Consider the following 272709-nt stretch of genomic DNA (forward strand, 5'->3'; position numbering starts at 1 on the left):
GGCCCTTCAACCCAGCAGCATTCATATCTGTATGCCCAAATTCCCTGCCTAACTAGCCCTGTATAACGCTACGAGGGGCTGCTGATAAGTCTTTGGCTTTGGGGTCTATTTTTGTTACTATGGTAATCAATGTTACATCACATGCAAACCTTATGTGTCTAATATATGTATTCAAAATTTTGTGTGTTTCTTATGGCAACAATGCTCTACACACACGGGAAAACAAAATGGTGGAGTCTAATGCGATATTCACAGCAACTGAGAGCAGAGGAGTGATAAAATTTTTGTTTCTGCAAGGAAAGTCCGCGAAGGATATTCATGGTGATTTGTCGCAGACATTGGGGGATCAATGCCCTTCATATTCCCCAGTTAAGAACTGGGTTGCCAAATTTAAAATGGGCCACTTCAACACTAATGATGAGGAACGTCCTGGACGATTGAGAGTGGTGGTTGTTGTGGAGATCGTTGATGCTGTGCACAACCTCATACTGGAGAATCTATTAATTTAAGCTAAAGCAATAGCAGACATCATGGGGGTTTCCCGTGAGTGTTTGTGTCATTATCCATGGACATTTGGACATGAGGAAGCTATCTGCAAAGTGGGTCCCCAAATATTTGACAACAGATCAGAGAAGCATGCGAGTGAAAACGTCCCGGTCCATTTGTCAGCGTTTCCAGACTGATAAGAACTTCCTAGATCGACTGATCACTATGGATGAGACCTGGATTTATTTGTATGACCCTGAAAACAAGGAGCAGTCAAAAGAGTGGAGGCACAGTGGTTCTCCTCATCCAAAGAAGTTCAGGGTGCAAAAATCAGCCACTAAGGTGATGGCGTCTGTGTTGTGGAATAAGGAGGGCGTGCTGCTAGTGGACTACCCTAGAAAGGTTTACACCATCAATGCAAGGTATTACTGTATTTTTCGTATTATAAGACGCACTTTTCGTCCCAAAAATTTGGGAGGAAAGTGAGAGGTGCGTCTTAAATTCTGAATGTAGCTAACCAGGGTGGTGGAGAGGGGTCGCAAGAGGCCGGAGGAATGCTGTGCGGGCAGGCGGCGGCGGTCGGCACACATATCAGCTGTTTTCAACAGCTGACATGTGTGCCTGCTAGCCGCGGGTGGAATCGCTTCCACCCGCGGCCATTAACCCCTTAAATCTTGCTACCAAAGTCTGGCAGCAAGATCTAAATGCGCGCGGCCATGTTTTTTACTTACCGCCGCCCCCACCGGAAGTCACGTGCGTGATCACGTGACTATCGGTGGTTGCCATCGTAGCACAGGGTCATGTGATGACGCCTGCAGCTATGATGTTTCACTTTCATTTTCCCTTGGCACGGAACAGAGGGAAAAAGAAAGTGACTGTATCTGCTGTTTACAGCTGTATAGCTGTGATCAGCAGATAGATAATAGCGATCGGATTGCTGATCGCTATAGCCCCCTAGGGGGACTAGTAAAATAAAAAAAAAAAGTTTAAAAAAAAACAAAAAACTAAAAGTTCAAATCACCCCCCTTTTCCCCCCATTGAAAATTAAAGGGTTAAAAAATAAATAAATATACACATATTTGGTATCGCCGCGTTCAGAAATGCCCGATCTATCAAAATATAAAATCAATTAATCCGATTGGTAAACGGCGTAGTGGCAAAAAAATTCCAAACGCCAAAATTATGTTTTTTGGTAACCGCAAGTTTTACGCAAAATGCAATAACAGGCGATCAAAACATAGCATCTGCGCAAAAATGGTACCATTAGAAACGTCAGCTCGAGACGCAAAAAATAAGCCATCACTGAGCCATAGATCCCAAAAAATAACGCTACGTGTTTCGGAAAATGGCGCAAAACGTATGCCACTTTTATTGGACAAGCTTGTGAATTTTTTTTAACCCCTTAGATACAAGTAAACCTATACATGTTTGGTGTCTACAAACTCGCACCAACCTCAGGCATCATACTCACACATCAGGTTTACCATATAGTGAACACCGTGAATAAAACATCCCAAAAACTATTGTGCCATCACACTTTTTTTGCAATTTTTCCACATTTGGATTTTTTTTGCTGTTTTCCAGTACACCATATGGTAAAACGTATGGTTTCATTTAAAAGTACAACTTGTCCCGCAAAAAACAAGCCCTCATATGGCAAGATTGACGGAAAAATAAAAAAGTTACGGCTCTCGGAAGAAGGGGAGCAAAAAACAAAAACGCAAAAACGGAAAGTGCCCCGGGGCTGAAGGGGTTAAAGTCACATGCGTTTTGAATACAAATACACTGCTAAATAAAGTTTAAACATACAAACACTATGAAAAAAAGGGAAAAAAATGAAACATAAAATAGCTTATTTTATTAAAATGATAACAGTGTGATAATATTTATGTAAAAAATAACTTTAAATTATTGATTTTCATAAATTTAATTGTCGGACTATGTGTGTGTGTGTAAAGGGACATATCATGCCCATAATTTGAAGTAAAAAACGCATGCGTTTATTTTGTCTAAAAAGCATGTTTTCTGCATCAAAAAAAGCATGTAAAACGCTAGGATTTTGATTTAGGATGCGTTTTGCAAATTCTCATTGACTCTAATGTTAGCAAAACGCTGCCAAAATGGCAAAAACAATTGACATGTTGCTTCTTTAAACGCTGAGTTTTTGCCAAATTTTCTGCAACTGAAACGCTGTGTTTTTAAGAGCATTGTGCGCACAAGAAATCCCAATTTCCCATAGACTTGGCTTGAAAATCAAAACGCAGGCATTTTGGCATTAAAACGCTGCAGTTCAAAACGCTGCGGAAACGCATGAAAAAACGCAAAGTGCGCACATAGCCTTAGGTTGTGTGGCCTTTGTGTATGCAAGCCATATGTGTTCAGTCACTCAATTGAACCAGGAGTCTCTCGCCAGGTATTAAAGGGAACCTGTCACCAGATTTTTGAGGTATAAATCAAAGCTAGCACATTAAGCAGCGCCTGTGCTGCATTCCATAAAGGTGCATGTTATCCCCTGACTCCCCTTGTACACACGACAAATATCTTTTTACAGTCTCCCAAGCTGTAGGTAAATCTTTGGGTCCGGTCCGATGGGCATCCTTAGTTGCAGCTCTTGTATCTCCTCTCCGTTCTGATCGCCATCCTCTTGTGATGATTAACGTAGATGATGCTCCTGCGCCATCCACGTCACTTGGAAAAAAGTCACGCATGCGCAGATACATTCCCATCTCGCGCAAGTGCATTTATGTCATGTGATGTTCTATTCCAACTTTATGTCTCCTTGTTGTTCAGCCTAATACACAATCGTATGGTCTGTGCAGCAGTAACTCCTGACAACCCTTCTCTGAGAACAAGTCCTTAAACTTAAGCCCCCGTCACATTTAACGACTTACCAGCGATCCCGAAAACGATGCGACCTGATAAGGATCGCTGGTAAGTCGCTGGTGAGATGTCACACAGTCAGACCTTACCAACGATGCGGTAACGATGAGCGACCTGTATAACGATGAGCGACCTGTATAGGAGGTCGTTGGTAGGTGTCAAACACAGCGATGCGTCCTGCCCAGCAGGACATCACCCTTGAAGAAAATGGTCCGGACCCTTCGGCAACGACTAGCGATCTCACAGCAGGGGCCAGATTGCTGTTAGGTGTCACACATAACGAGATCACTGGCAAGATCGTTACTGCGTCACAGAAACGGTGATGCAGCAACAATCTCGTTAGCGATCTCGTTGTGTGTGACGGGACCTTTAGACAAAGATTCAGGAATACTGGGGGTAACTGCAGAAACAGTCCCCAGTACAAACTCCACTGTACAATATCCTGAATCTTCCAGTCCACTACAGGGTTGTATAAGATGAGCTATGGGAACCCCAACACAAGTGGTGCTGATAGGTCCTTGAGCACCTGGCAGGTGACCTGCTGAGTATGGGGGACCACAATGTGGAGTTCCAAATAGCGGATGCACTCCTTGAAAAACTGGGAAAGAGGCGACGAGTTGATGGCCACAATCCATATACGATTGGGTAGGACATCCACCCTTAGCCCAGCGGAGCGGGCAAAGTGCTCATTAATAGTATTCGCCCCCACACCACTATCCACAAAGACCTTGATGGTGACCTCCTGACCCTCTATATTTACATTGGCAGGTAACAAAGACTGAGTGGCCAACATGGAGGAGATGCGTAGACACAGGTAGGAATCCTCCCGAGCCTAGCAGTTTTCCACCAACCAGCCTTTTTTTAGGTACCGGAGGACACGTATTGATGAAATGTCCTTTTTTTACCACAGAAGAAGCATGCCCCACCAGACTTATGAGTACAGGATACGTTGATTCCCATTTCAGTGAACGGATCTTGGCCTTGGCCAAAGACACCTTATCGGGTCATTATAAAAGAGGCTGAGCGGGGAGGGGGGGGAAACATCCACAGAATCAAAAACAGGGGAATCGGAGGGCAAAAAAAGTGGGTCACCACTAAGCAGGGAAACTACGATTCCCACCCCTGGGCTTCATTGCCAGAAGAGAGAGGACACAGTCTGAAGTACAGCTTACAGGCCTCATGAAAGGAGACGAACTGACTGCGAATGAGAAAAAAAACGCTCTAGAAGAGGCAGTTTGGGTTCTGGAGCACTAGCCACCAACCGAGCCTGCACCGTAGTTGAAGACTGGGCTTGTAGCTGAACCACCCCTCTCAGCTCGCTCCCTGGAGTGTCAAAACCTGCAGCTGCTTTGCAAGGCCAGTGACCGGATCCATGGGGTATGATAGGATGGACCGATAATACTTGCACGGCGGAAATAACATATAAGGGAGGAAGTAAACAGACAACCGGGAAACTTCCACAAAATACAATAAGATCACCACAGTTCACCAAAATGGGGTCATCACAATAAGACCGAAATCGCTGCAGAAACAGCCGACGCCCAGCTCTGGCTGAACAACTAGGAGACATCAAGTTGCTTGTCAGACTCTGCAGTGTGAACAGACCTTTATGCTGCCATGGCACCTAATGAGTTTGGAACCAAACATTGCATAACAACTTCATAGGTGTGCATGCGCGAACCGGTGAGACGCAAGATTTTGCCTGGGTATGTGGATGATGTCTGCTGCGTCATCCACATACGCGGACAAAATCTTGCACCTGTGCAGAGACTTCACCAATTCGCTCATGTGCACCTATGTATCCACCTCTTCCTGGAGCAGAGTGTAGTGCACCTGCGCAAGCCGGTAATATGTCTCTGCACAGGCACAAGATTTTTCCCAGTCACATGGATGGCGCAGGAAGCGTCATCCATGTCAGTCACCACAAGTGGATCTCGATCAGCACGGAGAGGAGGGACAGGAGCCACAACCAAGGACGCCCATTGGACCAAACCCAATGATTTACATAGAGCATGGGAGAATATAAAAAGGTATTTGTGGGGTGTACAGGGTGTCTCAAGGGATGACATGCACCTTTATGGAATGTAGCACAGGTGCTGCTTAAGGTGCTAGTTTTGGTTTACACCTCAAAAATTTGGTTACAGGTTCCCTTTAATGGACACAGATGCATTGTTCTTATTCAGCAGTCATTTACTAATAGCTATGCACAGTTTTTCTTTAACATAGTTACAGTGGGCACAATACCTGAATATTGTAGGTACGAAACATTTGACTTCAAAGAACACTTCTACTGCAGACTGCTGCATGATTCCTCGTACTATTGCTGCTGTTCCACTGTCCTCTCCCTCGCTATCTGACACCATGGATCAACTCATTAAAGTCATGGAGTCTCCGCACTGCCAGTCGTCTTCAATCCTTGGTGTCCTGCTACAGCTAACGGTTTTCAACCTCCGTTGGACTAAGCTTGTCTACTGGATTTCTCTGTGCCGACCTGTTTGCCCAAGTCAATGCCAGACCTCCACTATAGAACTAGTACCAGGGCTGTGGAGTCGGTAAGCCAAACCTGCAACTCGGACTCCGACTCCTCAATTTCTCTTGCATCGACTCAAACTCTGAATCCGACTCCAACTCACACATATATTGCTTATATTTAAGTGAAAAATGTATTGTAGTACAATGTGAATATCAGACATTTAATCATTTTTATGATACAATAATCAAGATATTTAGATAGAACATAAAATATATTTATTGGAATACTTTAGAACACAAAAAACTAATCAATTGCAAATACGTAATACACTATGTAATATAGATTATATATTGTATATATACACTGTGTACAAAATTATTAGGCAAGTTGTATTTTAGAGGATTATTTTTATTATTGATCAACAACTATGTTCTCAATCAACCCAAAAGACTCATAAATATCAAAGCTTAATATTTTTTGAAGTTGGAGTAGGTTTTTTTTTTAGATTTGGCTATCTTAGGGGAATATCTGTTTGTGCAGGTAACTATTACTGTGCAGAATTATTAGGCACCTTAATAAAAACCAAATATATTCCCATCTCACTTGTATATTTTCACCAAGTAAACCAATATAACTGCACAAAATTTAGAAATAAACATATCTGACATGCAAAAACAAAACCCAAAAAAATGAGTGACCAATATAGCCACCTTTCTTTATGATGACACTCAACAGCCTACCATCCATATATTCTGTCAGTTGCTTGATCTGTTTACGATCAACATTGCGTGCAGCAGCCACCACAGCCTCCCAGACACTGTTCCGAGAGGTGTACTGTTTTCCCTCCCTGTAGATCTCACATTATATGAGGGACCACAGGTTCTCTATGGGGTTCAGATCAGGTGAACAAGGGGGCCTTGTCATTATGTTTTCATCTTTTAGACCTCTACTGGCCAGTCACGCTGTGGAGTAGTTGGATGCATGTGATGGAGCATTTTCCTGCATGAAAATCATGTTTTTCTTGAACGATACCAACTTCTTCCTGTACCACTGCTTGAAGAAGTGGTCTTCCAGAAACTGGCAGTAGGTCTGGGAGTTGAGATTCACTCCATCCTCAACCCGAAAAGGTCCCTAAGTTCATCTTTGATGATACCAGCCCATACCAGTACCCCACGTCCACTTCCTGGCGTCTGAGTCGGAGTGGAGCTCTCTGCCCTTTACTGATCCAGCCTCTGACCCATCCATCTGGCCCATCAAGAGTCACTCTCATTTCATCAGTCCATAAAACCTTTGAAAAATCAGTCTTAAGATATTTCTTGGCCCAGTCTTGATGTTTTATCTTATGTTTCTTGTTCAAAGGTGGTCGTTTTTCAGCCTTCCTGACCTTGGCCATGTCCCTGAGTATGGCATACCTTGAACTTTTTGATACTCCAGTACGTTGCAGCTCTGTAATATGGCCAAACTGGTGGCAAATGGCATCTTGGCAGCTTCACGCTTGATTTTCCTCAATTCATTGGCAGTTATTTTGCGCCTTTTTTGCCCAACATGTTTCTTGCTACCCTGTTGGCTAGTTGCCATGAAACGCTTGATTATTTGGTGATCACGCTTCAAAAGTTTGGCAATTTCAAGACTGCAGCATCCCTCTGCAAGACATCTCACAATTTTGGACTTTTCAGAGCTCGTCAAATCTCTCTTCTGACCCATTTTGCCAAAGGAAAGGAAGTTGCCTAATAATTAAGCACCTTATATAGGGTGTTGATGTCATTTCACCACACCCCTCCTCATTACAGAGATGCACATCACCTGATTTACTTAATTGGTAGTTGGCTCTCAAGCCTATACAGCTTGGAGTAGGACAACATCTATAAAAAGTATCATGTGATCAAAATACTCATTTGCCTAATAATTCTGCACACAGTGTATAACATATGTAATAAACTATGTAAGTGGCAAAAAAAACAGTTTTCAACAAAAACATACTAAATAACATTTGTGCAGTCTATGAATTTGTTGTAAGAAATAGAATTGCTTCCATCAGATCCTCCTTCATAGATGACCTCAAAACTGACCTAATAATTTTAAGGCTAGAGAACAACCTCTCCACACTAGGGTTAGAGGCAAAGCTGTAACCACATGGGCAACATCTCTAACAATTTCCGGGTATAAAGGAATTGCCTCATGCATAGTCAGTTTTGATGAACGGTTAAAGTTTTCTATGTCTTTGAGAGCAAGTGAAAAATTTTGCTGAAATATGGTCAATCTGCTTGCTATAGGAGACGGAGTGAAATCTTGCCTGTTCCATGTCATCCAAATACTTGTCAAAGTTAAACTCCTCATCTGATGAGGATGAAGATATGGCAGCAGTAGCACTGTCAGGACCCAAGTCCTCTTGTGCCTGGCAGTCCTGTAGGCCACTCATCCTAAAAGAAGCTACCTCAGTCAGAGCTTCTTTTCCTTTTGTAAGCTGTTGATCATCAAGCAGTATACGATGACTTGGGTCTACATAAACATCTGCCAGAAGAATTTTATTTTCCAATAGCTGTGTGTCTCTCCATTTCATTGAAGCAGAAATGCCATCTGCGATTAAACCTCCTCTTTGGGACAGGCAAGATAGCAAGTTCTTCCACTCCCTCATGAAAATGCCAGGAGTTAAATCCTCAGCTTGTAATTTTTTAGTCATGGTAAATGGGTGATTAAGCAATTCCTTCAATTCAGCCACCTGTGTCCATTGATCTTCATTTAGAGTTACCTGAGGGTGTGCCATATTTATAAGTATCAGAAATGGTTTTTGTTCAAGCAATCGCTCAATCATTAAATTAAATAAGTGCTGCCCTACCGAGTGGCTTGATCACCAATTGCCCCTTTCCCAACACGTCTCTTCAAGATGGAATCAATTTTAGTGGTTCTGGCGGCAATAACCAATTTCCTTACTTTTCCAATCAGATTTCCAGCATGTCCCTCTTGCAGACTATCTCTTATTGCCAGCTGCAGCGTGTGTACAACACAGTGTATGTGATGAATATGAAAGTGTTTTGAAGCAGCTTCAACAAGATCATCTAATCCTAAAGTATAATTTTGCTGTTCTTCTGTTGTAATATAATAATAATATATTTATTCATTTATATAGCGCTGTTAATTCCACAGCACTTTACATACATTGTCAACACTGTCCCCATCGGGGCTCACAATCTAAATTCCCTATCAGTATGTTTTTGGAGTGTGGGAGGAAACCAGAGAACCCGGAGGAAACCCACGCAAACACAGGGAGAACATACAAACTCCTTGCAGATGTTGTACTTGGTGGAAATTGAACCCAGGACCCCTCCGCTGCAAGGCTGCAGTGCTAACCACTGAGCCACTGTGCCGCCCATATCTGTTTGTTCCTTAGTTACATGAACAGCACTGTGGCTCCATCTCTAACATACTAAATCCTAAATTTTCTTCTAGCTGTTGTTCATTTACTCTCATTCATCAGTTTAATTGTACTTATCATGTTTGAAGCATTGTCCGATATTTTTTTAATCTGCTTTTGCTATTGAAAACATTATATATGAGCTCAAAAAACTTTCAGGTGATGCAGTTTTTTAAAAAGCTGATCTGCTTTTGCAGCTGAAAAACGTATCCTCAAAAAAACGCTGCAAAATCACTGTGTGTGAATGTAGCCTTAGATCAGGAATAGAACAGCAATTTATAGGACATTTCATAAGTTTCGTAAATTACTATGAAAAAATATTCAGCAAATTCTGCATTGAACTACTGTACCCAATTTATTATATATTTTAGGAATTGGAGTCGGCCCATTTTATACCGACTCCACCAAAATGAACTCCGACTCCACAACTCCAACTCCAGAGGCCTGACTAGTACTACTGGAAACAGTCGCAACCCAAGTTGCCCGGGTTGGAGTCTGGTACGCATTACAGTGGGATACAGGTACTCTGTTGTTCTGTCCTGTGTTGCAGTCTCTAATACAGGTTTTAGGCCTTGCCACAACAACTATGTCTCTGGGCCTTTGGTATAAAGCTGGCTTGCGCACTCACTTTTCCAAACTTAACTCTAACTACTCTACTGTCCTCTGTCTCTGCCCGACTATATCTTATATTCTTATAACCAACTCCTCCCATTATTCTTAACTGTTTACCATCTTAATACCTGTGTCACTAGGCAACCTCCAATACCTTGCCAAGGAGCAGTACCAAAAATTGACCACTAGATGGCAACATACGTAAAATAAGCATTAAGACATTTTTCACATCAACACTATTTTCATAATTGTCTTCTTGAGACCATTTACATATTCAGTTCGGGGCCCATAAAGCCCCGCACCACTTACACTTCCATGAAGACAACTTTTGGACAGACTTCTTTAAACAATAGATGGGTGTAGCTGGATCTTATTGGTCAAATGGTTGTATTCAGCCACCTTGAGTCAGAACCACTTTTTGCTGAAGTTCCTGCTGCAAGTCTTTTGGGGGTATGTCTCTACCAGCTTTGCAAATCTAGAGGCTGAAAGTTTTTCCCAATCTTCTCTGGAAAATTGCTCTAGCTCAGTGAGATTGCATGGAGGCATCTGTGATCAGCAATTTTCAAGTCTTGTCACAGATTCTCAATGGGATTTAGGTCTAGACTTTGGCTGGGCCATTTAAACACATGAATAGGCTTTGAGCTAAACCATTACATTGTAGTTCTGGCAGACTATTTAAGGTTGTTGTCCTGCTGGAAGGTGAACCTGCTCCCCATTCTCACGTTTCACTCCAGAATTGTCCTGTATTTAGCTATTTTCCCATCAACTCTGATCAGCATTTCTATCCCTGCTGAAGAAAAGCTTCCCCACAGCATAATGCTGCCATCACCATGTTTCGTAGAGGGGATGGTATATTCAGATTGATGTGCAGTGTTAGTTTTCTGCTATACATAGCGTTTTGCATTTCGCCTAAAACGTTTTTTGGTCTCATTTGACCTGTGCACCTCCTTCCACATGGTAGATGTGTCCCCTACATGGCATTCTGCTAATTACATACAGGACTTGACTTGATTCTTCCACCTAAGCTGTGGATCTCTGCAGTTCCTTCAGAGTGACCATGGGCCTCTTGGCTGCTTCTCTCATTAGTGCTCTCCTTGCTTGGGTTGTCAATTTAGATGGACAGCCAAAGGTAGGTTTGCAGTTGGGCCATACTCCTTCCATGTTTTGTATTATGGATTGAACAGTGCTGAACAGAGGGATGTTAGGAGCTTGGGCTATTTTTTTATAACCTAACCCTGCTTTCCTCTTTTCTACAACTTTATCACGGACCTGTATGGTGTGTTCCATGGTTTTCATGATGCTGTTCGATCCCTAATATTATCATACAAACCTCTGAGGCCTTCACAGAACTGTAGTTATACTGAAAAGTAATTACACACAGGTGAACTAAAATTAATAATTTGATGACTTCTGGAGGGTACTGAGGAATTTATTTACAGGTAACAGACTACAGGGGGCTGAATATAAATGCACATCACAATTTTCAGATTGATAGTTTTTAAATATTTACAAAGCCATGTGTAATTTTCTTTATACTTCACAAATACTTGCTACTTTTTGTTGATATATCATATAAAATTCCAATAAAATGCATTTAAGTTTGTGGGTGTAATGTTAAAAAATGCGGAAAAGCTAACAGGGTGTGAATAACTTTTCATGCAATACCATCAGGGAGGCATCTGATTGACTCCAAATGTATTCTGCAGCAAAACAAGGACCCCAAACATACAGCCAATATTATTAAGAGTTATGTTTAGCATAAAAAAAGAAGGAATCCTAGAAGGGATGTTATGGCCTCCACATAGCCCTGATCTCAAATTAACAGAGTGTGTTTGTTATTATACCAAAGATAAGAAAGATTTGTGCAAGCCTACATCAACAGAAGATCTGTGGTTAGTTAGACAAAATGTTTGGTACAACCTCCCTGCTGAGTTCCTTCCAAAACTTTGTGTAAGAGTACCTAGAAGAATAGATGCTGTTTTGAAGGCAAAGGATGGTCAAACTAAATATTGATTTGATTTACATTTTATTTTGTTCATTCACTTTGCATTTTGATAATTAATAAGAATAAACTATTAACACTTCTATTTATGAAAGCATTCTTAAGGCTACTTTACACACTGCGATATCGGTCCCGATATCGCTAGTGTGCGTACCCGCCCCCATCTGTTGCGCGACACGGGCATATCGCTGCCCGTGCCGCACAACATCGCCCAGAGCCGTCACACATACTTACCTGTCCGGCGACGTCGCTGTGACCGGCGAACCGCCTCCTTTCTAAGGGGGCGGTCCGTGCGGCGTCACAGCGACGTCACTGAACCGCCGCCCAATCGCAGCAGAGGGGCGGAGATGAGCGGGACGTAACATCCCGCCCACCTCCTTCCTTCCGCATAGCGGCCGGGAGGCAGGTAGGGAGACGTTCCTCGCTCCTGCGGCGTCACACGCAGCGATGTGTGATGCCGCAGGAACGAGGAACAACCTCGTTACTGCTGAAGTAACGATAATTGGGAATGGACCCCCGTGTCGCCGATTAGCGATTTTTCACTGTTTTGCAACGATGCAAAATCGCTAATCGATGTCACACGCAACGGCATCGCTAATGCGGCCGGATGTGCGTCACGAATTCCGTGACCCCAACGACTCCGCATTAGCGATGTCGTAGCGTGTAAAGCCCGCTTTACTCTGCAGCATTTTTCCCACACCTGCTTAAAACGTTTGCACCCTACTTTTTATGTCTTTTTAAATTGCAATATTAGACTTTGGAGATGTTTAGTTGAGATGATGGGGATCTGTAGAGCCACTTACGTCATCTTTAAGGAGTTAACCTGGCAGGATCACTCGTTTAAGGAATTCTTGGTCTATGTTCACTTTCAACCCTTTGCCCTGTTTTATTTTAGACTCTGCTATAGTGTGTATATCTTATTTTTCACTGGTCTCACTGTTAAATATCAAAAATAGCAACAAGAAGAGGAGATAAAAACTCCCCCAAAAATGTATTATAAAATGTACTTACAGAAAAAAAGGGCAACCAGTCTAGTTAGCCTAGGCCAACACATCTAATGCACAAACAGGATGCAGACAAGCCTCTCAACATGATGGACACTTCACAGGTGCAAGGTAAATTGCACACTAGTGGCGTGCATAGGGCACTGTTCATCACCTATTACCACGCCCTTACTATTAGATAATAGTACTATTATTATTTAATAGTAAGGGCGTGGTAATAGGTTGCTGGCTGGACACCATGCGCATACAAGTGTGAACAGTGCCCTATGCGCGCCACTAGTGTGCAATTTACCTTGCACCTGTGAAGTGTCCATCATGTTGAGAGGCTTGTCTGCATCCTGTTTGTGCATTAGATGTGTTGCCCTGGGCTAACTGGACTGGTTGCCCTTTTTTGCTGTGAGTACATTTTATAATACATTTTTGGGGGAGTTTTTATCTCCTCTTCTTGTTGCTATTTTTGATATTTATCAGTGTAGGGACCCGCAAGCGTGAGGATCCGTGATGAGGATTGTGGGCTTACGTACATTGGCCAATTTACAAACTAATGTCTCACTGTATTGGATATCGGTTTTGATGTGAAGTACTTTTTGCTGATATGGATGCTTTGTGCCTTTCATGATAGTTAATAGTTTGGTTCTTGAAGGGGATATTTTTCACCCCTACTATTTGGAATCTCCTGGTGCAGTAATCTTCAGTCTATGCGCCAGATCTCATCTGCATACCTTAACTGACAGTGATTTGATGAGTAGGCTTTTGTGGTGTGTCAAGAACGACACCAAGAAAAGGAGACCAGTAGGGACCAGTTAAATAGTATGGTCCTATACTTGACTCTGTTTCATACAATCTGGGAACCGGAATCAGACAAAATAAAAAGATCATGTCACTGATGGGAGCAGGCTTGGCTTACCTTACAATGAGTGACACCGGTTTCTTGATTGGAAGTAGCAGAGCAGTTACCCACACAAAGATGTGCTCCCAGGAGCAGCGTAAGTAATAAAAGTATATTAGAAAACTGCTTGTTAGGAAAAGTTAGAACACTTGAAAGGGGATAAAATAGTAGTGGGAAAACCCCTTTAAGGCTTCCATACATATGAGATAAATGTTGGCTACTCTTTGGTCTCTCCCATACACAGGAACGCTCAGCTCGGTCAACTGCTCCATTGTTCTCAAAAAGAGAGCTGCTGCTAAACTCCAATGATGGCTTAGTGGAAAAAAAGGATCATCCACTGAAATTCAGAAGACCGGATATTTCTCTATCGCAACATCATCTGTTGGTAGAGAGTTTTAAGGCCACCATGCATATTAGACAGTAGACAGATCCCGCCAATATCAGTAGGTTCGGCCAACTTTTGTCTAACTAGTATAGGGAACCTTTAGCTTTAGGGGTACTTTACACGTTGCGACATCGCTAGCATCAGCTAGCGATGCCGAGCGCAATAGTACCCGCCCCCGTCGCACATGCGATATGTGGTGATTGCTGCCGTAGTGAACATTATCGCTACGGGAGCATCACACGCACATACCTGGTCGGCGACGTCGCTGTGACTGCCGAACAATCCCTCCTTCAAGGAGGAGGTGCGTTCGGCGTCACAGCGACGTCACCGCAACGTCACTAATTGGCCGGCCAATAGAAGCGGAGGAGTGGAGATGAGCGGGACATAACATCCCGCCCACCTTATCCCTTCCGCATTGCCGTTGGGACACAGGTAAGGAGATGTTTGTCGCTCCTGCGGGTTTACACACAGCGACATATAGACCTGCAGGAACGACAAACAACATCGTACCTACGGTCGTATCGACATTATGGAAATGAACGACGTTACACAGATCAGCGAGATTGTACGCTTTTGTTCTCGTTCATTGTTCCACCTAGGATTTACATGTTGCGATGTCGCTACCGGCGCCGGATGTGCGTCACTAACGACGTGACCCCGACGATATAGTGGTAGCGATGTCGCAACGTGTAAAGTACCCCTTAGTCTCAGGAGCCAGGATCCCCTAACTACACTGTGGCCTAGGTCCGCATGGCCCCTACTATTGCTCCTTAGTTGAAGATTCTTAGCTAATTATCCAAAAAAAGTCTTGAACCTCTCAAAAAAAAATCATATTCATCCTTACCAATCCCAACAGATCCAGTTTAAGCGCTTTCTCAGTTCTTGCTGTCCTCTTCTTTCTGGTCCTGTCCTTGACACATTGAAAAACACCCAATTAGGTTTTCACTGGCTATGGTGGGTCACCTTTGTGAATGGTAATTAGATGAGTGGGCTTTTCTGGTGTGTCAAGTACAACACTAATAAGCAGTGTAAAAGTGTGTAAGCCGTGGAATAAAGGTATAGTCTTATACCTACTATTGTTCCATAATTGGAGCTCCTTATCACTTTGCTTTTAGATAGAAGCAATGAGGGATTCATATGAAGTCCCAACAACTAATAAGATATATTGAAGACAAGGTACCTTGTATCATCAGGAGTTTTAAAACAAATTTTATTTTGTACCGCTATGCTCCTTTCATGAATTTACATACTGCCACGCAAGTGTACACCTTTGTCACAAGTGTCTCTCATGCTTGAGAGACTTGTGACAGCACTGGGACCGGAGCTTCACATTGCTCTGTGATTTTAAATGGGTTTTGCTTTCTGTTGGTGCAGCAAGGGTTAAAGTGTTATTCTCATCTCCATGATCCTATCCTAATATGTAGTATGTGTAATAATATTAATATTAGCAAACACTGTAACTCCAATTAGAAATGTAGTATAGTTCTTCTGATTCACTATATCGCGTACCTCATGTTCAGGGCATTGCAGGACCTTCGGTATCCATGGTTACGACCACACATATACTCACAGTTAGTTAATAAGTTGTTAGTGGTCATAACCATGGATGCCTAATGTCCTGCAATGTACTGAATATGAGGTAAGCAATATAGTGAATCAGGAGAACTATACAACATTTCTAATTAGAGGTATTTGCTGATATTATTATGTATCATTATAGCGTCATTTATTCTATAGTGCTTTACAAGTGAAAAGGGGTATACATAATAAAAACAAGTACAATAGTCATGAACAAATACAACACACACACTCTATTACAGTAGGAAAGAGGACTACACCTACTACATATTGAATTAGGATCTTGGAGATGGGAATACCCCTTTAATGACATTTTCCTTGCTAATAGCTCCGGGTAGGTTCACCTTAGGTGCAGCTGGTTTGTGACCACTCTCATCACCGTTAAATAGTCACATGATCCATCACCTGATTCCAGTAACAGAATCTCATTCTGTTTCTGACCACCGTGGAGCGAGGAAATTTTCTAGGCGCTGTTGGTGTTATACTGCTGAAGCTTAGCTGTTGCATTGCTACATTTTGGAGCCTAGTCGGAAGCAGCCTCAGTGTCTGGCTGCAGCAGTGAAGTTTATTTGTATATCCTTTTGTCCTCCTTTTCCTGTGTGTGTTATTACTGTAGTAGTGACGTCTAGCATACTCACTGGCCTTGTCACTATCCCAGGGTCTATGGAGAGACAGTAATGGACTAGGCACGTGACAGTGACGAGTACAAGGACTCATATAGAGACGTTAAGGGAGGGGACCAGACACAGGTTAGAGTCAGGAGGTGATCCATCCCCCACTTCCTATTGTCAAGGTCCTTCTCTCCTTTACCATCTCCATTGATACCTGTGTATCTTGCCCAACAGTTGTTGGTCCATGTGCATCTGTCACTCCATTTGTAGGACATTCACCAATCCGAGCGTGACAACCTTAAATATTTGGGGCTTTTTTGATGTTGCAGAGTTTCTCTGGCATTTCTGCACCAATTAGCTAAATCAAGTTACTTCCATTTTTTTAGTATTTTGAGTGCATTTTTTATACATTCTTTTCATTGTGATTTTTTTTTCTGCTGTGGCTTTTGTCTCCTTTGGCTATTTCATATTATAAATAAAACTGCTTTGTTTTAAGCCCGCTTTACACGCTGCAATGTATCTTACAATGTGTCGGCGGGGTCACGTCGTAAGTGACGAACATCCGGCATTGTAAGTACATTGCAGTGTGTGACAGGTACGTGCGATTGCGATTGAACGTTAAAACGTTCATCGCATACACATCATACCTGTCTCTAGAATTGCACGTCAGATTGTTCATCGTACCCGGGGTAGCACACATCGCAGTGTGTGACACCATGGGAACGATGAACAGATCTTACCAGCGTCCTGCAGCTCCCAGCCCACAATGCGGAAGGAAGGAGGTGGGCGGGATGTTTACGTCCCGCTCAGCTCCGCCCCTCCACTTCTATTGGCCGGCTGCCTCCAGGAAGTGGATGTTCACCTCCCACAGCGAGGTCGTATGGACGGGTAAGTATGTGTGACGGGGGTTACTCGTATGTGCGGCACGTTCAACAAATTGAACGTGCCACACATACGATGGGAGCGTTGCAAATCGCATACAAGATCGTATGCGCAATTGCAACGTGTAAAGCGGGCTTCAGAAACTACCAGTTACTTAGCTTTGATAAAATTTTCGTAATAAAATCATGCGGTTTTACTTAATTTTCCCTGTGAAAAGGCACTAAAAATGCATATGCATTTTTCATCTATGGATTTTCGTCATGCCATTCAAGTCTATGGGGAAAATCAAGAAATAAAATCCATATTTACCTCTACAGAAATTTTCATGTTGCTGACTTCAAAATCACTCCGCAAGTCAGTTTATACATTGTTAACCCCTTTATGACCGCCCACTGTAGATAAACGTCGGCACTTGCTGGGCTTTGTGCAGCACTGTTGTTTTTCACAGTTGGCGGGTATGAGGGGATTGCAACCTCCAGAGTCCCGCAGGTGTAGGAATTCCGATGCAGAACGCTAGTTCTGACCGGAAACATCATAGGGACCTGAATGGATCAGGTCCCATTGATATTATCCCTTTGCTATCTTCAATATGCCTCTATCATTAGCCGCTCAGTCATATAGAAGTTTGTGAAAGAGAGTGGGCTCCTTCTCACTCCCCTCAGGCACTCCCGTGACATGATCATGGAAGAGCTGAGGGTCATTATTGCAGCAAGATCAAATGATGACCTCCAGGTCTGTAAAGTATGGTGGCCTGACCCCTTAACTTAACACCTGCAGCTCTATCTCCCTTACAAGAAACGTTTAAATTTGCTTGGAAAGATCATAATTTAAAATATTTAGGTGTATACTTAACAAAATCATATGATACACTTTATAGACACAACTTCCCTGCTTTTTTTGAAATACTAAAAGCTCTACTATCTAAATGGTCAAAGCTACATCTTGCCTGTTTTGGATGGGCAGCCGCCATTAAAAATGACTGTTCTTCCAAAATTCTTATATTTGCTTAGACATTACCAATTGCAATATCAAGATCAACAATTAGGAGGTTTCAATCTGTACAAGTTCCTGTGAAGCTATAAACGCAATGAAATTTCCCATTTGGTCTTGTTGGATACCATGGAAAAGTGAACATTTGCCTTCCCAGATATGTGGAAATATTACCTTGCAATCCACCTTAGATGTATTCCAACCTGGACTACCCTAGACACAAATAGCAAGTGATCAGAAATAGAAAAAATTTGGTTGGCTACAATTCATCCAAACGCCTTCATGTGGCCCAACTTTAAAATATCAACCTGCTGGGACCCATGGCCTTCACAAAAAATAACTGGATATTAGCCACTAAAGTCTTCCACTTCCCCTAAACCCCCAATGACTCTATTTCTCTTTACTCCATTGCGATAAGATAGCTCAATGTGAAAGGTAACTACAGCATATATTAAAGCCTGACTCTTCTCTTTTGCAATCATAATAGACGCACTCACTAATTCTGTGCTATTCTTCCCGACCCTGATGGAAAAGTTTCAGATTCCCTCCTGAGCCTATTTTACGTATATTAGGCACCTCACTGTGACATCCATAAAATTTACTATGTTTTCAAGACCAACCCCATTCAAATGCCTTTGCAGAAAAGTAACCTCAACGATAGGTTTAATCTCAGACATATATAACATACTTCTTTCACATAATATAACCAAATACTTCTATATGACCAATTAGGAATCATATCTGGGTAGAGAAATCCCATGCCTGTGTGGCAAATTATATGGACAAAGGCAGCTAAGACCTCTCTATATACAAAAAGAAAACCAATTCAAAATATGAATGCACTCTCATCAGACCAATACTGGAGATGTCTAAGAGCAGTGGGGACTCTGCCCTACATATTTTGGGATTGCGAGATTATCTCTCGATTATGGGTTGAGGTTCGTAATCTTGTATACCAAGTACTGGGCCAGAGGGTTCCATTAGATCCGTTTACTTATCTGCTAAATATCCCACCCTGGGAATATGGGTAGGGATTCGGCCAGGTTACTCCTACATACAGTGTGACCACCCATATTCTGTCCACCGCCATTAACATGAGAACGGCGGCAGCTATAGGCATAGAAGTGGTGTCTAGGTATAATAAAGTAGCTATGCGCTACGCAATGACACCACCTATAGCGCCACCTGGTGGAAAACAATGGAGTTAGCATTTTTATCTCGAAAACGGAATGAGATAGAGAAAAAAAAGTGAATTACAAAGTTGTAGGGCATCATCAATTCAATACGAATCGATACCTTGCATATAGAAATGCTATGATTAGAACGTGTAAAACTCACAAGGCTGCGGACGTGAAGCGATACCTCATGGAGACCTTCCTACAAGTCATTGGGTATGGTGGCTAACCTGACCCCATTGGACTTCTTTCTGTGAGGTCACATCAAACAGCAGGTGTATGCGACCCCTCCACCAACATTGCAGAACCTACGACGACGTATCACAGATGCTTGTGCAAACGTATCACCTACCATATTGCACAATGTGCAGCAAGATACAGTATGCTGTCCAGAGTCCAGATGTCCATTGCAGCTGACGGTGGCCACTTTGAGCATCAAAGTTAAATGAGCGCCATATGCATGACCAGCATTCAATGTTTTGGCGGGGGTCATGGGTTTCATATAGCATTTCTGTATGCAAGGTGTCGATTCGTATTGAATTGATGATGCCCTACAATTTTTTAATTCACATTTTTTCTCTATCTCGTTCCGTTTTCAAGATAAAAATGTTAACTCCGTTGTTTTCCACCAGGTGGTGCTATAGGTGATTTCATTGCGTAGCACATGGTTACTTTACTATACCTAGACACCACTTCTATGCCTATAGCTGCTGCCGTTCTCAAATAATGGCGTTGGACAGGATATGGGTGGGCACACTGTATAGTGACCTCGGCAAAATGTCTCATTGCATTGCGCTGGAAACAGAGCTCTTCCATATCAAGACCTACGGATAAGGACAAATGAGGCGAGAATAGTGGAATACCTAACCACCTGCATTAACAACCAAATGGACTTATTCCATCGGGTATCAGCATTGTGGGATCTCTATGTGGCCGGATTAAGAGATAGAAAGCTCAAGAAACAGCTTCTCTCCTTTTCACTATATCTCAGACACCCCTTGCCTATTTCTTGGTTTTCCTTTTCTCGTGTCTTTCCCGTATTATCTATGTTATTGTCGTATTTTTATTTTTTTCTAGCATTGATATAAAAATCTTTAAAATAAACAGTTTTAAAAAAAGTATGGTGGCCTGTTAGACCCAGCCAGCAGCAAGGTCTGACATGCGATTGCTAATCTGACACTGGCAGTATAATGCATTGCCAAGCTATTGCATGGCAATGCATACCAGCAATCAAACTAATAAAAGTTAAAGTTCCATAGAGGGACTAAGTAAAAAAAAAAAGATTAAAAACAAGCAAAAAAAAAAAGAGTAAAATATTAAAAAAATAAAATCACAAAAAAACAAACGAAAACATTATACAGAATAATACACTTATCTATATAAAAATAAAATAAAACAAAAAAAGTACACATATTTGGTATTGCCACATCCAGAATAACCTTTTCTATAAACCTGTCACATTATTTAACCACTTCAGTGAACAGCTTAAAAAATAAATAAAAATTTGGTAAAAAATGTTTTTTCATCATACCACTGAAAAAAGCAATCAAAAAGTTTAACATAAATAAAAATGATATTGCTTTAAACATCATCTTGTCCTGCTATAAACAGAGCTGTATCGCCACTTATCAGTAGAAATATAAAAAAAAGTTATAGCTCTGAGAATAAAGCAATGCAAACATTTTTTTTTTCTAAAAAATGTTTTTATTGTGTACTAGCTGTACTACCCGGCTTCGACCGGGTTAATAACTGCTGTTAACAAAATAGAATGTATTAACAAAAATGTATTCTGCACACAAAAAACACAAAACAAATAGATATAAATGTAATTATAATGTCTGTCTCCCTCCCCCTCTGTATAGATCTCTCTGTCTCTCTCTCTCTTTGTCTGTCTGTCTCTTTCCCTGTCTGTCTCTGACTGTCTCTGTCTCTTTCTCCGTCTGTCTCAATCTCTTTCCCTGTCTGTCTATCTATCTCTTTCCCTGTCTGCTAATCGATCTCTGTCACTTTCCCTGTCTGTCTCTTTCCCTGTCTGTCTCTTTCCCTCTCTTTCCCTGTCTGTCTCTTTCCCTGTCTGTCTCTTTCCCTCTCTTTCCCTGTCTGTCTGTTTCCCTGTGTCTGTCTCTGTCTCTTTGTGTCTGTCTCTTTACCTGTCTGTGTCTGTCTCTTAACCTGTCTCTCTCTTTCCCTCACTTTCCCTGTCTGTCTCTTTCCCTGTCAGTCTGTCTCTTTGTCTGTGTCTGTCTCATTGTGTCTGTCTCTTTCCCTGTCTATGTCTGTTTCTTACCCTGTCTGTGTCTGCCTCTTTCCCTGTCTGTCTCTTTCCCTGGCTGCATTGTGACACGTCAACATTCCATTTAAGGGCGTGGCTGCGCATTCTTCTGAAGTTCTGGCTGCACTGTGGCTCCCAGCTCCATTCGCTTTAATGGAGGCAGGTTTTTTGGTGAATAACTGTAAAGCGCGGGGTTAAAATTTCCCCTCAAAACATAGCCTATAACGCTTTCGGGGTCCAGAAGTGTGAGTATGCAAAATTTTGTGGCTGTAGCTGCGACGGTGCAGATGCCAATCCCGGACATGCACATGCATGCGCGCGCGCACACACACACACACACACACACACACACACACACACACACACACACACACACACACACACACATTCAGCTTTATATATTAGATTAGCGGCAAAACATTAAAAATATTGTATAAACGTGGTATTGCTTTCATCGCAGTGATCTGAAGAATAAAGCTGTCTTTTTACCTCTACTAAGGAGTAAACGGTGTTACAAAAAAAAGATACTGAATTGCTTTTGCATGTTCATTCTGCTGCCAAAAAATCGGAATAAAAAATTATCCAAAAATGTTATGTGCCCAAAAGTGGTACCAATAGAAATGTCATCTCGTCATGCAATAAACGAGCTCTCACATAACTGTCGGCAGAAATCTAGAAAAATAATAGCTCTCAACATATGTTGATGCAAACCCTTTTTTTTTGTAAAAAAAAAAACGTTTTTAGTGTGTGATAGTAGCCAAACATAAAAAAACCTAAAAAAATCTGGTATCACTGCATTTACATCTCCCTGAAGAATAGAACTGTCTGATCACTTATACCGCACGTTGATTGACGTAATAAATGAAAGTGATTCTTGACCTGCTGCTGATTTATTCATTCTACTTCCCAAAGATTGCTGTAAGGCTTGGCTAACATTTTTCCTGTGCTCTACGCTGAGCGCTTACATGTGAATCAGACAGACTCATTGACAGAAGATTCCGTATTTTGGACTGTGTCTACCTATGATCCGGCAGTGTCCATCTTTTCAGTGGTGCATAAAAGTACAGTTAACAAGTTTTGTGCACTTCTGAAAAGGATACAGCTGAACATAAACTAAAAAGAGCCCAGTGTAACTGTGCTCCCTCATTATAGTGAATGGAATACTAGGGGGTGTCACCTGAATCACGACATTCTGAGATTTAGATGGAAACCCCTAAGGGGTACTTTGCACGTTGCAACATCGCTAGCCAATGCTAGCGATGCCAAGCGCGATAGTACCCGGCCCCGTCGCAGATGCAATATCTTGTGATAGCTACCGTAGCGAACATTATCGCTACGGCAGCTTCACACGCACTTACCTGCCCTGCGACGTCGCTCTGGCCGGCGACCCGCCTCCTTCCTAAGGGGGTGGGTCGTGCGGCGTCACAGCGACGTCACACGGCAGGCGGCCAATAGAAGCGGAGGGGCGGAGATGAGCAGGACGTAAACATCCCGCCCACCTCATTCCTTCTGCATAGCCGGTGGAGGCAGGTAAGGAGATGTTCCTCGCTCCTACGGCTTCACACACAGCGATGTGTGCTGCCGCAGGAATGAGGAACAACGTCGTATCTCCTATTGGTGCGACATTCTGAAAATGTCCGACGCTACACAGATCACCGATTTACGACACTTTTGCGATTGTTTATCGGCGCATCTAGGCTTTACATGCGACATCGTTACCAGCGCCGGATGTGCGTCACTTTCAATTTGACCCCGACGATATGGCAGAAGCGATGTCGCAACGTGCAAAGTACCCCTAAGTTAGTGCTTAGCATAAAGCACAGGATAAATGTGATCCGAATATTATAGAAAAAATTCCCAATGAAAGCTTCAACTCAATCCGCAAAAAAAAACAACAAAAAAAAAAACAAGTCCCCACTCAGATCTGCCATCTGTCAATGGAAATATAGGGGTTTTTTTACATTATTGGTAACACAAAGACTTTGAAGACTTTGAAAAGGCACTATGTCTCCCCCAAAAGAAATCCAGCAAAATCAGCACTCCCAAATCCAAATGCCGCCCTCCATTCTGAGTCCCACAATGCACCTAAACCATATTTAGCGTCCACTTTTGGCATTACTGTAGTGAGTAGTGCCCCCTTTACAGGGTGCGTTTCTCCAGAAGTATAGCACTAAAATGGCCGATTTGCAATTTTCACTCAGCAACTTCCACTGCTTGTTTTTGTTTCTGGAAAACACCCATGAAGTCAAAATTGTAGCTAAATTCCCAGAGGGGTATAGTTTCCAAAATAAAGTCACTTGTGGGAAATTTTGCTCTTCTAGCACCTTTAGGCTTTACAGTCATATGAAAAAGTTTGGGCACCCCTATTAATGTTAACCTTTTTTCTTTATAACAATTTGGGTTTTTGCAACAGCTATTTCAGTTTCATATATCTAATAACTGATGGACTGAGTAATATTTCTGGATTGAAATGAGGTTTATTGTACTAACAGAAAATGTGCAATCCGCATTTAAACAAAATTTGTCCGGTGCAAAAGTATGGGCACCTCAACATAAAAGTGACATTAATATTTTGTAGATCCTCCTTTTGCAAAAATAACAGCCTCTAGTCGCTTTCTGTAGCTTTTAATGAGTTCCTGGATCCTGGATGAAGGTATATTTGACCATTCCTGTTTACAAAACAATTCCAGTTCAGTTAAGTTTGATGGTCACCGAGCATGGACAGCAGGCTTCAAATCATCCCACAGATTTTCAGTGATATTCAGGTCTGGGGACTGGGATGGCCATTCCAGAACATTGTAATTGTTCCTCTGCATGAATGCCTGAGTAGATTTGGAGCGGTGTTTTGGATCATTGTCTTGCTGAAATATCCATCCCCTGTATAACTTCAACTTTGTCACTGATTCTTGCACATTATTGTCAAGAATCTGCTGATACTGAGTTGAATCCATGCGACCCTCAACTTTAACAAGATTCCCGGTGCCGGCATTGGCCACACAGCCCCAAAGCATGATGGAACCTCCACCAAATTTTACTGTGGGTAGCAAGTGCTTTTCTTGGAATGCCGTGTTTTTTTTCCTCCATGCATAACGCCTTTTTGTATGACCAAACAACTCAATCTTTGTTTCATCAGTCCACAGGACCTTCTTCCAAAATGTAACTGGCTTGTCCAAATGTGCTTTTGCATACCTCAGGCGACTCTGTTTGTGGCGTGCTTGCAGAAAGGGCTTCTTTCGCATCACTCTCCCATGCAGCTTCTCTTTGTGCAACGTGCGCTGTATTGTTGACCGATGCACATTGACACCATCTGCAGCAAGATGAAGCTGCAGGTCTTGGGAGGTGGTCTGTGGATTGTCCTTGACTGTTCTCACCATTCTTCTTCTCTGCCTTTCTGATATTTTTCTTGGCCTGCCACTTCTGGGCTTAACAAGAACTGTACCTGTGTTCTTCCATTTCCTTACTATGTTCCTCACAGTGGAAACTGACAGTTTAAATCTCTGAGACAACTTTTTGTATACTTTTTGTATCCTTCCCCTGAACAACTATCTATATATATAATTGCCTTATTCTGTCTGTCTGTCTGTCTGTCTGTCTTGCTCCAAAATTGTGTCCTTACGGTGACACAAAGCTGATTGGCCGCTGGGCTCGCCATGGCCCCGCCCCCCGCACGGATTGGCCGCTCGCCTCGCCTCGGCTCCTCCCCCCGCATGGATTGGCCGCTCGCCTCGCCTCGGATCCGCCCCCCCGCACGGATTGGCCGCCACTCACACTCAGACTCAGACGCACACTCAGACGCACACTCAGACGCACACTCAGACGCACACTCAGACTCAGACTCAGACTCAGACTCACACGCACACTCACACTCAGACTCAGACGCACACTCACACTCAGACTCAGACGCACACTCACACTCACACGCACACTCACACGCACACACGCACACTCACACGCACACTCAGACTCAGACACACACTCAGACTCACACTCAGACTCACACTCAGACTCACACTCAGACTCACACGCACACGCACACTCACACACACACTCACACTCAGACTCAGACTCACACGCACACTCAGACGCACACTCACATTCAGACGCACTCTCACACTCAGACTCACACAAACACTCACACTCAGACTCACATGCACACTCACACTCAGACTCAAACGCACACTCAGACTCACACGCACACTCACACTCAGACTCACACTCAGACTCACACGCACACTCAGACTCAGACTCACACGCACACTCAGACTCACACGCACACTCAGACTCACAAGCACACTCAGACTCACACGCACACTAACACTCAGACGCACACTCACACTCAGACTCACACAAACACTCACACTCAGACTCACATGCACACTCACACTCAGACTCAAACGCACACTCAGACTCACACGCACACTCAGACTCAGACTCACACTCAGACTCACACTCAGACTCACACGCACACGCACACTCACACACACACTCACACTCAGACTCAGACTCACACGCACACTCAGACGCACACTCACATTCAGACGCACTCTCACACTCAGACTCACACAAACACTCACACTCAGACTCACATGCACACTCACACTCAGACTCAAACGCACACTCAGACTCACACGCACACTCACACTCAGACTCACACTCAGACTCACACGCACACTCAGACTCAGACTCACACGCACACTCAGACTCACACGCACACTCAGACTCACAAGCACACTCAGACTCACACGCACACTAACACTCAGACGCACACTCACACTCAGACTCACACAAACACTCACACTCAGACTCACATGCACACTCACACTCAGACTCAAACGCACACTCAGACTCACACGCACACTCAGACTCACACGCACACTCACACTCACACTCACACTCACACTCAGACTCACACGCACACTCACACTCAGACTCACATGCACACTCACACACACACTCAGACTCAGACTCACACTCAGACTCACACGCACACTCAGACTCACACGCACACTCAGACTCACACGCACACTCAATGCCGCAGACACACAACACCCAACACACAAACACCGCGGCACACACAAATATACGCACATACCGCACAACACACACATTGCACAAAACATACCTCCCCCCAAAACACACACACACAAACCGCGCAACACACATACACAACGATACAGACACACAGCGCTCCACAAATAACGACACACAACGCAACACACAAACAACACCGCTCTCACCCCCCGCTACACCCAGACAACACCCAGAACATGTACAGCCCCTACACAAACACTTGGTAACTACACACAACAACATCTATATATATATATATATATATATATATAACAAAAATCATACATTAACTACACAATACGTAAATTCTAGAATACCCGATGCGTAGAATCGGGCCACCTTCTAGTGTTGAATAATCTTTGTTTTCAGATCATTTGAGAGTTGTTTTGAGGAGCCCATGATGCTGCTCTTCATAGGAGATTCAAATAGGAGAACAACTTGCAAGTGGCCACCTTAAAAACCTTTTCTCATGATTGGATACACCTGCCCATGAAGTTCAAAGCTCAATGAGGTTACAAAACCAATTTAGGGTATGTGCGCACGTTGCTTTTTACCTGCTTTTTACCTGCTTTTTTGCTGCTTTTTCTTCTGCGCTGTTTAATGACAAAATGGATGTGTTCTTCTATTCAAGCAAAGTCTATGGGAATTTGGGTTTCTTGTTCACACTATGTTGTTCAAAATGCTGCCTTTTTGTGGGAGACCTTTGGTCAAAAACTCAGTTTTTCAAAGAAGCAACATGTCAATTGTTTTTGCCATTTGGGTTTTGCACTGCAAAGCTGAGTTTTTGACCAAAGTTCTGCCACAAAAAGGCAGCATTTTGAACAACAATAGTGTGAACAAGAAACCCAAATTCCCATAGACTTTGCTTGAATAGAAGAACACATCCATTTTGGCATTAAACAGCGCAGAAGAAAAAGCAGCAAAAAAGCAGGTAAAAAGCAGGTAAAAAGCAACGTGCGCACATACCCTTAGTGCTTTAGTAAGTCAGTAGAAAGTAGTTAGGAGTGTTCAAATCAAGAAATTGCTAAGGGTGCCCATACTTTTGCACCGGTCAAATTGTGTTTAAATGCGGATTGCACATTTTCTGTTAGTACAATAAACCTCATTTCAATCCAGAAATATTACTGAGTCCATCAGTTATTAGATATATGAAACTGAAATAGCTGTTGCAAAAACCCAAATTGTTATAAAGAAAAAAGGTTAACATTAATAGGGGTGCCCATACTTTATCATATAACTGTATATATGGAGTCTGGAAACTATTCTAGAAAAATCTGTACTCCAAAAAGTAAAATAGTGCTTCTTCCCTTCTGAGTCTCACTTTGTGGCTAAGTACTGACAGTACTGTACTGTCACATGTGGGGTATTAGCATGTTGAGCAGAAATTGTGTGATGAATTTTGGTGTCACTTTTACCCATTTCCCCCTGTAAAAATGTAAAATATGGGGCTAAAACTAAATTTTTGTTTTAAAAATGTAATTTTGTTTTCACCACCCAAGGGTATAAAATTCTCTGACACATCTGTGATGTTAATATGATCACTGCACAACTAGAGTAATTCATTGAGAGGTGTCGTTTGTAAAATCAGGTCACTTATGGGGGTTCTGCTGTTCTGGCACCTCAAGGGCTCTGCTAATGTGACATGGCACATATGGTATCACTGTAATTGTAGTGACCAAAAGAATAAAGGTGCCTAATCACTAATACCGTATGGTGTACAGCATAAAAAGTAAATATATAAAGCCAATTCTTCAGCTGCTATAGATTTTGATAATTCTGTCTCCCAAAGATTGCACTATGGTGTGACTAATATTTATCTTGCGCTCTACACTGAGTGCTTTCACCAGGGATTACAGGTCAGTGTGCATGCCCAGGAATAACAGCGTTTTGGATGCAGCGTATAGGAAAGGGTTTCTGCACTTCTGATCATGCACAGTGCGCCTCTTTGAAGCCTGAAGGCGTATACCAAGCTTCAGAGGCTCAGGGTGGAAACACATCTATGCGAGTAAAATCGGTCCGACTGGGCTGAAAAATACTCGGCTGATTTTAGTTCACGTTAGGTGCGAGTGCAACGCAAGTGCGATGCTATTTCTGAGATTTTACTAGCGTGTGTAATGCGTGTGTAATGCGTATTTTTTACTATGTCATCTGCCATTCAGCGCTGCTACATGGCCGCTGACAGCAGACACAGACAGCCATGTAGCAGAGCTGAATGGCAGATGACAGCAGACACAGACAGAGCCGCACTGTCAGAATGAACTCGGGTGAACTTCACCCGACTTCATTGTCATGCTGCGGCTCTGTCTGTGCCGCGTCCTGATTAGCGGTCACCAGTGAAGGGCTCACCGGTGACCATTAATCCCCCGAGTGACTGAAGTTAGCAGCCCTCTCTCATACTCACCGATCCCCGGCGCGGCGCTGCACGGCTTTCTCACTGCTCCGGCGGCTTTTACTATTTTGAAAAAGCCGGCCGCTCATTAAAGAATCTCGTATTCCCTGCTTTCCCCGCCCACAGGCGTCTATGATTGGTTGCAGTGAGACACGCCCCCACGCTGAGTGACAGGTGTCTCACTGCACCCAATCACAGCAGCCGGTGGGCGGGTCTATACTGTGCAGTGAAATAAATAAATAAATAATTAAAAAAAATGGCGTGCGGTCCCCCCCAATTTTAATACCAGCCAGATAAAGCCATACGGCTGAAGGCTGGTATTCTCAGGATGGGGAGCTCCACGTTATGGGGAGCCCCCCACCCTAACAATATCAGCCAACAGCCGCCCAGAATTGCCGCATACATTATATGCGACAGTTCTGGGACTGTACCCGGCTCTTCCCGATTTACCCTGGTGCGTTGGCAAATCGGGGTAATAAGGAGTTATTGGCAGCCCATAGCTGCCAATAAGTCCTAGATTAATCATGTCAGGCGTCTATGAGACACCCTCCATGATTAATCTGTAAGTTACAGTAAATAAACACACACACCAGAAAAATCCTTTATTGGAAATAAAAAACACAAACACATTCCCTCATTACCAATTTATTAACCCCGACAAGCCCTCCATGTCCGGCGTACTCCACGGACCTCCAGCGTCGCTTCCAGCATGAAGGTGACAGGAGCTGCAGAAGACACCGCCGCTCCGGTCACCTCCAAGCAGCAACTGAGGTGAGTAGCGCGATCTGCTGAGGTGTCACTGAGGTTACCCGCTGTCACTGGATCCAGTGACAGCGGGTAACCTCAGTGACAGCTCAGCAGATCGCGCTACTCACCTCAGTTGCTGCTTGGAGGTGACCGGAGCGGCGGTGTCTTCTGCAGCTCCTGTCACCTTCATGCTGGAAGCGACGCTGGAGGTCCGTGGAGTACGCCGGACATGGAGGGTTTGTCGGGGTTAATAAATTGGTAATGAGGGAATGTGTTTGTGTTTTTTATTTCCAATAAAGGATTTTTCTGGTGTGTGTGTTTATTTACTGTAACTTACAGATTAATCATGGAGGGTGTCTCATAGACGCCTGACATGATTAATCTAGGACTTATTGGCAGCTATGGGCTGCCAATAACTCCTTATTACCCCGATTTGCCAACGCACCAGGGTAAATCGGGAAGAGCCGGGTACAGTCCCAGAACTGTCGCATATAATGTATGCGGCAATTCTGGGCGGCTGTTGGCTGATATTGTTAGGGTGGGGGGCTCCCCATAACGTGGAGCTCCCCATCCTGAGAATACCAGCCTTCAGCCGTATGGCTTTATCTGGCTGGTATTAAAATTGGGGGGGACCGCACGCCATTTTTTTTAATTATTTATTTATTTATTTCACTGCACAGTATAGACCCGCCCACCGGCTGCTGTGATTGGGTGCAGTGAGACACCTGTCACTCAGCGTGGGGGCGTGTCTCACTGCAACCAATCATAGGCGCCTGTGGGCGGGGAAAGCAGGGAATACGAGATTCTTTAATGAGCGGCCGGCTTTTTCAAAATAGTAAAAGCCGCCGGAGCAGTGAGAAAGCCGTGCAGCGCCGCACCGGGGGATCGGGGAACGGTGAGTATGAGAGAGGGGTGGAAACTGACCGACAGACTGTGAGAGAGGGACAGAGATAGTGACGGACCGACAGAGAGAGAATAGAGACCGAGAGGGAGAGACCGACTGACAGGGAATAGTGATTGACAGACATTGGGAGACATCGCTCGTTTCCAGTGTTTTAGGAAACATGCGAGAAATGTATTTAGAAAATCGGATGTCACTAAGATGGTGTGAATGCCGTCCCGTGACATCCGATTTTTTACATGCTCCCATAGACTTGCATTGGAGAAACTCGCAGTAGAAACTCGCAAAAAAGCAGCATGCTGCGATTTTTTTCTCGGTCCGATTTGGACTGAGAAAAAAATCGCAGATGAGAGCTGAATCATTCACTAACATGTGTCCGATTCCAATGCGAGTTTTTCTCGCATTGCTCTACTGCGAGAAACTCGCAAGTGAGAAGCAGCCCTCAATGTGAGTTAACAAAGCCGCTGGCATGCGCAAGATTTCCAGGAACTGGTGGCGTTGGATTGGGGAAATCATGTTATCACGCCAACAGGGACATAATAACATGGAAAGAGGGTTGACTAGGCAGGGGAACTAACGCCCCTGCGACTAGTAAAGGCCCTAATTAGCATAGGAACAGCAGCATTCATAAATCATTTTTTAAAAAATGTATTTTAGTGAATAACATCAGGGCTGGTTACGCAGACAATTTAGTCATACAGATGTGAATGCTGCTAGGTTGCAGGGCATAGGGGACCTGACAGGTTCCCTTTAATGAGTATAATACTAAAACTATCAGGACCAGTGCTTTACTAATAGACTTAGGGGCACTTTGCACACTGCGACATCGCAGGCCGATGCTGCGATGCCGAGTGCGATAGTGCCCGCCCCCGTCGCAGCAGCGATATGTGGTGATAGCTGGCGTAGCGAAAGTTATCGCTACGCCAGCTTCACACACACACTCACCTGCCGTGCGACGTCCCTGTGGCCGGCGACCCGCCTCCTTGTTAAGGGGGCGGGTCGTGCGGCGTCACTGCGACGTCACACGGTAGGCGGCCAATCAGAGCGGAGGGGCGGAGATGAGCAGGATGTAAACATCCTGCCCACCTCCTTCCTTCCGCATATCCTACGGAAGCCGCAGTGAGGCCGGTAGGAGATGTTCCTCGCTCCTGCGACTTCACACACAGCGATGTGTGCTGCCGCAGGAGCGAGGAACAACATCGGACCATTGCGTCAGCGTAATTATGGATTACGCCGACGCTATACCGATGATACGATAACGACGCTTTTGCGCTCGTTAATCGTATCATCCAGGCTTTACACACTGCGATGTCGCATGCGATGCCGGATGTGCGTCACTTTCAATTTGACCCCACCGACATCGCACCTGCGATGTCGCAGTGTGCAAAGTGCCCCTAAGAGAAGCAACACATTGTGAACAGTGGATATAACTAGAACACTGTACACTAGTACATAATAGAGATTTACAGTGGGTACCGAAAGTATTCAGACCCCTCTAAGTTTTTCACTCTTTGTTTCATTGCAGCCATTTGGTAAATTCAAAAAAGGTTTTTTTTCCTCATTAATGTACACTCTGCACCCCATCTTGACAGAAAAAAAATGAAATTTATAGAATTTTTTGCAAATTTATTAGGCTGGAAACACACCTATGCGTGTAAAATCGGTCCGAGTTGCCTGAAAAGAACTCGGCCGATTTTAGTTCACGTTAGGTCAGTGTACAATGCAAGTGCGATGCTTTTTTTTAACTGTTTCCAGGGTAGCAGAGCGTGTGTAAGGCCGGCTTCTCACTTGCGAGTTTCTCGTAGTAGTGCAATGCAAGAAATTCTCGCATTGCACTCGGACACATGTTAAACAATGAGGTAGCTCCCATCTGCGAAATGGAGATTGAAATCGGCCTGCCAAATCGGACTGAAAAAAATCGCAGCATGCTGCGATATGGAGAGTTTCTCGCACGAGTCTCTCCAATGCAACTCCATGGGAGCGTGAAAAAAAAGCATTTCACACGGACCGGCACTCACACCATCCTAGTGATATTCGTTTTTATAAATACATTAATTGCATGTTTCTCAAAACACTGGAAATGAGTGAGGTCTCACAATATCGGTCAATCATAGAGATTGACCGACATTTTGAGACCTCACTCATTTTCAGTGTTTTGAGAAACATGCGATTAATGTCAGTTGGTCTCTCCCTCTCGGTCTCTATTTTCTCTCTGTCGGTCTGTCTGTCTCTCTCTCTGTCGGTCTATCCCTTCCCCCTCTCTCATGTTCACCGATCACGGGCGCGTCGCTGCACGGCATTCACACTGCTCCGGCGGCTTCTCCTCTTTTGAAAAAGCCGGCCGCTCATTATTCAATCTCGAATTCCCTGCTTTCCCCTCCCACCGGCGCCTATGATTGGTTGCAGTCAGACACGCCCCCACGATGAGTGACAGCTGTCTCACTGCAACCAATCACAGCTGCTGGTGGGCAGGTCTATATAATGCAGTTTAAAAAATAAATAAATAATTAAAAAAAAACGACGTGCGGTCCCCCACAATTTTAATACCAGCCAGGGTAAAGCCACACGGCTGAAGGCTGGTATTGTCAGGATGGGGAGCCCCACGTTATGGGGAGCCCCCCACCCTAACAATATCAGCCAGCAGCCGCTCGGAATAGCCACATCCATGAGATGCGACTGTCCCGGGACTGTACCCGGCCATCCCGAATTGCCCTGGTGCGGTGGCAATCGAGGTAATAAGGAGTAAATGGCAGCCCATAGCTGCCACTAAGTCCTAGATTAATCATGGCAGGTGTCTCCCCGAGATACCTTCCATGATTAACCTGTAAAATTAAGAAAATGAATACATACACCCAAAAATCCTTTATTAGAATAAATAACAAAAAAACACAACCTCTTTCACCACTTTATTCAAGACCCCAAATACCCTTCCATGTCCGACGTAATCCACCAAGGTCCCTCGACGCTGTCAGCTCTGCTACATCGGAAGCTGACAGAGAGCGATCACAGACCACGACCGCTCTCTGTGAGTTCCCCGCAGCGACTGAAGTGAATCGCGCTATCAGCGATGACGTCACTCAGGTTACCCGCGGCCACAGATCTCAGTGGGAGGACTTCTGCTGTGGCCGCGGGTAACCTCAGTGACGGCACCGCTGATAGAGCCGAACACTGCGGTCACTCAGGGGATTTGCGGTCACCGGTGAGACCTTCACCGGTGACCGAAAATCAGGCCATTCTGATCGTGCGGCTCTGTCTGTGTCTGCTGTCAGTGGCCATTCAGCTCTGCTACATGGCTCTGTCTGTGGCTGCTGTCAGCGGCCATGTAGCAGAGCTGAATGGCAGATGACAGCTGCTGAGAAAAAAAATGATCACACACGAATCACACACGCATTACACACGCTATGCAAGTCATTAAATGATTAAAAAAAAGCATCACACTTGCGTTGCACTCTGACCTAACGTGAACTAAAATCAGCCGAGTTTTTTTCAGTCTAGTCAGACCGATTTTACACGCGTAGGTGTGTTTCCAGCCTACTACGTGTGTGATCCGTGTGTGATCCTTTTTTTCTCAGCAACTGCCATTGCCAGCTCTGCTACATAGTCGCTGACAGCAGCCACAGACAGCCATGTAGCAGAGCTGAATGACCGCTGACAGCAGACACAGACAGAGCCGCACGATCAGAATGAAGTCGGATGAACGTCACTCGACTTCATTGTCATCCCGCGGCTCTGTCTGTGTGGCATGGCCTTATTTTCGGTCACTGGTGAAGGTCTCACCGGTGACCGGAAATCCCCTGAGTGACCGCAGTGAGCCGCGCGATCAGCGGTGCCGTCACTGAGGTTACCTGCGGCCACAGCAGAAGTCCTCCCGCTGAGATCTGTGGCCGCTGGTAACCTGAGTGACGTCATCGCTGATAGCACGACTCACTTCAGTCGCTGCGGGGAGCTCACAGAGAGCGGTCATGGTCTGTGACCGCTCTCTGTCAGCTTCTGATGTAGCAGAGCTGACAGCGTCGGGGGACCTCTGTGGATTACGCCGGACCTGGAGGGGTATTTGGGGGTTTAATAAAGTGGAGAAAGAGGTTGTTTTTTTTGTCATTTATTTCAAATAAAGGATTTTTTGGTGTATGTCTTTATATTCTTTATCTTACAGGTTAATCATGGAAGGTATCTCGGGGAGACGCTTGCCATGATTAATCTAGGACTTAGTAGCAGCTATGGGCTGCTGCCATTAACTCCTTATTACCTCGATTGCCACTGCACCAGGGCAATTCGGGATGGCCGGGTACAGTCCCGGGACAGTCGCATCTAATGGATGCGGCTATTCCGGGCGGCTGCTGGCTGATATTGTTATTTATTTATTTTTTTAACTGCATGATATAGACCCGCCCACCAGCAGCTGTGATTGGTTGCAGTGAGACAGCTTCCACTCATCGTGAGGGCGTGTCTGACTGCAACCAATCATAGGCGCCGGTGGGCGGGGAAAGCAGGGAATATGAGATTGAATAATGAGCGGCCGGCTTTTTCAAAAGAGGAGAAGCCGGCGGAGCAGTATGAACGCCGTGCAGCGCTGCGCCGGTGATCGGGGATCGGTGAGTATGAGAGAGGGGGGGGAGGGATAGACCGACATGGACAGAGAGTGAGAGACCGACAGAGAGAGAGACACCGACAGACAGACCAACCGACAGAGAGAATAGAGACCGAGAGGGAGAGACCGACTGTCATTAATCGCATGTTTCTCAAAACACTGGAAATGAGAGAGGTCTCACAATGTCGGTCAATCTCTATAATTGACCGACATTGTGAGACCTCACTCATTTCCAGTGTTTTGAGAAACATGCGATTAATGTATTTAGAAAAACAAATGTCACTAGAATGGTGTGAGTGCCGGTCCGTGTGACATGCATTTTTTTGCACGCTCACATAGAGTTGCATTGGAGACACTTACGCGAGAAACTCTACAAATAGCAGCATGCTGCGATTTTTTTCTCAGTCCGATTTGGACTGAGAAAAAATAGCAGATGGGAGCTGCCTCATTGATTACATGGGTCCGAGTGCAATGCGAGAATGTCTCGCATTGCACTACTGTGAGAAAATCGCAAGTGAGAAGCCGGCCTTACACGATAAAAACTGAAATATCACATGGTCATCAGTATTCAGATCCTTTGCTCAGACACTCATATTTAAGTCACATGCTGTACATTTCCTTGTGATCCTCCTTGAGATGGTTCTACTCCTTCACTGGAGTCCAGCTGTGTTAAACTAATAGAACTTGATTTGGAACGGCACACACCTGTCTATATAAGACCTCAGCTCTCAGTGCATGTGAGACCAAATGAGAATCATGAGTTTAAAGGAACTGCCCAAGGAGCTTAGAAACAGAATCGTGGCAAGGCACAGATCTGGCCAAGGTTACAAAAGAATTTCTGCAGTACCCAAGGTTCCTAAGAGCACAGTGGCTTCCATAGTCCTTAAATGGAAGAAGTTTGGGACCACCAGAACTCTTCCTAGACCTGGCCGTCCAGCCAAACTGAGCAATCGTGGGAGAAGAGCCTTGATGAGAGAGATAAAGAAGAACCCCAAGATCACTGTGGCTGAGCTCCAGAGATGCAGTAGGGAGATGGGAGAAAGTTCCACAAAGTCAACTATCACTGCAGGCCTTCACCAGTCAGGCCTTTATGGCAGATTGGCCCGACAGAAGCCTCTTCTCAGTGCAAGACATATGACAGCCGCATAGAGTTTGCAAGAAAACACATGAAGGACTCCCAGACTATGAGAAATAAGATTCTCTGGTCTGATGAGACGAACATAGAACTTTTTGGTGATAATTCTAAGCGGTATGTGTGGAGAAAACCAGGCACTGCTTATCACCTGCCCAAAAGAATTCCAACAGTGAAACATTGTGGTGGTAGCATCGTGCTATGAGGGTGGTTTTCAGCTGCAGGGACAGGACAACTGGTTGCAATTGAAGGAAACATGAATGCGGTAAGTACAGAGATATCCTGAAAGAAAACCCTCTTCCAGAGTGCTCTGGACCTCAGATTTGGCCACAGGTTCACCTTCCAACAAAACAATTATCCTAAGCACACAACTAAAATAACAAAGGAGTGGCTTCAGAACAACTCTGTGACCATTCTTGACTGTCCCAGCCAGAGCCCTGACCTAAACCCAATTGAGCATCTCTGAAGAGACCTGATAATGGCTGTTCACCAACGTTCACCATCTAACCTGATGAAACTGGAGAGCAACTGCAAGAAAAAATGGCAGAGGATCCCCAAATCCAGGTGTGAAAAACTTTTTGGATCATTCCCAAGAAGACGCATGGCTGTACTAGCGCAAAAGGGTGATTCTACTCAATACTGCGCAAAGGATCTGAATGCTTATGACCATGTGATATTTCAGTTTTTCTTGTTTAATAAATTTGCAAACATTTCTACATTTCTGGGGGTTTTTTTCTGACAAAATGGGGTGCAGAATGTACATTATTGAGAAAAAAAATGATCTATTTTGAATTTACCAAATGGCTGCAATGAAACAAAGAGTGAAAAATGTAAAGGGGTCTGAATACTTTTCGTATCCACTGTATATGTAATTTATGGCCTATGGAGTGGGGGTAGTAACCTGTGTAGACATAGTAATGGTTGCCATAGGAGTTTATTACTTTTAGAAGTGTAGATCCAGTTTGCGCTTCTTTATTATTGTTTGAATTTATTAAACGTACTGACACTGTTGTGTAGTATTGCTGACTATAATCGATCATACATGCATAGAAATTACGATTGTCATTTGTGGTGTCCAAACATACATACAAATACTAGAGTGAGTGAAATATCCTTCCAGTTTTGAAATCACTGATTTGTCATCATAATATTGGGAACATTTCCAGATTTCTGTGTGTTTGTGTGGGGGATTTATCTGTGTTTGTGTGTGTGTGTGGGGGGGGTTCGAAGGGGGATGGGGTGTAGGGGGGTGGCATTTTTAGTAATTTATGGGAATCTGGAGATTTCCTTTATATTATGTGTACATTGCTGAAGATTTTGATTTGCTGATATATGACATGACTCATGTTAACCGTTTACTTACTGAGGCATTTAGATCTTTAAGTCATTAGGTCTTGAACAGCTGGACATGTTTTTTTTTGTATGTGCATTAAATGCATTTAAGTGCTTCAGTTCCTGGGGGATATAATGTGCCAATGCGTTCTTTATCAATTAAGCAGTTAAAGGCACTCCAGACCAGCAGGGAATCCCTACACTGCAGTGTATTGTTCCTTAGTTCTAGACACAGTATCAACTTCATACAACATATATTTTTGTCTTGATGACTCTAGAGCAGGAGTGCAGAATCTGCGGCCTTCAACAATCTGGGCACAGACAGGCCTGACACAGTGGTGGCTGCTCGTATGTGTTTTCTATGTTAGAGAATAGCAGAGAGTTCAGTATCACCGTAGGGATGGGTAACTCTTAGGCGGGCTTTGCACAGTACGACATCGCAGGTGCGATGTCGGTGAGGTCAAATTGAAAGTGACGCACATCCGGCTTCGCATGTGACATCGTAGTGTGTAAAGCCTAGGTGATACGATTAACGAGCGCAAAATTGTCGTAATTGTATCATCGGTGCAGCGTCGGCGTAATCCATAATTACGCTGACGCAACGGTCCGATGTTGTTCCTCGCTCCTGCAGCAGCACACATCGCTGTGTATGAAGTCGCAGGAGCGAGGAACATCTCCTACCGGCGTCACCGTGGCTTCCTTAGGATATGCGGAAGGAAGGAGGTGGGCGGGATGTTTACATCCTGCTCATCTCCGCCCCTCCGCCGCTATTGGCCGCCTGCCGTGTGACGTCACTATGACGCCGCACGACCCGCCCCCTTAGGAAGGAGGCGGGTCGCTGGCCAGAGCGACGGTCGCAGGGCAGGTGAGTGCATGTGAAGCTGGCGTAGCGATAATGTTCGCTACGCCAGCTATCACACGATATCGTACCTGCGACGGGGGCGGGGACTATCGCGTGCGACATCGCAGCATCGGCTTGCGATGTCCCAACGTGCAAAGCCACCCTTAGTGGTGCACTGAGCGGCCATGTCTGTGACCATGTCATTGTTTAGGAAAGGAGTAGATGAAGTAAAGAGGTGGCCATGTATGAGGGCTGCCATAATCATTGTGGTTTATGGGAGATGGGAAACACTTGACTGTGTTTACAATGTGCATAAACTATACTGGAGAAACCCAAATCCATGGTCTCTTCCTTTCTGATGATATACGAGAGAGAGAAGAACCTCTATCACCCTGGTAAGCCGATGTCCTTATAATGGAATCAGCACCTATTAGATATTTTTGTTGTAATGTTTATGATGTTTTATTGCAGCTCTAATGGTTGGTTCAATTTGACAATATAAAGCCTGCTTTACACCTTACGATCCAGCATACGATATCGTATGCGATCGTAACCGCCCCCATCGTATGTGCGGCACGTTCAATTTGTTGAATGTGCCGCACATACGAGTAACCCCCCGTCACACGTACTTACCCGTCCATATGACCTCGATGTGGGCGGCGAACGTCCACTTCCTGGAGTGGGAGGGACGTTCGGCGTCACAGCGACGTCACGCGGCAGCCGGCCAATAGAAGCTGAGGGGCGGAGCTGAGCGGGACGTAAACATCCCGCCCACCTCCTTCCTTCCGCATTACCAGCCGGGAGCCACAGGACGCAGGTAAGATCTGTTCATCGTTCCCAGGGTGTCACACACTGCGATGTGTGCTACCCCGGGTACGATGAACAATCTGACGTTCAATTCATGAGAATTGAACGACGTGCGTGCAATGAACGTTTTACCGTTCAATCGCAATCGCACGTACCTGTCACACACTGCAATGTACCTTACGATGCCGGATGTGCGTCACTTACGACGTGACCCCGCCGACACATTGTAAGATACAGTGCAGCGTGTAAAGCGGGCTTAAGCCTCAGACTAAAAAAGATTGTGAGCCCATGATCTAGAGTTTTCCAATTTAATATGTGTAATTATATTGCTCCGAGATGTGTAACCCATTGCTTTTAATTAAACACTTGCCTTCAAAGAATTCATAGTGCCCTTATTTACCATTTTATAATAATGGCTTGCCCATACAATACAAGCATTTTTTACCTTTTATGTCAGCTCCATTTTCTTATAGAGTATAGTCTTTTGGTCAGTGCCCTCCCTCCTCTTGTCTGAATTGATGAATTATGTGTTAGACCCCATTCAGACTTCAGTTTTTTTTCACATACGACAAATACGGACTAAAGGGTGCTTTACATGCTGCGACATCGCTAACGACATATCGTCGGGGTCACCTCGTTAGTGTCGCACATCCGGCGCCGTTAGCGACATCGCAGTGTGTGACACCAAGGAGCGACGATCAACGAGCGCAAAAACGTGAAAAATCATTGCTCATTGACACGTCGCTCTTTTTCCAAATATCGTTGCTGCTGCAGGTACAATGTTGTTCGTCGTTCCTGCAGCATCACACATCGCTGTGTGTGACAACGCAGAAACGACGAACATCTACTTACCTGCGTCCACCGGCAATGCGGTAGGAAGGAGGTGGGCGGCATGTTCCGGCCGCTCATCTCCGCCCCTCCTCTGCTATTGGACGGCTGCCGTGTGACGTTCCTGTGACGCCGCACGAACCGCCCCCCTTAGAAAGAAGGCGGATCGCCGGCCAGAGGGACGTCGGAGGGAAGGTAAGTCCGTGTGATGGGTGTTAGCGATCTTGTGCGCCACGGGCAGCGATTTGCCCGTGACACACAACCGATGGGGGCGGGTACACTCGCTAGCGATATCGGTACCAATATCGCAGCGTGTAAAGTATCCTTAAGTTTCATCAGTAACTTTCATGGCAGTTTCATCAGAATGTCATCCAAGTTTCCTCAGTTTGATCAGAGTGTCATCAGGGTTTTTTTCACTGATGAAAAAGAATTTCGGTGGAAACCGAACAGAACACAGATGGCATCCAAATGCTGTCAGATTTTTTCAAAGACCCATAGACTTGCATTGCTGATTTTGAGCCAACACTCGAATCAATATCAGACATGGTTATGTGATCTTGTATGGACCATTTGGTCAAGAAAAAAATCCGATATGTGAACAGTCCCATAGACTGTCTGTAACTCCCAGACCGGCGTCCCCGCACTGTCCTGCCCCCCCTCTGCCAGCGGTGACATCGGTTCTCTCACCTGCCTGGCCGTCCTGTGGTGTCCGCCCTGTCCTCGGTTCATGCTGCTGTCTCCCGGGGCCTGCACACATCTCACAGGTCTCAGGTCTTAGTTGAAAAATTCTAGGTATTTAAGGCACATTCCACTTAAGAAAGGTGACTGGGCAACGAGTAAATTACGTTGCTAATTCTCAGGTTCTCATTGCTACTGTCTCTGCTGCTGTTATTGTGCTACATTCTGCTGTTGATCCATGTCTGTATTTCAGTGCACTCCTAATTTGCTGCTGCTGCTTCTACTATGCATGCCGGCTGGCTACCATGATATCCACTACCACCCATTGGCCACTGCCATCCGTCTATCCATCAATCCATCCATCCCGGACAAATCCACAATTATACCTGCTGCTGCTGTCACTACAACCAGAGACTGTATTGTTTCCCCTGGGGCTGCCCTCTGCTGGCTGCTTATCAGCGTGTGTACCTGCTGCCACCTCCCGTGGCAGTAGTGAAGACTGTGGTGAGATGAGACCAAAGTAGAACTTTTTGGCCTAAATGCAAAATGCTATGTGTTGCAGAAAACTAACAATGCACATCACTCTGAAAACACCATCCTCGAAGGCACACATGATAGTGGCAGGATCATGCTGTGGGGATGCTTTTCTTCAGTAGGGAAAGGGAAGCTGGTCACAGTTGATGGAAAGGTAGATGGAGCTAAATACAGGCAATCCTTTTAGAAGCTGCAAAAGACTTGAGACTGGGGAGAAGGTTCACCTATCAGAAGGACAACGACTCCAAACATGTCAGAGCTACAATGGATTGTTTTGATCAAAGCATATTCATGTGTGTGACTGGCCCAGGCACAGGCCAGACTTAAATCGAATTGAGAATCTGTGGAAGATTTGAAAGCCATTACCTATCCCCCATTTCCTTGAGATGGCTGGATTGTCATTGTAAATAAGCACTTGTACCTTGCCCCTCCCACCCCCCCACCTCATTGTAGATTGTAAGCTCTCACGAGCAGGGTTGCCTTTTTTCCCTTTAAATATTGTATCTTCTATAACTGTTACTTGTTTGTATATGATCCTCCTGAATTGTAAAGAGCTGTAAAGAGCTGCGGAATATGTTGGCGCTATAGAAATAAATATTATTATTAATAAAACTGCTGATCACAGACGCTTCCATCCAATCTCACTGAGCTAGAGCTATTTTGCAAAGATTAGGCAAAAAGTCAGTCTCTAAAAGTGCAAACCTGGTAGAGACATACCCCAAAAGACTTGCAACAGTGATTACAGCAAAAGGTCCTACAAAGAATTGATTCAGGGGCTGAATACAAAAGCATGTCACAATTTTCAAATTTATATTTTTAAAATATTTAGAAAGCCTTGTATCATTTCCTTGACACCTCACAATTAGTTGCTACTTTGAGTTTGTGTATCACATAAAAGCACAATAAAATACATTTAAAGGGGTGGTTCACTACTAAAGCGGGCTTTACACGCTGCGACATCGCTAGCCGATACTAGCGATGGCAAGCGTGATAGCACCCGCCCATATCGTTATGCCAATATGTGAAGATCGCTGCCGTAGCGAACATTATCGCTACAGCAGCGTCACACGTACTTACCTGCTCGGCGACGTCGCTGTGACCGGCGAACCGCCTCCTTTCTAAGGGGGTGGTTCGCTCAGCGTCACAGCCACGCCACTAAGCGGCCGCTCAATCAAAGCGGAGGGGCGGAGATGAGCGGGACGAACATCCCGCCCACCTTCTTCCTTCCTCATTGCTGGCGTGTGGCAGGTAAGGAGAGGTTCCTCGTTCCTGCGGCGTCACACGTAGCGATGTGTGCTGCCGCAGGGACGAGGATCAACTTCGCCCAAGCGACAGCAGCGATAATTGGGAGAGGACCCCCATGTCAACGAGGAGCGATTTTGGACGTTTTTGCAACGATCCAAAATCGCTCATAGGAGTCACACACAACGAGATCGCTACAGCTGCCGGATGTGCGTCACAAAATCCGTGACCCAAACGAGATTGCTGTAGCGATCTCGTAGCGTGTAAAGCCACCCTAAGCTTTACTAGCCACATCGATATAACATTCAGAGACAAGGCTTTTCTGAAATACCTTGTGTTGGCAATAGTGCCTCTGAGTGGCGCTATTGTGGTCCGCTCTTTCCTATTGTGTGACCTCCGGGCTCTGTGATCTCTGAAATCTGGTGATGTCACATCAGCTTCCAGTTGACCTGACATCACCAAGGCCGGCCCTAGAGTCTGTGAGTGACAGGGCTGTGGGCGGAGTTTCACCGCTTGTCACACCCCAGCATCTCGTGCGTTCCTGTCACGCTTCCTGGGCCCCGGCGCCGCCTGTCACTCACCGCTCCGGTCTCCGGTACTCCTGCCCACGGCGGTCCCTCTCACTCCCCCTCCTGTGCGTCCTCCGTGCCTTCCGCTCGCCGGTCCCGCGTTCCCCTGTGACCCAGGACGCTCTGCCTGGCCCCCCTGCATCTCCTTCACCTTCCTCCTTGCTTCCTGCACTGGTCTCCGGCACTCGGGCCTCGTGCATGCACATTAGGGCGCGGGTGCGCTCACTCATCTCTTCTTAAAGGGCCAGTATCCCGGGAACAGGATATGGCTGGTACAGGTACAGGGTATTTAAGACTTCCCTTTCCAGGTGGCCGGCACCTGTTCAACGTGTTTCCATAGCTAGGTGTTCAGGTCCCTCTGTGCCTTGTCTCCAGAATAACATTGTCTCTTCCGCAGAGCCCGTTTGCCATCCTGACCTTGTCCAGATTGCTGATTCCCCCGGAAGTGTCCCGGTGACTGTCTGCTGTGGATCCCGCCATCTTCCATCAGCCTGTACCCATCACCGATCCCCAATTCCACCTGGTAACTTCATCCTGCACGTCTCGCTGGATCCGGACCCCATCTGCTGTTCCTACCCGGCACCTGAACCCGGTTCCAGTGATCCGTCCTGCCTACGGTTCCCTTTGGAACATTTCCTGCGCAGACCTCTGAAGGACTCAGACTCCGTACCCCTAGTGTTCTGGCTACCGTGCATCTAGGCCCTCTGGTGGGGTGATCGGACAGTCCCTGTATAGGGGTTAGCCCCGGGTTGCCTCTCTGGGGGAGTCCGGTGCACGGTCCCGTGAATCCACCTCCAGGACGTAACAGATTGAACAGGCCATGGATTCCACCGGAGCACAAGCGTCCCAGCTGGCTGGATTACAACAAGAACTGGTATGACAACGCGAGACCCAATCTCGCATGCTGGCCTTCATGTCATCAGTGGACACCCGTCTGAATAATCTTCAAGCAACAGCCACATCCCTGTCGGATCAGAACACAGCAGCGGCTTCCGTAGTGGCTTCCTCGTCAACCTCGAGACTCCGCCTAGCTTCTCCGCCCCGGTACGCCTGGGACACCAAGACCTGTAGAGGTTTTGTAAATCAATGCTCGTTGCATTTCAAGTTGCTTCCACACCTTTTTGCCTCTGATCAAGCAAAGGTGGCCTTTCTAATGTCCCATCTGGAGGGTGAAGCATTGGCCTGGATAAATCCCTTGTGGGAGAAGGAAGATCCGGTGACTACCGACATCCGGGGATTCCTTGAGGCCTTCCGTAACACCTTTGATGAACCGGGACGCACCTCCACGGCCGCCTCATCACTCCTCCGGCTACACCAAGGAACCCTAACGGTTGGCCAGTACGCCATCCGGTTCCGTACTAATTTGCATGCGACGGGGCAGAGCATGCAAATTAGCCATGTGGTGAAGTGGAGGCAGAGTCATTGGAGCAGACAGGACGTGTCATCGCTGGGCCTTGCAACAGTGTGGTGAGGTCATCACTCTGCGACCTCATTACACTTCTGCAAGTAACAGCGGCTGAGGTGGCGAGGACGCGGCAGCCAGCGGGGACAGGTAAGCGCTGTGAGCTGAAGACATTCGCCAGGGGGTGTGTGAGGTGGCCTGCCCGCTCATCTCAGCCCGGGGGGGCCCGCTTATCTGAGACCGGGGGAGGTGGTGAGGTGGCCCGCCCGCTCATCTCAGCCCAGGGGGGCCCGCTTATCTCAGACCGGGGGGGTGGGTCAGGTGGCCCGCCCGCTCATTTCAGACCGGGGGGATGAGGTGGTGAGGTGGCCTGCCCGCCCGCTGATCTCAGCCCAGGGGGCCCCGCTGTGATCTCAGCCCGGGAGGGGGCTGATCCCAGGCAGGTTCAGCTGATCTCAGACTGGGGGGGCCTGCCGATCCCAACCCCTGCCTTGCCTCAGCTAGATGCGCGGGAGGGCACTGAATTGCATCACGGGCAGGTGAGTATAATGTGAATCATGTGTTATGTGCTGCCTGTATGTGTTATGTGCTGCCTGTATGTGTTATGTGCTGCCTGTATGTGTTATGTGCTGCCTGTATGTGTTATGTATAAGATATGTGTGTCCTGTATAGTGTGCAATATGTAGCTGTCTGTCTATGTATACTATCTGTGTATACTGTCTGTCTATGTACACTATCTGTGTATACTGTCTGTCTATGTATAAAATCTGTGTATACTGTCTGTCTGTCTATACAAGGGTGTGTCCAGCTCACCTCACTGCTTCAGGAGACCATCATCTCACCATGGAGGGATCCATTTGGAGTCAGCCCGCTCCCTTGGCATCCAGAATTCAAAAAAAGTTGATCCAGCACGGTTCCAGTAATTTAAAATAAAAGTCCTTTATTGAAGAAATATTAAAAAATCCATCATGCCATGCTAGGAGGACGCGTTTCGAACTAGTTGTTCTTACTCAGTTTCGTCAGTCTTGAGAATGAGTAAGGACAACTAGTCCGAAACGCGTCCTCCTAGCATGGCATGATGGATTTTTTAACATTTCTTCAATAAAGGACTTTTATTTTAAATTACTGGAACCGTGCTGGATCAACTTTTTTTGAATTCTGGATGTCTGTCTGTCTATGTATACTATCTGTGTATACTGTCTGTCTATGTATACTATCTGTGTATACTGTCTGTCTATGTATACTATCTGTGTATATAGTCTGTCTGTCTGTGTTTTATGTGTATGTGTATGTCTGTGTAAACTATATGTATGTTTATACTTTCTGTCTGTGTATCCAGTCTGTCTGTGTATACTGTCCATTTGTCTGTGTATACAGTCTGTCTGTCTGTGTAATTTTCTGAGGGAAATAACTTCAATAGTGCTAACACTTTTGGCCATGACTGTGTATGTGTGTGTGTATATATATATATATATATATATACATATATATTATACTGTATATACATACATACATGTTTTTGCAAGAGTGGCAGTGAGACTGTAGGAAGTTTGAGTGGTGGAGGCGGAGCTGGGGGTGGAGCCTGGGCGGAGTCCCAAGGGGGCCTGAAAATTTTGCCAGTATGGGGCCCTGAAATTCCTAGTGGCAGCCCTGACTGTATAGCTTATGGTTATGTGTTTAGTTACTCTCGAGACTGTATTATATGACCCCACATTTCTCATTTTATTGTACTCTCCATGTTGTATAGATTATAATGGATGCTGTATGCACCAAGTAGAACAGTTCATTCTCCCACAATGTCTTGAGTGCTGATGATTTTGCTGAAATCTACAACACACAAGATTTTTTTTTCTTAGGCCATAATCACATAGCGTTTGCCACTACATTATGTGGCTCCAACAGAACTTATGTTCAGAACCCTGCAAAAAGGTATTCGCTGATGGAGCCATTGGATATAATAATGCAGACGGACTCACAGCGTGCACTGTTGAACATCATTTTTGGTCGTATACCATAGAAGGCGGGCATGAAAACGTAGTCAATTACATCTTGCTGCCCACCTCAACAAGGCGTATATGGCCGAAAATGATGTCCGACAGATCACACTGTGATTGTATGGACCATTGTAACCATTGTCAGCACATATGCCCAAATCTGGTTTTGTGAGGATTTGGATGTAAGCACTGACATTGCCACTGAATGTAGTGACAAACAATATGTGACACTGCTTCACTTATACAGAATCTAATGGTGGCAAGTACTATTAATATAATATGGAGCTATCCTCTCTTCCTTCGTGAGGGCAGTACTTAAAGATCTGTAATATTGAAGCTGGACTGGTGTAAAGAAGTATATATAAATGTACACTGTGTGCGAGGGGCCTCACCTTTCTGCAGTCCTCTACAGTACAATTGATTAGATCTAGTTTCTAAGTATATAGCATATAACATATAGACATATGACAATGCTCGGGACATATTAGCGTGGCTGTGTGCTTGCTTTTATGCGTCTACTAATATGACTGATATAGCCAAGCCTAGTAATTAGAAGGGAGGTTCTACTTTTTATGATCGTGTTGTGTATTTTCAAGAGAAACAATGCATATAATAGTGAAGACATTACGTTCTACAGTATTTCTGAGCGATATCATTTCCTGTATTATGGACTTCCCAGCATATTTTACGGAAGGTATTGGAACAAGATGTGAACATTTCCTGTTTCATTAACTATTTCCTTTCTAAAGGGATATGGCTATGAGTCACTACTTGTCACTGGAATAATTAATCTAGTATGGGCAGTGTAATTTTTTTTTTCAATTGTTGTCTTGGTTGATCAGTTAGAAATTTCCTAACAAGAGTAATAAATGTGACTGTAATCACAAATATATGAGTCATTCCATAAAACCAGATTCACACAACTAAAATGTACTTTACACGCTGCGACATCGCTAGCGATTGCTAGCGATGTCGAGTGCGATAGCACCCGCCCCCGTCGTATGTGCGACCTTTGGTGATCGCTGCCGAAGCGAACATTATCGCTAAGGCAGCGTCACACGCACATACCTGTGCAGTGACGTCGCTGTGACCGCCGAACAATCCATCATTCAAGGGGGAGGTGCGTTTGGCGTTACAGCGACGTCACCGCGACGTCACTAAGCGGCCGTCCAATAGAAGCGGAGGGGCAGAGATGAGTGGGACGTAACATTCCGCCCTCCTCCTTCCTTCCGCATTGCCGGTGGACGCAGGTAAGGAGATGTTTGTCGTTCCTGCGGTGTCACACATAGCGATGCGTGCTGCCGCAGGAACGACAAACAACATCGTACCTGCATCAGCAACAATATTAAGAAAAGGAGCGACGCGTCAACGATCACCAATTTTGGACAATTTTGTGATCGTTGATCGTCGCTCCTTGGTGTCACACGCTGCGATGACGCTACCGGCGCCGGATGTGCGTCACTAACGACGTGACCCCGACGATATATCGGTAGCGATGTCGCAGCGTGTAAAGCACCCTTTAGACTTTTTTTACAGGGTCCCCAAATTATAATTGTTTTCCATTCCTTCTTTCAAATAACTATCGTCTTATAAGACTTGTGGTAATAATATCCATATTAAAGAATTTATTTTGGTATTTTTGCCTATGGTGATTTATACCATGTCATGTTGTACCAGGATAATATCTTCTGCCAAGTCCAGTTCCTCATTAAAGAGGTTTTCCCACAAACAATGTTCATTTTAAAGTTGATTTTAATCAATAAATCTTAATAATAATAATAAGTTCCATAATTGGATGTGTTTAAAAAAAATGTTCATGTGGTGAGATAATCTTATATACAGTATGTGTCCCTGCTACGTGCTGTGTAATGGTCGTGTCTTCCCATACAGGGACAGGGTCTGATCACAGCTCCTGGGCCGGGGAGGAAGTAATAAAGTATACAAACATTTCAGCTTGGGATCACAAATAATTCTTTCTATGAGGTAAAATATTTTTAAAACACCTACAGGGAAATGCTTTTTCTCACAAAAAGAATCAGCTGTGATCCCATGCTCTGCTATCTGTAAACTCTTTTGCATCCTCCCTGGCCCAGGAGCTGTGGTATGATCACACCATGTCCCTGTACGGTCAGACACAGCCATTACACAATACATAGCAGGGACACATACTGAACATAAGATTATCTCAACACAGGAATATTTTTTTTAAACATATCCAATTGTATAAATTATTATTATTCTGAGATCTGTTGATGAAAATCAACTTTGAAATTAACTTTGTTTGTGGGAAAACCCCTTTAAGTTTTATGCTGTTGGAAGCTTTACGCTGTAAAGAATTGGGTAGATCGTTGTTAAAGGGGTTCTCTGAACATCATAAATGGCTAGAGTTACAAAGTTGTTTTTCACAAATAAGATAATTTACTTTGTATTAAAAATTCTCTCCAGTCTACATAACATAGGGATATTTTATTTGTTTACTGTTCGTTGTCTAGGTTACCGGCCACCTCTGGAGTCTGTCAGTAGTGGCTCGTCTCCTAGTTAAGGATCGCATTTTTATAAGCTCTTTGCACTCCTCTAATGTTACATAGAAAAAGCTGCCTCTACTTGCAGCATACAATTGGTGCCAACTGTTCAACCATGCCACTAGTCTGAACTGTCAATCAGGAAGGAGTGCATCGCCACTTGGCAGACTGGACGTTGGGTGGCTGGGATGCATTGCACTCCTAAAGATACAGCATGAGACAACCTCCTTAAAGGGGTCACTCAAGGGGTCATTCGATGTGACTGTAGACTTGGGAATCCTCACAACATGGAGTGTCTGCACTGTCAGGATTCTCTGGTACCGGGAGCAGGCGATCTTGTGACCATAAGTATGTGACTTGTATACTTCAGGCCACATTCTGACTAGATCTTGGCGCACTCTGTTCACTTGTATTGAGTGAGACCGTGCACTTCTAGTCGGTCACGTGACAGCATGAATGTAAATCACACAGTTGTGGTCACGTGCCCGTCTCCTCCCGGTATCGTAGAACCTTGTCAGTGCGTACACTGCATGCCGTTAGGATTTACAAGTCTACAGTCACATCAAGTGACTGTAGACTTGTGCCCCAAGCCTGATCCCCTTTAAAGCAAACTAATTTTCAATTAAATTTAATTAGTAGTAGTGGGGAGCAGCAACTCTTAGGCTATGTTCACACCTACTGTATCCTCACCCATCCCTCGTAGACTGTGAGCCCTCGCGGGCAGGGATCTCTCTCCTCCTATACCTGTCTGTGTCTTGTATTGCTTATGATTATTGTACCTGTCCCTATTTTGTATACCCCTTTCACATATGAAGCACCATGGAATAAATGGCGCTATAATAATTATTATTAATAATAATAATAATAATAATAATAATAATTTCCATTCAGAAAATCTGTTTGCTTTGTTTTGAAGAAAATTTTGAAAAAGGATTAATTGCTTAATTGATGCAAATAAAAACAGAAATGCTACTGATTATGGGGTCTGTCTGGGTTATTGTGAGTCAATTTTTTTTTTTACATCTCAAAAACTGACACATAACAATATCCAGACAGACCTTGTAATAATCAGTGAGGTCCTTGGCGTTGACATCAGTTATGTAATGGATCAGTTTTGAACATTTATTTATTTTACTCATTTATATAGCGCTATTAATTCTACAGCGCTTTACAGATGTGATAATTAATTCTTATTGTCTCTTTATTGAAACAGACGTACGGAATGTCCGAATGAAAGTGTGAACCTGGCCATAGCTGACTGTTGTCAGCTTTTCTGGCACCTAATTATGTGTGACAGGAAGCGCTGAAATGAATAATACCGTCATGCTGTGACTTTATGCTATCACAAGGCTTGGCATACAACTGTGCTACACCACTGCCACCCAGTGGACTTTTGATTTAATGATGCACAGCTGACATGCTACTGATCCCTTGTTACACCAGGTTGATGAGGGTCATATTATAAAATTTATTGTGTCATCTGTATGTTATTTAATATGTGACGTGAAAATATCATATGACATTTAATAATGTTCAGTGTTTTTGGTAGCTGCACATAACATGTTTATCCATTCACTTCTACAAATATTCCAAAAACAGCCAAGTAGTGAATGGATGGCGCACAGCATGGACAACCTCATCTGCATTCACAGCAGCCATTGGGTAGGACGGTTAGTGGAAGTTTTGGAGGTAAGTGCAGTTTTGGAGGCAGGGGCATAACCACCACGATTGCAGGGGTCATGACTGCAACCGGTCCCGGGAGTACAGGGGGCCCGCCACCGGCCCCAGCACCTGTTTCAGTTGGATGTGCATCTAGCTGAAATACATCGCAGCACAGGGTCCTGCCAGGTCCTGCCAGGTCCCTGCACTGCGATGTGCCAGCCGCCGATTAAGGCTATTCACTGTTTCCCATGACCATAATCCTGGGCATGAGGAGCAGAGAATATGCTGGCACAGCTTAGAACACTGTAAATTGGTGCACATGGTACTGACGTCATGCGCTGCGTCGCTTACAATGCTGGCCAGCATGCCAGCGCCTGAGGAGAATGCCGCGGGAGCGGCGGGAAGGTGAGTGTAATTATTTAATTTTTTTTAAATCTGTGGCACACTGGGGGTTCATAGTTACCAGGATGGGGACGTTATGTGGCGCTATAATGCCAGGATGTGGATATGATGTGGCGCTAAATACCAGGAAGGGTGCATGATGTGGTGCTATATATCAGGATGGGGACATGATATGGCCCTATATACCAGGATGGAGACATGATGTGGTGCTATAATACCAGGATGGGGACTTGGTGTGGTGTTATATACCAGGATGGAGACATAACGAAGCTATATACCAGGATGGGGATATTTATCAGTATGGGGCTGTATACCAGGATGTGGTCAGGATGGGGACATATGGTAGGATGGGGCTATATACCAGGTTGGGACATCATGAGGCCCTATAAACCAGGATGGGGACAGGAAGCTATATATACCAGGATGGGGTCATATATAGCTTGATGGGGATATATATATACTAGGATTGGGACATGATGGGGAAATATATACCATGATGGGGACATTCACCAGAATGGGGCCATCATGGGGACATGATGGAGACATATATACCAGGCTGGAGCCATGACGGAGACATATACCATTATATAGTCATGATAAGGCCATACACCAGGATGGGGGACATATTTACCAGGAAGTGGCCCAGGATTGGGCTAGAGAGTGTATAGGACATTTCTCATTAGGTCACTACTACACAATTAAGTGAATGGGGGGGGGACCTCATGTCTTTACAGGTTTTCCAATGCTATCATGGCCCAAATGGAGGGGGGGGGCAGATCAAACTTTGCACCTAGGCCCATCGGACTCTAGTTACGCCACTGCCCCTGAACCTCAGGGCATGATCACAGTGGTGACCCCTTCGACCGTGATCGCTCCGCCCCTACATAAAGCAATGCATACAATAGTGGTAACTGACTGTGCTAAACCCAACATGGCCCTATGTGCAATAACTTTCATATGATAACATCTGTCTTTTCCATTAACAAAGGAGTATTATCATGTAGAGTAAATAAAAAACATTTATTCTGCCCTGGAGGTATTTTCTTTGGAGGGGGAGGGGGTAAAAGATGGGAAAAAGGTAAAAATGTAATGTCCCTCCCACAGAGGAGTAAAGAACTGGTCACTGAGTGGTGCAGTAACATGTAGTAGTGGCGCTGAGGATACCAGAGATGGCGGGAAGACTCAGGGAGCAGACAAGAGCAAGGTCGTAAAACAAGCCAGGGTTTAGGTAACCAGGAGAGTGTGTACAAACACATAGGACAGGCAAAGGCGTAGTCAGGAAGGACTCCGAAGTCAGGAGCTAGACAGGAACGAAAAAGGCAGGGGGGAGAAGGCAGAGACAAGTCAAAGTACAGACAAGGCTCGAATACCAAGATCAAATCGCTGAACAACCAGGAGCCAGGTGCTTACCGCAACTAACCAGAGAATATGACTGGCGCCGCTTCGGGCGTGAACACGCCCAAATAAAATTATCTGAAAGCAGCACGTGTGATTAAGCACCTCCCACAACCGGCAATTGACCAAGTGTAGGGAACAGTCCGTCACAGGTCAAAGAATAACAATACAGCACTTAAGATGCGGCACAAATGCGGATATAGGCTTCACAGGAGGACACAACAGAAGGCACCGGCGCAGGAGCCGCACTGCAAGTCTGGGCCGTGACAAAAAAAAAAAAAGTAAACCAGAAAAGATATGAAAAATAAATTACCTCTTCCCTACTAACCAGGTCCACATCTCTAGCACATAATTTTCCTACATAGACCATATTGTATCACAAAATAGTCAAATTTAACCTGGGATTATTTTTCTTTGCTTTAAAAAAAAAAGTTATTTAAAAAAGTATATGTTAAAAAGATCCTCGCAATATTAAATTATTTTCCATAAAATAAAATACCAATAAATGAAAAAATAAATGCAGTATATACAGTACTATGAAAGAGTCTTTTTATAATTTACAAAGAACTCTTCATGTATGGTTTTTTTTTTCGTTTAAAGATCAAGAGGATCTGAGCGCAACTAATAGGTCAGGGAAAACATTTCCATAGGAAACATGAAGGAATGTTAGCCCCTCTTGTTCAAAATGACAGGAAATCTCCAAAATGTCCAAGAGCCTAAAATGGTTAAAAAATGAAGCCCTATGTGTTATGCAAAAAAAAATAACTAGCTGAAAAAATGTATACTTAATTAAGTGGCAAAGAAACTCTAGAAAGTGTCAGATCATGCAGTCTAAAATTATAAAATTATATTTAACTTTTCCTAGTTATTGCAATGAAGTAAAACACTCCAGTCACTAATGATAATTTACTGATAATTTCTAGTGAACACGGCTTCCATAAACATTGTTTCTTTGGTGAGATTTCAGAGGTCGTTGTTTCCTGAAGCAGTTTTGAAGGTTGTTTTATGCATTTTGGAACGTTTTTCGATGGAGATTTTTGTAACCTTATGCTTAGACAGTGCCTAATTTGGAGAGAGAACCGGTCATGTAAAAAAACTGTATTAACCTGCTGATTAATAGAGCTTTTGAACCTGCCCGACGCCTGCACAATAAACTCCACTGCTGGGAGGAAATTAACTTTAATCCTCCCGGCAGCGCTCAGATCTCCTTCACGGAGTCGGTGCGGGTTCAGTCACTGCTCTGTGTATTGAAAGCGACGGCTGTTACTGCGGTCCCCGCACTGACTGCCAGCTAGTTCTAATGATGAGAGGCCACAAGTCAGTGCAGGACAGGGGGAGTTCCCGCCCCTCATGTTCTGCGACTGTTAGACAGCAATTCAGCATGCAGGGATTGCCTGCCAAAAACGTTTATGCCTGAGCCATGTTGGCTACTGGCATTGCTGTGACTGGCTGGCCGCATCGAATCATTGGGTCTTTTATAGGTTTTCTGCCACGAAATGCAGGTCTGTGAACTCAGTGACCCTGAGGTGAAGTCACATGAGGTTAAGTTACCTGTGGTCACAGGTGGAGGACCGTGGGAACCTTCCAGCTGCGACCGCAAATAACCTGAGTGACGTTGGGGTCACAAAAAGCATGGGTCTGCCCAGCCTGAGAATACCAGTCTTCAGCTGTTGACTTTATTATGGCTGGGTATCAAAAATTGGTGGGACCGCACACCGTTTTTTTTAAATTATTTATTTAAATAATTGCAAAAAAGCTGAATACGGTGACGCTTAATTTGATACACAGCCAAGATAAGCACACTGATGAGGGCTGCAGCCTGTATCCGTATGCTTTATGTGTGCTGGGTATTATAATATGGGGGGATCCTAAGCTAAATTTTTTATTTATTTTTACACCACAAGAGGTGCATACAGCGTGTGTGAGTCCATGCAATCACGCACGCTGTCAGACAGAATGGGGGTGCAGTCTGAATGCAACCAGAGACGCCGAAACACCAGTAGAGACGCACGGACAGCGTCTGTGATTGTTTTCAGTGAGACACGCTCTCACACAGGGTGGGGGTGCGTCTGACTGCAACCAGAGACGCGGGGACTGCCGGTGGGGGGGGCAAAGCAGTGCATATGCATATGCATGAAAGATAATGAACGGCCCCGGAAATAGCATAAGTGGCCTGGAAGCTGCAGCCACACGAGAGATTCAATAAGTATAACACACCTGCTTTGCATTTTTCCTTTATTTTTTTAATTACCCGAGTTGCCAGACCTGGTGTTACAAATCGGCGCTGCCGTAGCCGCAAGCAGCCTGCTGTGGTTCCTGCTATGCCCAGGCGCTGGACGCCATTTTTGGCCGTGCCTTGGGTTGTTCAGCTGGCTGCTTCTTCCTTCACGTCTAAATGTGGAGAGGCAGCTAGGGCGCATGCGTGTGCCGATTTGCCCCATCCAGAGCATGCTCAGCCTGATAGTGCCATTTCTAAGGCTAAGTCCACAGTTCAGGCTGCTGAGCATGCTCCCACACTTAGTGCGAAAAGCCTCTTTGCTCAGGAACTTGGACTCCGTTCTTGGACACAGAACGGAGTCCAAGTTCCTGAGCAAAGAGGCTTTTCCTGTGTTGTGCCTCCTGAGCATGCTCAGGCTGATTGTCTCATTTCTGAGACAAAGTCTGTGGTTCAGGCTACTGAGCATGCTCAGGCACTTAGTGCATTGGAGGCTAAAGGTGGTGTCACACATAGTGGCGCAGCAGCGATCACGACCAGCGATCTGACCTTATCAGGATCGCTACTGCGTCATTACATGGTCGCTGGTGAGCTGTCAAACAGGCAGATCTCACCAGCGAACAGTGACCAGCCCCCAGCCAGCAGCGACGCGTGGAAGCGTAACTAAGGTAAATATCGGGTAACCAAGGAAAGCACTTCTCTTGGTTACCCGATATTTACCTTAGTTACTAGCGTCCACCGCTCTCACGCTGCCAGTGCCGGCTCCCTGTTCCCTGAACTCCTAGCCAGAGAACACATCGGGTTAATTACTCGATGTGTAGTCCAGCTACGTGTGCAGGGAGCAGGGAGCCGGCACTGGCAGCGTGAGAGCACACTGCTTAGCGCTGGCTCCCTGCACTCCTAGCCAGAGTACACATCGTGTTAATTACTCGATGTGTACTCCAGCTACGTATGCAGGGAGCAGGGAGCCGGCACTGGCAGCATGAGAGCGGCGAACAGTAGTAACTAAGGTAAATATCGGGTAACCAAGGAAAGGGCTTCTTGGTTACCCGATGTTTACCGTGGTTACAGCTTACCGCAGGCTGCCAGACGCCGGCTCCCTGCTCCCTGCTCGCTTCAGTTCGTCGCTCTCTCGCTGTCACACACAGCGATGTGTGTTTCACAGCGGGACAGCAACGTCCAAAAAATGAAGCAGGACATTCAGCAACGACCGGCGACCTCACAGCAGGGGCCAGGTCATTACTGGATGTCACACACAGCGACAGCGACGGGATGTCGCTGCTATGTCACAGAAAATGGTGACTTAGCAGCGACGTCGTTGTCGTCGTCGCTATGTGTGACACCACCTTAAGTCTGGTAAGCACTTCACTGGGCATGTCCGTGAGGTGGTAGGCCCTGATAGGCTGGATAGCGTCAGGTGTCCTGATGTTGTGGCCATTCCGGACTGGCTCGCGGATTCCCGCCCCTATGACCTGGCACCCCGTCATTGGTAATCAGACAATGACTGGTATGGTGTTTGGGGCGGTGCTGCCATTGTGTCATCAGTGATGGGGCAGTTCTGGATAGACCGCTGGTGACGTCACTGAAGATGTGGCCCCTGAAGGCGCCATTGTGACTCATACTGGGTTTGGGGCGGACCCTAGGTGTTAAAAGGGCCTGGAGACCGCATGGAGGTGGGCAGTCTTCACTTGCACATGGTCGAGCCATATTGCAGCCACACAAACTAATCCTGGAAGCGGTAGGTAGGGTTAGGCGTCCGGTGCCTGTCACGCTAAGATTCGCAGCTCAGCACATTAGGGTCAGGCGCCGTGCTTCCCCCTCCTATCACTCCAGTCCTGTTGTAGCAGACTAGTGGAGTTAACTGTCCTGGTGTGCCCCCTACGCACATGGACAGTGTAACCCAGGACCCCTGTGATGTTAACAGGGGAGTTCCTGGGTTTGGGTGTGTGGATCCTGTGGCATGAACAGGGTTCACAGTTATCCTGATCTGAGTGACGTTTAACTCGGGTCAGGTTCATATTATTTCAGAGCCATCAAGCTCTGTATTATCCGCCTGACCTATGGGTTGCTAGCAGCTCCTTTACCATCTTGGAACACAGTGGATCCCGACTAGCGATTGGGATATTCATCACCTTTATTCTAATCTGCTAGTCCCCCCCGTAACACCTGGATTGCTACCCAGAGGTCCTTGAGAATTCTGGGTCCAGGGTTGGTGCACTGTATGTTTTACTAATTGATTAGAAGGACATGTGCTGATGTCATAACTATCTGACCAAAAGGGGCAGAGCCTCAGCCAACATAGCTGATACTTGGGAGAAACATTTTTCTGTTGTCTGAGGCCCCGCCTGTTACGGTTGCTGTGGCACTGGAGACTATGTTCGGATTTCTTGCTACTGCACATGTGCGAGCACTGGAGACTATGTTCGGATTTCTTGCTACTGCACATGTGCAAGCGCTGGAGACTAAGTCCTATCTTGGAGCCATTGCACATGTGCGGGTGACATCATCGCTGACACGAGGTCACATGTCTCTGACACCTTCTAAGCTGATTGGCCCCTGGTCATGTGCTTGTGACATGTGGTCACATGTCTCTGACACCTTCTATGCCGATTAGTCGCAGGTCATGTGCTTGTGACGCTTTGCTCGGTGATAGGCCAGCGTGACGTCATTGCTGTCATTCTGGCTCTGGTGTCCTCCATCTTGGATGAGGCACAGAGTCTATATAAGACCCTGACGCACGCCGCCCGGCGCTCAGTCCTCTTGGTTCCTGCATAGGAGTAGACGCTCTGTGCATGTCCCTTGCGGCACCTATTCTATCTAGGTGACCGTTATCGGTAGGGTAACGCTCTTGTACCTTGCAACTTATGCTGTGGTCCGTATCCTCGCACCTTAGTGGAGCGGACATAGGCAGGTGCTTGCTGCACATGGTCTGACTGGGCCTTGTGGTTCTACTCTGAGGTGAGCGCTATCGGTAGGTTAGCGCTCCTGTACCTTTCAGCCGTACTGTTGTCCGTGTCCTCGCACCTTAGTGGAGCGGACATAGGTAGGTTAGGTGGTCGTTGCCTTCTAGGGTAACGCTCCACTACGCTGCCTCCTACAGCAGTCCGTATCCTCGCACACTAGGGGAGCGGTCATAGGCAGGAGTTTCAAGCTAGCAGCCTTGCTGCTGTCCGTATCCTTGCACAAGTGGAGCGGACATAGGTAGGTGCCATATTGCACACACTACACTAAGGCGGGCTTTGCACGTTGCAACATCGGTAACAATGTGTTACCGATGCTGCAGCGATAGTCCCGCCCCCGTCGCACGTTCGATATCTAGTGAAAGCTGCCGTAGCGATTATTATCGCTACGGCAGCTTTACACGCACATACCTGCCGTGCGACGTCCCTCTGGCCGGCGACCCGCCTCCTTCCTTAGGGGGCGGGTCGTGCGGCGTCACAGTGACGTCACACGGCAGGCGGCCAATTGTAGCGGAGGGGCGGAGATGAGCAGGATGTAAACATCCCGCCCACCTCCGTCCTTCTCATTGCAGCCGGCGGCAGGTAAGTTGAAGTTCCTCGCTCCTGCGGCTTCATACACAGCGATGTGTGCTGCCGCAGGAGCGAGGAACAACATCGCACCTGTCGCTGCACCGGCATTATGGAAATGTCGGAGGCTGCAGCGATGATACGATAACGACGCTTTTGCGCTCGTTAATCGTATCATCTAGGATTTACACACTACGACATCGCAAGTGACGCCGGATGTGCGTCACTTTCGATTTGACCCCACCGACATCGCACTTGCGATGTAGTGTGCAAAGCCGCCCTTAGTCTCTGTGACTTAACTGAGACAGGTGCCTTCACGCTCACAGACTGTGAGACTTCTATGCACTTTTATGTTGTATTCCTCACTCTTTTGCATTTCCACTCCTATGTTATTCTAATAAGGTAGTCGCTGTGTCTTAAACAGTATACGCCGCTATTGGTCTTGGTGACACTGTGACGCAACAGTGTTAGTACCACTTTGCTGGTACAGGTTTCCCCTATCCTCTGCCATACTCTGCAGCAGAGCTCTGCACGGTGGACCCTGACTGTCGGATAGCCTTCAATTCCCTTATTATCCGACAGCCCCCATAACACCGCCCCTTCTGTTCACATGGGTAGGACATCAGCACAGGCCCTTCTAGTCAGTTAGTAAATGATTCTATAATAGAATTAGCATAAATAACAGGGATAATGGACAGGCAGGGGGGGGGCGGGAATAACTATAAAAACCCACCCCAGCTATCAGCTGATCGGCATCTGCTGTCATTCAAAATGCTACTCATTTTACAAATGTTACTTCCCTGTGTTTCAAAACCTATACATCCTAGCTGACAGCTTAAGGTATTTACAGAATCAGCATGTTAGTGATTGGTGTGCTTTAAGCCACTTTGTAACCAGTTTGGCAGTATACTTCAGGTCATTGTCCATTTGAAAGACCCATTTAAATCCAAGCCTTAAGTTCCTAACTGATGTCTTGAGATGTTGCTTCAGTTTTGCACATAATCTTCTTTCCTCATGATTGCATCTATTTTGTGAAGTACACCAGTCTCTCCTGCAGCAAAACAACCCCACAGCATGATGCTGCCACCCCCGTGTTTCAGAGTTGGGATGGAGTTCTTAGGCGTCAAATCTTTTCCCTTTTTCCTCCAAACGTAATGATGGTCATTATAGCCAAACAGTTCAATTTTAGTTTTGTTAGACCATAGGAGATGTCTCCAAAAATTAAGGTCTTTGTTCCTGTGTGCATTTGCAAACATTGATCTGCTTTTTTTATGTTTCTTTTGGAGTAATGGCTTTTTCCTGGCAGAGTGGCCTTTCAGCCCATGTTGATACAGTACTCGTCTCACTGTGGATAGTGACACAATCTTACCAGCTTCCGCCAGCATCTTCACAAGGTCTTTTGCTTTTGTTTTTGGGTTTATATGCACGTGTCTGACTAAAGCATGATCATCTCTGGTACACAATATCAGTCTCTTTCCTGAGCAGTGTGGTGGCTGGACATTCCCATCTTGTTTGTACTTGCATATAATTGTTTGCACAGATGAACGAGGCACCTCTAGGTATCTGGAAATTGCACCCAAGGATGAACCAGTCTTGTGCAAGTCCACAATTCTCTTCCTGAGATCTTGGCTGATTTCTTTGGTCTTTCCCATGATGCTACACAAAAAAGCAGGGTGAATCACGTGTGCATTAAAATACATCCAGAGGTGTGTCTCTAACTCAGATGTTGCCAATAAACCTATCACAATCTTCTAAAGAGAAAACAATCACTGATCTCGGGGAGACCAGCCAGAGAAAACACTGCTGGCTGCCAACAAAGGCGCTCAAAACAGTGAAATCCTAGGTGCATTGCTCCCTGGGAAGTATGCAAATCAAAAAAAAGGTCCATGGAGCCTCTGTTAGGAGTCTCAACACAGAAAATAGCCATATATCCCTCCGGGAAGGACCTAGCCAAGGAGGCCTCTTTTTAGGAGACCACCACAACCACCATATTAAGTGGCCCTTTTAGTCAATATCCACCTCTTTGACAAGTTTAAAGATATGAGAAGGGAAATACCAAGGTCAGGTATCCATCCACAGACAGCTGTTTCGGGGTATTGCCCCTCATCCGTGTGAAGCAGGATTCTGGCCAGGTGGGAGCAATGCCTAGTAGACCAACAAGACAAAACAATCACTGATCTCGGGGAGACCAGCCAGAGAAAACACTGCTGGCTGCCAACAAAGGCGCTCAAAACAGTGAAATCCTAGGTGCATTGCTCCCTGGGAAGTATGCAAATCAAAAAAAGGTCCATGGAGCCTCTGTTAGGAGTCTCAACACAGAAAATAGCCAGATATCCTTCCGGGAAGGACCTAGGCAAGGAGTGGCTCTTTTTAGGAGACCACCATAACCACCATATTAAGTGGCCCTTTTAGTCAATATCCACCTCTTTGACGAGTTTAAAGATATGACAAGAGAAATACCAAGCCAGAATCCTACTCCACACTGATGAAGGGCAACACCCTGAAACAGCTGTCTGTGGATGGATACCTGGCCTTGGTATTTCCCTTGTCATATCTTTAGACTATGTGCGCACGTTGCATTTTTTCATGCGTTTCTGCAGCATTTTGAGCTGCAGCGTTTTAATGCAAAATTGCATGCGTTTTCATTTCCAGGCAAAATCTATGGAAAATAGGGATTTCTTGTGCGCACAATGCTTTTACAAACGAAGTGTTTTAGTTGCTTAAAATTTGTCAAAAACTGCGTTTGAAAAAGGAACATGTCAATTGTTTTTGCCATTTTGGCAGCGTTTTAATAACATTGAAGTCAATGTGAAATGTCAAAACGCATATTTTTCTAGAAAGAAAGTGTTTCACTTGCTTTTTACTAGCGATCTGCATGTGTTTTTGACATAATAAACGCAGGTCTTTAGTTTTTTTCTCTCTGTCGGTCGGTCTGTTGGTCTCTCTCTCTGTCCATGTCTGTCTCTCCCTCCCACCCCCTCTCTCATACTCACCGATCCACGATCACCGGTGCTGCGCTGCACGGCGTTCAAACTGTGGCAGCTTCTCCTCTTTTGAAAATGCCGGCCACTCATTAACCCATCTAGTATTCACTGCTTCCTCCGCCCACCGGCGCCTATGGTTGGTTGCAGTCAGACACGCCCCCACGCTGAGTGATAGCTGTCTCACTGCAACCAATCACAGCCGCTGTTGGGCGTGTCTATATCGAGCAGGAAGTAAAAAAAAAATTGAAATAAAACGACGTGCGGTCCCCCCCAATTTTGATACCAGCCAGGGTAAAACCACACAGCTGAAGGCTGGTATTCTCAGGATGGGGAGCTCCACATTATGGGGAGCCCCCCAGCCTAACAATATCAGCCAGCAGCCGTCCGGAATTGCCGCATCCATTAGATGCGACAGTCCCGGGACTCTATCCGGCTCATCCCGAATTGCCCTGGTGCAGTGGCAATCGAGGTAATAAGGAGTTAATGGTAGCAGCCCATAGCTGCCAATAAGTCCTAGGTTAATCATGGCAGGCGTCTCCCCGAGATACCTTCCATGATTAACCTGTAAGTTAAATAAAATAAACACACACATCCAAAAAATACTTTATTTGTAATGAAAGACAAAAAACACCCTATTTCACCACTTTATTAATCCCTCAAAAACACCTCCAGGTCCGACGTAATCCATGCAAGGTCCCATGACGCTTCCAGCTCTGCTACATCGGAAGCTGACAGGAGCGGCAGTAGAACACCGCCGCTCCTGTGAGCTCCATGCAGCAACTGAAGTGAGTCGCGCAATCAGCTGTGCTGTCACTGAGTTTACCCGCGGCCACCGCTCTCAGGTGGAGGACTGCAGCTGTGGCCATGACGGCACAGCTGATCGCGCGTCTCACTGCGGTCACTCAGGGGATTTGCGATCACAGATGAGTCCTTCACGTGTGACCACAAATCAGGCTGCCACACAGACAGAGCCGCGCGATGTCAGTGAAATCGGGTGAAGCTCTGACATCACTGCTGCGGACTCCTGTGTCCTGGCACTGACCTCGGAGGTTCATCTCAGTTCATGACAGCAGACAGAGACAGAGCCGCGGGATGACAATGAGGTTGGGTGCACTTCATCCGAGTTCATTCTCATTGCCCGACTCTGTCTGTGTCTGCTGTCAGCGGACATGTAGCAGAGCTGAATTGCCAGGGGAACGCACTGACAAAAATGCATCCAAAACGCATGTAAAATGCTTCCAAAATACATGCGTTTTGGATGCATTCTTTTTGTCAACACGCAGAGTCAAGTCTGCCAGAGGGTGCGTTCTTTGTCGCACTGGTCAGGACGCAACGTGCGCACATAGTCTTAAACTCGTCAAAGAGGTGGATTTAGACTAAAAGGGCCACTTACTATGGTTGTTATGGTGGTCTCCTAAAAAGAGCCACTCCTTGGCTAGGTCCTTCCCGGAGGGATATCTGGCTATTTTCTGTGTTGAGACTCCTAACAGAGGCTCCACTGACCTTTTTTTGATTTGCAATCTTCTAAAGACATGGCATCATCATTTGGACTGTGCCAAATTGTTTAAAGGCATAGTACTCTTAGTGTATGTAAACTTTTGACTTTGCAGAAAGTAATAAAAATGTCTTAAAACATTCTCGCTCTCTCATTATTCTGGCATTTGGTAAATATAAATAATTTTGGTAATACTCATTGACCTAAAACGGGAAAGGTTCATTCTGATATCATGTCAGATAGTGAGAAAAACATGCATGTGTCTTTTTAAATAGTGTATATAAACTTCTAGTTTCAACTGCATTATATATTCATATATAACTATAGTGGTTATATCCGTCCTTCCTCCTCGTCTGTAGCTGCTGGGGTTTTCATCATTTTTAAAAAAAAAGATAAGGGTCTGCGTCCTTACCTCGATTGCCATGAATTAAACAAAATTGCAGTTAATACCTACCCACTTCCACTTATCCCCGACCTATATAATAAGGTTATGAGAGCCAAATGGCTTTCCAAACTTGATCTAAGAGGTGGTTATCTAATAATTTGATACATGTCCGGGAAGGTGATGAGTGAAAGTCAGCGTTTTTAACGGCTGAGGGTCTATTTGAAAATGTTGTCATGCCTTTTAGATTAAACAATGCACACACCAGCAGTCTTTCAAAACTTTATTAGATTTTTTTTTCTGATTGTATTGGAAACTTTATTGTGGTTTATCTGGACGATATTTCAATTTTTTCACCTGATCTACATTCACATTATGAACATGTCTCTTTTATTTTACAAAGGCCTAGAGAAAAGTTTGTTTGCCAAGTTTGATAAATATACCTTTTATGTAAAAGTAATATCGTAACTGGGGGTTATTGTGTTGGCTAAAGGATTTAAGATGGATCATGGGAAGGTGCAGGCCATATTTGATTGGGTTCAACCTCGTGACCTTAAAGCATTGCAACGGTTTCAGGGGTTCGCCAATTACTACAGAAAATGCATTAAGGGTTTTTGTCAGATCGTCAAACTTTTTATTGATCTTACATGTAAGGAGGAGGCTCTGAGAGTTTGGTAGCCGAATGCTGTTGGGGCCTTTAATAAATTGAAAGAGTGTTTTATGACCACTCCATTTCTTGTCCAACCCGCTTTCCAGAAGTTCATTGTGGAGGTGGATGCTTCTGAGATTGGGCTAAGGGCTGTATTGTCTCAATGTCCTAAAAGGGTAACCAACTTGTGGCCATGTGTCTTTTTCGCTAAGAAATTCTTGTCTGCTGAGAGAAATTATGATGTTGGGAACAGTTAGTTTGCTTGATATCAAATTAGTGTTTGAAGAATGGAAACATTTTTTGGAGGGAGCGGTCTTTCAAGTCACAGTTGTGACGGATCGAAAAATGTAGCTTATTTTGAATCAGCCAAACGCTTGACTCCATGACAGGTCAGAAGCCCTCTATTTTTCTCTAGATTTAATTTTTCTAACATGTCCATCTCCCCTGAAGAAGAGGTGAAATGCGCGTAGGGACAGGTGGGGTACTCAGAACTGCTGCAGAACTGGTTAGTACTATGACTTGATATTACAGAGATTGCTGGTGTGGTTTTTTTTTTTTTTGCCCACAGCAAACTACTAATGTCATTAGATATACATATGTATATAGGGCTCTCCACACTAAAACGCTAGTATGATCAAGCAAATGATGCATAAAGTGGCTGTTAACTAAAGGGGATAGTGATTTCATTCACATAACTACTAATTAAGATATGCAACATCAAATTACAAACAAGTGGTTAACACAAGCTTAAAATGCTATTTATGTATACACCTTGTTTGCATTTTTATCTACACATGCATGCAGAAAGTGTTAAAAAGTGTTAAAAAATATTTGACCGTCTGCACTCTGTATATCATAGTCTATATTGATTGTAATCATTGAATTGCTCTGCACACAGTTCTGTTAACCCCTTGAGGGCTCCTTGCTCTATTATGATTTTTTAAGTATAATCAATAAAATTTTGTATTTTATCAATATTGGACTTGTGCCACATTCTTTCTCTGTTGAATATAGTATCACAGTGGTGTCCTGGCACTCTTAATAAGGTTGGGGAGTGACCTATATATTAAATGTTCAGGCCGGGGTCTAAGAATGTGAGGGTTGACTCTGTCATGCAGGCTTGATTCCATGTCTCCTCCAGAATCCCCATACTCCATTCTTCCTCATGATATTGTGATATGCTCGAAGTTGGAAGCCGAAATCCGTGAAGCCCAGTCTCTTGCTCCTTCCACTAATCCAAATTATTTTTACTTCTGTACCTGAGATTACGTCTGTTGCAGAAATTTAATGATTCCGTGTTGAGTGGTCATCCCAAGGTCATAGATACTCAAAAAGCTATTGCTTGACTCTTTTGGTGGGCATCCATGCATAATGATATTAAAAATGTTGTATCTGCTTGTGACTCCTGCGCAGGCTTTGCGCCTAGGCCGCCGGTTGGGGAATTGGCTTCATTGCGAATTCCAGAAAGACCGTGGACTCACTTGTCCAAGATTTGATTACTCATTTGCCTTTATCTGGTGTGAAAACTGTGATTTGGATGGTGGTTGGCCAATTCGGTAAACAAGCCCACTTCATTCCGATATCAGAATTAGCTAATACTGAAACACTTTCCAAGTTATTCATCAATCGTGGTAAGATTGCATGGTGTGCCTCTGAACATTGTATCTGATAAGGGGGTGCAATTTGTTTCAAAATTTGGAAGGGCGTTTTGTAAAAAGGTTGGGGATTGATTTGTTGTTCTCCTCTTTTCCTGTGCTTATCACCCTGAAACCAACAGTCAAAGGACAAATCAGTCCTTGGAGCAAATTTTAAGATGTTTTGGTGCAGCTCAGTATGACTGCTCCTTGTTTACACCTCTTGTGGAGTTCACCTTGAACAGTCAGGTCAATCAGTCCACTGAAACCATGCCTTTTTTCTGTAATTATGGTTTTCATCCCCATTTTGGTGATTTTTCTAGGATAAGTCCTGGGTGTCCTAGAGTAGAGGTAGCCGTTCAGAAACTTGGGGATGTCTGGAAGGAGGTTCAAAAGAATACCCGGATGGCCCAACTTCATCAGAAATAGAAGGCCGTCAGGAAGCAGTCGGCAGGTGTAACCTTCAAGGTAAGATATAAGCTTTGGTTATCTTTTAAAAATATTAAGATGAAGGTGTCATTGATGAAGTTGGGCCCTAAATTCATTGGTCCTTATGAGATTTTAGAGGTGGTCAACATGGTTGCCTTTAGATTGAAACTCCCTCAGTCTCTTCATATCCATAACATGTTACACAGATCTCTGTTGAAGTAACTTGTCCCTTCAGCATTCTCGTTTGTACCCGCCTCCTCCTGCTTATGTTTGTGGAGGTTTGGCGTAAGAGGTGCAGAGGATTAGTGAGTCATGGAGGGTCTGGAATTCCCTTCAGTATCTGGTTCATTGGAGGGGACACGTACCCAAAGAGATCCTGGGTTCCAGCTCATTCTGTGAGGGATGATCTGTTTCCCAGGGCCTATGTTCATAGGTTTCCTGGGAAACCTGGGGTCCTGTTGTCTTCCTTAGATGAGGGGGTGCTATCATGATTCCTCCGCCCCGTGCATCTAGGACGTAATGAGGGATTGTATGCTGACTATGGAAAATGAGTCTGCTGAGCAGTCAGTGAGTTGAATGACAGCACAGTAAGCTATTCTGGCCCTGAAAGGTACTAGCTTGTTCAGGTGTTCTACCTTCTGAGTGACTGCCTAGCTACTTTGCTGAGTAGTCTCTCCCAGAACTTTGCAAGTCTGTTAGAGTGGTGCTGTTTATCTGTGTTCTGACCATTTTAGTCTGAATCTATAGTTATTTGACTACACCTCAGTTTACTCCCTGAATCAAAGACGTACTCTCCTGGACTTTTGACCACTGACCGTTAACTGACCACGCCTCAGTATACTCCTTTAATTCAAGATATGCTCTCTTGGTATTTTCACCCGGAACCGTTACCTAACTATGCCTCAGTTTACTCCCTGAATCCACCAGCTACCCTGGTATCTGACCCCGAATTATCTGACTAACCTGTCTTGAAACCTACCCGTGAGTAAGTAACTAGTTTCAACAGTGGTTTAATCCACATTGTACGCTCTCTGGTCTGTCCGGCAAGACAAGACATCAAAAGTATCTCAGAGTGGCCAGTCTGTCGATCTTTTCCAGCATTCCCCTGCCTGCTTACCCCCAGAGCCTGCCATGCAGGGAGTGAGGACAAACAGGTACTTTCCAGATGCCCAACAGACAAAGTCCAGCACGTCTGATGACCATCTTCCATCCTCAAGCTGCAAAAAAAATTGATCCCAGGTCCATCAGGTGTTTTTTACTGGGGGGTGGGGGGGTTGGGAGAAGAAACAGGTGTCCTCAGTGCTTCATTGCGCTCCCCTGCTTCTCCCTCTCCCTCCTATAGCCTGTTCCTCAATTTCAGTTTTTTCCTGCACCTCCCTGTTTTTTTTCTGGCAGCAATAAATCAGAATTTACTCCACGACTTCTGTCGGGAATACTTCTGTGGCTAAGCCATGGTCCCCACAACCCGATTAATCACACAAGGACTCTCACATGCCCCACTGTCTACCGCTGTCATCCTATTGGACAGCTTGTCTAAAGCAGCTGTGTGGGAACCATGGATGCATTTTCAGCGGCACCTTTTTTTTCTTTCTGCCAGCACCATCTTTCAGACCCCTACCATGGTACACAGAATCGCTGTCTTGGCAGACCTTCGGCGCACAGGCTACAGCTGAGATAAGTTCTGTCTCCTGGGGGCAGTTTCATTTCTCTGGAACCTCTTTCTCTACTGATCTTTCAGTCAACCCACCGTGCAATCTGCCCTGGAGCTCTCCACTGCCCATCATACGTGCAAATTCCAATTCCCCACTCAGGGCGTATCAATTTCGCAAGTTAGTCCAGAAAAGTCTTAGTCAGTAACTTTACTCTCAAGGCATCCATACCACGACCAGAGCAGTGGGGCGTTTAACTGCTAATATGCACCTGGTTCTCTGTCCACAATCTACAGTGTCAGACCCACCATCCACCACAAACCACCTTGCTCAACACAGCAGTGGTCCAAGTATTCTGTCCACTATCCTGTGTGTCAGATCCGCCAGATACCATGCGCCACATAGCTAACTGTACCGTTGTCCAAGTGTTCTACTAATTGAGTCGGACTCATCTCTACACACTTCACAGGGCTGGTTGCAACAGCAGTCCAAGTGCTCTGTCCACCATTCAGTGTGTCAGATCCTTCAGTTACGATTAACCATATAGCTGACAGCAGCTGTAGCTCAAGTGCTCTGTCCATCATCTAGTCTGTCAGACCCTCCTGTTATTACTAAACACATGACTGACCACAACAGTCCGTCCAAGGGATCTCTCCACTACCTACTGAGAGAGATCCATTACTTTCCACCACAAACCACATGGATGTTCATATCTGTAGCACACGTGTTCTGCCAGCCTTTCTAGTGAGTTAGACCCTCATCTGTCACAGGCCTTATAGCTAATTGTAACAGCGGTCCTAGTGTTCGGTCCTCTATCCATTCAGTCGGATCCACTATATACTATGACCTCATGGCTGATCGCAACATATCTGATTTCAGCAGCTATCCAAGTACTCCACTATCTATACAGCGAGTTGGATACAATATATACCAGGACCACATGACTAAAGGCCCTGTCACACACAGAGATAAATCTGCGGCAGATCTGTGGTTGCAGTGAAATTGTGGACAATCAGTGCCAGGTTTGTGGCTGTGTACAAATGGAACAATATGGCCATGATTTCACTGCAACGACAGATCTGCCGAAGATTTATCTTTGTGTGTGACGGGGCCTTAATTGCAGCGTGGTCCAAGTGACCTCGAAAGATATCATCACCTCAATGTTTATTTATCTGCGCTTAATTCTTCTTTCTTACAGAAACCGGATCATCCACAGACCGGGTATGAGAGCCTTTTCAGTGCATATTCCAGTCCATGAACCTAATAGATGTGGGCCCTTTTCTCCTGCAGGAATTCGTATTCTATTTTAAAACACCTCTGGTCATATTCCGGTTTTCTCTGTTAATTAGATCAGAATTCTAATGTTCAGCGCTGCCTCAACTAAACAGCCCTCACCAGCATGTAGACTACCTAGCTAAGTTTGCACTGGCGGATGACAGTCAGCCCTTGTGTCTAGTGATCACTGCGGCTTGTGTTGCTGAGGCTGTCTCCGCCTGTTCAGTTTTCCTGCACCAGGCTTGCTTTCGGGGTTACATCAATGTGTAGTTGGACCTTGCAGAATTATTTACTCATAGTAAAATTAGATCCCATCAGGTCCTTTGCAAGCTACAGCCAAGGCATTGACAACTTCTTCATGGCAGGATCCAGTTTTCAAACATCACAAAAGCGGTGTCTCTTTTCCCACAAGATTTTGTATTGTTATTCAGTATTTCTAGGTGGTCCCACCCGGAGGTACATACCAGCAGAATTCCCAGCTAAATCTGTGCTTGCGGTTCACAAGGTCAGGACTCACGTTGGCAAAGCTGCCTCTACCTGTCCAGTTGACTTCGCTATCGGGAGTATCCTCCACAGGACCTGTGGCTTTTGTTCTGTGGTCTTGTACATGCCTCTGCTCATTATTTTTCCAGACCAGTGATGGCGAACCTATGGCACGCGTGCCAGACTGGACACGCAGAGCCCTTTTTGCTGGCACGTGCGCTGTCGCCACATTTAGCCACTTTGCACTGTCTGTGTGATCGCGCCGGCAATTCAAAGTTGTGTTTAGCAGAGGAGACATTTCTCCTCCCTCTGACACTCCTCCTCTTCTGGGCCGCAGGCCTGTTGCCTAGGAGACAGAGGAGCATCAGTAGGCATCACCGGCATCTTGTGGCTGCGCGGAAACTGACTGAGGACCCAGCAGCGTGCAGCGGTGGAGCGAGTGCTGGAAGGTGAGTTTTTATTTTTTTATTTTTAAGCTGTGTGCGGCTGTGCCAAGGTGTGGTGCCATGGTGTGGTGGGACAGAGCCAGCACGGAGCATACAGAGCATGGGGCAAACATGGAGAGCACGGGGCAAACAAATAGAGCATGGGGCAAACAAACAGAGCACGGGGGCAAACAAACAGGGCACGGGGCAAACATGGCTGCAAGGATGGAGAGAAATGTGCAAAGATGGGGGGAAACATGGCTGCAAGGATGGATGGAAACATGCAAGGATGGGGGGGAAATATGGCTGCAAGGATCAGGGAAACATGCCAGGATGGGGTACATTTATCACATTTAGCACGAAGGGGTACATTTTCCAGGATGGGGGATACAATTTCCAGGATGGGGGGATACATTTACCAGGATGGGGGGGGGATACATTTACCAGGATGGGGGAAAACATGAAAGGATAGGGGGAAACATGCCAGGATGGGGGTACATGAACATGCCAGGATGAGGAAAAATGCCAGGATGGGGAACATTTAGCAGGAAGAGTGACATTTACCAGGATTGGGTCATTTAACAGCATAGGGGAACATGCCAGGATGGGATACATTTACAATGATGGGGTACATTTACCAGAATGGAGGACATTTACCAGGATGGGGAATATGCTGGGATGGGGTAATGATGGGGACAAATATAACAGAATGTAGGAAATATATATCAGGATGGGGGACATGTTTACCAGGAAGTGGCCAGGAAGGGGGACATAACTACACCATGAAGGTGGAGGGGAGCAACTCGCACGTCTTTATGGGTTTTCAGGATGTTCAGACTTTGAAATGTAGATGTGGATTACAGGGTGAAATCTGATTGCATTCCATGCTAAAATCTCTGTCTAATATCCTGCAATTTTTTCTAGAAAGATCAATCCAACTGCTGTGTCTGGAAAGGGCTCAGCTTCAATGTGTGGTGAGCATGCATGAGCGTGATGCCCCTGCTGAAGAGAGGAGAAGACTGCAAAGGTAAGGTTACAATCAATTATTTACATAATAGGATTGGTTGGCACTTCGGAAAAAAAAAATGGGTTTAGGGCTACAGTTTGGGCACTCGACCTGTGAAGGTCTAGAACAGTCATGGCGAACCTATGTAAGGTCCTAGAGTCTGTCAGCTCACAGTGTTACCCTTCGGCTTAGACATCCTGCCGGTATTCTTAAAAGTTTCAAGCCAGCGGCATAGCCATCTTATGCACTAGGAGGATCTGTTTCTTTTTCCTCAGACTCCACAGTTTTCAAGCCTCTCCTCTTCAATGTGCAAAGAGTCTTCAAGTCACTTAGAACACACATTTTTCTTTCAGGATTGATCTCAATGGGTGAAAGTAGTTCCCTATTCTGACCCAGCATATAGCTGTCAGGGTCACGCTGTTTCGATTCACACATGCTAGAGCCCTTCTCTCGGTTGAAGTTTTTTCATTGTCACGCTTTCTTCTTAGTTTTCAAGCAATTTCACTTCTCCAAAGTGTTTCCCTTCTTTATCTGGAACTCAGAGCTGTCTCAGGGCCTATCAAACCACTTTCTGCAGCGATTTGACATCGCCGCTACTCTCATAATTTGAAAAGGTGGAACCCTATCCGGTTTGGGCACTGCTGAGGCTTCTGGTCATGGTCTGAATAATGTGTGACGGTATTTTCAGCAATTCACATTCCCAAAACAAGTTGATTAAGGGCGTTAAGCCAGAAACACGTTAACCACGACCATATGCCTTGTCTGAACGACACTGAAAAAATCACCTGGTCACTCAGCTGGATCGTTTTCTTCATTTTCATTCCCGAAACGAGATCCGGGCAGAAAACTTCCTTACCTTCAAAGTTCTTTAGCAGGAGACACGATCACCTCTGCAGTCGATTTTATTCCATATTCATTACAGTGGAGCACCCCTCACATCTGTCTGATGACTGCAGGGTGTGCTAATGGGTTGCTCAGTTCGTTCTATGTCCTGCCAAATTCAGCATTTGTCTCTGTCGCCCTACAGGTCTTCGGCACTATCCTGCGGGCAGCCTCTAGTTCCGTAAGGAGCAGGGAATACGGGTCTACAGAAGTAGTCTACAGTCTTGTTGGAGGGTGTCTAATTTCTTACAGACTCCTTGGGGAAACTTGGGTTCCCCCTTTTTCAAAGAGCTTCTGATTTATCTGATCAGCTGATCAGCTCATTAATCTTTATCAAAGCAAGTAAACCCTGTATCAGCAGCATACACCCTATGGTTTCCTGTGACACCCCCCCCCCCCCCCCTCACAAAATACATTACCGGTAAGTAATTACATGTTTTTTCTGAACTCATGATGGCACCACGAGAGAGGGGATCTGCCCTTCAAGGACAGGAAACCTCCAGAATAAAAAGGGGCGGCACTTCTCCCCACATCAGTTGTATTACCGAGCATGACAGGACCTCCAAAAAAGGGAACATCATGAGGACAAACCCCGCCACTGCAACTGCCCAGTGAAGTGGAGAGAAAAAGAAATTAAAACTATCAACACCTAAGTGCAGGGAGGGAATGTAAGGGTGCCGTCATGGGTTCAGAAAAAACACATTACCGGTAAGTAATTACGTATTTTTCCAGCACCCATGACGGCACCACGAGAGAATTACATAGAAGACCTAGGGAGGGACAACAGTCTGCAAAATCCATCTCCCAAAAGGTGACGACTGTGAATGACAAATCAAGGCAATAGTGTTTAAAAAAGGTGGACGGAGAAGACCAGGTTGCCGCCTTACAGATCTGCTCGATGGAGACTTCTGATCTCTCCGCCCAAGAAGATGCCATCGATCGTGTGGAGTGCGCCTTTAGACCAGGAGGCACGTCTTCACCCCTAGCCGTGTAAGCAATGGAGATGGCATCCCTGATCCACCTGGCCAAGGTGGACTTAGAAGCTTTAAGCCCCTTCCTACAACCCTCGAAGATTCCAAACAGAGACTTATCCTTCCTCCATTCCGAAGTGACCAACAGATACTGCTGAAGACACCGCCTAACATCCAGGCAGTGCCACCCTGAGTAGAAGGGTTGTCATAAAAAGAGGGGAGCACTATCTCTTGTGACCTATGGAAGTGAGAATGTACCTTCGGTAAATATGTTCAGTCAAGTCAGTTCTTAAAACTACTCTGTCGTCAAAAAATTGGATATATGGAGGAGTTATGGATAAGGCCTGTAGGTCACTAACCCTGCGGGTTGAAGTGAGAGCGACCAGGAGAATTGTTTTGAGGAACATATGTTTGAGCGAGATGGAATCTAAGGGCTCAAACGGGGGCTGTGTTAAGGCCGAGAAGACTAGGTTAAGATCCCATAACGGTAGGGGCAGACTGCACCGAGGCCTAGATCTAGCACAGGCTCTAATGAACCGAGATACCCAGTGATCTCCGGCCAGGGAATGGTTATACAAGGCACGCAAGGATGAAACTTGCACTTTAAGGGTACTAACTGACAGACCCAATTCCCAACCCCTCTGGAGGAATTCTAATATGACGGGGACAGGGGCCGGCTGAGCAGGATCTGCACCCGTGGAGGCTGAGAATTTGTTTCATATGTGCCCATAGATGCGTGTAGTGACAGGTTTCCTACACTGCATCAAGGTAGAGACTAGACCAGGAGAAAACCCTTTGTCTCCTAACAGTGACCTCTCAAGTTCCACGCCGTCAGATGCAACCTGGTGGTTCTGTGGGTGGAAGGCTGGATCCTGGGATAGGAGATCCAGTAGTTCTGGAAGAACCCATGGTTCGGTTATAGACAGATTGCTCAGCCAATAAAACAATGGTCTCTTTGGCCAAAAGGGGGCTATGAGAATCACTGCCGCTCGTTCCTCCCATATATTCCTGAATACCGCAGGAATGAGGGTGATCGGAGGGAAGGCGTACGCGAGGTGGAAGACCCACTTGAGCAATAGGGCATCCACTTAGTGAGGATGATCCCTCGGATACAGGAAACAGAATTTGCGAACCTTCCTGTTATGTCTGGTTGCAAAGAGATCTATCTCTGGTACCCCCCACCTCTCCGTTATCTTGTTGAAAACGGACTGATTTAAAGACCATTCTCCTTGGTAACACCTGTTGCGACTGAGAAAGTCTGCCATGGTGTTCTCCTTCCCTCTGATGTGTACTGCAGATAGAGATTCTAGGTGAGCCTCTGACAAATTCATGATCCTGCTTGCAATGTCCTGCTGTCACTCCTAATGGCACATATTCCACTGGAGCGAATACCACTGCCGTTGCAACGCCTTCACTGATAAAGAATAGTGCCGCTACTCACACCCACACCCCTGGACCCGCTGCGGTGCTTCCAGGATCTCTACACTGGACGCAGCAAGGACAAAGTCGCTCTTGCATCAACCGGCCAAGCCTAGGTACGATCATCTTATTCTGAAATGTACTGCCGACTCCACAAATGTTCCCCCGTTAAGGACAGGAAACCAACTGATGCATGGGAGAGGTATCACCCTATTATCATGCTGGTTTCCGGTCTTTGAAGGGTGGGTCCCCTTTCTCCATGGTGCTGCCATGGGTGAATGAAAAATTATAATTCGTAATAGAATTTGTAATTTTACAGCCAGTTTTAAAATTCACTGGTGTTCCAACCTGTCACTAGACTCTAGCTTCCCCAACCACAGGCAACAGCGTGGCTTCACAATTGCAGTCAGGTATATATCTTTCTATGAAATACATGGCAAATAAAACATAGTTTGAACAGCGAAAAGGGAAACATAAGGAGTCATGGCTAGTCCAGAGTAGCCCATCGTCGGCTTTTTCATGAGCAACATAATAAACCTGTTATAATCGCAGACAGAATATAGTGACAGGTTCCCAGTAACATCTTTATTAAAAGAGGTTGTGCACTACTTTTACAGTGATGGCCTATTCTTAGGATAGGTCATCAATGTCTGATCGGCCGGGGTCCGAAACCTGGTAGCTCCAGCAATCACTTGCTGTTGGCTGATCAGCCATTGTTGACCTATCTTAAGGATAGGCCATCAATGTAAAAGTAGTGCACAACCTCTAACATTAAACTATAATTTGTACTGCGAAACATTCAGAAAACAACCACATATCTGATAAAACAAAACTTGTGTATTTTTTTTAAACTGCAGGGCAAATAAAATTTCAACTTTACCACAAAAGACTTTAAACCGGATTTAAAAAAAATAAAAAAAAAAAATAATAAAGCTACATAACATAAAAATAATTTTACATCTTTATACAGATACGTCATGGTTAAAAAGGGGAGCAATAAGCCCTCCATTCTCCCCACTATGATGATGGTGGGGTATTGTTTATTCCATATACAATAACGTCTGTTTACAACCAAGCAATACAAAAGAACTTTATTGGAAAACTTCCAGAAAGGGTTAAATACATTTTTTGTTTTAATTATTATTCTTAACGAAATTCCTTCAGGTCACCTCTCGGGGTAGATGAGGCGCAAGTAGCACAAGTGTGGATGTCTTTAAAAAAAAAAAAAAATAAAATAAAATTTATCGGCATATATTGTGCATCATAACAGGGCATTGTAAAACTGAATCGTAAGTCTGGGTAAAAACCCCAGAGCGGAAATGTAAAAAAAAAATTATAAAATGGCCCAAAGTAAAATGAAAAAAGTCGTACAGTATTGGAGGAAGAGAAGAAGCAGTAAAGGAAAACTAAACCAAATACCCAAGTAATGGTGAGACACATCTGATGACAAACGTAAAGTACTTGGTTTACAGTACCAGCAAACAGTTGGAAAATAGCAGCAAGTCTTAATGATTTCTTAATGATCATATGATATCTGATACCGCAAGAATTGCATTCTCCTTCAAATATATTTTTCAAACCAATGGAAAGCTAATTTCTTAAGTACAATGTGAATGGGGGGTTAAATACAATGAAACATGTTATGTCTGTAAAAGTTAAGCAGCATGCTCCGTAAAGATGGTCTTTCTATTTCGGACAGGGGTAGCGGTTGGTTTGTTATAGTCACAGTTCATTTCCACATTGTGTGCCTGTAAAACTAAGTCCACAATTACACAAAGTACCTCTTTGTAGAGAGGGACACAACCTTTACCGATTTTATCATTTTCGGACATGGGAACACTACATTCCTGCAGTCACAGGTGTCTTTATAGTACTTTGCATGCTTTAACTTAAAAATAATTGGAAAGAAGGGTTAACTTAAGAATAATTGGAAAGACGGGGTACTTAAGAGAGAAAAACTGCAATAAAGTTGGATTTGCGATGCTAAACGCAAGGCATTTTGCCATTATGGAGCTAAACATTTAGTGGTTAAACAGATTTTAAATGCACATGTGAAATTTATCCCCAATTTCAGATTAGTGTCTTATAAAAGAACCCTATTTTTTAGGTCTATATACATTATACACAGCCGGGATGTGTCCGTGGGAGTCCAGCATTACTGTATTCACATCACTCATATATAACCAAGATGAATATTTTTACATTTTGTTTAAGCAAATTATCAAAGTAGAGGTTATGAGAGGGGACAATGACAATGCCTGACTAGTCAAAAGGACATACGTGGAGACAAGGTGGCACTGTGCTGACGGGGCAGAGTTACAAATTCATGATGTCACTAGGAGCCATATAACGGTACTCTTTTTTTTTTTTTTGCCACTTTTGCTCAGACACTAAGCATAGATCTTGTACTGGCAATCACCACGAAAACCCCCCCAAAAAAACAGGTATTTTATCAGAAGAGAAACACAAGAAGTGTTAAGATTAAAAACTGTGCCAACAGTTTCTTCCAGGTAACGCATCAAGACACAAAACTGTACTGGTTTACAGATTGGTGTGGACATCTCAGAAGCAATGTCATCCCTTGACTCCTGGAACACATGAAATTCGGACACCTGAGCATGTGTGCTCGATAAAATCCATTACTGATGGAGTGTATCAACAAAAGACAAAAACATCATCTTAGAACTTCAAAATAACATTTAACCAGAAGTCTGTAAGCAACGGATGCAAGATCCTGACCCAGAACGTTTTATTACATGAATGAGGTGTTCAATGTAGAGCACGGTATTTCCCCCAATGTGAGAAATTAAATCCAATGTCTTATCATGGCCCAGTCCACTGGAGGATGCACTGAATAAATACAGTCCTGTTCTGAAAAAAAAATCTCCTAAAGGCATGATGGAGTCAACCAAACGTGTAGAGGGGGCAAAAGAATTGGGCCTGTGTGTCCTGGATCAGAGTAATATCTCAGAAGCCCTTTATGGAAAACTCTGGCTGAAGAAACACCATTCAACTGATGCATTGACTCATTCCAGATGTGTCCTGTGATCCAGTCACATGACTTTATGTAGACAGGGTCCTTGATTTCAGAATTTTCCTGCCTAACAAAAATTTAGAGAGAAAAAATTAGATAATTAAAACGAAAAACTTAATCTGCTCTACGGAAGCAAACATTACAGTCTACGGATACAAGTTAAAAACAAGACCTAATATCTATGCAGCACACGGACACAATATGTCCTGATCACGTTTTATAAAGATAGCATAACCCCAGGACTATAACTAATAACTTTCCATGCCCTCTTTGTACTGGACTGATGCCTAACAGGCGTCAGAAGCATTAGATCACTTTGACATGGCAGAGTACTGGCAGACAATCTAATGCCATATTTGTAAGACCGTGTATACCATCCTGCAATCGCCTTCAGTTTCACATACAGTCATGGTCAAATGTGTTGGCAACCTTGAAATTGTTCAAGAAAATGATGTATTTCGCCCAGATAATTATAATTACACTAGAAGGTGGCCCGATTCTACGCATCCGGTATTCTAGAATTTACGTATTGTGTAGTTCATGTATGATTTATGTTTTTATATATATATATATATATATATATATATATATATATATATATATATTATATATATATATATAGATGTTGTTGTGTGTAGTTACCAAGTGTTTGTGTAGGGCGCTGTACATGTTCTGGGTGTTGTCTGGGTGTGGCGGGGGGTGAGAGCGGTGTTGTATGTGTGTTGCGTGTGTTGCGTTGTTTGTGGAGCGCTGTGTGTCTGTAGCGTTGTGTGTGTGTGTGTTGCGCGGTTTGTGTGGGTGTCGTGTGTTTTGGGGGGAGGTGTGTGTTGTGCGGTATGTGCGTATATTTATGTATGCCGCGGTGTTTGTGTGTTGGGTGTTGTGTGTGTGCGACGTTGTCTGTGTGTGTGGGTGTGTGTATGGCGGTGTTTGTGGTTCCCAGTGTGTGTGTGGTGTGTTGTGTGTGTTGGGGGGAGGTGTGCACCTCCCATCGTGCTCCATCCCCCATGCTGCGCACCCCCCATCGTGCTCCATCCCCCATGCTGCGCACCCCCCATCGTGCTCCATCCCCCATGCTGCCCACCCCCCATCGTGCTCCATCCCCTATGCTGCGCATTCCCCATCGTGCTCCATCCCCGATGATGCGCACCCCCCATCGTGCTCCATCCCCCATGCTGCGCACTCCCCATCGTGCTCCATCCTCCATGCTGCGCACTCCCCATCGTGCTCCATTCCCCATGCTGTGCACTCCCCATCGTGCTACATCCCCTATGCTGCGCATTCCCCATCGTGCTCCATCCCCGATGATGCGCGCACCCCCCATCGTGCTCCATCCCCCATGCTGCGCACTCCCCATCGTGCTACATCCCCCATGCTGCGCACCCCATCGTGCTACATCCCCCATGCTGCGCACCCCCCATCGTGCTACATCCCCCATGCTGTGCACCCCATCGTGCTCCATCCCCCATGCTATAATAGTTCTCCTATTATACTCAGAGAGGAGTATAATATGAGGACTATAATAGGAGGAGTAGTCCTGGGGGGAGAGGAGTATAATGCCGGCTCCCTGCACATGTGTACCGGGAGCCGGTGTACGCTGGTAACTATGATACACATCGGGTAACTAAGGGACCTTAGTTACCTGATGTGTATAATGGTTACCAGCATTCACCGGCTCCGTCAAGATCCCAGCATCGCAAGGTTATGTCTGGCGCTGCTGGGATCGTGACGGAGTTGGTGTACACTGGTAACTATGATACACATCGGGTAACTAAGGGACCTTAGTTACCCGATGTGTATAATGGTTACCAGCATTCACCGGCTCCGTCAAGATCCCAGCATCGCAAGGTTATGTCTGGCGCTGCTGGGATCGTGACGGAGCCGGTGTACACTGGTAACTATGATACACATCGGGTAACTAAGGGACCTTAGTTACCCGATGTGTATAATGGTTACCAGCGTACACCGGCTCCGTCACGATCCCAGCAGCGCAAGGTTATGTCTGGCGATGCGTGCGGAGGGCCGGGGCGAGTGGCCAATCCATGCGGAGGGCGGGGCCAGGCCGAGGCGGGCGACCAATCCGTGGGGGGGGGGGGGCGGAGGCGAGGCGAGCGGCCAATCCGTGCGGGGGGGGCGGGGCCATGGCGAGCCCAGCGGCCAATCAGCTTTGTGTCACCGTAAGGACACAATTTTGGAGCAAGACAGACAGACAGACAGAATAAGGCAATTATATATATAGATATGTTTTGATATAAACATGTGTATTTCCTTTGTGTGTATTCGAACAATACGAAAAAAAAGCAGATTGGACATAATTTCACACAAAACCATAAAAATGGGTTGGACAAAATTGTTGGCAAGTTAATATTTGCTTCCATACCTTTGGAATAAATAACCGCAATCAAACGCTTCCTATATCCTATAAGCTTCTTACACCGCTTAACTGGATTTTGGACCACTCTTCTTTTGCAAACTGCTCCAGGTCTCTCACATTTGAAGGGTGCCTTCTCTCAAGAGCAATTTTAAGATTTCTCCACGTGTTCAATGGGATTTAGATCCGGACTCATTGCTGCCACATCACAACTCTCCAGCACTTTGTTTGCATACATTTCTGGGGGCCTCTGGAAGGTTCTTTGGGATCATTATCCTGCTGGAAAACCCATGACCTAGAACACAAACTCAGCTTTCTGACACACAGCATTACATTGCGACCCAAAATCCTTTGATAATCTTTAGAATTCTTCATGCCTTGCACACAGTCAAGGCACCCAGTACAAGAGCAAGCAAAATCACCCCAAAACATCTTTTAACCTCCAAAATATTTGAGTTTAGGTACTGCGTTATTTTCTTTGTAGGCCTCATTTCATTTTCAGTAAACATTTCAATGATATGCTTTACCAAAAAAGCTCTATTTTGGTCTCATCTGTCCACAAGATGTTTTCCCATAAGGATTTTGGCTTGCATACAACTGCAATCTATCATTTTTTTATGTCTGTGTCAGCAGTGGGCTCCTCCTGGTTCTCCTGTCATAGCGTTTCACTTCATTGAAATGTTGACAGCAAGTTCACACTCACAATGATGCACCTTGAGCCTGCAGGACAGCTTGAATTTCTTTGAAACGTGATTGGGACTGATTATTCACTATCCGGACTATCCTGCGTTACAACTTTTCATCAATTTTTCTCTGCTCTCCATGTCCAGGAAGATTAGCTCCAGTGCCATGGGTTGTAAACTTCTTGGTTATGTTACGCACTATGAACAAAGGAACATCAAGATCTCTGGAGATGGGCTTGTAATCTTCAGACTGTTGATATTTTTCAACAATTTTAGTTCTCAAGGTCTCAGACAGTTCTCTTTTTTTTTTTTCGAAAGGTGCCAAAAATTTTGTCTATTCCATTTTTTGGATTTTGTGTGAAATTATGTCCAATTCGCCTTCTTTTTCTGTTTGTTTTTTTTTTGTGTTATTCAAATATACACAGGAAATAAACAGGTGTATGCCAAAACATGTATAATTGCAATGATTGTCTGGAAGAAATACTTTATTTTCTGGAACAATTTCAAGGAAGCAAACATTTTCGACCAGGACTGTATATGCTGGTAAAAAGCTTTGGATGTACAGTAGGTCTTCAATGGAAGTATGAAGCGTTTCACTGTGTAGTCGTAGAGGGCGATATAAAGCCATTAAAACTATATTCACATGTTGTAGAAAATTTCCGCTGCAAATTTGGTTACAAACTCATAACAAATCTAAAGACAGAATCCACGTGTGACTTGCGGATTTAATTGCGGATGTCACCCTACTCCATTTACTAAGCATTTAATAGGGTGAAAAATGCAATGAAAATCCATATAATGAGCATGCGGCAGATTTAAAATCCACACAAGCTTTCATTTGTGGATTTTTTTCCATTTGTGACTGGGATTTGGCATTGTGGTACAGAATGTGATCTTGGCTTAGATGTAATCGTTTGAATAGAATGAATGAATAGAGTGCTATAAACTTGGCTTTACTGCGGATCAGCAGTATCTGTGAGCTGCCACTAAACTAGAGGGTGTGGTGTTATTCTCCTTACATTGTTTTACATCTGTCCTGCTAGAGCTGGGGCTTGTTGTTGGACCCCCACCATTAGCTGCCCCATGCGTGTGTCTTTACTAGACTGGCTAGCTATACATTTTTTTTCCCCAGTCACTGCAGATCCCCATGTTTTTATTAACTGTGGGTTGTACTGTATGGCATAACCACAGGGCTATTTAGGACTCGTGTACAGGATCATCATCATGTGTGGACACAACTTTTTCCATCACGTGTGGGTTACATGTCATTGCATCCAGGGTTTGCTTTCTACATGATTTTAGAGTTGTCTTATTGTGTCATTTATGTACGTTTGTATTTTGTCATGTGTAGTTTTTTTTATTATTAAATAAAAATTGATATATATCTATATATATATATATATATATATATATATATAGATATATATTGATATATATATATATATATATTTATTGAGATATATTGAGATATATATACATATATTGAGATATTATATATATATATATATATATATATATATATATATATATATATATATATATATATATAGTGATCTTGCTTCATTAGGTACGCTTTCTTTTCCCAATACACTATGCATCTCGTACCTAGGAGATCCCACTTCCAGGTGGTGCCGTCCCTTCTTTCTCCATTTATGATTTACGTGACATAACTTCAAGTCCCAGGAGAGGAAATGGATGGCACCGATGTGGAGTACAAGATTTTACATATTAACCAAGGATTCACTCACATTGAGAATGGGTTATCACGGTAGTGGACAACCACTTTAATGCAACATCTTTGATAGTAGTGTGATTAGCAAGAAAACAGAAAAAAAAAGTCAACACCCCAATTCTCTACGAGAGGGAGTTTTATTCATCTTTTAACCCATGTGTGGTCTATAGATATGTACTATGACACTGAATCTAGCAAGCAGGGCAATTATGAAAATGCTGGTTTTATGAAATCTTACCGTTTTCACCTCCTCGGGGGTGGGTACAGAGATGGGGCTGAACCCTGCTGACTTGCTACAATGGCCGTAGAAGACAAACCTAGAAATACAAGGATGGATTTAATCATCTTTTCTGCAATGTAGAATTTGTTCAGGATAAAGCAACAATAAAAAGCGTCTTTCCTAAACAATAATATATATTAACAAGGAGGCAAGCTACGACACAGATTGAGAGACCATGTTGGGGTATGATGCCACTTGCGTATGAGTTATGCGAGTCTCGCATCGGTATCACCCAGCACGGCGCACACTCTCCTGACAGGATCGCCTCAGCTGTATGGAAATACATGCAGCCGACCCGCTCCTGTCAGGAGATTGTGCGCTGTGCCGAGTGATACCGATGCGAGACTCGCATAAGTCATACGCAAGTGGCATCATACCTTTAAAGAGGTTTTCCACTTTATAAAAAGTGGATACTAAATTCTCTAAAATAATAAACAGAACTTTACTAAGTCTAGCGGAACCACTACAAAATGAGGTCCACTGTGGAAGATAATATACTTTCTTGTCATAGGGAAGCATGGAGTGGTGTGTATTTAATACACTGCTGTGAAAGTACGGACTACATACCTGTGGTGTAGGGAAGCTGATACTGGCCAGGTAGCAAAGAGTAACCAAGATGGTGATGGTGATGATGTGTGGACATTAAGCGCTGTGAAGGGGAAGTCCGAGGCCTTTCAGAACTCCTGTCACCTACTCCTCGGTCTGGTGCTCCCATACTACTACAGCCAACAGCTCCTCCGGCAGAGCTTCCAGGTACACCGCAACCACCTCGATCTCGCTCCTGTGTGGATTTGTCTGTAATCTTCACATAAAAGGAATTATTATCTCTATGAAACCCTCACAAATACATTATTATCACTGTGGTAGAGTAACCAAAGTAGTCAGGAAACATAGATAAATTGTACAAAACTACAAAACACATTTTCTTCCACATATTGCAGCACAGTGACAGTGTAATACAAAAGGTAAACATTGGGATGTGTATCTGAAAACACATTTCAATTTCAATAACCCCTTCAGGACAAAGTCCGTCTATAACCAATATTCCTTTTTCGCTTTATACACACTCTCCGCCAATGTCCAAGTCTCTATTTGTCTGCAGTGCTCACATCGACAGTGCTGCAGTAAATCACTGAGCTAAGAGGCTCGTGCCATCTACATGGGCAGAGTCGCTAAGCTTGATGACTGGCTGCAGCACTGTTGAGATGATGTCACCACTGCAGCTAAACAGATAAGTGCAGAGGCAGCTCTGGACCCTGATTGGAGCTAGCTCCAGTCACCGCTGCGCAGATGCCACCTGTATAACACAGGCTACACCTGCTATATTCATAGTGTGCTCAGCTCCTGAGCCCACGCCATGCACCCGAATGCAGAGAAGACCATACTATTATGCTTTATGCGATTGTCGAAGATTAGAGCACTGTGTCTACTTTTTTCAGTACGGCCGCTCTCTACTATATAGGCAGTGTCTGGTGCTGTAGCTCAGGCCTCTTAATGTCAATGGGACTGAGCTACAATATCACACAGAACCCACATAGAAAAGCTAATCTAATAGGTGAGCTAAAAGGGTCTGTTCTTTTAATAACACAGAAGAGAACTTCACATTACAAAAATATGACATTTGTTTCTTTAACAGAATTTAGCCCATGGCCTATGCTTTGCCAGGTGAACTTACTGTGGGAGACTTGCTCTTGTAATGGCTTGCATGTTGCTGTAATATGTCCAGAGCTTTAGACTCGGTGGTAGGTTTGCAGCTGACACTTGGACTGGCTCGGGACTTCTCAGACTCGTCAGTCCCAGCTACCTTGTTGCCATATGGAGAGAATGAATAACTGGAGGGGAGGTAGGAGCCTAGACGAAGAAATTAACAAAGTCGTCAATGCGTCAAAGTATTTCCAGTCTGTACGGCTTACGGCATTACCTTTTACATTAGGCTGATCGCAACGAGCATCCTCATCCTTTTCTAAAGGGCTGTTTCACATTAATTTTAATATTCACAAGTACACCTTTGCCATCATCAGCTCTGGGGTCTTATCTACACCTTTGTTACCTATTACTACTACCATTTGTGTAAAAGCCATTCAATATTTTAGATTGTGACCCTTTGAATAGGGCCCACTCCACTAGTGTTGATATTGTGGCCTAACAGCTAAAGGTCCTTTACACTGTGCAATGTGCAGAGTTAGGCCTCCATACATATTGGACTAATGTCGGCTGAACACACCAATACCGACAGTTGCAGCACCCAGTCTAATGTGTAAGGGGGCACCCAGACAATTGTCGGGAATGTTAAAGCATGTCTAATTTGGGACTGGTGAACCTTTTGTTTTCCTGGATAAACGTTGCAGCCAGACATGTCAGGCAAAGGCTCTCTAAGGCCCTGTGCACACACTGTAGTTTTTGATGCATTTTTGGTGCAGTCTGTTGCACAATTCTGCATGTCTATCCTTATCCCAGCAAAGGCTATAAGAAATCAGAAATGCTGTGCGCATGTTGCTTCTGTCTTTGCAGTTTTTGGTGCAGGAAAAAGCAGCATGTCACTTGTTGGTCTGTTTTTTAGCCCTTCTAGACATTGAATTCACTAAAAATAAAGCACCAAAAACGCATGTGTTTTTTGGTACTTTTTTTGGCAACAAGGTGCATAACAGGGAGCACAATAATGCTCAGACAAACTAAAGCACCTGTGTATGGGACAGCTGGCCAGGATGGCTCCCGGACAAACGATCAGTCAAACCATCAATTTCACGGACAACCATCTACTATTTATGGCAGGCTTTAAACAACAGCCAAATCGCAACATACTTGACGGCCGTTTAAAAGCCTGTTTACATGGGCCTACCTGGCTTCAGATATGCACTAAATGGCCTATAACAGATTGAACAATGTCATTGTTCTCGGCGGCATGAGTCCTGTTTACACAATACAATGTGCTGCCGAGAACGACCATTTTATCCAACAAAAGACTGTCTCAGGGTACCTTCACACTTAGCGATGCAGCAGCGATCCGACCAGCGATCTGACCTGGTCAGGATCGCTGCTGCATCGCTACATGGTCGCTGGTGAGCTGTCAAACAGGCAGATCTCACCAGCGACCAGTGAACAGCCCCCAGCCAGCAGCGACGTGCAAGCGACGCTGCGCTTGCACGGAGCCGCCGTCTGGAAGCTGCGGAGACTGGTAACTAAGGTAAACATCGGGTATGGTTACCCGATGTTTACATTAGTTACCAGCGCACACCGCTTAGCTGTGTGTGCAGGGAGCAGGGAGCCGCGCACACTGAGCGCTGGCTCCTTGCTCTCCTAGCTACAGTACACATCGGGTTAATTAACCCGATGTGTAATGCAGCTACATGTGCAGAGATCAGGGAGCCGCGCACACTGCTTAGCGCTGGCTCCTTGCTCTCCTAGCTGCTGTACACATCGGGTTAATTAACCCGATGTGTACAGCAGCTACATGTGCAGAGAGCCGGAGCCGGCAGCACAGGCAGCGTGAGAGCTGCAGAGGCTGGTAACTAAGGTAAATATCGGGTAACCACCTTGGTTACCCGATGTTTATCTTGGTTACAAGCTTACCTCAGCTGTCAGACGCCGGCTCCTGCTCCCTGCTCGCTTCATTTGTCGCTCTCTCGCTGTCACACACAGCGATCTGTGTGTCACAGTGGGAGAGCGCCTTTGAAGAAAACGAACCAGGGCTGTGTGTAACGAGCAGCGATCTCGCAGCAGGGGCCAGATCGCTGCTCAGTGTCACACACAGCGAGATCGCTAATGAGGTCACTGCTGCGTCACAAAAAGCGTGACTCAGCAGCAATCTCGGCAGTGAGCTCGCTGTGTGTGAAGCACCCCTCATTGGTTGAGTGATTAGCAGTCTATTTAGACTGCACAATAATCTGAAATTGTGCAGTGTAAATAGATCTTAACTAGATGTATGCCATTGTACTAGGTAACTGATAGTAACAAAATGCCATCATGCTGTACAATCAGCTCACATGAATCAGTGGTTAAATGCAATAAAACAGAACCAGTAAAACTTGCTGCGTCAATATTGGGTATGTGTAATAATTCATTTAAAATACCTGGGTAATTCTGCATCATGACAGCGGGCATCCCACGGTAGCTTGGATGGCTGGGGTCATATGCTTGGCTGTAAGTGTAACCATGCATATATGGAATATAGGACTGGTGTTGTGTAAGTGGTGATGAAACCGGCACATGAGTACTAGTGCGAGGGTCCTTAGCCAGCCCACGAGGATCTTCACTTTGTTGCGGCACTTTAACTTCTACATTAATTGCCTCTTTGCCATCTTCTTTTGCAGAGGCTTCTTTGCTCCGGCTTCGCTCCTCTTTGACTTTCCGATCTCGCTCTTCTTTCCACCTTTCATCATCTGCTTTTAGTGCATCCGTATACTTGGGATAAACATAGGACCACATGCGCGACTCTGCTTCTTGTTGCTTTATAAACATTAACAAAAAAAAATGAAGATACTTGTTGTAATTGTAAATTGTACAACTTAAACATCTTTAAGTTATAGTTATAGTATGCATAGAAAAATATCCTAGCACATAAAAGGTTCTCTCATCATCTTGGGTACATTTGGAAGGCCCTGTGCGCACACTGCGTTTTTTTGCAGCGGATTTGCCATTCATAATGTTCATGCAGTCCTTCCCCAGAAATCAGAAATCCAAAATGCTGTGCACACACTGAGTTTTTTTTCCCTACAGGTTTTGCTGCAGAATTTCTGCAGCAAAAAGAGGTAGCATGTCACTTCTTTTCCGCATGTACCTGCGGTTTTACCATTAAATAATGGTTAAAAACCGCAGAGACCAACCCGTTGAAAAACCGCACCCAAACCTTAACAAACCGTGGTAAAACCGCATGCGGATTTTGGGTGCTTTTTTTTTGCCGCAGGTGCAGAATTCTGCCAGAGGGTGCGGACTTTACTTAAGAAACACATTTTCCCAGTGCGCATAGACCCTAAAAGAGGTTTATCTCTTAAAAATACCTTTGTTCTCAAGAAAGGAGGGATTATTAATACTGCAGTTTACTAGTGCTAAGAGGGGAATGGGTCAGCATGCACAAAAAATACTGTAAAATGTGGCCTGTGCCATATACAGAAAAAAGCAGATGAAAACCACAGTATACACTGTGTGCAGAATTATTAGGCAAATGAGTATTTTGATCACATGATATTTTTTATACATGTTGTCCTACTCCAAGCTGTATAGGCTTCAGAGCCAACTACCAATTTAGTAAATCAGGTGATGTGCCCCAATGAGGGAGGGTGTGGTGTAATGACATCAACACCCTATATTAGGGGTGCTTAATTATTAGGCAACTTCCTTTTCTTTGGCAAAATGGGTCAGAAGAAAGATTCGACGAGCTCTGAAAAGTCCAAAATTGTGAGAGGTCTTGCAGAGGGATGCAGCAGTCTTGAAATTGCCAAACTTTTGAAGTATGATCACCGAACAATCAAGCATTTCATGGCAAATAGCCAACAGGGTCGCAAGAAGCGTGTTGGGCAAAAAAGGCGCAAAATAACTGCCCATGAATTGAGGAAAATCAAGCGCGAAGCTGTCAAGATGCCATTTGCCATCAGTTTGGCCATATTTCAGAGCTGCAACGTTACTGGAATATCAAAAAGCACACGGTGTGCCATACACAGGGACATGGACAAGGTAAGGAAGGAGGAAAAACGACCACCTTTGAACAAGAAACATAAGATAAAACGTCAAGACTGGGCCAAGAAATATCTTAAGACTGATTTTTCAAAGGTTTTATGGACTGATGAAATGAGAGTGACTCTTGATGGGCCAGATGGATGGGCCAGAGGCTGGATCAGTAAAGGGCAGAGAGCTCCACTCCGACTCAGACGCCAGCAAGGTGGAGGTGGGGTACTGGTATGGGCTGGTATCATCAAAGATGAACTTGTGGGACCTTTTCAGGTTGAGGATGGAGTGAATCTCAACTCCAAGACCTACTGCCAGTTTCTGGAAGACAACTTCTTCAAGCAGTGGTACAGGAAGAAGTCGGTATCATTCAAGAAAAACATGATTTTCATGCAGGACAATGCTCCATCACATGCATCCAACTACTACACAGCGTGGCTGGCCAGTAAAGGTCTAAGGCTATGTGCGCACTTACCAGATTTTGCCGCGGATTTTCCGCGGATTTGCTGCATGTTTTGCTGCAGAAAATGTTCATAACATCTCTGCAGTGAATCACCAGCAAATCCTATGGAGAAACAAAATCCTGTGCGCACTGGGCGGAATTTGACAGCTGCATGTTTTGCTGCGGGAATCCCGCAGCAAAAACAAGTGCATGTCACTTCTTTTCCGCACATCGCTCCGGGATTTCACTCCATTGACTCCAATGTTAATCATGAAATCCCGCAGGGAATAACGCAGGCAGCAAATTCTGTGCGGTTCACTGCGTTTTCCTGCGTTACTCCCTGCGGTATTTCGCGGTTTACCTCCGGTAATGTACATCGCCTGTCTGCGGTTTTGCAGGGAAGTGATGTCATTACAGGAAGAGGAAGCCGTGCAGAGAGTAAACACACACACAGATCACACACATAGACATCACAGACATAGATCACAGACACATAGAACACACATAGAAAGCAAACGGAAATATAGAAAAAAAAAAACGTGGGCTCCGCTGTATATTTACCTTCCAGCCGAGGTAAGCACACAGCGGCGGCCCGGTATTCTCAGGCTGGGGAGGGAGAGGGGCAGGGTTAATGTCCCCCGCTTCACTCCCACCTCCCACAGCTGAGAATATCAGCCGCAGCTGCCCCGGGACTGTCGCATGCATTATGCGGCAGCACCGGAGTGTCCTCGGCTCTTCTTGCTGCCGTGTAGCAGTGGCAGCAAGGTAATACAAGGGGTTAATGGTGGTGGATCACCGCCATTAACTCCAGGCTTGATCATGGCAGCGTCTATGTGACAGCTGACATGATCAACCCGTAAGTAAAGTGAAAAACACAGACACCGAAAAATCCTTTATTTTAAATAAAACAAACAAGCCTCGTTCACCATTTTATTAACCCCTCCCGCACCAAAGCTCCGACGTAATCCACAGCTCCGGCGTAATCCACAGGTCCTGCGCTGCTTACATCCAGCCACGACTGTCACAGACACAGCGCTGAATGAATGCAGCAGACAGCAGAGGTAATTACCGGTCATTTCCCATGGCCGGTAATGTGAACTCACTGCCGACCGTGGGAAATGCAGCGATCTGTCCTCTATCTATCTATCTATCCCTCTGTCTGTCTATCTATCTATCCCTCTATCTATTCTTCTGTCTATCTACTATCTCAGAATTAAATGACTTTTTTTTTTTCAATGTGCTTTATTGCATTGAATGCAATAAAGCACATCCCAACCCGCACGCGGCAAAACCACGGCAATACCGCGAACAATACCACGGTGAAACCGCAGCAAACCGCTGCAAACCGCATGCGGTTTTCAGGTGCGGTTTGCCGCGGTTTTTTACCGCGGGTGCGGTAATCTTTGAGAGCATGCGGAATTTTCTCAAGAAAATTCCATTTCCCAGTGCGCACATAGCCTAAAAGATGAAAAATAATGACATGGCCCCCTTGGTCACCTGATCTGAACCCCATAGAGAACCTGTGGTTCCTCATAAAATGTGAGATCTACAGGGAGGGAAAACAGTACACCTCTCGGAACAGTGTCTGGGAGGCTGTTGCACGCAATGTTGATCGTAAACAGATCAAGCAACTGACAGAATCTATGGATGGTAGGCTGTTGAGTGTCATCATAAAGAAAGGTGGTTATATTGGTCACTAATTTTTTGGGGTTTTGTTTTTGCATGTCAGAAGAAGGGAATTTTGTTTACTTACCGTAAATTCCTTTTCTTCTAGCTCTAATTGGGAGACCCAGACAATTGAGGCATAGCCTATACACCCAATTGTCTGGGTCTCCCAATAGAGCGACAAAGAAGAAGGGAATTTTGTTTACTTACCGTAAATTCCTTTTCTTCTAGCTCTAATTGGGAGACCCAGCCAATTGGGTGTATAGGCTATGCCTCAATTGTCTGGGTCTCCCAATAGAGCGACAAAGAAATGTATATTTCTAAATTTTGTGCAGTTACATTGGTTTACCTGGTGAAAATAAACCAGTGAGATGGGAATATATTTGGTTTTTATTAAGTTGCCTAATAATTCTGCCCAGTAATAGTTACCTGCACAAACAGATATCCTCCTAAGATAACCAAATGTAAAAAAAAAAACACTCCAACTTCCAAAAATATTAAGTTTTGATATTTATGAGTCTTTTGGGTTGATTGAGAACATAGTTGTTGATCAATAATAAAAAAAATCCTCTAGAATACAACTTGCCTAATAATTCTGCACACAGTGTATATGAGGCACCAAAGAGCAAACGAGATAGCAGATTTATTCGAGACCATATAACAGTAAACATAACCTTAACTCAATCTCAAGGTGCATGTAATTACAGGGGCAGCAAAACAAAATATGCCATACAGACAATAGACATAGGGTAGTCAAAACCTAATAAAAATAGACCAGACAGTGGTAGTGATACCTCAATCCAGTCAGGAAAAATAAATTGTGGATCGGCCTGTGACCATGGAGCTGCAGCAGTGCTGCGATCAACCAAGAACGAGCATGTGCCTACGCATTTCGCCATGTGTACTGGCTTTATATGACCACTACTGCAGCTCCAGTTTTGACTACCCTATGTTATCTGTATGCCATGTTTTGTCTTACTGAACTTGCAACCATTTGCTGTTCTCAATTAGTTTATGCTTTAACTTTATTTTGAGAACTCTGAGAGATGAGCCATTGTCCATATTTATTACAAGATGGAGTTTTGTACGGCGGACAAACATTTTCTTCGACCCCCCCCTTCCCTCTCCCTGGAAAGCCAGAAAGTGAGAGGCATATGAGTCTAAAAACATTCTGTAGGGAACTGTATTCTAAAGCATTCAGAGCTAAAATTTGCAATCTAGGACTTGTATTAGGGTGCATTCTGACGACCATATAAATCAGTCCCAGATCGGACCACAATGGTCATAACCCAAGCATGACAGCTGCATAGAAATATATACACCTGTCACATTCAGGTTGGGAGAGCAGAGACCAGTCCAAGAATTTTGGATCGATCTTGGACTGATTTATACAGTCATCTGAATGCACCCTTACACCAACTATTGTATGGATCATTTTACAGCATGTGAACAATTATCGAAACGCTTGATTAATAGCATAGAAGAATTCTGATCAGTAATGTGCTTCCACTGCTTAAAGCTTTGCTCACATCTGCATTCAAGACACTGGTTAGGTATATGGACGTGCACAACCAAGGGATCTTTGACTACAACACATAACTAACTTTGTATGATGAAATGGACAAGCATAAATGCAGCCGCATCTGCTACAGTGTGGCCAAGACCAAATAGAAATTAGGAAAAAATGGGAAAAAATGTGTTTCATGATAAGGGTGCTTTACACGAGACAACGGATCGTGGGATGCATCGTCGGGGTCACGGTTTTCGTGACGCACATCCGGCATCATACACGACGTTGTCTTGTGTGAAACCTCTGAGCGACGCAGTATCGCTCACAAATCGTGAGTCGTGTACTCGTCACGCAGTTTCATAATATCGTTTATTTTTACTTGTGCCGGTTGTTCATCGTTCCCGTGGCAGCACACGTCGCTCCGTGTGACACCACGGGAGTGATGAACTCTGCTTACCTGCGTCCCACGGCTCCCGCCAGCTATGCGTAAGGAAGGAGGTGGGCGGGATGTTTACATCCCGCTCATCTCCGCCCCTCCGCTTCTATTGGCCGGCGGCTGTGTGACGTCGCTGTGATGCCGAACGTCCCTCCCCCATTAGGAAGAGGATGTTCGCCACCCACAGCGAGGTCGCTCAGCAGGTAAGTACGTGTGACGGGGGTTTCACGACTTTGTGCGACACGGGCAGCGATTTGCCTGTGACGCACAAACGACGGGGGCGGGTACGATCGATTTTGAAATCGCACAATCGGTCGTCCCGTGTAAAGCAGGCTTTAATGAAAATGATAAGACCATAAGGTCATAATTATAATACAAAGAGCAGGACAGGCATGAGTATAAAGCAACCAATCTGTTCCAGCTATCAAGAGTAATTAGACTAACAGAATCTTATTGGAAAATACACTACTCTGTCTTTTCCATTTAACAAGTCTAAAATTAGCCATGAATACCTTCAATATTCAATCATTAAGCGCTAAAATGAAGTTTGCTTCTTACCTGTCTGTACCACAATACAGGATCCAATCCAGGTTGCCTATTGCACTCCCCTACTGATTTTGAAGGTTCTCCGCTTTCCTTTCCCGTATGACCACTTCCTTCAGATACCTTTGCTTTCAAGCCCTCTGCTTGCTGCACTGGCATCTTTGAGTCCTCTGGTTTGGGTATAATCACAGACTTACTTGAGTCTGGCCCAGAAACCATGTCCTTAGGTTTGCTAGGACCCGATTTCCCAAGATCAGTTAGACTTGGTGCCTTTGTGAGTGTTGGAGGTACTGAGGATTTGTGCTTCCATTCTTCTTTGAGCGTGACCTCTCTATCTCTCATGGCCATCTCTGCCTTCTTTTCAATGTTACGTTGCTGATGTTGCTGCTGCTGTTCCAGGCTTTGCCTTTGTTTCTGGTGCTCCTCAAATTGTTGTCTATATGTTGGGTTAGTGCTCAGCAAATGAGCATGATACCCTTGGTCGCTATAGCCATAAGGAGGCACATAGGCATACTGATTGTAATACAGAGATTGCATGTACATATTTGGACGCTGTTGAATAACTGAGGGCTGTTGGCTAGTGCTGCTAAGCTCGGGCTTTTTTTCCTCTGGTGGTTCCACCTTCATTTTAACTTCTGTTACCTCCAGGTCATCTTCTTTTTTAACTTTCAGTTGCTGACTTTCTGGTGTAGTCTGACCAGTGGGATTCATGGCACCTGGACTGGAATGTGCATAGTTGGGAGAGTAGTATGTTTCAAAAGTTTGATAGTATGGAGATTCCTTGCTTTGAGGTTGTGGTGGAAAAAGAGACTTTTTGGCACTTTCCTTCACCATTTGCTCTGGATCCTTGGCCTTTGTGCCCTCTAATTTTCCTTCTCCGTCTTCACCTGCATCTGAAATGTCAGAGTACGCTGGGCTGTTTGTTTTAGCTGAAGTTCCTTCAGCCCCATTTTGAGTTACAACATGTAATGGGGTCATGGGCTGACCAGGACTGGGATTTTCCATTCGGTTTGAATTATTACCACCAGCACCTCCTCCTCCTCCTCCTATGGAAGGACTTGGTGCATTGTCTGTGAAACTATAGATTTTGTCAGCCTCTGCCTTTATGCTGGCTAGCCTACTCTGATGAGCATCAGAGCCGTTAATAAGTCCATCTCCTTTGCTTGCTGAATCACCTGTTGCTTCCCCAAAGGGGCTCTTTCCTTCTTCTGGACGTCCTACTTTTATAGCGGTTCCAGGACTTTCATCCTCCCTTTGCTCTTTCTTCTTTTTATCCTTTTTCTTTTTATCCCTAGATGGAGTTAGGGCTGGATTAATACTAGATGGCTCTCCCATTACTGTTGGTTTGGGTTGGATAGGTTTAAGTTGTGGGCTGGTAGGCATGGCTTGGACTACTGTTGTGGTCAGGCCTGTGGAGGAACCGGGGCTTCCAGCAGTGAAGGTTGTAGTTTGAATAGTGTACATTTGCTGCGGTACTATGGCAGGTGCAATTGGCCGAGCAGACTTTACACTTTTAGATGAAGTCAGCTTATCAGGCTTACTGCCCCCATTGCCCTTCTTTGCTGCATCCTTTTCAGACAATCTCTTTTCTTGTGACTCAAAGCCGTCGTTGCTCGTGTCATCAGCTGCCATCTGACCATCATCTGATCCATCATTAGAAAGAGCTCCAGGATCTGTATCTCCTTCAGTGCCAATTTTTTTCTTGCATACAACCTTTCCTCCAAATTTAGAAGAGAGTGTAGGACTGTGTGGTTCAGTTAAACGGGCTTTAGGAGTTGCTGACCGTGCAGGAGAAAGGGAACCCTTCTGAGTTGGAAAGGTACCATTACAACTACCCATGTCCAGATGAAGGTGCGGCTCCTCACCACATTCACTGTCTCCGTCAGCCTCCGGTTTACTGTCATCATCTGTGTGTGCATGAGCCTGATGGTACTTCAGGCCATTAATGTGCTTGTATTTCTTGTTGCAATTAGGGTGAGGACAGTCTATTAATATTGGGGAGGAACAATTACGGTCCAATGCAGTTGGCTCCACCTTAATAGTGCTTAATGGCACCGTTAACGGTAAAGAAACGGACACTGGGGCAGATGATGATCCCATGGAGTTTGTGCGAGCACGCTTACTTCCCTTAGAGTCTTCAGAGCTGGAGGTCAGTTCCATGTCAGAAGGGGGCTTGCTTTTGCGTTTGCTTGCTGATGATGGACTAGCTTTTATATCTTCTGCTGGATTGCAGGGGGGTGGACGATGTTCACTTAAATTCTGGCTTCCACGTCTCCCTTTATTGTTGGCTCCAGCTCGAGTCTTGCTGCTACTGCTGCTGCTACTGCTTGCACCCTTATTTTCAGGGGCTGGTGTACCTTCTGCAACAGGAGCATTACTACTTGGCCGCATGCGTTTACCCCTCCCCCGTCCGTTCCGCATCTCCAAGTCACTTGTGGGAGAGTCGCAGAATCTGGAGGGGAAAGGGGATAAAATGGAGAAGGTGAGTATTTCAACTTAAAAATCAAACACACAAAAAGCTTGGATCATAACCTAAAAGGGATATTTCCATGTCAGATATTTATGGCAGATCCAGAGGAAATACAATAAATGTTTACTGAAACTCGCATCTTGAGACACTGAATAGATGTAAGAATATATATGCTCACGTTACTAGACACATTTATGAGAATACAGAAAATATCCCTTAAAAGGGAACCTGTCATTAGATTAACGTTGCCAGAATCACGTGTGGCCTGAAGCGGACACTAGCTGGTTTATTGCAGCCATGTTTTTTTTACTCTAAAACGTTTCAGAGAAAACATACTTTGGAAAGCGAACCAAGCACTATGTGTCTTGTCCGACTATTTAGAGGCTGGGAGGTTTCTTTTCTCCCAGCTCTACTCTTCATGACTGACAGGTTTCTTCCGATACGTGTGCATAAGAAGGGACCTGTCATTCAGACAGGATTAGGGTGGGAAAAAGCCACCAGCCTGTAAGTAGTCCACCAAGACACATCGTACTCAGCCGGCTTTTCCAAGTGTTTTCTCTGAAACGCCACAGTATTTTATACTTCACAGTAAAACAAACATGGCAGCAGTAACGCAGCCAGTATCAGATTCATGACACATTCCAGGATAGGTGACGCAATTTTTATTTTTGTGTAAATTATAATTTACTAGAAATAGGCCAGATGCTATAGCATCGGGAGTGCGGTGAAATTAACATCTGTCTATGCTTAGTGGTGCTAACAGGAGCAGTGGACATGTGCCACACTGTTTGCGCTTTTCAACATATTTGTTGTATGTCATCCCTCCACATTTGTGTATTGTATCTGCTGCGTTATTTGACGTCTTTCATCCCTGTGCACTGTCTCTTCCTTGTTGTGTGCTGTATATTGGTATCTGGTGTTGTGTTTCTTGAGCTGTGCTGTGTGTATGTGTCGTTTGTGTATGTGTGTGTGTATATGGCTGTACGCTGTGTGTACGTGTCGTCTGTGTATATGTGCGTGTATATGGCTGTACACTGTGTGTATGTGTCGTCTACGTATATGTGTGTGTTGTCTCTCGGTCTCTCTCTGAATAGGGTATCAGAAACTGGCAATTATGTACGTAGATTATATAACGAATTATTTTTAATACACAATAAAAATGTCCTGTTTTCACGATTTTATTTATTTTCTGCAGCCGCTGGGGAATTGCCATTTTTTATTAGCTGGTGCATAAGTGTCCGAACACAACACTTGTACACCTCAAATATGGTACTCCTTGGACATAGGAGACTGCGGTCCGTGTCCGACCATTGTTGCCACCAGCTGTGACCTGAGCACCACCCCCTGGACCCTCCAGTTCACAGCTGTGGGGGGATCCAGGTCGCATTTTGTTGTAAGTCCAGGGTGGTACTCTTAATTATAATTACTCCTGGTCACTATCTTCAGGGCGAGTGGTGACCGGAGGTGCAGGGGTGAGGCGAGTTTCAGGGCGGTGATTGGCAGCCTGACATTGTACTACTGCAGGCTTGTGAGCTGTTCTCAACTCTCGAAAAGTCACCGCTGCAGCCAAGCTCTGAGCTGTGAGACTAGGACTGCGGAGGAGACTTCTTCCAGAAGCGAGATTAACTTGGTAGCACGTGATTAGTAGTGCAATACCAGCATGCCGATCTGCACTCACTACCACCATCATTGCTGTGCTCTGAACACTAAGCTCTGCTATGTCAGTCTAACGCTTCATTCATATGTCCCTGTGTTAGACATCTGAAGGAGGCTTAAACTGACATAGCAGAGCAGTGTATCTAATCCCCATCATGTGTAATACAGCCCGAAAAGCTGTGTACCTAATCCCATCATGTGTGATACAGCACCCAGTGGCATGTATTTAATCCCATCACGTGTGATAAACCCACAGTGCTGTGAATCTAAGTGAGTATAATGTCTATTATCTGCAATGCAGCCCAAAGAGCAGCCTTTCTAATCCCATCATGTGTGATACAGCACACAGACATGTATCTAATGCCCACGTGTGCTGCAGCCTGCAGAGCAGCATATCTAAACCCTTTATGATGTGATTCCATCATGTGATATAGGCTGCAGTGCCACGTATCAAATGCCATAATGTATGATACAGCCCACAGTGCTGCATATCTATAGAAACATAGAATATTAGAGTTGGAAGGGACCTCCTGGGTCATCTAGTCCAACCCCCTGCTCAAAGCAGGATTCACTAAATCATCCCAGACAGATGTCCATCCAACCTCTTTTTAAAGACTTCCATTGACGGGAAACTCACCACCTCTTGTGGGAGCCTGTTCCACTCGTTGATCACCCTCACTGTCAAAAGGTTTTTATTAATATCTAATCTGTGTCTCCTCACATTCAGTTTCATCCCATTGCTTCTAGTCTTTCCTTGTGAAAATGAGAAAATCTAATCCCATCATATGTGATAAAGCCCACAGTGCTACGTATTTATTTTCATTATGTGTGATAAATCCACAGTGCAGTGAATCTAATGCCCATTATGCGTGATTCAGCCCACGGAGCAGCGTATCTGATCCCATCATGTGTGATACACTACACTAAGGGTACCTTCACACTTAGCGATGCAGCAGCGATCCGACCAGCGATCTGACCTGGTCAGGATCGCTGCTGCATCGCTACATGGTCGCTGGTGAGCTGTCAAACAGGCAGATCTCACCAGCGACCAGTGAACAGCCCCCAGCCAGCAGCGACGTGCAAGCGACGCTGGGCTTGCACGGAGCCGCCGTCTGGAAGCTGCGGAGACTGGTAACTAAGGTAAACATCGTGTATGGTTACCCGATGTTTACATTAGTTACCAGCGCACACCGCTTAGCTGTGTGTGCAGGGAGCAGGGAGCCGCGCACACTGAGCGCTGGCTCCTTGCTCTCCTAGCTACAGTACACATCGGGTTAATTAACCCGATGTGTACAGCAGCTACATGTGCAGAGAGCCGGAGCCGGCAGCACAGGCAGCGTGAGAGCTGCAGAGGCTGGTAACTAAGGTAAATATCGGGTAACCACCTTGGTTACCCGATGTTTATCTTGGTTACAAGCTTACCTCAGCTGCCAGATGCCGGCTCCTGCTCCCTGCTCGCTTCATTTCGTCGCTCTCTCGCTGTCACACACAGCGATCTGTGTGTCACAGCGGGAGAGCGCCTTTGAAGAAAACGAACCAGGGCTGTGTGTAACGAGCAGCGATCTCGCAGCAGGGGCCAGATCGCTGCTCAGTGTCACACACAGCGAGATCGCTAATGAGGTCACTGCTGCGTCACAAAAAGCGTGACTCAGCAGCGATCTCGGCAGCGAGTTCGCTGTGTGTGAAGCACCCCTAAGCCTTCTATCTAATCCCACTGCGTGATACAGTCCATGTATCTAATCCCATTTTGTGATAAAATACACTAAACCCTGTATCTAATCTCAATGCATAATACAGTATCTAATCCCAGTGCGTTATACAGTCCATGTATTTAATTGCATCCAGTGTGATACACTCCACTGAGTCTTGTATGTAATCCCACATCATATGCGATACACTACCCTGGGCTCTGTATCTAATCAGAGCATGTGATACAGTCTGTGTACCTCATCCCAGCTCATGATACAGTCCACGTTTTTAATCCCAATGCGTGATACTCTAAGGAGCAACAACTAGCAGGTTCAGCGTTGTCGGTCGTCCTCGCTGACACTGTCCACATGTCAGAATCACATTGCAGTCACTAAACAAAATATCTCCGCACTGTGATCCTAAAATTCATCCTCCCTTATCGTTTAACAAGAGCCCAGAAGAGACGGGGAGGAGACATCACTCACATTTACTGCATTCATAATACAAGCTAGCCGTACATTACATTTTCATGTCAACATTCAGCAGCTGCTCCCCCTAGTGTTGAACAATGGAAAATACGAAACATTGTAAAATTATTTTTTTAGATTTATGCCATTCAATATTTTTTTTTTTTTAAATTAGTGAAAAAATATTGTTGATGGCACATTGCCCTTAAAGGGAATCTGTCACCAGGTTTTTCCCATATAAACTGCGGCCACCAGCAGTAAGGCCTTATATATAGTATTCTAGAATATTGTATATAAGAGCTCAGGCCGCTCTGCATAACATGAAAAAAGACCTTTTATTATACTTATCTATGAGGAAGTCAGGACTGATCGGCGTCATTGGTCCTGATCTGGCGCCTCCTCACTTCCTGCTTTGTGTGGATGATGCATCCTATATCATCCACGCAGTGTCCTGCATTGCGCTCCTGCCCACGTCTCTCTGCCCTGCCGAGGGCAGAACAAAGTATTGTAGCGTGCAGGAGCAGGGAAAGGTGAAAGACTGCCTGCACATGCGCACTACAATACTTTACTCTACCCTGGGCAGGGCAGAGAGAAGTGGGCAGGAGCGCAATGCAGGACACTGCATGGATGATATAGGATAAGTCAGCCACATTCAGCAAGAAGAGAGGAGGCGCCAGACCCAGACCAGAGACGCGCATCGGACCTGGCCACCCCGCGGGTGAGTATAATAAAAGCTGTTTTTCATGTTATTCATGGAGGCTTGGGGACATATATACAGTATTCTACTATGAACACCACTTCGCCCCCCCCCTGACGAAGGCTATTGCTGAAACGCGCGTCGGATGGGACTTGGCGCCATTCCAGCTTGTAAGTAAATGTTATACTTTCGTTAGCCATGACTTCTTTGCCTCGTTTATGCACTTCATGTTGCTGATGCACATGGTATATATCTTGTCATATTTTGACATACTTTTCTGTGATTTACCTTCTATTTATGAGGCTTGTTACATGGGCTTTTAAACAATCAAGCACATGCACTACTTTCTGCTGGTTTGGTATGCCATCTAGTGCACCTTCTCTGTCATTACACCCATCTCTTTTTAATGTGTATTTTTCTCAATTAAGATTTATTATATATATACTTTTTGTCTCCTGATCCTTTTTGTGATTTGGTTTTTAGTATTCTACTATGCTTTATATAAGGCCTCACTGATGGCGGCCGCACTTTATATGGGAAATACCTGGTGACATGTTCTCTTTCAGTAGGGCTGATTTATTCTAGCTGACAAAACACAAAACCTTTAGCGGTTTCAGAGAACCATATTGTATTTTCAAACCTCATTAGACTCGTTTTCAAAACCAAGTTAATTGACAATATTTATATAGACACAAACTCACCTCGGTGGAGCCCAGTCGTGCCGTGTACAATCTAAGAGGGTGCCTACATAAGTCTTATTTCTCCAAGTCACATTAACAACTAACATGCCTGTGAAAATAAAATAAAATAAAAAAAATTATTACAGATTTACAGGCAAGATACAATGTTAGAATTTTAGGTAAAGAAGAACGTTTTGACAGCATGGTTAATAGATAGCTGTTAGAGAATTGAGGAACGTTTTCATTACGATTTTACTTTTTTTTCTTTTAGCTCAGCAGTGGTAAAAAAAAAATAAAAAAAAAAAAATGTAACTTTTTTTTTTTTGCTGCCACAATTGATCACGTACCCTCGCTCTAGTAGAGGTCAGATATGACTCTCACTAAGCAAAAAAATAGTCGCCGCAACACATTGTGCATAGTGTTAGTTAAAAAAGTATTCTCAGAGAAGAAAGTGAGTATTTACATCAGGATTTTATTAAAAAAAAAAAAAAAAATGTTTAACCATTAAAAACAAAGTTCTGAAATATTCCAATTTTCAGTGGTCAGAACTGCACAGATAATAAGCTAATGATTGAGCATTCCTGCAACTCATCACTTTGCAGACTGGGGCAGAGTCAGCAGAGGATGAGGGGGTAATACCAGCTCCACTGCCCGGATGGAGATTTAGGCAGCAGAGCACAGCAATACTATACATATATGTACAGTAACTCACAAAAGTGAGTACACCCTTCACATTTTTGTAAATATTGTATATGTTTTCACGGGACAACACTGAAGATATGACACTTTGATACAATGTAAAGTAGTCCATGTACAGCTTGTATATGCCCGGAGTCATACTTGTGTACGACTCGAGTGAGGATCTTATCGTCCAGACCGGCCAGTTGCTCTCCTGAGAGGAGCGTGTCAGCTTCATGTATTTCTATGCAGCTGACATGCTCCTGTTAGGACGAGCCAACGGCCAGTCCGGGCGATGCGATCCTCGAGCGAGTCACACACAAGTGAGGAAACTGCGTATGACAGAGCCTTATTCCAGTGGCGAGAACAGCTCAGTAGCCTGGGACTAGTAGTTCAATACTTGGCTGCCGACTTGCGCTCACTGCCGCTGTTAGCCTGCAGTCCAAACAACATGATGCTGTACTCTTATCACTTACTGAGCTCTGCTATGTCAGTGCAAGCCTCATTCAGACGTCCCTGCATTACAAACATCAGAAGAGGCTTTACGGCTGACAAAGCAAAGCCGCGTATCTAATTCCTGATCACGTGTGGTACAGCCTGCTGAGCAGCATATCTAATCTCATCATGTGTGATATAGCCTGCACAGACACGTCTCTAATCCCAACATTTGACACACTCCGCGTCTCTAACCCCAGCAAGTGATACACTCCACCTCTCTAACCCCAGCACGTCATACACTCTGCCTCTCTAACTCCAGCACGTCATACACTCTACCTCTCTAACCCCAGCACGTGATACACTCCGCCTCTCTAACTCCAGCAAGTGATACACTCCGCCTCTCTAACCACAGTACGTGATAGACTCTGCCTCTCTAACCCCAGCACGTCATACACTCCGCCTCTCTAACCCCAGCACGTCATACACTCCACCTCTCTAACCCCAGCACGTCATACACTCCGCCTCTCTAACCCCAGTGCGTCATACACTCTGCCTCTCTAACCCCAGCACGTCATACACTCCGCCTCTCTAACCCCAGCACGTCATACACTCCGCCTCTCTAACCCCAGCACGTCATACACTCTGCCTCTCTAACCCCAGCACGTCATACACTCCGCCTCTCTAACCCCAGCACGTCATACACTCCGCCTCTCTAACCCCAGCACGTGATACACTCCACCTCTCTAATTCCAGCACGTCATACACTCTGCCTCTCTAACCCCAGCGCGTCATACACTCCGCCTCTCTAACCACAGCACGTCATACACTCTGCCTCTCTAACCCCAGCGCGTGATAGACTCTGCCTCTCTAACCCCAGCACGTCATACACTCTGCCTCTCTAACCCCAGCACGTGATACTCTGCCTCTCTAACCCCAGCGCGTCATACACTCTGCCTCTCTAACCCCAGCACGTGATACTCTGCCTCTCTAACCCCAGCACGTGATACTCTGCCTCTCTAACCCCAGCGCGTCATACACTCCGCCTCTCTAACCCCAGCACGTGATACACTCTGCCTCTCTAACCCCAGCACGTCATACACTCTGCCTTTCTAACCCCAGCACGTCATACACTCTGCCTCTCTAACCCCAGCACGTAATACACTCCGCCTCTCTAACCCCAGCACGTAATACACTCCACCTCTCTAACCCCAGCACGTCATACACTCTGCCTTTCTAACCCCAGCACGTCATACACTCTGCCTCTCTAACCCCAGCACGTCATACACTCCGCCTCTCTAACCCCAGCACGTCATACACTCCGCCTCTCTAACCCCAGCACGTCATACACTCCGCCTCTCTAACCCCAGCACGTCATACACTCCACCTCTCTAACCCCAACACGTCATACACTCTGCCTCTCTAACCCCAGCACGTCATACACTCTGCCTCTCTAACCCCAGCACGTCATACACTCCACCTCTCTAACCCCAGCACGTCATACACTCCGCCTCTCTAACCCCAGTGCGTCATACACTCCGCCTCTCTAACCTCTGCACTTGAGACTCGGCCTCTTTAACCACAGCACGTGATAGACTCGGCCTCTCTAACCTCAGCACGTGATACACTCCACCTCTCTAACCCCAGCACGTCATACACTCCACCTCTCTAACCCCAGCACGTCATACACTCCGCCTCTCTAACTCCAGCACGTCATACACTTCGCCTCTCTAACCACAGCACGTGATAGACTCCGCCTCTCTAACCTCGGCACGTGATAGACTCCGCCTCTCTAACCCCAGCGCATCATACACTCCGCCTCTCTAACCACAGCACATGATAGACTCCGCCTCTCTAAGCCCAGCATGCAATGCCCAGCGCCTGACACACTCCACGTCTAACCCAACATACGCAGTTTTTGGTGACCTTTTAGTCACCATAAACTGCATGCTTTTCTTTCCCCAGCACAGTCTATCAGCTTTCAAATTTGATGTGCACACATTGCTTTTTTTGGGCTACATTTTTCTGCTGACCACAAAAATGGAGAATGTCAATTCTGTTTGCGTTTTGCACCTATTGGTGATAAAAAAAAAAAATGCAGTCAAAAAAACGCATGCGTTTTTTGCCACAAGATGAGTTTTTTGTTCAGAGGGTGCATTTTTCTAGTTACGACAAAACTGTAGTGTGCGGCCATACCCTTATCCATTTGCAAATGCCCAAAATGGGAGGGGAGCAGTGATGACACATGCGAGCAGATCCCACCTACTTTTACAGCAGTAGTATTTTTGAGCTACCATTACACTAGGTTTTCATGGCAAATTTTAGCAGCTGCTCCCATCAGTGTTTAAAAATGGAAATATGAAAACTTTTAAAATCACACTTTATACTGGAGAATCTGATGACGGATCTGCTTGAAGTAATTTCTATTGCAATTTATGGCAGCTGCTATAAAGCAAACAGGCAACAAAGAAAGGAAATGAATGCAGCAGCCTGGACCGATGTATATAGAGTTAATATAGAGTTCCAAGTTATAAGATTAATGCATTACTCTTATGACTTGGAACCTAGTCTCATATATGTAAATGATGTTGTGTTCAGGTGAGAGAGGACCCGGTGCCGGTCCTGTATCTTTCTTATCATACTGGGACCGTGACTATGCGTGCGTGTAACTGGCATTGGTCTTAGGGGTACTTTGCACGTTGCGAGATCGCTAGCATCGGCTAGCGATGCCGAGCGTGATAGTACCCGCCCCAGTCGCAGATGCGATATCTTGTGATAGCTGTTGCAGCGAACATCATCACTACGGCAGCTTCACACGCACTTATCTGCCCTGCGACGTCGCTCTGGCCGGCAACCCGCCTCCTTCCTAAGGGGGCGGGTCGTGCGGCGTCACAGCGACGTCACACGGCAGCCGTCCAATAGAAGCGGAGGGGCGTAGATGAGCGGGACGTAAACATCCCGCCCACCTCCTTCCTTCCGCATTGGCGGCGGGACGCAGGTAAGGAGATGTTCCTCGCTTCTGCGGCTTCACACACAGCGATGTGTGCTGCCGCAGGAACGAGAAACAACATCGTATCTCCTATTGGTGCGACATTATGAAAATGACCGACGCTACACAGATCACCGATTTTCTACGCTTTTGCGATCGTTTATCGGCACATCTAGGCTTTTCACGTTGCGACGTCGTTACCGGCGCCGGATGTGCATCACGTTTGATTTGACCCCAACGATATCGCAGTAGCGATGTCGCAGCGTGCAAGTCTTTCATTCAGTTAATCTCTGTATCATTAATTGTAGAGTTGCCTTAAAACGCAATTTGCCAGTTCCGCTAACACTTTAAAAACTGCCCCATTACAGATTAGAGCCTTAAACCAGCATTAAAATAACATGTGCGTTTGCATGAAACAAACATATAGTGCTGTGAAGTCATGGTTTATCGTCACAATCACCAAAAAAATTCCACTTTTTTAAATGTATTTTGTCAACTGCAGCATTTTGCTGAGATTTTGGGATCATCAGTACAGTAGACTGAGATATAGGTAATGTACGCCCAGCCTACGGTCCACACTGCTGCTTTCCTAGCTTACATTCAGAAAGCAGATGGTGGCACAGCTGGAGATGGCGGCCATCAGCGGAGTAAGCAGGTACGCATTAGCCAGGTTTCCCTCAGACGGCACATCACCCGCGGGAATCCTGTACATTAGTTCACACGCTCACCAGTGGCGCTGAACATCTGGTGATAAAGCCCCGACTGAGCCCAGGTAATTGTTATAGAATGTGATGCTAATTCTGGAAATACGAAAAGTGACAGAAGAGCCTGAGAGAACACCCCCAGTGCAGGACGCCAGCCCCGGCTGTATGTACGGATGGTGGACGACTAACGCTTCTATTTTTTTACATTAGAGAACAGGCAACTGCTATCATAGCATAATGAAAAGTAGTGAACTTTCTGTTTATACTCGCAGAGTGTTTCAAAAAGAAGGGAATTTTGTTTACTTACCGTAAATTCCTTTTCTTCTAGCTCTAATTGGGAGACCCAGACAATTGGGTGTATAGGCTATGCCTCCGGAGGCCGCACAAAGTATTACACTTAAAAGTGTTAAGCCCCTCCCCTTCTGCCTATACACCCCCCGTGCTCCCACGGGCTCCTCAGTTTTGGTGCAAAAGCAAGAAGGAGGAAAAGATTATAAACTGGTGTAAAGTAGATTCAATCCGAAGGAATATCGGAGAACTGAAACCAAACAACATGAACAACATGTGTACACAAAAAAACAGGGGCGGGTGCTGGGTCTCCCAATTAGAGCTAGAAGAAAAGGAATTTACGGTAAGTAAACAAAATTCCCTTCTTCTTTGTCGCTCTATTGGGAGACCCAGACAATTGGGATGTCCAAAAGCAATCCCTGGGTGGGTAAAATAATACCTCGTAATAGAGCCGTAAAACGGCCTCTTCCTACAGGTGGGCAACCGCCGCCTGAAGGACTCGTCTACCTAGGCTGGCATCCGCCGAAGCATAGGTATGCACCTGATAGTGTTTCGTGAAAGTGTGCAGGCTCGACCAGGTAGCCGCCTGACACACCTGCTGACCCGTAGCCTGGTGCCTCAAAGCCCAGGACGCGCCCCCGGCTCTGGTAGAATGGGCCTAGAGCCCTGAGGGAACCGGCAGCCCGGTAAGCTTCGAGAATTGGTTCCTTGATCCACCGGGCCAGGGTTGATTTGGAAGCCTGTGACCCTTTACGCTGGCCAGCGACAAGGACAAAGAGTGCATCCGAGCGGCGCAGGGGCGCCGTACGAGAAATGTAGAGCCTGAGTGCTCTCACCAGATCTAACCAGTGCAAATCCTTTTCACATTGGTGAACTGGATGATGACAAAAAGAGGGTAAGGAGATATCCTGATTGAGATGAAAGGGGGGTACCACCCTTGGGAGAAATTCCAGAACCGGACGCAGAACCACCTTGTCCTGGTGAACATCAGGAAAGGGGCTTTGCACGACAACATTGCTAGCTCAGACACTCTCCGAAGTGACGTGACTGCTACTAGGAAAATCACTTTCTGCGAAAGGCGTGAGAAAGAAATATCCCTTATTGGATCGAATGGTGGTTTCTGAAGAACCATCAGCACCCCGTTCAGATCCCAGGGTTCTAACGGCCGCTTGTAAGGATGAACGATGTGACAACCCCCTGCAGGAACGTGCATACCTGTGGAAGTCTGGCTAGGCGCTACTGGAAAAAACACAGAGAGCACTGAGACTTGTCCCTTAAGGGAGCCGAGCGACAAACCCTTTTCCAGTCCAGATTGAAGGAAGGACAGAAAAATGGGCAAGGCAAAAGGCCAGGGAGAAAAACCCCGAGCAGAGCACCACGACAGGAAATTTTTCCACGTCCTGTGGTAGATCTTGGCGGACGTTGGTTTCCTAACCTGTCTCATAGTGGCAATGACCTCTTGAGATAATCCTGAAGACGCTAGATCTAGGACTCAATGGCCACAGTGTCAGGTTGAGGGCCGCAGAATTCAAATGGAAAAACGGCCCTTGAGACAGCAAGTCTGGTCGGACTGGTAGTGCCCACGTTTGGCCTACCGTGAGATGCCACAGATCCGGGTACCACGACCTCCTCGGCCAGTCTGGAGTGACGAGGATGGCGCGGCGGCAGTCGGCCCTGATCGTGCGTAACACTCTGGGCAACAGTGCCAGCGGAGGAAACACATAAGGGAGTTGAAACTGCGACCAATTCCGAACTAAGGCGTCTGCCGCCATAGCTCTGTGATCGTGAGAGCGTGCCATGAATGCCATGACCTTGTTGTTGTGCCGGGACGCCATTAGGTCGACGTCCGGCCTCCCTCAGCGGCAACAGATCTCCTGAAACACGCCCGGGTGAAGAAACCATTCCCCTGCGTCCATGCCCTGGCGACTGAGAAAGTCTGCTTCCCAGTTTTCGACGCCCGGGATGTGAACTGCGGAGATGGTGGAGGTCGTGGCTTCCACCCACATCAAAATCCGCCGGACTTCCTGGAAGGCTTGCCGACTGCGTGTTCCGCCTTGGTGGTTGATGTAAGCCACCACTGTGGAGTTGTCCGACTGAATTCGGATCTGCTTGCCTTCCAGCCACTGCTGGAACACTTTTTTAGGGCAAGATACACTGCCCTGATCTTCAGAACATTGATCTGAAGCGAGGACTCTTGCTGAGTCCACGTACCCTGAGCCCTGTGGTGGAGAAAGACTGCTCCCCACCCTGACAGACTCGCGTCCGTCGTGACCACCTCCCAGGATGGGGGTAGGAAGGATTTCCCATGCGATAATGAAGTGGGAAGAAAGCCACCCCCTAAGGGAAGCTTTGGTTGCCTGAGAGAGGGAGACGTTCCTGTCGAGGGACGTCGGTTTCCTGTCCTATTTGCGTAGGATGTCCCAATGAAGAGGACGCAGGTGAAACTGCGCGAAAGGAACTGCCTCCATTGCTGCCACCATCTTCCCCAGGAAGTGCATGAGGCCCTTCAAGGGGTGTGCTTGACCTTGAAGGAGAGATTGCACCCCTTTCTGTAGTGAACGCTTGTTGATCAGCGGAAGCTTCACTATCGCCGATAGGGTATGAAACTCCATGCCAAGATATGTCAGCGATTGGGCTGGTGTCAGATTTGACTTTGGAAAATTGATGATCCACCCGAAACTCTGGAGAGCCCCCAGAGAAGCGTCGGGGCTGTGTTGGCATGCCTCTTGAGAGGGTGCCTTGATCAGCAGATCGTCCAAGTAAGGGATCACCGAGTGACCCTGAGAGTGGAGGACCGCAACTACTGTAGCCCTGACCTTGGTGAAAACCCGTGGGGCTGTAGCCAGGCCGAACTGCAGTGCCACGAACTGAAGGTGTTCGTCTCCTATGGTGAAGCGCAAGAAGCGTTGGTGCTCTGGAGCCACCGGTACGTGGAGAAAAGCATCTTTGATATCGATCGATGCAAGGAAATCTTCTGGGGACATTGAGTCGATGACGGAGCGGAGGGTTTCCATCCGGAACCGTCTGGTCTATACGTGTTTGTTGAGCAGTTACGGGTCCAGGACAGGACGGAAAGACCCGTCCTTCTTTGTAACCACAAACAGGTTGGAGAAAAACCAGTGACCCTGTTGCTGAAGAGGAACAGGGACCACCACTCCTTCTGCCCTCAGGGTGCCCAGCGCCTGCAGAAGAGCCTCGGCTCGCTCGGGAGGCGGGGATAACCTGAAGAATCGAGTCGGGGGACGAGAGGCGAACTCTAACTTGTAACCGTGAGACAGAATGTCTCTCGCCCAACGGTCTTTTACCCTTGGCAGCCAGGAGTCGCAAAGGCGGGAAAGCCTGCCACCAACCGAGGATGCGGATTGAGGAGACCGAAAGCCATCAAGAAGCCGCTTTGGTAGCGGCACCTCCGGTGGTCTTTTTGACTTAGACCGCCATGAATCGGAGAGCCCTTGATCTATTCAGAGGCCTTTTGGACGAGGAGAATTGGGACCTGCCCGCGCCCCGAAAGAACCGAAACCTCGACTGCCCCATCCTCTGTTGGGGTATGTTCGGTTTGGGCTGGGGTAAAGATGTATCCTTTCCCTTGTATTGTTTGATGATTTCATCCAAACGTTCGCCAAACAGTCGGTCGCCAGAAATTGGCAAACTGGTTAAACGCTTTTTTGGAAGCAGAATCTGCCTTCCAGTTCCGTAGCCACAAGGCCCTGCAGAGTACCACCGAATTGGCGGAAGCAACCGCCATACGGCTCGCAGAGTCCAGGACAGCATTAATAGCGTAAGACGCAAATGCCGACGTCTGTGTGGCTGCGTCAATTTGCGCTTGACCTGCTGAGATAGCTTGTAGCACCCTGATTTAAAATTACACTCCTGCACAAATGCTGCATACCCCCCGCATAAAGCGGTTGTGAGGCCACCAGGGTCCCTGCCTGGGTCTGTCAGAATTTGTCCCCCTCTGCAGCATTCAAGGAGCTGACAGGAATGGCTGCCGGCTTCTGAGGAGAGGACAGTGAGGGGGATGGAGTATGCAAAGCATGCTCCAGCCCTCAGTGCTGCTCATCCTGTGCAGCGTCCCGCCCTTCCCCTGCTTGTCAGGGCTGTGGGCGGGAGGAAGAAAGACTAGGCCGCAAAAGCCGGGGACTCGAGTAATAAACGCGGCCGCCGTAAAAGCGCGGCCGTGCGGAAGTCCCCGGCGCACTACAAGTCCCAGCTGTGCCTCAGTGTCAAAACATGGCGGCGGCGGTCAGCGCGGTAGTCTCCCTACATAAACACACTCAGCGATGCTGAGTGTGTAATGGCACGGCTGCCGGCGTCCTGAGAGAGGAGGAAGCCGTGGGCGTGACCCTTAGAAAGTGCGGGAACTGGTGCCTCACAGTGCAGTGAGGGGAGTGGAGTATGCAAAGCATGCTCCAGCCCTCACTGCAGCTCGTCTGTAAAGCGTCCCGCCCTTCCCCTGCCTGTCAGGGCTGTGGGCGGGAGGAGGAAACACTAGGCCGTACAAGCCGGGGACTCAAGTAATGAGCGCGGCTGCCATAAAAGCGCGGCCGCGCGGAAGTCCCCGGCGCACTACAAGTCCCAGCCGCGCCTCAGTGTTAAAAACATGGCGGCGGCGGTAGTACGGTAGTCCCCCTACATAAACACACTCAGCGACGCTGAGTGTGTAATGGCACATTAACCCGGTCAGCGCCGCGGTCCCCGGTGCACTAGCACACCCAGCAATGCTGGAGTGTTGCTGTGCGCGGTCCCCACAGGGACACAGAGTACCTTCAAGTAGCAGGGCCATGTCCCTGAACGATACCCGGCTCCTATCCAGCAGAGTCTTAGGAGCTGTGGATGGAGCACGGTCTCAGTGCCTGGAGACCGGTAAGATCCCACTTCACCCAGAGCCCTGAGGGGGATGGGGAAGGAAAACAGCATGTGGGCTCCAGCCTCCGTACCCGCAATGGATACCTCAACCTTAACAACACCGCCGACAAGAGTGGGGTGAGAAGGGAGCATGCTGGGGGCCCTATATGGGCCCACTTTTCTTCCATCCGACCTGGTCAGCAGCTGCTGCTGACCAATCTGTGGAGCTGTGCTGTGCGTGTCTGACCTCCTTCGCACAAAGCAAAAAACTGAGGAGCCCGTGGGAGCACGGGGGGTGTATAGGCAGAAGGGGAGGGGCTTAACACTTTTAAGTGTAATACTTTGTGCGGCCTCCGGAGGCATAGCCTATACACCCAATTGTCTGGGTCTCCCAATAGAGCGACAAAGAAAGTTGTGTCCCCAGGCGCCGTCTAATAAATGAGACTGAGCATTACACACCCTTCACGGGACCAGCCCTGGAGTCTCTGCCGCTGTTCCTGATGTCACATCAACATCATTGCTGCAGCCAATCAGTGAGCTGTGTGGGCTGTGCAGGCTAGATAGGCAGAGCCGCTGTTCTCAGTAATTGGCTGCAGCGCTGTCAACTCGAAATCGGCACTGCAGACATCAGTTAACCCATTCCTGACCGCGGGCAGTAAAGTTACGTCCTATTTTAACGTGACTTAACGACCAGGGACGTAACTTTACTGCCTAAACTTCATTTGATTGCCGTGGCCATAGCAACGGCTTTCAAATGATGTCCCCTGCTGTTTCTTACAGCAGGGGACCTTTGCTTGACCCCATCGACGATCGTTGTGATTGGCTGTTCAAATCTGAACCGCCAGCCACATCGTTCGCACTGATTTCGGCTTAAACAATGCCTAAATCAATGCGATACTGTGAAATCCTGCTATGAGGTGCCGCAGCAGCACATCATAGCTGGAGCTCAAACATGCCGCCCCCAGCCCCTGCAGCACTAATTGGAGCGATCGTGCTATGATGCGCAATCGCTCCAATCAGTGTGCAGTGGGGCGGTCTGATCTGCAGGTGGCCGCCCTTCCCAGGCCTGTGCTGGTCTGGAGAGCCGTCCCCAGCATGTCTGCAGCATGCACTGGATGGTACTTGTAGTACCACACCAACGCTGCTGCCGCCGCCACCGCTGATATCACCACTCCTGCTCAACGTGATTATTGCGCTCCCCTTGTAGCCCGTGTGCGCTCCCGCGATGTCCTCTGCACGCTCCCGTGATGGCCCCTGTCCGTGCCCCCCTTCCCCTGCGATCTGCCCCCCCACGCCCCGATCTGCCCCCCGACATCCCGATCTGCCTGCCTCCCCCGTGATCTCTATTCTGCTTCTGCAGCTCCTTCTCCGGTCTCCCCCTCTGCTCTCCCCCCGATGTCCTCTTACCTGTCTTCACCGGGTCGTTTGAGGTCTTCACTGGCCCGATCACATCTGCCTCCATCGCTGGGTCCTTCCTGGGTATTCTGCTGAGCTGTCCAACTTCCTGCCTGCTGCTCCTGTAAAGCTGTCCATCTCGCTGCCTTCTATTCCTCCTGCACTTCCTCTGGTCAGTGATCCTCCTGCTAATCCTCTGGGTACTGTGAGTATAATTTTTTTTTTCCTGTATCCCCTGTCCATTTTTACACCTCGTCCGTCCGTGCGTCCCGCCGAGCGCTGATCAGGGATGCAGATAACGGATCTGCATCCATGGTCAATTTTTGGAGTGACTTTTTTTTTTTCCGTATCCCCGACGCTTTTTGTATCGCATCCGTCCGTGCGTCCCGCCGAGCGCTGATCAGGGATGCACATAACGGATCGTCATCCTTGCTCAATTTTCGGCGGGACTTTTTTTTTTTTCCGGATCCCCGACGCTTTTTGTATCTCATCCGACCGTGCGTCCTGCAGCGGCCAATCAGTGCTCGATGTCTGTGCGTTTGAAAAGTCAAATGGCCTTCCTTCTCTTCAGAGCCCTGCCGTGCGCCCAAACAATTACTTGCCACCACATATGAGGTATCTGCGTATTCGGGAAAAATTGCACAATACATTTTATGGTGCATTTTTTCCCTGATACTGTTGTAAAAAAAAAAAAAAAAAAAAGAAGAAGCTACCTGGTTGAAGCAAAAATTTTGCGGTAAAAAAAACCCCAAAAAAACAATTTTCACGGTTCAACGTTATCATTATCAACTTCTGTGGAGCCCCTGGGGGTACAAGGGGCTCACCAAACATGTAGATATATTCCTTGAGGGGTCTAGTTCCAAAATGGGGTCATTTGTGGGGGAGCTCCATTGTTTAGGCACCATAGGTGGTCTCCAAACGTGACATGGTATTCGCTAATGATTCCAACCAATTTTGCTGTCAAATGGTGCTCCTTCTCTTTTGAGCCCCGCCATTCGCCCAAACAATTACTTTCCACCACATGTGAGGTATCTACGTACTCAGGAGAAATTGCACAATACGTTTTATGGTGCATTTTTTCCTGATACCCTTGTGGAAAAAAAGCTACCTGGTTCAAGTAACAGTTTTGTGGTAAAAAAAAAAAAAAAATTGTATTCATGGCTCAACATCAACTGCTGTGGAGCCCGTTGGGCTCGCTAAACATCTAGATAAATTCCTTGAGGGGTCTAGTTTCCAAAATGGGGTCACTTGTGGGGGGAGCTCCATTGTTTAGGCACCTCAGGGGGTCTCCAAATGCAACATTACATCAGCTAATGATTTCAACCAATTTTGCTGTCAAATGGCGCTCCTTCTCTTCTGAGCCCCGCCATGCGCCCAAACAATTACTTTCCACCACATATGGGGTATCGTCGTACTCAGGAAAAAATGCACTATAAATTATATGGTGCATTTTTTCCTGATACCCTTGTGAAAAAAAGCTACTTAGTTAAAGCAACAGTTTTGTGGTAAAAAAAATATTTTTTTCTTTTCACGGCTCAACGTTATAAACTTCTGTGAAGCCCCAGGGGTTCAAAGTGCTCACCAAACATCTAGAAAAATTATTTGAGGGCTCTAGTTTCCAAAATGGGATCACTTGTGGGGGAGCTCCATTGTTTAGGCACCTCAGGGTGTCTTCAAACCCGACATGGTGTCCGCTAATGAGTGCAGCTAATTTTGCTCTCAAAAATTAAAATGGCGCTCCTTGCCTTCTGAGCTCTGCCATGCACCCAAACAATTGATTTTTACCACATATGGGGTATCAGTGTACTCAGGAGAAAATGCACAATAAATTGTATGGTGCATATTCTCTTTTCTCCCTTGTGAAAATGAAAATTTTATGGCTTAAGTAACATTTTTGTGTTAAAAAGTGAAATTTTCATTTTTTCCTTCCACATTGCTTTGGTTCCTGTGAACCACCTAAAGGGTTAATAAACTTCTTGGATGTGGTTTTGAGCAGTATGAGGGGTGCAGTTTTTAGAATGGGGTCACTTTTGGGTATTTTCTGTCACCTCGGCCTCTCAAAGTCACTTCAAATGTGATGTGGTCCCTAAAAAAGATTGTTTTCTAAATTTTGTTGGAAAAATGAGAAATGCTGATGAACTTTGACCCCTTCTAACTTCCTAACAAAAAAAATTTTGTTTAGAAAATTGAGCTGATGTAAAGTAGACAAGTGGGAAATGTTATTTAGTAACTATTTTGTGTGACATATCTCTCAGATTTATGGGCATAAATTTTCAAAGTTTGAAAATTGCAAAATTTTAAAAATTTTCGCAAAATTTCCGAAATTTTCACAAACACATAAATTCGGCCTAAATTTACCACTGACATGAAGTACAATATGTCACGAAAAAACAATCTCAGAATCGCCAGGATCTGTTGAAGCGTTCCAGAGTTATAACCTGTCAAAGTGACACTGGTCAGAATTGCAAAAAATGAAGTGAAGGGGTTAAGGGTATGTCCGCACGCGGCGTTCTGGCTTGTCAACTAAACTGCACACTTTTGACAAATGTAAACATTGCGTTTGACAAAAAGAACACGGTCAAAACGCATGCGTTTGGATCGCTTTTTCCTTGTGTTTTGGACACTGCATTTTGACACTGAGAAGTCAATGGGTGGAAAATATTCACAAAACGCAATGAAGAATGAACATGCTGCTTTTTTTTAGCCAACGATTTTGACAAATATTTGTCAAACAAAACGCTGCCTAACAAAAAAAAAACTCAACCTGCAGATGGAAATTGTGATTTCTCATAGACTTTGCTGGGGAAGCAAAAAGCATGCAGTTTGTCATTGACACAGTGCAGTTTAAAACTCAACCAAAACACAAGAAAACGCAACGTACGCACATAGCCTTACAGTGGCAGAGACTCCGTGCTAGACCCAGGGAGGACGAGTAAACACAATCTGCATATGGGGGACGGAGAATGGAAAATCAACTGCAAAAGCGCTACTGGCAGTCAGTGAATGGCAACATTCATGTCTATAGGGGCATGCACATTTGTGCCTCTTTGATGGACTATTCTCCACCCAGAAAGCAATCCTGCAATATATCATGTAGGTTGGAGGACACACCAGTTCCCCTCCTTTTCCTCCCCTGATGTCAAGAAACCTCTGTGTGCCACTATACAAAAAGGCACACAACTGTACAGTGTGGCCCAGAGCAGGATACAAGCACCGTATTACTGATCAGCCGTACTGGATCATGTAGCTGGAAGGCACGTCCAACATATTAGGGAACAGCACACCTATGTGATCGTGTGTGCACCAGCTTCTCAAGGTGAACTCAAATGTTCCTATTCACTGCTTATTAAGGCTTACTCAGATGTGCGGGGAGTGGGGGGGGGGGGTGACTGACTGAGTGTGGGGTTTCCCTTGCCAGTCCAACATCCTAAATTACATGCTCATGAATTGCCATCTAGTGGGTAAACTGTAGGGATCAGTTATTTCTGATCCTGGTAGTTATGTAGCTTTGTATTAATGGGGTTAGAAAAAAAAAAAAACCAAAAAAACGTGGATTGTCCTAGAGATTGGTTTCTTGGCTAAAACAAAATTGCAGTAAAATTTACAATGTATTTCAAACATGAATTCCAAATATGAAAAGGATTGGAGGCACTCACTGTCATAGCAAGTAGATTCTTTATTCAAACTTCATACATCAGGGGAGGGAGTGTAAAGCACATCCGGACTACGGCTGCCGTTTCGCACCAGCTGTGGTGCTTCAACGGGTCAACGGGATGGACCTGTTGAAGCACCACAGCTGGTGCGAAACGGCAGCCGTAGTCCGGATGTGCTTTACACTCCCTCCCTCCCCTGATGCATGAAGTTTGAATAAAGCATCTACTTGCTATGACGGTGAGTGCCTCCAATCCTTTACATATTTGGAATTTATCGTTTGCTAGTGCTGGGAAGAGCACCGCCTGTCTTTGCATACTTCCATTACAACAAATAGAGCGATTTATGTAATCATGCTATTCCCGCTAACATAGCGGTGAAAAACACTGTCATATGAGAGGACAGTGTAAAAAGTTCACGCTTTATATATGGGTATTTCAAACATGGGTTTTAGTGCTCAGGATTTTTAAAGGCCATTTCCATCTGAGCCATAAATGGTTGAGATGCTACCTCTGCCCAGGCTCTGACCTCTGGAGGTAGAGCTACGAAAACAGATAAAAGCAGCTGAGATGCGTGGTTTCCATAACGCTCATAGAAAATAATGGGCGTTATGGAAACTGTGTAGCTGAGCGGCTCTCAGCTGTTTCCAGAACTGCACCTCAGAGTAAAGGCCGCTTTACACGCTGCGATATCGGTCCCGATATCGCTAGCGTGGGTACCCGCCCCCATCTGTTGTGCGACACGGGCAAATCGCTGCCCATGCCGCACAACATCGCCCAGACCTGTCACACATACTTACCTGCCCGGCGACGTCGCTGTGACCGGCGAACCGCCTCCTTTCTAAGGGGGGCGGTTCGTTCAGCGTCACAGTGACGTCACAGCAGCGTCACTGAACCGCCGCCCAATAGAAGCGGAGGGGCGGAGATGAGCGGGACATAACATCCCGCCCACCTCCTTCCTTCGCATTGCGACCGGGAGGCAGATAAGGTGAGGTTCCTCGTTCCTGCGGCGTCACACGGAGCGATGTGTGCTGCCGCAGGAACGAGGAACAACTTCGTTACTGCTGCAGTAACGATTTTTGAGAATGGACCCCCATGTCACAGATGAGCGATTTTTCACGTTTTTGCGACGATGCAAAATCGCTCATAGGTGTCACACGCAACAACATCGCTAATGCGGCCGGATGTGCGTCACCAATTCCGTGACCCCAACGACTTCGTATTAGCGATATTGTAGCGTGTAAAGCCCCCTTTAGTCTTATACAGATAAGATGGAAATAAACCTCTTAAGGACTAATTCAAAAAGCAATACTACATGCATGGGGGCAGTATAGAGTAATGTAATGCTTCTAGGAAAAAACACTTCCATAATGTCCACAGAGGCATCATCGAATTCCTTGTGAACTGTATGCAAAAAAAACAAAAACAAACCCTTATATACAAGTATGTCGCCATAGTCTAGGGGAGGAGTAAAATGGCTCCATACAATTATGCTATAGCATATGCTTTGCAGAATATCAGCTCTTCGCATATTTGCCAGAGATCAACTTTGTCAGCCGTTAGTAAATACATTTTAAATAGAATCTGTCACGACTGTCTGCAATCTGAGAGCAGCATAAAATGTGAGCACAGACTGGTCCAGTGTGGTGTTCCTTACTGGGCTCCCTGCCATAGTTTTGATCAATATAAACCCTCTACTGTCTGCTGCAGCTCTGCCAGTCCTCGCAGTGATGAGTCAACTCACAACAACCAGTAAGTGACCCAGCGTTAGGATCAGGGTTTCCGCTCTTTGCTTATAATGTTCAAAAATGGTGCAGCAGAAACTGGTGACACATTCTCAGTAAATGGGTTGCCCCTGGAATAATATTAAGTTCCCCAATTGGATGCATTAAGATAGAGATTCATACCGCAGCTTCTGGGCCGGGGGGACACACACAAAAGTGTATACAGACATGACAACATGGGATCACTATTGATCCGTTCTGTGAGGTAAAACATTTTCCACTTTGTGTTTAAACAGGTTAATAAGCATCAGATCTCTGCAGCCAGATCTACTGATTAAAATGTCCTTTGTTCGTTGGATGACCCCTTTATTCTTATCATCCTGACACTAAAGGGGCCTTTACACACTGAAACTTTCTAGCGATCCCACCAGCGATCCCAACCTGGCCGGGATCGCTACAAAGTCTCTGGTGAGTCGCTGGTGAGCTGTCAAACAGGCAGACCTGGCCAACGACGCAACAGCGATCCGGACCTGCAGAACAACCTAGCTAGTCATTGGGGACGTTGTAAAGCAGCTTTTTGAAAGGGAAGTCGCTAACGAAGTCGCTGTAAAGTCCCCTTTACACACTGAGACTTTCTAGCGATCATGCTGCACAGCGGGAAACAAAGGACCAAAGAATGGTCCTGAACAATTTGTAGCGATCAGCAACTTCACAGCAGGGGCCAGGTCGCTGATGTGTTTCACACACTGCAATGTCGCTGGGGAGGTCGCTATTATGTCACAAAACCGGTGACGTTACAGCGATGTCGTTTGCGATGTTGCAGTGTGTAAAGCCACCTTAAGCCAGACTGGAAAGACAGCCTGTAAAGCTGGTGTCACACACAGCGACAACGACGTCGCTGCTACGTCACCATTTTCTGTGACGTTGCAGCGACGTCGCTGTCGCTGTGTGTGGCATCCAGCAACGACCTGGCCCCTGCTGTGAGGTCGCAGGTCGTTGATGAATGTCCAGCTTCATTTTTTGGTCGTCACTCTCCCGCTGTGACACACACATCGCTGTGTGTGACAGCGAGAGAGCAACGAAATGAAGCGAGCAGGAGCCGGCACTGGCAGCTGCGGTAAGCTGTAACCAGCGTAAACATCGGGTAACCAAGGGAAGACCTTTCCCTGGTTACCCGTTATTTACCTTCGTTACCAGCCTCCGCCCTTGCTGCCAGCGCCGGCTCCTGCTCTGTGCACATGTGGCTGCAGTACACATCGGGTAATTAACCCGATGTATACTGTAGCAAGGAGAGCAAGGAGCCAGCGCTAAGCAGTGCGCGCGGCTCCCTGCTCTCTGCACTGTGACATGTAGCTGCAGCACACATCGGGTTAATTAACCCGATGTGTACTGTACCTAGGAGAGCAAGGAGCCAGCGCTAAGCGCGGCTCCCTGCTCTCTGCACATGTAGCGACGTTATGATCGCTGCTTCTGCTGTGTTTGACAGCTAAGCAGCGATCATAACAGCGACTTACAAGGTCGCTGTTACGTCACCGAGAATGGTGACGTAACAGCGACGTCGTTGTTGCTGTCGCTTAGTGTGAACCCAGCTAAAGAATGGCTTCCATGCTGGCAAGAGTCATCCTGTTCTTGTAATATCTGAATGGCCTTCCATGTAGTACTAAATTTCCCCTGCAGGCAAGATGCCTGGCCAGCCATCCTTTCTTCTGGAATAAACAGCTGTTTGCTATTCGGTGCCAGAAGCAGAACACCAGTCTGCCTTCTGAAACAGCTCCTCTCTGATGAAACAGCCCCTTTAACCTGAACTCCCTGCAATTAGGGGATTATGGAGATAAAAATCAATGTGAGTTGTACTATGGCTCCAGACAGATTGTAAGGTGCTATAATACGCTCCTCCATCTCGGCCCATATATATATGCCAGACAGTGGATGCTTAGACAGTGCATACAGGGGTGTAACGATCGGAGAGGACATGACCGGGCTTGGGGGTGGAAGAGGCCTTCTGGGCACCAGTACCTGCTTCAGCTGGACGTTCATCCTCAGGTCCCTGCACAGCAATATAAGCTGCCGGGCAATCAGAAGCCAGCAGCTGACGTTGACATTCCTGTGACAGGGGGTGCATGGTAGTGATGTTATGCGCTGCCCGTCGCTTATACACCAAAGTCAGCTGCTGGCTTCTGAAGAGGACATCGTATGGTGTGGGAGAGAAGGGTAGGCGAGAAGAATAATTGTGGTGTTTTTTCTGTATGCATAAAAAAAAAAAAAAAAAAGCGGCAGAGTCAGGGACACGTACACCAGGATTGGGGGGACACGTACACCAGGATTGGGGGGGACACGTACACCAGGATTGGGGGGGACACGTACACCAGGATTGGGGGGACACGTACACCAGGATTGGGGGAACACGTACACCAGGATTGGGGGGACACGTACACCAGGATTGGGGGGACACGTACACCAGGATTGGGGGGACACGTACACCAGGATTGGGGGGGACACGTACACCAGGATTGGGGGGACACGTACACCAGGATTGGGGGGACACGTACACCAGGATTGGGGGGACACGTACACCAGGATTGGGGGGACACGTACACCAGGATTGGGGGGGACACGTACACCAGGATTGGGGGGGACACGTACACCAGGATTGGGGGGGACACGTACACCAGGATTGGGGGGGACACGTACACCAGGATTGGGGGGACACGTACACCAGGATTGGGGGGACACGTACACCAGGATTGGGGGGACACGTACACCAGGATTGGGGGGGACACGTACACCAGGATTGGGGGGGACACGTACACCAGGATTGGGGGGGACACGTACACCAGGATTGGGGGGGACACGTACACCAGGATTGGGGGGGACACGTACACCAGGATTGGGGGGGGACACGTACACCAGGATTGGGGGGGGACACGTACACCAGGATTGGGGGGGGACACGTACACCAGGATTGGGGGGGGACACGTACACCAGGATTGGGGGAACACGTACACCAGGATTGGGGGAACACGTACACCAGGATTGGGGGAACACGTACACCAGGATTGGGGGAACACGTACACCAGGATTGGGGGAACACGTACACCAGGATTGGGGACATATATACTAAGACGGGCCACATGGATAGCATGATGGGGGACATATATACCAGCATGGGCCCAGGACAGGGCACATTTATACCAAGATAGGAGACATATATACCAGGTTGGGAGTCTTATATACCAGGATGGGGACATATAGTATATCACAAAAGTGAACACAACCCTCACATTTTTGTAAATATTTTATTCTTTTTATGGGACAACACTGAATATATGACACTTTGATACAATGTAACAGTCAGTGTAAATTTGCCCTCTAAATAATTCAACACTCATTAATATCTAAACCGCTAGCAATAAAAGTGAGTACACCCCTAAGTGAAAATGGACAAATTGTGCCCAAAGTGTTAGGCTATGTGCCCACGCTGCGGAAAATGCGCGGATTTTGCCGCAGATTTCTCGCGGAAAAGCCGCGGATTTCCCGAAAATCTGCAGCACAGCTACTTCCCATCCATTTCTATGGCATTTTCGAAATGCTGTGTCCACGCTGCGGATTTTTCCGCAGCGGAAATCGTGCGGATTTTCGTCCGGAAAAATCTGCAACATGTCAATTATTGTTGCGGATTTTCACCCGGATTTTGGCTTTAAAATTGGGGGGAAAAAAAAATCCGCACCAAAATCCGCATCAAATCCGCGGTAAACCCGCACCTTTGAAAAGGTGCGGATTTTGCGGGAAAGCTGCGGATTTTGATGCAGAAAAATCTGCAGCTACATTCTCCCGTGGACACATAGCCTTAATATTTTGTGTGGCCACCATTATTTTCAAGCACTGCCTTAACTCTCATAAGCATGATGTTCACCAGAGCTTCACAGGAGCTGCTGAATTCCTCTTCTATTCCTCCATGACGTTATCATGTAGCTGGTGGATGATGGAGACCTTGTGCTCCTTCACCTTCTATATGAGGATGTCCCACTGATGCTCAATAAGGTTTAGGTCTGGAGACATGCTTGGCCAGTCCAGCACCTTTACCCTCAGTTTCTTTAGCAAGACAGTGGTCGTCTTGGAGGTTGTTATATTGGAATAGCGCCTGTGGCCCAGTTTCCAAACGGAGGAGATCATGTTGTGCTTATGTATGTTGGCATTCATGGTTCCCTCTTTAAACTGTAGCTCCTCACAACCGCAGCACTCATACATCCCCAAACCATGACACTCCCATCACCATGCAAGACACACTTGTCTTTGTGCTCCTCACCTGGTTGCCACCACACACGCTTGACACCCTCTGAACCAAATAAGTTTATCTCGGCCTCATCAGACCACGGGACATGGTTCCAGTAATCCATGTCCTTCATCTGCTTGTCTTCAACAAACAGTTTGCGGGCTTTCTTGTACATCATCTTTAGAAGAGAATTCCTTCTGGGAAGACAGTCACGCATGGTCTGAGCACTGACAGGCTGACTCCCCCCACCACCACCACTTTACCTCTGCAGCAATTCTGCCAGCACTCTTATGTCTGTTTTGAAAAGACAGCCTCTGAATATAACACTGAACATGTGCACTCAACTTTGATAGAACCTGTCTTGTTAAACCGCTGTATGGTCTTGGCCACTGTGCTGCATCTCAGTTTCAGGGTGTTGGCAATCTTCTTATAGCCTACGCCAACTTTATGTAGAGCAACAATTCTTTTTTTTAGATCCTCAGAGAATTCTTTGCCATGAGGTGGTGTGTTTAACTTCTAAAGATCAGTATGAGGCAGAGTGTCAGCGATAACACCAAATTTAACACACCTGCTCCCTATTCACACCTGAGACCTTGTAACACTAATGAGTCACATGACACTGGGGAGGAAAAATGGCTAATTGGGCACAATTAGGCCATTTTCACTTAGGGGGTGTACTCCTTTTTGTTGCCAGCAGTGTAGACATTAATGGCCTTCTTTAGAAGGCACACCAAATTTACACTATTATACAAGCTGTACACTGACTATATTGCATTGAATCAAAGTGTCATATCTTCAGTGTTGTCCCAAGAAAAGCTATAATATAATATTTAAAAAAATGTGAGGGATGTACTCACTTTCGTGATATACTGAATATACAATAATGGGCCACATCTATAGAAGAATGGGTGACATATGTATCAGGATGGAGGTAATATATACCAAGATGGGCCACATCTAATCCCATTACTACATAAATAATCCTAAATCCTTACAAGATTTAGAATGCTACAAGGGTAAAGACGTGTGATCAACATGCGTGGGAGGGTCCAAATTTTGCACTAGGGCCCCCCCGGACTCTAGTTACGCCACTGAGTGTATAAATAAGTTTAGCTTACCATCCTCTGTCTCTTGCCACACAATGCCTTCTAAATTAACACTGGTGCCTGGTTCGCAAGGTCCAAGACATTCAGGCTCAGTAGCGAGAGCCACATCACTGGTGTTGACGCCCACAGATCTTGTTCGCACCATGATCTGCTCACAGGGAGATGATATGTCATTGTTGACCATGGGGACAAGCAGATGCAGAGGTAGTCCAGAAGATGCACAAACCGCGGATTCCATCTGCAGGGGAGGAGGCGAGAAACAATGTCAGTTTTACAGCAGGGTCAAAAGTCAATCCACAAACTGCATATTTATTGAAAAACTGTATTCAAGAAATAATTTTAAATTTACAGCCACCCCAATAGGAAAGAATAGTGATGATGGAGCCTGCAGGCCTAATGTCCTGATTGATAAACCTCTTGGCCGGTCTGATTCATTGTGTGTGTGTGTGTGTGTGTGTGTGTGTGTGTGTGTGTGTGTGTGTGTGTGTGTGTGTGTGTGTGTGTGTGTGTGTGTGTGTGTGTGTGATCTGTTACCAGGTTTTTGCCAGTTAATTTGAAAGCAAAAGAATGTAACATTTCAGCTACATATCTCTTACTGGGCTACCTATCACTGTTTTATCAGTAGAAGATTATCATTAGAGGAATAGAACACCTGCTGCCATGCAGTCCTCCATGTTCATGAGCTCTGTATAATATCGTCCCCACCACTGATTAGCAGCTTTCTGCCTATGCATAGAGTAAGCAAAAAGCTGCCAATCAGTGCTGGGGGTGGAGTTATACTGAGCTCAGCATTCAGAGAACTGCTAGATCTGCAACAGATTTGATCAAAACTACAATATGCTTGCTCACTAAATGACACATTGAAGGAATCCATCATGCTCCTCTAAGGCTGCTTTCACACATCCGGTTTTTGCAGTGCGGCTCAATACCTATGCAACGGATGTGGCAAAAAAAAAAAATGGATCCGTTGCAAAAGTTTTTCAATGCGGCCCGTCCGTTTTTTTGACGGATGCGGCTTGATACTGAGCATGCGCAGTGCAAAAAACCGCATCCGGCCGCCGGATGCGGTTTTTGCTGCAGGACGCCGCATCCGGCATCCATAGGCTTGCATTGTAAATCGCGCCGGATCCGGTGCAATGCGTTTTTTTCGCCGCACAAAAAACGTGCCAGGCAACGTTCCATCCGGTCGCCGCATGGGCTAAATATGCCGCATCTGGCAAAAACCGGACACAACGCAAGGCCATGCGGCACAATACGGCGCTAATGCAAGTCTATGCGGTAAAAACCGCAACCGGCGGCAAAAAAACCCAAACAGTTGCGTTTTTTCTGCAAAGCGCCGTATTGTGCCGCACGGCAAAAAACGGATGTGTGAAAGCAGCCTAAGAAGGGGTAACAAAAACACTAAAATTCCCTTAAGATCACTTTTTCATCTGTTTTGTGGTATTCATAGATGTCATGTGCAAAATTCTTCAAAATGGCACGTGGTTTATGAATTTTGTACAAATATGGGGGAAAAAAGCTTTATATTTTCGATCAATCGGTTTCTGCTTTTTCACAATGATAAATAAGCTGAAAACATCTGGAGACCTTAAACTCTGTTTGCAATGGTGAATACAAAAACATCAAAAACAAGCAAGCAAATAAAACAGACTTAAAAACAAACAAAAAAAAGGCGCAAATTAAAAGATTTACGCGTGAATGAAAAACAGGTGAAAAACACCAAAATGTAGACAATAAAAGGTGCTAATGCAATAAAGAATTGGGCCCCTAATATCTTACTGATAGCTTAATGCCTCACCTATGATCCCATGACCCTGTTTATCGGTTCATAATGGCCGTAAGCGTTCACGATGTCCTGAAATTGATGGAGAGGTGGTACAAGTGCACAAATCTTTTTACTATGAAGTATCCGGTGTGAACTGCGAATTTACATGCGGCAGAATCATTAGCCAAGTTTCTGCAGCTGCTTCATTCATCTGAATGGGGTCAAAAAATGTATGTGCTTGTTGCAGAAAAACACACTCACTGAAGAATGGAATGGATTTCCAGTTACAGGAATTTCTGTGAAAAGGATTTTCTCTGAGAAACAATATAAATGAATTGGCAGTGACATTGCAGCGCTAGATATAAACGGAGGCAGCCGGGTCTCTTATTTCAGATGCTCTCCCCATAATGTTGGATTTTCTAAAGCTTATCTAGCCTTTAAGGCTATGTGCGCACTTACCGGATTTTGCCGCGGATTTTCCGCGGATTTGCTGCATGTTTCGCTGCAGAAAATGTTCATAACATCTCTGCAGTGAATCACCAGCAAATCCTATGGAGAAAAAAAATCCTGTGCGCACTAGGCGGAATTTGACAGCTGCATGTTTTGCTGCGGGAATCCCGCAGCAAAAACAAGTGCATGTCACTTCTTTTCCGCACATCGCTGCGGGATTTCACTCCATTGACTCCAATGTTATTCATGAAATCCCGCAGGGAATAACGCAGGCAGCAAATTCTGTGCGGTTCACTGCGTTTTCCTGCGTTATTCCCTGCGGTATTTCGCGGTTTACCTGCGGTAATGTACATCGCTTGTCTGCGGTTTTGCAGGGAAGTGATGTCATTACAGGAAGAGGAAGCCGTGCAGAGTAAACACACACATCACACACACATAGACATCACAGACATAGACACATAGAACACACATAAAAAGAAAACGGAAATATAGAAAAAAAAAAAAAAAGAACGTGGGCTCCGCTGCATATTTACCTTCCAGCCGAGGTAAGCACACAGCGGCGGCCCGGTATTCTCAGGCTGGGGAGGAAGAGGGGCAGGGTTAATGTCCCCCGCCTCACTCCCCCTCCCGCAGCCGAGAATATCAGCCGCAGCTGCCCCGGGACTGTCGCATGCATTATGCGGCAATACCGGCGTGTCCCCGGCTCTTCTTGCCACCGTGTAGCAGTGGTGGCAAGGTAATACAAGGGGTTAATGATGGTGGGGGGACCACCGCCATTAACTCCAGGCTTGATCATGGCAGCGTCTATGTGACAGCTGACATGATCAACCCGTAAGTAAAGTGAAAAAAACACAGACACCGAAAAATCCTTTATTTTAAATAAAACAAACAAGCCTCGTTCACCATTTTATTAACCCCTCCCGCACCAAAGCTCCGGCGTAATCCACAGGTCCGACGTCCTGCGCTGCTTCCATCCAGCCGCGACTAACACACAGCGCTGAATGAAAGCAGCAGACAGCAGAGGTCATTACCGGTCATTTCCCACGGCCGGTAATGTGAACTCACTGCCGACCGTGGGAAATGCAGCGATCTGTCCTCTATCTATCTATCCCTCTATCTGTCTGTCTATCTATCCCTCTATCTATTCTTCTGTCTATCTACTATCTCAGAATTAAATGACTTTTTTTTTTTTCTTCAATGTGCTTTATTTCATTGAATGCAATAAAGCACATCCCAACCCGCACGCTGCAATACCGCGAATAATACCGCGGTAAAACCGCAGCAAACCGCGGCAAACCGCATGCGGTTTTCCGCGTTTTTTTTACCGTGGGTGCGGTAATCTTTGAGGCCATGCGGAATTTTCACAAGAAAATTCCATTTCCCAGTGCGCACATAGCCTAAAGGGGTTTTCTGCGTTTGGAGATGGAGTTTTCTGGCTGCAGAGAATCCGTTCTGGTAGTGAGCTTGTAAACCAAGTTACTCGTCTAGCAAAGCAAGATTTCCCATAGGAAATCATTGCAATGCAGACAATTCGTTCCACAATTTGTTCACTGTCCCATCCTGGTCCCCTATTGTGCCATTCCACACACGCACACACACATATTATGCTCACCTTACCTTCCGTTCCATCACCGGCCTCATGGTACTTTTAGTCCGCAGGTACAGGATGTGTATCGGGTAACCATCGCGACCGATGCCGGACGTCAAGGGCATGAGTCACTTGCCTCTGATTGGCCAGCGTGCTGCCTTTGAGTAGCGGCTGACAGCAGAAGTTCCTCCCTCGTCGTAATGGTTAATCAATACAGATCCTGCAGCGGCGAACTACAAGAACCAGAAGGCCGGCGATGGAACGGAAGGTAAGGTGAGCATATGCGTGTGCGTGTTTGTGCGGAGTGCAAGAGTGGGTCAGAGCGCGGTGGAAGTACAGAACCGGAAGTGTGTGCGGTGAGTATTTTGCCCGTACGGCAAAGCTGGCTCGTAAACTGAGTTACAAATTTACAGCAAGCTTTCCTCATATAGCAAAATACTCGCAAACCGGGTTATTCGCTAACCGAGGTTCCACTGTATATACCGTATTTTTCGGACTATAAAACGCACCAGACCATAAGACGCACCCTGGCTTTAGAGGAGGAAAAAAGGAAAATAAAATTTTAAGCAAAAAATGTGGTCATGACCCACTGTTATGGAGCGAGGATCTGCTGCTGACACTGTTATGGGGGTACTGTCCCCAAATTCTCTAATAAGGTACCCTATCCTGGTAATGATCCTAATGCCTTGTATATTACCCCCATCCTTGTATATATGTCCCTCATCCTGGTATAGCCCCATCCTGATAAATACCCCCATCCTGCTATATACCCCGTCCGGGTATAGCCCCCATCCTGCCATATACCCCCATCCTACTATATACCCCCATCTTGATATATACCCCCATCCTGATATATACGCCCATCCTGCTATATGCCCTGTATCCTGTGGCACAGAAAAAAAACAAAACGTTTATACTCACCTTTCCTCCCTCGAGCAGCATCGCTTGTCTTCCTGTCTGTGTCAGCAGCAGCACCGCTGACCTGTGTGGAGGCGGTCACCGCTCCCTGCAGCATCGCGATGACCTCCTGCCGGCCGCTGATGTGTGTGGAGATGGAGAACGGTGCACACAGGGATGACATCATCGCTGTTCTCACCGCTCTCGACACACATCAGCGGGTCGGCAGACAGGAGGACATCGCGATGCTGCAGGGAACAGTACTTATTCACTGCTCCCCGTGCTGATGATGATGCGTGTGGGGCAGTGAATATAGCCGCACATGATCACTCCAGGCTGTAGTTGCCAGAGGTGATCATACGGGCCAGCTCTTTACTATGCGCGCACCCCACGCCCATCATCCCGCCCACCTGTCAGTGCCGGCTTCAGCGCTGAGAGATGATGGGTGGGAGGATGCATGCATATGAAATGAGTGGGCCCACATTGTCACGGCAGGCGCTGTTACAGCCTGTGCATGCCACTGATGACCCGCTCCACCGCAGCACCTTAATTCCCCGCAGCCCTACATTCAGACTATAAGACGCACCCCCCACTTTCCCCCAATATTTGGGGGAAAAAAGTGCGTTTTATAGTCCGAAAAATAAGGTACATACACAAACAGCTCTGGCAAAAATTAAGAGACCACTGCAAATTTTCAGTTTTCTGATTTTTCTCTTTATAGGTATACTTTTGAGTAGAATGTTAATTGTTCCTTTATTCTATAAACTACTGACAACGTCTCCGAATTTCCAAGCAATAAATTTTGTATTTATTTTCTGAAAATGAAAAATGGTCAAAATAACAAAAAAATACATTGATTTCAGACCTCACATAACGCAAAGAAAACAAGTTCATAATCATTTACAAACAACAATACTAATAATGTTTTAACTCAGGAAGAGTTAAGAAATCAATATTTTGTGGAATAACTATGATTTTTAATCACAGCTTTCATGCGTCTTGGCATGCTTTCCACCAGTCTTTCACACTGCTTTTGGGTGACCTTATGCCACTCCTGGTGAAAAAAATTAAGCAGCTCTTCTTTGTTTGATGGCTTGTGACTATCCATCTTCCTTTTGATTACATTTCAGAGGTTTTCAATGGGGTTCAGGTCTGGAGATTGCGTTGGACATGACAAGGTTTTGATGTGGTGGTCCTTCATCCACACATTGACCTAGATGAGTGGCATAGCGCATTGTCCTGCTGGAAAAAAAACTGTCCTCAGAGTTGGGGAACATTGCCTGAGCAGAAGGAAGCAACTGTTTTTCCATGATAACCTTGTATGCGGCTTGATTCATACGTCCTTCACAAAGTTTAATCTGCTTAATTCTAGCCGACCCCCGGAAGAAGGATCAATACGAAACCTATAGGTCGGGGCTCATCCCCCATCCCACACTCAGGTATGTTAGTCTGCTTAGTATTGTGACCTTACAAATCTTTTGTACACTGTTACATGGCTTATTGAATTTACTATATGGTCACGGTGGGACATTGTGTGTTTATCAGCACATTTCTATCTCTGGAACACCTCTGTCCTTTCGCGGGCAGCTGTCAGCTGGGCTGTCATTAGTGTCGGCTTATTTCAGAGCGGACTTACATGCCTATGTGGTATGAGGGCGCCATCTGCTGGTGTTTACCGTTTATTTCATGACTTTTACATTTCTATGTATTTTTTGTATTTGCTAAAATGCCTTTATTATATCTAGTAAAACTATTTGTACCTTTTGTAATCGAGCTGTTGTACAGAATTTTCTTTTCTTTTCATCTTCATTTCTGTATATGGCTTTTTCCATATTGAAAAAATGACACGGTTATGTCCGTGTCTGTTGGTATCATTCACTTAATTCCAGCCATTCCTTAACCGATCCTCCACTAAATTTCACAGTGGGTGGAAGACACTGTGGCTTCTACACCTCTCTAGGTCTCTGTCTAACCATTAGACAACCAGGTGTTTGGCAAAGCTGAAATTAGACTCATCAGAGAAGATTACCGTACTCCAGTCCTCGATGGTCGAATCCTTATGGTTTTTGCCAAACTTCAGTCTGGCTCTTCTTTGCTTCTCATTGATGAAAGGCTTTTTTCTAGCTTTACATGACTTGAGCCCTGCCTCTAGGAGACTGTTACGAACCGTTATTGCTGTGCACTGCACCCCAGCTTCCATTTCCCATTCCTTTTATAGGTCACTTGAGGTCATCCTGCGGTTGCTGAGTGACATTCGAATAAGATGATGGTTACCCCGGTCAGTGGAGAGTCACTTTCGCCCTCTGCCAGTCTGTACTCTGGTTGGAATTAAACTGACACTGGAATGGAATGACTGTCAGACATGTGGAGAATTTTTATAAAAATGTGCATTGGTCTTTTAATTTTTGCCAGAGCTATATATATAAACAACAATTGGGCTTTACTCACCCTCCCTGGGCTAGACCGTCATGTCAGCAGTCAGTCAATAATGACATCAGCAATACAGCACAGAGCAGACACTGGGTGCAGTATCGCGACGCAGTCTGGACCCAGGGAGGGCGAGTAAAGGGCAAAGATTTTTTTTTTTTTTTTTTTAAAAAAACAAAAACTGAAGCCGGGAAACTTTTTTTTTTTAAAGCCTAAGGCTAAGTTCACATTTCCGTTGATTTGTATCAGTCACATGCGTCGCTTGACGCATGTGACTGATGCGCTGTTCAACGCTGTACAACGGATGACAAAGAACAGAATTCTTTGTCGGATTCCGTTGTGTGCGGGGGGCGGAGTTCTGGGGCAGAGCCGAGCGGGGGGCGGGGCCAGGCGCTGAGGATGTCAGTGGAAGTGCTGCGGTCTGCATGGCTGGGGACAGGTGAGTGTATCTGTGAGTGAGTGAGTGTGTGTATGTGCATGTATGTATGTATGTATGTATGTATGTGCACATGCAAAGTGCGGGAGGGGGCGGAGCCGAGCGGGGGGCGGGGCCAGGCGCTGAGGATGTCAGTGGAAGTGCTGCGGTCTGCATGGCTGGGGACAGGTGAGTGTATCTGTGAGTGAGTGAGTGTGTGTATGTGCATGTATGTATGTATGTATGTATGTATGTATGTATGTGTGTGCACATGCAAAGTGCGGGAGGGGGCGGAGCCGAGCGGGGGGCGGGGCCAGGCGCTGAGGATGTCAGTGGAAGTGCTGCGGTCTGCATGGCTGGGGACAGGTGAGTGTATCTGTGAGTGAGTGAGTGTGTGTATGTGCATGTATGTATGTATGTATGTATGTATGTGTGTGCACATGCAAAGTGCGGGAGGGGGCGGAGCCGAGCGGGGGGTGGGGCCAGGCGCTGAGGATGTCAGTGGAAGTGCTGCGGTCTGCATGGCTGGGGACAGGTGAGTGTATCTGTGAGTGAGTGTGTGTATGTGCATGTATGTATGTATGTATGTATGTGTGTGCACATGCAAAGTGCGGGAGGGGGCGGAGCCGAGCGGGGGGCGGGGCCAGGCGCTGAGGATGTCAGTAGAAGTGCTGCGGTCTGCATGGCTGGGGACAGGTGAGTGTATGTGTGAGTGAGTGTGTGTATGTGCATGTATGTATGTATGTATGTATGTGTGTGTGTGTGTGCACATGCAAAGTGCGGGAGGGGGCGGAGCCGAGCAGGGGGCGGGGCCAGACGAGGGTGTCAGTGCTTGTCTGCATGGCTGGGGACAGGTGTGTGTGTGTGTGTACATACATGTGCGGAGTGCGGGAGTGGGCGGGGCCGAGCGGGGAAGTGTCGGTCTCCCTGCACACGTAACCAGCCTAAATATCGGGTAACAGCAAAGCACCCGATGTTTACCTTGGTTACCCGATATTTACCTTGGTTACGGGCCTACACCGCTTAGCGCTGGCTCCTTGCACCGTAACCAGGGTAAATATCGGGTAACCAACCAAAGCTGGTGACGTGTGCAGGGAGCCAGAGAGCATGCGCAGCGAAATCCGACGGATCTCGCTGCTCAAAAAACGTTACATGCTGCGTTCCTCCCGCCCGGCGGTCAGTCGTTCCACGACTGATCAGTCGGGCGGAGGGTGCAACGCAGCATCATCAGTCACAATCCGCTGCTCATACAAGTCTATGGGAGCAGCGGAATCCGCTAAACGGATTCCGCTGTTTACAAGAGCAGCGGATTGTGACTGATAGATTTTAGCGGAAATGTGAACTTAGCCTTAGGATAGCACATCAGTAATAATAGGATTACAACCCTAGGCTGATCAGGGGGTCACAATGCTTGTGCTACTGCTACAGCATCTTCAATGTTTACTTGTTATTACCTGGCGTGATAAGTATTGGAGCCCCACCAATCTTATAACTGAGAGTCCGTTAAAGCTGGGTTTACACACTGAAACTTTCTAGCGATCCCACAAGCGATCCCAACCTGGCCGGGATCGCTACAAAGTCTCCGGTGAGCTGTCAAACAGGCAAACCTGGCCAACGACGCAACAGCGATCCGGACCTGCAGAGCGACCTAGCTGGTTGTTGGGGACGTTGTAAAGCAGCTTTTTGAAAGGGAAGTCGCTGTAAAGTCCCCTTTACACACTGAGACTTTCTAGTGATCATGCTGCACAGCGGGAAACAAAGGACCTAAGAATGGTCCTGAACGATTTGTAGCGATCAGCAACTTCACAGCAGGGGCCAGGTCTCTCATGTGTTTCACACACTGCAATGTCGCTGGGGAGGTCGCTGTAACGTCACAAAACCGGTGACGTTACAGCGATGTCGTTTGCGATGTTGCAGTGTGTAAAGCCACCTTAATTCTAAAAGTTTCAATAACCACTTAAAAATGTCCTAGATGTCCATATTTAATTTTAAACTGAAATAAGTGGATTTATGGCCAAAAAATCCCTTTTGAATTTGGGCTTCATTTAACATTTAGCAATTTTTACTGTCTGTAGCCTCTGTGTTGCACTGAGTATTGCAGAATGAGTTATCTGAGAATCCATCAGCCAGCTTGTTCTTGTGGTAGACTTTATAGCTCTTTGGCTAACGTCACACTTTAGCGACGCTCCAGCGATCCCACCTCGTCAGGATCACTGGTGCGCCGCTACATGGTCGCTGGTGAGCTGTCAATCAGGCAGATCTCACCAGCGACCAGCCAGCAGTGACGTGCAAGTGATGCTGCGCTTGGTAACTAAGGTAAAGCACTTCGCTTGGTTACCCGATATTTACCTTGGTTACCAGCGCACACCGCTTAGCGCTGGCTCCCAGCACTCCTAGCCAGAGTACACATCGGGTTAATAAGCAAACCGCTTTGCTTATTTACCCGATGTGTACTCCGACTATGTGTGCAGGGAGCCGGCACTGGCAGCCTGAGAGTGGCGGACCTAGTAACCAAGGTAAATATCGGGTAACCAAGCAAAGCGCTTCGCTTGGTTACCAGATATTTACCTTGATTACAGCTTACCACAGGCTGTCAGACGCCGGCTCCCTGCTCCCTGCACATTCAGATCGTTGCTCTCTGTGTGCTTCACAGCGGGAGAGCAACGTCCAAAAAATGAACCAGAACTGTGTGTAACGAGCAGCGATCTCACAGCAGGGGCCAGATCGCTGCTCAGTGTCACACACAGCGAGATCGCTAATGAGGTCACTGCTGCGTCACAAAAACCGTGACTCAGCAGCGATCTCGCTATGTGAGAAGTACCCCTTATCCTTGTTCTGAGCTCCTCTCAGCAGTTTTATGACCACACGAAAGTAGAGCTAAATTTTTAAGGTCATAAAATGGCTGAGAGGATCGCATAAGGACAATGATAAATCCCTGAGTCAGAACCAGCTGGCTGACAGACTCTCAGTTAGGCTACATGCGCACGCTGCTTTTTTTCCTGCTTTTTTGGCTGCAGTTTTGTCAGCAGAACTTTCTGACACTTGACTTCCCAGCAAAGTCTATGAGAAGTCAGATTTGTCATGCGCACATTGCAGTTTATTTGTCAGCATTTTTTTTGTCAAAAGTTTGTGACAAAAAAAATGCAGCATGTTCATTCTTCCTGCGTTTTTGTCAACATTTGTCACCCATTGAAAACAATGAGGGCATCAAAAACGCAGGAAAAATGCATGCTAATCAAAAGTGGTGCATTTTACCTGCCTTTTACCTGCGTTTTTGGTACCAAAAACGCAGGTGATTTGTCAGGAAGTGAGGTCAGGCAAGTGGTCCCGTCCTCCACGTGTTCCCCGAAGTACCGCTGTCCCCAGGGGAGATGATGTGGAGGACGGGACTATCAGCAGCGGCAGCGAGAGGGGGATGGACATTGGCAGCTGAAAACATTGATTTTTCCCTCTCGCTGCTGCTGCCGCTGATAGTCCCGTCCTCCACGTGTTCCCCGAAGTACCGCTGTCCCCAGCGTGCACGCACAGGGGAGATGATGTGGAGGACGGGACTATCAGCAGCGGCGGCAGCTAGAGGGAAAAATCAATGTTTTCAGCTGCCAACGTCCATCCCCCTCTCGCTGCCGCCGCCGCTGATAGTCCCGTCCTCCACGTGTTCCCCGAAGTACCGCTGTCCCCAGCGTGCATGCACAGGGGAGATGATGGACCCCTCTCACTGCCACCGCCGCCGCTGAAAGTCCCGTCCTCCACGCTCCTGTCGTCAGCTCCACGCTCCTGTCGTCAGCTCCACGCAGTAGCGCGATCAGCTGAGCTGTCACTGAGGTTACTCGCGGCCACCGCTGTATTCAGCGGTGGCCGCGGGTAGCCTCGGTGACAGCTCAGCTGATCGCGCGGCTGTCTTCATTAGCTGCATGGAGGTGACCGGAGCGGCGGTGTCTGCTGCTTCTCCGGTCACCTGCATGCAGCAGAGCTGGATGCGACGCTGGAGCATGCTGGATTACGCCGGACATGGAGGGCTTTGTCGGGGTTAATAAATTGGTAATGAGGGAATGTGTTTGTGTTTTTTATTTCTATTAAAGGATTTTTCGGGCGTGTGTGTTTATTTACTGTAATTTACAGATTAATCATGGAGGGTGTCTCAGACGCCTGACATGATTAATCTAGGACTTATTGGCAGCTATGGGCTGCCAATAACTCCTTATTACCCCGATTTGCCAACGCACCAGGGCAAATCGGGAAGAGCCGGGTACAGTCCCAGAACTGTCGCATCTAATGGATGCGGCCATTCTGGGCGGCTGCTGACTGATATTGTTAGGCTGGGGGGCTCCCCATAACGTGGGGCTCCCCATCCTGAGAATACCAGCCTTCAGCCGTATGGCTTTATCTGGCTGGCATTAAAATTGGGGGGGACCGCACGCCATTTTTTTTAAATTATTTATTTATTTCTAAAAATTTTTTTTCAATTCAACAAGCTTTAGGACTTGTTTGAACTGAAAAATACATGAAACAATTGTTGACAAAACTGCAGCCAAAAACGCACCAAAAAAGCAGCAAAAATGCACCAAAAAAGCACCTACATTTTTTGTGACATTTCCAGGCTCTCTCTGACAAGGTGCAGTTTTGGCTGCAGTTTGTGAACACGAAAAAGAAGCAGCGTGCGCATGTAGCCTTAAATCGTTCTGAAGCCGGCAATGGTGCAAGAGAGATCGCTACTGAAGGTAAAGTGTGCTAAACTGGTAAAAAGAAACAGCAAAAATTATTTTTTCGGGGGGTTGGGGGGACAGAAATGCATTTCAGTTTAAGAAAAAAAAAAGGAAAAAAAGAAATGCCCCCCAAAGGCGTCCACGTTTTATTAGACAGGGAGTTGTATGTTGGCATGTGGCACGAAGAAGAGGAACAGCATGAATGCAGAGCAGATCCACAGCTAGAACACAAAAAGACGGTGATTACAGCAGGTCGGCTAATTAGCCAGCAGCACACTATAATTACCGAAGCTGCTCTTTCCCCTATTAGCTGGCGAATGGGGCAGGAGATAAAAGTTTTCCTGAGCCAGCAAACAAAATGATGGTTACCAGGAAGACATTTCTCTCAGAGGGGAAGGTTCACATCGGAGACCTCACACACACAAGGTCAATTTCAGGATCTCAGACTATAATGAATATATGTAGATAAAAAGACTGAACCAGAACATGACATAAAATGACAAAAAAAAAGAGACAGCTGCACTCTTATGGTTTTCATGTTTTAGCATTTCAGAGTGCAACTGTCTTTTTTTTGTCATTTTGTGTCACGTTCAGTTATGCACCTGTTCACATTGCAGTTTTGGGAGTGCCGTCAGTCTTTTTGTCTAGAATAATGGGGGTCATGCCTTCTGACCGTGCACCCCTCCCCCACTAGCCACAGGTGATTTTATCCTATATAGCAGGTTCCTACTTGCCCGTACACAAAGTTTTTAAACCCAGACTCTTCAGTTCAGAGTAGGTACCCAGTATAAGGTACGCCTTGATGTGGCTACTGGGCAGATGTGAAAATGGCCATTTTTCTATGGTAAATATCTCCTTTTTCCTAGATTTTCTTTAGCAGTAATGCAGGTCCATGTTCACACATTCATGGTTTTCATGGTTTAGTATTTCAGAGTACAACTGTCTCTTTATTTGTCATATGATGAATACATGCCCATTTGCACAGAAAATATAGTCCCTAATTATGAAGACTGTTGGGGGTTTCACTACTCACTTAATGAGGACATTTTACCATTTTTATTTATTTTTAGAAAATTAGTACACCCTTAAATTGATGGAACGTTTTTTATTCCGAGTCCCTCCTCTCCTAATGGTGCAAATTTTCCCTTCAACCAACTGGGTGTATACCACAGGAAGGAAAACTTCCAGAACCAGTGACACCAGCTGGGGGAACTGCTAGGTTTAAATAAAAGAATCCAGAGAAAGGGGCTGGTGCCATTACTTACAGCCTGCACAGGTAATAATAGCTGCTGGTAGAGGCGCATGTGACCAAAAGTCCATCAGTCTCCTCCCATTGAAATATGGAAAGCAGTTTTCAGTTGGAGGCCGATGGATGGATCCGGTCACATGATCCTCCACCAGCAGACATTTTGTGGCCATAAGAGCTGTGAGGAAGGCCAGGTGGAGCAATGACCAGGTTGTATACAGCGTGCGCTATGGACAGACATCTGCCTGTGTAAATGCACCTAAGGCCGGAGTCAAACTTGTGAGTGCCTCGCGTGTAGCTCGCGTGAGTCTTTCATCACTCGGCATGGCCGCACACTCCCCTGACAGGAGCATCTCAGCTGCATAGAGATACATACAACCAACCCGCTCCTGTCAGGGGAGTGTGCGGCCATGCCGAGTGATGAAAGACTCACGCGTGCTACACGCGAGGCACTCGCAAGTTTGACTCTGGCCTTAGAGGAGTTATCCAGGGGTAAAGAGGGGAGAAAAAAAAGTCTGCTCTCCCTCAGAGACAGTGCCACCCAACCATGGATGGTGCGTGGTATTGCAGGTCAGCGCCATCCACTTCAATACAGCTGAGCTGCAATTCAGCGTTTTAGTGACGTCTTTGGACAGATTTGCAAAAACGTCTTGACTGTCCCAGTCTTCTGACTGAGGCTAGCAGAAATAACCCCATTCAGAAGATAGAAATGATTGTTATAAGAAGAAATTTTAGTCAAAAACACGTCGTGTGTGAATTTACCCTTATATCATATCCAGTCGCTATACCATAATATGACGCAAGGCCCAGGGGCCAAATCCAGCCCGTCACATCATTTTATGATAGCTTTATCACTTTATGATGTGATAACGTCCAACAGAAAAAAAGTAGTCTATGTATTTTAAAATGTTCTGCCAGTTTGTAGTGAGCATGTGCTAAAGAAGGCTGCCGTGCAGTACAAAAGGCAGACACTAGAATGTATGGGCTCCTGGCAGGTGTGACGTCATGTCTCTCAAGTGTTGTCGATGTCACTTAAGGTCGGGAGCACAGTGCACTATTCTGCGGAGGTTCTCCAGTGAGATGTGTCACCGCATCAATGACAAGCTGCAGGAGAAAAAAGGCAAAGGATGCTGGGGGAGGGGGGGTATATATACTGCTGTGGGTATGCCTGTGGTGGGCTTTTGGGAGGGGGAGGGGGGTCTATAATGCCTTTGGTGGCGTTTAGGTGGGTCTATAATGCTGTGGGGATGCAGGTGTGCTGGCAGAACTTCTATGTTGAGATTTTTTTATGGGGGGGGCATGGTGATGCTGAAGGGCAGGGATAGCTGTCATATGGGGCCACACAGGGATTACTGCGATCCCCTCGCATGACACTCGGCTCACGCTGGCAGTACAGCAGAGCCGAGTGTCATGCGGGTGTCCCTGCAACTGAGGTCCGACCAGACCTCAGCTGCAGAGGGATGGGCCAGCATTGAGGTGGGGCAGGCAGGCGCCGAGCAGGGGTGGGCCAGCACTGAGGAGGGGTGGGCAGGCGCTGACGAGGTGAGGGAGAGATTTATCCCCCTCTCTCCTCCATAGCCGGATATTGCCATTCTCGCACTGCACTCGCAGTACACCGGTGTACCGCGAGTGCAGTGCGAGTTTTCTCTTGCCCCATAGACTTGAATGGGTGCGAGAGAAAGTCTCGCATTACAGTCACAGCATGCTGCGCTTGTTTTCTCGGTCCGATTAGGGCTGAGAAAATAGGCTAATATTGGTCCGAGTGGAATGCGATTTTTTTATCATACTCCACTCGCACCGATTTTCATGCCGTGTGGCTTAGGCCTTACCCTAGAACCCAGGAACAGCTGTCGCATGGCCCTACTACCCAGGGACAGCTGTCGCATGGCCCTACTACCCAGGGACAGCTGTCGCATGGCCCTACTACCCAGGAACAACTGTCGCATGGCCCTACTACCCAGGAACAACTGTCGCATGGCCCTACTACCCAGGAACAACTGTCGCATGGCCCTACTATGCAGGACCAACTGTCGCATGGCCCTACTACCCAGGAACAACTGTCGCATGGCCCTACTACCCAGGAACAGCTGTCGCATGGCCCTACTACCCAGGGACAGCTGTCGCATTGCCCTACTACCCAGGGACAGCTGTCGCATTGCCCTACTACCCAGGGACAGCTGTCGCATTGCGCTACTACCCAGGGACAGCTGTCGCATTGCGCTACTACCCAGGGACAGCTGTCGCATTGCGCTACTACCCAGGGGCAGCTGTCGCATGGCCCTACTACCCAGGGGCAGCTGTCGCATGGCCCTACTACCCAGGAACAACTGTCGCATGGCCCTACTACCCAGGAACAGCTGTCGCATGGCCCTACTACCCAGGGACAGCTGTCGCATGGCCCTACTACCCAGGGACAGCTGTCGCATGGCCCTACTACCCAGGGACAGCTGTCGCTTGGCCCTACTACTCAGGAACAGCTGTCGCATTGGCCCTACTACCCAGGAACAACTGTCGCATGGCCCTACTAACCAGGTACAGCTGTCGCATGGCCCTACTACGCAGGAACAGTTGTCGCATGGCCCTACTACCCAGGAACAGCTGTCGCATTGCGCTACTACCCAGGAACAACTGTCGCATTGCCCTACTACCCAGGGACAGCTGTCGCATGGCCCTACTACCCAGGGGCAGCTGTCGCATGGCCCTACTACCCAGGGGCAGCTGTCGCATGGCCCTACTACCCAGGAACAACTGTCGCATGGCCCTACTACCCAGGAACAGCTGTCGCATGGCCCTACTACCCAGGGACAGCTGTCGCATGGCCCTACTACCCAGGGACAGCTGTCGCTTGGCCCTACTACCCAGGAACAACTGTCGCATGGCCCTACTACCCAGGAACAACTGTCGCATGGCCCTACTACCCAGGAACAACTGTCGCATGGCCCTACTATGCAGGACCAACTGTCGCATGGCCCTACTACCCAGGAACAACTGTCGCATGGCCCTACTACCCAGGAACAGCTGTCGCATGGCCCTACTACCCAGGGACAGCTGTCGCATTGCCCTACTACCCAGGGACAGCTGTCGCATTGCCCTACTACCCAGGGACAGCTGTCGCATTGCGCTACTACCCAGGGACAGCTGTCGCATTGCGCTACTACCCAGGGACAGCTGTCGCATTGCGCTACTACCCAGGGGCAGCTGTCGCATGGCCCTACTACCCAGGGGCAGCTGTCGCATGGCCCTACTACCCAGGAACAACTGTCGCATGGCCCTACTACCCAGGAACAGCTGTCGCATGGCCCTACTACCCAGGGACAGCTGTCGCATGGCCCTACTACCCAGGGACAGCTGTCGCATGGCCCTACTACCCAGGGACAGCTGTCGCTTGGCCCTACTACTCAGGAACAGCTGTCGCATTGGCCCTACTACCCAGGAACAACTGTCGCATGGCCCTACTAACCAGGTACAGCTGTCGCATGGCCCTACTACGCAGGAACAGTTGTCGCATGGCCCTACTACCCAGGAACAGCTGTCGCATTGCGCTACTACCCAGGAACAACTGTCGCATTGCCCTACTACCCAGGGACAGCTGTCGCATGGCCCTACTACCCAGGGGCAGCTGTCGCATGGCCCTACTACCCAGGGGCAGCTGTCGCATGGCCCTACTACCCAGGAACAACTGTCGCATGGCCCTACTACCCAGGAACAGCTGTCGCATGGCCCTACTACCCAGGGACAGCTGTCGCATGGCCCTACTACCCAGGGACAGCTGTCGCTTGGCCCTACTACTCAGGAACAGCTGTCGCATTGGCCCTACTACCCAGGAACAACTGTCGCATGGCCCTACTAACCAGGTACAGCTGTCGCATGGCCCTACTACGCAGGAACAGTTGTCGCATGGCCCTACTACCCAGGAACAGCTGTCGCATTGCGCTACTACCCAGGAACAACTGTCGCATTGCCCTACTACCCAGGGACAGCTGTCGCATGGCCCTACTACCCAGGGACAGCTGTCGCATGTCCCTACTACCCAGGGACAGCTGTCGCATGGCCCTACTACCCAGGGACAGCTGTCGCATGGCCCTACTACCCAGGGACAGCTGTCGCATGGCCCTACTACCCAGGGACAGCTGTTGCATGGCCCTACTACCCAGGGACAGCTGTCACATGGCCCTACTACCCAGGGACAGCTGTCGCATTGCCCTACTAACCAGGGAAAGCTGTCGCATGGCCCTACTACACAGGAACAGCTGTCGCATGGCCCTACTACCCAGGAACAGCTGTCGCATGGCCCTACTACTCATGGACAGCTCTCCTATAACCCCTGACCAGTTTGTGCATTGCTGTCCATGCTCGTACCATGTTGCATGTAGATCTGCATGAGCCCTTACAGTTACTAGTGGCCCTTTGAAAGCAACCATAATGCTGATGTGGCCCTCGGTAAAAAAAACGTTTGACACCCTTGCCATACATGCATATGGACAGCTGCTATAGTATTGATGCATATAGCCATACAAGATGAACACAATCATTTGGCCGCCAGCCACCCCATCAGACATACCATGATATGGTGTTTATGGTGAGAGCAGGAATTAATAACACTAAATGAAGAGCTGAAATAATGGCGTCATGGAAAGCCAAATTTGGACTTGGCATGTTTTTATATATATACACAAATATATATATATATATATATTATAGATATATATATATAAAATTTATTTTATATTCTCTAAACTAGATCTCAGAAAAAAAAAAGCTTTAAATCTGGCATTAAATAAGTAAGTAATAGTAATAGTAAGTAACAGAACTGTCGCGCAGCAAAGAAGAGGTCCTTTAAGAACAGTTCGGCGCTTAGAGAGCACAGCACGGCATAGCACTATATACTAGCAGATATCTATAGATCCTGGGGTGGTGATTTGGGACTGAATTACTGTGTCCGTGTTTAGTAGCGTGTTAGTTCCTTTAGTTTTCACATGGACAAGGGTGTGCAGCCACCTGACAGGCGTAAAAGCCAGAGCGGGAGCCTCCGATGGGGACGCACAGCACTCTTCTCAATAACGGCTCTTAAGCTTGATAGAATTTCGCTGTGAACGCTTATTTTCATGGGGATGTCAAGTGGCAGCACTTCATAGGGATAGAAGCTGCGCCTGCCGGTGGCCGGGAAGAGGTTAACCTGATTTAAGGCACGTCAGTGGTCTCAAGCAGCAAGGCGCTTAATGAACCAAGAGAGGTGGTAATGGAGGTGGCGATAGGGAAGAGTGAATAGTGGGAGGTGGGAGTGCGAAGGCGACGATGGCACAATTAGAATACCTTTTATAATCAGGATTTCTATGGCAGAGATAAAGCCGCTCGGAGGATTTGAACGCAATTATTTCCATACACGCACACTATCTGCATACAAATACATATATAGAATATGATATTTAGAGGTAAATTTGCATAGTAACACGTGCACAGGAGAGGCAGCCTGAGACGCACACACAGACATGTACTCACCTGACACTCACCCCTCCTCCACACAATCCCCCACCGCTCATAATCACACCCCAGCACTACCAACCTCGCACCGCCGCCGAGCCTTTATTTTATCATTACCTGCAGGTAGGGAGGAGACGGTGTGTGCCTAGAGACTGGGGAAGGGGTGGCTAGTAGCCCCTGATCAACACCTACAATTAGAGAGGGCTTGGGAGCAATACCACAGAGATGAGAAAGGAGGAATGAGAGAAACAAAGGAGGAAGGAAACCAATGCCGGGAGAAGCAGAAATAACAAGTGACATTGCTCTCATTGCAACACAACCTAGAACAAAACCTGCCGCACAATATACTTGACTTCTGCCATTGTAATCAGCATGGCAACCATCAGAAATTAGCACATTGGCCTTGAAGGGCTCCGCTGGGAGGATTTCTCTCAATCATTCTCTGGGATGTGTCATTTCTGCTCCTTACACCAGATCACCTACAAATGACTGCTTAAAGACAGCAAAAGTTTCTATATGAAGTATGCACTAGAAATAAGAGAACGGATTTCACTGGAGTCTGTGCAATGACTGACACTACAGCAGCCGAAGAGCAAAACCTAGAAAGGACGGGCGCACAAATGTATATATAACATAGCAGAGAGTTCCAGGGTATTCTCATGGAGCCAAATCAATACTCTCCAGCCAGCTGACTGCTCCTGACTGACAGCTCGGGCCAGTAACATCGCTGCATGGCACGCTGACCTGTGCCCTCTCCGATGCGGCTACTCTATGCGTTCCTCTGCAGCATGGAAAGCCCAATGGAGCTGAAGCTGGCCGGGATCAGGAGCTACCAGTCCTCCAGCGATCCTGACCTGATTCAGTGCAGCACTTACAAGCTCTATTGGAAAGACCATGAATATTCAGCCACCACTGCAGCGTTGGTCAGTAACCTAGGCAACAAACTGGAAACAATAAAAATTAAATTACAAAATATCAGTGCTTGTATTTACAAACACTATCCAATAATGGCCCTCAGTGCAGGCGGGAATAACCCTTTATGGGAACTGAGCAGCCCCAAATACTGACAAAAAAGTGGCCAGATACTGTATATTCCATAGTAAATATGTTCACACAAGCCAACTGGCAAGTATAGTATTTACCTAGGAAATAAGGCAACAACCAGATGTCAGATATTTTGCACTGAGGGAATCCCTTCCAACATAAGGCCATGTGCGCACTAGAAAGTGTCATTTTCTTAAAGGGAACCTGTCATCAGAAATTTAGCTTTAAACCTAAAAGTTTCCCCCTCTGCAGCTCATGGGCTGCATTCTAGCAAGCTTCCTGTACTTTCTGTGCCCCCTTTTAAACCAAATTATATACCTTATAAAGTTGTACCTTTTGGTATGAAAATCTTGTGAATTATCCATGGGGCGGGCTCTCCCGCAGACATTTCCCAGCAAAACCTATGGGAAATAAAAAATAGCTGTGCGCACACTGCGTTTTTTTTCTCAAGAACATTCTTTCTGCAGAATTTCTTAAGAAAATTTCTTGAGAAAATGAGCATGTCACTTTTCCGCAGGTACCTGCGGTTTTGCCATAGATAATAACTTGAGAAAAATCCGCGGCAAATCGCAGCATAAAAGCGGGTGCAGGATTCTTTCAAGGGGTCCATTTTTTCTCAAGAAAAATGCACTTTCTAGTGTGCACATAGCCTTACAGTGGATTTTCCACTAGTTGGTCCCCGCGGTTTCTGTCATTATATCTATGGCAAAAACCGCAGGTACCTGCGGAAAAGAAGTGACATACATTTTCTCAAGACATTTTCTCAAGAAATTCTGCAGAAAGAATTTTCTTGAGAAAAAAACGCAGTGTGCGCACAGCTAGTTTTTTTTCCATACGTTTTGCTGGGAAATGTCTGCAGAAAGGTTACAAACATTTCTCAAGAAATTTCTGCAGCAAAACCGAGAGTAAAAACGCAGGTAAAAACGCAGTGTGCGCACAAGGCCTAAGGATCACAGAACATCTACAAGTACAACAATGTGTCTCCAGCACAGTAAGGGATTAGAAGTGAATGGGCACATTGGGTATGCGGCCAATGATGCAGCCAGTACGAATCAGGGGCCCAAAAATCAAACTTGTCCACCCAGTGTTTTGAACCATTACAAACATTTGACTGTCAATCATAAACGCTGGTTCGCTGCCCTGACCCAGGTGACGACTGTTCTTTATGGTCAAAAATGTCCATTTCATTAAAGGTTCAAACAGAGATCGTACTTTACCTAGTAATCTGCAGGAATGTGACTGGTTGCTATGGGTAACAGACATGTCTGCCCTAGGCCTTTATATTAGGAGGTTGTATTTTACATGATCCTTGTATGAACCTTTGCTGCTTTGGCAGGCTATACCGCCACACAGTGTACATCCTGTCCTGATGCACCGCACAGCAGCGGGTCACAGCATGGCACGTGCTCGCTTACACTGATGAATACATGTATAGAAGCCGGTTCTACAGGTTTTTTTTTTTTTCAGGTTTAACGGTAGCAACAAGGTAAACAAGCAGCCTGTACCCGTGGGACATACAGTGGAGTACACAGGGGAGGTCTAGATACGCGGGGAACGTGTTACTGAGGGTCAGAGCTCACACACATTAGTAAGGGCCGGCACAGACGGGGCAAAGCTAGCCAGCCATGGGTTGTATGTCTAATTTACTGTACAAATTAAATTAGTGCCGAATCTCGATCATAACCCTGATCCGCTGCTTTAAATTTGTGAATGGTGCTGTATAATGAGTATCCATGTTCCCTGGGGTCCATATAATGATGGTGCCACGCAGCCGACTGCCCCAGATGAGCTTTACCCTGGTGTCAGCTCATCCCTCCCCTCCCAAACCTGCGTGATCGGAGGGTGCATGTCTGTGGGGGAGATCACTGTAAACGTGCTACATAACGCATACACTAGCCATATAATGTCACATAGGGCCATCATTTCATTTTCCATCACTGACAGTGGATGGCGAAAGGTTTCAGAAATCAGACATGGCGCAGCCAACTCGGGGGTCGTTCTGATTGAATTATCCCTATATTTACCCCCAGACAACCCTTAGGAAAGTGCATTGTGAGCAGGACCCCAATACCCTTCCTTATCTGGACCAGGCGGTGGAGGTCCTCACTGCAGGCGACCTGCCCCAGTCATTACGATAATTCAGGCACCACAAAGATTTTCCAACATAATCTGTGCGATCATTTTGACTCTTCCTCACCACACGTGGTCGTGGCTTCATCTGATTTAGTGGGATGAGGCTCCAGCGAGGAGGTTACCACAACGAGCCACGGCGAAGATGGCAGTTATAACATATTCCATCAGAGTAGATTTCAAAAAGGAGTCATGTGACTAGAGTGGGAGGAGCCTCAACTGGAGATAAGATAAAAGGAAAAAGCCCCAAATATTAGAACAGCGGGTCCATCACAGCATCGTACCATACTATAGACCATACTATAGACCATACTATACACCATACTATACACCATACTATACACCATACTATACACCATACTATACACCATACTATACACCATACTATACACCATACTATAGACCATACTATACACAGGATGGGCAGCAAGTGGCTGATTGCTGGGGTCAAACCACTTGGACCAACAACGATCAAGATAATGGGGCTCTGGAGCCCCCAGTTGACTGAAGCAATGGAGGAATATGCGAATTCAGTACTGCATCTCCATGAATCTAACAGAAAATCAACAGGGGTCTAGGCTGTGTGTGTGACCGGCTGCTCTATGCAACATCCATCTAAAGCCTGCCATGCCAGAGATATTATCTGTCACAAGGAGTTTTGCACAAACCTTGCAGACTGTCATGGCGGTATTGTCTGATCAGATTGTGGATTGTGACACTCCGCCCGATTCTCTGGTGTCTGGAAGCAACACAGGCAGACTCGGGTGTCAAACTGCTGTGTGGCTGATTTATAGGAGACTAGCAAGAGTAAAAAGGGACTTTACACGCTACGATATCGCTAGCGAGCGTACCTGCCCCCATCGTTTGTGCGTCACAGGCAAATCGCTGCCCGTGGCGCACAATATCGCTAACACCCGTCACACGGACTTACCTGCCTAGCGACGTCGCTGTGGGCGGCGAACATCCTCTTTGTTAAGGGGGAGGTTTGTGCGCCGTCACAGCGACGTCACACAGCAGCCGACCAATAGAAGTGGAGGGGCGGAGACCAGCCGCATTAACGAGACGCCCACCTTGTTTCCGGAGGACGCAGGTAAGCTGTTGTTCGTCATTCCCAGGGTGTCACAAGTAGCGATGTGTGCTGCCTCAGGAACGACGAACAACCTACGTCCACAACGGCCAATGAGATTTTGAAAATGAACGACGTGTCAACGATCAACAATTAGGTGAGTATTTTTGATCGTTAACACTCGCTTGGAGCTGTTACACGCAACGACGTTGCTAACGACGCCGGATGTGCGTCACAAATTCCGTGACCCCGACGTGTGTAAAGACCCCTTTAATCTCTGCTAGTTTGCTTGCTCCTTTAATCACATGTTGTGAGCAGACCTATCACATTTGCTCTCTTCCTATTTAGGCTGGTGGATTCCTTCTACCCATGCCAGCTGTGGTTTATTCTATATTGGTCTGAGGTGTGGTGTCTCAGACTCTCTGGTTAAAGTTCTGCCTATTGCTTGTAGCGGTTGTGGAGTGTACCCCCATTGTTTTGTAGCTAACTTTCTGCTCTTGTTTTTCCACCTGAATCTCTTATTGCATTTACCTTTACGCATGCATGCCATGTGACAGTTTTGTTTTTTCCTTGTCTCTCTGTATCTATGGTTTACAGCACACTGCTGTCCTGTCCCTCTCTGGGGGGAGTGGAAATCAGATCAGGACTAGTCAAGAGCATTGCCAAGTAGGAGACTCAAGCCTCTCCACCATGAGGAGTATCCCTGAGATTAGGGATAGCATAGGGTTCCCCAGCTTAATAGACAGCTTAGGAGCCCCAGTTCCCCATTATCCCAAAGTCATTGTGACGTTATCAGATTTTTCTTTCAGCAGACAGATTTCCTTTTCAGATGATTGGTGGGGATGTTGGACCTCCACCTCTTATTGATGACCTATTAATATGTTTCTCTCTGACAGGCTCTGCTTGCATACACAGAAAAACTGGTCAGACAGTTCATGTCTGTTTATGAAGACTGAAGGAGAAAGTCACCACCAGATACTTCTGGCAGCGGCTAATCTCTACAGAAAACAAAAGAATCAACTGATGAAATTCCAACAGCTCGATCCTTCTCTCCTCTGACAGACCACCATACAAATCAGATGGTTAGCCAGTCCCACTGAAATTGGAGGATTTGGTCAATTTTTATCAATTGTGTATGGAGGCCTCGTAGCCAGTGGATAGGTGATAATTTTTGTAGACTGGAATGTCCCTTTAAAGTGTGTAAATACATCCTAAAAGGGTATATTAAATCACACTATATTAATGACCTCTCTAACACTTGGCACCACCACTGATCAGATTTTACAAGCTCCTGTGGCGGTCGGATGTGAACACACAAAATAGAACAGCAGAGCGCAGCGCCATTCAATGTGTAGCAGCCAGTGCTGTGCACTGCAGAATAGCTCCTCTTCTTTTAAAGGGAACCTGTCAGCAGAAATTTAGCTTTAAACCTAAGTTTCCCCTTCTGCAGCTCGTGGGCTGCATTCTAGCAAGCTTCCTATACTTTGTGCCCCCTTTTAAACCAAATTAAATACTTTATAAAGTTGGACCTTTTTGTCTGCAATTCTTGTAAATTATACATGGGGCGGGCTGTCTGGTGTCCGTTAATGTCCCTCCTGCAGATTTACGCCGACCCCCAACGCTCCATTTCATACATCAGGACGCCGCCCACTGCGCCCTAGGTCCCGCGCATGCGCCTGTGCACTGTGTGCACAGTGACTGCTGGTGACGTGTGTCGCAGGCACGAGGTTATGGGCGGCGCTGTGATTGCCCCTCTGCCTCCAGCGTTCTGCGCAAGCGCTGGCCAGATGACCCGACGTCACCTCTCGTAACCGCTGGTGTCCTGCTCCGCTCCTCCTATCCTATCTATTTCCTGCTGCAGGGTAAGATGGGAAAGAGGTGACGTCGGGTCATCTGGCCAGCGCTTGCGTAGAACACTGGAGGCAGAGGGGAAAGGGCGGGCACGAGATTATGGGTGGGCACTTGCTGATGCAATCACAGCGCCGCCCATAACCTCGTGCCTGCGAAACACGTCACCAGCGGTCACTGTGCACAGTCGCACGGCGCATGCACGAAACCTAGGGCGCAGTGGGCGGCGTCCTGATGTATGAAATGGAGCGTTGGGGGACGGCGTAAATCGGCAGGAGGGACAGTAACGGACACCAGACAGCCCGCCCCCATGGATAATTTACAAGAATTGCAGAGAAAAAGGTACAACTTTATAAAGTATTTAATTTGGTCTAAAAGGGGGCAGAATAACTATAGGAGCCTTGCTAGAATGCAGCCCAGGAGCTGCAGAAGGGGAAACTTTTAGGTTTAAAGCTAAATTTCTGCTGACAGGTTCCCTTTAAATAGGTGCAGTTCTGCAGTGCACAGCACTGGCTGCTACATATTGAATGCTTGCTTACATCCGACTGACAGCAGAGCCATTTTTTAGCTGATTGGTGGTGGGCCGCACCTCTGCCGATATCTTATTGATGATCTATCAATATTTTTAAGAATTTCTGCAAACCTTATTTATTAAGTAGAGCTTTGGTTCCCAGGACTAAAGGCCCCGTCACACTAAGCAACATCGCTAGCAACATCTCTGGTAACGAACAACTTTTGTGACGTTGCTAGCGATGTTGCTGTGTGTGACATCCAGCAACAACCTGGCCCCTGCTGTGAGGTCGTTGGTTGTTGCTGAATGTCCTGGGCCATTTTTTAGTTGTTGCTGTCCTGCTGTGAAGCACAGATCGCTGTGTGTGACAGCGAGACAGCAACAACTAATGTGCAGGGAGCCAGCTTCTGCTGAGGCTGGTAACCAATGTAAACATCGGGTAACCAAGAAGCCCTGTCCTTGGTTACCCGATATTTACCTTTGATACCAGCCTCCTCCGCTCTCACTGCCTGTGCTGCCGGCTCCTGCTCTGTGCACATGTAGCTGCAGCACACATCAGGTACCCGTATATACTGGCGTATAAGACGACTTTTTACCCCCTTAAAATAATGGCTACAGTGGGGGGTCGTCTTATACGCCGGATATACGGGGGGGGTGTGTATGTACACTGCAGCGTCCAGGGGAGGTGGGGGCAGCAGCTCTGGAGCACAGGGGAACGCTGCGGCCTGCATCCTTTGATCTCCTGCACCCGCTCATATAATATGCACAGCCGCTGTCCATCTCCAATGGTGCTGAAATCGCACGCAGTGAGGGGCTGGGGCAGCGGTGCATATTATATGAGCCTGCGTCCCAGTGTGATCGCACATGCCCACCCCTGTGTTAGATTTGGCCCCCAGGCTGCTGCTCATTCTAAAATAAAAAAGCTTTACTTCCCCCTGCAGCGTTTCTCCCCGTGTCCCTGCTTCCACTGTGATCAGGCAGAGAGCTCAGCCTGCTGTGCCGATCACATGACCGCACTGACAACCAGGAAGTGGAAGGACAGAAGCACGGAGCCAGACAGGAGGGAGCTCAGCGCTGGAGGAGATAAGGAAAGAGGGGTTTATTTTACTTTGGGCAGCAGCCTAGGGGCCATATCTGACACAGGGGGACTTGTGCGATCTATAGGGGCCATGGGCAGCACTATGGGGGCGATATCTGACACAGGGGGACTTGTGCGATCTATATAGGGGCCATGGGCAGCACTATGGGGGCGATATCTGACACAGGGGGACTTGTGCGATCTATATAGGGGCCATGGGCAGCACTATGGGGGAGATATCTAACACAGGGGGACTTGTGCCTATTATGGGCCCCGGTGAGCTGCTTCTAACCCCCCAGATGTATGCCCTGCCAATCCCCCCCCCCGCCGATGCCGCGGGTGCTGTACCCGCCGAGCCGCGGGTGCAGGCCCCACAGAGCAGCAGAGTTGTGTGTATTTGTCTGTATGTAGCAGAGTTGTATGTGTTTGTCTGTATGTAGCAGAGTTGTATGTGTTTGTCTGTATGTAGCAGAGTTGTATGTGTTTGTCTGTATGTAGCAGAGTTGTATGTGTTTGTCTGTATGTAGCAGAGTTGTATGTGTTTGTCTGTATGTAGCAGAGTTGTATGTGTTTGTCTGTATGTAGCAGAGTTGTATGTGTTTGTCTGTATGTAGCAGAGTTGTGTGTATTTGTCTGTATGTAGCAGAGTTGTATGTGTTTGTCTGTATGTAGCAGAGTTGTATGTGTTTGTCTGTATGTAGCAGAGTTGTACGTGTTTGTCTGTATGTAGCAGAGTTGTACGTGTTTGTCTGTATGTAGCAGAGTTGTATGTGTTTGTCTGTATGTAGCAGAGTTGTATGTGTTTGTATGTAGCAGAGTTGTATGTGTTTGTCTGTATGTAGCAGAGTTGTATGTGTTTGTCTGTATGTAGCAGAGTTGTATGTGTTTGTCTGTATGTAGCAGAGTTGTGTGTGTTTGTCTGTATGTAGCAGAGTTGTGTGTGTCTGTAGCAGAGTGTAGTACCATTGTTTCAGTCCAGTTGTGGCTTTATACAGCAGGGAGGAGCATTCCTTGCTGTACTAAGTGAACATTGGAGCGATTGATCTGTCAATGGCCCTTTAAAAACATATTGTACGGCTCTCGCGGAATTAAAATTAACATGTTGCAATCAAAGCAGACTTTTTTTCATTTGGGAGCGGGGTAGTCTTATACAGTGAGTATATCCCAAATTCTATATTTTTAGGGCAGAAGTTGGGGGTCGTCTTATACGCCCAGTCGTCTTATACGCCGGCATATACGGTAATTAACCCGATGTGTGCTGTAACTAGGAGAGCAAGGAGCCAGCACTAAGCAGTGTGCGCTGCTCCCTGCTCTGTGCACATTTAGCTGCAGCACACATCAGGCAATTAACCCGATGTGTGCTGTAACTAGGAGAGCAAGGAGCCAGCGCTCAGTGTGCGCTGCTCCCTGCTCTGTGCACATTTAGCTGCAGCACACATCGGGTTAATTAACCTGATGTGTGCTGTAACTAGGAGACTGGGGGCTGGTCACTGGTTGCTGGTGAGCTCACCAGCAACTCGTGTAGCCACGCTCCAGCGATCCCTGCCAGGTCAGGTTGCTGGTGGGATCGCTGGAGCGTCGCAGTGTGACAGCTCACCAGCAACCTCCTAGCAACTTACCAGCGATCCCTATCGTTGTTGGGATCGCTGGTAAGTTGCTTAGGGTACCTTCACACTTAGCGATGCAGCAGCGATCCGACCAGCGATCTGACCTGGTCAGGATCGCTGCTGCATCGCTACATGGTCGCTGGTGAGCTGTCAAACAGGCAGATCTCACCAGCGACCAGTGAACAGCCCCCAGCCAGCAGCGACGTGCAAGCGACGCTGCGCTTGCACGGAGCCGCCGTCTGGAAGCTGCGGAGACTGGTAACTAAGGTAAACATCGGGTATGGTTACCCGATGTTTACATTAGTTACCAGCGAACACCGCTTAGCTGTGTGTGCAGGGAGCAGGGAGCCGCGCACACTGAGCGCTGGCTCCTTGCTCTCCTAGCTGCTGTACACATCGGGTTAATTAACCCGATGTGTAATGCAGCTAAATGTGCAGAGAGCCGGAGCCGGCAGCACAGGCAGCGTGAGAGCTGCGGAGGCTGGTAACTAAGGTAAATATCGGGTAACCACCTTGGTTACCCGATGTTTATCTTGGTTACAAGCTTACCTCAGCTGTCAGATGCCGGCTCCTGCTCCCTGCTCGCTTCATTTGTCGCTCTCTCACTGTCACACACAGCGATCTGTGTGTCACAGCGGGAGAGCGCCTTTGAAGAAAACGAACCAGGGCTGTGTGTAACGAGCAGCGATCTCACAGCAGGGGCCAGATCGCTGCTCAGTGTCACACACAGCGAGATCGCTAATGAGGTCACTGCTGCGTCACAAAAAGCGTGACTCAGCAGCGATCTCGGCAGCGATCTCGCTATGTGTGAAGCACCCCTTAGTGTGACTGGACCTTTAGCCTTGACTTAAGCAGAGCTGCGCATGCTTGACCTCCACTTCATTCATGGTCTATAACAGCCGAGTGCTGTACATGGCCATCTCAGCGGTTGGACCCCCTGCAATCAGACAATTAAGTCCACTAGAACACTTGAATACAAACTTCTCAGCAAATGCACTTCGGGAACATGCCAAACGCAATGTATGACCCCAGCCTAAATGTGCGTATGGCACTAAACCAGGAAAAACATACTAAGTCAATGTTTAAAATAATATTTAAAAAAAAAAAAAAAGGCCGGGAAACCATGCAGTTCCTTAATATAAGCTTGTGCCAGTTAAGGGCTTTATTTAGCAAGCCTGCAGTTATTTTTTAAAATGTGTTTTTAATTCCTTGCTTCTCTGTCTGCTTAAAACGTCTCAAAACGGGGTTAGCACGACATTCTGCCAGCTCAGGGCTCGCCTAGCCAACAACAATAAATCGACAGATTAAAAAAGCATTAGGGCTGCATTCCAGGGAGGATCAGCTCAGAACCTGGATCTGCTCCCGCAGACTAGTGCACCACTGGGACTCCGGAGGCCAAAGGACGCCTGGAAGTTAGGGCTCACTGAAAACCGACGGCATGCCAACAACATATGCTCCAGCGCAGCACCATGTACAGGAGAAGACCAAGCAAACAATATGAAATAATCTCCGCTTAGCGTTTTGGCTTACATTTTCGAGGTTTTTTCGAGGTGTTGAATAGTGCCCCGTCATGTAATTGCCGACTGCCTGATTCTATTAGAAAGATCTCCATCTACTGGTATAGATTGAAATCAATATCAACACAGTATGCAGTAGGCTCTCAAGCTCCCTCTGCTGGCAGTGGCAGATAAGAGAGCAATTGTGTAGGTATACTTTAAAGGGAACCTGTCACCACTTTTTTGGTCTATAAGCTGCGACCACCACCACCGGGCTCTTATATACAGTATTCTAACATGCTGTATATAAGAGCCCAGGCCGGGGGTATAACATAAAAAAAAACTTAAGAATACTTGCCTAACGGTCGCGCGGTGGGCCTTATGGGCGTCTCTGTCGTCCGGTGCCTCCTCTTTCAGCCATCTTTATCCTCTTTCTGAAGCCTGGGTGCATGATGCGGCTATGTCATACACACTCGCCGGTCCTGCGCAGGCGCACTACAATACTTTGATCTGCCCTGCTCAGAACAGATCAAAGTGCGCCTGCGCAGGACCTGAATACCGGTGAGTGTGGATGACATCGGACCCGTCATGCACCGCAACTAAAGAAGAAAAAGCACAAAGATGGCCAAAAGAGGCGGCGCCGGCACCGGACAACGGAGACGCCCATAAGGCCCACCACACGACCGTTCGGTAAGTATTATAAAGTGGTTTTTATGTTATACCCCCGGCCTGGGCTCTTATATACAGCATGTTAGAATGCTGTATATAAGAGCCTGGTGGTGGTGGCCGCAGCTTATAGCCAAAAAAAAGTGGTAACAGGTTCCCTTTAATAGAGAACCGGTCTGATGGTCCCGCACACTGGGCTGTGCAGTCGCAGCAGCAAATAAGCCAGCCCAATGATTTACACAACAAGTCAGCCAAAAAATAAACAAGACAAAACCTTTCCAATCCCTATTGTTCGTAGGCAAGTGGAGATGGGGAGAAAGAACAATGGCTTGTCTGCACAGGTGTCTGGGTGTTCTAGGTAAATATGTAAGGAGGCACAGTAGGGACATGCTGACACTTTGCTCAGGGCTTTGCTGACTTTACTGAACAATTCTCGACCTTTCTTCCTTGTTTTGAACTTCCAACTATAATCTGAAACAAAGAACAGATATAAGTGGATTGCAGCAGAATTGTCTTAATCTTTTCAACGCGCTAATACACTGTATACCAAAGGGGATTGCCAGCTACAGTCAATGCCTTTTTTTCTTTTTATTGATGACCAGCAAAAAGGATTTTTTATTCAGGTATATAAGACTATGTTCACACAGGATGTTTTTGCGGCATTTTTAAGCATGATTTTTTGCCTTGGTTTTATGCAAATCCATAGTAATAAAACGCTGCCTTTCACAGTCCCAGCAAAGTCTATGAGATTTCTGAAATCTTGTATACGCGCGCACGCGCACACACACACATACACACACACACACACACACACACACACACACACACACCTGTGGTGTTTTCCTGACTGTTTTGTGAACCACCTCCGGGTTTTGCTGCGTTATTAAAAGAGTAAACATGTCAATTCTTTTCAGCAGTTTACTACTGTTTTCACCCTAGTGACAGGTGGATTCGCAGTTACCCTGGATCGGCGGGTCTGCCCGAGTTAATAAAAAATTCTGTTCCGGCCCAGAATTGATCCAGGGAATCTGGCCAGACACCGGTCTATAGGGCCCAGCATCCAAAAGGACAAGGGGATTGGAGCAGGCGCGCTATACTTACCGAGTCACCATGCTGTACGCTCCAGCGCTCTCACCTTCACTTCCCGGGCCGCTCATTACCTACACTGCATATTCTCTGCTTTCCCCGCCCACCGGTGTCTGTGATTGGTTGCAGACAGATGCGCCCCCAGCCTGTGTGACAGCATCTGAATGCAACCAATCACAAATACCTGTGACCGCAAATAGCCTGAGAGACGTCACCGCTAAACACGCGGCTCATTTATTCTCTCCATGGAGCTCACAGCAGGCAGTCATGTGCTATGGTGCTCGCTGTGAGACTCAGATGTAGCAGAGCTGAATTGTCGTGGGACCTCGTATGGATTACGTCAGACCTGCAGGGGTGTTTATGGAATTAATAAATAGGTGAAAAAGCGTTTTTGTATTATATTTCAAATAAAGGATTTTTTCGGTGTTTGTGTTTATTTCTTTTCACTTATTACAGATTAGTAATGGGTGGGTCTCAGACGCCTACCATTACCAATCTAGGGCTTAGTAGCAGATGTTTTCTCTCGTCCAGTATAATCATGATTTGCCCCCCTACCTACCCATGTGATAGGGGCATGTTCAGGTGACGTCATATTTGGAAAGAGCCCTTACACTCTAGCATCTACTGAGCAGGTAGAGTGACACTGGAGACTGGGAAAGTATAGCACGCTTGCTTAACTTTTATTACCAGAGTGCCGGATCCAGGTCAATCCCAGCCCGGGCCCGACACTCGGGTACTTTTGAACCCCAGCGGGTTTGGACATCAGAGAAGTTGAAAAAAAACTCTGTAAAAACGCACCAAAACCGCAGATGACTCCCAGGAGATATCCTGCCACAAGATAAGGTTTTGACCAGGAAAAAGACGTTGCAAAAACGCCCTGTGTGAACATTGCCTAACCGTGTCAGATATACTAAATGTAAAAATCTAGGGACAATAAACCCCCTAGTGATGTCAGATTGCTTTTTTGTTTGTGAAAAACAGCTGATCTTCTACCGTATGCTAATGAGCAAGGGGACTAGCCCCCTGGGCGTTAGTTCCCTGGTCAGTCGCCCCCCATTAGCATGTTAGTACGCCCCTGTAGGTATGCTAACATGCTATTGAATGTGCAGCAATCACAGGATGATCTCATTCACCTCTCCGCCGCCATCGCGTCCTTTGGGGGATTTCGGCTCAGTGCGCATGACCCCTGATTTTGGGTCATGCGCACTACTTCAGTTTGAAGCCAGGAGGCGTACACCCGGTTTCACAGTGTGCATTACCCAAACTCCGGGGTCATGCGCACTGAGCCTAAATCCCCCAAAGGACGCGATGGCAGCGGAGAGAGAGTGAGATCACCCTCTCTGACTCTGCACATTCATTAGCATGTTAGCACACCCACAGGGGCGTACTAACATGCCAATGGAGCCGACTAGCCAGGGGAGCAACGCCCAGGGGACTAGTCCGTGTGCTCATTAGCATACGGTAAACGATCTTTAGAAATACTTTTTCTAAAGGTCCAGTCACACTAAGCAACTTACCAGCGATCCCAACAACGATAGGGATCGCTGGTAAGTTGCTAGGAGGTTGCTGGTGAGCTGTCACACTGCGACGCTCTAGCGATCCCACCAGCAACCTGACCTGGCAGGGATCGCTGGAGCGTGGCTACACGAGTTGCTGGTGAGCTCACCAGCAACCAGTGACCAGCCCCCAGCGCCGCGTGGAAGATGCTGCGCTTGGTAACTAAGGTAAATATCGGGTAACCAACCCGATATTTACCTTGGTTACCACCGCACGGAGCTACACGTGCAGAGAGCAGGGAGCAGCGCACACTGAGCGCTGGCTCCCTGCTCTCCTAGTACAGCACACATCGGGTTAATTACCCGATGTGTGCTGCAGCTACATGTGCACAGAGCAGGGAGCAGCGCACAATGCTTAGTGCTGGCTCCTTGCTCTCCTAGTTACAGCACACATGGGGTTAATTACCTGATGTGTGCTGCAGCTAGCTACATGTGCACTGAGCAGGAGCCGGCAGCACAGGCAGTGAGAGCGGCGGAGGCTGGTATCGAAGGTAAATATCGGGTAACCAAGGACAGGGCTTCTTGGTTACCCGATGTTTACATTGGTTACCAGCCTCCGCAGAAGCCGGCTCCTGCTGCCTGCACATTTAGTTGTTGCTGTCTCGCTGTCACACACAGCGATCTGTGCTTCACAGCAGTACAGCAACAACTAAAAAAATGGCCCAGGACATTCAGCAACAACCAACGACCTCACAGCAGGGGCCAGGTTGTTGCTGGATGTCACACACAGCAACATCGCTAGCAACGTCACAAAAGTTGTTCGTTAGCAGCGATGTTGCTAGCGATGTTGCTTAGTGTGACGGGGCCTTAAAGCTCTCTTTATCTATGCTAGTGTATACAGGGACTGTTAGACATGGATTAGCAATATACACAGAATTGCTCGTGGTTCTGGGTGAATATTGGACCTGACAGGTTCTCTTTAATCTGTGGCCTGGTCTGGGCCTCTAGTGATGGGATGCAGATCTGTTTGTCACGTAAGACTAAATTCCCCCGTACACATTAGACTAATGTCCTTTGAACACAACGATAAGGCTAACGTGTATGGGGGCGCCGGACAATTGTCTGAGGCGTTAAGTATCCTGCTTGACCAATTTTGGACTGCCAATCTTATTTCTCCCAGTCATAAACTATCACTAGACATGTCTGGCGTTAGCTTTCTCTTATTATGATGATTATTACTACTATATTATTATTATTATTATAGCACAATTTAATCTATAGCACTGTACATGTGAAAAGGGGTACACATAAAGGGGACAAGTGTAATAATTATGGCATACAATAATCATGAACAATACAAGGCACAGACAAATACAGGAGGAGTGAGGACTCTGCCCATGAGAGCTCACAGTCTACAGGGAAGGGGTGAGGATACAATAAGTGAGAGTAGAGAGGGTCGTGCAACTTAATAGTGGACTGGGGGTTATTGCTTGTTGTTGGCTTGTCGGAAGAGGTGGGTCTTCAGGTTCCTTTTGAGGCTTTCCATGGTAGGCGAGAGTATGATATGTAGGGGCAGAGAATTCCAGAGTATGGCGAAGGCGCAAGAGAAATCTTGTATGTAATTGTGGGAAGAGGAGATAAGAGAGGAGTAGAGAAGGAGATCTTGTGAGGATCGGAGGTTACCTGCAGGTAAGTACCAGGAGACTAGGTCACAGATGTAGGGAGGAGACAAGCTGTGAATGGCTTTGTATGTCATGATTAGGGTTTTGAACTGGAGTCGTTGGGCAATGGGAAGCCAGTGAAGGGATTGGCAGAGAGGAGAGGCTGAGAAATAGCGAGGGGAGAGGTAGATTAGTAGGGCAGAATAGTTTAGAATAGATAGTAGGGGTGCGCGACTATTTGAAGGGAGGCCACAGGGAGCTGCCGTAGTCCAGGCGGGAGATGATGAGGGTATGCACTACTGTAGTGTTTTTGCTGCTTCTTGGTTAAGGAATGTACAAATCTGGGAAATATTTTTGTGCTGGAGGCGGCAGAAGGTGAAGAGGACTTGGATATGTGGCTTGAAGGAGAGAGCAAAGTCTAGGGTCTGGGGAATGTGAGCAGCAATCGACTTTGATGGATGGGTCTGTTGGTGGAGTGGAGTGAGGACACAGAACATTTGAGCGCTCGTTTATGGAAGAAATGGCCAAGAAGCTGCAGCTGATCCGGATTTATGAATAGCTGTACCCAACAAAAAAAAAAACCAACAACTTTAAACTTTGGTGCCTTACAATCAGCCCGCAGCCCATGAATACTGATGACTGCTAAGCAGAGGACTCCTGTCTCATGAGCACTGCAAATATTTGGGCATAAACGTCACAAAAACGACACCACACATGGACATAAGAAAGCTGAAATTAGAACTGTGTTCAGACAATGGATCGGAGAAATCCTATGTGAATCTGAAAAAAGCCACTACAGAGATTAAGGCTGCCCCTGAAATGGAGGATGAGCAGACTGGCCTGCCCTGGATTCACAATCAGATGGCATAGAAAGGGGCTAATCCATGTGTGGCCACCAGTCGTGTGGAATTCACTTCAATAAATGATTTTTCACAGGTCACCCAATCTGAATTCCAAACTAAGGCCCTGTGCGCACACTGCGTTTTTACCTGCGTTTTTACCCGCAGTTTTGCTGCAGAAATTTCTTGAGAAATGTTTGTAACCTTTCTGCAGACATTTCCCAGCAAAACCTATGGGAAAAAAAAAATAGCTGTGCGCACACTGTTTTTTTTTCTCAAGAAAATTCTTTCTGAAGAATTTCTTGAGAAAATGTGCATGTCACTTCTTTTCCGCAGGTACCTGCGGTATTTCACTCCATTCACTGTAACGTAATAGCGAAATACCGCGGGTATACCGCAGGTAGCAAATGATGTGCGGTATAGCCGCGGTTTGCCTGCGGTAATGTTCATCACTGCCCTGCATTTTGCAGGAAGTGGTGTCATTAGGACAGGAAGAGGAAGCGGAGCAGAGTAAACACACACATACATCACACTCCCTGGACACCGCACGGAAGCACTTCCGTGTGACCTCCGTCGGGTGCCTGTGCAGTCTGTGTCCCGCTCCAGCCCCGCACTACAGTGTCAGTGTCTGCCCACACTGCAGTATCAGCAGCTTCTCACACTGCAGTGCTGGCAGCTGCGGGGATGATGAGCGCTGCTGTCAGGAGGTGAGATGAGATCATTACCTACTGTGACGATCTCCTGACGTCAGCACTGTCACTGCCTTCTATGCCCGTCTCGCGGGCGGACCGAGACTGTCACTAGCGGTGACGTCACGGGCTCCCGCGATTCTTCACTGAGAACGCAGCGGGCATAGAAGTCAGTGACAGCGCTGACGTCAGGAGTGCAGGAGATCGTCACAGCAGGTAATGATCTCATCTAACCTCCTGACAGCAGCACTCATCATGCCCTGCAGTGAACTGGGCTGACCTATTGATGTTAGCTCAGGTCACTGCATTACTCTCCCAGCCAAAGGGGAACATTCTGTTCTTCATTGACTAGGACAGTGACTATGGTATGGATCGTCGTGGGACCCCCTTATTGGATTACGCCGGACCCAGATTTGATTGTTCTTTTCAATAAATTGGTGAAAGAGGGAATGTTTTGGGGAGTGTTTTTTCAAATAAAAAAATAGACAACAAAAAAAGTTTTATTTCTTACTGACTGGGTTGGTGATGTCAGGTATCTGATAGACGCGTGACATCACTAACCCCAGGGCTTGATGCCAGGTGACATTACACATCTGGCATCAACCCCATATATTACCTCATTTGCCACCGCACCAGGGCAATGGGATGAGTTGGGGCAAAGCGCCAGGATTGGCACGTCTAATGGATGCGCCATTTCTGGGGCGGCTGTGGTCTGCTATTTTTAGGCTGGGGAGTGTCCAATAACAGTGGACCTCCCTAGTCTGAGAATACCAGACCACAGCTGTCTGCTTTACCTTGGCTGGTGATCCAATTTGGGGGGGGGACTGCACATTTTTAGTTTTAAATTATTTATTTAATGTAAAATAACAGCGTGGGGTGCCCTCTGTTTTGGATTACCAGCCAAGGTGAAGCTGCCAACTGTGGTCTGCAGGCTGCAGCCGTCTGCTTTACCCTAGCTGGCTACAAAACATAAGGGGGAACCTCACGTCGTTTTTTTTTTTATTATTTATTTATTTTTTGGCTAAATACAAGGCTAAGCTCCCTTTAGTGCCACATGAAAGTCACTAAAGGGTGCCAGCTTAGAATATGCAGGGGGGTGGGACATTTTATAGGTCTTTCTCATCTATTATCTATCTATCTATTGACCTATCCATCTTTCCCTCTATCCATTATCTGTCTATCGATTATCTATATTATTTATTGAAGTTACAGCATAAAAAACCGCAGGGACCAACCTGCGAAAAAACCACGGCAAAAACGCACCAAAAACGCGGCAAAACCGCATGTGTTTTTCCCGTGGTTTTGGTGCGTTTTTTTTACTGCACATGCGGTAATCTTCAACTCCCAGAAGTTTCTCAAGAAATTTTCTTGAGAAAAATCACTTTTCTAGTGTGCACATAGCCTAAATATATGCATCCGTGTGCACACAGCAACATTTGTTTTCAATCAAGGGGGGAGGGGGGAGAGCTGGTTGGCAGATTTCAGGTGAAAACAGTGCTGAAATCCACAGGATAAGGAATCATTGAGAACATGTCATCAAGCCACCCCCAGAGAGGGCAGAATTAAGAGAGAGTTCCTTTAAACGGAACTTGTCACCAGATTTGTCCCCTATAAGCTGCAGCCATCACCAGTGAGCCCTTATATACAGCATTCCAGGATACTATATATAAGTGCCCAGGCCGCTCTGTATAATGCAAAAAACACATTTATTATACTCATCTAGGGGGTGGTCCGGTCCGATGGGTGTCTCTGCTCTCGGTCCAGCACCTCCTCCATCTTGTGGGATCTCCGTCCTCCTGCCCTCCCCAGTGAGCATGAGGCATCCTACGCCATCCACAGCGAGGCCTCTATTGCGGTCCTGCGCAGGCGCACTTTTGATCTGCCTGGCTGAGGGTAGATCAAAGTATTGTAGTTCGCATTCACGAGCGGTGTTTGACCTTTTCTCGCGGCTGCGCATTACAGTACATTGCTCTGCCCCCAGCCGAGCAGATCAAAGTGCGCCTTCCAGGAGCACAATGGCGGCCTCTCTGTGAATGATGCAGGACGCATCCTGCACACAGGGCTGGGAAGGAGGACGGTGATCCCACAAAATGGAGGAAACACCACACCAAGAGCAGGGACACCCATCAGACCAGACCACCCCCCAAGGCGAATATTATAAAGCTCATTTAATGTTACACAGAGCGGCTTGGGCTCTTATATACAATATTCTGGAATGCTGTATATAAGGGCTCACTGGTGGTGGCCGCAGCTTATAAGGGAAAATCCTGGTGACAGGTTCCCTTTAAGCATATACAATAGACGAGAAATAATAAAAAGATCATATAAAAGGCAGAAAACCAAATGGGAAAAAAATGGACTCAGACAGCTCCGTGCGTTCTACATTGACGGCTGTGGTCAGACCCTCATTGACCCAGAGGATAGGCTGTGAATGTCCCTGACAGGAATATGGTGGTAAAATGGGCTTTGGATTTTTAATGTACAAGATGCTGGATCACTAAGGATATGTTCCTATGTTGCTTTTTTGCGGCTTTTTTTCTGCAGCAACTCCTGCTCTCCTGGCAGTAGAAAAAGCCGCTTGTAAAAAGCAAGTTTTGTTATTTTTTTTGGTGTGTCTTTTTTTTTTTTAAAAAAATCTTTTCAATAATTAAGAAGGGTAAAAGGGGGGGGATTGATACTATTTCATAGTTGAATATGATTAAATACAACGTAGATAACAATAGACTTTTATATCTTAAGGACCTGTGCGCACACTGCATTTTTTGCCGCGTTTTTTTGCTGCAGAAAAGGTGCGGGTTTTGTTCATAACCTTTCTGCAGTCCTTCTCCAGCAAAATCTATGGGAAAATCAAAATGCTGTGCGCACACTGCGTTTTTTTTTCCTATAGGTTTTGCTGCAGAATTTCTGCAGCTTTTCTGCGGCAAAAAAGAAGTAGCATGTCTTTTCCGCAGGTGCCTGCATTTTTGCCATAGGTAATGGTAAAAAAAAACAGCAGGGCCCAACCCGCGGCAAAACCGCATGCGGATTCTGGGTGTGTTTTGCCGCGGATGTGGAATTCTGCCAGAGGGTGCGGATTTTTCTTAAGAAAAGCAAATTTCCCAGTGCGCACAGACCCTGAAGCTTCTATTAAGGGTTAGGTATAAGATGGAGATGGGAAGAATGTAGGGACGGTCGGTTTGTGGAGAGTTGAGTGATTAAATTGAGGGAACAGGGACAGGAGAAAAGGAAAATTAGAGTAGAGGGTGAGGGAGAACAAGGCTTAACCAGTCATGAAATATACTGAAACATATATACAAGTTCCATGTGATCGAATAAATGACTGTGATGACATATTAAATGACCATATTATTTTGAGTCCTACGTGGTGCATATTATGATGCACAAATATTTGTTCACGCGACCCGCTCTCGAAATTGCATCCATGGGTTCCATCGTTAGTAATATAGGGCGAATAAACTATTTGTAAGGGTATGTGCACACGTTGCTTTTTATTCCGCGCGGAAAAAAACGCACCCTCTGGCAGAGGAGAGAATAGTAAACAATGCTTTTTGAGAAACAACGCATCAAAAACGCATGCGTTTTTAATGCGTTTTTCATGCGTTTTTCAGGTGCGTTTTTTAAGACTTGGGTACCTATACGTCAGAAAACCCCCACAAGTGACCCCATTTTGGAATCTGCACCCCTCAAGGATTTTATTCAGGAGTATATTAATCATTTTGAATCCACAGCTACTTCCCCCAAAATGTAGCTGTAGCAACAATATTCTCACTGTTGGGCTATGTGGCCATGATCCAGCGACACGGCGTCTAGTACCCAGTGTCAGCCTTCCTGCAGAGATGTGAGTGTTTCCCACGGGAGAACGCAGCTGCCCATGCCCACGATTTGGGTTCAGGCTGCTGTGGAGCTCTATGCTACCTGCAGAGAACACTCCTCTACGCAGCATAAATTGACATGCTGAGGCTCGGGAAGCTGCGCCACCGGTCGGTTTATGCTGCGGAGAAAAGAAGCACAGTGGGCATGAGATTTCTAAAAATCCTTTCACTGTGCTTCTACTGCACAACGCAGCGTCATGGACGCAGGGAAAACAATCTGCGCCCAAAACGCTGCAAACCCCGATTGTGGGCATCCAGCCTAAAAAGCGTCAATGGAGGTCAAATATATATACAACGTCCCACCCCCCCCCTGCATATTCTAAGCTGGCACCTTTAGTACCTTTCATGTGGCACTAAAGGGTGCCTAGCCTAGTTTTTATCACAAAAACAAAACAAAAAAAAAATGGCGTGGGGTCCCCCCTATTTTTGATAGCCAGTCAGGGTAAAGCAGACAGCTGTAGCCTGCAAACCACAGCTGGCAGCTTCATCTTGTCTGGTGATCAATTTGGAGGGCTCCCCAGGTTTTTTTTTTTTATTTATAAATAAAAATAATAAAAAAAAAATAACATGGGGTCCCCCCCAAATTAGATCACCAGCCAAGGTGAAGCTGACAGCTGAGGTCTTGTATTCTCAGGGTGGGAAGAGCCATGGTTATTGGACTCTTCCCAGCCTAAAAATAGCAGGCCACAGCCGCCCCAGAAGTGGCGCATCCATTAGATGCGCCAATCCTGGCGCTTCGCCCCAACTCATCCCGCGCCCTGGTGCGTTGGCTAACGGGGTAATAAATGGGGTTGATACCAGATGTGTAATGTCACCTGGCATCAAGCTCAGCAATTAGTGATGTCACGGCGTCTATCAGACACCCGACATAACTAATTGACAGTAAACAAAAGCAAAAAAAGACAACAAAAAATTTTTTATTAGAAAAAACACTCCCCAAATCATTCCCTTGTTCTCCAATTTAATAAAAAAAAATGGGTCCGCAGAAATCCATTTGGATGTCCCACGTCGGCTCTGGACCTTCTAGAATATGGGGGCACGTTCAGGGAACGTGTCCCCCATTTTCTAGGAGGGCAGACCCTCCATTTGAGGAGAGTGGGTGCAAAAATCTGCACCCACTCTCCCCGGGTCACAGCTGCAGAGTGCGAGCAGCCAGCACAGCTCACACTGAACACAGTGCTGGCTGTCAGCTGCTCGGCACATGTGACCGGCCGGCGTCTGCTGTGAAGGAGGAGGGAGCCGCGGGGGATCAGCGCTGCGACCGGACAGGTATGTATGACACCGGGGGGAATTGGGGTGAACGGGCAGGGCCTGGGTGCATTTTTCTGTCGCATGTTTCAAGGCACATGCGACAGATAACATAGGAGCAGGGCGGCCGGTGCGCTACTGTGCGCGCGGCCATGTTGGATTTTCGGGAGGGGGGTCGGGGGTCGGGGCGGGCACTTTGGTGACACCGGGGGCTTTGCCAGGAAGTGAGGTCAACAGGAAACCTCTTGACCTCACTTCCAGGTAAATGCCTGCGTTCTGGCGTGCCGACAAAGCCCGCGGACCGCAACAAAAAAGCAGGTCCATGCGGTGTAGCTGCGTTCTGACCCCACATCATTGATTTCAATGGGGGAGAGAACGCAGCCACACCGCACAAAAGAAGTGACATGTTGCTTTTCTTTCCGCACCGATTTTTGGCATCCAAAACGCTGCGGAAAGAAACGCAGCGTGTGCACTGATTTTTCAGCTTTCCCATACACTTTGCTGGGAAAGCTGAACGCATGCAATTTGCCACTGAAACGCTGCGGTTCAAAACGCAGCGTTTCCGCGGTAAAAAACGCAACGTGTGCACACAGCCTAATAGCAGAATGTTTATCATATTTTTCATGAAGGGCGAGAGTTGTAATAATCGGTGATATATTGGGGACGGTGATTTGCTTCCAATTGGCTGCAATTAAGTTTTTAGAAGTAAGGAAAATATGGATAATAATGGGTCTGTATATGGGATTTATTTGTTCAAAGGAGAGGAGGGCTTTTTGAGGGGTGAGGGCAATGTTTGAATGACTAATGTTATTAATTTCGATACTTCTGACCAGAGTTCCTTTAGTACTGGACACCCCCAAAAGACATGCATTAAGTCACCAATCCCACCACAATTGCTCCAGCAAGCAGGGGTGATATCTTTGTTAAATTGGTGAATTCTTGATGGGGTGAAGTACCACCTCATTAGTACTGTATTTTTCAGATAAGACGCACTTTTCCTCCCAAAAATTTGGGAGGAAAATGAGGGGTGCGTCTTAAAATTCGAATATAGCTAACCTGGGGGCTGTCTGTGCGGCGACTGGGTGCGTTCGGGATGCCAGGTGCCTGTGGCTGTGTGCGGGCAGTTGGGTGCCTGTCGGTGCCGGCTGCCTCTCTGACCGTGCGGGCGGGCGGCCTGCTCGCTGTCACTCTGTCTGTGCGTGCTTTGGGTGGGTGGCTGTGCAGCAGGTGTCCCAGTGTGTCCGCAATTCCAGTTTTAAATGATGGCGCTGGGAGTCAGCGCGTGCGCAGATGGAGCCCTTGGATGAGAGCAGCTCCATCTGCGCATGCGCCGCTCCAGGCGCCATCATTTGAACCAGGACCGCAAACACACTGAGACACTCACTGTACCAGCCTGCTCCACCACTATCCCGCCACCACCATGGACGCCGCCACTGACCACGCACCCGCCGCAGCTGACGCTACTGACCCCTGCCTCCTGTGACCCCGCTTCACCACCACTGCTGCCCCTCCCCTGCTAAGAGAACACCGTATTATAAAACCGACCCCTTTTTTTTTTTTTTTTTTTTACCTTTTCTTAATCTCTAAATTTGGGGTGCATCTTTTAATCCGGTGCGTCTTATAAAAGGAAAAATACGGTATTTTTGTATGTGTCGCTAGAAGAGTGGCAATAGAACTAGAAGAGATTGTTGCTTTTAAGCTTTTTTGCCACATTTCTTCTGAGATCTGTTGCTTAAGTTCCTTCTCCCAAGCAACAATATAGTTGTTGTTTTTTTCAAATTTGGTATTTTTTATTATATGATTTGGTGTGTCATTGGTCTACAGTACATGTTTAAAGTAGTTCATTTAAGTCACCACAAAAGCAGCAATAACCACAAAACCACAGTTGTTTTCTGCACTCTCATTGCTTTCAATAGTGGGGGATAAAGCTGAAAGAAATGACACGCAACTTCTATCAAAAGCGCAGCAGCTTTCCATTAAAAAAAAAAAAAGGTGCATGAGATTTCTGGAATCTCAGCTTTTGCTGGTTCTGTAAAAAGCAGATTTTAATTTGTATAACGCATGGAAATAACATGCAAACAAAATGCAGCAAAATACACAACGTGTGAACAAAGCCTAAGGCAAAAAAGGTTCTACGCTTACAGATGAAGAGCATAGTGTGCTTTTCTTTTTAACATACTTTTAATTGTATGGTTTTAAACAAAAAATATAAAAAAAAAACAGAGCAGGAGGAGACAGGGAAGGCTGCGGTATAAAGACGGGAAAGCTGATGGAGAACGCAGCCGGTCATGGACATTGCACCTCTGCTGCAGGGAAAAATTATCGATTTTTTTTTTTCTTTTTTCAGAAGAACTGACTTGGCTAGAGAAATCTATTTTACAATTACTATTGATCATCAAGGTATGGAAATTCAGTGGCGGGTGTCCTAATGTTACAAAAAAAAAAGTAAACCTGGATAGAGAAAACAGGGCTTAATAAGAGAAGAATGTAATATGTATGTTCTATGGAAAACTGCATGAACCTAATATAATTATATCTCGAGCCTATACCTGACCCTCCTAATGATGACACATGAACATAGTACAGCTTCCATCATACACTTCAATGCAAGGAGCCCCTGAAGAAGACGAGAGGTCTTACACGGCTGATGCCAGTGTCTACTGGGTCTTCATGTACAAACCTGGTCCATGTATCTCCTAGCGTCGCTCTAAAAACAAGGAAAAGCCTGACCACGATGAGTGCTTTCTCAGATGCCAAATCCGCAGCAGAAAATCCACCCCAAACGGCACAGAAAATTATGTAGCGATCATGTAGCAGTGTTTCGGCACATTCCACCCTTCACAATCAGCAGCACCAGTCATTTTTAGGCCGTAGGCTATGTGCGCACGTTGCGTATTTGCATGCAGTAATGCTGCGATCTGCACCGCAGCGTAACTGCACACGTCCTGCATCCCCAGCACAATCTATGAAGATTACGCAGGAGACTGCACACGTGGCGTATTGGAGCGCAGCACTTCGGCTGCTGCCCGAAGCGCACATTCTAAGAAGTGACATGTCACTTATTCCGTGCGCTCTGCATGCATCCCCCGCTCTGTCTATGGGAGGGGCTTCACTCAGAGCGCATGGAATCGGCTTTTTTTTTTTTTCATTACGGACTCATTCTGCAGCGATTTGAAGCGCACGTGTGCTGTTCAAATCGCTGCAGAAATTTCTGCAGGGACAGAACACTAAGTGCGCACATAGCCTAAGGCTGCTTTCACACATCAGTTTTTTTGCATCAGGCACAATCCGGCTCAAAAACCTATGCAACGGATGCGGCAAAAAAAAACGGATACGTTGCATAAGTTGTTCCATACGGCCTGTCCATTTTTTGACAGATGTGGCTTGATACTGAGCATGCGCAGTTCAAAAAACCGCATCCGGCGTCCATAGGCTTGCATTGTAAATTGCACCGCATCGCGCCGGATCGGCGCAATGCGTTTTTTTTCGCTGCACAAAAAAACGTGGTAGGCAACGTTCCATCGAGCCGCCGCATGGTCTAAATATGCCGCATCCGGCAAAAAACGGATGCAACGCAAGGCCATGCAGCACAATACGGCGCTAATGCAAGTCTATGCGGAAAAAACACACATCTGACGGCAAAAAAAAAATGGTTGCGTTTTTTTCTGAAAACCGCCGTATTGTGCCGCTCAGTAAAAACCAGATGTGTGAAAGTAGCCTAAGCCACATGGCATGAAAATTGGAGCGAGTGGAATGCGATAGAACATCACATTCCACTCGAACCAATATTAGCCTGTGTGTCAGCACACATGAGCGATTATGAGCCCTTATCGGACCGAGAAAACAATCGCAGCATGCTGCAACTGTAATGTGATCCTTGTTTCTCTCGCACCTATTCAAGTCTATGGGGCGAGAGAAAAATCGCACTGCACTCGCGGTACACCGGTGTACTGCAAGTGCAGGGCGAGAATGGCAATAGCCGGCAACAGAGGAGAGGGGAAGAGAAATCCTTCCCTCCCCTCCTCAGTGCTGGCCCCCCCCCACAACTGAGGTCTGCCCCTCCTCAGTTCCGGCCCGCCCCCGCAGCTGAGGTCCGCCCCTCCTCAGTGCCAGCCCGCCCCCCCGCAGCTGAGGTCCGCCCCTCCTCAGTGCCAGCCCGCCCCCCGCAGCTGAGGTCCGCCCCTCCTCAGTGCCAGCCCGCCCCCCGCAGCTGAGGTCCGCCCCTCCTCAGTGCCAGCCTGCCCCCCGCAGCTGAGGTCCGCCCCTCCTCAGTGCCAGCCTGCCCCCCGCAGCTGAGGTCCGCCCCGCCCCCTGCAGCTGAGGTCCGCTTGCACGATCGGACCTCAGTTGCAATGACACTCGCATGACACTCGGCTCCTGCTGTGCTGCCAGCGTGAGTCGAGTGTCATGCGAGGATCGCATTAGTACCCGGGTGGCTTCGGCCTTACGATGCAGATTTTCTCGGCAGTATGGAGACATAATTTTATGAAATCTCCTTCACAATGCAGTTACTGTAAAACGCAGCACATTTCAGCATATAAGGCTAGTTTGACACTTGCGTTGGACGGGATCCGCAGCATTGCGTTGTGTGACGCATGCAACGGATGCGTTGCATATAGTGGCACAACGCATGCTACAGATCGTACAAAATAACGCAATCCGTTGTAGTTTTTTTTTGCCTTGACTTTACACATCTGAGCATGCGCAGTTGTGTAAAGACAGCTGTGTTAACGGAATCCGTCAAATGACGTATTCTAACGGAATCCACCACCATAGGCGTCCATTATAAAAACAACGTACGCCTAACGGATTCCTGCAGGTTGCGTTTTTTTGACACTCCGCCAAGCGCAGAAAAACGCTACATGCAGCGTTCCATCCGCCCGACGCAGCGTCAAAATAACGCCGCTGCGTCGTCTAGCGGATGCAACGCAGACACTTGCGTTACAGTGCGTCGTCCATACAACTCAATGGAGAATAGCGCAGTCCGTTAACGGACTGCGCTATTCTCCATAGTGACGGAATGCGCTGAACGCAAGTGTGAAACTAGCCTAAATCAGCACTGAAAATATCTACCCCAAATATCTGTTGTGTCATGACATTCTTATGCGTAAGGGAATGTTCCTACGCGGCAGATTTGTTACAATACCTGGGGAAAAAAGTTACATCTGAACAAAACCCACATTCTCATATTCTCAATCATCAAATCTGCTGACTGTGAACAAATTCTATAGGTAAGTTCACACTGAGGATTTTAGCTGAGCATCATCTCCTTGGAGTGAAATTCACAGCTGGATTTGCAGTTGGAGCACATGGATTAGGTGCGGTCAATGGGGCTCGCTCTTAATCAGCCACTAGCCATGGATGACAATCGCTTTTGTGACATTATCTATACGCACATCAAATGCACATCCAGCACAAGAGCACAAACAGATTTCCAATTTAATACAACTGGAGCTGGTTTATGTGCTCTTTTTGGTGCAAAACACATGACACTAATGAACTATGTGGAGATACCCTTCGGCTCTGTGCACATACAATACATGTCACGACTAGGGATCATGCACACGTAAAGCTGAGAAACGTAGCATAAATGACTAGGTTTTGTATCGATATCCAGTGGTTTTACAATTTTGTACCAATCCTGATATGGAGAAATATTGCTTGTATGGAGGACGTGGTCTTCAGATTTGTAGGAGCTGCACTCTGCCCACTGGTGAGTAATCCTCTCCATCGCCGGACTGCTTGTACTTTGATCTGTCACAAGGGAGGCGAGCGGAGCTAAAATCTTCACGTGTTGATTATGAGAGATGGAAGTATAAGCTGAAAACTGGGAATTCAGCACCACTGCCTTTACTGCCGAGCGGACTGCTGGAGAAAGCAACCTATTCCAATGGGACAAATCAGAGTGAAGACCCAGAGAACAGAAAGTTGGGATCAGCCCTTTAAAAAGGACCCGTCACCAGGTCAAGATGGACAGTTTTTGCTTTTAATTCATTTTACTCCACTGGCTGCACCATTTTAGGGTTTTTTTCTGTATTTTTTAATCCACCATATGGTTTTAGAGACATGGACGTTTTTACGGTCGATGCCCACAGGGCAATAAATCAGAGCAACCTAGCGAGACGCCCCCAGAGAATCCTGTGAACCACGCCACCGTGGTAAAGACAATAAAAGAAGCACAAAATAAAAAAGTACCCAAAGTTCTGAAACTGTGTGGATGAAAAAACAAAATGGAATACTTGGGGGCAACGGAAATAAAAAAACAAAACTGGACACTTGTGACCTGGTGATAGGTTCCCTTAAGGCTATGTGCGCACTAGAAAAGTGATTTTTCTTAAGAAAATTTCTTGAGAAACTTCTGGGAGTTGAAGATTACCGCACCTGTGGTAAAAAAAACGCACCAAATCCGCGGGAAAAAACGCATGCGTTTTTGCCGCGGTTTTTCCGCAGGTTGGTCCCTGCGGTTTTTTTATGCTGAACAGAAATAAATAATATAGATGATCGATAGATAGATAGATGAGAAAGACCTATATAATGTCCCACCGCCCTGCATATTCTAAGCTGGCACCCTTTAGTGACTTTCATGTGGCACTAAAGGGTGCTTAGCCTTGTATTCAGCCAAAAAAGAAATAATTTTAAAAAAAAATGACGTGAGGTTCCCCCATCTTTTGTAGCCAGCTAGGGTAAAGCAGACGGCTGCAGCCTGCAGTGCAAACCACAGCTAGCAGCTTCACCTTGGCTGGTAATCCAAAACAGAGGGCACCCCACGCTGTTATTTTACATTAACCCCATAGCGACGGCCTAACGTCTCAAGACGTCGGAAAAACAGGGTACTTATTCTGTTCCGACGTCTTGAGACGTCAGGCCGGAAAAACCCTGTAGCGCCCCCCAGTGACGAAAAATCTCGGGGGTTTCAGCTACCGGGGGTAGCTGAGACCCCCCAGATTATGAATCGGGGTGTTTTGTATGCACCCCGTTAATGCGATCGCCGGTATACACCGTATACCGGCGACAACATAAAAAAAAAAAAAATGGCTGGTAAAATTTATTTATTTCTCATCTGACGTGATCAAACATGTCAGATGAGAAATAAATGTGAGCCCTTAGTGCCCCCAAAGCCCCCGGTACCGGAGAAATCCATCCAACCCCCCCCCCCCCCCTCCGGAAAATCCAAGATGGCGCCGACGCGCGCTGAAAACTCCCGCCGCCGCCGCCTCTGCATTCATTTCCCTCCGATCTGAAATGATCAAACATTTCAGATCGGAGGGAAATGTCCCCCTCCTGACCTCTCCTCCGGTCCACCGGAGCTCTTTGGTCCCTGGAGCCCCCTCCAGTTATTCAGAGCCCCCCTCCGGAGCGTGCAAGATGGCGCCGACGCGCGCTGAAAACTGCCGCCGCCGGCTCTGCATTCATTTCCCTCCGATCTGAAATGATCAAACATTTCAGATCGGAGGGAAATGTCCTCCCCCTGACCCCTCCTCCGGTCCACCGGAGCCCTCTGGTCACCGGAGCCCTCTCCGGGTCTCCAGAGCCACCCCCCCTCCCCCGCATTCATTCTGCTCTTTCTGCCGCATGTGACACGTCACATGCGGCAGAAAGGTGTCCCCAGGTCCCCCCAGGTCCCACTAGGTCACCCCCCATCACCCCCCCCAGCCCCCCAGCCCCCGAGCCGCCGGTCATACGTTACCTGTCTGGTGATCCGTCCCGCGATCACGCCGCCTCCTTCTTGAATGCTGACGGCGCATGCGCAGACAGCGGCTGTCAGCTGGATTCCTCCCCCGGTCCACAGTGGAGCAGCCTGTGCATCAGCGACGTCAGTCTTGCAGGGACGCTGACGTCGCTGATGCACAGGCTGCTCCACTGTGGACCGGGGGAGAGTGAGTGCAGTAATCAGCAGTCTCTCCATGTGAGGAGTGTGGTCCTCACATGGAGAGACTGCTGTTCCAGAAAATGGGGGGTACGTTCTGTGAGCGTGCCCCTCATATTCTGGAATGAGGTTACTGCAGGTCACTCTGCCCTAAGTTGGACCGGGGCAGTGTGAGTGCAGTATTCTCAGATTACTGCACCCACACTGCTCATGGAGAGCTTGTTCTTCCAGAAAATGGGGGATACGTTCCCTGAACGTGCCCCCCATATTCTAGAAGATCCAGAGTCGGCGTGGGACCTCACGGATTACAGCGGATTACAGCGACCGTAATTTCTTTATTTTCAATAAATTGGGGAAAGAGGAATGTTTCGGGGAGTTTTTTTTTCAAATAAATTTTTTTTTGTCTTTTTTTTTTGTCTATTACTTGACTGGGTTAGTGATGTCGGGTATCTGTTTAGATGCCGTGACATCACTAACCCCAGGGCTTGATGCCAGGTGACATTACAGCTGGTATCAACCCCATATATTACCCCGTCTGCCACCGCACCAGGGCGCGGGATGAGCTGGGGCGAAGCGCCAGGATTGGCGCATCTAATGGATGCGCCACTTCTGGGGCGGCTGCGGCCTGCTATTTTTAGGCTGGGAAGAGTCCAATAACCATGGCTCTTCCCACCCTGAGAATACCAGACCCCAGCTGTCCGCTTCACCTTGGCTGGTGATCTAATTTGGGGGGGACCCCACGTTTTTTTTTTTTTAAAAAAAACGCCTGGGGAGCCCTCCAAATTGATCACCAGACAAGGTGAAGCTGTCAGCTGTGGTTTGCAGGCTACAGCTGTCTGCTTTACCCTAGCTGGCTATCAAAAATGGGGGGACCCCACGTCGTTTATTTTAATTATTATTTTTTTGGGGGGCTAAATACAAGGCTAGGCACCCTTTAGTGCCACATGAAAGGCACTAAAGGGCGCCAGCTTAGAATATGCAGGGGGTGGGACGTTATATATGTTTGACATGTATCCATTCATCCATTGTAGCATTTTAGGCTGTGCGCCCACAATCAGGATTTGCAGCGTTTTGGGCGCAGAGTGTTTTCCCTGCGTCCATAACGCTGCATTGTGCAGTAGAAGCACAGTGGAAGGATTTTTAGAAATCCCATGCCCAATGTGCTTGCCCAATGTGCTTCTTTTCTCCGCCACATAAACTGACCTGTGGCGCAGCTTCCCGAGCCTCAGCATGTCAATTTATGCTGCGGAGATGAGTGTTCTCTGCAGGTAGCATAGAGCTCCACAGCGGCCTGAACCCAAATCGTGGGCATGGGCAGCTGCGTTCTCCCGTGGACAACACTCACATCTCTGCAGGAGGCTAACACTGTGTACTAGACGCCGTGTCGCTGGCTCATGGCCACATAGCCTAAAAGTGAGACATTGGTTGCTACAGCAACATTTTTGTGAAGTACCTGTGGATTCAAAATGCTTATTATACTCCTGAATAAAATACAGTTTCCAAAATGGGGTCACTTGTGGGGGTTTCTAATGTATAGGTACCCAAGGGGCCCTGCAAATGTGACATGGTGCCCGCAATTTATTTCAACTTTTCCAGAATTCAAATGGTGCTGCTTCCATTCCAAGCCCTCCCATTTATCCAAACAGAGGTTTTTGGCCACATGTGGGGTATCCCTGTGCTCATAAGACATTGGATAACAACCTGTTGGGTCCACGGTTTGTTGTTGTCTCTTGAAAAAGTGAGAAATTTGATGCTGAAGCAACATTTTTGTGAAAAAAATGAAAATTTTCAATATGGCAACCTAAGCTTATCAAATTCTGTGAAGTATTCGTGGATTCATACTGCTCACTATACACCTAGATAAAAGCCTTGAGGTGTCTTGTTTCCAGAATGGAGTCACTTGTGGGGGACCTCCACTGCTTAGGCACCTCAGGGGCTCTCCAAATGCAACCTGGCGTCCGCTATTGATTCCAGCCAATTTTGCAGTCAAATGGCACTCCTTCCCTTCCGAGCCCTGCCATGCGCCCAAACAGTTGATTTCCACCACATATAAGGTATCGCCAAACTCAGGAGAAATTGCACAATAAATGTTATGCTGAATTTTTTCCTTTTACTCTTGTAAAAAAAAAAGCTACCTGGTTGAAATAACAATTTTGTGGTAAAATTTTTTTTTTTTTTTTTTCATGGCTCAACGTTATAAAATTCTGTGAAGCACCTGGGGGTTCAGGGTACTCCCCAAACATCTAGATAAATTCCTTGAGGGGCCTAGTTTCCAAAATGGGGTCACTTGTGTGGGGTTTCTGCTGTTTAGGTACCTTAGGGGTCCTCCAAATGTGACATGGTGCCCGCAATCTTTTTCAGCCAAATTTCCTTTCCAAAATTCAAATATTGCTCCTTTCGTTCCAAGCCCTCCCATTTGTCCAAACAAAGGTTTCAGACCACATGTGAGGTATCACCGCGCTCATAAAAAAGTGGTTAACAAACCTTGAGGTCAAATTTTTGGAATTACCTCTTGAAAAAGTGAGAAAATTGATGCTAAAGCAACATTTTTGAGAAAATTATTAAAATTTTCAATATGACAACGTAACGTTAACAAAATCTGTGAAGTACCTGTGGATCTAAAATGCTCACTATACCCCTAGATAGAAGCCTTGAGGGGTCTAGTTTCCAAAATGGTGTCACTTGTGAGGGGTTTCTTCTGTTTAGGTACCTTAGCGGACCTGTAAATGCAACATGGTGCTCGCAATCTATTTCAGCCAAATTTGCTTTCCAAAATTCAAATATTGCTCCTTCTGTTCCGAGCCCTCCCATTTGTCCAAACAGAGGTTTCTGACCACATGTGGGGTATCGGCGCACTCATAAGAAAGTGGGGAACAAGTTTTGGGGTCCATTTTGTTGTGTTAGTTCTTCTAAAAGTGAATAAATTTGGGTTAGAGCAACATTTTTAGGTAAAATTTAATTTTTGCTTTTTTTCATTCCACATTGCTTTTGTTCATGTGAAGCACCTGAAGGGTTAATAAACTTCTTGAATGTGGTTTTGAGTACTTTGGGGGGTGCAGTTTTTATAATGGTGTCACTTTTGGGTATTTTCTGTCATCTAGGCCTATTGAAGTCACTTCAAATGTGATGTGGTCCCTAAAAAATGGTTTTGTAAATTTTGATGTAAAAATGAGAAATCGCTGATAAACTTTGAACCCCTCTAACTTCCTAACAAAAAAAAATTTTGTTTCCAAAATTGTGCTGATGTAAAGTAGACATGTGGGAAATGTTATTTATTAACTATTTTGTGTCACAGAAATCTCTGGTTTAACGGTATAAAAATTCAAAAGTTGAAAATTGCTAAATTTTCAAAATTTTTGCCAATATTCAATTTTTTTCTTCAATAAACGCAAAAAATATTGTCCTAAATTTGGTACTAACATGAAGTCCAATATGTGACGAAAAAACAATCTCAGAATCACCGGGATCCGTTGAAGCGTTCCAGAGTTATAACCTCATGAAGTGACACTGGTCAGAATTGCAAAATTTGGTCTGGTCATTAAGGTGAAAATTAGCTCCGTCACTAAGGGGTTAAATAAATAATTTAAAACAAAAAAAACGTGGGGTCCCCCCTATATTGGATCACCAGCCAAGGTAAAGCGGACAGCTGGGGTCTGATATTCTCAGACTAGGGAGGTCCACTGTCATTGGACACTCCCCAGCCTAAAAATAGCAGGCCGCAGCCGCCCCAGAAGTGGCGCATCCATTAGACGTGCCAATCCTGGCGCTTCGCCCCAACTCATCCCGTTGCCCTGGTGCGGTGGCAAACAAGGTAATATATGGGGTTGATACCAGATGTGTAATGTCACCTGGCATCAAGCCCTGGGGTTAGTGATGTTACGCGTCTATCAGATACCTGACATCACCAACCCAGTCAGTAAGAAATAAAAAATAGACAACAAAAAAAATTTTATTTGAAAAAACACTCCCCACATTCCCTCTTTCACCAATTTATTGACAAGAACAATCAAATCCGGGTCCGGCGTAATCCAATAAGGGAGGGGGGAAAGGGTCCCACGGCGATCCATACTATAGTCACTGTCCCAGTAAGTGAAGAACAGAAGGTTCCCCATTGGCTGGGAGAGCTGTGCAGTGACCTGAGCTAACATCAATAGGTCAGCCCAAGTCACTGCAGGGGATGACGAGCGGTGCTGTCAGGAGGATAGATGAGATCATTACCTGCTGTGATCATCTCCTGCAGTCCTGCCATCATCGCTGTCACTGCCTTCTATGCCCGCCGCGTTGTCAGCAGTATCGCGAGAGCCCGTGACGTCACCGCTAGTGACAGTCTCGGGCCGCTCGCGAGACGGGCATAGACTGCAGTGACAGTGGTGACGTCAGGAGGCAGGAGATCGTCACAGCAGGTAATGATCTCACCTCCTGACAGCAGCGTCCGTCATCCCCGCGGCTGCACGCACTGCAGTGTGTCTGCCTGCACTGCAGGGTGACAAGCTGCTGATACTGCGGGCAGACACTAACACACTGCTGTGCTGGCAGCGGCGCGGCTGGAACGGGACACAGACTGCATGGGCACCTGGAGGTCACACGGAAGTGCTTCTGTGCGGCGTCCAGGGAGTGTGACGTCTGTGTTTGCTCTGCTCCGCTTCCTCTTCCTGGCATAATGACATCACTTCCTGCAAAACCGCAGGGAGCGATGGGCATTACCGCAGGTAAATCGCGGCTATACCGGGGGTATACAGCACATCATTTGCTACCTGCGGTATACCCCCGGTATTTCGCGATTATATTACAGTGAATTGAGTGAAATACCGGGGTTATTCTGCAGGTACCTGCAGAAAATAATGGACATGCACATTTTCTCAAGAAAGTTTCTCAAGAAATTCTTCACAAAGAATTTTCTTGAGAAAAAAAACGCAACATGCGCACAGCTATTTTTTTTTCCCATAGGTTTTGCTGGGAAATGTCTGCAGAAAGATTTCAAACATTTCTCAAGAAATTTCCGCAGCAAAACCGCGGGTAAAAAGGCGGGTAAAACGGCCTAGTGCGCACATAGCCTTAAACAGGCAATTAGCAGTGAATGCTCCTCTTAACATGTTTTAGTACCATTCCTATGTCTATGCATAAAACAGTTAATGCTGCCATGCCATTAACAGGTGTGGTGCTGTAAGAAGTGTGAAAGGCAATTTATAAAATATATCTATATATCATAGGCACTGCATAGTTACTTATGTTGAAAAAAGACCTAGGTCCATCTAGTTCAACCTCCACCAGTTCTACATTTGTCACTAAGTCATTTATAACCAACAATGTTGTGTACTGAGGAAATCATCCAGCCCTTTTTTAAAAGCTGTTATAGTATCGGCCATTACTACCTCTTGTGGTAGGGCATTCCACAGTCTGACCGCTCTAACTGTAAAGAACCCTTTCCTATTTAGCTGTTGGAATCGCTTTTCTTCCACTCGCAGTGAGTGCCCCCTGGTCCTTAGTATTGTCTTTGGAAGGAAGAAGTCATGTGTCAGTCCTTTATATAGACCACACATGAATTTATACATTTAAATGAGATGTCTTCTGATCGGTGGGGATCCGGGTCCTGAGACCCCACCAATTGGTCAAAACACCACACTCAAGTCCACAGCTCCTGAGCGGTGTACGGGCTCAAAAGAACGTCCGTAGGTCCCGCTTTCTGGTAGTGATGTAGACCTATAAACTTACTGATAATCCTGAACGCCCCTTTCAGCACGCAGCTCATGCAGGAGCAGTGGTCTTCAGGGAGGATGGAGGTCTCAGGGCAAGGACCCCAACTGATCAGACACACTATGCAGCACCTATTATATAGAAAATGACAGATTCCCTTTAAGAAAAAATCCTAAGGAAAGATACTGGAGCACACATTCATTTCAGGTCTGGTAAATGCCAATTGTTATAGACATTAAAGAGAGGAAATAAGTGGTGCACCGAGTCTTTAAGGCAAAATACTTAACTAAGTAAGTAACTAAAAGCTACCATGACATCTCCATGCTGCATGAATATGGTGGCCATACGGTATGCCTGTACATGAACAATCCCCATACAAATCTGACGCTCCCAGAAACCATGCGTCACGTCCCTACCTCAAGCACGCACATAAAGAAGTAGATGCATATACACCACAGCCCGGCGTTACCTGCAGCCCCCCGAGTTATGCACGCACGGTGACATCTGTGTGGGATCCCATTGTAGGATCGGCCGCCCCGCACCACAGCTTCTCAAAGTAGCTTCATCTAGTTTACTTAAACTGTTGCTACCGCAAATACGGTCTTGGCACACATCCACCTCCCTGCCTACAGGATACCCGTGTTTAAACAAACCTCCTTCATTATGTGCCTCATTAAACATAGAAAATATTTTTCCAGACAGTTGCTCAACATCAATGTTACCACTGCTCCAGATCATTGTTATACATGATTGGAAATGTAACCGCGAGCTGAAGAGGCTCCTCACCGATCGGAAAGTGAGAGCCGTGATCACATCACTCATCGCGGCCTGACTATTGGGCCAGAAAAGCTTTCAAAGTTACATCATTTATTTCCACACAAGACGGTGACAAACATTCTGCGACTTTCACATCAGTGTCACCCTGCACCGACCGCGTGGGTGTAGCGGTGCCAGGGCGTGGTGACCCCGCTAGTCAAATTCATGCCATTAACTGGGGTCAAATTGGTGGCAAAAAGAAAAAAGAGAGGTATGTATACAGAAGGGATCACCTTACAATAGTCTTTATTTATAGATTACTTATTGTAAATGACTATTTATTAATGTTCATTCAGGTGCTATTTTTGCACATTGTTTACACACTGCTTTGTTTTTTGCTAATCCCTTTAACATTTTTTGCACATTATATTACACCAGGTACATGAATAGGTTCTTTATTCTCCATATTTATTAAGAGCGCTTATATTGTGGGTTTTCCTGTAATTACCTAGTGCATATTACTGCTTGTGATCGGTTAATATTTGGCCTAATACTGGTTTTGCCACTTACAAATAACTGAACTTTACTATGCACACTTAAGGGAGGAATGTGTCAGCAGGTTTTTGCTACCTTATCTGAGAGCAGCATAATGTAAGCAAAGAGATCCTGAATCCAATGATGTATCCCTTCGATTACTGGCTGCAGCCATTCTGATACAATCAGAACTTTTAGATTTACCATGTAGCAGAGCTGACAGAGCTGCACCCGCCCACACTAGGCGCTCTATAGAGATTGTACACTGACAGGGAGGTATCAATTAGAGAAGGATTGCCATGAGCATGACATAGTTCAAAAATGATAAGGGTCCTGCTGCTTAAACAAACATAGCAAGTAAACAGCAGATCTCACTGTGACAAGAAGAAATGCCTGAATTTCCTGTGTTAATAAATGCAGCATGCTGTGTTTAAGCTTACATAGCAAAAACCTGCAGACAGATTCCCTTTCATAGAAACTGGCATTTATATACTGTATGTATTAGGGTGTTCATATTGTGGACTTTTATCAACTGCCCATTGTATATCATTGCTTGTGTACAGTTATCATTTTCTGTAATATAGGGGTAGCAGATTGCTTGAGGCTCCGGACATACACATGGGGTGGACCTAAGTCCTATGTAGACTAGGTCGGCTCTGTGATATGGCCATTTTTGTGCCTCTACAATGTTTTTAACCAGTGATTGTTTTTGTTGTGTTGTCATATTTAAAGACTATTTTAGAGGTGATCCCTCAGGGGGTACATCCCTCCTCCCCCCTCAAAAAAAAAACAACTGCCCACAAGTGCCTATGTAAAGAACAGAGCGGCTGCAGACATTTTCTACCGAGCGCTACCGGCAGTCGATGCTTTAGAAACACTTCTTCATCCCCTGAGTGAACTGTCTCACACTTTATTATTCTGACTCTGACATTCGTGACCGTGGCTGACATCGGGCTGTAACCGCTGACTCCCATCGCTCCATCTTTCTGGCATCTGTCCTCCTCCTGCTGACAAGGTCCATGTCCTGGAAACACCATGTCACTCATCGCTTTTCTGATCTATTCCTCGCCTGTATGAAAGAAGCAGCAGGGATAAGAGATGAGACGTGGAATCCAGCCAGAGGTCTGCCGGCAGCACAAAGTGGGAAAGGCCACTGGTGGAGCGGAGGCTTCGGAAACCACAGACTCCTCGCACTTTATTACTTTGGGAAATTTGTCTTCTCACGACACGGTCTGAAATCCTACTTAAAAGGTTTATCCACTTCCAAAAGATTACTACTCCAGAGGATCAAGGAGGAAAGAAAGAAATGGCAATTGCCTACAGGCAGTGGTAATGTGATGTTGTTAGTGCTGCAGTCAATCACTTAGCAGGCATATGGGCTCAGAGATTGGAGGGCAAGTATCATTTATTTTTTGCCACCCTGAGATTCTGGAGCAATAATCCTTGAAAGGGGTCAATCCCCTATAAAAGGAAGGTTGATTAGGCTGCTTTCACACTACGTCTTTTTAACATGCGTCATGAACGTTTTTTTAAACGCAAAAACGGATCCAGTGCAAATGCGTTTTCATTTCAATGCATTTGCAATGGACTCGCGTTAACATGCGTTCACCTGCGTTTGCGTGCGTTATAGTGAGGATCCAGCGACTTGCAGTTTTTTAACTTTTTTCAAAAACGCTACTTGTAGCGTTTTTGAGCTGCATCCAAATACTGCAAATTGCTGGATCCTGACTATACTGCACGCAAACGCATGTGAACGCTGGCATGCTGATAGACAGGATCCTGCTTGCTCTACTGAGCATGCCCAGAAAGCAGCCTCGCGTGATCAGTCCCTCTCTCTCCTCTCTTCCCCGCCTGAGAGCGGAGGACGCTCGTAACCAATGTAAATATCGGGTAACCGCGGTCTTAGTTACCCGATGTTTATCTTGGTTATCTGTGCAGGGAGCAGACAGCCGGCTCCTAGCAGCTGCAGACGCTTGTAACCAATGTAAATATCGGGTATCCAAGCAAGTTACCCGGTTTACCTTGGTTACGAGCCTCCACAGCTGTCAGATGTCGGCTCCCAGTCTTTCACGTTCAGTTCCCCTCACTCCCGATCACATGACTCCAATGCCCACCCATAAACTTAAAGTGACAGGATCCTGCAAAATAACACATGCGTTTGCAAGCGTTTTTCTCTGCAAAAACAGGATCTGCTTTTGCAGAAAAAAAAAAAACGTTCATGACGCATGCTAAAAAAACGTAGTGTGAAAGCAGCCTTAATAAACAGAAATAACCTCCTAAAAGAACCAAATTTTGGAATAAAGAGGAGCTGGTGAGGAAACATTAGTAGCAAGAGGACATTGATATCTGACCATACACTCAAGATAGCAGCACTGAATGCTTCTTGGCAAAAATGAAATCTCACAATCCTTACCATAAAACTACAGATGTTCTCTATGGGGATAGTGGAGTGAGTCGCTGCCATCCACCCCTGGCGGTGACATGTCGCGCAGGTAAACAACAGGATTACAGCTATTTAGCATGAAGAGTCACCAAGGGATCCAGACTAACCCAGAATGCCCCATGTAATGTATGGAAATTATCTGACGATCATACTCTACTACAGAAGGTTAGGGGGATTTGGCTTTCCGGTGACATTTCAGGGTGATGGTAAAATGCTAATGTGACCTTCTCTAAATGTTTGGATGCACATGTCCAACTGTTCCAGGTGTCAGTACTATTTGCACAACTTGCTGTTCAACAAGGAGCTTAATGGCAAAATTCACAACAGGTGATCCATGAATCGCCCAATACATCTCGGGGGTTCAATTACCGTATTTTTCGGACTATAAGACGCACCGGACTATAAGACGCACCCTGGTTTTAGAGGAGGAAAATGGGAAAATAAAACTTTAAGCAAAAAATGTGGTCATGACACACTGTTATAGGGCGAGGATCTGCTGCTGACACTGTTATGGGGGTAATGTCCCCAAATTCTCTACTAAGGTACCCCATCCTGGTAATGATCCTCCTGCCTTGTATATGATCCTGCTATAAACCCCCATCCAGCCTGTTCACATGCCCCCCCCCATCCAGCCTGTTCACATGCCCCCCCCATCCAGCCTGTTCACATGCCCCCCCCATCCAGCCTGTTCACATGCCCCCCCCATCCAGCCTGTTCACATGCCCCCCCCATCCAGCCTGTTCACATGCCCCCCCCCCATCCAGCCTGTTCACATGCCCCCCCATCCAGCCTGTTCACATGCCCCCCCATCCAGCCTGTTCACATGCCCCCCCCATCCAGCCTGTTCACATGCCCCCCCCATCCAGCCTGTTCACATGCCCCCCCCATCCAGCCTGTTCACATGCCCCCCCCATCCAGCCTGTTCACATGCCCCCCCCATCCAGCCTGTTCACATGCCCCCCCCATCCAGCCTGTTCACATGCCCCCCCCCCATCCAGCCTGTTCACATGCCCCCCCCCATCCAGCCTGTTCACATGCCCCCCCCCATCCAGCCTGTTCACATGCCCCCCCCCATCCAGCCTGTTCACATGCCCCCCCCATCCAGCCTGTTCACATGCCCCCCCCATCCAGCCTGTTCACATGCCCCCCCCATCCAGCCTGTTCACATGCCCCCCCCATCCAGCCTGTTCACATGCCCCCCCCATCCAGCCTGTTCACATGCCCCCCCCATCCAGCCTGTTCACATGCCCCCCCCATCCAGCCTGTTCACATGCCCCCCCCATCCAGCCTGTTCACATGCCCCCCCCATCCAGCCTGTTCACATGCCCCCCCCATCCAGCCTGTTCACATGCCCCCCCCATCCAGCCTGTTTACATGCCCCCCCATCCTGCCTGCTCATATACTCCCATCGTGCTCATATACCATCCTGGTATATGGCCTGTATCCTATAGCACAGAGAAAAAAATAAACGTTTATACTCACCTTTTCCTCACTCCCTGCAGCACCGATCACATCTTCCTCTCTGGCACGCTGATCTGTGTGTGTGGAGCCGTTCCCCTGCAACATCGCGATGTCTTCCTGTCTGTGCCGATCAGCTGACCAGCTCAGCACAGATCAGCTGACCGGCACAGATCAGCTGACCGGCACAGACAGGAAGTCATCGCGTGCAGCAGGGGGGCGGCTCCACACACGGGGACGGGTGAGTACACTGATTCACTGCACCCCGCGCTGGTAATGACGCGCGGGGAGCAGTGAATACAGCCGCACATGATCACTCCAGGCTGTAATTGCCAGGGGTGATCATGCCGGCTCTTTACTATGCGCGCGTCCCCGCTCATCCTTCCGCCCACCTGTCAGTGCCGGCTTCAGCGCTGAGAGATGGGCGGGAGGATGGGCGTGCATATGTAATGAGCGGGCCCACGTGGTCACGAGCAGGCGCTGCTGCTGCCTGCTCGTGCCCCCGATGACCCGCAGCACCCTCATTCCCAGCCGCAGCCCTATAGTCAGACCATAAGACGCACCCCCAACTTTCCCCCAACATTTGGGGGAAAAAAAGTGCGTCTTATGGTCCGAAAAATACGGTAGAATTGATATTTAAACAGTCCTCCTCATCATGCTGGTCACATATTGATATCATGAGTCCAAGACCACACCTAACAATTGATCAGCACAGTACCTCGCCATTGTATAATTGGTGGAGGAAAGTTGAACTAGATGGACCTAGGTCTTTTTTCAACCTATGTAACTATGTAATTGTGAGGCATCACGCAGGATGTTCCCAGACTGAAGTGGCCACAGAGCTTACAGTGTCACAGAGTATCATCAGTAGGTTGTACAGAGATACAGAGAGACTGGAAGAGTCACAGAAAGGCATAGAAGTGGATGTTCTTTGGCAACATACCACACCGATGACAGCTTCGTTGTGATCAATGCCCTTCGGATCTGGATAATGAATGCCACACAACTCCAGGCACATATAAAAGGTGTATCTGGTACTTTAACAAGATTATAAAAAGGGGCCTAAGGACTAAACAGGCATGTAGTTGCCTAGCTCACCTGCCTATTGTGCCCAGTGCTATTCTTCAGCAACACACAGAGGTCCTGCCAGCGTTACAACAGAATGGAGGCTTCTTTGCAGCTTTGCTCGGTAGACTGTGCGGAACATCATGCTGATAGGCAGCGGGGAGTCAGCTGTCAAACTGTGGGAAGCCTGCTGTCAATCAGCATGAGATCAGCTGACCCGTCCTGTCTACAGAGCAGAGTGGATGAGAAGTCATCGCTCTGTTGACGTGATATCAGTGGAAACAGCTGAATCACCGGCAGGAGCACTCTGTGACCACTCTGTACAGGCGAAGAATGGCACTGGACACAACAGACAGGTAAGTAGAAACTACCGTATTTTTCGGACCATAAGACGCACTTTTTCCCCCCAAATGTTGGGGGAAAGTGGGGGGTGCGTCTTATGGTCTGAATATAGGGCTGCGGGGAATGAGGGTGCTGCGGTGGAGCGGGTCATCGGGGGCATGAGCAGGCTGCAGCAGCGCCTGCAGTGACCACGTGGACCCGATCATTTAATATGCACGCCCATCCTCCCACCCATCATCTCTCAGTGCTGACAGGGGGGGCGGGATGATGGGCGAGGGATAAACAGCCGGCCCACATGATCACCCCTGGCAACTACAGCCTGGAGTGATCATGTGCGGCTGTATTCACTGCCCCCCGTGCATCATCCTCAGCGCGGGGTGCAGTGAATCAGTACACTCACCTGTCACCGTTCCCCTGCAGCATCGCAATGTCCTCCTGTCTGTGCGGTGGCCACTGAGTGGAGACTAGCGGTGCGCACAGCGATGACGTCATCACTGTGTGCACGTGTCCACACACAGCCGCCGGCAGCCAGGAGGACATCGCGGTGTTGCAGGGGAACGGGGACGGCTCCACTCAGCGGCCGCCGACAGCCAGGAGGAGATCGCGGTACTGCAGGGTAACGGGGACGGCTCCACTCAGCGGCGCTGCCGCTGACACAGACGGGAGGAGGAGCGATACTGCAGGGAGTGAGGTGAGGTAAGGGGAGTATGAACGTTTATTTTTTTTTATGTGCCACACAATGCGGGCCGTATACCAGCATGGGGGTGTATAGCAGAATGGGGTGTATAGCAGGATGTGGGTATATTATGAGCAGGATGGGGGTATATTATGAGCAGGATGGGGGTATATTATGAGCAGGTTGGGAGTATATACTGTATATACAAGTCAGAAGGATCATTACCAGGATGGGGTATCTTAGTAGAGAATTTGGGGACATTACCCCCATAACAGTGTCAGCAGCAGATCCTCGCCCCATAACAGTGTGTTAAGATTCCATTTTGTGCTTAAAATTTTATTTTTCTATTTTCCTGCTCTAAAACCAGGGTGCGTCTTATGGTCAGGTGCGTCTTATAGTCCGAAAAATACGGTATATGCCTGTTAGTGCTTAGGCACATTTTATATTTTAAAACGTCCTGGATATACACTTTAAGGGAGGTGAGAGGCACCTAAGTGTGACAGCAAACCGCTCAAATACATTTACATCAGCGTGGTCTGTGTGCTAGACAACCTGCAAGGGTACCTGACAACACCACCAGGCACAGGCGTCATCTACGCTGGACGAGGGACCAATGGTTCACTGACGAAAGCCAATTCACATTAAGTAGAAATGATGGCCACCAACGATGTTAGAGATGTCAAGGAAAGCGATATGCATCAGCCACTGCAGTCACCAGATGAGACTTTGATGGTGGTGGTGTCTAATCAATACAGAACTGCCTACACTTTGTGAATAGTACAGTGACAAGCCCCTGCTGCTTGAGTAACATCATTAATCCTGTCACTGTCCCTTTTTTCATCTTAATGGTCGACAATTCTCCAACTCATAGAGGTCTCATCATTAGGGAACGGCTGCTGGAGATTGGGGTAGCTCAAAAGAAGTGGACTGCACTTTCTCCAAACCTGTGGGATCAGCTGAGTCACTGTGTAGAGGTTCATAGCTCTGTACCCCAGAACCTCAATGACCTGAGGGCCGCCCTTCAAGAAGAGTGTGATGCCATGCCTCAGCAGACCATAGCTCAACTTGTGAACAGCAGAAGACGTCGCAGTAAAACTGTAATCGATGCTCAAGGCCACTTGACAAGTTACTAACACGCTGACTTTTTTAGGTGGTATACCCAACATGACTTCCCCTGCGCCCGCTTGCCGCTGTAGACAGCGGTGAACACCAATCAGCGTGAGGCACAGTAGACATGATGATGTCACATCATGGTGTGTCTACTGTGCAGCGTCAATGCACCAGAGGCCGAAGCAGAGCGCCAGGGGAACAGGAGCGAGGTCAGGATGTGTGATTTGCTGTTGTTTTTTATATTGGATGTTTGTATTTACGTAGGAGGCTGTGTGGGGGCTCATGTTGTATTTAGGAGGGAGACTATCTGCAGCTCATGCTGTATTTAGGAGGGAGGCTATGGGAGGGCTCTCACTGTACATAGGAGGCTATGGGGGGGCTCACACTATATAAGAGACTATGTGGAGGCTCACAGTGTATATAAGAGGCTATGTGGGGCACAGAAATGTACGGTATATAAGAGGCTATATGATGGCTCAAACTGTATATATGAGGCTAAGTGGGGCCGATAATGTATATAGGTGGATATGTGGGAGCTCATACTGTATATAGGAGGCTATGTGGGGCTCATAATGTATATAGGTGGATATGTGGGAGCTCATACTGTATATAGCAGGCTAGGTGGGGCTCAACTGTATATAGGAGGCTATGTGGGGCGCTCATAATGTATATAGGAGGCTATGTGGGGCTCATAATGTATATAGCAGGGTAGAGAAAAGGGGAGTGTCCAGCAACAAAACATCCTGTTCTCTACTTTAATGCAGGTCTATTTTGTCAAGTGATACATCGTTGGAATCGGGGTCTCTTTGCCTACATTATAGTGATCTCAGATAAGGTAGCAAATACCTGGTGACAGATTCCCTTTAATACACTGTTCTGGGTTTTTTTATAAAATCTACAACCTATGAAAGAAAGATTTATGAAAGGAGATCAGTCCTTAAACACAAGTCACTAATCGCCCAAACAAGTGTTCATAGGAATGTTTGCTCCTGAACGCTGGCCTATGTAAACCTGGCAGTAGTCGGCCAACAAACAAGAAAATGTATGATGGTCTTTACAGGACTCTTACTTTAGGTACTATAGGTAAGTGGTTACTGTATATATCATTTAATAGAGCGGAGCTAAAAATCACCTAAGCTGCAAGATCCAGGAAAATATATACTAATCAGGTGTTACATATACATTTTCTAAACTTATGGTCGGATTAGCCCCTGTAACAAAACAATATGCCAGATTCTTGTGAAACCGGACTAGAAAACTTGAAGAGCGCAGTATGTCAGAGCCCCTCAAACCAGGCTAAATTGACAAATCCAATGCAAACCATTTCTTTCAAATACTGAAAGTGACCACCAGCCATGTCCCTGAAGAGGAGTGCCACTGCGGTCTCCAGCGCTGAAGGTGAAGACCACTACCAGTCCGTGGCTCTGAAGAGGAGGACCACCTCGAGCATAGCTCAGAATGCGAGGACCATATTGTCCCCAGCACAGAATGTGAGGACCACCATCCCTGAAGGTCATTTTATGTGAAAACAAAACAAACTGCATCAATCACACAGTGCCGTACACCGAAAAGAACAGAGAATAAATAATGTGCATTCAGTTGCCTTTTAGTCTGCCTTACATTTTGAGTCCCTATCTGTATGTCTTTGGAGTGTGGGAGGAAACCAGAGAACCAGGAGGAAACCCACACAAACACAGGGAGAACATACAAACTCCTTGCAGACGTTGTGCTTGGTGGGATTTGAACCCAGGACCCCAACATTGCAAGACTGCAGTGCTAACCACTGAGCCACGGTAATTCTAGAAAAGTAGTAGCTGGGGTCAGTGTGGATGGTATACCCACCTTCTTTCCGACAAGGTATTTCAGAGCCCCATTCCCCAAATCAAGGTATTACCCTGCCATGTTGGAATAAGCCCTTACAAGGGACAATCACACTGGCAAATTACATTTTTGGTTCCAATGATAAATACCTGGTGTATATTGTAGGAAAAAACATACGAATCCATCTTTAATCATTGATCTTGATAATTTGTGATTCTGTAAAGGTCCAGTCACACATAACGAGATCATTACTACGTCACAGTTTCCGGATCGTTGTGAGCTCGTTGGTGAGATGTCACACAGTCATTTTCCCGACGACTTTAGTAACGATGCAGCGACTTGTATAACGATCTCGTTGGTCGTTGGGACCCTGTCACACAGCAGCTATGTAACGATTCCAATCTCGAATAGGGGCGTAGTGTTTGATGCTGTAAGCCACGTAGGCGCGCATATGCGTCGCCTTTTCCACACCCCTCCGCTCCGAATGGTGCACAATACTGCGTTCTGATTGGGCGGCCGGCCTAGAAGGCAACTTTGTATCGCTTCATCCTTTGTCCCTTTTTGAGCCTTGCTTTGAGGATTGAGCCTGCGGCTCCACCCAGATTCATTCGTACTTTGTTCCCGGTTGCTTGCTTGCTTTTCGGATTGAAGCTCCATCTGCACCCGGATTCATCCCTCCTTCCATCCCATCCCACAGTTAGGGGTACTTTGCACGCTGCGACATCGCAAGCCGATGCTGCGATGCCGAGCGCGATAGTCCCCGCCCCCGTCGCAGCTGCGATATCCTTGTGATAGCTGCCGTAGCGAACATTATCGCTACAGCAGCTTCACATGGACTCACCTGTCCTGGGACGTCGCTCTGGTCAGCGACCCGCCTCCTTATTAAGGGGGCGGGTCGTACGGCGTCACTGCGACGTCACACGGCCAATAGGAGCGGAGGGGCGGAGATGAGCGGGATGTAAACATCCCGCCCACCTTCTCCCTTCCGCATATCCTACGGGAGCCACGGTGACGCCGGTAGGAGACGTTCCTCGCTCCTGCGGCTTCACACACAGCGATGTGTGCTGCTGCTGGAGCGAGGAACAACAACGGACCATCGCGTCAGCGTAATTATGGATTACGCCGACGCTACACCGATGATATGATTAAGACGCTTTTGCGCTCGTTAATCATATCATCTAGGCTTTACACACTACGATGTCGCCTGCGATGCCGGATGTGCGTCACTTTCAATTTGACCCCACCGACATCGCACCTGCGATGTCGTAGTGTGCAAAGTACCCCTAAGTGTTTGCTTACTGTTCTCAGCGCCAACCAATCGGTGCAGAGGGGGCGCGGAAAAAGTGACGCAACTACACGCCTATGTGTCACACTTTAAGCTCTCATCTAGGTAGTTAACGAGATTGTTGGTAGGTGTCAAACATACAGATCCATCCTGCCCAGAAGGACTCCAACGAGCCAAAAATGTCCCAGGACATTCAGCAACGACCAACGATCTCACAGCAGTGTGCGGATCGTTGGTACGTGTCAAACATAACGAGATCGCTGGTGAAGTCGTTTCATCACAGAAACTGTGACGTAGCAACGATCTCCTTATGTGTGAACTGGCCTTAAGTATCACCGATATCAGCAATACGATCAGTAGGTGACGTTCATAGAGATAGTTACAATAATCATTCCTTGAGGAATGACTCAAATTAATCATCAATGGTAATAAATATTGTTCTACTACATGTAATAATAAAAAATCTAAAATTGAAACCGTGCCAAAAATTCAAAGCACAATTCCTTCAATGAATATCAATAGCTTGGGTGTTAATTAAAAAGTGGCGCTTCAACCCGTTACCATCACATTTCCTTTACAGCACCGTTCTGGTGTAATGCTAAATACAGATCTACTATGGCTGGATGTGAAGGAAGGGTAGCGAGCCCCTGGGTGAATCCACTGACAGCCATCGCCCTCCTCCTGACAGCAAAGCTAGTGTTATATAGGTCACACTACAGAGATGAAAGTAATGAAAGCCTCCCCATCTGATCACAGTGTATAGCGGTGGTGATCAACCACAGGCAAAACATACACACGCAACAGGAAAAGATAGTACATTAACAAAGGGAGTGATGACATGCACTGATTACAGCCGGCCTCTGCTGACACTGCAAGCAGCTGATTGGGGGGCTGCCGGCTGTCAGACCACCTCTGATCTCATATAGATGACGTACTGTGCACAGGGGGTCATCAATAACAGATCAGGGGGTCCGATGGCCGGCAGTCCCAACAATCAGCTTGCAGTGTCAGCAGAGGCCGGATGTAATCAGTGCATGTCATCACTCCCTTTATTAAAGGTTATAACCTATTTATTTTAATTCACGCAGAGACCATTGGTGTAATGATATCTCCCAGTGGATTTTAGCCATAACGTATCTGTACTGAATCTCCACGAACCACTTTGTAGCTATATGTTTGATATCTGTCAAGAAACCCAAGAACCTGGGATAAAGATTCCACTTTAGGCTACAAATAATGTTTTTAAAAATATATTACAAAAGCTGCTGCAGCACATTGCACAAGAATCCCCAATGTATAATGATCCTCCAAAAATCTGTGACTATTAAAGGGAACCTGTCAGGTGCAATATGCACCCAGAACCTCGAGCAGTTCTGGGTGCATATCAGTGATTCCTGCCTAACCGTCCCTGTACACACTAGCATAGATAAAGAGATCTTTACAAAGTGTTTCTAGAGATTTTTTATCGTATGCTAATGAGCACGGGGACTAGTCGCAAGGGTGTTTTTGTTCCCTTGGCTAGCCGACCCACATAGCATGGTAGCGCTCCCGTGTGGGTGTACTAATATGCTAATGAATACGCTGCAGCATACCTCACTGTTCATGGTGGCCGGCGGAGGATGGATGCGTTCTGCGCATGATCTGGATTACCCTAGGCTTCCGATCATGTGCACTAAACTGATTCCAGGTGTAAGCTTCCCAGCTTCAGTGAGGTACAGTGCACATGAGCGGAAGTGCTGAGGACGCATCCATCCTCCGCCGTGAAGAGTGAGGTACGTGTGTGTCGCTGCGCATTCATTAGCTTGTTAGTACGCCCACAGGGGTATGCTAGCATGCTATGTGGGCCGGCTAGCTAAGGGAACGAACACCCTCGGGCCTAGTCCCCGCACTCATTAGCATAAGATATAAGATCTTTAGAAATACTTATTCTAAGGGGTGCTTCACACACAGCGAGCTCACTGCCGAGATCGCTGCTGAGTCACGCTTTTTGTGACGCAGCAGTGACCTCATTAGCGATCTCGCTGTGTGTGACACTGAGCAGCGATCTGGCCCCTGCTGCGAGATCGCTGCTCGTTACACACAGCCCTGGTTCGTTTTCTTCAAAGGCGCTCTCCCGCTGTGACACACAGATCGCTGTGTGTGACAGCGAGAGAGCGACAAATGAAGCGAGCAGGGAGCAGGAGCCGGCGTCTGACAGCTGAGGTAAGCTTGTAACCAAGATAAACATCGGGTAACCAAGGTGGTTACCCGATATTTACCTTAGTTACCAGCCTCTGCAGCTCTCACGCTGCCTGTGCTTCCGGCTCTCTGCACATGTAGCTGCTGTACACATCGGGTTAATTAACCCGATGTGTACAGCAGCTAGGAGAGCAAGGAGCCAGCGCTAAGCAGTGTGCGCAGCTCCCTGCTCTCTGCACATGTAGCTGCATTACACATCGGGTTAATTAACCCGATGTGTACTGTAGCTAGGAGAGCAAGGAGCCAGCGCTCAGTGTGCGCGGCTCCCTGCTCCCTGCACACACAGCGGTGTGCGCTGGTAACTAATGTAAACATCGGGTAACCATACCCGATGTTTACCTTAGTTACCAGTCTCCGCAGCTTCCAGACGGCGGCTCCGTGCAAGCGCAGCGTCGCTTGCACGTCGCTGCTGGCTGGGGGCTGTTCACTGGTCGCTGGTGAGATCTGCCTGTTTGACAGCTCACCAGCGACCATGTAGCGATGCAGCAGCGATCCTGACCAGGTCAGATCGCTGGTCGGATCGCTGCTGCATCGCTAAGTGTGAAGGTACCCTAAAGCTCTCTTTATCTATGCTAGTGTATACAGAGACGGTTAGGCAGGGATTAGCAATATGCACAGAACTGCTTGTGGCTCTGGGTGCATATTGCACCTGACAGGTTCCCTTTACATACTACATATTCCTAGTACTACAAAAGCTCATCCTCACTCCAAGCGTCACCATCCTCAGTGGCCTGGAAGCCAAGCACACATACAGGGAAATCATTTTGTTTTTCGTCGGGATGTCGAGGCCATCTCATCAATGACATTCCTATGGAGAATCTTTACGGGGTTGTTCCCTTTCGATAAAGGTTTTCCTCTAGCTGCAGGTTCTAAAAAACAATAAAAAAACAAAAAAAACACACGCTGTACTAATTTTCTGCAGGTCCACCAGCGAGTTTCCACCGCTGCCCCCAGTGTCTGGTATTTGCAATGGCGCTACCATAACCTGACAACACTACAGCCAATCAGTGACCTCAGCGACTCTGCCAATGTAGACAGAACGTGCAGCTCTGAGCTGTGTAGATCACTAATTAGCTGCAGCAGTGTAGACACAACATCGGTACTGCAGGCTATGCCAGACATCCAGAGCAGCGGAGACTAACAGGTGGGCCTGGGGAAGGGGAGTACATTGCAGCTTCTTTGTAAATTAAAAAATGCAGCTGGGGTAGAAACTTGTAATAAAAATAAATAACTAAAATAAAGTACACCCTCACCCGATGTCTGTCAGGACGCTGCCCTCACCCGATGTCTGTCAGGACGCTGCCCTCACCCGATGTCTGTCAGGACGCTGCCCTCACCCGATGTCTCTCCAGAAGACGTATTTACCCAGGACGTCCTAATACGTGGGTGGCTGAAAACTGCTGGGGGCTGACATATTTCAAATCCTGGGGCAATAACTAAATAAGGATTACCTTTTTGCTAAATAAAACGTACCATATTTACCATATTATAAGACACACTCTCCCCCACCCCCACCCCCCCACCATGGCATACCGGGGTGGCGGCGGTGGAACGGGGTCACAGGAGACAGGGTCAGCGATACTGAGGGCTCAGAGGAGGGGGTGTCACTGCAATGGAGTGGCTCAGGAGGGTCACAGGATGGAGGGTCGGCGATACTGCAGGCTCCATTGATCTCTCGGCGGTCTCCATTGAACTGTCGGCGGCTGACGCGATGAACGTCAAGAAAACGGCTGCGGATGCCAATCTGCAAACGCACCATTTTCCTGAAGTCTATCGCGCCAACCGCCAGCAGTTCAATGGCGCTTGCCGCCGCAACACCCCAGAGCCTGCAGTATCAATGACCCACCATCCACTGATGCTTCTTCTGAGCCGTGACACCCTCTCCTCCGAGCCCGCAGCATTGCCATCCTTATCCCCTGTGACCCTCCTGACTCGCTCCACCACCGCCGCTCCCCCTGGTGAGTTAATATAAGATGCACTAGCATTATAAGACGGACCCTCATTTTAACATTAAAAATTATTTTTTCCTATTTTCCTCCTCTAAATTTGGGGTGCGTCTTAACCCAGTGCGTTTTATAAAACAAACAATATGCCATTTAGCAAAATTGGTCATATTTAAATGTACTTTACGTGTTATTTATTTTTATGACATTTCTTGGAGTACCCCTTTAATTGAAAGAGAGCAACCCATTTAACCGTTCAACTTAGGAATGTACATTCAAAGGGTTTTTCTCAAAATCAGTTGTTCCCTATCCATCGGGATCTTGCATACAGAGGTATAATACATACACAACTTCTGCGCCAATCATTGTCAAAGACACTGAGGGAAATGGAGTTTGTATACTTGCTTTATCCATCAGTCCCATAGACAATGAATGGAGCAGAACCCATTGAAGGTTGGGTTCTGCAGGGCCCAGCAGTCAGACTTCTCCCCAGGTATAAAATTTTGGTAAAACCCCTTGAACGCTCACAGTCTATACAGTGCCTGGTATTCGTTTCTCCTATAAAATAGTGATCAGGTAGATAGATATTACGTTAGCAAACCATCCAGGCAGTACTCGCACATCGTAACAATGTGAATGTGTTTGTTGACTGTGCATTTTTTAAATAAAAAAAAAAAATCTCTATAGTCTAAAATGTCAGCAATATTTGTGGGTTAACATGCAATTTTGCCACATGGAACATTATCCTACTATGTAGCTCCTTTTTTGCAGATCACATGATGAATGGCTACATGAGGACAAGTAGAGAGAAAGTCGTCTTTGTCGCATATGGTACAGAATTAAATGTCAGTAATAATATATTGCATCCTCACACTCACCATTTCAGCCTTGACCTTCTTCAGTCCTCGATTATCCAGTTCAGGATCATCATTTTCGGATTTTATAACATTCAATGCATTCCCACTGTCCGTTGCCATTCCCCCACCCATCTGTTCTACTGAAGTTCCCATAGTTTCCTGCACAGAGTTTCCACGGCCTCCAACTCCAGGGGGCGGCTGGAGAATGCCAATGGGCTCCTTGTCCACACTTGCCCCAGGTACCTCACTCTTGTCCTTCTTGGCCTTTCCGCTTTCTTTTTTAGAGCTAGATGAGCTGCGGGCTGCCTTACTGGATTTCTCTCCTCCCTTGGAAGGAGCTGCTGCCGAGGAGGGGACTCCAGAGTTTCCCCCGTTATCTGCAGAACGTCCTGACACTTCTTTTTTGTTTGCTTCTCCAGATGGGAAAAGTCCAGTGGAGGTCTGACTACTCCTGCCTCCATCCTTGCTACCTTTACTCCTCTTTGATTTGGATTTCGACTCTTTAGTTTGACCACTAGGTACAGGTGTCACAAACTTTATGTTATCGGGGAGCGTGGCCACAGCGTTGGGGGCTGGAAGGCCCACCTCTTTAGATCCTGACATCTCAAGTTTCTGCTGGTCCTTCTCTAGATCCGCATCCAAGTCAATAATCAGATTGCCCACTCCAATGTCCCATTCATCACCGCTATCGTAGGTCTCCACGGGATTTGTGTCCAGACCTTTCCCTCCTGGTGCGCCACTGCTCAAGGACATCTTAAGTGTCCGCACCCTCCTGAGGCCTTAGGTTTTTCCAGGTCGGGGATGCAGTGTCAGCCTCTCTACTCTCCAGCCTGGATCGGGTGTTTTAGCCAAATAAAGGAACAGATGTACAAAAGTTTGAGGTTATAGAATCACACTGGATCTTTGAAGAGACGGCATTCTAACTGCAAATCAAAGAAAAAAGTGTCACTAAGAGGCATTCATACCGCATACAATGCAGAAAATGTATTCATAAGGCACAATATAAAGACAATAAAGTTACATAATTGCACAAAGAACATTTGCTAAAACATAAGCTTTAACATAACTAACATGGATACATACACACAAAAAACCTGTTGGCTTTTTCTAGCTGTTGGGGAAGTTTCTTCTTTTGTTAAAGGGCCATTGTCATATTATAAAACAAGCTTATTGCTAGGATAGGCCATCACTCGGGGATCAGTGAGTCCGAACACAGCGTCCCCCAATGATCAGGAGAATGAAGGGTGAGGCTTATCCACTAAATAAAGAATGTAAAGTATGTCTTAATCTTTAGCCAGTAGTGTGGTGATTATTTAGTGTTTTTCTAGTGAACACACCAACCAAGCTTTAAAGCGGCGCTGTCACCAGATTTCACAATACAAAGTAGCATCATTATTAATTAGATCTGTTAGGCCCGGTGTACTTATTTTACAAATCCTTGTCAGAATAGCCATAAAATCATCTTTCAAAGTTCCAGTCAATCTCTAACCAATTAGCCCGACTGCCAGCTCCTCATCGTCCCTCCTCCCTCCTGTGATCTCACACTGCTCAGTACAAGCTGCATCGGTCAGTCAGGGTGGGCGGGCAGAGACTGAATACACGTCAACTAAGGAGTCATTTGTTTATATAGCTGGACTCAAAATGCTAAGTTCAGCATTAGGATTAAAGAGCCATTTAGGCTAAGTTCACACAGGGCTCTTTTTGGTAAGTTTTTGCTGCGTTTTTTTAGCTGCAGATTTGCCTTGGATTTATGCAAATCCATGCTAATAAAAAAGCTGCTTTTTACAGTACCAGCAAAGTCTGAGATTTCTGACATCTCATTTACACACACACAAACACATTAGGTTTTTTTTCTGACTGTTTTGTCAAATACCTGTGTTTTTGGTCAGGTTTTTAAAGAATGAGCATGTCAATTCTTTGCTGCAGATTTGCGGCGTTTTTTCATTCATACAACCCATTTTGTAGAAAGAAAAGCAGCAAATCCGCACCAAATGTGCCGCAAAAACGCCACTAAAAAACGCATGAAAAACACAGATGACTCAAAGGAGATTTCCTGCCACAAGATCAGGTTTTGGTCAGGAAAAATAAACTTACCAAAAAAGCCCTGTGTGAACATAGCCTTCTTCTTAAATGGATTTTGACAGTAAATACAACAGTCTCATTAGGTCCAAGACATCTATTTAAAAATGTATACAGTTTGTACTGTACAATAATTCTAATTAAAACAGTCGCACTAGAGACCATCGATAGGGTTAGGGCTACAGCTAAACATTTGGTTACAATAAAACTCCTGGAATGGATGTAATTCTTTTCCTATTTGTGCAGTACATGGCCGCGGACACCATTCTGTTGACAGAGCGATGATGTGCAGCAATGCAAATGAGTACTTCCAGCTGCTGGCAGCACCAGGAACAGCTGGTCAGCGGGGTACCCTGTGCCGCCCCCCACCGATCAGACATTGATGACCTACCCTAAGGATAGGTCATCAATGTTAAAGCACCAGTCCAGTGGGGGCTTTCACCGCTGGAGTGGTGCTTCTACGAGAGTTCCCTGACCGTAATGCTATGCTCACCCTCCGATGTCTTTATCTTCTATCACCCCTGCTACTGTCGGGTTCCGGTGATTTGTGACCTGCCGACAGCTGCAGTGTTTCATGGAGCGCGCAGGAGGTCAGTACTCAATGTATCTCTAGGACAGCCTTATTTTGGCCTTGTTCTGCCTCTCATAGAGGTACATTGGGAGCACGAAACGTAACTTCTGACTTGTGGCTAGCCAGAAGTTACAGTCACAAGATGGAAGCGCAGGACCGGAGCTGCGCCAATAAAGGTTGAAAACACCATAGGGGAAGTATAACGCTGGGGCAAAGGACTTATATTTAAAGAGGTGGTTCACTACTCAACCTTAGTGGTCACATTGATGTAAAGGTCATTAAGAAGGCTTTTGTCAAATACCTTGTGTAGTGAATTCTGACACTGAGCGGCGCTATTGTGGTCCGCTCATCCCCATCATGTGACCTCCCGACCTCCATGACCTATTACATCCGGTGATGTCACATCAACTTCCAGTTGACCCGACATCACTGAGGCCGGCCCCAGTCTCCGTGAATCACTGGGCTGTGGGTGGAATTTCACCGCTTATCAGTCACAGCCCAGCATCGCTCCTAGTTGCAGCACTCTGCAGCAAAGGAGATGCTGGGCTGTGATGAGCAGTGAAACTCCGCCAACAGCACTCTCAGGGAGGTTGGGACCGGCCTCGGTGACGTTGGGTCAACTGGTAGTTGACGTGACCTCACCATATCCCAGAGGTCATGGAGCCCGTGAGGTCACATGATGGGGATGAGCGGACCACAATAGCGCCGCCCAGAGGCAGAATGTACTACACAAGGTATTTGAGAAAAACCATCTTTATGTGCTTTACAGCGATGTGGCCAGTAATACAGAGTAATGGAACACCTCTTTAAAGCACCTCTCCAGAGATGGGGGGGGGAAGAAATCCTCCGCTGGAGTGGTGCTTTAAATCATCAAGATACACTCTGAGGCATTATTCATATGTTCATGAACCACGTACGTTTTCTAGCTAGGATTTTCACGAGAAGAACATGTGCCTTCTAGGCTATGTGCGCACGTTGCCGATTTGGTGCAGACATTTTCTGCATCAAATCTCCACCTTCGTGCAGAGAAATGCAACAAAAAAACACTTGCGTCTTTGTGCCAAGCGTTTTTCTTAATGAAGCTAGTGAGTGGAAGGGCTAAAAAAACACACCAACAACTGACATGATACAGATTATTTTCTGCACCAAATCTACAAAGGAAAAAATAAGCAAAGTGTGCATAACACTTTAGAAATCTCAAAGAAAAACATGCAGATTTGTGCCAAAATCTGCACCAAATGAGCATAAAACATGCACTGTGTGCACACAGCCTTAAAGTTTACAGGGGAATTTACATTTTTTTTATTAGCTGTGTGTTCACAAAAAAATAAATAAATAACAGATATGTCAGTTTTCCATCAGTCACGGTTGATAATGAACCATACTAGTCTATGGATCACAGACAGCACAAGATACCACCCATGTGCTGTATGTGATCATTGCAATCAATAAGAAAATTTGCATATTATTTATTTTCTCATAGGTGACGCGGATTAAACGGTCACGAAAATTGGATCAAAGCCAGTCATGAAACTAGGACAGTGGCTGAATGTGGCCTTACCGACATACACCATGAAGAGTGTAAAGTCTACAAAAAACATAGCTTATAAGTAAATCACATAAAATATACAACATATTAATAGTTAAAGGGAATCTGTCACCAGGTTTTTGCTACCTCATCTGAGAGCAGCACAATGTAGAGACAGAGACCCTGACACCAGCGATGTGTCACTTACTGAGCTGATTGTTGTCATTTTGATAAAATCAATGTTTTCTCTGCTGCAGATCTAGTAGAGCTCATGAACACATCTCCGAAATAAAAATGGAAAAAACGCAATAAAAAAGCCAAATGTAAAGAAAAGGGTATAGCTAAAACCTCGACCACCTCTTTTGTGCAAATCTTAAAGTCGGACATTGCCAAACAGTGCATACTATCTGAGCTGCCTCATGTAAATGGATTAGTTGGGGGTGGTATCTGAATCCAGTATTTTATAGATTTAGAAAAAAAAACACGATGTAAGAGCACAACGTAGAGCACAGGGTAAATGTGAAGTGATCCAAAATGTTCTGTACCCCAAAATGCAACCGATAAAAGCTTCTACTGAACCCACAAAAAAAAACAAAACCCCACTCAAGGTCTTCATCTGTTAGGAGAAATATAGGGGGCACCAACGTCACTGGTAGAAAAAAGGCTCTGGAAAAGCCCTATGGTTCCTCCATAAAAGAAATTTAGCTAAATCTGCACTCCCAAATGAAAATGTCCCCTCTCACCTGAGCCCCACAGTGTACCTAAAACACAGTTAGAATCCACACGTGTTGGCATTTCTAATGTGAGGAGAGGCCACTAAATTTGGGGTGAAGGTTTTAAGACGTTCAGGCTGGGTAAGATGGGCACTATAATTTACGGGCACTGCAATGGCAGATTTCCAATTCACTGCAACATCCATTGCTGCTTGTTTCTGGAAAACACCCATAGAGTCAAAATCATCACTACAACCGTAGATGAATTCCCATAAGGCCTAAGCCACACGGCGAGAAAATCGGTGCGAGTGGAGTGCGATAAAACATCGCATTCCCCTCGGACCAATTCTAGCCTGTGTGACAGCACACATGAGCGATTATTTTCTCAGCCCTAATCGGACCGAGAAAACAATCGCAGCATGCTGCGATTGTAATCCGAGACTCTTTCTCTCGCACCCATTCAAGTGAATGGGGCGAGAGAAAAATCGCACTGCACTCGCGGTACACCGGTGTACCGTGCGTGCAGAGCGAGAATGTCTATAGCCGGCTACACAGGCGAGAGGGAGAGAAATCCCTCCCTCCCCTCCTGAGTGCCGGCCCGCCCCCCGCAGCTGAGGTCTGCTCGCACGAACGGACCTCAGTTGCAAGGACACAAGCATGAGACTCGGCTCTGCTGTACTGCCAGCACGAGCCGAGTCTCATGCAAGGGGATCGCAGTAGTCCCCGTGTGGCCCCGGCCTTAGGGTGTAATTCAAAATTGGGCTCACTTGAGGGTGCTGACTGCTCCTCTGGCACTTGGGGGCTCTGCACATGGAGTCCGCAAACTATTCTTGGAAAGTCTGCACTCCAAAAGTCAAACAGTGCTTCAGAGTCTCGCCGTGTGGCCAAACGGTATTGTACTGTCACATATGGAGTATTGTCAAGTTCACGAGAATTCGTGTGACAATTATGAAGTCATTTTTATCTATTTTCCTTTGTGAAAATGTAAACCCTGGGGCTAAAACAACATTTTAGTGGTAAAAATGTAATTATTATTTGTTCACTGCACAAATGGTATAAACATTTTCTGAAACATACGTGGTGTTAATATGCTCACTGAAACAGTAGGATGAGTTAATTAAATGGTGCAGTTTGTAAAATGGGGTCACTTATGGGGGTTTCTGCTATACTGACACCTCAGGGGCTCTGCCAACGTGACATGGCACCTGCAAACCATAACAAATCTGCACTCCGATATGGCGCTCCTTCCCTTCTGAGCTGTGCACAGTGCCTGAAAAGTCGTTTTCGACCTCATGTAAGTTATCGCCGTAGTCCGGTGAAATTGTGTAACAAATTTTGAGGTCCATTTTCTCCTGTTACCCTTGTGAAAATGAAAAGTTTAGGGCTAAAGCTACATTTTTGGGGGAAAAAAAAAAAAAACATTTCATTTTTACGGCCCAATATTATAAAATTCTGTGTTTTGTGACGCACAATTGGTTCAATATGCTCCCCCGTAATAAATTACTTGAGAGGTGTAGTGTTCAAAAATTGTTTCACTTGTTGGGGGAGTTTCTGCTGTTTCGGAGCCTTAGCGGCTCTCCAAATGTAACATAACATCCACAATCTATTGCAGATAATTTTACACTCCAAAAATCAAAATAGCGCTCCTTCCCTTCCAAGTGTCGCAGTGTGCCCAAATGAGTTTCTGACCACATATGGGGTAGCTCTGTGCTCAGGAGACATTTCACAACAAAAGATGTGCTCCATTTTCTCTTGTGACCCTTATGAAAATGAAAAATTGGGGGCTTAACCAACATTTTCTTGGGGAAAAAATAATTTTAAAATTTTCACCACGGTCTGATTTTTTTAAAATTCTATGAAGCAGCTGCAGGTTCAAGATGCTCAACACATCTAAATAAATTCCTCAAGGGGTACAGATTCCAAATTGGGGTTACTTGTGGGGGGTTTCCACAACAGGGGATCCACAAATGTGACATGGCGTCCACTATCTATTCCAGCCAATTTTGTGCTCCAAAAGTCAAATGGTGCCCCTTTCCTTCCAAGTTATGCCGTTCCCAAACAATAGATTTCCACCACATATGAGGAATCAGCGAACGAAAGACAAATTTCATAAGAAATTTTGGGGTCAATTTTCTCCTGTTACCCTTATGAAAATTACAAATTTGGGGCTTAAGTAACAATTTTGTGGGGAAAAAATGTGATGTTATTTTGACGGTGCAATGTTACAAAGTTCTGTGAAGCACCTGGGCTTCAAGGTGCTCACCACATATCTAGATAAAATTCCTCAAGGCTACATGCGCACGCTGCTTTTTTTCCTGCTTTTTTGGCTGCAGTTTTGTTGTCAGAACTTTCTGACATTTGACTTCCCAGCAAAGTCTATGAGAAGTCAGATTTGTCATACGCACGTTGCAGTTTATTTGTCAGCGTTTTATTTGTCAAAGGTTTGTGACAAATAAAATGCAGCATGTTCATTCTTCCTGCGTTTTTGTCAACATTTGTCACAAAAACGCAGCAAAAACGCAGGGTGTGAAAAACGCACCGAAAAGGCACCAAAAACGCACCTAAAAGTACATGCGTTTTTTTGTGACATTTCCAGGCTCTCTCTGATAAGGTGCAGTTTTGGCTGCATTTTGGCTGCAGTTTGTGAACACAAAAAGATGCAGCGTGCACATGTAGCCTATAGGGTATAGTTTCCTAAAGGGAGGTCAGTTGTAGACACATCAAGGGCTCTCAACAAATTCTATGTTCCAAAAGTCAAATGGTGCTCCTTCCCTTCTGCACCATGCCGTGCACCCAAACAGTAGTTTTCCACCAAATATGGGGTATCCCTGTACTCAGGAGAAATTGTACAACTAATTGTATAGTCCATTTTCTCCTGTAACCTTTGCGAAAATGCAAAATTAAGGCCTAAAGCAATATTTTTGTGAGGTAAAGTGTTTATTTTTTCCTTCCACATTGTTTAAGTTCCTGTAAAACACCTAAAGTGTTAATAAACTTCTTAAAGGGAACCTGTCATCAGAAATTTAGCTATAAAGCTAAAAGTTCCCCCCTCTGCAGCTCCTGGGATGCATTCTAGGAAGCTTCCTATAGTTCTTGTGGCCCCTTTTATACCAAAATAAACACTTTGTAAACTGGTACCTTTTCTTATGCAAATTTCTTAAATCTTCCATGGGGGCGGGCTGCCTGGGGTCCATTGCTGTCCTCCTGCCGATTTACGCCGCCCCTGAACGCTGAATTTCAAAGCTCAGGACGCCGCCCCTGGGTGCCCGTGGTCCCGCGCATGCGCTGTTCCACTGTAGCGGTGCCGTGCACTGTGTGACCGCTGGTGACGCTTTGCGCGGGCACGAGGTTATGGGCGGCGCTGTGAGTGTCATCAGCAAGTGCCGCCCATAACCTCGTGACCGCACTTTCCCCTATTACTCCAGCGTTATGTGCAAGCGCTCGCTGGCCAGATGACCGGACGTCACCTCTTTCCCATCCTGCTCAGCAGGATGTGACGTCCGGTCATCTGGCCAGCGAGCGCTTGCGCATAACGCTGGAGTAATAGGGGAAAGTGCGGTCACGAGGTTATGGGCGGCACTTGCTGATGACACTCACAGCGCCGCCCATAACCTCGTGCCCGCGCAAAGCGTCACCAGCGGTCACACGTGCACACAGTGCACGGCACCGCTACAGTGGAACAGCGCATGCGCGGGACCACGGGCACCCAGGGGCGGCGTCCTGAGGTTTGAAATTCAGCGTTTGGGGGCGGCGTAAATCGGCAGGAGGACAGCAACGGACCCCAGGCAGCCTGCCCCCATGGAAGACTTACGAAATTTGCATAAGAAAAAGGTACAAGTTTACAAAGTGTTTATTTTGGTATAAAAGGGGCCACAAGAACTTTAGGAAGCTTCCTAGAATGCAGCCCAGGAGCTGCAGAGGGGGGAACTTTTAGCTTTATAGCTAAATTTCTGATGACAGGTTCACTTTAAGGCCCTGTGCGCACACTGAGTTTTTTGCCGCGGTTTTGGCTGCAGAAAAAATGCAGTTTTGTTCATACTCTTTCTGCAGTCCTTCTCCAGCAAAATCTCTGGGAAAACCAAAATGCTGGGAGCACACTGTTTTTTTCCCTATAGGTTTTGCTGAAGAATTTCTGCAGCAATAAAAGAAGTAGCATGTCACTTCTTTTCCGCAGGTGCCTGCGGTTTTTGACATAGATAATGTTAAAAACCTGTAGGGACTAACCCGCGGCAAAACTGTGGGTGCGTTATTACCGTGGTTTTTGCTACGGGTGCGGTATTCTGCCAGAGGGTGCGGATTTTTCTTAAGAAAAAGTTATTTCCCAGTGAGCACAGGGCCTTAACACCAGAACTACTGAGGTAGTCATTTTGACTACTTTGCACTATGTATTTCTATATAGGTGTCACGAGTCCAGTAGTTCTAGTGTTAATGTGGTTTTGAGCTGTTTATGGGGCTCAGATCGACAAACAAGTCACTTTTGGGTATTTTCTGTCACATAGGACTCTCAAAGTCACTTGAAATGTGATGTAGTCCCTAAAAAAAAATAAAAAAAAAAAAATCTTTTTAAATTTTGTTGGAATGAGGAGAAATTGCTGATGAACTTTTAAGCCTTCTAACAAAAAGAAAATTGTGTTTCAAACTGGTGCTGATGTAAAATAGACACGTGGCAAATGTTATTTATTAACTATTGTGTGGTATAACTATCCGGTTTAAGGGCAGAAAAATTCAATAGTTTGAAAACTGAAGTTAAAAAAAAAAAACAAACCTAAATTTTCAGAAATAAACATATATAATATTGAGCAACATTTACCACTAAAGGGGGCTTTACACGCTACGACATCGCTAATGCGAACTCGTTGGGGTCACGGAATTGGTGACGCACATCCGGCCGCATTAGCGATGCCGTTGCGTGTGACACCGATGAGCGATTTTGCATCGTTGCAAAAACGTGCAAAAATCGCTCATCGGTGACATGGGGGTCCATTCTCGATTATCGTTACTGCAGTAGTAACGAGGTTGTTCTTCGTTCCTGCGGCAGCACTCATCGCTCCGTGTGACACCGCAGGAACGAGGAAGCTCTCCTTACCTGCCTCCCGGCCACAATGCAGAAGGAAGCAGGTGGGCAGCATGTTACGTCCCGCTCATCTCTGCCCCCCGCTTCTATTGGGCGGCCGCTCAGTGACGTCGCTGTGATGCCGCACGGACCTCCCCCTTAGAAAGGAGGCGGTTCGCCAGTCACAGCGACGTCGCCGGGCAGGTATGTGTGACGGGCCTGGGCGATGTTGTGCGGCACGGGCAGCGATTTGCCCGTGTCGCGCAACAGATGGGGGCGGGTACCCACACTAGCGATATCGGGACCGATATCGCAGTGTGTAAAGCCCGCTTTAGGCTAGGTTCACATTTCCGTTGTTTTGCATCAGTCACATGCGTTGCTTGACGCATGTGACTGATGCGTTGTACAACGGATGACAAAGAACAGAAATCATTGTCGAACTCCGCTGTGTGCGGGGGGCGGAGCGCGAGGGGGGCCGTGGCGCTGAGGACGTCAGTGCCGCGGGGACTGCAGGGCTGTGGACAAGTCAGTGTGTGTGTGTGTGTGTGTGTGTATATATATATATATGAGTGTGTGTGTACACATGCGGAGTGCGGGAGGGGGCGGAGCCGAGTGGTGAAGTATCGGCCTCCTTGCACATGTATCCAGGGTAAATATTGCTTGGTTAACCGATATTTATCTCGGATACCAGCGTACACCGCTTAGCGCTGGCTCCCTGCACACGTAACCAGTGTAAATATCGGGTAACTAACCAAAGCGCATTGCTTGGTTACCTGATGTGTATCCTGGTTACGGGTGCAGGGAGCCAGAGAGAGCATGCACAGCGAAATCCTACGGATAGCGCTGCTCAAAAAACGTTACAGGCTGCGTTGCTCCCGCCCGGTGGTCAGTTAAAAAACGACTGACCGCGACGCAGCGGATGCAACGCAGCATCATCAGTCGCAATCCGTCACTAATAGAAGTCTATGGGGAAAAACTGGATTCCTGCAAAATATTTTGCAGGATACCGTAATTCCTCAAGGCGACAGATTGTGACTGATGCAAAACAACAGAAGTGTGAACCTAGCCTAACATGAAGTACAGGAGTTCACGGAAATACAATCTCAGAATATCTGGGGTATGATGAAGCATTCCAGAGTTATTACATCAAAGTGACGGAGTCAGATTTGAAAAATGAGGCTCGGTCATTAACCCCTTCACGACCTTGGACGGATCTATCCGTCCAGGATCGTGTCCCGTTAAGCCCCGCCCCCTGCCGCGGGCAGGCGGCGTGGATCGGCACACATATCAGCTGTTTTCAACAGCTGACATGTGTGCCTGCTAGCCGCGGGTGGAATCGCTTCCACCCGCGGCCATTAACCCCTTAAATCTTGCTGCCAAAGTCTGGCAGCAAGATTTAAATGCGCGCGGCCATGTTTGTTACTCACCGCCGCCCCCACCGGAAGTCACGTGTGTTATCACGTGACTATCGGTGGTTGCCATCGTAGCACAGGGTCATGTGATGACGCCTGCTGCTACGATGTTTCACTTTCATTTTCCCTGGGCCGAGAGCAGAGGGAAAACCAAAGTGACTGAATCTGCTGATTACAGCGGTATAGCTGTGATCAGCAGATAGCGATCAGCAATCGGATTGCTGATTGCTATAGCCCCCTAGGGGGACTAGTAAAATAAAAAAAAAAAAGTAAAAAAAAAAAGTTTTAAAAAATAAAAAAAAAAAAACAAAAAACCTAAAAGTTCAAATCACCCCCCTTTCCCCCCATTGAAAATTAAAGGGTTAAAAAATAAATAAATATACACATATTTGGTATCGCCGCGTTCAGAAATGCCCGATCTATCAAAATATAAAATCAATTAATCTGATTGGTAAACGGCGTAGTCACAAAAAAATTCCAAACGCCAAAATTACGTTTTTTGGTCGCCGCATGTTTTACGCAAAATGCAATAACAGGCGATCAAAACGTAGCATCTGCGCAAAAATGGTACCATTATAAACGTCAGCTCGAGGCGCAAAAAATAAGCCATCACTGAGCCATAGATCCTTAAAAATAAGAACACTACGTGTTTCGTAAAATGGCGCAAAACGTGCGCCACTTTTATTGGACAAACTTGTGAATTTTTTTTAACCCCTTAGATACAAGTAAACCTATACATGTTTGGTGTCTACAAACTCGCACCGACCTGAGGCATCACATAGATACCTCAGTTTTACCATATAGTGAACACAGTGAATAAAATATCTCAAAAACTATTGTACGATCACACTTTTTTTGCAATTTTTCCGCACTTGGAATTTTTTTGCAGTTTTCCAGTACACTATATGGTAAAACTTATGGTTTCATTTAAAAGTACAACTCGTCCCGCAAAAAACAAGCCCTCATATGGCAAGATTGATGGAAAAATAAAAATGTTACGCCTCTCAGAAGAAGGGGAGCAAAAAACAAAAACGCAAAAACGGAAAGTGCCCGGGGGCTGAAGGGGTTAAAGGGAACCAATCACCAGGATTTTCGTATATAACCTAAAGCCAGTGCTATACTGGCACTATTAGGCTGAATCTCTACATACCTGTAGTATTCAGCTCGGATGTTTAGGTTTTGAAACCCAAGAAAGTAAAATGTATCATATCGTCAGCTTCTTGAGTGACAGCAGCTGAGGATCAGATAATATCTGGGGGAGGGTATTCAGAGTTATACAATCTATTCCCTTTTTCCCTTGCAGGTCATGTGCTGAGGTCATACCCATGTGACCAGAAGGGGCGGGGCCTTCTAATCACATGGACATGACCTTACACAAATGAATCGATCGTATATTAGTTATGTTAATTCTAACAAGGGGAGGGGATAACTATAAATAACCCCCCCCAGCTATTATCTGATGCTCAGCTGCTGTCACTCAAGACTCTGCCGATTTTATAAACTTTACTTTCTTGGGTTTCAATACCTAAAAATCCTAGCTGACCACTACAGGTATGTAGAGAATCAGCCTGATAGTGCCAGTATAGCACTGGCTTTAGGTTATATACAAAAATCCTGGTGATTGGTTCCCTTTAACATACAAAGTGGGTTGGTCCTTAAGGGGTTAAAGGAGTTTGAGACTCATAGAGGAATGTTTTAAGGCAATCATCATGCATCATGTGCCACATCAACTACCAGGGCCAGACTGACCATTGACCAAATCTGGCAAATGCCATATAGGCCCGGGCAGGCCGTGAGATGCATTAATTGCGACACTTAACAGTATCGGTGTCCAAAGGCCCGGTACTGTTAAACGGAACCTGGCTGTCACCAGCTTTGGCAACTTTAAGCTGCAACCAACACCACTGAGGTCTTATATACAGCATTAAAGAATGCTGTATATAAGAGCCCAGGCCCCTCTGTATAACATAAAAAACACTTTTATAATACTCCCCTAGGTGGGGCGGTCCGATGGGTGTCGCTCCTCTCTGGTCTAGCGCCTTCTCCCTGCTGCAATCTCCATCCTCCTTCTATCCAGCCCAGGCCAGCTTTGTGGTCCTGCTCAGGCTTCCTTGATCTGCCCTGCTGAGGGCAGCTCAGAGTACTGTAATTCGCAGACGCAAGGAAAGGTTAAAGCCCACCCGTGCATGCGCACTACAATACTTTGATCTGCCCTGAGTAGGGAAAAATCAAAGTGCGCCTGCTCAAGACCTCAATGCTGTCCAGTGTGGATGACGTAGGCCGCATCATGCACATGGGCCTCAGAAGAAGAACGATGGCAATCGCAGCAGAGAGGAGGCGCCGGACCGGAGAGCAGCGCCACCCACCAGACTGCTCCCCTAAGTGAGTATTATAACGGTGTTTTGTTTTTTTTACGTTAATTAACGCGGCCTCAACTGTTATATCCAGTATTGCTGTCTATAAGAGTTCAGTGGTGGTGGCTGCAGCTTATGCCGGAGCCACACAGAGGACGTCAGGAGGAGTGATGACATCACTACATCTGCCACCCGCACTCAACACTAGGCAAGAAAAAGGAGACAGAGGCTGCGGTGGATGGGGAATTGGAGGTATTACTATGAATATAAGTAGTATATTAAATATATTACTATGTATATTATATAAAACATGATCATTTCATTACATTTGACTCTTTAATCTTAAAATGTGATAGTTGAGAAGCATTCCTTCTTAGCACCAGCACTCGAGATGTTAATTTCAGAGCCGCCTTTGTGCCAGATGGTTACTTGCTTGTGAAAGACAACACTGAGTCTTTGACCCAGTGGCCTGAATCATACTTCCGGAAGGGTGACGAGGAGGTCAGGCCAATGAAAAGACAAGGCAGACGGAGCTTGGCCCTACTTGGGCAAATGTGACCTGAGCGGTTGTGTCTCTAATTTGGTAACACTCCCTGCGGTTACATGCTGGAAACAAGACAAGTACTTCAATGACTAGATCGGAGCTTTTGGAACTCCATTCTATGTCTGAACTGGGTGCAAAAACCTAAAAAACATCACTATGGGGAGATAAGGTATGCACACCAGTGACTATGGAAGGGGAATACATGGAATAGCAGAAACTGCTGTGTGAATACTGACATGAAAAATTCAATAGCTACATGTAAGAATGAAATGTGAAAAATGGAACCTGCATTACTGCCATGAATATATGAATAAAGAGAAATTTAGCTACTGAATTGATCAATGCAATAGAGCCCCAACACTACGCCAAAGTATTTCTCTACGTTGGGGTCCCTAGCTTGTGTGTGTCCTCTCATGCAGTTAAAAAACTTACCATGTATGGGAAGCTGAGACCCAGGCTATATATGCGTATAATGTGGATTGGCAATAGGTGTGTGGGGAGGGTTCTCAAACGAAAAACTACTAACAAATAAGAAATAACGTTTGGAACTCCATTCTATGTCTGAATTCATGGCAGTAATGCAGGTTCCATTTTTCACATTTCATTCTTACATGTAGCTATTGAATTTTTCATGTCAGTATTCACACAGCAGTTTCTGCTATTCCATGTATTCCCCTTACATAGTCACTGGTGTGCATACCTTATCTCCCCATAGATCGGAGCTTTGTGACCTTGGGGAAAAGCCTTCTTGGTGTCTAAAGCAACAAAATACATCATTTTCCAAAGCGCTGTTTCTTTATCAGGCATAAAGATGCCAAGAATGCCCCAGACAAGGCTGATGAACACTGTTATTGCACATGCGCTCGCTCATTCAATAATTAATATCTTTCTTAGTTGTACTTAATTGTGATATTCAAAAACATTGTTCTAAACGCCGATGATACAACATAGGTAATGAACTTAGCGGGGGAAGCATACCATATGGGGCCCACGGAACAAGGGGACCCATTTCCACCTCCAAATCAAGTGGAATTGTATGATACTGCCCTGCATAGGGCCCATGCACTGTTCTCGCACACGGCCCCCTTGTGTCTGTGCCCGCCCCGGCTTCAACAAAGCTAAACAAAGACAAGGACGACACCACTTAACTGCCAGCCATCGTTCTGCCACAGATGACAAGTGCCAAGGTTGTTCTCCAAACACTTATTCCATTCAACCCATGTTTATTGGCTACAGTAGAGATAAAAAATAATAATGAAGCCAAAAAACAGAGAGCCAAGCATTTTCCGCTTTTAATTTTATATGGTTAAAGGTCTGCCCCCTCCCCCCGTTTTATGAAATTAAAGGGGTAAATGTGGGACGAGCCATTATTATATGGTTAGCTGGGTCCCGACTCATCATGCAAATGATGGGTGCTCTTCCTTGTCTACACTATTAGTGACTGTACTAGATATGGCGGCTCTGTCCTCAGTCAGCTGATCAGCAGAAGTCAGAACCCCACCCAAAAAAAACAACAAAACATACTCACTCACAACCCCCAGGGGCACTTTAAGAGTTAATAAGGGGGCTCTCCAGCATTGGACAACTCCTTTAAGCATAAAATGTACAGTATATGAAGGCTATCTATCGCAAAAAAATCAAATGTTATGTCATCAGAAAATGTAGGTAACAAGCAAAAATCCTTCTAAACACGTTAATCACAGAAGCTGCAGCAGTGAACAATTATGGGACGTCCCGTAATCAATAAATGCTTACCACAGGAACAAACTGAGTGCTGACGCTGGAGTACAAGCTGATCGTGAGGTTATGTTTAAAAGAAATGTGTCAGCAGGTTTTTTCCCCGTAATCAGAGAGCAGTATAATGTAGAGATAGAGACCCAGATTCCAGCGATGTGTCACTTCACTTGGATAGATGCTGTAATTTTGTAACAATCAGTTTTATCATCCGGAGGTTATCATCAGAAGACTAGTAAACTTGCTTTCATGTAGTCCTTCAAATTCATGAGCACTGTACAACCTTGGCCCTAACACTGATTGACAGCTTTTAACCTTTGCACAGAGTATACTGAAAGCTACCAATCAGTGGTGTGGGTGAGGCTATACAGATCTCTGCATTCAGAGAACAGCTTGATCTCCAGCAGAGGATAGCGATTTTATCAAAACTGCAGCCATCAGTCCAGTATGTAACTTATCACTGGAATCAAAGTCACAGCCCCTACAGCATGCTGCTCTCAGAAGGAGCAAAAAAAAAAAAAAAATGGGTAACAGATTCCCAAAAAGGACTTGTTACGACAAAGTAAAGCCCTAGTTTCATATACATAAAATGTATCCATAGTACTCCATTCATTTTATATAGATACAATGTATCCATAGTACTCCATTCATTTTATATAGATACAATGTATCCATAGTACTCCATTCATTTTATATAGATACAATGTATCCATAGTACTCCATTCATTTTATATAGATACAATGTATCCATAGTGCTCCATTCATTTTATATAGATACAATGTATCCATAGTACTCCATTCATTTTATATAGATACAATGTATCCATAGTACTCCATTCATTTTATATAGATACAATGTATCCATAGTGCTCCATTCGTTTTGTATAGATAAAATGTATCCATAGTACTCCATTTGTTTCCTACAGATAAAATGTATCCATAGTACTCCATGCAATGGAATAGAACCAAGAGAATGTCCTTTCGTTTTCTAAGGCTAAGTTCACATTTCCGTTGTTTTGCATCAGTCACATGCGTCGCTTGACGCATGTGACTGATGCGTTGTACAACGGATGACAAAGAACAGAATTCTTACCCGATATTTATCTTGGTTACCAGCATACACCGCTTAGCGCTGGCTCCCTGCACCCGTAACCAGTGTAAATATCGGGTAACTAACCAAAGCACATTGCTTGGTTACCTGATGTGTATCCTGGTTACGGGTGCAGGGAGACAGAGAGAGCATGCGCAGCAAAATCCTACGGATTGCGCTGCTCAAAAAACGTTACAGGCTGTGTTGCTCCCGCCCGGCGATCAGTTAAAAAACGACTGACTGCGACGCAGCGGATGCAACGCAGCATCATCAGTCGCAATCCGTCACTAATAGAAGTCTATGGGGAAAAACTGGATTCCTGCAAAATATTTTGCAAGATACCGTAATTCCCCAAGGCGACGGATTGTGACTGATGCAAAACAACGGAAATGTGAAGTTAGGCTAACAGACCAGCAAACCATTTTTCCTGTACAGAACTTTGCTGTTGACTATACTTTTCTCTGAAGAGGTTTCCTGCAAAATCATATATAATGGAATTCTTGAGAAGCTACAGTCAGAGGTATATATCGGGCAATAAGGTGATGGAAGACTCTAAGGTGATGTGAGGAGACCCTGAGAGAAGCCTACAAGAACATGTATGAAATGAAGGAGGCTATAATGTGTGACATATCAGTGACAGCAGTGTGCACTGAACAAGCCCCTGCACCGGAATATGACGGTGTTCACGTGCCCCAGCGCCGAGCCTAGTCAGTGGCCGGTACGGTCCATATCCTGATGCCACTGTGCGTAGTGATCGCATATCTGCTCTCTGATTTACTCTTGTCTTTTTATAACTGAGTGTTTTATTAAGTTTTTAGAACAGATACAGACAAAGTACATGGATGCATAGATATGTCTCACAAGCTTGTTAGCAATAACTGTAAACCATAAATCAGTATACACATTATCCACTAATACACTGAAAACAGGGAATATGACAAGACGAACAATACAATACTAGACAGGGAAACATAAGGGAGGGGGGGGATGGATTGGGGAGGGTGAGCATATCAGGCTTCAATCAAGGCCGTACTTCACTGTTATTCTTTGTTGGCCCAATAAGTGTCCCAAAGTAGCCAAACACTCTCAAAAAGATCTACTGTGTTATTTGACAGGGCAGATAAATACTCCATCCTTCTCACATCTTGGATCCGAGACTGGAGATCTGTAAGTGAGGGTGGATGGGCCAACCTCCAGTTACGGGCAATTAGACATCTAGCTGCTGTGGTCATGTGTAATAGTAACCGCTTCACTCTTTTCCCCAGCTGAGCAAGTGGTATATTTAATAAATAGAATTTAGGATCCAGGGGAACCCGAAGGTTAGTTACTTTATAAATAAGAGATTGCACCAACCTCCAGAAACACTGGATATTGGGGCATACCCAGAATATGTGCGGTATGTCTCCTCCTGTGGCTCCACACCTCCAACAATTGTCAGGTATAGCTGGGTTTAGTTTATGTAGTAGTGATGGGGTGTGATACCAATACATGAGTAATTTATACTGATTTTCCTTATAGACATAGCATGAAGATGTCTTAGAGGCCGTATCCCAGATCCGCTTCCACATACACAAGGGAATGAACTCACCAAGGAAATCTTCCCATTTCCTCATATATGTATGATTTGGCTTGTCTTCTGGGCATGGGGCCATTAAAATACGATATATATCGGAGATGAGGCCTTTAGTAGAGACCCCAGCTCTGCACAATCTCTCAAAAAGTGTAGGGATAGAGACTTCTAAGGAGGTAAAAAGGGAGTGCAGCAGGTGTTTAACTTGTAAATACCGATATTGGGAATTGCCTGGGAGATTAAATTTATCAGCTATGGTGGCGTAGGGGAGAAGGACTCTGGAGTGTGCGTCTACTATGTCAGCAAAGCAAAAGAGCTTCCTGTCAAACCACGTTTTAGTCGCTGTACCCTGCATACCGTCCAGCATTCTGGGATTAAAAAGAAAAGAAGTCAAGGGAGAGTGTTCAGATTTAAGTGGAAACTTTTTGACACAACAGTCCCATATCCTCTTCGTGAAGGCTATAGGGCCCAGGGTATGTGGATCAGGCTTATTAGATGAGGTGCCCCAAAGGTAGGAGTTAGGGTGTATTGGGGCGAGCCATAACTTCTCTATTTCCATCCATCTAGAGAAGGCACTGCGATTAGACCATGCAGGGATGTGACGTAAGTGTACTGCCCAATAGTACTTAGTAATATCAGGGACCCCCAGGCCTCCTCTCAGTTTACTGTCAAATAATGTTGTTTTCTTGATTCTATGTCTCTTATGGGCCCAAACAAATTGAAGTATACTAGACTGAATGTTGCGCAATTCTTTGTATGGTACACACACCGGAAGGGTCTCAAACCGGTAAAGGAGCTTTGGCAGAACAGACATTTTGACTGCAGAGATTCTTCCAAACAGAGACAATGGGAGCTTGTTCCAATTGAGCAGGAGCCTTTTTATCTCAGTAAATAAACTAGGATAGTTCTGCTGGTACAAGAGCTTATACTAAGGGTACCTTCACACTTAGCGATGCAGCAGCGATCCGACCAGCGATCTGACCTGGTCAGGATCGCTGCTGCATCGCTACATGGTCGCTGGTGAGCTGTCAAACAGGCAGATCTCACCAGCGACCAGTGAACAGCCCCCAGCCAGCAGCGACGTGCAAGCGACGCTGCGCTTGCACGGAGCCGCCGTCTGGAAGCTGCGGAGACTGGTAACTAAGGTAAACATCGGGTATGGTTACCCGATGTTTACATTAGTTACCAGTGTGAGCAGGGAGCAGGGAGCCGCGCACACTGAGCGCTGGCTCCTTGCTCTCCTAGCTACAGTACACATCGGGTTAATTAACCCGATGTGTAATGCAGCTACATGTGCAGAGAGCAGGGAGCCGCGCACACTGCTTAGCGCTGGCTCCTTGCTCTCCTAGCTGCTGTACACATCGGGTTAATTAACCCGATGTGTACAGCAGCTACATGTGCAGAGAGCCGGAGCCGGCAGCACAGGCAGCGTGAGAGCTGCAGAGGCTGGTAACTAAGGTAAATATCGGGTAACCACCTTGGTTACCCGATGTTTATCTTGGTTACAAGCTTACCTCAGCTGTCAGACGCCGGCTCCTGCTCCCTGCTCGCTTCATTTGTCGCTCTCTTGCTGTCACACACAGCGATCTGTGTGTCACAGCAGGAGAGCGGCTTTGAAGAAAACGAACCAGGGCTGTGTGTAACGAGCAGCGATCTCGCAGCAGGGGCCAGATCGCTGCTCATTGTCACACACAGCGAGATCGCTAATGAGGTCACTGCTGCGTCACAAAAAGCGTGACTCAGCAGCGATCTCGGCAGTGAGCTCGCTGTGTGTGAAGCACCCCTTAGATGTTAATTGTATCCCCAGGTATGTCAAGGATATGTTTTTCCATTTATAGTTGTAGTTTTCCTGTAAGGAGGCGACCTGCACCTGTGGAATATTAAGAGGCAGAGCTTCCGTTTTGTTCTGATTGACCTTATACCCTGACAGCCTTCCAAATTGTAGTAATAATGAATGCAAATTCGGGAGGGTGATATGTGGTTGGGACAAGATCAATAGGACATCATCCACATATAGAGATAGCTTAAACTCCTTATCTCGTACCATTACTCCACTTATATTAGGGTCATTGCGAATAGCAGCAGCCAATGGTTCAATACACATGACAAAGAGAAGGGGGGACAAAGGGCATCCCTGACGAGTGCCGTTGAGATGTGGCATAAGGAAGCTTGACCGAAGCTGAGGGGCATGAATATAGACTTTTCAGGGCAGTAATAAATGGACCCGAAATTCCAAATTGATGCAATGTTTCGAACATGAATGGCCACCCCAGATGGTCAAACGCCTTCTCCGCATCCAAACTAAGGAGTGCTTCACTCTCTGTCTTATTAACAACCTCTACTAAGTCAATGATCTTCCTGGTGTTGTCCCCCCCTTGCCTACAAGGGACAAAACCCACCTGGTCTTTGTGTATTAGGTGAGGAAGTAGAACTGAAAGGCGTAGAGCTAGTAGTTTAGTAAAGATTTTCAAATCAGCATTAAGGAGTGCTATGGGCCTATAATTGGCACATTCCATAGCATCCTTCCCAGGTTTGGGTATAAGCGTAATATATGAATGTAACATACTTGTGGGTATAGGGGAGCCCATGAGGAAGCTATTAAATAATTTAATTAAATAGGGGGTAAGTCGATCCGTAAACGCCTTGTAGTAGAAGTATGTCAGGCCGTCTGGACCCGGTGATTTTCCATTAGGAAGTAATTTAAGCACCTCTCCTACCTCTTCACACGTGATTTCTTTATTCAGTGTATTTGCAGCACTCTGAGTAAGAGTAGGCAGCTTACACTGCTCAAGAAAGGAGTGGATTAGCTCCCTCTGCTTTCCTGGGTCTGTAGGAAGAGTGCTGGGCAAAGAATACAATCTTGACAAATAATCCTGAAAAATCTTTGCAACTTTAGTGGGGTCATAGAACGTATTCCCTCCCAAATCTCTCAAGGCATAAACGGATGAGTTCCCCCTATCCTCCCTAAGTTGGCGGGCTAAAAGGGAGTGAGATTTATTTCCTTTGTCATAGTATTTATGCTTTCTATAAAGTAGCAATTTTTCTGTTATATTGACTGCTAAGTCTTTCAGTTGGGCACGAGTCTTTACTATAGCTGTAAGGGTACGTATTGATGGGTTAAGGGTCATCCTATTTTCTAAGTCTCTGAGACTTTTAAGGAGCTGATCTCTCTGATATAGTCTATCTTTTTTGATGCGGGAGCTTAATACTATGCATTGCCCCCTTATGGGCTTCCCAAACAGTAGAAAAATTGGGCACTGACCCCTCATTGTTCTCAAAGTATTCCATCAATCCTGCTTCCAGTTTGTCTCTGTAGGAAGTTCTCTTGAGGAGGGACTCATTGAGCCTCCAGTGGCAGACTCTTGTACGTTGGGTTGTCTGATCTAGGGTGAGAGTCATTGGCGCGTGGTCTGACCACGTTATTGCACCAATATCCACTTTGCTCGTCAATCTAAGGGCCTGAATGTTGCCAAAGAAGAAATCGATCCTGGTGTGTGTACCATGAGGGGGAGAGTAGAAGGTAAAGGTTTTTTCTGAGGGATGTTTAACTCGCCAATCAAATAAGGCAAACCTGCGGATCAGTCTTCGAAAGGCAGCTGTCAATTTACGTTGAGACGGGCTCGACAATTGATTGTTAATGGTCAACCTGTCTAAAGAGTCAGAGAAAATAGTGTTAAAATCTCCACCCACAATCCACACTGAGGGGGGAAGGCGTGTTAATTTGAGGAATACCCGGTTCAAAAAGAGGATCTGGGAGGTATTAGGGGCATAAATGTTACACAAAAGGATTGGAACTTCCTTATATGTCCCTTGTAGGATAAGGTACCTACCCTGTGGGTCTGCCAGGGAGGTAGTAACTTGAATGGGACAGGTCCTTGATATCAAAATCGCCACACCGGCTTTTTTCCTTTCCTGGGAGGCTAAAAAAATTGTAGGGTAAAGGTGTTTAGCGAAATTGCAGTTCCCGTTGAGATTCAAGTGCGTTTCCTGCAAGAAAACCACATCAGCTCGCTGGGTCCTCATCTCACCAAGTGCCATTCGCCTCTTAATGTTTGAGTTTAAACCCTTAACATTTAGTGTTAAAATTTTAACCATATTTTAAATTATAGTAGTATAAAGCAAAATTAGCATTACATACAAAGGCTAACCGGGTATTGCCCATCTCAAACTTGCCTGACGGCCCATGATGCATGGCTCTCAATGGGGTACAGAAGATTCCCTCACCACAATCAGGGTAAACACATAAGGAATGGTAAAAGACAATGACAAAACACATAACATATAGAGCATAACATTTACATGTCACAAATGTTACCAGAGAGGAGTGAAGCCACAGGCGAAAGCCTTCACCTCCGCTTCCGTCCTCCCCGGTCAGGGTCAAAGAAGAAACAATTGGCATAACTTAAAACTTTACCAATATCTAAACCCTAACCTCCTATACCAACTCTTCCGTAGGAGGAACCAGGGTAACTCTAACCCTTAAAGGGGGTTTGTAGCTATGGACACACTGCTATCACAGTCAGTGTCTAAAGCTAGATTCTAAACATCTAAGAGAGGGGAGCATTCCGTTCTCACCACCCTAGTAGCAAACCAATGCAAATGATATGAGGAATCTTAACCAGTTATATCAATATCAAAAAAGAAAGAGAAGAAAGTGAACAGCTACTTATGAAAGAAAGGACCAACCAAAGTCCTTATAATAAATCGGGGATGATTTACTCTTGTCTTAATCACAGAGGCGCAGGTTTATATATTGGATACAGCGGGTTGTTTGGTGAAATTGGTAACAAAGTGATTGTAAAGTTGCACTTTATCTACCTGCCACCAATCACAACATTCTAACTAGCATCGTCTCACCTACCGGTAGACCAGTGTTTATCAACGCCAGTTCTCAAGACCCATCAACAGATCATGCTTTCAGGATTTCATTAATGTTGCACATGTGATGGCATTATTCCTTGTCTAATATTGAGGAAAACCTGAAAACATGATCTGTTGATGGGTCTTGAGTTGAGAAATACTGCGGTAGAGGGAAAGGACTGGGTGACTGCATCCAACCCACCAATCCCCACATAACCTGTCAGGGGGCACTTGAGTAATCTAATCTGTATGGGGTCAGATATGTGTGAATGGCGCTTTCTCCAAGCCTTCTGTTGAGCAGGTCCGCCTCGAAATATGCCTGAAAAAGCATTCAGAAAACCCACAAAAAGGCTCTTATTCATTTCTATTGAAAAATGACTCATTCATACAAACAGGTTTTTAAGTATTTTCTTAGGCCCTTCAGATTTCCAAAATGGGAAGCGGTTAACAGAAGTGAGAAGTATTCTTTAGGTGTTTTCCACCAAGAAGTCGCTAATACTTTACAATAGAGGTCAATAGGAAGGGGAAAAACTAAACTACTGGAATATGTCAGGACGTCTTATTGAGTGTTTTCATCTCAAAAACTCTATCGTTTTATTCATTGCTGTAGAATGTCAAATAAACCACTGAAAAAAAAATATAAAAAAAAACATTTACAGAGAACACTGAAAAACATTACTGGAACACTATAGGAAACATTAAGAAAAACGCTTTGTGCTAAAGAAAAAGACTAAAAAATAAATTGTGCGTTTTGTTACAGCTGAAGAAAAAAAAAAAAAAACGATTCAGAGTCCACCAGGTCACGCCGCTGGATACAATCCAGTGGTCACGTAAGCAAATAACCTACAGATTTTCCAGAAAAAAATAATTTACAATGGGTCGATTATACTAATAGCTATCATTGCAGGGCGTTAACATATCCCACATATCAGAGAACATGTTCTCAGTCCATTCCACTATGTCATGGGTTAAAGTGGACAATCCCTTTAAGTGTATACCTAGTACTTTGTGAACCATTGCGTAATGTTCACGTGTAAACATTTCAGCCCTGACAACACACAGTCCAGACATACAACGGCCGGCCGGCATGAAGTCACTGTATTCAGGAAACATGATCCGCTGCTGTGTGCATTAGCTAATGGATGAAGCATTTAACCATACATTAGGCACCAAACCATACAAAATATTTACACCCCAGACACAGCGAGCACTATACACGTCATAATGTTATTTTTCTGAGCCCAGGCTGAAGGCAGGGTCAATAGTGGGCACAATGAAAACACCAGACTCCGAACAAAAGGCTGTTCTATCCCCTTCTACCCAGGCCGGGTGCACACAAAGAAGCCTGGCATGGCTCTAAACACGCCGCACTCCCCTTATGTCCTTGATTCACCCACTTGCAGCCATAAACCACTGGTACATAAATATAGGATGGAGAGAGAGGGCTGTGTACTGAAGCAGAGCAGAGGGTGACGGAGGAATGAGGGGGAGGTGTGCCATGGAGGATGAGGGAGAAGGAAAAACAGGGAGAGGAACATGAATGGAAAAAAAGGAGAAACACAGAATGGGGGGACCCGAAGAAAGGAAACAAGCGGTGTGGTGCGAGGGGGCTGGGGCAGCTGCAGCCTCTTTGATAGCAGTATTATTGTTGTAACTCAATCTACTACTGCAGATGCTCAGGATGAAAGCGAGGAGAGCCTAGACAATCGGGAGTGGGGGATGGAGCGGCGATTCCCACGTTTAATCCCTGTGATACCGAGGGACAGGTGCCCTCCACAATCACAACCGAGCCGTCTGCCCTACGACATTGAAATGACAAGCATAGCCCTGACCATGCGACTGAAGGAGATGAGTCACAGAAGAAAAAAAACTTTCATTCTAGTGTTTACCAACAAATCCATCACTGGTAAATCCCGACACCGCAGGCCAGAGCCGGGGACACATGACTGCGAGTCCTAATCCCTGTACACGACGGAAGCTTCCGCCTCTCCTCTCCACGATGGGTAGGAACAAGTGGAAGAAGATAAAAGCCTTCGCTTACTACTAATTAATGTAGAGGAATGGCTAAATCTACAACAAAGAGCAGCTCTGCCATCCTCACATACAAAACAATACCTGCATGATCTATTGGAACACACAAGGTTTGATGCAATAGTACCGTATGCCGAAAAGATATGGCACCCCTGAACTTATAAGAGCAAAACCTACATGGCCCCTATAGGGCTCGTGCACCTGACCCTAAAAATCGGACTAGTGTTCTCTGCCATTTTGATAAATAGCATTCGTCTCCATGTTATTCTAGGGGGGGTTATGCACATGTCCGATTTTCTTCCTCGGACCAAGTGATCCAAAGAAATAATGGCAGCATGTATGATTTACCTCCGTTCATTCACCTCTATGGGTCCGTGGGGAAAAAAAAAAAAAAATCGGACCACTCTCTGATGACATCAAAGTGCGGTCCGATTTTCACAGACTCACAATATACAGAAACTTTTTTTTCCACCTGACATATTTGGACAAACTCTGATCAAAGCATTATTAGTATAATGGGACCAATTTGCTCAGATGAGAGAAAACTGGTGGTGTGACCCTAATCCCACAAGGTGTGAAAAAAAGGCTGGGCTACTAAAATAATCTATGCAACCTGTCTGCAACTAATTAAAGGGAACCTGTCAGGTCCAATATGCACCCAGAACAATGAGCAGTTCTGGGGGTATATTGCTAATCCCGGCCTTACGGTCCCTGTATACACTAGCATAGATAAAGAGAGCTTTAGAAAAGGTATTTCTAAAGATCTTATATCGTATGCTAATGAGCGAGGGCACTAGCCCCCTGGGTGTTTTTCCCTGGCTATTCACCCCCACTGGCATGTTAGTATGTCCCTGTGATTTGCTAACATGCTAATAAATATGCAGCATCAGAGGATGATCTCACTCACCTCTCCGCTGCCATTGCATATGACGGGGGATCTTGGCTCAGTGCGCATTACCCCGCAGTTTTAGTCATGTGCACTACTTCAGATTGAAGCCAGGATGTGTACACCCGGCTTCATAGTGCGCATGACCCAAATCCCGGGGTCATGCGCACTGAGCCGAAATCCAGCATGGAGCGGCGGAGAGGTGAGTGAGATCATCCTGTGATGCTGCGTATTCATTAGCATGATAGCACACCCAGAGGGGCGTATTAACATACTAATGGAGCTGACTGGCCAGGAACTAACATCCAGGGGACTAGTGCCCTCGCTCATTAGCATATAGTAAAAGATCTTAGGAAACACTATTTCTAAAGATCTCTTTATCTATGCTAGTGTATACAGGGAGAGTTAGGCAGGGATTAGCAATATACACACAGGACTGCTCGTGGTTCTGGGAGCATATTGCGCCTGACAGGTTCTCTTTAAGGCCATGTTCACACCACCGTATTTGAAAGTGCTATGCATGAAAAAAAACGGACAGCACTCGCACCAATATTATTCAATGAGCCAGAGCAGATGAACAATGCTTTTCACTATCTGTGTGACAAAGATCGCAGCATGCTCATATTTCCTGCGGAAATCAGATCAGACTCACCCATTGAAGTCTATGGATGCGAGGAAAAAAATGGATGCCACAGTATGGAATCCGATTATTATAGACATAACATAACCAACATAAGAAAATGGGGCTGTAATTTACTAAAAGATGCCACTAAATTAAATGGAGTGTACACGAATGACAAGAGAGTAAAAAAAGTCCCACTTTTCTGGATGAAAATTGTACTCTGAGATTTTACACTCTTGAATTTAGCTTTAGAGCTGTGATTTTGCTGGAGAAAAGTGACAATCTCACGGAAGTTGCAAAGGAAACGTTTAAGGTGCCTGGAATATGGCGATTGCTAAAGTTCTGTTAGGGGACGACCGTACAAAACACTCATTCAGTTTACACAATAATCACAGCAGCCTTTCAGAGAAGATTCGCACCCAGCGCCTGTCACAAGCAGAAGAAAGGTCACGGCTGTCGTTACACCACAATGTAAACAAGACGCGGAAATTGCAGCGTCACAATCATTGCGGTAAGCAACAAACAGCGGCCTACGAATTCAGCAGTTACATTGTCGTCCTACAGATCTCGTCCCCAGAGAGCTCAGCACGGAGTGGCCAGTGACAGCAGCCCAACGCTACACAGCCATTGCTATATAGGACGCCCTGTAAGTGATGGACATATGAACGCAGTTCTGGTGATCCCGGAGGTCTCAGTATGGAGTGGCCAGTGAAGGCACATTACACAGCCATTCCTATGTAGGACGCCGTATGAAGCCAGCTGTGGTGATCTTGGAGATCTCAGCACGGAGTGGCCAGTGACAGCAGCCCCACGGTACACAGCCATTCCTATATAGGACGCCCTGTAAGTGGTGGACATTTGAATGCAGTCGTGGTGATCCCGGAGGTCTCAGTATGGAGTGGCCAGTGACCGCAGGTTACAGAGCCATTCCTATGTAGGACACCAGTAATGATCCCGGTGATCTCAGCACGGAGTGGCCACTGAAAGCAGTCCCACGTTACACATCCATTCCTATGTAGGACACTATATAAAGTGACAGACATATGAAGGCAGCCGTGGTGATCCCAGAGGTCTCAACACAGAGTGGCCAGTAAGCACATGTTACCCAGCCATTCCTATGTAGGACGCCCTCTAAATGACGGCCATATGAAAGCAGTAGCGGTGGTGATCCCAGAAGTCTCAGCACGGAGTGGCCAATGAGGGCATGTTACACAGCCATTCCTATGTAGGACGCCCTCTAAATGACGGCCATATGAAAGCAGTAGTGGAGGTGATCCCGGAGGTCTCAGCACGGAGTGGCCAATGAGGGCACGTTACACATATATTCCTATGTAGGACGCCCTATAGGTGGCAGCCATAGTGAGCCCGGACATACCATGACATGGCACGCTTAGTAATAGCTGGCCATTGTTAGCACGCAGCGCAGACAATACCGGACTCATCAATGCGGTGGTGTCTGTGGCCGATAATTATTATTTGCGGATATGTTATTCAGAGCATCTAATGTCCGCAGTTGGACAATGTGAAGTCTGCCATATAGTTCTTACTACAGATGCCCCTTAACCCCTCGCTGGCCACACACGATTCCTATTAGCACCTTAGGACCATTACGCTCTCTTACAGGATGGGGCCACTCCGTGTTGTTGAACAGGTTTTCTGATCACATAGTGCACGTCCTTACCAGGGAGCACCGGGACCTGGCAGTGCCCTGATGCCACACATTAGGAGACCGCTGCCATACATTACACACTGCTGGGCTCAGCCGTGGTGGGGACTGAAGCCCCTGGTACAGGACCGCACAGGGATCACACCTGCATCAGCCTGGGCACAGCTGTGCGCACATGGTGAGGCTGGCACACCACACATGAAGAGGGCACAGTGTCACCCCCGGCCGTACACAGGCAGGGCACAGCCATATTACCGGAGCCCCAGTATCAGCCCCACTGATCGCACTCACCCCCGCTCCGGCCTCAAGTGTCCTCCATCTTGTCCTATTCCGCACACTGCCCCAGGGTCGGGTCACACGGGGCCCAGGCTCCCCCCCATCCCGTGTCCCTCCCCCCGCACCGTATCCGTGCAGCCTCTACTCCAGCTCCAGGCTTTACCGTCCACACAGGCCGCAATCAGATTCGGACCGAGAGGAGGACTGCGCTTCCGGCGCGGCCGGAGACACGCCCACTGATCCCACCAGGATCCGCCCCTTCCCGCGATACGTCACCTGACCCGCCTAGGGGCGGGACGCTGGAATCTGACGTCACCTCCAAGGATGTCAGCGCGAGGCCGCAACCTGTCAAGACTGGAGCAATGGCGGCCGAGCGTGCAGTGTGCGAGCGGCTGACAGCGCCCTGCTCCCGGAGCCGGTACGGGCCAGTGTCTAGCACCGGCGGCCGCATGGGAATCCCCCCAGCTGATGGTGCCGCCGATATGACGACTTCTCGGATGGACTTTAGAATCTAACGCATGTCTTCTATAGGATGTGTGTACAGTGCGAGCTATTGTTCCCTGCTATCAGCTATGTACCCTAGATGGCGTGCACCGCTTATGTATTGATCTGGGGTGTGTGCCGTCTGTATCGCCAGTGATTTCCCTCCTGTCACCCCCAGTACAGGGGCTCCAGCGCTTGGGTGAGTCCTGATGGACAATCCCTCTAATTCTGGATCCTGTGATCGCCCGCCTCTGTGTCTACTCTATGGCTCTCCTAATCCTCTGGGCATAAGTGATATGTGGCTATCATTTTACATGGCTTGTTGAGCCCCCACCTGTCCCCATTGCCCCCTCGTGTACATTCAGCAGTGGGGAGAGCCGGGATAGCGCCACTCGCACATCCCTATGAGACCTAGTGCTGTCTTTTCTCGGACGTCACCGACCTGTAGGGCTCCATTGAGCTATAGGCTATGTGCGCACTAGAAAAAGGATTTTTTTCAAGACATTTCTTAAGAAATTTCTTGAGTGAAGGATTAGCGCACCTGCATTAATAACGCACTGAAAAACGCATGCATTTTGGTGCGTTTTTTTGCAGGTTGGTCCATGCGTTTTTTTAATGCTTTAACAGCAATAAATAATGTAGATAGATGGCTAGAAAGATGAATTTAAGAAAAAAAACAACTTTGGGTCCCCCATATGTTTTGTAGCCATCTAGGGTAAAGCAGACGGCTGCAGACCACAGCTGGCAGCTTTACCTTGTCTGGTAATCCAAAACAGAGGGCATCCCACGCTGTTATTTTACATTAAATTATTTAAAACAAAAAAAGTGGATTCCCCCCCAACCCCTCCACCAATTTGGATCACCAGCTAAGGTAAAGCGGACAGCTGTGGTCTGGTATTCTCAGACTAGGGAGGTCTGCCGTTATTGGACACTCCCCAGCCTAAAAATAGTAGGCCACAGCCGCCCCGGAAGTGGCGCATCCATTAGACGTGCCAATCCTGGCGCTTTCCCCAACTCATCCCGTTGCCCTGGTGCGGTGGCAAATGGGGTAATATATGGGGGTTGATACCAGATGTGTAATGTCACCTGGCATCAAGCTCTGGGGTTACTGATGTCACGCGTCTATCAGATACCCGACATCACCAACCCAGTAAGTAAGAAAAAAAAAATAGACAACAAAAAATGTTTTATTTGAAAAAACACTCCCCAAAACATTCCCTCTTTCACCATTTTATTAAAAAGAACAATCAAATCCGGGTCTGACATAATCCAATAAGGGGGTCCCACGACGATCCACACCATAGTCACTGTCCCAGTCAATGAAGAACAGAATGTTCCCCATTGGCTGGGAGAGTAATGCAGTGACCTGAGCCAACATCAATAGATCAGCCCAGGTCACTGCAGGGGATGATGAGCGCTGCTGTCAGGAGGTTAGATGAGATCATTACCTGCTGTGACGAACTCCTGACATCAGCGCTGTCACTGACTTCCATTGCCTGCCGTGTTCTCAGCATTATCACGGGAGCCCATGACGTCACTGCTAGTGACAGTCTCGGGCCGCCCGCGAGACGTGACGTGAGAATGCGGCGGGCATAGAAAGCAGTGACAAGCGCTGACGTCAGCAGAGCAGGAGATCGTCACAGCAGGTAATGATCTCATCTAACCTCCTGACAGCAGCGCTCGTCATCCCCGCGGCTGCCCCCACTGCAGTGTGAGAAGCTGTTGATACCGCGGTGCGGGCAGCCGCTGACACACTGCTGTGCGGGCAGCCGCGGGGCTGACAAGGAGCGGGACACAGACTGCACGGGCACCCGACGGAGGTCACACGGAAGTGCTTCCGTGCGGCTTCCAGGGATTGTGTGATCTGTGTGTGTTTACGCTCTGCTCCACTTCCTCTTCCTCTCATAATGACATCACTTCCCTGCAAAACGCAGGCAGTGATGAACATTATGTCCCGAAAAACGTGAAATACCGCAGGGAATCGCAATGAAACGCACAGAATTTGCTGCCTGCGTTATTCCCTGCGTGATTTCATGATTACATTGCAGTCAATGGAGTGAATAATGCAGTTAGCTGCAGAAAAGAAGTGACATGCTTGTTCTTTTTCTCAAGAAAATCTACTGTAAGAATTTTTTTAAGAAAAAAACGCAAATTTTTTGCCATAGGTTTTGCTCGGAAATGTCTGCAGAAAGGTTACAACCATTTTCTCAAGAAATTTCTGCAGTAAAAACGCAGTGTGTGAACATAGCCATATACACAATACAGATTTGTGTCTGATCCGTGAGAGTCTGAGCAGGTCCGTCTCATCAGTTATGCAGGTCAGGTTCGGCCATTAGACCCTGCGCGCATGCTGCATTTTTTTTTTTATTTTTTTTTTTTGCTGCTTTTTTAGTGCAGTTTGTAGCTTAAAACTGCATGTCTTTCCTTCCCCAGCAAAGTCTGAGAATTCAGAAAGGCTGTGCCCACGTTGCTTCTTTTGTCCTTGTAGCTTTGTTTGCAGAAAAAAAGACGCGTGCCAATTGTTTGCATTTTTGGCCAGTGTTTCAGTGATGGGAGGACTCGCAGAAACCAGCGACCAGCGGATCTAACTGGGTTTAAAAAAAAAAACAAAAAAAAACTTCTGGTTCAGAATTGATCCCAGATATCTGGCCGGACGCCGGTCTCCATATAAATCTATGGGGACCAGAAACCGGCACTGAAAAAATCATGGTGGAAGGGATAGGGGGATTGTGGCAAGCGCTTCATACTCACCAACGGAGTTGCAACTGCTTCCATGGCCTCATTTTACTTCTGGGGCTGCTCATTAGCCTCATGCATATGCACAGCTTTCTCTGCCCACCGGCGTCTGTGATTGGTTGCAGTCAGATGCACCCCCACGCTGAGTGACTGTGTCTTATGCTTCCAATCACAGGTGTTGACTGCAGGTCCATCATGGTAAAAAAAAAAATTAGTGTGGGGTCCCCCCATATTGTGATACCCAGTACAGATAAAGCATATGGCTACAGGCTGCAGCCCCCAGCTGTGCGGTTCTCCTAGCTGTGTATCAAAACAAGAGGAACCGACAATTTTGATATCCAGCCATGATAAAGCCTGACAGATGGGGGCTGTTATTCTAAGGCTGGGGAGACGCTTATTGGGCCTGCCCCTCAGCCTCAAAATAGCAACCTGCAGACGCCCAGGTTTGCCGTATTTATTAGATGCAACTGTCGCAACACTGTACCTGGCTCTTCCCGATTGCCCTGGTGCAGTGGCAATTGGGTTAATCAGGGTAAAAAAGGGTTAATTGCAGCTCACAGCTGCCACTAAGCCCTAGATTAGTAATGGGAGGCGTCTGAGACCCCCATTATTAATCTGTAAGTGAACATAAACAAACACCGAAAAAAATCCTTTACTGGCAATAAAAGACAAAACAGCACCCTCTTTCACCAATTTATTAACCCCCAAAATACTCCTGAAGGTCCGATGTAACCCACACGAGGTCCCATGACAATCTAAACTCTGCTTCATCTGAAGGCACAGCGCATGGCCATAGAATAATGGCCGCCCGTTGTGAGCTTCAGGCAGAGTTTGAATGAGCCACTCGATCAGCGGTGATATCACTCAGGTTAGTTGTGGTCACAGCTGGCAGTTCCCACGGCCCTCCACCTGTGACTGCAGGTAACTTGACCTCAGGTGACTTCAAGTTGCCTGCGGTCACAGGTGGAGGACTGGGAACCTCCAGCTGTGACCACAACTAACCTGAGTGATGTCACCACTGATACCTGTGGCTCATTCTCTGCCTGCGGGTCATAGTAAGCGGTCATTGTTCTATGGCCGCACGCTGTGCCTTCAGATGAGGCAGAGTTGGGATCATCATGGGACCTTGTGTGGATTACGTCGTCCCCTCAGGAGTATTTTTGGGGGTATTAAAGGGGTGACAGAGGGTGCTCTTTTGTCTTTTATTGCAAATAAAAGATTTTTTTGTTTGTGTTTTTCTTTCCACTTACAGATTAGTTATGGGGGGTGTCTCATAGATGCCTCCCATTACTAATCTAGGGTTTAGTAGCAGCTGTGAGCTGTTATTAACCCCCTGATTGCCACCACACCATGGCAAAGTTCCAAAAATGTTGTATCTACTGGATGCAGCAATCCTGGGCACCTGCAGGCTGCTATTTTAGGAGGGTGTGGGGGGCAATAAGCACTGGTCTCACCAGCTGTCGAGCTTTATCATGGCTGGGTATCAAAATTGTGGGGGACCGCACATCGTTTTTTTGGGGGGGTTTTTTTAAACAAAAAAAGCCGCTTGGGGTTCCTTTTATTTTTATACACCGCCAAGGTAAGTGCACGGCTGGGGGCTGTAGCCATATGCTTTATCGGTGCAGGGTATTATAATACAGGGGGAACCCTATGCCAGGTTTTTTTAATTTATTTTTACAGTATTATATAGACGCTCATAGTGCCTGTGATTGGTTGCAGTAAGATACTGTTGCTCAGGCTGGGGGCGCTGTCTAACTGCAGCTAATCAGACAGTGGGCGGGGAAAGCAGTGAATATGTATAGTGGCTAATGGACGGCCCCAGAAGTAAAATGAGCTTCAACGGTAGTATACAGCTGCGCCAGAGACTCTAAGTATAACGCGCTTGTTCCTATCCCTTCTACCACCATTTTTAAGTGCCAGATTCTTATCCCCATAGACTTATATGGGGACCGGCGTCTAGCCAGATATCCGGGATCAACTCTGGGCCAGAACAGGTTTCGTTTCTTTTTTTGAGATCCACCACCCGCGGGTATCTGAGTCCACCCATAACTATTTACTAAAAAAAAAAAAAAAACGCATGGGAAAAAAACATATGCATTTTTTGATCCGTTTTCTGGCACAAGTTGCGTTTTTCTGCCAGAGGGTGCGTTTTTCGGTGAATGCACAACTGCAGCGTTCACACATATAGCCTTAAAAGTCCATGGAGATTCTTGTGAAAAAGAGGGGAAAAAAAATGTAAGATACTTTATGCTGAAAGGGTTATTTCCACCTCCGAGATCCTATTACAATATGTAGTAGCTACAATATTAGCAAATACTTCCAGTTAGAAATGTAGTATAGTTCTCCTGATATAGCCATGTCTCTTACCTTATGTGCAGGACATTACAGTAGCTTAGGTATCCATGGTTCCATCAACTCATAGTGACAGTTGTTTATGGATGTAACCATGGATACCTAAGGTCATGCAATGCCCTGCACATGAGGAAAGAGACATGGCTTTATCAGGAGAACTATACTACATTTCTAATAGGAGGTTTTTGCTAATATTATACCTACATATTAGGATATGATCTCAGAGATGGGAATACCCCTTTAAAGAATGCATCCAGGACTTAAAAAAATGTGCCCAAGCACTTATAGGCAGAGAGTTGCTACCTGCCTGTTGTGCCCGTCTCCATAATTCGCTGTCACAGACCTCTCCTGCCAGTAATGCAATGTCTTTGTCAACAAGATGGCAGCTTCTCTTCTCTCTGCCCTTTTGACAAGGGGAACAGCCGACTTCATGCTGATTGATCGCCGGCTCCCCACTGCCTGACTGGGGGAGCTGTCTGTCAATCAGCATGACTTTGGTTGTTTCCCCCGTCTACAGAGCAGAGTGGATGAGAAGCCCCCGTTCTGTTGTCACAACGTTAGCGGAAGGAGCTGAGTTTCTGGGCTCAATGGGCTGGTAGGTAGCAACGCCCTGCCTGTGAGTGCTAAAGTACTGGGGTTTTTTTTTGTTTGTTTTTTTAATTTCCAGATACACCCTTTAAGAATTCCATTCCATAGTTTCATCCTATTTTTAATAAGAATCTGTCACCAGGTTTTATATAGTCAATTGTAGCACAGCACAATGTAGAGACAGAGACCCTGATTCCGGAGATGTCACCTACTGTCCACCTTGCTGTAGATTTGATATTCTGTCTGATAAAATAGTGATTTTTATCCAAACCGCAGCCATCAGTCCAATAAGTGATACATGGCTAAAATCGGGGTCTCAGCCCCTTCACACTGCTATCAGATGGGGCAGCAAAAACTGGTGACACAATTGCTATAAGGCAGGACTGGGCAAAGTGCGGCCTGCGGGCCATATACGGGTCTCTGGCTGTTCTAGTCCGGACCAAGGATCGAGACGGTCAAAGGGCTGAAACCAATGGGCCGCATTATGCTGCCAAATGTCACTGCCATTTGTTGCATCCTCCTAATGCAGATAGTAGTAAACACATTGGTAGAGGATGGTGCCACTGGCTCTGTCTTCCAATCGGCGTGAGGCACAGCAGACACTATGACGTTGCATCATCGCATGCACTGTGCAAAGTGTCAATGCATCGGAGGCCGGAACAGAATGTTCAGGGAACTGGAGCGAGGTGAGGTATGTGGGGGGGGGTTTCCCCAGGTGTATGGGATGTTTGCATGTATGTAGGATGCTATGTGGGGGCTCATCATGTACTTAGGTATATAGGAGGCTATGTGGAGTGTATACTGTATATAGTAGACTTCTACTGTGTATAGGAGGCTAAGTTGGGCTCAAATGTATAAAAGGGGCTATGTGGGGGCTCATACTGTGTGTCTGTAGGAGGCTATGTGGGGGCTCACACTGTGTCTGTAGGAGGCTATGTGGGGGCTCACACTGTGTGTCTGTAGGAGGCTATGTGGGGGCTCACACTGTGTCTGTAGGAGGCTATGTGGGAGCTCATACTGTGTGTCTGTAGGAGGCTATGTGGGGGCTCACACTGTGTGTCTGTAGGAGGCTATGTGGGAGCTCATACTGTGTGTCTGTAGGAGGCTATGTGGGGGCTCACACTGTGTGTCTGTAGGAGGCTATGTGGGGGCTCACACTGTGTGTCTGTAGGAGGCTATGTGGGGGCTCACACTGTGTGTCTGTAGGAGGCTATGTGGGGGCTCACACTGTGTGTCTGTAGGAGGCTATGTGGGGGCTCACACTGTGTGTCTGTAGGAGGCTATGTGGGGGCTCACACTGTGTGTCTGTAGGAGGCTATGTGGGGGCTCACACTGTGTGTCTGTAGGAGGCTATGTGGGGGCTCACACTGTGTGTCTGTAGGAGGCTATGTGGGGGCTCACACTGTGTGTCTGTAGGAGGCTATGTGGGGGCTCACACTGTGTGTCTGTAGGAGGCTATGTGGGGGCTCACACTGTGTGTCTGTAGGAGGCTATGTGGGGGCTCACACTGTGTGTCTGTAGGAGGCTATGTGGGGGCTCACACTGTGTGTCTGTAGGAGGCTATGTGGGGGCTCACACTGTGTGTCTGTAGGAGGCTATGTGGGGGCTCACACTGTGTGTCTGTAGGAGGCTATGTGGGGGCTCACACTGTGTGTCTGTAGGAGGCTATGTGGGGGCTCACACTGTGTGTCTGTAGGAGGCTATGTGGGGGCTCACACTGTGTGTCTGTAGGAGGCTATGTGGGGGCTCACACTGTGTGTCTGTAGGAGGCTATGTGGGGGCTCACACTGTGTGTCTGTAGGAGGCTATGTGGGGGCTCACACTGTGTGTCTGTAGGAGGCTATGTGGGGGCTCACACTGTGTGTCTGTAGGAGGCTATGTGGGGGCTCACACTGTGTGTCTGTAGGAGGCTATGTGGGGGCTCACACTGTGTGTCTGTAGGAGGCTATGTGGGGGCTCATACTGTGTCAATAAGAGGCTGTTTGGGGGCTCACACTGTGTGTCTGTAGGAGGCTATGTGGGGGCTCACACTGTGTGTCTGTAGGAGGCTATGTGGGGGCTCACACTGTGTGTCTGTAGGAGACTATGTGGGGGCTCATACTGTGTCAATAAGAGGCTGTTTGGGGGCTCACACTGTGTGTCTGTAGGAGGCTATGTGGGGGCTCATACTGTGTGTCTGTAGGAGGCTATGTGGGGGCTCATACCGTGTGTCTGTAGGAGGCTATGTGGGGGCTCACACCGTGTGTCTGTAGGAGGCTATGTGGGAGCTCATACTGTGTGTCTGTAGGAGGCTATGTGGGGGCTCATACTGTGTGTCTGTAGGAGGCTATGTGGGGGCTCACACTGTGTGTCTGTAGGAGGCTATGTGGGAGCTCATACTGTGTGTCTGTAGGAGGCTATGTGGGGGCTCATACTGTGTGTCTGTAGGAGGCTATGTGGGGGGCTCACACTGTGTGTCTGTAGGAGGCTATGTGGGGGCTCACACTGTGTCAATAAGAGGCTGTTTGGGGGCTCACACCGTGTGTCTGTAGGAGGCTATGTGGGGGCTCATACTGTGTGTAGGAGGCTATGTGGGGGCTCACACTGTGTGTCTGTAGGAGGCTATGTGGGGGCTCACACTGTGTGTCTGTAGGAGGCTATGTGGGGGCTCACACTGTGTCAATAAGAGGCTATGTGGGGGCTCACACCGTGTGTCTGTAGGAGGCTATGTGGGGGCTCATACTGTGTGTAGGAGGCTATGTGGGGGCTCACACTGTGTGTCTGTAGGAGGCTATGTGGGGGCTCACACTGTGTGTCTGTAGGAGGCTATGTGGGGGCTCATACTGTGTGTCTGTAGGAGGCTATGTGGGGGCTCACACTGTGTGTCTGTAGGAGGCTATGTGGGGGCTCACACTGTGTGTCTGTAGGAGGCTATGTGGGGGCTCACACTGTGTGTCTGTAGGAGGCTATGTGGGGGCTCACACTGTGTGTCTGTAGGAGGCTATGTGGGGGCTCACACTGTGTGTCTGTAGGAGGCTATGTGGGGGCTCACACTGTGTGTCTGTAGGAGGCTATGTGGGGGCTCACACTGTGTGTCTGTAGGAGGCTATGTGGGGGCTCACACTGTGTGTCTGTAGGAGGCTATGTGGGGGCTCACACTGTGTGTCTGTAGGAGGCTATGTGGGGGCTCACACTGTGTGTCTGTAGGAGGCTATGTGGGGGCTCACACTGTGTGTCTGTAGGAGGCTATGTGGGGGCTCACACTGTGTGTCTGTAGGAGGCTATGTGGGGGCTCACACTGTGTGTCTGTAGGAGGCTATGTGGGGGCTCACACTGTGTGTCTGTAGGAGGCTATGTGGGGGCTCACACTGTGTGTCTGTAGGAGGCTATGTGGGGGCTCACACTGTGTGTCTGTAGGAGGCTATGTGGGGGCTCACACTGTGTGTCTGTAGGAGGCTATGTGGGGGCTCACACTGTGTGTCTGTAGGAGGCTATGTGGGGGCTCACACTGTGTGTCTGTAGGAGGCTATGTGGGGGCTCACACTGTGTGTCTGTAGGAGGCTATGTGGGGGCTCACACTGTGTGTCTGTAGGAGGCTATGTGGGGGCTCACACTGTGTGTCTGTAGGAGGCTATGTGGGGGCTCACACTGTGTGTCTGTAGGAGGCTATGTGGGGGCTCACACTGTGTGTCTGTAGGAGGCTATGTGGGGGCTCACACTGTGTGTCTGTAGGAGGCTATGTGGGGGCTCACACTGTGTGTCTGTAGGAGGCTATGTGGGGGCTCACACTGTGTGTCTGTAGGAGGCTATGTGGGGGCTCATACTGTGTCAATAAGAGGCTGTTTGGGGGCTCACACTGTGTGTCTGTAGGAGGCTATGTGGGGGCTCACACTGTGTGTCTGTAGGAGGCTATGTGGGGGCTCACACTGTGTGTCTGTAGGAGACTATGTGGGGGCTCATACTGTGTGTCTGTAGGAGGCTATGTGGGGGCTCATACTGTGTGTCTGTAGGAGGCTATGTGGGGGCTCATACCGTGTGTCTGTAGGAGGCTATGTGGGGGCTCACACCGTGTGTCTGTAGGAGGCTATGTGGGAGCTCATACTGTGTGTCTGTAGGAGGCTATGTGGGGGCTCATACTGTGTGTCTGTAGGAGGCTATGTGGGGGCTCACACTGTGTGTCTGTAGGAGGCTATGTGGGAGCTCATACTGTGTGTCTGTAGGAGGCTATGTGGGGGCTCATACTGTGTGTAGGAGGCTATGTGGGGGGCTCACACTGTGTGTCTGTAGGAGGCTATGTGGGGGCTCACACTGTGTGTCTGTAGGAGGCTATGTGGGGGCTCACACTGTGTGTCTGTAGGAGGCTATGTGGGGGCTCACACTGTGTCAATAAGAGGCTATGTGGGAGCTCATACTGTGTGTCTGTAGGAGGCTATGTGGGGGCTCATACTGTGTGTCTGTAGGAGGCTATGTGGGGGCTCACACTGTGTGTCTGTAGGAGGCTATGTGGGAGCTCATACTGTGTGTCTGTAGGAGGCTATGTGGGGGCTCATACTGTGTGTAGGAGGCTATGTGGGGGGCTCACACTGTGTGTCTGTAGGAGGCTATGTGGGGGCTCACACTGTGTGTCTGTAGGAGGCTATGTGGGGGCTCACACTGTGTGTCTGTAGGAGGCTATGTGGGGGCTCACACTGTGTCAATAAGAGGCTATGTGGGGGCTCACACCGTGTGTCTGTAGGAGGCTATGTGGGGGCTCATACTGTGTGTAGGAGGCTATGTGGGGGCTCTTACTGTGTGTCTGTAGGAGGCTATGTGGGGGCTCACACTGTGTGTCTGTAGGAGGCTATGTGGGGGCTCACACTGTGTGTCTGTAGGAGGCTATGTGGGGGCTCACACTGTGTGTCTGTAGGAGGCTATGTGGGGGCTCATACTGTGTGTCTGTAGGAGGCTACGTGGGGGCTCACACTGTGTGTCTGTAGGAGGCTATGTGGGGGCTCATACTGTGTGTAGGAGGCTATGTGGGGGCTCATACTGTGTGTAGGAGGCTATGTGGGGGCTCATACTGTGTGTAGGAGGCTATGTGGGGGCTCATACTGTGTGTCTGTAGGAGGCTATGTGGGGGCTCATTCTGTGTCAATAAGAGGCTGTTTGGGGGCTCATACTGTGTGTCTGTAGGAGGCTACTTGGGGGCTCACGCTGTGTCTGTAGGAGGCTACGTGGGGGCTCACACTGTGTGTCTGTAGGAGGCTATGTGGGAGCTCATACTGTGTGTCTGTAGGAGGCTACGTGGGGGCTCACACTGTGTGTCTGTAGGAGGCTACGTGGGGGCTCATACTGTGTGTCTGTAGGAGGCTATGTGGGGGCTCATACTGTGTGTCTAGGAGGCTATGTAGGGGCTCATTCTGTGTCAATAAGAGGCTGTTTGGGGGCTCATACTGTGTGTGTCTATAGGAGGCACATATTCTAATTAATGAATAAATGATTTTTTTGTTCTATGCTGCATTATCTTACTTTTGTTGCATGGTGCTACTTAGAACAAGACTGGGGATTACCTAGCCTTACTACACGGTAGACCTATTTCTACCATTACTGTCTCGGCACCTTCAGTAGTTAACCTCGGCTTGTTATCTGGGTCCCGCTATTATAGGATACATACATTGCACTATTATGCATTTTATTATTACTTTACATATATAAAGCTGCAGACATATCATTGGTGCAACCTGTCCAGGGCCCAGGAGGTTAGGGGTCCATTTCTAGTTCTAAAGCTGTTGTGGGTAAAATGTTTGAAGGGTTTTTAAGGGATACTATTATGGAATGTCTCAATGTTAATAACTGTTTAACTCCATATCAACACGGATTTATGAAGGATCGCTCCTGTCAAACTAACCTGATCAGCTTCTATGAGGATGTAAGCTCTCACATGGACCGAGGAGAATCATTGGATGTCATTTATCTCGACTTCGGTAAAGCATTTGACACTGTCTCACATAAAAGACTGCTAAGTAAAATGAGAAAGCTTGGGCTCGGGGAAAATGTGTGTAGATGGGTAGGTAGCTGGCTTAGTGGTAGAAAACAAAGAGTGGTTATTAATGGTGCATACTCAGATTGGGCCAGGGTTACTAGTGGGGTGCCACAGGGGTCTGTATTGGGCCCCCTACTATTTAATATATTTATTAATGATCTGGTGGATGGTTTACAGAGTAAAATATCAGTATTTGCAGATGATACAAAACTATGTAAGGTAGTTAACACAAAGGAGGACAGTTTGCAACTACAGATGGACTTGAGTAAATTGGAGAATTGGGCTGAAAAATGGCAAATGAGGTTTAACACAGATAAGTGTAAGGTTATGCACATGGGAAGGAGAAACAGATGCTACGATTACTTACTAAATGGGAAACTGCTGGGGAAATCAGACATGGAAAAAGACTTAGGCATCTTAGTGAATAAGAATCTAAATTGGAGTGCCCAGTGTCAGGCAGCAGCCACCAAAGCAAATAGGGTGATGGGATGCATTAGAAGAGGTCTGGGGGCACGAGATGAAAACATCATTCTCCCTCTGTACAAATCACTAGTCAGACCACACTTGGAGTATTGTGTGCAATTTTGGGCGCCGGTGCTGAAGAAAGACATTACTGAACTTGAAAGGGTTCAGAGGCGGGCTACTAAAATAATAAATGGAATGGGTGCATTACAATACACGGAAAGGTTATCAAAATTAGGTCTATTTACTCTAGAAAAGAGAAGACTTAGGGGAGACCTAATAAATATGTACAAATATATCAGAGGGCCATATAGAGATCTCTCCCATGATCTGTTTGTACCAAGGACTATGACAAGAACAAGGGGGCATTCTTTTCGATTGGAGGAAAGAAAATTCCTACATCAGCATAGAAGAGGGTTCTTCACGGTAAGAGCAGTGAGGCTCTGGAACTCTCTTCCTGAGGAAGTGGTGATGGCCAACTCACTGAATGAATTTAAGAGAGGAATGGATGCATTTCTTGTTAGCAAAAGTATAGAAGGTTATAAATAGCATAATCTTACAGGTAGATAGAAGAGCGACCAAGATTATTAGAGGAATGGGTGGGCTGCAATACCAAGACAGGTTATTAAACTTGGGGTTAGTTAGTTAGGAAAAACAAAGGCTTAGGGGGATCTAATCACAATGTATAAATATATGAGGGGACAGTACAGAGACCTTTCCAAAGATCTCTTTACACCTAGGCCTGCGACTGGAACACGGGAGCATCCGCTACGTCTTGAGGAAAGAAGGTTTAATCATAATCACAGACGAGGATTCTTTACTGTACGAGCAGTGAGACTATGGAGCTCTCTGCCGTATGATGTTGTATTGAGGGATTCACAAGTAAAATTTAAGCAGAGCCTGATCGCATTAATTGAAAAATATAATATTACCAGTTATGTATATTGGATTTTATGACAGGGTGTTGATCCAGGGAACTAGTCTGATTGCCGTATGTGGAGTCAGGAAGGAATTTTTTTCCCCATTGGAGCTTATTTGACACATTGGGGTTTTTTTGCCTTCCTCTGGATCAACATGTTAGGCTACGGGTTGAACTAGATGGACTTAGAGTCTCCCTTCAACCTTAAAAACTATGAAACTATGAATTGTGCATCATGATTTCTTGGGCTGCAAAGGGCCCCTATATTGTTTGTTGCACAAGGGTTGTTTGTCTGTGTCCGCCAGTGCTTCTGACCATATACTTACCTTTTATGTTTTTAGGCACATATTCTATAAGTCTTCGTTGTTATCCTTTATTTTACCACATCCCTTGTCTGTTGGCATCTTTGCTGTATTTTAATGTTTTATCTGGTTTAATTTCTCAATAAATATCGCTGTTTTATCCTCTTGAATACTTTGAGCTTCATTCAGTCTGGATTACCACACCAGTGTTCTGTATATCCTTATTTCTTGACGCTTTTCCTGTGGGAGGTTTTCTTCTATCATCATGAGGACCATTATTTTCATACTGCTAAAGGAGGCCATGATTTATTTAGTTTTTGTGACAATGTAGCTTTGAGAGCCACCGTTCAGTTTATCTTGTACTGAAAAATGGAATAAGTATGTTGAAATGGTGGGGAAAAAAAACTCCATTTGTTTTTCAAGATTTTACTGAATTCACTGTGTGGTAAAAATGACACAGCAATGTGATTTTTGAGGATTTTTTTTATTATTACAGAGATACCATATCTGTGATCACAACTAGTATTGCTGGGCATTGTAAAATACCATGGCAGACAGTGAGGGCCTTTAGAAAGACCACCAGTTGCCATTGCAACCCATTAGCACCCTGTGATCACATAATTCGGGCCTTGATGTGACTGTGGTCATATTACAAACCTCTTAAATGCTGCCGACATGCTTGAAAGTGGCATTTAAGTGGTTAAACTGGTGCAATAAGTGCTGGGTACTCTCAGGCGCTTGCTATGAAGTGCAGCTGGCACCCGTGCTGTACATAGTAGGCACAGCTCCTGCGTCGGTGCATATAGTGCTCAGCAGCTGTTGTACAGGGTAAAAGACATCCTCAAAGACCAAAATATAAGCCATCCAATAACAAAGTTGTAATCCCCCACTGAATCTACTGCCACTCCGTCTAATCCGACAACCAATTTTTTGTTTGCTGCAGACATCCTGTATACCCCCATTGGCTACAGCAGGTATACAGTAATCAGTAGACTTATCTGTCTTTTAGTGTGATCTATAGATGCTAATGATTGGATGCAGCAGTTAGGGGTGCTTCACACACAGCGAGATCGTTACTGAGATCGCTGCTGAGTCACGGTTTTTGTGACGCAGCAGTGACCTCATTAGCGATCTCGCTGTGTGTGACACTGAGCAGCGATCTGGCCCCTGCTGTGAGATCGCTGCTCGTTACACACAGACCTGGTTCGTTTTTTTATTGTTGCTCTCCCACTGATAAGCACACATCGCTGTGTGTGACAGCGAGAGAGCAACAATCCTGAATGTGCAGGGAGCAGGAGCCGGCGTCTGACAGCCTGCGGTAAGCTGTAACCAAGGTAAACATCGGGTAACCAAGGTGGTTACCCGATATTTACCTTCGTTACCAGCCTCCGCAGCTCTCATGCTGCCAGTGCCGGCTCCTGCTCCCTGCACACGCTAAGCTAAGCGGTGTGCGCTGGTAACTAAGGTAAACATCGGGTAACCATACCCGATGTTTACCTTAGTTACGAGTGTCCGCAGCTTCCAGACGCCGGCTCCGTGCAAGCGCAGCGTCGCTTGCACGTCGCTGCTGGCTGGGGGATGGTCGCTGGTGAGATCTGCCTGTTTGACAGCTCACCAGCGACCATGCAGCGACGCAGCAGCGATCCTGACCAGGTCAGATCGCTGGTGGGATCGCTGCTGCGTCGCTAAAGTGTGACGGTACCCTTACACGAGGTATACAGAATATCACTGCCCGCAGGTAAATAGATGTGGTTTTGGGGCACTGGGAAATTAAATGGGTAGAGTTTATTTTATTTTTCTATTGTGGATCTAATTTCCAGTTCAAACTCTCCCATAGATGTGAATAGGTGCAAGAAAAAAAAAAATAACCTTGATTGGCAGGTCTGTCTATAGTCACTGATCGGGCCACCCACTGGACCGAAAATCCCAAAAAGAGCAGAGAACTAAATGATTAAACTACAAATAATGAGTGTTTTCTCACCACACTATATATCACTCTGCGGTAAGCTCACTGACTTTACTGAGGTCAGGTTACCTGCAGTCACAGGTGGGGGCCATGGGGACATCCAACTGTGACTGCAAATCACGTGAGTGACGTCACCACTGATCGCACGGCTCACTCAGTCTCTATCTGGAGCTCACAGCGGGCAGTCATGTTCTGTGGCTCTCGCTGTGAGCTTCAGATGTAGCAGAATGGGTATTGTCGTGGGACCTCGTGTGGATGACATTAGACCTACGGGGGTGTTTTTGGGATTAATAAAAGGTTTTTTGTTTGTTTTTTTTTATTTCAAATGATTTTCTGGTGTTTCTGTTTATTTGCTTTCACTTACAGATTAGTAATGTGGGGTCTCATAGACCCTCCCCATCACTAATCAAGGGCTTAGTGGCAGCCTAGTCATCTGCGATTAACCCCTTATTACCTAGATTGCCACCGCACCAGTGCAATCGAGCAGAGCTGGGTAATGTTCCAGGACTGTCATATCTAATGTTCCTGATGTATGTAAAGCGCTGCGGAATATGTTGGCGCTATATAAAAATAAAGATTTATTTTTTTTTTTATTTAATGTTGCGGCAATCTTGGGTGGCTTCATGCTGCTATTTTTAGGCTGGGGAGGCGTAATATCCATGGGCCTCCCCAGCTGAGAACACCAGCCAATAGCTGCCGGGCTTTTTTTTTTTTTTTTTATCTTTATCATGGCTGGCTATCTAAAAGATCTATTTACATCAAATAAATTTAAAAAAAAAAAAAAAGCCTGGTCTGTTACTCTAACAAGAATTCAACCACTGGTTAGTCTAAAGCCTGCTTTACACGTTGCAATTTTGCATACAATATCGTATGCGATTTGCAACACCCCCATCGTATGTGCGGCACGTTCAATTTGTTGAACGTGCCGCACAGACGATTAACCCCCGTCACACGTACTTACAGTGCCTACAAGTAGTATTCAACCCCCTGCAGATTTAGCAGGTTTGATAAGATGCAAATAAGTTGGAGCCTGCAAACTTCAAACAAGAGCTGGATTTATTAACAGATGCATAAATCTTACAAACCAACAAGTTATGTTGCTCAGTTAAATTTTAATAAATTTTCAACATAAAAGTGTGGGTCAATTATTATTCAACCCCTAGGTTTAATATTTTGTGGAATAACCCTTGTTTGCAATTACAGCTAATAATCGTCTTTTATAAGACCTGATCAGGCTGGCACAGGTCTCTGGAGTTATTTTGGCCCACTCCTCCATGCAGATCTTCTCCAAGTTATCTAGGTTCTCTGGGTGTCTCATGTGGACTTTAATCTTGAGCTCCTTCCACAAGTTTTCAATTGGGTTAAGGTCAGGAGACTGACTAGGCCACTGCAACACCTTGATTTTTTCCCTCTTGAACCAGGCCTTGGTTTTCTTGGCTGTGTGCTTTGGGTCGTTGTCTTGTTGGAAGATGAAATGACGACCCATCTTAAGATCCTTGATGGAGGAGCGGAGGTTCTTGGCCAAAATCTCCAGGTAGGCCGTGCTATCCATCTTCCCATGGATGCGGACCAGATGGCCAGGCCCCTTGGCTGAGAAACAGCCCCATAGCATGATGCTGCCACCACCATGCTTGACTGTAGGGATGGTATTCTTGGGGTCGTATGCAGTGCCATCCAGTCTCCAAACGTCATGTGTGTGGTTGGCACCAAAGATCTCGATCTTGGTCTCATCAGACCAGAGAACCTTGAACCAGTCTGTCTCAGAGTCCTCCAAGTGATCATGAGCAAACTGTAGACGAGCCTTGACATGACACTTTGAAAGTAAAGGTACCTTACGGGCTCGTCTGGAACGGAGACCATTGCGGTGGAGTACGTTACTTATGGTATTGACTGAAACCAATGTCCCCACTGCCATGAGATCTTCCCGGAGCTCCTTCCTTGTTGTCCTTGGGTTAGCCTTGACTCTTCGGACAAGCCTGGCCTCGGCACGGGTGGAAGCTTTCAAAGGCTGTCCAGGCCGTGGAAGGCTAACAGTAGTTCCATAAGCCTTCCACTTCCGGATGATGCTCCCAACAGTGGAGACAGGTAGGCCCAACTCCTTGGAAAGGGTTTTGTACCCCTTGCCAGCCTTGTGACCCTCCACGATCTTGTCTCTGATGGCCTTGGAATGCTCCTTTGTCTTTCCCATGTTGACCAAGTATGAGTGCTGTTCACAAGTTTGGGGAGGGTCTTAATTAGTCAGAAAAGGCTGGAAAAAGAGATAATTAATCCAAACATGTGAAGCTCATTGTTCTTTGTGCCTGAAATACTTCTTAATACTTTAGGGGAACCAAACAGAATTCTTGTGGTTTGAGGGGTTGAATAATAAATGACCCTCTGAATAAACTTTTCACAATTTAAAAAAAGAAATAACATTCTTTTTTGCTGCAGTGCATTTCACACTTCCAGGCTGATCTACAGTCCAAATGTCACAATGCCAAGTTAATTCCGAATGTGTAAACCTGCTAAATCTGCAGGGTTTTGAATACTACTTGTAGGCACTGTACCTACCATACGACCTCGATGTGGGTGGCGAACGTCCACTTCCTGGAGTGGGAGGGACGTTCGGCGTCACATCGACGTCACGCGGCAGCCGGCCAATAGAAGCGGAGGGGTGGAGATGAGCGGGACGTAAACATCCCGCCCACCTCCTTCCTTCCGCATTGTCGGCGGGAGCGCGCGGACGGAGGTAAGCTGTCGTTCAATGTTCCCGGGGTGTCACACACTACGATGTGTGCTGCCTCGGGAACATTGCACAACCTCACGTTCATTTTTTGAGGCATGAACGACGTGCATGCGATGAATGGATTTTCATTAAATCGCAATTGCACTGAGGTTTTACACACTACAATCATATTTACGATGCCGGATGTGCGTCACTTACGACGTGACCCCGCCGACACATCGTAATATTTATTGTAGCGTGTAAAGCGGGCTTTATTATTCATTCTTCAGGTGTCCAGCAGACAGTTGCTTATAATAGGTCATTACTTAAATGGGTTGTCCCATGAAGAAAGTTAATTTTAATCAATAGATCTTTAAATAATAATTAGATCCACAATTGGATGTGTTTAAATATTTTTTTTTTTCCTGTGTTGAGAATCTTATATACAGTACCTTGCGAAAGTATTCAGCTCCCTTGAATTTTTCAACCTTTTCCCACATTTCAGGCTTCAAACATAGATACAAATTTTAATGTTATGGTGAAGAAACAACAATGGGACACAATTGTGAAGTTGAATTAAATTTATTGCTTATTTTAAACGTTTTAAAAAAATAAATTACTGAAAATTGGGGCGTGCAATATTATTCATCCCCTTTAAGTTAATACTTTGTAGCGCCATCTTTTACTGCGATTACAGCTGCAGTTGCTGGGGTATGTGTCTCTCAGTTTTGCACATCGAGAGACTGAAATTCTTGCCCATTCTTCCTTTGCAAGCAGCTCGAGTTGAGTGAGGTTGGATGGGGAGCATTTGTGAACAACAGTTTTTAGCTCTTTCCACAGATTCTCGATTAGATTCAGGTCTGGACTGTGACTTGGCCATTCTAACACCTGGATACGTTTATTTGTGAACCATTCCATTGTAGATTTTGCTTTATGTTTGGGATCATTGTCTTGTTAGAAGACAAATTTCCGTCCCAGTCTCAGGTCTTTTGCAGACTCCAACAGGTTTTCTTCAAGAATGGACCTTTTATTTGACTCCACCCATCTTCCCATCAATTTTAACCATCTTCCCTGTCCCTGCTGAGGAAAAGCAGGCCCAAACCATGATGCTACCACCACCATGTTTGACAGTGGGGATGGTGTGTTCAGGGTGATGAGCTGTGTTGCTTTTACGCCAAACATATTGTTCGGCATTGTACCCAAATTGTTCAATTTTTGGTTTCATCTGACCAGAGCACCTTCTTCCACATGTTTGGTGTGTCTCCCAGGTGGCCTGTGGCAAACTTTAAACAACACTTTTTATGGATATCTTTGAGAAATGGCTTTCTCCTTGCCATTCTTCCATAAAGGCCAGATTTGTGCAGTGTACGACTGATTGTTGTCCCATAGACAGACTCTCCCACCTCAGCTGTAGATCTCTGCAGTTCATTCAGAGTGATCATGGGCCTCTTGGCTGCATCTCTGATCAGTCTTCTCCTTGTTTGAGCTGAAAGTTTAGATGGACGGCCGGGTCTTTGTAGATTTGCAGTGGTATGATACTCCTTCCATTTCAATATGATCGCTTGCACAGTACTCCATGGGATGTTTAAACTATTGGAAATCTTTTTGTAACCAAATCTTGCCTTAAACTTCTCCACAACAGTATCACAGACCTACCTGTTGTGTTCCTTGGTCTTCATGATGCTATCTGCGTGTTAAACAGAAAACTGAGACGATCACAGAGCAGGTTCATTTATACGGAGACTTGATTACACACAGGTGGCTTATATTTATCATCATCAGTCGTTTAGCACAACATTGGATCATTCAGAGATCCTCAATGAACTCCTGGAGTGAGTTTGCTGCACTGAAAGTAAAGGGGATGAATAATATTGCACGCCCCACTTTTCAGTTATTTTATTTTTTTCAAGTTTAGACTACATGCACACACTGCGTTTTTTTTGCCGCATTTTTGGTGCAGTTTTGTTGTCAGAACTTTGACATTTGACTTCCCAGCAAAATCTGAGAAGTCAGATTTTCTATGCGCACGTTGCAGTTTATTTGTCAGCGTTTTATTTGTCAAAAGTTTGTGACAAAAAAATGCAGCATGTTCATTCTTCCTGCGTTTTTGTCAAGATTTGTCACAAAAACGCACCATGACAAAAACGCACCAAAAACGTACCTACAATTACAAGCATTTTTTGTGACATTTCCAGGCTCTGACAACGTGCAGTTTTGGCTGCATTTTGTGAACACAAAAAGATGCAGCGTGCGCATGTAGCCTTAAAATAAGCAATACATTTCATTCAGCTTCACAATTGTGTCCCACTTGTTGATTCTTCACCATAACATTAACATTTTCATCTTTGTTTGAAGCCTAAAATGTGGGAAAAGGTTGAAAAATTCAAGGGGGCCGAATACATTCGCAAGGCACTGTATGTGCCCTTGCTATGTACCGTGTAATGGCTGTGTGTGACCATACAGGAACATGGTGTGATCATACCACAGCTCCTAGGCCAGGGAAGAAGAAAAAAGTATATGTAACATGTCGCCATTGGAACACCAGCATAATTAGGAATAGGGGCGCAGGCGTTATAGTATACTGATATTACAGCACTGGATCACAGGTTTTTTTAGGTTCAGGCTATGTGCGCACGTTGCGTACTGGCCCTGCAGAAATTTCACATGTGCGCTTCAAATCGCTGCAGAAACAAAAGCCAATTTCATGCGCTCTGCATGTAGCCCCTCCCATAGACAGAGCGGGGACTTCATGCAGAGCGCACGGAAAAAGTGACATGTCACTTCTTAGAACGCGCGCTTCTGGCAGCAGCCGAAGCGCTGCGCTCTAATACGCCACGTGCGCACGGCTCCTGCACAATCTCCATAGATTGTGCTGGGGACGCAGGACGCATGCAGTTACGCTGCGGTGCAGATCGCAGCGTAACTGCATGCAATTACGCAACGTGCGCACATAGCCTAAATATGTTTTAAAAACAGGCAGGGTAATGTTTTACCTTATGAAAAAAATCAGGTATGATCGCATGCTGTAATGTTTTATATACCGTACTTCTTTACTTCCTTCCTTGCCTAGGAGATGTGGTATGATCAGACCATGTCCCTGGACGGTCAGACACGGCCATTACACAGTACATAGCAGGGACACATATAAAATTATTTCAGCACATGAAACATTTTTTAATCCACACCCAATCATGGAATTTATTATTATTCCAAGATCTATTGTTTAAAATGAACTTTGTTAGTAGGAAAACCCCTTTAACAAAAATGAGTGTTTCCTGGGACTAATATGCAGAGGAATGCCATGCATGGGTGATATCCATGAATGGAGTCTCTCCTACAGCCCATGCTAAAAAAACAATGAGTGATGAGGCTCAGATAAATGGTTTTGAAACTGATGGCTTAAAAAAATGTATGTCATTTACAAACGTGAGGGGTACAAAATAATGCAAGGTGCCTACAGTGAAACATGGTGGTGGCAGTGTCCTTACGTTGGGCTGCATGAGTGCTGCTGGTGTCAGGAAGCTACATGTCATTGATTGTATGATGATTTCACAGATGCTCTGCTGTTCTGCTCTTTAATAAAAGAGAAGCTGCTACCATCACTCCATGCCTTTGGTGCTCGTGCACGTTTCCAATATGACTGATTCAAAACATATATCTAAAGGCCCTGCTGCACTTCTGAACAGGGTTAAAATAATTAACCCCTGCATGACCGGCCGATTTTACGCTTTCTGGTTTTTTTTTTCGCCGTTCTTCTTCCAAGAGACGTAACTTTTATTTTTCAGTCAATATGATAATACGAGGGCTCGTTTTTTGAGGAACGAGCTGTACTTTTAAATGAAACCATGAGTTTTACCATATAATGTGCTGGCAAATGGCAAAAAAAAATCCAAATGCAGAAAAATTGCAAAATTGTGTGATTGCACTATAGTTTTTGAGATTTTATTCATTGTGTTCCCTATGTGGTAAAACTGATGTCAGTGTGATGCCTGAGGTCGGTGCAAGTTCGTAGACCCCAAACATGAATAGGTTTACTTTTATCTAAGGGGTTAAAACAAATCAAAAGTTTGTCCAAAGAAAAATGGCGTATGTTTTGCGCCATTTTCCGCGACCCGTAGCGTTCTCATTTTTCGGGATGTATGGCTCATTGATGGCTTATATTTTGCATCTCGAGCTGACATTTTTTAACGGTACTATTTTTGCGCAGATGCTACTTTTTGATCGCCTGTTATTGCTATTGTTTCTTATAGGACCTGAGTCATGTGAGTTACAGGAGTCATCATATGACCCTGTGCTACCATGACAACTACCAGATCCACGTGATCACGTCACGTGACTTCCGGTATCGAGCGGCGAGTACGGATCTACCGCTAATGCCGTTATTATGGCGCTGTCACATCTTGACAGCGCCATTTAGGGGGTTAAAAGGTATGGGCGGATAGTGATTCCACTCATGACTAGCAGGCACACATGTCAGCTGTATAAATCAACTGACATGTGCGCGGATCTCCACCTGCGGCCCGCAACAGCAGGTGGGGATTAACACTATGACCGCTAGGATGTAACTTTACTGCCCGCGGTCGTTAAGGGGTTAATTGGCCAAGTATGTCTCTTGATCTGATCCAAATTGAACAATTGTGGGGAAATCCGAAGAGACAAGTTGAACATCACCCTCCATCCAGCATCCAGGCTCTAAATGAGGTTGTTCTAAAAATAACAAAATAACAGAAATAGATTGATGTTACCAACTAGTTCATCTCATGCGTTGAAGACTTGGTTCGGTCCTTAAAAATCAGGGTGGTCAAACAAAATACTAGCTGGAGTTGTACTTGCTTGAGAGAAGCTAATTGGAGCTAAATGCATTGCTTATTTTAATAAAAGGTTAATTTCACTGAATTTTCTACCTCACTTTCCATATCTTTTGACTGTTGGCAATTATTGAATCAAGTCATTGCTGTGCATATGTAAACTCTTTGTGGCATTTTAAGTATTTTTTCAAGTGAGTTCCAGGCGAAACCTAACTGAAAAAGACATTGGTCCTGATTCATCAAGACCTGCGTTCTTCTTGCCAGTCTTCATGAGGGAACATGTAGAAGTCAGACGCTCCTAATTCATTAAGAGGTGCACGTATCTGATGAGTGGTGTGCACCTCCATGTGCCATACCAGAAATCTTACTCCAGTCCAAGATGAGCCCCCGTCTTTCCCCAGCTCTACTAATCTGAACAGAGTGGGGAGAAACTGACATAAAAAAACAGCAAAAATTCAATTTTATTTTTGTGCAACTACGAGCTGCACAAATACAGTATGATGAGGCTTTTTAAAGCAATTTATACCAGAATTCTGCTGAAATGGCTTTGATGAATCAGAGCTGCCCATACCCTTGGGGTATGTTCACACTGACGTTTTAGAGGAGGTTTTGAAGCAGAAAATATTCAAGTCCTCCTCAAACACATGGAGTTTCCACTCCAAAAACTCATACTCTTAGGCAAGGGCAATATGGGGATTTGTAGTGCAGCACTATTATGAGGTTGGATTGTCATCTGTGATGCAACCTAGGCCCAATAGATCTTGTAACCTAAGAAAAAGACTGTTGGTACTTCCTAATGTGAGCAGGTGCATACTGAGCCATAGTAACAAAAAGAGACAGTTGCACTCTGTAGTGCTAAGATATGTGTAACAATGAATATAGGAATATAAACATGCATTACTGCTATGGAAAACATGTAAAAAAATAAAATAGATAAAAAAAAAAAACCTCCAAATTCTGGGCAGACAGGAACCTGCAAATGAAGAATTAAAACCGGCTGTTGTGCTCAAATAAAACTGGCCGTTTTTGTGTGCTAAGTATCTCACTTTTTACATGTTTTCCATAGCAGTTTTGCATGTCTATATTCTTATATTAATTGTTTCCATATCTTAGCACTATAGAGTGCAACTGTCTGGTTTTTTTTGTTTTTGTTTTTTCCAATACATCTTGTAAGTGGGGGTTTAAGCAGCCAATTTGAAGCCCTGAAATCGTGACACAATAGCAACTTGCAGAGAAGAAATAAATTTCAATGTATACAGTGTGTCCACCCATATCCTGTCCACCGCCATTAACTTGAGAACGGCAGCAGCTATAGGCATAGAAGTGGTGTCTAGGTATAGTAAAGTAGCCATGTGCTATGCAATTAAACCACCTATAGCACCACCTGGTGGAAAACAACAGAGTTAGCATTTTTATCTTGAAAACGGAACTAGATAGAGAAAAAAAGTGAATTACAAAGTTGTAGGGCATCATCAGTTCAATACGAATCGACACCTTGCATACAGAAATGCTATGATTAGAATGTGTAAAACTCACAAGGCTGCGGACGTGAAGCGATACCTCATGGAGACCTTCCTACAAGCCATTGGGTATGGTGGCTGCGTGGAGTAGCCTCCACGCTCACCTGACCTGACTCCATTGGACTTCTTTCTGTGCGGTCACATCAAACAGCAGGTGTATGCGACCCCTCCACCAACATTGCAGGACCTACGACGACGTATTACAGATGCTTGTGCAAACGTGTCCCCTACCATATTGCACAACGTGCAGCAAGATACAGTATGTTGTCCAGATGTGCATTGCAGCTGACGGTTCCCACTTTGAGCATCAAAGTTAAATGAGCGCCATATGCTTGACCAGCATTCAAAGTTTTTTTTTGGGGGGGGGGATCATGGGTTTTATATAATAGCATTTCTGTATGCAAGGTGTCGATTCATATTGAATTGATGATGTTCTACAATTTTTTAATTCACTTTTTTTCTCTATCTTGTTCCGTTTTCAAGCTAAAAATTCTAACTCCGTTGTTTTCCACCAGGTGGCGCTATAGGTGGTTTCATTGCGTAGCGCATGGCTACTTTATTATACCTAGACACCACTTCTATGCCTATAGCTGTCACCGTTCTCAAGTTAATAGTGGTGGATAGGATATGGGTTGACACACTGTGTAAGGTGACATGGTTGTCACTCTAGAACAGATTCTATTTTGTGCCACTGGTAGAATCAGATTGCCTTGTAAATAATAATAATTAATAAACCTCCAAATATTCCGCATGTTCTGTTGGGTTTTTTTCCTTCGCTTTTAGCATATGTTGTGAGCTAAGTTCACCCTTTGGCCATGACTATGTACTGGTACAGGACCAAAACGTTAGATGTTGTAATTGTAATACGTTATTTCTAAAAGCTGATGAAACAATAAAATAATTAGTAATGAAAATTGAACAGCACATATTGCAAATTTAAGTAAACTTAAATAATAGTACTAATTGTTTTTGTTAATGAAATAATAAGAGAGTCTTCTTCTTTGGTCTTACAGGAAGGAATATCTTCACTTGGTGCCTTATAGGTACAGATCCTGTAAAATAAAATCAACCTCTGATTATTGTACCAGCGTTGGCGCGTGCCCCACTACACATATTTCTTCAGACAAGTCACTCTTAAGAGGTTTAGTTGTGTCTGCGTCTGTGAGCAGATGCTTCAACCATATGGTGTCATAGACTGCCAAGAAGTGAAGGCCGCTCTTGGATAGTCTGTTAGCGATGGTTATTTGTTCCTTAACTCTATAAATCTGCCTGCATTGTACTAGTACATTAACATGCTCTGCTCGAGCTGCTAACAAAACTGGCCACCTTGTTGACTCTGTAAGTGATTGACTGTTCATGCACTGCAATGATAATCTTATATTTTGCTTTGAGAGTTTTTTAAAATGGGTGCCCAGATATATTACAACTCACAATAAAGATATAAATGCAGCAGTAAATTGAGAAATATCTACCCTAACCTACCGTATCCTCAGCTATCCCTTGTAGACTGTGAGCCCTCGCGGGCAGGGACCTCTGTCCTCCTGTACCTGTCTGTATCTTGTATTGTTTATGATTAGTGTACTTGTCCCTATTATGTACACCCCTTTCACATGTAAAGCGCCATGGAATTGATGGCGCTATAACAATAAATAATAATAATAATAAAGATATAAAACAATTTCGAATGGCTGTGATTTCAAAATTAGTCACAAACACAATTCTAAAAAGACAAGTACTTCCACTAATCTAGAAATATACAGTTGAAGAAGTTTATATACACTATCTAAAAAGACACATATGGATGTTTTTCTCACTTCCTGACATGAAATCAGAATGAACCTTTTCCATTTTAGGTCAATTAGGAACCAAAATTATTTATATATTGCCAAATGCCAGAATAATGAGAGAGAATGTTTTAAGGCATTTTTATTACTTTCTGCAAAGTCAATAGTTTACATACACTAAAGGGGGCTTTACACGCTACGACATCGCTAATGTGAACTCGTTGGGGTCACGGAATTGGTGACGCACATCCGGCCGCATTAGCGATGCCGTTGCGTGTGACACCTATGAGCGATTTATGCATCGTTGCAAAAACGTGCAAAATCGCTCATCGGTGACATGGGGGTCCATTCTCAAAAATCGTTACTGCAGCAGTAACGAGGTTGTTCCTCGTTCCTGCGGCAGCACACATCGCTCCGTGTGACACCGCAGGAACGAGGAAGCTCTCCTTACCTGCCTCCCGGCCGCTATGCGGAAGGAAGGAGGTGGGCGGGATGTTACGTCCCGCTCAGCTCCGCCCCTCCGCTGCTATTGGGCGGCCGCTCAGTGACGTCGCTGTGACGCCGCACGGACCGCCCCCTTAGAAAGGAGGCGGTTCGCCGGTCACAGCGACGTCGCCGGGCAGGTAAGTCTGTGTGACGGGTCTGGGCGATGTTGTGCGGCACGGGCAGCGATTTGCCCGTGTCGCGCAACAGATGGGGGCGGGTACCCACACTAGCGATATCGGGACCGATATCGCAGTGTGTAAAGCCCGCTTTAGAGTACTATGCCTTTAAACAATATGGGATAACCCATATGATGATATCATGCCTTTGGAAGCTTCTGATAGATTTGTTGGCAACATCAGAGTTAATTAGAGACACACCTGTGGATGTATTTTAATGCACACCTGAATCACTCTGCTTCTTTGTGTAGCATCATGGGAAAGTCAAAGAAATCAGCCAAGATCTCATGAAGAGAATTGTGGACTTGCACAAGTCTGGTTTATCCTTGGATGCAATTTACAGGTACTTGAAAGTGCCTCGTTCATCTGTACAAATAATTGTTCGCAAGTAGAATCAATATGGGAACGTCCAGCCATCATACCGCTCGGGAAGGAGACGGGTTCTGTGTATAAGACATGATCATGCTTTGGTCAGAAATTTGCATATCTACCAAAAAAACAAAAGCAAAAGACCTTGTGATGATGCTGGCGGAAGCTGGTAAGATTGTGTCACTATCCACAGTGAGACGAGTACTGTATCAACATGGGCTGAAAGGCCACTCTGCCAGGAAGATGCCATTACTCCAAAAGAAACATAAAAAAGCCAGATTAATGTTTGCAAATGCACACAGGAACAAAGACCTTAATTTTTGGAGACATGTCCTGTGCTCTGACGAAACTAGATGAACTGTTCGGCCATAATGACCATCGTTACGTTTGGAGGAAAAAGGGAGAAGCTTTGAAGAACACCATCCCAACTGTAAAACACCTGGGTGGCAGCATCATGTTGTGGGATAGTTTTCCTGTAGGAGGAACTGGTGTACTTCACAAAATAGATGGCATCATGAGCAAAGAAAATTATATGGAAATACTGAAGCAACATCTCAAGACATCAGCCAGGAACTTAAAGCTTGGGCGGAAATGGGTCTTACAAATGAACCATAACCCGAAGCATACTGCCAAACTGGTTACAAAGTGGCTTAAGGATAAGAAAGTTTGTGGAAGGATATCCAAAACCTTTTACTCGTCATACAGTTTAAGGGCAATGGTACAAATACTAATAAAATGTATGTAAACTTTTGACTTTGCAGAAAGTAATACAAATGCCTTAAAACATTCACTCTCTCATTATTCTGGCGTTTGGCAACTATAAATAATTTTGGTTCCTAATTGACCTAAAACGGAAAAGGTTTATTCTGATTTCATATCAGATAGTGAGAAAAACATGCAAATGTGTCTTTTTAGATAGTGTATGTAAACTTCTGATTTCAACTGTATCTATGGTCAGATATGTATTCTAAATGACAACATTGCTATGTACAGTACAGACCAAAAGTTTGGACACACCTACTCATCTCTAGAACAACTATTAGAGGAGACTTTGTGCAGCAGGCCATCATGGTAAAAAAAGCTGCTAGGAAACCACTGCTAAGGACAGGCAACAAGCAGAAGAGACTTATTTGGGCTAAAGAACACAAGGAATGGACATTAGACCAGTGGAAATCTGTGCTTTGGTCTGATGAGTACAAATTTGAGATCTTTGGATCCAACCACTGTGTCTTTGTAGAAAAGGTGAACGGATGGACTCTACATGCCTGGTTCCCAAGGTGAAGCATTGAGGGGGCGGTGTGATGGTGTGGGAGTGCTTTGCTGGTGACACTGTTGGGGATTTATTCAAAATTGAAGGCATACTGAACCAGCATGGCTACCACAGCATCTTGCAGCGGCATGCTATTCCATCCGGTTTGCGTTTAGTTGGACCATCATTTCTTTTTCAACAGGACAATGACCCCAAACACATCTCCAGGCTGTGTAAGGGCTATTTGACTAAGAAGGAGAGTGATGGGGTGCTTCGCCAGATGACCTGGCCTCTACAGTCACTAGACCTGAACCCAATCGAGATGGTTTGGGGTGAGCTGGACGGCAGAATGAAGGCAAAAGGGTCAGCAAGTGCTAAGCATCTCTGGGAACTCCTTCAAGACTGTTGGAAGACCATTTCCGGTGACTACTTCTTGAAGCTCATCAAGAGAATGCCAAGAGTGTGCAAAGCAGTAATCAAAGCAAAAGGTGGCTACTTTGAAGAACCTAGTATATAAGACATAAAAAAGTGTGAAACAACTGAAAATAAGTATTTAATTACACATGTTTTAATTCATAGTTTTGATGTCTTCAATGTGAATCTACAATTTTTAGAGTAATGAAAATAAAGAAAACTCTTTGAATGAGAAGGTGTGTCCAAACTTTTGGGCTGTACAGTATGTCCATAACAGATATCTAGGGGTAATCCCTTTCAGTGATAAGAGGACAGTGGTCCTACTAAACATCAGTACCTTAACTAATATATACTGTATCTGTTACAACAAAGTAAATTTGTAGCTGCTGCAACAAAGTAAATTTATGACAAAGCAATACCCAACAGTGGTTTAGGTGTCTCTAAATACCATTATATGATACACATTAATCCCTTAAATGCAGATAGAAATAGGGGTCATAGAATGGTGCAAAAATGACTGGAACAGTCTTACCCATCAGTTAATCTCAGGTGGGATATATGCGTACCGATCATGTAGTGGTATCCAAGCCAATGGAATCTCCTTCAGATCAGAAAAAAAAAAATCTTTGTGGTCACATTAACTCCTGCACTTACAAAGGCAGTCCACAACTAGCCCCGTACATATACTATTATATGCTTTCCTAAAGAGGTTTTTAGGAAAAAAAAAATAGCAGTCTAGTGTAATACAACCCCTGGCAAAAATTATGGAATCACCTGGCTCTGAGGATGTTCATTCAGTTGTTTACTTTTGTTTAAAAAAAAGCAGATCACAGACATGACACAAAATTAAAGTAATTTCAAATAGCAACTTTCTGGATTTAAGAAATACTAAAGAAAAAAATCATGAAAATATAATGTGCTAGCCAGTAACGGTTACTTTTCAAGACCAAACAGGAGGAAAAAATTATGGAATCACTCAATTATGAGGAAAAAATTATGGAATCACCCTGTAAATTTTAATTCCCAAAACTAACACCTGCATCAAATAAGATCTGCTGGTTAGTCTCCATCTAAAAAGGAGTGATCACACCTTGGAGAGCTGTTGCACCAAGTGGACTGACATGAATCATGGCTCCAACACGAGAGATGTTAATTGAAACGAAGGAGAGGATTATCAAACTCTTAAAAGAGAATAAATCATAACTCAATGTTGCAAAAGATGTTGGTTGTTCACAATCAGCTGTGTCTAAAATCTGGACCAAATACAAACAACATAGGAAGGTTGTTAAAGGCAAACATACTGGTAGACCAAGGAAGACATAAAAACGTCAAGACAGGAAACTTAAAGCAATATGTCTCCAAATCAGGAAATGCACAACAAAACAAATGAGGAACGAATGGGAGGAAACTCGAGTCAATGTCTGTGATCGAACTGTAAGAAACCGCCTAAAGGAAATGGGATTTACATACAGAAAAGCTAAACAATAAAAAGATGACTGCCGGAAGAGAACATGTACATTTTCACAGTCATTGATGATATGGGGCTGCATGTCAAGTAAAGGTAACTGGTGAGATGGCTGTCATTACATCTTCAATAAATGCCCAAGTTTACATTGAAACTTTGGACACTTTTCTTATCCCATCAATTGAAAGGGTGTTTGAGGATGATGAAATCATTTATCAAGAAGATAATGCATCCTGCCATAGAGCAAAAACTGTGAAAACATTCCTTCAAAGAAGACACATAAGGTCAATGACATGGCCTGCAAATAGTTCGGATCTCAATCCAATAGAAAATCTTTTGTGGAAGTTGAAGAAAATGGTCCATCACAAGGCTCCAACCTGCAAAGCTGATCTGGCAACAGCAATCAGAGAAAGTTGGAGCCAGATTGATGAAGAGTACTGTTTGTCACTCATTAAGTCCATGCCTCAGAGACTGCAAGCTGTTATAAAAGCCAGAGGTGGTGCAACAAAATACTAGTGATGTATTGGAGGGTTATTTTGCTTTTCATGATTCCATAATTTTTTCCTCATAATTGAGTGATTCCATAATTTTTTCCCCATTTGGGCTTGAAAAGTAACTGTTACTGGATAGCACATTATGTTTTCATTTATTATTTTTAGTGTTTCTTAAAGCCAGAAAGTTGCCATTTGAAATGACTTTAGTTTTGTGCCATGTCTGCGATCTGCTTTTTTTAAACAAATGTAAACTACTGAATGAACATCCTCAGAGCCAGGTGAGTCCATCATTTTGCCAAGGGTTGTATAAATAATTAATGCAGTGGCACAGCTTTACATTACTGAATACAGAAATATGATAGAGATCCAGATGGATTTACTACCCTGACAACCACAAACCTTCTCAATTGCTATATCCTCCTAATAAAATATCAGCTTATACTCCCCTGTGGTGCACCAGCGATGATGGAATCGCTCTCCCAGGGCTCACATGACATTGTTGTGTCACGCCAGCTCTGCAGCCAATCAGCAGTTTCTTCATTCTCACTTAGTTGAAACATAAATTACATTCGGAGAAAGTCTGAGAGGAGTAGCAGCTCTCACTTCTTCTAGGTGCAAGGTTTGTGTGAAGGAAGTAAGAATCAAACGGCCGCTGATTGGCTGGAAGGTTTAAGTGACATAACGTCATGCGAACCCTGGGAAACCCAAAGTTTTCATCACTGGAACGGTCCTAGTACCGGAGATGAGTCTAGGCTATGTGAGGTAGCACGGTCGGCTGCGCAGCAGAAGACACGGGATCCAGGCATTAAGGTTCACAGCACACGGTTTTAATGTCCAAACAAAAGTCCATAACACAATACATGTGCCTCTCCAGCAGAAAACTCAGGGAGTTCTGTTCACTCCCTCACACCCGGCACACCTGCCCTTGTTCCTGATTCTATTTAACCCTTCCTTCAGCCTGTAGGGAAACAGCATTAACCCTATAGTGGATTTACTTTCTATCATGGAGTGAGCACAACCGAGGCGAGACATACCGGCCGTCATAGATAACCCCGGTCACAGTCTCACAGCTGTTATTAATTTTTAAAGGGGACTATAGCAATTGAGAAAGAGTTGTCCAAGTAGTGGCCCACCACTTTAAAAGCTTGTTCAGATGGGCATAATATTTGTATGCATAATATATGTTTTAAAATCTGATATGGTCAGCACACTATCCAATGGAGTTGAATAGGGGTATTCTGTCCCCGTCAAAAATTTCACAGCATTCAATAAACATTTCCATATTTCTGATGACACTCACCTGTTCGTCTATGGGTGTTGTATTGTAATTTTCTGACTCGCTCGGTTGCGGGTTTGAGACAAACACAAGAACAATTTTCATTTAAGACCAGCAGGTTTATTTCCTCTTTAAAAATCACTTCAGCAAAATATAAACAAAAACAGCCTTTTCCAGCCCAAGTAATAAACAGAAAGTGAATAGTCTGTATATGTCTCTGCGGGGTTCACCCACACATGATTTCCAACCAAGAAACCATAGGAGGTGTTCCAACCTCCACACACACAGACAGCTATGAGACTACTGGTCTCCATTTTAAGATATGTACCACTTCCAAGGGTGGAGTATGTGAGCAGCATGACTGGCCCATCTCTCTGGCTGATCGTAAAACCCAGCCCTGGCACGCCCTAATAGCTTTATTAGTACTAGGTGTACTAGAGTTTGCATCTGGATTTACATCACAGAGAGTAACCACCTCTGTGATACATACCTCCCATCGACTATGTGTCCAGCAGCCATCTTACAGTGTGCATAGAAACTGGATCCCATAGAGATCATATGTATTAGATCCGATTTTCACAGATACATTTCAATCAACAAAGGAAACCATATTTTGTCTTGTAATCTTTATTAACTGCTGATGTATGTAAATGGATATTATACAGCTATCATGTGTATGTAAAAAATGGACATACACATGAAAATTGGACAATTTTTCATACTCTTGTCTAAACTGGCCTAAAGGGAATGTGAAAATGACCTATTGTACCATAAGTCTCCACAGCCCTCTCATGTGGAAATATCATTATTTTTATATAAATTACATCCCCTCTCTGTTTCCCAATTTCAACTAAACACTCTAAATGCCCCTCTTACTATCCCAGAACTATGTAAAGGTCATTAAGAATTTTCCACAGGCTGTGGCGGCTGTGCAGAATCTGTGGCGTCAGCTGGGCTGGGGGCGGTGAGGGCTTCAAATAATGGCGCCTGGAGCCGGCGAAAGTGCAGATAGAGCTCTCAGCTTAAGATCTAATCTGCGCACGCGCTGCCTCTGGCCCACTGATCTCCCAGCAGCGGACTTAAGGAAAATGGCGCCTGGAGGTGGCGCGTGTGCAGTTGAGATCTCGGCTTGTCATTAAGCAGATAGCTCAATCTGCGTGCACACCAACCCCAGGCACCATTATTTAAAGCCCTCACCACCTGCAGCCCCAGCCCAGCTGTCCCGCCCCAACACCAGCGCAGCCGCTCTAGCACAGCCGCCACCGCAGACAGTTTCTGAGACAGCATCTGGGACACTACCGGCTACTCTGCCTGCAGGATCGCCCTGCTCCAACACCACCCCTGCCTCCTGTGACCCCGCTTCACCACTGCTGCCACCCCCCCCCTCCAGTAAGACACCATCAGATTACAACATGGACCTCAATTTGTTCACCCTTTTTTCCCTCTAAATTTGGGATACGTCTTCTAATTTGGTGTGTCTTATAAACCCGAAAAGTGCGGTATATCTTTTCCTAAAAATATAATGCATAGCCTCCTAGCTGGCTCCAATTTTACCATCTCTGCAGTTTACACCGGGTGATGTCCTGCTGAGAGCAATGATTTTTGTTCAACCATAAACAATCAAATCACCCGATGAATGCTCATTGGGTGATTGCCGACATGGTTACACGCCACCTATGAATGCTCGTCTGCAATGCCGGGATTTATAAATGTGGATGCTACATGCTCAGTATGTTACACAAACATTGTATATTACATATACATCTTTATACACACACACATGTATACAGAGGACAGACACACACACCCATTCCCATCATTAAGCTTCTGTGTCATACGGGACGGCTCCTCCAGGGAGAGATGCTCTTTGTAGCCACTTATTCTCTGACCAAGAGATGAGGATTCTGAACACAGGACTCCTTATATTAATTAAGAATTGCCGAACATGTCCTCTTCCGACAAGCCTACAACCTACAATAACCCTCAGTCCAGTACACCACTGCGCAACCAGCTCTGTTCTCACCTATTGTACCCTGACCCATTCCCTGTAGACTGTGAGCTCTCGTGGGCAGGGTCCTCTCTCCTCCTGTACCAGTCTGTTTTGTACTATTAATGATTGTTGTACTAGTTTTTATGTATACCCTTTTTCACTTGTAAAGCGCCATGGAATTAATGGCGCTATAATAATAAATAATAATAATAATTAATTAGGTTTTAAAAACTGGAAAGTCAGTGAAAAGAACATTTTCATAGGATCAGCTACTTAAATGTAATCTCTAACAAAGAGTTCTTATACACTTCATACTCAAGTCTATCTGTACACAAAAAAGTTAAATTTGAATTATTAATCGCCATCCGGGTGTTCCAAAATCCCTACGACAACACTTCCTGTCTTGTGCTATTATGGGGTCACTAGTGGAAATGATCTTAATTCCTAATGCTTAACCCTAATTACATTTAACCCTTTAGTGACGGAGCTAATTTTCACCTTAATGACCAGACCAAATTTTGCAATTCTGACCAGTGTCACTTCATGAGGTTATAACTCTGGAACGCTTCAACGGATCACGGTGATTCTGAGATTGTTTTTTGTCACATATTGGACTTCATGTTAGTACCAAATTTAGGACAATATTTTTTGCGTTTATTTATGAAAAAAATTGAATATTGGCAAAAATTTTGAAAATTTAGCAATTTTCAACTTTTGAATTTTTATATCGTTAAACCAGAGATTTCTGTGACACAAAATAGTTAATAAATAACATTTCCCACTTGTCTACTTTACATCAGCACAATTTTGGAAACAACATTTTTTTTTGTTAGGAAGTTAGAGGGGTTCAAAGTTTATCAGCGATTTCTCATTTTTACATCAAAATTTACAAAACCATTTTTTTAGGGACCACATCACATTTGAAGTGACTTCAATAGGCCTAGATGACAGAAAATACCCAAAAGTGACACCATTCTAAAAACTGCACCCCCCAAAGTACTCAAAACCACATTCAAGAAGTTTATTAACCCTTCAGGTGCTTCACATGAACAAAAGCAATGTGGAATGAAAAAAAGCAAAAATTAAATTTTACCTAAAAATGTTGCTCTAACCCAAATTTATTCACTTTTAGAAGAAATAGCACAACAAAATAGACCCCAAACTTGTTCCCCACTTTCTTATGAGTGCGCCGATACCCCACATGTGGTCAGAAACCTCTGTTTGGACAAATGGGAGGGCTCGGAACAGAAGGAGCAATATTTGAATTTTGGAAAGCAAATTTGGCTGAAATAGATTGCGGGCACCATGTTGCATTTACAGGTCCGCTAAGGTACCTAAACAGAAGAAACCCCTCACAAGTGACACCATTTTGGAAACTAGACCCCTCAAGACTTCTATCTAGGGGTATAGTGAGCATTTTAGATCCACAGGTACTTCACAGATTTTGTTAACGTTACGTTGTCTTATTGAAAATTTTAATAATTTTCTCAAAAATGTTGCTTTAGCATCAATTTTCTCACTTTTTCAAGAGGTAATTCCAAAAATTTGACCTCAAAGTTCGTTAACCACTTTTTTATGAGCGCGGTGATACCTCACATGTGGTCTGAAACCTTTGTTTGGACAAATGGGAGGGCTTGGAACGAAAGGAGCAATATTTGAATTTTGGAAAGGAAATTTGGCTGAAAAAGATTGCGGGCACCATGTCACATTTGGAGTACCCCTAAGGTACCTAAACAGCAGAAACCCCGCACAAGTGACCCCATTTTGGAAACTAGGCCCCTCAAGGAATTTATCTAGATGTTTGGTGAGTACCCTGAACCCCCAGGTGCTTCACAGAATTTTATAACGTTGAGCCATGAAAAAAAAAATAAAATTTTACCACAAAATTGTTATTTCAACCAGGTAGCTTTTTTTTTACAAGAGTAAAAGGAAAAAATTCAGCATAACATTTATTGTGCAATTTCTCCTGAGTTTGGCGATACCTTATATGTGGTGGAAATCAACTGTTTGGGCGCATGGCAGGGCTCGGAAGGGAAGGAGTGCCATTTGACTGCAAAATTGGCTGGAATCAATAGCGGACGCCAGGTTGCATTTGGAGAGCCCCTGAGCTGCCTAAACAGTGGCGGTCCCCCACAAGTGACTCCATTCTGGAAACAAGACACCTCAAGGCTTTTATCTAGGTGTATAGTGAGCAGTTTGAATCCACGAATACTTCACAGAATTTGATAAGCTTAGGTTGCCATATTGAAAATTTTCATTTTTTTCACAAAAATGTTGCTTCAGCATCAAATTTCTCACTTTTTCAACAGACAACAACAAACCATGGACCCAACAGGTTGTTATCCAATGTCTTATGAGCACAGGGATACCCCACATGTGGCCAAAAACCTCTGTTTGGATAAATGGGAGGGCTTGGAATGGAAGGAGCACCATTTGAATTCTGGAAAAGTTGAAATAAATTGCGGGCACCATGTCACATTTGCAGGGCCCCTTGGGTACCTATACATTAGAAACCCCCCACAAGTGACCCCATTTTGGAAACTGGATTCTATTCAGGAGTATAGTAAGCATTTTGAATCCACAGGTACTTCACAAAAATATTGCTGTAGCAACAAATGTCTCACTTTTAGGCTATGTGGCCATGATCCAGCGACACGGCGTCTAGTACAGTGTCAGCCTTCCTGCAGAGATGTGAGTGTTGTCCACGGGAGAACGCAGCTGCCCATGCCCACGATTTGGGTTCAGGCCGCTGTGGAGCTCTATGCTACCTGCAGAGAACACTCATCTCCGCAGCATAAATTGACATGCTGAGGCTCGGGAAGCTGCGCCACAGGTCAGTTTATGCTGCAGAGAAAAGAAGCACATTGGGCATGGGATTTCTAAAAATCCTTCCACTGTGCTTCTACTGCACAACGCAGCACTATGGACACAGCGACACACTATGGACACACTCTGCGCCCAAAACGCTGCAAATCCCGATTATGGGCGCACAGCCTAAAATGCTACAATGGATGAATGGATAGATGTCAAACATATATAACGTCCCACCCCCTGCATATTCTAAGCTGGCGCCCTTTAGTGCCTTTCATGTGGCACTAAAGGGTGTCTAGCCTTGTATTTAGTCCCCCAAAAAATTAATAATTAAAATAAACGACGTGGGGTCCCCCCTATTTTTGATAGCCAGCTAGGGTAAAGCAGACAGCTGTAGCCTGCAAACCACAGCTGACAGCTTCACCTTGTCTGGTGATCAATTTGGAGGGCTCCCCAGGCGTTTTTTTAAAAAAAAAAAAAAAACGTGGGGTCCCCCCCAAATTAGATCACCAGCCAAGGTGAAGCGGACAGCTGGGGTCTGGTATTCTCAGGGTGGGAAGAGCCATGGTTATTGGACTCTTCCCAGCCTAAAAATAGCAGGCCGCAGCCGCCCCAGAAGTGGCGCATCCATTAGATGCGCCAATCCTGGCGCTTCGCCCCAGCTCATCCCGCGCCCTGGTGCGGTGGCAGACGGGGTAATATATGGGGTTGATACCAGCTGTAATGTCACCTGGCATCAAGCCCTGGGGTTAGTGATGTCACGGCATCTGAACAGATACCCGACATCACTAACCCAGTAAGTAATAGAAAAAAATAAAGACAAAAAAAAATTTATTTGAAAAAACACTCCCCGAAACATTCCTCTTTCCCCAATTTATTGAAAATAAAGAAATTCCGGTCGCTGTAATCCATTTTGGAGGTCCCACGCCGACTCTGGATCTTCTAGAATATGGAGGGCACGTTCAGGGAACGTATCCCCCATTTTCTGGAAGAGCAAGCTCTCCATGAGCAGTGTGGGTGCAGTAATCTGAGAATTACTGCACTCACACTGCCCCGGTCCAACTTAGGGCAGAGTGACCTGCAGTAACCTCATTCCAGAATATGAGGGGCACGCTCACAGAACGTACCCCCCATTTTCTGGAACAGCAGTCTCTCCATGTGAGGACCACACTCCTCACATGGAGAGACTGCTGATTACTGCACTCACTCTCCCCCGGTCCACAGTGGAGCAGCCTGTGCAGCAGCGACGTCAGCGTCCCAGGGATCCAGCTGACAGCCGCTGTCTGCGCATGCGCCGCCAGCATTCAAGAAGGAGGCGGCGTGATCGCGGGACGGATCACCAGACAGGTAACGTATGACCGGGGGCTGGGGGGGGTGACGGGGGGTGACGGGGGGGTGACACCGGGTGACACCTTTCTGTCGCATGTGACGTGTCACATGCGGCAGAAAGAGCAGAATGAATGCGGCCGCGCGCTTTGCGCTGCGCGCGCCGCCATCTTCCACGCTCCGGAGGGGGGAGGGGGGGTGGCTCTGGAGAACCGGAGGGGGCTCCGGTGACCAGAGGGCTCCGGTGGACCGGAGGAGGGGTCAGGGGGAGGACATTTCCCTCCGATCTGAAATGTTTGATTATTTCAGATCGGAGGGAAATGAATGCAGAGCCGGCGGCGGCGGCAGTTTTCTGTGCGCTTCGGCGCCATTTTGAGTGCTCCGGAGGGGGGGTAGGGGTGGTGGGGGGACTCTCCGGTACCGGGGGCTTTGGGGGCACTAGGGGTTTAGATTTCTTTCTCATCTGACATGTTTGATCATGTCAGATGAAAAAGAAATCAGTTTTACCGGCCCTTTTATTTTTTTTTCATGTGTTCGTCGGTATACAGTGTATACCGCCGATCACATTAACGGGGTCCACAAAAAACACCCCGATTCATAATCTGGGGGGTCTCAGCTACCCCCGGTAGCTGAAACCCCTGAGATTTTCGGTCGCTGGGGGGCGCTACAGGGTTTTTTCGGGCCGCCGCTTTAAAGCGGCGGAACAGAATAAGTACCCTGTTTTGCCGCCGCTTTAAGTCGTACGGCCGTCGTTATGAGGTTAATAGATATGATTTTTTTTTTTGTTTGTTAGTAAACCCATCATGAACATCCAAAGAATGAAGCCGGCAGGGAGCTCTCATGCTGCTACTATATGGGTATTGCATGGATTTTAATCCTTTCACTCCCAATTTCCAGGGTTTATTTTGTTTGTTTTTTCCTCCCCTTCTTCCAAGAGCCATATTTTTTAATTTCTTTTCCATTCACAAAGCCATATAACAGCTTTTATATTTTTTTTTTTGCAGAGCGAGTTGTAATTTTGAATGAAACAATTAATTCTACTATTTATTGTACTGGAAAATGGGAAAAGAAATTCTAAGTGTGATGAAATGACAAGAAAAGTCAAATTCAATAATGTTTTTTATTTACCATGATAACTATATGGGAAAACGGACCTTGCAAGATGATTGCTTAGGTCAGAACAATTAAGCAGATACCAAACATGAATGAAATTAAAAACATCTATACAAGTGGTAAAAAAAACAATTCTGAAATTTGTAAAAAAATAAAATAAAAATTCATTGTCGCTATTTTCTGAAACCCATAAGTTTTTCATTTTTTGGGATATGGGGCTATTTGAGGGCTTAGTTTTTTTGTGTCCTGAGCTGATGTTTTTACTCATACAATTTCCACCAGCAGCACAGAGCATTTCAGGGGTATGATGACCTTGTGGTTGGTCATAGTCTGAGAGTTACATAGTTGAAGGAGAATAGTCTTCAGCAGCACACAGTATTTCAGTAAATTAACGTTGAGGTTTTGTAGTCAGTCACAAGCTAGAAAGTGCAAGTTCCACCCACAGCACAGAGTATTTCAGGGGCATAATAATCTTGTGGCTCGTCACAGACTGAAAGTTACTTAATGGAAGAAGAATTGTCTATCTGCAGCACAGAGTATTTAATGGTTCTCGCTATCTTTATCATCTTCCCCATTCTGTTCCCATTCCATTTGAGCACTTTTTCCATCCATTTCAACAATTTTACTGACCCCCCCCCCAGACCTTCTGGGAGGATCTGCTGGAAAAATGCTTCAGTTTCCTATAGATTTGCATTATTCTCTTTACTCAAGACGAGCACGCAAGTATTACAAATTAACTTGCGTAACAAACCCCCGGGCATTTAAACGGTTGCTCATCACAGTTTTTACATTTAAATGTTATAAAGTTTTAAAGTTTTGTGAATCGCCTGGTAAAATGTTAAGTACACCACTAGATGAATTTATTGAGGGGTCTAGGTTTCAAAATGGGTTCACTTGTAGTTTTCTGCTGTTTTGGAATGTCAGGGGCTCTGAAACTGCGACATGACATTCACAGTCTAAGACAAATTTATGCTCTAAAATTCAAATAACGATCTTTCACTTCCGAGAACCTGCGATGTGCCCAAACATTAGATTTTTACCACATATGGAGTATCTTCATGTTTGGGAGAAATTGTATAACAAAATATGGGGTAAAAATATGGGGTCTGTCTTATTCTTCTATCCATTGTTAAAATGGTAAATTTGGGGCTAAAGCAACATTTTTGTGTAAACTATGTAATTTTCAGTTTCTCATCCACATTTTAAAATGTTCTGTGAAGCTTATACAAGTTCAAGTTCCTCAAGTACTCCTAGATTAATTCTTTGATGGATCTAGTTTCCAAAATGGAGTCAGTTGTAGGGATTTCTGCGGTTTTGGTACCTTAGGGGCTCTGCAAATGAGACATTGTGTCTGAAATCTATCCTAGCGAAATGTACATTCCAATTACCATATGTTGCTTATTCCATATTGAGCTCTGCCGTGTGTCCACACAGAAGTTTTGACTACATATGGGGTATTGCCACGCTCAAGTGTAAGTGGGAAACGTTTGGGTCCATTTTTTCATGTTACCTTTTGGAAAAGTGAAAAATTTGGGAGTAAAGCAACATTTTTGGGGAAAATAAAAACCCTGAACATGTTCAATATGACAGCCTAATGTTATCAAATTCTGTGCAATACCTGTGGGTTCAAAATGCTCACTAGACCCCTGGATAAAATCCTTGAGGGGTGAAGTTTCCAAAATGGGGTCACTTATTGGGCGTTTTCTACTGTTTAAGCACCTTAGGGGACCTGCAAATGTGACCGCAATCTATTCAGACAAATTAGTGTTCCAAAATTCAAATGTCGCTCCTTTCCTTCCGATCCCAGATGTTTGTTCAAACAGAGGTTTATGACCATATGTTGGGGTATCAGCGCGCTCAGAAGAAACTGGATACCTATTCTTTCATGCTATCCTTTGTAAAAGTGAAAAAGTGTAGTAAAGACTGAGAGGGAATTTAGATTATGAGCCCCAATGGGGACAGTGTTGCTAATGTATGTAAAGCGCTGTGGAATTATTGGCACTATAAGTGAATAAATAGTTACAAACAAAATTTTAAAGAAAAAAATAAAATGGTTTTTCTTTTCCTTTTATTCAACCTTGCATTAATTCCCGTTTAGCTCCTGAAGGGTTCAAATAATTCCTGACAGCAATTTTGAAGTATTTGAGGGGTGCAGTTTTTAAAATACTATCACTTTTGGGGAGTTTCTAATATATAGGCCCCTCCACTTAAATTTGAGTAGGTCCCTAAAAGAAACAGGTTTTGCAAGATGCTTGAAAAATTGCTCCTAAACTTTTAACCCTTCTACCATCCTAACAAAATAAAATAGCCTTTGAAAAATGATGCCAGTGTAAAGTAGACATATGGTATATTTCATTTATTATTTTGCACAGGATGACTTATTTAACCCCTTCATCATAACCAAAGACGTTCCATTTCATTCTTGGCTGTATCCCTGACTTTGATGTGAGCTCATGGCTGATCTGATGAACAGACGTGCAGCTAACAGGCGCTGGTGGATCTGAGATCCACCCGGGCCTCTTAACTAGTTGGATCGCACTGTCAAACTCCGAGAGCATGATCTAACATGCGTTGGTAGGGGGTACTCCATTCCCACGGGGTCCGATGGGTTGTCATGAAAGCCAGGGGTCAGCTGAGCATTCACAGATCAGCATTTCTGCTGTACAAAGCAGTGCATCAGCATGGCTCTGTAGAGCACAAGTGATTGGACAGTGCCAGCTTCAAGTCCTTTAAGGAAAACATTTCAAATTACCCCCTTCTGCTGCATTGAAAAGAAGACAAAATAAAAAATATACATATTTGGTATTGTATTCAGAAATGCCAGATCTATCAAACTATTAGATAAATTAATCATATTGGTGAACTGCATAACAGGAAAAAAAACCCGACAAAATTACCATTTTTCTTGTTGCCACAAAATTGCAAGAAATACAATCAAAGAGAATCACAACATCTCATCTACACAAAAAAGGTATAATTAAAAACAACAGCACAATATGCAAAAATAAACACTCACTTAGCCCCAGATCCTGAAAAATTAGAACCCTATAATTCTCAGAAAATGGTGGTAAATCAGCAAATTTTTCACCACTTAAATATAAAAAAAACAACAAAAAACTATAAATGTTTGGTATTTACGAACTCATACTGTCCTGTGGAATCATACTGCCAGGTCAGTTTTACCATGTAGTGAACATGGTAAATAAAAAAAAATAAAAAAATCATTGTGGAATTGCATTTTTTTTGCAATTTCACTGCACTTGTATTTTTTTTTTCTTTTTTCAGTATACTGTATGGTAAAATGAACAATGTAATTTAAAAGTACAACTTGCCCGGCAAAAAAAAAAAGCCCTCATGTAATTATATTGTCGGAAAAATAAAAAAGTTCTAGCTCTTGGAAGAAGAGGAAGAAAAAACAAAAAATGGAAAATCGCCTGGGGATGAAGGGATTAAGGATATAAAAATTGTAAATTTGAAAGATGTGATTTTTTTTTTTACATTTTCAGTAAAATTCCAATATTTTCACAAATAAAATATATATTGACCTAAATTCACCACTAACATAAAGTACAATGTGTCATAAAAAAAATCTCAGAATAATTTTGAATATGTCGAAGCGTTCCAGAGTTATTACACATAAAGTGACACTGATCAGATTCAAAAAATTTGGTCTGGTCAAAATTGGCTCTGTCATTAAGTGGTTAAATGCTCGGTTATATATTTTATGTGTATATCTTAGTCAATGGTGGATATGTGATTTATGATCATTTTGATGTAACTCTTTATAAAACCAAATAAAAATGTTATTGTTTGGGGGGAAAAAAAGAAAATGACTTATGGTTTGTGTCAAGTGTATTTATTATTTCAATATAACAAACAAAAAAAACCAAAACAATTAGAAATCTTGCAATTTTCACAACGGCCACTGGGGCTTTTTAGACTCATATCCTGTCGTTTCAGGAAACAATACCCGTATGCAGCCTCAATGAACAGATTTTGACTGCATGTTTTTTTATTGAGCCATCAAATGAGTGTGTGCAAAGTTCACTGTGAAGTAAAGAGGAGCAGGGTCAGCTGCGACATCACCTATTGTAATTGATGTTACCAGTCATTTTAATCCAGCCTCTAATAAGGAGGCTGTTGAAAATACTTCCTGAAAGGACATTAAGTCTCAGTGGCTAATGTGAAAATTGCAAGATTACTAATTTATTTATTTTTTTTAATAAAAATCATGAAATGTAAAAAAAAAAAAAAAAAACAAATAAAATATTTACAAATAAAAAAATAAAAAATACATGGAACACAAAACGGTAATTTAAGCAATAGGTACATTTTCTGATGATCGCTTTCCTATTAACTTGAATAGAAAAATATGCAGCTTTATGTACATTTATAATATGGGACTTACAGAAACAGCATAGCTCCATCTCCAATAGTTGCAGTTGCATGGATTTATTCCCACCTCAATCCCTGCAGATGTGAATAGCTCTTTAATACATGAATGATAATATTGAATATAGTTTGTTTTCCTTATTGCTTCTCGGTATCCCGGAATACTGTTTGAGATATTAGAAGCAATGTCCTCATTACTTCAGTTGTTTAACATCTTGCAAAATCTTTTCCAGTTGCCATATTTCAAAATGTCAGATTTACTTATGTCATGATGTAATCTCTCTGGTGTGTCATTTATTATATTGGAGCAAGTAATACGCTGGTTGTGTTCCACATAATTAGCTAATACAGCTAGGTCGGGGAATATTTGGACAGTGACAAACGTTTTGGCATTTTAGCTGTTTACCAAAACATTCAATATACAGGTATATAATTAATATGGGCTAATTTGGGCACCCCCTGAGGTGCCTAAAAAGTGGAGCTCCCCCACAACTGACCCCATTTTGGAAACTAGACCACTCAAGGAATTTATTTAGATGTTTGGTGAATACCCTGAACCCCCAGGTGCTTCACAGAATTTTATAACGTTGAGCCATGAAAATTAAAAAATAAAATTTTACCACAAAATTGTTACTTCAACCATGTAGCTTTTTTCCACAAGGGTAACAGGAAAAAAATCACCATAAAATGTATTGTGCAATTTCTTCTGAGTTCGCCGATACATCATATGTGGTGGAAATCAACTGTCTGGGTCCACGGCAGGGCTCGGAATGAAACGAGCGCCATTTGACTGCAAAATTGGCAGGAATCATTAGCGAACGCCATGTTGCGTTTGGAGACCCCCTGAGGTGACTAAACAGTGGAGCTCCCCCACAACTGACCCCATTCTGGAAACTATACCCCTCAAGGATTTTATCTAGGGGTATAGTGTGCATTTTGAACCCACAGATACTTCACAGAATTTTATAACAATAGGTTGTCATATTGAAAATTTTCTTCTTTTTCACAAAAGTGATGCTTTAGCACCACATTTTCCACTTTTACAAGATGTAACACCAAAAAGTGGACCCCTCAGTTTGTTACCCACTTTCTTACGAGTGCACTGATACCCAACATGTAGTCAAAAACTTCTGTTTGGGCAAACGGCAGGACTTGGAAGGGAAGGTGCACTTTTCACATTTTGGATTATTATATTTGCAGAGCCTATGTGTTATCAGAACAACTGAAAACCCACATAAATGGATTTTTTTACACATTTTATCTTGGAGTGAAGGGCAAAATGTGGAGGAAAATGCCACCAACTATATGGCAGACTTGTGCTTGTTCCAGAGATGAAGGAACACCAGGAGGGCTAGAAGGACACGTTAATTTTTCAGGGACTGGTCGTACAACGTCTGTTTAGCACCATCAATCCCTATATGAGGGACAATTGTGCCAGCCGACGTGGTACACCATAACAGGCTCTTACCTGCCAAGGTCGGAACCGCTATATGCACAAAACAACCAGTCCCCTACAGGGTTATAAAAGTATTGTCCAGTACAGGAGGTTCTGCAAGAACCATGCAGTAAAGCCCATGGTGGAAAATTACAGAACAGCTTCAGATCCGCCAATAAAATGATCATGCCCGTATCACCAAGACATAGTTGTAATAGCAGTCAGACTAAAGGCCCCTTTACACACTGCAACATCGCAAACGACATCGCTGTAACGTCACCGGTTTTGTGACGTAATAGCGACCTCCCCAGCGACATTGCAGTGTGTGACACACATCAGCGACCTGGCCCCTGCTGTGAGGTTGCTGATCACTACACATCTCTCAGGACCATTCTTTGGTCCTTTGTTTCCCGCTGTGCAGTATGATCGCTAGAAAGTCTCAGTGTGTAAAGGGACCTTTACAGCGACTTCGTTAGCGACTTCCCTTTCAAAAAGCTGCTTTACAACGTCCCCAATGATTAGCTAGGTCGTTCTGCAGGTCCATATCGCTGTTGCGTCGTTTTCCAGGTTTGCCTGTTTGACAGCTCACCAGCGACTCACCAGAGACTTTATAGCGATCCCGGCCAGGTTGGGATCGCTGGTGGGATCGCTAGAAAGTCTCAGTGTGTAAAGGGGCCTTTAGATGACTGGTGCTAAAAGTTTGTGAGTGATCAAATCTTGGAATTATTTGTCAGATGATCAGATGTTTCAAGAACATTTGCGGGGTCCACATTCTGGAGTACGCAGACGTGGGCATATAATGAGAATTTGTCTGCATAACACTTCGGTATGTGAGTGATCAAGTCCTAGAATTATTTGTGAAATGGGGTAAAATGTGTTTTACTGATGAAAATAGTAAATTTTATTTGACAAGTAACACAAGGGTTCACTACACAGAAAATATAAACGTTGTGAAAGAAAAACCCTACCACACAATTTGGGAATAGTTTATGACATCTAATAATTGTGAGATGTGTGGTAGATTTCGAAGCAAGGGGTGACACAAAGTCCTGGCTGGGAAGGGCACATGGGACAGTAGTATCTAGATTTGCTCCTACTACCCTGTTTGCTACAGACCCGGCACCTTTTTTTAGGACGGTTTTGGGTGGGAGTAGGAGGTATGAGACGCATAAAATGTCGTTCTGTTAGTCTCCGGGCATTCTCTGGCTCGAAGGCTGCCTGTGGTGCCGCTGAGTCAAACATGAGGGACTCAATAATTTTTTCTTGGTATTGCAGAAATGTGAGGGCCCCTTGCGATTTTTTTATACAGTACAAAACTGTTGTAGGTAGCAATCTGTATCAGGTAGATTGCTACCTTTTTGTACCAGGCCCTCGTTTTCCGCTTTACCAAGTATTGTTGGAGCACCTAGTCAGACAGGTCCATGCCACCCATGAACCTGTTGTATTGTGTCACACAGATAGGTTTTTGTTTGTCCCTGGTGGCTCCCCTCTCTCTGACCGACACAGTGGTGTCCTCATGCAGGGTGGTGAGCATGTAGACATCCTTGCGGTCATTCCACTTTACGGCAAGCAATTTGTCACTTGCCAGTGTGAATGACCCCCCTTCTCTAAACGTCTGGACACTAACTGTGCCGGCAAACCAACACGGTTTTTCCTTATTGTTCCACAGGCCCCTGTATTTGCAGCGTGGAGGGATTGGTATAGGGGGATACTGGTGTAGTAATTGTCGGTGTACACGTGGTAACCTTTACCAAGAAATGGCGTCATTAGCTCCCAGACAATTTTTCCTGGGATGCTAATTGTCTGGGGACAGTTGGGTGGGCTTATTTGGCGGTCCCTACCCTCATAAATGATAAAGTTACACGTGTACCCGCTGGTGCTTTCGCACACTTTATATAATTTTATGCCATACTTGGCTCTTTAGGAGGGAATAAACTGACGGAATGAGAGATGGCCCTTGTACCTCATTAGGGACTCGTCAACCGAAACATTCTCCTCTGGGCTGTAGGAAGTTAGGAAGGATTCGTTCAGGAGGGATATTAGGGGTTTCAATTTATTAAGGTGGTCATAATTGGGGTCAGTTCTTGGGGGGACTTGGGAATTATCACTAAAATGGAGGAAACTCAATAGGGTCTCGTATCGGGTTCTGGGCATTACGGCTGCAAATACAGGGGTGGCATGGACAGATTTAGCTGCCTAGTAGGAGCGGAAACTGGGTTTTTTCACTATTCCCATGTTGAGGGTAATGCCTAAATTTTTTTTTATTTCCGGGACACTTGTGGGGATCCAGGACCGGGAATGGACAGATGTCGGCTTTTGGGCAATATATTGACGGGCGTACAAGTTGGTGTGGTAGGTGATGAGCTCAAGCACATGCTGGGTAACAAAAATTTGGAAAAAATCCAGTGGGGCAAAATTGGTGACATTTATTTTGATGCCAGGGTCTCCTATGAAAGGGGGAATTTGTGGGGTAAAAGACGGGTCGGGGTACCAGGGAGGATGGGGGACTGCAGAACTAGGTCCTGCTCCTGATGCTTCAGCAGCGGCGACTAGCGGGGTGTGGGACCCCGTGGAGGAAGCCGAATCGTCACTGCTCTTTGAAAACTCTCTTTCTGGGCCAATTCGGTCTCTGACCCAGAACTGCCGGAGGCAAGCAGTGAGTACGCTTGCTCTGCCGTAAACATTCAGTTCTCGTCCACTGTACCTGTATAAATTCTCACCGACGGGTTCATGCAGCTGCTTTTGAATACCCTATTAAATCGATGGTTGGACCATATATGACAAGCTTTTCTCCCCCCCATTCACCTTTTGTCTCCCCTATTTCCTCAAAGACTGTAAGCTTAAGAGCAGGGCCCTCACTCCTCCTGGTGTCTTAATTTTGTTATTTTGTATTGTCTCATATTGTCTGTACATGCCCCCTCTTAATTGTAAAGCGCTGCGGAATATGTTGGCGCTATAGAAATAAAACTTATTATTATTATTATTAAACATTCTGAGGGCCATGGGGTTTTTTGTTGTTTTTTTTTTTATGTCTCCCTGCCTAACAAAAAATAAACTTGAACCTAATCTAACACTAGTATTTTTGGTTTTATTACCCTAACAAAGATTTATAATGACTATAAATAAAAAAATATATATTTATTAGGGGAACGGCGCAGCAAGGGATGTCGGAATGATACAAGGGGGGATGATCACGGGGAGGTGATCAGAAAATTGGGAATTGATTATCAGGAATTTTGTAGATTTATAACTTTTTCTATCTGATATGGCAGCACGTAGTCTCTCTCTTCTCTTCTAAATGAACTACAAGGGAGAGAGGAGAAAGGCAGACCTAAGTGCTGCCATATTTATCAAATATTGGCAATTTGACTACTGTGATAGGATCTATCACAGTATTCAAATCACAATAGCCAATCAGAATTTTTTTGGGGGTTGCCGGGTGCAGGAGGCAAATTATGCCAAGCACACTGCGCATGCGCCCACCATTTTCCTAAAGAAGAGAGGAAGGGGGCCGCGGGGGACCAGGGGGGTCAACGAATCTTTATTGAAGTACTGTGCGGGGGGCGGTGGGGGAACGGGGGATCCCAGAAAGGGAGGGAGAGATACCGGGAATAGCGGATAGGACCCCGGTGGACCGGAGGGATAGCTCTGGAGAACTGGATGGGGTTCCGGGAGACCAGAGACACCAGGGGTAGGACATTTCCCTCTGATCTGAGATGATGAAACATTTCAGATCGGAGGGAAATGAATACACAGGCGGCGGCTGCAGTTTTTGGCACGCGTTGGCGCCATCCTGAATGCTCCGGAGGGGGGGCCCTGGAGAACCGGAGGGGGCTTCGGGGGACCAGATAGCTCCGGTGTACTGGACATTGCCCTCCTATCTGAAATGTTTCATCATCTCAGATCAGAGGGAAATGAATGCAGAGCCGGCGGCGGCTGCAGTTTTCGGCGCGCGTCGGCGCCATTTTGGATGTTCTGGGGGGGGTTTGGTGGGGTTGATTTCTCTTTTTTTTTTATGTGATCGGCGGTATACGGTGTATACCGGCGATCACATTATCGGGATCCAAAAAAACAGCCCGATTCATAATCTTGGGGGTCTCAGCTACCTCCGGTAGCTGAAACCCCTGAGATTTTCCGTCGCTGGGGGGCGCTACAAGCTTTTTTCGATGTGACGTCTCAAAGTGTCGGTACAGAACAAGTACCCTGTTTTTCCGACGTCTTGAGACGTTAGGCCGTCTATGGGGTTAAAATGCAACAACAGGCAATCAAACCATCACAAATGGTATAATTAAAAACACCAGCTCAATCTCTGAATGGCCAGCAACCAGGAACACATTTGATCTGTGTTGGGTAACTAACCCAACTGCCCGACAATACACGTTTTTCTCTCACCCACATTCAACGCATACACGCATTTACACCTTCTTGGGCAATCTTCCAGCCTTACATCTCACTAAAAACTCTGACATTGGCCATATAACGTGGTC

The 272709-nt window shown here is 45.9% G+C and overlaps 1 protein-coding gene across 2 annotated transcripts; it reads right to left on the minus strand.

The window, feature by feature from the left end:
• Positions 1 to 75187: 75187 nt before the first annotated feature.
• Positions 75188 to 222840, minus strand: LOC142303842 (zinc finger protein 609-like). Of its 2 annotated transcripts, none has more exons than XM_075345631.1 (10): positions 222617 to 222840; positions 193634 to 194535; positions 122227 to 122452; positions 100149 to 100236; positions 92484 to 94845; positions 86282 to 86657; positions 83887 to 84062; positions 82779 to 83013; positions 82170 to 82248; positions 75188 to 77212 (listed from the first exon to the last, which is right to left on the minus strand). In XM_075345631.1, exons 2-9 carry the CDS (start codon positions 194363 to 194365, stop codon positions 82175 to 82177), a joined length of 4269 nt encoding a protein of 1422 aa, XP_075201746.1. In that variant the 5' UTR covers positions 194366 to 194535; positions 222617 to 222840; the 3' UTR covers positions 75188 to 77212; positions 82170 to 82174. The 2 variants fall into 2 exon arrangements, with proteins under 2 accessions (XP_075201746.1, XP_075201745.1); XM_075345630.1 differs by having other exon boundaries at positions 92484 to 94920.
• Positions 222841 to 272709: the final 49869 nt, after the last annotated feature.

The sequence above is a fragment of the Anomaloglossus baeobatrachus genome, chromosome 4 (assembly GCF_048569485.1).
Source record: "Anomaloglossus baeobatrachus isolate aAnoBae1 chromosome 4, aAnoBae1.hap1, whole genome shotgun sequence".
NCBI classification, from domain to species: Eukaryota; Metazoa; Chordata; class Amphibia; order Anura; family Aromobatidae; genus Anomaloglossus; species Anomaloglossus baeobatrachus.

Excerpts from the sequence above, each read along its gene's own strand:
- LOC142303842 (XM_075345630.1), bottom strand. The coding sequence starts at position 194,365 with ATGTCCTTGAGCAGTGGCGCACCAGGAGGGAAAGGTCTGGACACAAAT. Across the intron at positions 83,014-83,886 it reads ACAAGAGCAAGTCTCCCACA|ATTACAGACAAATCCACACA; the intron begins GTAAGTTCACCT and ends TTTTATGTGAAG. Across the intron at positions 82,249-82,778 it reads TCAGCTTCCCTACACCACAG|GTTTGTCTTCTACGGCCATT; the intron begins GTATGTAGTCCG and ends TTGTATTTCTAG.